Source organism: Spermophilus citellus (genome assembly GCF_964194105.1).
Source record: "Spermophilus citellus genome assembly, chromosome: 6".
Classification (NCBI taxonomy): Eukaryota; Metazoa; Chordata; class Mammalia; order Rodentia; family Sciuridae; genus Spermophilus; species Spermophilus citellus.
In genome coordinates, this window is record NC_138187.1 from 154,515,379 (window position 1) to 154,803,736 (window position 288,358).

Below are 288,358 nucleotides of genomic sequence, written 5' to 3' on the forward strand. Positions count from 1 at the left end.
CATTCATAAATTTGCAAGGCACAAATGTAAGCATTTCACATATACTTACCCATTTAATTCCCTCAACAATCCTATGATAAATGCTATTATTATTATTATTATTATCCTCATTTTTCAGACAAGAACTTGTGATCCAGAGAGGTTAAGAGGTTAACATCAGACCCACTGGATTCTATTTTACTTGCACTTGACATCCTGGCATTGATGGGGATGAACCCAGGCAAGCAGTCCCTGTAGACCACTGCCACACGCCACTACCTGGCCGGGGAATACATGTCACTATCCTTTCCCAAGCCACTACATGTGCAATCCCTGTGCCCACGACAGGCAGGAATGGGAGTTCCACTGTAGGTACGGGGCTTAGGTCCCCTGGATGACACCATGTCTGGTTAACATCTCAAGATGTTTTAAGTGGTTTGGCGGCCAGTAAAATTCCCCAAAATGTGCTTTGTGGGAAAAAACACCCAATAATATTAGGAAAAAAAAAACCCAAAACCCAACCCCCACCCTTGCCCTTAAATTTTTAAATCCATGTGTATTCTTTGGGAAAATTCAATCCATATGTTTCTCAGTCTTTTATACATTGAAAGGTTTCCTGGGGAGTATTTGGCTTCCACAAATTTCAAAGCCCTCCCCCACTTTCCTCTCGCTGTCTTCTGCATGACCCCATCTCTCCCGACACTTCCAGGACAGGAATTCACATGGGCGAAAGCTAAGCTGGACTCTGGGATGGCTGGATGGCTCTGGGCCACTAGGATGCCCCCAGCCTGCCACCTCCCAGCCTCACCAGCTCAGGCAGGCTGGACGCCCTCACCCACCCACCTGAATCTGCTCCCCATGCCTTGCTTTGGGAACAATGGCTGCAGCTTGCAGGACCTCAGGATCTCTTTATACCCTGGAGTCAGGACAGCCAGACAGGGACATTGGGTGGGGACTTGCATTTTGTGGGGTGCCCATGAGGGTCTCTCAATAGCCCTCCCCACTTCTGACAGTGACCCCTCAGGAAGGCCAGTCAGGGAAGGCCAACGTGCCGTGCTGCGGGTCTGAAGTCCAGGCTGCACCAGAGGCGAGGAGGGGGTGGTTTCAAGCCAAACTCCAGGAGGTGGAAGCAATAATAATTATTTAATGCCTGACATTTGTGTAACACTTCATAGTTTTAGAAATGCTGTCAGCACTGTACATAGCCAAGAGTTTTCTGAAGCCAAAAATCTTGGATTCGGATTTTTTTGTCTTAGTTCTGTAAATCATTTCCTCTCTCTGAGCCTTGATCTGCTCAACTGTGAAATGGGGACAATGATTCCGGCCTCACAGGCTAGTCATGGGCCTCCTGAGAAAAAGCCAGTGAATAGCCTTTCAGCTTGTGAATGGCTGAGAGCTAATGGTGCTCTTGGGGGGTGACACCTCACCTCACTTGATGCTCAAATCTTGATGCCCCAAAGCCTGACCTGCTCAAGAGTGACAAGTGAGGGGCTGGGGATGTGGCTCAAGCGGTAGCGCGCTCGCCTGGCATGCGTGCGGCCCGGGTTCGATCCTCAGCACCACATACAAACAAAGATGTTGTGTCCACCAATAACTAAAAAAATAAATATTAAAAAAAAATTCTCTCTCTCTCTCTCTCTCTCTCTATCTCTTAAAAAAATAAATAAATGCTGAAGAGGATATGGGGAAAAAAGGAACATTTAAAAAAAAAAAAAGAGTGACAAGTGAATTTTCAGCTTTCCATACTTTTTTCCTAAAAATGAAAGTGGATGCTGTGACTCTGCGGCTTAACCCTCTGTCTTGGGTGCTCCCTGTTGCCAGCCATATGTGAAGGCCCCAGGGTCCTGGCTGTTGAGGCCCATTTCCATATGCTCCTGGGGGAGGCTGTGGAGCCGCCTCAGGGAATGCTCAGCCTCAAAGAAGAAGGGGCAGAAGGCAGGGCCTGGTGGGTTGTCCTGAGGAGAGGGGCAGCCTCCAATACCTCCCAGGTATCCTAGTGGGAAGGCTGAGAGATACAAAGCATGGAGTGACTTCCCTAGTGCTCCAAAGTCCCCAGGAGCACAGCAGGCAGCTCAGCACCGAGGCCCGCACGATGAGATGCAGCGTGGAGATGCCTCAGCAGCAGTCCACAGCATCCTGGGTCCCTCCTGGGGCTCTCAGGAGTGCGCAGCAGTAGACACTCTTGCAGGGAATGGCAACGGGACCCCTCTTGTTACACACACACTCCCATGGATTCCGAGAATCCTGCTGCACTGAATTAGGGACCCCACAATAGCAGGTGGAGACAGACGGAGAAACACTGTTCATCCCAACTCTGTAACCCTGCTTGGCTTACCTCAAGATCAGGTGTATGTGGTTTGATCCCGGGTTTCGGCACCAAAAAAAAAAAAAAAAAAAGATCAGGTGCATGGAAAGTTGTGTCACCGGGATAAGGTTCAAACTCTGAGCACGGTGCACAAGGTATGCCTGGGTCCCTCCTCGTCCCTTTCTGCTGCACCATCTTGGTGCTGCCATCTGCAGCTCTGTGCCTTGGCCCAGACTTCTCTCTCAGCTGTGACCTGCATAGACGAGACAATCCAGGTTTAAAAGGGCTGGCTGCAACATTAAGCTAAGAAAGCAGCAAAAAATCACGTAACACAGACATAATTTTCAAACTTGGGGACAGGACATCTCTTTGACCTTAAAGGTCATCTTTCATGCTGGCTAGAGAGTGTGAGCCCGCATTTCTTTTATTTTACAGCAGGGACATCAGAGAGGGATAAGGTTTCAAGGGTGGAGTCTTGCTTCATGATTGACTGACATCTTGGCAGGTCACACCCCTCTCAGGTGCTGTGTGGGATCCTAGGCAGAGCCCTAGGGGGAGGCTCACCTGCATCAGGTGATCGGTCCCTGACAGGGAGTTCCAGTGCCAGACCTCGCCCCTCACTTGGCTACGATGCGCAACAGCCCATGGACCTGCTCAGAGTTTGTGACACTTCTCCCCTGCTTGAAAGTCCTCCTCTACACTGTGCCCTTTCCACCTGGTGACTACCTGCACGGACACCTGGTATCTGTGGACAGGGACTTTAAGCCCAGCTGGGGATCCAACTCCACTGTTGATCTTTTCTGATTCTCTTCACTACAGTCTTCTCCTGCCTCAAGGCACGCCACCTTCCATCCAGCCCAGCAACCTTCAAAACAGGGACTAGGTGCATCTCATCTCCTGCCTCAAGGCACGCCACCTTCCATCCAGCCCAGTGACTACCACCGGATCCTTCAAAACAGGGACCAGATGCAACTCATCTCCTCCCTGCCCAGGGCCAGCAGAGTGCTTGGTCAATGTTGGTGGGAAACATGAACTGAATTAATAAGTGAAGAGAAGGAGGGACTTACCCAGTATCACCCAGTATCCGAATGGAACCCAAGTCTGCAGGATCAGCAGTCTCGGTGCTCGGGCCCTTCTGCTCTGTCTCCTAGTTCTGTGGTTAGGGCCAGAGACTCAATGGCCCCAGACACAAGGCCCCACAGAGCCTGTTTCCACTCAGACCATTCAGGTGGCCTCAGGTATAGCTTCCCAACCAGCAGAGCTCCTCATCCCCTGCAGGGGTGTCTGCTTTGAGATGTGCCGTGGGTACCGCTGGCCTGGTGCTCCTGCTGATTCCACTGGGCTCTTGAGGTGACTCTTTGTGAGCAAGCATGACAGTGACAAAGCAGAGGAGGCACTAGTGTCATGCATGTCTCCAGCAGAGATGCCTCCGGGTGGATGTGGTTTTGCTGCACCTCAGGTCACCTGGGGAACTTTGAAAACCACCTGTGCTCAGGAGTCACCTGTTGGTTACATGAGGATCCCTGGCCGTGAAAGGCAGGCACCAGTTCTCTTTAAAACTCCAGCTGCCACAGTGTGGCTCTTGATGGCCTCCAAAGGCCATGTGTTATAGGCTGGGTCCCCAGTCCATGGTGCCACTGGGAGGGGGTGGAAGGTTTAGGGGCCCAGCGGGAGGAAGTTGGGCCATGGGGGTGTGTCCTTGAAGAGTGTGCTGGGATCCCCAGCCATTCTCCTTCCCTTCTCTTTCCAGATGCAGCTTCCTCTGTCCCAGGGTCCTGCCATGATGGGTCCACCACAGGCCCCAAAGCAACTGGCCAACCAACCATGGTTGACATCTCCAACACTATGAGCCCAAATAAACCTTTCCTCTTTTCATGCTGATTACTTCAGGTACTTGTTACAGCAACAGAAAGCAGACTAATACATCAGTGACTCCAATATGCATCCAGATCTGGAACAAGGTGGTCTAAAAATCTTTAAAGAAATACCTATCACCCAGTCTCCTCCCAAGCCAAGTAGATTAGCCTTTCTGATGTCTTGGTGTCATTTTGTTTGGTTTTGATAGGTTTCAAGTGGTCCTAATGTGTTCTGGGGGGAGAAACCACTGATCAAGTGCGAAGCTCTCTTTGTGCCGAGGAGGACTCTGCAGCCCAGAGAGGTCAAGGCACTTGCCTGAGGACGTACAACAGTACAGAGCAGGGCCAGGTGTGAGCCCAGCTCCAAGGTCCTAATCCTTATCCAATGCTCTTCCTATCATGCACGACAGAGTAAGGAACATTTTTAGACTAGTCAAATTTACTAGAGTTTATTTGAGCAAAGCCAAACAAAAATGATTCATGAGTCGGGCAATTCCCAGAACCAGGGCAGGTTCTGAGAACTCCAGTCAGTAGTATCATCAGATGGCATTTGGAGAAAACATGGAAGCCAGGTAATAAAGGGCAATTTATTTTGCTACAGCTTAGTCAAGCAGCCAGTCATTAGTTACAAGTTAACTATCTACAAGGTCTCCTGCAACCAACTAAAGGTTAATTACTATGATTGGTTTGGTCTGTAGGCCCAGTGCAGGTGCCCAGTCCAAATCAATGGCCTCTTACAATTTTATTTGACAGAGATGATATGTGGAGACTCCCTTTAGCCATCCATTCCACAATGTAGGGGTTGGCCCATTCCGTCAAGGGAGGTTGCAAAATCACCCTTGACTTTGATCAGGGAAGTCAAGGCAACCTCTCCTGTCCCCATGATCTTTACAAACCCAAAGGCCAAGTCCTTCAGGGAGGTATCACCCACTTCTGTGGAAGAAATTTAGCGTTCTTGTGACACAGATCCTGATACCCATGGTGGTAAAATCTGAACCTGTCTGAGTAAAAGCATGGAAGAAAGAATCATGCCCAGAGGAATTTTCTGGGCTGCAGAATTTCCTGGGCTCTTCCAGAGCCTGCCTGGAGTTTCTCTGCCTCTTGTGCTGTTCCTTGTGATTCACTGGGGGACATCATGGACTTGGGCACAGGCTGCCTGGGTTCCCTTCCAGCTCCATAAAATTCAGTTCTGGAGGGCTGGGGATGTGGCTCAAGCGGTAGCGCGCTCGCCTGGCATGCGCGCGGCACTGGGTTCGATCCTCAGCACCACATACAAATAAAGATGTTGTGTCCGCTGAAAACTAAAAAACTAAATATTTAAAAAAAATTCTCTCTCTCTCTCTTTAAAAAAAATTCAGTTCTGGAAACTGACACCTATTGAGGACTAGCATGAGCGGGCACTGTATTTTCAGGTCCTTGATCACTCTTCATGAGTAGGAGTCACTAAATGTCCATTTTACAGATGAGAAAAGAGGCTTGGGGGAGATTAATAGTTTGTTCTGGGTCAAACTTGTACTCCCAGCACAGGCCTGGCCCAGATCACTTCTGTTAACTCTCAACTCTTCCTCATCCGTCAACATCCACCTCCTCTTTTGAGATCTCAGTGCCTGCCTCTCTCCCTTGGTGGCTTACGCTGTGGCCTGCCTTGAGCCTGGTCTGCGTATCTGCTCCATGGAATGGGGCCTCCGGGGGCTGGGTATTATTTCTCACTGGCCTTTCAATGCCTGGGGACTGGGTCTATGGGAGGCTTAGAGAACAGTGTGATGGTTTCTGCGGCCCCTGGAACCTGAATTCTGCAGCTCTGTGGGACCTGCCAGGGGCGGATGCAGTAGGGACTTGGCTTCACTCTGCCTGCCTGGGGCCGCATCCCCCAAAGTATCCTCTCCACCCCAGGAGATGTCTTTCAGATCCAGATAGACACCCAGCGGAAGAGAACTGCAAGCTGGGATCCTTTTGACATGAACTTATTGGAATTTGGACAGTGGATTGGCACTTTAAATTTTATATGACATTTTTATTATTAACATAACTTTACAATAACATTAAAGAAACTTAGAGGGGAAAAAAGCCAACGCATAATCCTACATACTCCTCTTACACAGTCGTTTTCATTTATCTGTGCTCCTTTGTAATCTTTAGTCAGAGAAATACACATTTTTTGACTTAGTTCTAATCACAGTGTTTATAAGTAATTTTGTGTTCTGTTTATTTTACTGAGAAATAGCTCATAAACATGTTCCCATGCTCTTGTCCTCATGTCAATCCATTCTAACATCTGTAGAGTCTTTTTTTCACACTTTTTTTTTTTTTGGCATTAGTTAAATTATTTCCAAATAGTTGAAGGTTGAGGTTCATCTTTATAAACTTTTCTTTTGAAATTATTTTTTCAGGTATGTTTTGGAGGGACAGAGAGGCCAGGACTGGCGAGACGAGGAGGGGTGGGAGAGGGACGGAAAGCAGAGAGAGGGGAAGAAGGCCCACTCTTGCCTTTCTGTGTTGTCCACACAAACCCAGCTCACAATGCAGGCTGCCCAGCCACCGTGGCGCAGACAGTGAGTCAGGGCCTCAGGATGAGCTTCCACACTGTCTCTGCCTCTGAGAACCGGCTTTGGCTCCTGCCTGAATTTGCAAAACTTGGTCATGAAAAGACCTTACCTCCGAGCCCTGTTTACCTAGAGCTGATGGGTATGGAACAGTACGTGTGTGTTAGTGTGTGCTGGAGGAAGAGAGGAGGGGACACAGACCAGTGTCATTTTCCCATTAGAGCTGGGTGGAAACGGAAAGCAGCAAGTCAGGACTGCTAGCTTAGGCCCATTGAATAAGCAACACACGCCCCATAAGGAAGCTTCATGAAAAAGGCCTGACAGTGAACTCCCAGCACGAGGTGGGTACTTTGCCGATGAGGGGGCGTGGCTCAGGAGGGACACATACCCTCTGAGGTGCAGCCCGAGGTGACCCACTGCACTTCCAGACCCTAGTGAGGGAGGGAAGCAGCAAAGGCTGCCATTCCCTACAACCTCAGGAGGGACCTCTGGGAACCAACTCTAGGTCATACCCCAACCCAGGCTGGAGGAGAGGCTGGGTGGCAAGTGGCAGGCAAAGTTTCCTGGGAGGACCGAGGATGGCCAAGAGCCAAGTCCACTCGTGGATTTCCTCTGTACGCACAGGAGGAATTTCTTTTCTCTCCCCATATTAGTTTTTATTGTTATTTTTAACTGATGCATAAAAATCATATGTCCTTACAGGGTAACTGGATGTTGATACACACATACACTTGTGATGTTCTACTCAGGGTAAACCATCTCCTCAAACCCAGTCGCCTTTTTAATGCACCTGTTCTGCATCCCTGTATGCAGGATGCTGTAGGAAGAGGTCTGAGTCGGATTCTCCTCTTGTCTTGGAAGCAAAGGCCTCCAAGCTCTGCTCTGGGAGGTGGGTGGACTCTCAGCAGGTAGAAAGACCTGGGAAGATCTAGGCCTCGGCTGGGAGGTGGGAACAAGCAGGGAGGGCGTAGGTGGGTGAGGAGAGCAAATCCAGGTGGGGGAAGGTGAGACAGGGCAGGGGTCCCCCGCCAGCTCTCAGCTGGGAACGTCCTTTCCCTGGTCTGACGTTCTGTGGCTCAGCGTAGAGCACTGTGGTGGCACTGAGCTGAGGGGGCTGAATATATTTGGCACTTTCTTGCAATCAGGAAAAGGGGGAATAACTCAACACTAGATTAGGTAAACAGCCACGATGTGACGTCCAGACCCTGAGTGAAAACAGGCTTTCTAGCGCTCCTTGTAATTCAGACAACACTCCCAGATGACCACTGTCCTCCGAGGCAAGGGGGTGGCAGTGTCTTCCCTGAGGGTGGTGCCCAGCCACTGCCCTGGCCAAGGCTGAGTCCTGGGGCAGGTGGTGCTCGGGCCAGACCTGCTCTGCAGAACAGCAGTGGCTGGCTGCGGGGAAGGGGGCAGAGGGGCTTTTCTCTGCAGACCCTCCTCTTTCCTTTGCCTCTGCTGTGTGTCCGGAGAATCCAGAACTACCAGGAAACGGTCTGAGGAAAAGCCCATCTTTGGAATGGCCAGCACTTGCTCCAAAAGCCCCTGTGGCCTTGGTTTCAGGCTCCAGCACCCTTCCCCGGACCTCTAGGGTTGGCAATAGGGAGAAGTGGTCAGCCCCACTCTGGGTCCCAGCCTCCTGGGCTGTTTGCTAATTTTGGTTGGAACTCTGGTGTTAAGTAAAAACATCAGGGATTCCTGGCAAGGACTCAGACAAAATGAGAATTAGGAAAACAGAAGAGTCTCCAAGCCTTCCCAAGCAGTGTAAGCAAATAGCCCAGGCTGTCAAAGGCCTCTGGGGAACGCCCCTTGGCAACAGGCAGCCCCAAGCCACCTGCCTCGAGCCTGTGGTTCATGTTAGAAACGCTAATGGATCCATCCAACTGCCTGCTGGGTGTTTCCATCCCAAAGGAATCACCTCCAACTCAACAGGTCAGAGGCAAACTCACCCCAGGCCCCGCATGTGTCTGCCTGTCCAGTACCAACCCTCCCCAAGACCAGGCCAGAGCAAGGGAGGCGCCATCATCACTTATCCAGACACCACATGATCCCCAGCTCCACATCCTCCTCCCCAGTTCTGCTTCTTTATTGATTCAAGGGTCTTGTTATGATGAGAGGTGCAACTGAGTCTCCGGGGACCTTCCTGCCTCCTCCTGCCCCTTCTCAGAACCAGCCTGCCAGGAGAATCCCTCCAAATACCTGCTCATGAGGCCCGTCCCCCAATCCCTGAGACTGCAACCTGGAGGAAACCGTTGAAAATCAACAGAATGTACGGCAGAGTCCTTCCAAGGACAAGGTGGTGGCACAGTATCTGTCAGGAAAACTCTGTCCAGTTCCCCTGCCCTTGCAGGAGTGGATGGGGAGAGTAGGGGACAGCTGCATGGACGGTGCAGCATTTGGGTCAGTGTAGAGAGTCCCAGTGGTTCATGAAGGTGCAGACCTCAGGAAGTGCAGGTGGAAGCTACAACCTAACTTAAATTGGAAGGAGCAGGGCAGGCATGGTGGCCCATGCCTGTAATCCCAGCAGCTGGGGAGGCTGAGGTAGGAGGACCGGGAGTTCAAAGCCAGCCTCAGCAATGGCGAGGTGCTAAGCAACTCAGTGAGACCCTGTCTCTAAATTAAATACAAAATAGGGCTGTGGTGTGGCTCCGTGGTTGAGTGCCCCTGAGTTCAATCCCCAGTAACCCCCAAACCCGCCAAAAAAACCCCACAAAAGAATGGAAAGAGAGGCGTGTAACACGACCTTGAAACAAACAGCCTCTGTCAGCAGCCAGGTGGCACCTTGCTGCCCCTCCGTCTCTGGCAGGCTCAGGTGTACCCCCAACCACCCAGAGTGAGGTCTTTACTACCATTCTCCATGGGGTAGGACACTCTTTGGAGGCAGCTGGCTCCACATTACGAGGCAGGGGAGACCCAGCGTGGGCCTGGTACAGCCTGTAGCTGCCAGAAAGTAAGAAGTGAGAATGTCAGGGCCGTGCTGCGGGGGCGAAGGCACCAACCAAAGGCTGCCAGGCCAGACCTCGATGACTGAGGTGTGGAAAGACTGGGTTCATTAAAATACTGAAAAAAAATGAGTATACAGAGCAGTGGTTGGGAATGGAAAGGAATGTGATTATAACAGGATACTTCACTGGTATTGACTTTAGTAAGTAGGGCATTCGTGTAGACAGGTCTTTGTTTCTTCTACTAATTATGTCTGTTCATAAATGACTGATAGGTATTCCTTCCTTTTTTAAAAAAATATTTATCCTCTAGTTATAGATGGACACAACACAATGCCTTTACTTTTATGTGGTGCTGAGAATCGAACCCGGGTCTCACGAACCCGAGTCCCGCCTATGCTAGGCGAGCGCTCTACTGCTGAGCCACAGTCCCAGCCCCGATGGGTATTCCTTTCTATCTGTGTAAGCAGCAAAGAAGAAATGCAGGGACACTGAGTCCACCAACTTGGGAAAGGGCTTCTCAGTCCTCAGGGTCACACATCATGTAAGGAAGGTGTTCCCAGTGGTCTGGAGAGGAGCTCGGTTTGCATAGACTCCACACCTCCTCCTCAAGGGCATGCAACTTCACAAAGACTCGGCCAGTCATAATGCAACGCTAACAAGGATAATGTGTATTAATGATGCCACCAGCCCTGGTCAGTGCCTATGATGACAGGGCAATGGGTTATGCAATGATGGCCAAGTGAGATGTGACTTGGTCTCCTCCCAGGGGCGGCGATGTACAATGCTGCAAACCCAAACACCTTCCCCCAAGGCGGGAACTTAAAAAAAAAAATCTTACCACAATCAAAAAGTTTAATTACTTACAGGAAGCTGCCCTTGGACTTTGCAAGCCCACCTCCCATCCTGACCCAGAATCCACGGCTCAGTCGCCCAGACTCTGCAGCCCTGCAGTGTGGGATGGTTCTTCTCTTCCTTCTTGTGGTCTGGTAAGATTGTTAAAACCCTAGGAAGGTAAAAATAGTATTCAGTCAAGTCACTGAAATCCTAGGAAGGTGTCAAAATTGGCACCCCAAGAAGGTGTAAAATTTAGGATAAGAAGCAAAGTGAAATCCACAGCATTAGCACTTCTAGAACAGGTTTTTCTGTGAGGGTATGAAAAGGCTTAAGATTCATGATTTTATTATTTTTTTGTTTGCATATTTAATACACTTAGAGTATTTAAGAGAAACTGCTGTTTATTAATTTAATTAAATGTTTGAAGGTGTTTGTTCAAGTTTGCAATCAATGGTTAATGTTTGTGAAAATCCAATTTGCTAAGTTCATGAATTTTTAAATACTTTTTTTAAGAGAAGTTTTGAGTTTACAGCAAAATTAAGCAGAAAGTACAAAAGTCCTACATGCACCGCCTTCACAAATTTAGCCTCTCCACTGCCAGCTTCACAAATCACAGTGGTCCCTAGACTGAACATCCTGGTCACCTGGAGTCTAATTTCACATTAGGGTCCTGTTTTGAATTGTGCACCTGAGTTTGGACACATACATAATGACAAGTGTCCACTGTTATAGGATCACACAGAACATTTCCCCTGCCCTGAAAGTCCCTTGTGCTCCACCTATTCATCTCTCCCTCTGCACTAGCCTCTGGCCATCATTGATCTTTTTCCTGTGTTCACAGTTTTGCCTTTTCCAGAATGTCATAGAGTCAGAATCCTGAAGTGTGTAGGCTTTTCAGCTTGGCTTCTCTCATTTAGGAATATGCATGGAAGTTTCTTCCAAATCTTTGCATGGCTTGATCACTTCTTTTTAGCATCGAATAATAGTCCACCTTCACCAACTGAAGGTCATCTTGGTTGCTACTAAACTTGGACAATTATGAATAAAACTGCTGTAAATATCCGTTGTACAGGCCTCTGTGTGGATATAAGTTTTCAATTCATTTGGGTAAATGGCAAGGAACATGATTGTTTTGGTAAGAGTACGTTTAGTTTCATAAGAAACCACCAAAACTTGTTCCAAGGTGGCTGTACCATTTTGCATTCCCACCAATGATGGACAAGAATTCCTGTTGCTCCACATCCTTCCCAGCATTTGGAGTTTTGGAATTTGGTCATTCCAATGAGTGTGTAGTGGTATCCAATTGCTTTAAATAATTTTTAACTTACTAGCTATGTTAGTAGTATGTGAATATTCAGAGAAATGTTGATAAGGTGTGATGCTAAACATAAACTCAAAAGATTAATAAGTGGTCATTAAGCCAGGTGTAAATAGTGGTGGTATTCTTCTTCGTGCCCCAAAATCTTTAGACATGAAATAACCACTAATGACCTTGAATTTGCACCAAATTGTGCAGGAATGGATGGAGGTGGCTTGAGCCTATTCTCTGATAGACTAGAATTTTGAGGGAGGTGTCAAAGAAAAAGGGGTTCAGTTGAGGTTGGAGAGAGTGGCAGACAAAACAATATGGCAGGAGACCAAAGCCCGAGATGGTGAAAATGGCTTAGGGAGTTTTTGTTTATTATTTATTTATTTTTCGGAGACATAAACAGGATTATTTAGGAAATCGGAGGCACATTCAAGGGAATCTGTGAGCTATCTTGAGAGTGAAAAGTTCTGGGGGTAAAGAAAGGAATATACACTCAAGGGACAGTGTGGGCTAAGGAAAACTTGAAGAAAGGAGTGGTTAAATATTTCATTTGATGTGATGTGAACTTTCTCAATTTTCATAGGTTGGCTACCCTCTATGTGAGTGGCTTTTGTGAAACTCCAGGAAAAAATATCTTTCTTGTGTCTAAAAGGAATAGGGAGGGGAACATCCATGGACAGGGAGAAGGGAGATGAAAATTGCTTAATTAATGAGGTCCCCTCACTTCAAAAACTGCACAGGAATTCTGTGATAAGGAAAGGGGCGGGTAGTAGGTGACCTGTGATACAGTTGTGTTTTGGAGCTGGCTCTTATTGGCTCACAAGCTGATTGTTAAATTTTTAGGAATTTTTTTTAAATTTTTTTAATATTTATTTTTTAGTTCTCGGCGGACACAACATCTTTGTTTGTATGTGGTGCTGAGGATCGAACCCGGGCCACACGCATGCCAGGCGAGCGCGCTACCGCTTGAGCCACATCCCCAGCCCAAATTTTTAGGAATTTTTGTGAGCTGGATTTTTTTTTTAAATTTAGTTGTTGATAGACCTTTATTTTATTTATTTATACGTGATGCTGAGAATTGAACTCAGTGCCTCACACATGCCAGGCAAGTACACTACTGCTAAGCCCCAGCCCCAGCCCGGTGAGCTGGATATTAAACACTGGTAGATTGAACTCTGCCATAGTGACCAGTATTTACACCACAGACATTGGCACAAACACTACACATCAGCAAACTCTCGCTCCCTCTACTGCCCTCAGCCACTTGGAACCCATTTGATGGCCCACTATTGTATTTGAGGCCACTTCTGCAGGGCTTCTGTCACTTCTTGTTTGCACACACCAGAAATGCCAAAGGATTCACCATTTCTGGGTCCTGGCCCTCTAAAAACGCTGCTCCCCTTTCTGTGGCTCCATTGCATTTTTTAAGATTCAACTCAAGCATCCCGTCCTGGAGAAAGACTCCACTTGGGGCTACTGCCAGCAGATTTGGTACCTGGAGCACAGTGGGAGAAAGGGCCTGACCCCGGGGCCCTTCCCATGGGCTCCCTCCTGGAGGCCCTTCTACAACAGGCCCGCGACTGACTTGTTCCAGGGTCAGAAGAGGCTGGTGTGGGGCAGGTCCTCCTTAAGCTGCTGCAGAACTGGCCTCTCAAGGTGGGTTCAGCACTTCAAGGACAGCTGTAGTGTGATCAAGTGACAGGTGATGCCCTCTTTGAAATTAGAGAGAAAACTGAAGAACTTCCCTGGGCGGGGTGAGCTGAGGGCCAGCAAGAGGAGGACCTGATGACAAGGACAAGGACTCAGTGCCAAGCCCCCTCCCGTGTGCTAAGCCTGGAGCCTGACTCAGTTGGCAGGAGCTCTGGCCCAGGATCACCTCTGCTGGGGAGGGAGGAGCCCATCCTGCGGTGCGAGCCGGTCCCCAGGCTTCTGGACAGCTCCCAGGTGTCAATACACCAGGCCAAGGCCTCCAACGCCAGCTGTCCCTGTGTTGCTCCGGGCCAGAGCCGCTTTCCGACTTGTCAGCAGGACAGAAAATGGTGATGTGGATGAAAAGTTTAAACTGCGGGGGAAATCTTTAGGGCCACAGAGAAGAGCTGCTCTCGGGATTTTTACAGAGCTCTCTCTTCCCCAAAGACGACGCTGTCCCCGGGGGTTTAAACTGGCTCCTGCCTTCGACTCCACCAGTTCTTAGTGGGGTCAGGGGGAGGTGTGTTTAAGATAAGAGAAAATTGGGAAGATGCTAGCTGAATCGGCCCCGGGAACCTGTGGGAGGCACGCTGCCTCACACCAAGGACAGTCAGTAACAACAGGACCAGAAGGCCCGAGAGTGAGGCAGGGCTCCTTGAGAATGTTCCCTGACACTCAAAGCAGCCGAGGGAGTAAGGAGTGAGTAAAGCTATTTTAAGTTGCAATGACTATTATCAGGTCAAGTTGCATGAAACTGCTGATATTTTACTGGTTTTGACCTATAATAAAGGTCAAAATAGCTGTCATGGGTCATTACCAGCTACAATGTGGAGGTGGAAAAACACAGGTTGTAGAGAAAAACCAAGGCCGAAGGAGTCTGCAGCCTGCTGGTGGCTGGCCACCTCCATGCAGAGTCTAGCCTCTTGATAATGTAAGGACAGACATTTCCTAGGAATGGCTGAGGACTAGTCCATCCAAGTGAGACCAGGAACTTTACAATCAGACTGAATGACCCAAGGAAGGCCAAGTGCACCCCGAGTCTGAGAGCTTTTGAGTTTAAACCCCAACCTTTTGAGTTGTGTGGCTAGCTTCACAACAGCCTTCTGGGCTCCTTTTTCCCAACTGGAGAACAGACATAATAATGACCACAGATGGTGGGGACCGTTAAATGAGATGGTGCCTATATTTTGCCTAGCATGACACCTGGCCCCTGGGAGGCACCCGGGGGCTGTTTGCAGGGTCGGAAGCCTATGTTAAGAGGCACAGGAAGGGCCAAGGGGTGACCCCGTCTGCAGGTCACAAAGGGAGTTCCACCTTTGGCCTAAGAGCCGCAGCTTGTTTGGAGGGAGGTGGCGGGCCTGTGGCCCATCTTACCACCTATTGAGTCAGTAGAGGTGCTGCTGGGTTTGTCAGGCCAGAGTGACAAGAACGGCAGGGTAGGTCTAGGAACCACTCCAGCTCTCAGCCCCGACAGCAGTCCTGGTAGGGAGCTCCTGCGCAGGTCTCTCCCTGCAGGTGCGCCTGGCTCAGAGGCGGATTCGAGCCCTGTGGAGTGGTTCCAGGAAAGCGCTGGTCACATCGACCATGAGCACCAGAAGTTCAGGAAATACAGGTGCTGGGCTTTCCAGGGAAAGAAATCTTGGCTCCACTGAGGAAAATCTGAAACCAGAGAGGTACGGCTGGGCTGCTGAAGCTGGCATCCCGGCTACAGGCCGGGGTCAGGGCAGGCCAGGACCAGCTTCTGCCAGTGGCTTGGGCTATGGGTGGCTGAGCTTTCCGCTTCATTCCAAGGCACTCCCCTGCTGGGAGCTGGGGCCGGCTGCTGTGGGTGCTGAGCTCCAGTGCCAGGCCTTTGCCTCCGGCTTGCAGGATACTCTGAGTGTGGCTGTGGGTCTCCCAGCCCCTCCCGCCCTCCTCTCAAGCTCCTGGGAAGAGGTGGGGAGTGTGCACCTGCGGGGGGTGGAAAGGCGCCTGGGAGCCCTCTCGGGATCAGGCTGATGACAGGCTAAGGTGAGGTTACCACAGATGTGCCGGGCACAGGGCCCTCCTATGTCATTCTACCCAGAGAATCGTCTCTTGAATCTGGCTTGATCGGAGGAGCCAAGCACCACAAGTTCAGTCACCGCCTTGCCAACCGGCTCAGGATGCGGTCTGCTGGCCAGCTAGTCGGAAGGCGGGTGGCTTTGCGTATCCCCTGCTGATTACATTCTGGAAAGGGTCCCTGGCGGCCCTTCCCTCCAGAGCTTGATTAAAGTGGAAGGGATTAGTGGATTCCGACTTCCTGCAGAGAGGTGCAGTCTACACATACTGAGCCCACTGCTTCTCTAGAAAATGGTGAGCATAGAAGACGGCATGGCCCTGCGAACTCACCTTAAACCCTAGAGAGCCGCAGTTTCCACTTTGCATCTCCTGGGGTGAAGGCATGTCTGCAAAACGGGGCGGGATTTTGAGTGGGTGACCATCTCTGTTCCTTTGTGGGCAGCAATGCAGCCCAGGCTCTGGATCTTGCCCAGTGGAGTCAGCAGGCGGGAGAAATGAGGGTTGCTGGGTTTCCCCTCAAGGCTGCAAGACTTGGGCAGTAGGATCCCCCAGTCACTCTGCACCTCACTTTCACCTTTCCTGCCTCCCCACCTGGCCCAGAGGCCAAGTGGGACTGCAGACAGTGCAGGCAGCACTTTTAAAGACAATTCTTGTGTCCTCAAATCCAACTCAAATACACACAAAAGAACTACAAAGAACCATGAAGATCTGGAAACTTGTAAAGGAACAGTATTAGCTGGGCACAGTGGTACATGCCTGTTATCTCAGCTACTTGGGAGGCTGAGGCAGGAGGATCATAAACTAGAGGCCAGCCTTAACAACTTAGCAAGACCCTGTCTCAAAAAGGAAAATAAAAACAGTGAGGATGTGGCTCAGTGGTCAAGTACCCCGGATTCAATTCTCAGTATTAAAAAAAAGAAATCGGTATTATTCACTCACCACTAACTAGCCGAGTATGCTTGGGAAATGCTAATGTGAGGATGCTGCTGGGCACAGGATGAAAGTTCCTGATCCCCAAGAAAGTCACACATCAGTGGGCAGAAGGATAACCCAGCCAAGCAAAGACAGGCATGGGAGAGCATGAATAAGCAGGGAAAGATTGGACCCTTCGTGGTGGAAGATATGCTGGGAAACAACAAGGTGGGTAAGGGAGGTTACTGCAAATCAGGGGCAGCACAGGCCCAGGCTGAGTCAGGGACCGGGCACATCTGGGGAGCTCCCACTGTTGCATACTGCAGGCAGGAAGGGCTGGGTGAGGGGCTGGGATGCCAGAGACTCGAAGGGGGCAGGATCAGATTATGGGGGCTTTGTAAGCCATGCAAGTTGTTTAAGTGTGCTCTGGAAATCAGAAGAAGCTGCTAGAGGTTTTGGAACTCATTTTAGGTGACAGGAGCAGGTTTGGGCATGTGGCTGCAGGGTGCCCCACATGAGAGTCCATGCCCCAGGCTCTAAGGCAGAAAGCCTGGCAAGAAGCCACCTCGGCATGTGGAAGGAAGCAAAAGAACAGGAAGCCCAGGTCGAAAGGGCAGTTGAGGGCACCTGCATGGGCAGGATAGAGAGACTGGACAAGCATCATCTAGAAGCTGGGGGAGAGCTGGGAGGCGTGGTGGCACACACCTGTAATCCCAGGGCTCGGGCGGCTAAGGCAGGAGGATCACGAGTCCAAAGCCACCCTCAGCAAAAGCAAAGCTGTAAGCCACTCAGTGAGACCCGTCTCTAAATAAGATACAAAATAGGGCTGGGGATGTGGCTCAGTGGTCAAGTGTCCCTGAGTTCAGTCCCCAGTACCAAAAAGAAAGAGAGAGAGAGAGAGACAGATGGGGGGAGGGGGGGCGAGAGAGAGAGAGAGAGAGAGAGAGAGAGAGAGAGAGAGAGAGAGAGATGCTGAAGGAGAGACTCTGTGAGTAATCAGATGAATGGATTTAGGGAGGTCGGAGGCCGAGGACTGCTGCACGTGGGCAGCTGGGGCAGACCTGCTGCCATTTTAAGAACTGGGAATGCAGAATGGAATCAGGCTGAGGAAGAAGACACAGAGTTCTCATGTGACCTGTCTTTCCTTTTAAGTGGAAAATTGCTTCCCCTGCTTTCTACCAATAATTTGTTTCATTGCAATTTACTTTGTTGCAAAAAAAAAAAAAAAAAAGAAAGAAAGAAAAAAGAAAAAAATCGGGACACACCAAAAAGTATAAATAAATAAAAATTCCTTTTAATTCTGTTAGAAATAGTCAATTGACATATTGGTTAATGTTCTTCTGAATCTTTTTCCTATATATACGTAATTTTTCTTTTTTGAGGGGTGGTTACGGGGGTTGAATGCAGGGACACTTAACCACTGAGCCACGTTCCTAACCCTTTTTTGCATTTTATTTAGAGACAGGGTCTCATGGAGTTGCTTAAGGCCTCTCTAAGTTGCTGAGGCTGGCTTTGAACTTGTGGTCCTTCTGCCTCAGCCTCCTGAGCTGTTGAGATTACAGGCATGAGCCACTGTACCGGGCTATGTACATATAATTTTTAGGAACACAAATAGGAATAGAGTATAATTCTTTTCAAAGCTTCTGAAGCTCAGTTGGACCCCAACTGAATAGGAGGAGAATTCTGGGACTGAGGACCAGGCGTCAGAGTGTCTTAAAGTTTCCCCGTGGTTCTAGTGCTGTTGGGACTTAGAAGCAGCACCCTAGGGACAAGACAGTGCGAGAAGAAGAGCACAGGCAGCCTCTGGTCGGCTCCAGACTATTCCTGAAGGCTCTAGAAACAATCCCAAATCTGTGTAATGACAAAAGGCAGTGACCTCGGGCATCTTAGACTTCTACCCAGTAGCTCAGACCCAATCGCAATGCAAAAGACCATGGGAAGGACAGGTCTTCAGATGCTCCGCTCAGGCCCAGAGGATGCCTTACCTCAGGCAGTAGGACGCTCCGGCCATCAATCTCTTTGTGAACTGCCCAGGCCCCTGGCTCTCTAGCTGGCCATTGGTACCAAGGATGTGATTGGTCACTTAGCAAAAAAGGGGATAATAAACTCTTGAAATCGCTGTTACCTTCTTAGAGAAAGAAAAGAAGGTGAAGAGGGAACTGTGTATTTGATTCACACCAGAGCTTCGAGTCCAAGAATGGTAAACATGGACGGGCTGCCAAATCTCACTCTAAATATATTCCAATGAGCTCATGTTTTCATATGCAGTGGAATAAAAAGAGGCATTTTTCTTCATCTTGGATGACAGCATCTTGCGCTTTTATGGAGTGTTATAGAACTGTGAGCTTAAGCAAGCTCTGCAGTCAGTGTTTCAGTTGTTCAAAGTCACCGCAACAGGGACATTAAATACACTGAATGTTAATTGTCATTGCAATGGTACCCTTGAATGTGTTCCCAAATATCAGCGGCAAGCCCCCACCCCCTTGGGAAAAATTCTCCAATCAAAGATGCTCCGAGCGGAGCCAAGCGAAGTTTGGAGGGAGCAGCGCATATTTCAAGGTGATTAACATTTGGGTTTTGGCCTCCTCCTCCGCAAGGGCTTCATCTGTTACTCGTTTTCTCTTTGGCCAAAGAGACCACATCCAATGTCCTGAAGGAGAAGGCTGGAAATTTTTCGGAAAGGCTTTTTAGGTGAAGCCCAGAGAAAGGGCAAACAAAGCTTCATTCCTTTTATGGACAGATCTCACAATGAGAGGGAAGGGGAGAAGGAGGGTAGGAGGGAGGGAAGGAGGGAGGGGGGAGAGAGAGAGAGAGAGAGAGAGAGAGAGAGAGAGAGAGAGAGAGAGAGAGAGAGAGAGAGATATCTCCATCCCTGTTTTCCGGGCCATGGAAACTGCATGCTTTTCAGCTTTGATCTGAATGAAGAGTGGATCCTACAACCAGGGACACTTTCAATGACTTGTGGGGTGACAGAAAGGTCCAGCACCCCACCCCCGGAGCTACTTTTACCTCTTCTCAGGAGCATTGCCTCTGCCCTGAGTGCATAAATCAAGCTGCGGGGTAGCTCAGAAATATGACGAATACCTTGGCTGGCTTCTGCTTGCAAAGGGGGGTGGGGAGGGATTCTAAAGTAACAAGACCTTGGCTGGAAATGCAGCCAGAATTTAGTGTCCCTGGAGCTGGCCCCAGCTGCTCAGACAGGAGCTGCCAGGGGAGTCTTCCCTGGGGGCAGCCCCAGTTCTCCATGCTCAGGAGGAGGAAAAGCTTTGGTGTCTGTCAAAAGCATTATTCATAAATTCTTGGACACTTCTAAGCCCTCGCTGTGAGCTGAGACAGGGGGTTGGGGACGCCTTGCCTGGCCTGGGCTGGTCCTTGGGCATAACCCCAGGTTGGAACACAGCTGTTTTCACAGAGTTCTCCTGGAGGTGGGTGTGCGATGCCCATGTTTTTTTTTTTTTTTTTTTTTTGTGTGTGTGTGTGTGTGTGTGTGTACTTGTACATGTGTTTGTATGAGGGGCCAGCGAGGTGACAGGACCCACCTGAGGACAGTTTCAGGTACATCTGCAGCCTTCAGGTTTGGGGGCCTGTTCAAGGCTGGAGCTGATAGTGTCTCCCTTTCTGTTTCCCAGTTCCCTCCAGTGTCTCTGGTGCCCTCTGTCTGGTCTTTTGGGCACTCTGGCTCTGCTGGCCTGACTCTCCAAGGGCCTGCTCAGAGCCTAGACAGCTCCACAGACACACAGACACACTGCAGACTCCAGGGAGCTTCGGTTCAGCAGCTCTTTGTTTGGTGTGTTTGGGTCAGGTGTTGCTGCAGGAGGCAGCAGGAGGTAGCAGGAGGCATGTGCACATAGTGGGGCTGCAGAGATGCCTCTTCTGAGCAGAGTTCTACTCACAGAGCTCTTGGGCTGCAGATGTGCAGCCTCTGAGCACACATGTGTCAGAGGCTCAGAAGAGTCGCCTCCCTACAAAATGTTAATCACATTAAAATATTCACTCCCCTCTCCAAAACACTTAAAAGCATTTTTATTGAAAAAAAAATTTTTTTTTTGACAGAAAGCAGCGCTGTGGGATTCTCACTGCAAGAAGACAGACCATTATCACCCCCCCCACCCCATCCCCATGCCTCTTTCTGACCCACAGTGTCAATCTTCCATGCTGGCTGGTAGAGCAATTAGCGCTCCTCCAGGCAGGGACCGATCACCAATGCAGGCCTCTGTCCAGGGGTTTCCTGTCACCAAAGCCACACTAATGCAAATCCATTTTTCATTAGGAGAAAATAAAACTCACAAGTGACATCAACTGAAAAATGTTCTTTGAGAGCAAGTTATTTCCATTTAAACATAAGCACATGACAGCTGGTGACTTTTAATGGAAAGTAAAATTTGCTGGACTGAGTGACTATCAAACCACTTGAGGATTTGTGTTTTTAATTTTCCTTTTTGGAGGAAGGCAGAGTTTTGGAGTCCAGCAGAGCAGATGAGGAATGGAAAGGTCTGGTCTTGTTTCTAATTGTGGCCTGAAAAGACCCTGGACAATCCTCAGTAAAATAGTGTCCCCATATCTAGGTACCTTAATCTCTTTTACTTGAAGCTCATTTAGAAACCTGGTTAGAGACTCTCTGTCTTACCACTTGTCTGGGCTCCATCCCAAAACAGTTGTATGTACTGTATGAACTCAGTGGATATTTGCTATAGACTGAATTTGCCTCCCCCTCTCCCCAATTCACATGCTGAAGCCCAAAGTGACGACATTTGGAGGTGGAGCTTTTGAGAGGAAATTAGGTTTCGATGACGTTACAAGGGTAGGGCCTCCATGTCTAGATTTGTGGCTCTCTCTGACCTCATCGTGTGAGGTCACCGTGAGAAGATGGTTGCCTGAAAATTCAGGTAGAGTGCTCTGAGCGGAACAGAATCTGCTAGTGTTGATCTTGGACTTTGCAGCCTCCAGGACTGGAAGGAATATAGACTTCCAGAATTTGAGGACAAGGAGGAAGGGTGTCAGATTTGAAAAGGAGGCTCTAAGAATTCTCACAATATAATTGGGATCAACCTTCTGTAGATTCAACACGCCTTTGGGGGAGGTTTTACAAGTGCATTACTGCGTTAAGATTAGATAACCCAAAGATCTGTTGGCAGATGAAACTACATGAAGTAGTGGCAGAGTGGGTTGTAGAAACCATGTTATTGGAGGTTGATTAAAGTGGGTGGGCAGGGAGAGTCCTGGTAGAGCTGGTTTCCCCAATGGTCTGCTGAGTTTGGTTAGCCAGCGTCTATTCTTTGGGGCCCAGTCAGCCTCGTGAGGACTGATTGTGTGGGATTTCTGAAACCTGAACAGTAAGAGCCAGACCTGGCCCAGGCCTGCCTCAAGCCACAAGTGCCCTTGGAAGCTCAGCGTGAGCCACCAGTGGGCCAGCCAGGGAATATCACACCTGACACCGCCCATCCACAGCCATCGTGGGTCCCACCTGCTGATGAATCAAGTTGTATCTCTCTCTCTCTTTTTTTTATTTATATTTTTAGTTTTTGGTGGACACAACATCTTTGTTTGTATGTGGTGCTGAGGATCGAACCCAGGCCGCACGCATGCCAGGCGAGCGCGCTACCGCTTGAGCCACATCCCCAGCCCTCTCTCTTTTTTTAATACAACTTCTTCCTCCCACTTCTCCCCCCTCAGGCTGCAGCAGGGCACGGTCCCTCCAGCTTCAGACATTAAATGTGTGAGACCGTGACCACAGGGATATCCAGTAAACTGAATGGCTTTGTAAAAAGGGATATTCGAAAGGTAAGAAGTGCAAATACAACTTATTTATTTTCTTTGGAATTCAATTTTAAAACATTCAAATAGAAGCCAAAATGTTTTTCGGTTTCTGTCGGAATTGGCTCTCCATCCCATCCTCCTTTTTTTTTTTTTTAAAGAGAGAGTGAGAGAGGAGAGAGAGAGAGAGAGAGAGAGAGAGAATTTTTAATATTTATTTTTTAGTTCTCGGCGGACACAACATCTTTGTTGGTATGTGGTGCTGAGGATCGAACCCGGGCCGCACGCATGCCAGGCGAGCGCGCTACCACTTGAGCCACATCCCCAGCCCTCCCATCCTCCTTTCTTTAGAGACGAGCAAGAAATTTCATTTCCTACCCCTCTGTCCTATGGCTTTTGTTCTCATCTAACCTGTCCTCTACTTGCCATTAAATAGGATGCTCCCTGGGATTGGTTACACCTTCCAGTGTTTAAGTTTAATCCCAATTATATAGTTATAGGTAATTATTGCAGCCAGTCACCATCATGGAACTACATACCTTTCAATCATCCTGTAACAAAAAAAGTTGCTGAACTTAAGAGTCCCAGCAGTGGCAGGCCCCAGCAACACCCGGAGAGAAGGAAAGTTTAAGAGACACGGGTTTCAGCCAGATGCACCAGAGGCAGACTCCTAATCGCAATGCTGGCTAGACGCATCCCACAGGACTCCAGTGTGTCCTGCCAACAGGTTGGTGAACCAGCATTACCACTTGTACTACTTAGCAGAAGGCAGGGGTCCTGGGCACCCAGAGCAAAATCTACCATACAACACACTGCCTGGTAGATGAAGAAATAGAGGTTTCTCTTCTGGGGACAGGAGGATGGAATGATGGGCATCTCATGTGAGGGCCCTTCCAGTCTTCCCAGGACTGGACCTACACGAAAGGGATCCCAAAGCATCTCAAACTCCCACCCAGGGACTCTTGCAGCTGGGCCGCAGGATGTCATAGCACTCACACAAAGGGGGCAGAGAAGTCCACATGTACAACAACAGAATTATAAAATGAGGACCGTGAAGTATGCTCCCCTGTCAGAATCGAACCCCTTCTGGCCCCTTGCTGGAGAGCCGTCTGTGCCCAGCTCACCTGATGGGAAGGCCCAGATGGAGATCCCACGTGTTCAACTGCACCTTCGGCTCTTATGCCCATTGCTCTTGGGCGTCAGCTCCTGCTGACACGAGAGCAGACTACTCCTGCTGGCGGCTCCCATCTGCTGAGCATTTCCAGCACCAGGCCCTGCACTTTGCACTATCTCATTCATCCTCCCTGAAACCTCAGGAAGGAGGAACCCTCTCTTGCCACTTTTGTAGAGGAGGAAACAGGCTTGGGGGCTAAGATCAGTTGACAGGAGCAGTGGAGGGTCACAGGCAGCTGAACATGGAAGGTACTGGTGGGGGGGTCCTTCTCTAGACAGGGCACCATGTCATCAGCAAGGGCCAGTGTGTCCTGCCAACAGGTTGGTGAACCAGCTCTACCACTTGTACTACTTAGCAGAAGGCAGGGGTCCTGGGCACCCAGGGCAGAAGCACGTTGTTCCTTCAAGATGACTTCTCATGTTTCCCCCTGCTCTCACTTGGGGACAGGACTTTGTTATTTCTCCCTTGGAACCTACCATTTCGGCCTGGTCTCCAGTGTCCTCTCTCCAACTCTTCTCCCTGGCAGTTCTGTCCTGGGCAAGGTGGACGCGTGGCCCACACCTACAGTCCCAGTGACGCAGGAGGCTGGGGCAGGAGGGTCACAGGTTCTAGGCCAGTCTGGTGGACTTAAAGAGCCCCTGTGTCAAAATAAAAGATAAGAAGGGGCTGGTGCGATGTCACTCAGTGGTAGCAGTTTGATCCTAGGACCACCCACAAAAACATCTTGAGCAATTTGGTTCGAACTGACTTTTCCAACTTTGTGTCCTGCCACATCTCACTGCAAACTCTGCCCAGCCTCAGTGGCATGCTTCCAGTTCTTGTTTAATTCTTCTCCAGCCCTAAATCCTACCTCACCTGCAAACCTCCCTCTTCCCCCTTGCCTCCCTGACTCCCTGGAGGCCTCAGTGCTTCTCCTGAATATGCAGAACCTTTCCTGTGTGGTGCTGGCAGGCAGCACATTTAAGTAATTTTTTTTTTTTTTTTTTTGTGGTAACCGCATTGTGTAGCACAGTTCTAGAACTCCAGGGACCAGATTCAGCACAGTGTGAGGCCCACTGGGAGGCTCTGCCCCAGCACAGACATAACAAAAAGTTACATGTTGATAGCACACAAATTTTTTTTTTTTCCAGTTAGAAACCACTCTTAGCTAGCATACTTAAGACAGGAAGCTGCCGGGTTGTTCTTTTTTTAGTTATATAATTAATCAAATTGATCATAAAAGCTTTCATGTTACCAACTCTGGTTACCGAATTGCAAGCAATGACGTTCAAAGCCACTGTCCACTGGGGTTAAGAACAAGATGAGAGTTTGAATCCTGGCTCCAACTCTTTGCTGGGTGACTGTAGGCAAATTCCTAAAGCTTTCTGAGTTTTAGAGGGATAATTCTTTTCCCGAGTTATAATTGGCAAAACACCCTTGTAGGGTTGTTGTTAAGGACTCATCGAGACACTGTGCACAACAGAACCAAGGCCTGAGCTACCACATGCTGAATCAAATTGGCTGCTTCACACAATACACGGAGAACTTAGAACTGTCTGTAGGAGACATGGGCACAAATGGAGGAGGGGTGGACAGGAGACCAGCTTCAGGGTTATCTTTGTCTAGGGTGAATTTGAGCTCTAGGTACAGGATGGGGTGATAGGCATGAGAGGAAGGGTGCTTTCTAGCAACCTTGGGAACACTCCCTTGTCTGGGCTTAGCTGCTGGGTGATGCGCTCTGCCTCTTACACGTGGTCACTCACCTGGTCACTCCTTCTTGGTTGCTGCTTTTCCAACCTGTCTCCCTGCTGACCGTGGAATGCTGACCAGAACCTGGCGTAGAGCAGGAGTTGAGTACCTCCTGGTTTTTATTGACATTCCCAAGAGCATAATTTCCAAGAATAAAAGAAGCAGCACTTCTTCTAGATGGACTTGCTAACCGACACATGGATGATTAAGATGTTGCAAAGAAGTCACTGGCAAAGGCTTAGGGGGCTGCTTTTCTTAAACTCTACAGGGAGGTGCAAGGGTCACATTTTTTGACAGCCATTACATAGCTCAGCGTAGATGGAAGAACAACAAGTACAAACGAGAGGCTGATTTGAGCAAGACTTTTGGCTTTGTTTGGCAACTGTTTACTGGATACCATAGTAGCACGCCTTGCCCTGGTGTGCTGTGTGAGACGCTGCTCGGGCAGTAATGGAGCATGGAAATATTTGAGGGTAAAAGCCTAATTATTTTAAGACATATCAAAACAAAAGCAAGAGGGAAACATTCTGGCTTTAACCACTTACATGAATCCAGGAGCTCTGAAGAAACTTTGCTCTTAACAAAGGGCTGGGGCTAGGGGGTGGAGGGGAGAGCTGTTGCCTCAGGGCCGTGTGGGGTTCCTGACCCCAGGGGCATCATCCACCGCCCAGGGGAGTCAGGATCCAGCAGGGAAGGCCTGGGTCTGGCTCCCCAAGGAACAAAACAGCTCTTTTCCTAGCAGAGCTGATGTTGACAGGGACTCTGGGGCAAAAGGTGACTCAGGGCACCTTTGAGATGGCAAAGAACATAGCCAGGTCAGGGCCCTGCTGCTTTGTCTGTGTCTAGTTTGGTTTGGGGGGATTTCATCCTTACGCCCTGTGAAAGTCCTATTTTTATTCCTCTCTTTAATAATAATAACAAACCTCTTTTTTAAAAAAAATATTTTTGAAATTGTTGATAGACCTTTATTTATTTATATGTAATGCTGAGAATCGAACCCAGTGCCTCACACATGCCAGGCAAGTGTGCTACCGCTGAGCCCCAGCCCCAGCCCAGCAAACCTCTTTTAATAATAAAATAATAAGGAATAGCTGTTTCTTTTCCTTATTTTGAGTCCATTAATACTACCTGATTATGCTTTTAAAAACCAATAAATCAGGGTGCCACGCAGAAATCTTGTATTCCTTTAGTATTTCCTACAACTACACCATTCTTTATCAGCATACGTGAAATTCTTAAACATTCTTAACCTTTCTTCTTCTTCCTTCTCCGTCCTTTCCCTCATTTTCCTCTCCTTTCCTCTTCTTTCTCTTATTTTCCTCTTTGTTTCTTCCTCCTTTCCTTCCCCTATGCCACCCCCCCCCGCCCCCACCCCAATCCTCTAAAGAAAAGCTTGTCATTGTGCTTCACAAGGCCAGAGGTCGGGTCTTCTGAGCTGGGCCACTTCCGCACAGGGAAACCCTTAGAACTCCCAGGTTCCTCCTAGATTTCCCTCTGTTCCCTGAGGACGGGTTTTGCACAAAGGCTGGCTTCCTCTTGGTGACAGAATGGAAGTCTCAGTTCTCAGCATCATGTCACAACACCTCAGTTGGTGTTGAAACCTGTGAGTCAGGAGATTACAGGGAATGACGAGGCCTCTGGTGAACTGGGATGGCCCTGCCTAAGTCATTTAACTAGGGGATGATTCTTCTACTTGCTGCAGAGGGTTTTGTTATTGTTGGAGAAGGTCATGGAAACCATGGATGTCAGACATGCTACTTTGTAACTCTGCTGAAACATGGTTATGATTCCAGTTTTCTAGAAGTCGAGTCTCAGCTTCAGGCAGGGTGCAGGAGTCTTAGCTCAGCTTCCCTCTCTGCTCCTGGCTGCAGCTGCAGGGCTGCGAGCTTTGCATCCTCTGCACAACCCTACCTTCCTAAGAGTTGGGGTGAGGTTCTCCCCCGTGCTCTCTTGTCACCCAGCTCCTTTGATCATGCTCTCCATGGTGCCTCATTCAGTTTCCTGGACATGAAGCTGCACCCGGCAGCTTGGGCTGCATGCTCCAGCACCCACTTCTATACCCATTTCTGATCTCCAGGGGTTCTCAATGCATGGTTTGCAGGTAGCAGAAGCAGCACCCTGGACCTTGTAAGGAAAGTAAATTTTTAGACTCTCCCCTTGGAGACCTACTACATCAGAAGATGGATATGTTGCCCTGCATCTGTGCGAACAAGCCACCAGGTGCTTCTGGAGCCCTCTGAAGTTAGAGAACCACAGTCCTAAAGTCTCATTCCTGCCTGGATCCTACCCTGGCTTCCTACCCCATCACCTGGTGGGCAGCTCCCAGGTGATTCTACATTGAGTTGAGAATCACTGATCAAAATAAATATGAAGGGAGACAATTGTCTTGTAAATGAAGGATTAAATAGGAACCCAAGAGTGAGACATACAGTGACAAAGAATGGGGAGAAAAGAAAAAAAAAAGCTAACCTGGAAGATCACACTAAAAATAGAAGTATAAGAGAAGAGAGAGTATTTGGGTTAGAAAATATTGGAAATATCTCACCCACAATTTAAATTAGACTGGAAATCTCATAACCTCCTTTGGAAACAAGTGTAAATTGATGGCTTTAAAACTGGTGTGGGTTGGTATTATTGGAAAAATCCTCTTTACTGCTTCAAAACACACAGCTCACTATGTAATAAAACACTCTCATCATGTGATACGTTCCCTTAACACACATTCCCTTTGAGTTCAGATACAGGCAGTAGGTACAATGACCTTGAGCTCTAACAGGGGTCTCTGGTCAAGGTTATACAGAATGTGCCTCTGTGGAGTTCCTTGTAATGAGAGAGGGCTCTCCGGGTCCATTTTAACCAATGTAAAAACAGAATGTAAGCTTCTTTTTAAAGAAGAAAAGAACATGTAAACAGAGGGGAAGCAGTTTTAACTAAAAGCAAGGAATAGCATAGAATGCATCTCACCCAGTGGTGCCGCCCATTATCTTGAATTGGAAAGAGACATTCATTCACAAACCCTCGCAAGTCAGGCCAGCATCAGAGGTCTCAATTCAAATTGTGTCAGCCATACTCTAAGCTTTTTTTTTAAGTTGTCTAACTCAAAGTTCCAGGGAGACACGATCTTACTAAAAAATGTAGTCACTTCTCTTTTATTTATTTGTTTATTTACAAACAAATAAATCCTGGGGATTGAACCCAGGGGTGCTTTTACTACTGACCATATCCCCAGCCCCGATCCACCTGCCTCAGCCTCCCGTGTCACTGGATTTACAGGCACGCGCCACTGTGCCTGGTCATTTCTCTTTGAAAGTGAAAAGCACAACCCTGTGTTTGTGGGGATACCATTTGTTAAAGAACGACTTAGTTTACATAAAGTCATAAAATAGCAACTAGAGGACTCACTGGCTTGGCAGAGGTACATTAATTGTACCTACTGTTCATTGTTTATAATTCTCTGGGTTTTTCTTTCATACCTAATGAAAAAGAGCTCTGTCTTCATATTAAAACCTCTGGATAGTTTCTGGCAACCAAAATAAGGGCTCACTTGTTTGTCTTTCTTCCAAAATAACTTAATACAGATGCTAAGAGTTTCTGAACTCAAACTGGGTGACAGGCTTGGTTTTGACAATTTGGCCAGGACAAAGCAAATTCAGCCACTGTGACTTCTAGCTGAGCTTGGGCTGAGGGCAAGTCAGGTGCACTGGGATTCAGTGAGCGCCAGGAACAGCTTCTGCTCTGGAGCTCTGGGCAGCGGGCAGAAGTCAGCCCTGGAAGCTGACTTCCCCTCCCTGTGATGCTAGCCTCAGGGTGAGATGCTGATCTTCACGAGCAACACTGGTAAGTGGGGGTGCCTCTACAGGCAGCTTTGTGTGTACTCGTCTACTCCTCAGCTTCTCTAAAATCAATACAGCTGGCCTCATTCTTTATTTGGTTTATAGATGATGATGTTCCTCAGTTCACAGTGACAGCCCAGGAAACTGTGAAACCCCCCTCTTGGTCTACTGGAAATTCCTCCTTCAATCCTCAACCCACTTCTACTACCTGACTGGAAGAGCAGAACTCTCGCTTACGGGGTGTGATGCTGACACCGATTCTCCCTAACAGTGTTTGCACACACTACCGTGCTCTCAGGGCTTTCGTGGTTCAAGTTTAGCCCCATGGTAACTGTTAGTTAGCTTTCATCCCTGTTACCAAAATACCCCCAAAGGACAAGACTCACAGTGTCAGAGCTTTGGTCTTTGGTGGGCTGACTCTAACTTTCTTGGCCCAAGGTGAGGCAGAGCATCACGGCTGAAGAGGTGGCAGAGGATCACAGCTCAGTTCATGGTGGTTAGGAAGCAGAAATAGGGGAAGGGGCCATAGAGAAGCTGAACCCTTTCAGACCACACTCCCAGTGACCCACCTCCTCAGCTGTGACCCACCTGCCTGCAGCTACCCACTTAGTCCAATCAAACTAGGATGGACTGGTCAGGTTATAGCTCCCATAATTGTTTTACCTTTGGAAGTTCCTGCATTGACACAGAAGCTTTTGGGGAATACCTCATATCCAAACTATGACAAATTCTATGAGGGAGTTCTGACATTGTGCACATTTTACAATGAGGATGTTGGAAAAGGAGGTTAAGCTACCTGCTTAAGGTCATGCAGGTAGTAAGCCACAGAGCCGGGATCTGACTCCAGCACTGGAATATTACTTCCTAGATGCTTTCCCTCATTCCACCTCCTCTTCTGCACGGCCTCACCAGTTTATACCTCACCTGTGCGCATAGGAATTTTGATTTTCTTGGTCATACCCTGTCTCTAAAAAAATAAAGAGGGGTTGGGGAGGCAGGGCATGCATCTCAGTTGTAGAGTGTTTTCCTAGCATGCCTAGGATGAGTGAGGCTCTGAGTTCAATCGCTGGTGCTGAATTCGATTTGTCTTTGTTGAGGATTGTTACATCAATGTTAATAATAGATACCAGCCTATAATTTTCTTGTAATGTCTATCTCTGGCTTTGCTAGAGGTTAATACTGGCCTTATTAGAATGTTTTCTTTCCAATTTTTTTGGAAAGGTTTCAGAATTGCTGGTGTTAGTTTTTTTAAAAAATTTACCTATGAAAGTCCAGGGTCTTTGTTGAGAGGTTTTTGGTTACTGACCCTATCTCCTTACTAGTTATAGTCTATTCAGTTTTTCTATTCCTTCATGATTTTGTCTTGGTAGGTCCTGTATTTCTAGGAATTTGTCCATTTCATCTGGGCTGTCCAACTTGGTGTACAATTTTGTTCATAGTACTCTCTAATCCTTTTAATTTCTGTGGAACAAGTAGTCGTGTCCCCTCTTTCCATATGTAATTTTAGTATTTTGAGTCTTTTTTTTTTGTCTGTCTGGCAAAAGTTTGTCAATTTCGTGATCTTTCTCAGGCGACTTTTGATTTCACTGATTTTTTCCACATTTTTAAAATTGGTATACTATAGTTGTATACAATGACAGTTGTTAACATATCCGTACATGCAACAATACCACAATATAACTTGGCCAAACTCACTCCCCTGATTTCACTGATTTTTATATTTTTAAAATTTTTCCTGTTCTGTATTTTGCCTCTCTCTGCTGCAATCTTTATTTCTTCTGCTAGATTTGGTTTTAGTTTGTTCTTTTTCTAGTGTAAGCTGTAGATCTTTCTTGTTTTTCATGTAAGCATTTACAGATATAAATTTCCCCTTTAGCAATCTTTTGCTGTGTCTCAGTTTGGGTGTAGTTTTTGTTTTCATTGGTAGTTACTTTTCCCCCCCGCAGTACCGGGGATTGCTACCAGGACCTATTTGCTAAGCAAGCACTCTACCATTGAGATCTTTTTTTTTTCTTGAGGCAGGTTCTCCCTGAATCCTGAATTGCCCAGGTTGCCTTTGGACTTTCGATCCTCCTGCCTCAGCCCTTCAAGTAGGTGGGACTGGAAGTGTGCGCCCCAGCACCTGGCTAGGCTTTATTTTCAAGTTACCTATGTGGTTTCTTTTTTCTTTTTTTATTGATTTAGTTGTTAGAATGTTAATTGACACAGATTTGTGAATTTTCCAATTTTGTTAACTTGTTGTGATTGGAAAAAATACTTTGTGTATCTTTCCAAATCTATCAAGACTTTGTGGCCTAAGGTACATAGACCTATCCTAGCAATGTGCTATGTGCACTTGAGAAGGTGTTTGCAGTTGTCAGGCAGTGTTCTATGTCTGCCACATCTGGATGATTTGTTGTTGTTTAAATTATGTATTTCATTATTTCTTTTCTGATTGTTCTACCCATTTTGAATGAGGTATTTAAGTCTGCAACTATTCTAACAGTCATATTTTTAATTTTTCCTTCATATATTTTGATGAATTAATTAAGGATGTGTTTGTAATGGTTTTATCTTCTTGTTGTACTGAACCTTTTAATATATTTCCTTTTTTGTCATTTTTTAAAATTTAAAACATTTTCTCATTCATATTGGTACAGCCACCCCAGCTTTCTCTTGGTTAGTTGCAGGGAATCTCTTGCCATCCTCTCACTTTCAACAAATTTGCCTTTGGGCTGGGATGTAGCTCAGTTGGTGAGTCTTGCCTGCATGCACAAGGCCTAGCAGATCTGAAGTGAGTATCTATCAGATAGCACGGAAAATCCTGTCTTTGGGCTGGATAATTAAAGCCATTTACACTTAACTGCTTACAAGGAAGGCGATTTTGCTACTTGTTTTCTGTATACTTAACAGCTTTTTTGTCCCTTATTTCCTACATTGTCTTCTTTTGTGTTATTTTTGTAGCCAAATGCTTAGATTACTTATTTTACTCTTGTGTATATCCTACAGTTAAAATCACAATATACTACGTACCTTAATAAACCAATAATTCTTTTTTTTTTTTTTTTGGTTCCAGGGATTGAACTTAGGAGCACTCAACTACTGAGTCACATCCCCAGCCCTATTTTGTATTTTATTAGAGACAGGGTCTTACTGAGTTGCTCAGCGCCTCACTAAATTGCTGAGGCTGGCTTTGAACTCATGATCCTCCTGCTTCAGCCTCCTCAGCTGCTGGAATTACAGGTGTGTGCCACCGCGCCCAGCTCCAATAATTAAAAAAAAATTTTTTTAATAGTTGTAGATGGACAGCATCCCTTTATTTATTTTTTATGTGATGCTGAGGATCGAACCCAGTGCCTCACACATGCCAAGCAATCGCTCTGCCACTGAGCTACATCCTCAGCCCCCAATAATTCTTTTAAATGCATTAGCCAAACAAGGCAGAAAAAAACATGAAGTCGTAACCCAAAGTTTTAGTAGCCTCAAAACTATTCATTTTTAAAAGTATGTCTCAAATCTCATAGAAAACAAAAAGTAGAGATATGAACTATTGTTACAATAATACTGGCTTTTATAACTGCCCCTGGGTTTACCTTTATTGAGATCTTCATCCATAAAGCTGGTATGATTCCCGGAGAACGCTCTTGCTGGGTCTAGTACTAATGAACTCCTTCAGCTTTTGTTTTTAATCTCTCCTTCATTTCTGAAGGTCAGTTTTGCAGGATATAGGATTCCTGGTTGATGTTTCTTTTTTCTCTTAACATTTTGAATGTGAGGGCTCACTGACTACTGATAAGAAATGTGGTGGTAATCTTATGAAGGATCCTGTGTGAGGGTCACTTTTGAGATTGTCACTCAGGAGTTTGTAACCTGTCTCGGTGTGGGTCTGAGTTCAACTTACCTGAGAGTCATTGGGTTTCTTGGATATTTATTTTCATGTCTTTCCTAAGATCTGGGGAGTTTTCAATTTCTTGAAATACCCTGTGCCCCTCTGCCTCCTCTTCTGGAAATGGTGCTCATGTTTGATGGTACCCCAGTGTCCCTTTCATTCTTTTCTTCTGACTCAACAATTTCCATTGTCCTTCTTTGAGTTCACTGAATCTTTCTTCTGCTTGCTCAAATTTTCTTTTGAATCCCTAGAGAATTTAAAAAAATTTCATTGTATATTTCAGCTCCAGAATTTAGTCTTTGACATTTTAGTTACATTCATATATTGTTTTCTGGATTTTCTTTACATATTTAATGCTTTGTGTGTCTTTAAGACGTAGTGTATCTGCCAGCAGGTCCTTTTCGCTGTTACTGTTATTTTTTTTCCTTTGAATGTGCCATAATTTTCTTTGTATGCCTTTTGATTTCGTTGTTGGAAATTGGATATTTGACTCTAACAATGGAGAGAAGCTTTGATTGCTCGTAGCCTATGTGTGCGCCAAGGATTAGCCTGAGGTATAAATTTGTCTTCTCGGCTCTTTTGCTTCTGTACCTTTTCCTGGCATATAAAGTCACTTTATAATTTGCCCCACATATGCAGTTGTTTTTGAATGTCCCAGTCTTTAATGTCTGTCTGCCCAAATGTGAAAAAGAAGAATGGAAATAGAAAAAGACTGCCTTGAAATCCTGTGGAAGCCAACTGTCAGGCAGAGGTGAAGGGACTTGGCAGGAGATGCAACACTGGCCACCAGCCTCTGGGATCTCTGATATTTGGAGGTCAGCATCTTCTTGACCAGCTGTCCCCACACCCCCTCCTGACTTCTGAAAGCCATGTGTGAACTAGTTCAGGAACACACAGCTGTTTGCCTTGGATGGGCAATGATTACTGTGCTCAAGAGTAAAATTGATCAAAACTGCCCTTTACTTCCATTTCCCCTGGAAAGTGTAAACCTTCGATAAACTCCAGAGTTCCAAATAGTTTCAATGGTCCCCTCTTATCAATGGGGATGCCTGAAAACTTGTATCTACCTTTTTTCCCATACACAAATACAATGCCTTTTCCACTAAGCATTTATCGAGGACTGAGGCCCTAAAACTTTTTTTTTTTTGGTACTGGGAATTGTAACCAACTCAACCACTGAACCATATCCCCAACCCTATCTTGTATTTTTATTTAGAGACAGGGTCTTACTTAAGTTGCTTGGTGCTTCTCTGTTGCTGAGGCTGGCTTTGAACTTGTGATCCTCCTGTCTCAGCCTCCCGAGCTGCTGGGATTACAGGCATGCATCACCATGCCTGGCTGAGGTTTGATAGTTACCAATCTCAGCATGATTTTTTTTCTTTCCTTAAACTTTCATCTTTTCACTTAAAAGCACTTTATGGCTTGTCATATCTGAATTGCAAGCATCACTGCTCTTGTGTTTGGTGTTACTATGAAGTAAAATAAGGGTTATTTGGACACAAGCACTGATATAACAATTGGTCTGATAAGCAAGACAGCTATTAAATGACCAACTGGCAGGTAGCATATACAGCATGGATACACTGGACAAGGGGATGGTTCTCATCCTGGGTGGAATGGAGGAGCATGGTGCAAGAATTATTATGCTACTTAAAACTTACGTGTTATTTTAGAATCTTCTACTTAATATCTGTTCAGAATGTGGTTGAATACAAGTAACAGTGTGTAAAATGAAACCCTGAGTTCGTGGGCAGGGGGACCACTCTATTAACAGCTCTGCCAGTGTAACTGTGGTCTGGGCCGGGCAACAAATTGCTGGTGCTTCCTACTCCATTTCTTCCCAGAATCCTTTTCAATGGATCATTTATTTTTTTATTTTTATTTTTTTTGAGGGGGGGGGAGAATTTTTTAATGTTTATTTTTTAGTTTTTGGCGGACACAACATCTTTGTTTGTATGTGGTGCTGAGAATTGAACCTGGGGCCATACGCATGCCAGGCGAGCGCGCTACCACTTGAGCCACATCCCTAGCCCATTTAATTTTATGTTATGCTTTAACTCAGGGAAGTAAAACACAATCACCCCAGAACACATACCATTTAGGTGGACAGGTTAAAAGCCCATAGAATGGAAAAACCAGGAAGAAAGGATACTAGTAGATAGGAAGTGAGAAAAACTGAGTATAAAACAAATTAAGGTGTAAAAATTGAGCCACCTTCAGTTTCTACCTAGTTTAAGTCAAAACAAAAACACAAACTTTCACCACCATCAGAAAAAACATTTTGCTTTCTCAAATTTGGAGGTCCTACATTTATTGTAATCAAACTTTTATAACAGTAATTGCTCCTGAAATAAATTATAAGTGATTTGTGACTTATTTGAATCTCGAAGGAAAACAGTGGGATTAACCACATGAAATTTCTATTCTACAGGTCAGAAGTGGTTAAATACTGACAGTTTCAAATGGCTCATCTAAGAGATGCTTTGGCCAAAGGACTCTGACATCTGGAGCTACTTGTCTTTTACAGGAAAGTCGGAAATGCCGGCTAGCTTATTCAGCACTCAGATGCTCTTTGACTCTTTGCGTAACCCGTTTTATTCAAGTATGCCCTTTGTAAGATGCAGATGTTTTATGATGTTGTAACTAACTCCATAAAATAAAAAATAAAAACCAAAGTACCATGAGTTTATTTAGAGAAAAGGACTATTGTTTTCATGCTGCTAGCTGTGACAGTACTAGAGTATATGTGAAGGTCTTAAGCTGGACAGAAGTTTGAAAGAGGTGGAAAATCCAAAGTCTTCAGACTGAAAGAAATTAGGCTGGGATTATAGGAATTGAGTCATGAGATATTAAATATGGAGAGGGAAATCTGGCAAGTGGGACATGCAACTTTTACTCTATACCTTTTTGTACAGCTTGGACTTTTTGTAATAAGGATAGCAAAAAAGCAAATAGTAGTTACAAAAAAGCAAATAGCTTCTGGTGTAATTAAAGCCCATATTAGTTTTATAAAAGATCTGATTTGACACACTCAAAGTCTATTTTGTCCTTCTGCAAGAACCACACAGAAGAAGAACATTTCTGCAGATCTGTGCTCACTTAGAATGTTAAGACCCTTTAGGCTGAAACACTTAAACTACCTAGTGTAAGTCAGCTGACTAACATAACTAGAACTTCAAGAATAACACATTATGGCTCAGGTCATGAATACATTCACATGCTATTATTTCTTTCTAGATATAGTATGCTAAACTTCTTCAAAAAAGGTTAACTTCCAGGGAAGAGTTCAAAGTCTAAACAGCAGCTGAAGTCTTTCCTACAACTAGGACATTTAACTGCATTCCTTAACTCTGCCTACTAGTTGCCAGTAGAACCCTCTCCCAATTGTGATGACCAGAAATCCACAGACACTGACAATATCTCCTGGGAGACAAAATCACTTCCAATTGAGAAATAAAATGTGCCCTTAAAATGGGGAGAGACCCTTAGTAAATGGAGACCTCTAAAAACATCCTGACTTATGTTGTTTGCTTCTTCAGTTAAAGATAAGCAGAATATTTAATGCATGCTTATAAGAGAACAGACATATTATTAACTAAAATGCCACCCACCTGAAAAGTTTATGCAACGTGCCTACTAGTGACAAATGGCAAGACTCACCAAAGAGCAACTTTCTGACTTCCAAGTATAGGGGAGCTGCCATGGGACTTGATCTCCAAGCAAGTCTGTAAGCATTTTCCAAATCAGTAAAATCTAATAGCTTACCTGCTTAGGATCAAAATTATATACATATACACACATATCTATCTACCTATCTATATATTATTTATATATAAAAATATAAATAAGAGACTCAGAACCTGAGTGCTTGCTGTCACTTGTCTTCCTGAGGACCCCCATACTCTGGGGGGATGCCATACTGCTGTCTTTAAATAAATCTTTACCTGTGCTTTGCTTAATGACTCAGCCCTGCAGTTCTTTCTGGGACAAATGTCAAGACGATGGTTGGTTCCAAGTTGTGGTCCCCCCCTTATGACTTCCTTGGACCCTTCTGATGTCAGAACCAGCAGCACAGGGCAAGAAATTTAATTACATGTTGATACCTTAGATTTTGCAATATTCTGTGGCCCAGTATTTTATTTAGTACTGACAATGGATACACTAATAAGTCATCCAGTGGTGGCCAAGAGTAAATGGACACTCATTTTCTGCCCAAGACTATAAATATGCATTGCAAGAAAAAGTAGAAATTTAAGCTGAAGGTTTATCTAAAAATAAAATAGAAAAAAATTATATTTGTGCTACGTTATAACAAAATAAGCTCAGGGTTCACACTGGGGCTGTGCTATATACTGAGGTTTTTCTGAAAGACTAGGTAAATTCTTCTTTGACATGCTATCACTGCATCTAACCCAATATTGCACTGGAGTCCTAGCCAAACGAAGACAAGAAGAAGAGACAACTGTCCTTATTTGCAGTTATTATAATTTCAACAAAATTTATAGACAAACTGTTAAGAGCTAGATGAGGAATTTCAAAAAGGTTCTGAACATAAGAATGTAAAAATCAATCTCATTCCTATATATAATAAAATTAATGAGGAAATAAAATTGTAAAATGTTATTTAAGGATATTAAAGGCCTGAAAAATGGAAACAATCCATGTTTATAGACACACACACACACAAAAAGAAACTTTTCAAAACAGGCTAATTCTTAAATTAATCTAAAAATCAAAGCAATGCCAACAAAAATATTTTCCCTGAACATGACAAGCTGATCCTAGAATTCACAGGGAAGATAAAAGAGTCAAGAACAGCTAAGGCAACTCTGAAGAACATAGTTACTTCACCACATAGATAGCTAGGATAATGAAGATGATAGGATACTGGATCGGTGACAACTAATAAAGGAGTAAATGGGCTCAGAAACTTATGCGTACATGTTGAACTGATGTATGCAAAGTGGCAGGCAGTGTGTGAGGTAAAGACAGGCTGACCTCTCTGGAGAACTGCCATTGTTTGGCTCCTATAAAGAAATAGTGAAAACTTTCAAAGGCTACTAAAGAGGTGAAATAATTGTGGAAAACTGAGTTATGGTTACATTGAAGCTGAGCTCCCATGGAATTATTAGGTTGGGTGTGGCCAACAGACCAGCCAATGACCTACAGGAGACTCAACACAGGGAGTTTTGCACTTCTGACTGAAAGCGCCAAAGGCTGGACAATGGATTCTGTTTTCCGAAACAGTAAAATGAAACAATGTGTTGCATAACCTATGGAACAGAGAATCAGCAAAGAGGCCTTTTGTGGGCTGCTCATATTACAGATCCACAGTGGGGAGACAATTGGAAATACTACACACACTTGCCTTCTAATCTCTAAGACCCCCTTGGTCTACATGACATGGTGTACCCTCATTCTGGGCTGGGAAAGAGCAACTAAAACCTACACAGAACTTGCCTTGGACCAACAATCCTTGAGGTTACTTTTGAAAAGGGGAAAAATCAATTTAAAATTGATTTGGATTTGATAAAATAGTTAGTGATAGAACTGCAAATATGGTAACAAAACATTCTTACACAATCAATACTTTTAAGTCATTTATTTCAATAGAAATATTTCAGAAAACTGTTCTTAAATTCATTTTAAATTAGCTTATGCAAACACACTGAAGATCACACACTCACATTTGCATATTAAAAAGAAACAAAAAGAGAGAGGAACCAAGTTGCACATCACTCAAGGAGGTCATAATGCAATTGAATGCTTCATTAGAGTACCTCAAGTTAACTGGGATAAAGAAGAAAAAAAAATGGCTTGTGTTTTCCTGAATATTATCATCACTGGGTATTTATTCCCACAGATGTTTGATCTCCTTTAGAATATGTTGGGAACCAGATCCCCTCAATGAATGCCAATAATAAAGGTGAGAAAATACTGAGAATTTGGTGACTAATAAGTCAGCTATTTTACAGTCATACCTATTAACTCAATAATTATTGGACTACATATGGGAGTCATTCTAATGGGGGGTATCTTCAAGGGAGGCAATATTTGTTACTTGGCATCTAAAGCACAGCTAATATTTATGAAGTTTTCTTTTAAGGAAAAAAAAAGTTGCATCCCAAAGCACTCTATATATTCTTTTAACCCCATCATTGCTTTGCAGTTCAAATGGCTAGAATCAAAATTTAAATTCTGCTAATAACCCTCTAGGACCAATTACCCTTTCATTTAGGTTTAAATACTATGTTTATCTACTTTGCTACTCTAGAACATAATAGCCCTTTAAAAAGTGTAAAAAAGAGCATCCTGACACAGATAAACAACAGTGCTCCAGGTCTTCTAATAATCTCAGAGAAGCAAAAGTATTTCTGCGATTTTCGTTCACTGAGAAAGCTAGGTTAGTCTCTAAATGTCTATACACTGGAGTCCTTTTCACTGTGCTGCACAAATATTTTCAGGTAAGCCATATCTGGTAGGTTAAGTGACTGCTTGTTCATTCCGAGTCTTATTTAAATATAAAGATGAAGCAAATAAAATCTCATTTCTGGCCATAGGAACTGTGCTTACAAGATTCTAGTAGCTTTAATAAAAACCAAATTAATCTTCCTGGATATTTATTATTTTAGGGATTTCTAAGAGGGGCTGATTATTATTAACTCTATGCTCAAACAAGAGAAAAAAATGAACCCAGCTGGATGGATGTTCTTCAAAGCTGTTTTTTTAGGAGTGCTTATCAAAAGATTGATTTGAGTGGATTTATTTTCATTCTCCTACCTGGAAAGGAGAGAAGCAGGGAGGAAGTTGTATAAAAAAGACTCAAAACCCAAGGAGGATTACAACAAGCACCTGGAGGATCTGCACAGACATCTTTAGACTTGCTGTAAGATTAAGATGGTGGAGAGCATGCTCCTGAACTAAGAGGGCAAATTGTACTCAATGCCCTAAGAATGGTCTTCAAATTGATAAGGCACTGACCAAAATTTTACCATATTACAACTTGAGATATAGGTATAATGCAATTGCTTTCAATAAGCTTAAAAGTTTTATGCACAATTCTCTTTCATTAGAACCCTCTAAATAGAAAAAAAAAGTCACTTTAGACACAAGCCATTTTTAGGAGAACAAAATCAAAAGGTACTTAAATCATTTTGAAAAGGTCCACATTTATCATCAATGTGTCATTTATCATCAATGTGATTTAGCAGCAATTTTTGTTATCTCAAAGGCTTAGAAAAAACAGAATACACTCTGGCTGTAAAATCATAAATTTACTAATTTTGAAAGAAGTAAAGAAAAAAGAGAGAAAAACAAAAGCAAACCCTAAAAGGTCACTGAAGGAAGTCAGACAAACCTCACTGCTTCCTCACACAACAGTAGCACTCCTATTCCACCAGCACAGCGGGGAAATAACCTTCATTTTCAAAAAGGGATCCAATCATTTCAAAGACCTTTGAGATAGAGGGTTTCTTTTTATTAAAGATTATCTCCTGTCAAGTAACACTGGCACCCGTGCTTGCAGAAGAAAATAATATAGTGGTTTAAAACCTGGTTGTAAAAGAATGTGCCTCAAAAAACAAGGAAATCAATAATTGATATGGTATTCTAAAAAGCCAATGGATTAAATCTATTACTAGTAATGATTTCCTAATATGATGTCCTTCAGTAATACAGCAGTACAGATTTAACCTTAGGGAAAAAAGACAGATGCTAAACATTTGCCCAAGTAAATTCTAATGATTTTAAGAGAATGATAGGCTGCTAATTTTAGAGGGCCCCAGGTTCAACTAACAGATCTACTAGAGACTACTCTTTTTTACTCTCCATAGCAATAGGTCTTTTTGAGTTCCCTTATGAATCTTCTAGAAGAGGAAAAAAAGCTGTTTATAAAAACTTTGCAGCTATAAACACTGTGAGTTGATATACAGAAATACCCAATACCAATACAGCCCGTAAAGAGGCAGTGCAGTAATTATATGGCATTTTTCACACAGACAAATATTTGCCATTGAAGCACATGCCTAGGGAGAAAAAACACTCCAACTCAAATTGTTTGGATCCCTTTTTGTAATGCTTGTACAAATAATATTTACACAGTGAAGAAAACAGAATAGGAAGGTGTGTTTGATCATTTGTCTTTCAATTCTTACAGTTTTAAAAATAACACTATGAAAAATAAGCAAAGCCTGAACACAGAAGATACATGAAACCAAAAACAGTGCCCAGAAGACCATTAGGTGATGGTTTTATAGTTATATTTTAAAAACTGATATGTTACTTTCATATAGAAAATAAGCTTCCATGTTCAAATAAGTTGTTACATGAAATGTGCCTCAAATTGTATTGTGGCTAGTTCTGTATACTATTACCTCATGCCACTGATATGCCAATCACTATGCTTATGCATCAGCTTAAATTTAAATAATAACTGAGTTTCTTGCCTACGGTAAAAAATGAGTTTAATGCTGATGAAAATTTTGAGTTTTTGGATCACTGATTTACAATCAAGGGCAGGTTTGATAAGATTTATCTTCCTACTAACAAACTACCTAAATATTCAATATTGTTTGGTGACTTATATTTTCTTTGTTTGAATTATAGCCAGATGATATTTTGTGAATGACAGGTCAAAAACTCACCTACACTATTGTAATTCATTTCCCACCGATTTCAATTTACTTCAAATGCTACGAATAATCTTAAAAAGAAACGAGTAATCTTTTAAATAGACAAATCTGAAGATAGAAAGATAATAACAATTTCTACTGTACTGTTAGGTTAAATTTCAGACAGTCAGAGGCCACAACTCTGTCTATGGACTGTTACCCAAATGTGAACACTATTCTTACTCTGTACAAGCACTCATTAATGTTTAGAGCTGAAAATATCAAACACATCTTTCAACTTAGTTTGCTCTCTTTGGCAAAACTGTGAGATGTCAGGCTCTGACTTCCAGTTGCATATCTCCCAGATATGGTTAACCTACAACATACCTACCCTTAGCTTATTTATGACAGACAAAATAATAATTAAAAAATCCACAGGGTTCTTATTCACAATATTTTTTGGAAAGCACATACACTGCTAAAAATGTTATTCTGAAGAGAAATAAACAAAATAAGAAATTTATAAAAAATGCAAAACAGAAGTAAGATGTGCAAGGTCTACATAGTAATACTGCTGGCTATGCAGGTGTTTTTAGGCACCCAACATGGGTTAAGCTTAGATCATTAACTGAAAAATCATTCAGCACAGGCAACACTCTGCCTTCTCCAGCCTGTGTCACTACAACCCAGAAAAAATGTATTTCTGACTATTATATGAGAAATCTATCTGAACTGTTAACATCTTTTCCAAACACAAAATGAAATTAAATTTAACACTCAGAAAAAGTTCTTTTACTTTCCTTTGGATACATTTTAAGCTTATTATTTGTATACACAATATTTTTTGTTTGTTTTTTGGACTTGAGGGCGAAACTTACAATAAAATTTATACAATTTGCTAAGAAAATAAATGTGAGAAATTTTATATGAGGCCCAAAGTAATAAGTCAATTAGGAGGTATCAGTCAAAAAACATTTCTTACTCTGGACCACTGCTAAAATTTATGATGTCTCATGAGTTTGTAACATCTGACAGTTTTGTTCAGGTGCAATTTTTTTTGTTAAAATTCTAAGGTATCACACCTTTTAACTTCTAAATTTGACGTTTATTTTAGAAAGTGGATGCATTGTTGCATAGAAGAGTTCTCTCAAAACTTCTTGGTTAACTACTGACAATATAGGTTCATGTGAAGGACTTATAGTTCAGTTTTTAGAAAAATGTTTTGGTATGTTTAAGGTAAGTCATAAAAGGAAGAAAGGTTTAATACTTAAAATTCCTAGATCCTCAAACTTGTCTTTTATCCCTCTTAAAATTACTGTCTTATGATAAAATACATACATATTTATGAGGATTCTTTTAAACAAATATGATCTTGAATATTATACTGAACAAAAACAAAACAAACAATAAAAAAATAACTCTGGCATTATGCACATTAAACACTGTAAAAGAAAATATCCTGGCAAAATATCAATATTATCACCCTTGATGACTCCCTGAAACTGGGAGAGGGATAATCCAATTAACTTGAAAAAAAATTTAGTCATTGTAAAATCCTTCTCAGGAAAGTTTGAGATTACAGTTCTTTACTAAGCAGATCTATCATTCAACATTGAATTCATACAGAAAGTTAAAGATGAAACCCAGTTAGAAACAACCATGTTTTCTAGAACCTATTTTAAAGAACTGGTATATGAACACTCGGGCTTTGTGCCTCCTGCAGGAAATATTGTTCCCCATACAGTACTCAATTCAGAAGTTTAGTGTTTAAAAAGATCTCCCCTCAACCAAAACCAGCCCTTCCTCCCCCATCCCAAACAAACCCAACAACTTACATTATCAACATTTCTAATCCTACATTCTTGCTGTGAGAGAAAACCAGTGAGGATATGGACTACTGGAGGCTGAACAAACCTTGCAGGTGGGCTGCTGGTAAAATCCCGCGAAATTAAAGTATCTGAGTATCACCACATTCAAAACCAGCTCCTGGTACCATCCACAAGAAACATGTTCCTTTTCAAAGTGTATCTTAAAAAAAAAGATGATTCCCCCCTCCAAAATTAGTACAAAGTTAAAAGAAATGGAAATTAGCTATGATCTATCCCAAGCACAGCACCGCCAGAAGATTCACACACACTATTTGGTGTTTCATGTTGGTTTTCCTTTCACTCTTTTAAGGCAGTGGTTTCCATAGGTCAGTTCAGAGATAAGAAGCATGGTTCATGGCAGTTTGTTTTGCAACTCCAATTTGTTCTCTGGGAATATCTCACTTTATTCCCTGAAATGAGTGCTTTTTGGTTCAGCATTCCAAAGGCTGGGATGGAGCCTGTGGGCTCTTCCTGGCACAGGATGGTTTGCCGCTGGCATTTTCCGTCAGGCCCCAGCTCTTACCCAGGAGCAGAGCTCCACTTCTTCCTCTTCAGGCTTTTACTCAAAAGTCATCAAGTTTGTAGGAACCTGAAATATATAAGCATCACAAATTAATTCTTTAAAAGCTGTTTTTCAAACTAGTATTTCTTATCTTTCCTTGTCTTTTAGGCAAGCCCAAATCTTTCTGACTTATATATATATTTTAAAGGAATGCACTAGAAGGCATTTCAATAATTTATGAATAATGAGTGTAATATACTATAACAGTTTAGAGAGAAAAATCACTAAATTAATTTGCTCTTTCAAAAAAATTGATATCTAGACAGGAGGAAAGAGCAGAAAGGGTATCTTTCTCGGCTCCATGAAAGCCAAGAAAGATGGGGGCTCCACACAGGTGCTTACTGAATGAACTAACTATGGTTCTTACAGGGATGAAATTCCAGACAGGCAGGCTTGCCATCATTTTCATTATATGTCACAATCAATTCCTACATGCACATCTTAAAAATCATCACAGATGCTTTTATAACGATTATTAGGAACAGTTTTATGAAATCATTATTAAAATCATTATGAACTTCTTTGTGAAAAGAATAAAATTCATTACACAATTCTGATCTAATACTTTATGACTCTGAAAGATCAATAGGTTTTATAATAGTTTACTACTTACAGATTGTACAAAGTCTGAAATTCAATAATAATTCTCTGAAATGCTTTTCATTTTTAAAAATTAGTTGATGAATTCTACAGTTAAAGGACTAATAAAAGGTTTTAAAAAAATAACAACAACAAACAAACAAGAAAACAAAACCCCAAACAAAAAACGAATAAACAAATCCACTCAATCCTGAAAACTGTTTCCAGGTTGCCCTGGCTCTCTGTATACCAGTGATCTCCTCCCTGTCCTTTAACACAGCTCAACAGTTTTCACAGGTCATCTGTCTTTCTTTCTGAAAGCTCTTATACTCAAAACCCTGTGTTTCTTAGATGTGCTAGCTTCTGAATGAGAATTCTATGGGAAATATAATCACAACTGAATTATAAATCAAATATAATGCAATGCTCATGTGCTTAAAATGTAAATTCCCAAGTTTGGTTTTAAAAAATCCATAGTAAAGAGTAAAAGTCTCATTTCTTCCTAAATTATCTGTCATTTTAGGTATTTTGCATTTTAATCAGTCTTCTAAAAAGTTTCAAATTTTACAGGTTCTTTTTGTAAGTTTGCTTCACCCTGATTCTTACAAATGTGGAGCAAAGAAACAACAACAAAACAACAAACCTATTTATGCACATTTGGCTGACTTTGTTAGCAGGAAGGTCTACCAATGCACAGTGAAAGAAACTGTGCCTCCATGCTGCTGTGTAAATACTGCCTAGATTAATCTTGGAATCTGAGGGTTATTTTTAATAAACAAGACTTAATACCCTAAGCTACATTTATTTATTTATTTGGTGCCAGAGATAGAACCCAAGGATGCTTAACCACTGAGCCATATCTCCCCAGCCCTTTTTAATATTTTTATTTAGAGACAGGGTCTCAATGAGTTGCTTAGGGCCTTGCTAAGTTGCTGAGGCTGGCTTTGAGCTCATAATCCTCCTGTCTCAGCCTCCCGAGCTGCTGGGATTCCAAGTGTGTGCCACTATGCCTGGCTCCTAAGCTCCATTTAAAGAAAACATGTAGCATATAAGTTGAATCCTGAAAGGCTTTTGTCTTGGGCAAAAGATCTGTTTCATTCTGTCCCAGATACTAATGTGACAGGCAAGAAAAGAACTTTTGTATTTCATGTACTTTGTGGAGGTTACTAAAATATTAAGTCTTTCACAAAGAAGTGAAATAAAAATGAGAGAACAAAGCTCACTCCAACAATACTCATAAAGAATGGACTTAAAGAGTTCATGTTGCAGGTCTACAGCTTTTTACTTATTTGATCTACCTAAGTGATTCAGTATCTCTGAGCCTCAGTTTCTTAAGAGGTAATAACTTGAATCCTAATATCAGAAGGTAAAAAATACTTATAAGCTTTCTCAACTTAGAGTATTATATTATTCAAAATTAGCTACTGATAACATTTACTGTGTTCTTTGGCATTATCAATACGCTAAGTCAATGATTTTTAAATATATTTAACTGGAGTCTAGTTCTATGAAATGTATAAAGAAATTTTTGTAATTACATTTACTTGTTATCTACCAATTTGTGATTCAAATCTTAACTCTGCAACACAGTGAGAAAAACAATGTGATAGATTCCTTCTTCACTGTAGTGAAAGCCTTTCCATTAGACCATCTTTGTTTCAGTAAAACAAAAATATACAATAAGATAAAGAGGGATTTTGGTTTCACTGCAACCACAGGAAACTACCTCAAGTGGCCATCAAAAGATGAATAGGAACAGTTTTTGTTAATTTAGAGGCCACTTTGCTCTTGCCCTTCCTAGAGCTGTCCTCTTGCTATGCTGCACAGATGCTAGTTCCCTTCTCTATCTTGAACACTAAGCTGGTTCCAGCTTCAGGGGCTTTGCATGGGCTGGTCCCTTTTCCAGCACTCTGGTTCCTTCTTGTCATTCATGTCACTATCATCACCTTGGGGGGAAGGTCTCACCGATTTAGCTTTGGGTATCTGAAGCAGTCTCTACTCTCTATTTCACACAATTCTATTACATAGTTCTTATGAATCGGAATTTTGCTTTTTGTTTACTTGTTTATTATCTAGCTCCTGACTAAAGTGTAAACTTCATGTTCTGTTGACTATTACTAACAAGAATAAAAACACCACCATTTTCCCAGTTCATTAAGAAAACAAGTCTACTTCTTTTGGGAACTTTTTTTATTTAGGCACTGGGAACTGAACCCAGGGGTACTTGACCACCAATCCGTATCCCAGCCCTTTATATATTTTATTTTGAGACAGGGTCTTGTTAAGTTGCTGAGACTGACCTTGATCCTCCCGCTTCAGACTCCCAAGCAGCTGGGATTACAGGTGTGCATCACCATGCCCGACTGGACCTCTTTTTATATTCCCAAGTTACAAACTGTTCTGACAATTAAGAAAAAAACTCACCTGTTGTTTGTTACTTTGGCAGGCTGCACTCAGATGCTTAAACCACAGCATTGCATTCATTCTACTGCCAGCTTGAAACTTGTATGAATTCCCTATAATTACCAAAAACAAGCGGAAAGCGATAAGGATTTTACCACATAGTAACTCTTCTAGATATTAAAGAGTGAATTAACCATCACTAGAGTTCTGTTTCAGGATCCTGTTCATTTAATACCTAGTCTCCTACTACAAATAAAAAGAATAGTTCTCTGTGTAACCCATCCAAATGCTATCCTATATTCAGAAAGTCACTGTTTTATAGCTTATAAATGATCTTTAAAATAACATATACATAAAGATGGCTTCTCCAGGTTTGTCTCTGTGGATAGATGATCTAAAATTAGATGTTAATAAGTTTTTGCAGCCAAAGGGCTTCAACCTGTGTTGTTTAAAAATACATAAACATTAGCTATTTAATAACATGATTAAGGATTAATCAGGTAGCATCAACATGGGTTCAGCTTTTAGCCTTGAGTCAACCAGTCATTTATCAGGATCACTGCAGAACTGGAGAGTTCTGCTGGGGGCTCACTGGAAATGTCTAAGATGTCTTTTTTCTCTTTTATGAAATTGGAAATCATTGTGTGGCGTGTATTCAGGAGTTCCTATGCTGACTAATCAAGGCTGACACACTAAGGGTATTTATATGGCTGTATATATTAAGATGAGTAAAGAATAAAATGAGAAAGATACATGTACTAAAGGCTGCTCTGAGTTGAGCTTTGCTTACTTTTCTCACTGATCTAAGTTCTTATTTCACAATTCTTCTGAAGTATACTTTCCTTTATATCTGCCTTCGGTGATTGAGGAGCCTGACTAGATTTAAATGTTATCCAGCTTTCCTTTGAGATTTTAACACTTAAAAGTTTTCATTTCAGAAGAAACTGCTTCTTCACCCAATGTTTACTAGGTCAGATAACACTGTTTTGATTACGGAATTCAGATACAGACTTAAGGTCAATAGAACAGAACACATCTACAATTAAGCTGGTCATAGCTACAATTTATACCCCAACCCCAATCCCCAGCACAAACATTATGAAAACCTTGGCAATATTAAGTATGCTAAGGAAAACAAAGAATTTCTTAGCAAAATTCAATGATTTTACTCTAAAATGTAATTTTATAAATAATGCCTTTGAGATTTTGTGGGGCTGGGGCTTTTAATTGAGAATGTTGACTAGGGAGTGCTTATTGTGTAAATCAATCTATTTCCCTCAAAACAAGACATTTTGCTATGATTATTTTTTTCTGCATCTAAATACAGATTTAATTTTTTACTTAAAACTATAGCATCCAAAAAACAGAATTTCTGTTGATACAAAATACCAACTAAATAAATGCAGGTCAAGATACAGTTGTAAAGTCAACAGAAGTTAACCAGTTCAGTTGTGAATTGCCGGAGTGGAAGATTTTGGCAGATGTGGCAAGTATCTCTCTTCTGGCCTCCTCTGTGGTGCTTGTGGACTAATAATGGTGGCCATTATTAGGGAAGAGCAGCAACCAGGGAAGGAGTCTCCCATGGACCCTGTGGCATTCACTGAAGGGGCAGGAAGAGCCAGGAGGTGTGGAGTGATCTACACAGTCCACCCTCCACTTTTTCTCCTCTGCCAGACACAAGAGCTTGTGCCTTTAATCTCAGCTACTCCAGATGCTGAGGTGGGAGGAATGTTAGCTCCAGGCCAGCCTGGGTAATTTAGGGAGACCATCTCTCAAAAAAAAAAAAAAAAAAAAAAGACAAAACAAAACCCAACCCATTTTTACCTCTTCCATTTTATGACATCCAATGGTTAATAGTCGATTGTTGTATTCACAAATGTCTCTGTTTTATAAAGTATCTTAACTGGAAAAGGATTTGAGCCTACAAATTAATTTAAAATAATGAAATAAAGAGTTTTAAAGAAAAACTTTGTCACTTTCAGAACTTGAGAACAACCTCCTACTGGAGGGCTTGGCAGGGGAGCACTGCCTTCAGGGCAATCGCTGACATTTTAAAGTAACCGGGGCTGATATCCTCAGATGTCCTCCCTCCCTCCCTGGTTATCCCTTTAGGGATTACTTGGGCTTTAATGTTTATGCTTATGTAGTGGAGAAAATAACCTCTAAAAATATTGGGTTCATTAAAACACATTATGTGACAAAAATACTTCCTAGTAGATAAAAGCCACACCATCACGTCCCCTGTTGAATGGAACACTCAACATTAAACCAGTTTTAGCTCCTCAAGTTAGGTACACAGCATCTTCAACACTAGTCACACTAACAGTTCACCTTTCTCAGAGTCTGTCAGCAGGAAGAGGTCTGGATGTTCTGGGTCATCAGCCATCATCACCATCCATCCCACCACAGAGACGGTCTTATTTGATGTTGATTTGAACTGAGACAAAAAGATAATTAGTAAAAACAATTAGTAATAATTAGGGGAAAGACAGTGAGCAAAAGTTATGAGACAGAGAGTGTATTTTCAGTTTCTCCTAATGAGAGGTCAGATTTGTGACTTCCTGGTTTGGGGTTGTGGCTCAGTGGTAGAGCACCTGCCTAGCACATGTAAGGCACTGAGTTCGATCCTCAGCACCACATAAAAATAAATAAGTAAAGGTACTGTGTCCATCTACAGCTTAAAAAAAAAAATTTGCAATTTCCTGCTGGTCCAGGTCAGCTTGGGCCTTTTCCTAGTAGGCTGCATGTAGGCATGCCCTCTTCAGACAGCCCACTTCTTTTCAGACCTTCCTACCTTCAGTTTTATTTTCCATTCCCTCAGAGCATGACTTGCCCGAGTTAAAGGATAATCTCATTCATGAACATAAATGAAAAAAACAAAAACCAAAACCAAAAACACTAGAATATTGGCATATTGACTCTAGCAGTGTGTAAAAAGGCTGCTAAAAGATAACATATAGGATTGGGGTCCTAGCTCAGTAGGAGAGTGCTTGCTTAGTATGTGTGAGGCACTGGGTTCAATTCTCAGCACCACATATAAATAAATAAAATAAAGATCCATTAACAACTAAAAAAAATTAAAAAAGAATACTATATAAAGAGAGTAAAAAAAATAAGTTAAACATATTGGAGCAAGGTATTTATAACAAATAACTGCTAACAGATTTGCATCTGGGAAATATAAAGAATTTTCATCAATTAGAGTAAGTAAAGATTTATCCAGGCATTTCACAGAACAAGAAACATGGATGACCAATAAACACTGTTAAGTATATAGGGGCATACAAATTAAAATGATCAGGCAACATTTTATCCATACTGGATTAGCCAAGATTAAAGAGCCTAACAATAAGAAGTATGGTGAAGATATGAACTTCATTCTACTACTGGTGACTGTGACTCTTAATCTGGTATATTCTTGTAAAGTAACATTTGCATCCCACAGATACATAACCCAGAGAACCTGTGCAAAAAAATATTCACAGCAACAGTTAGAAATAGTAAATAAATGGAAGTCATTCAAATATTCACTAAAAATTTACCATGTAGTGATAGGTTCACTAGTGATATAATAGAGTGATATCAATAAATCAAGATAGACTCATAAAATGGAAGACTATTCAGTTGTCAAAAGGATTAAAGGACAACTATATGCATCAACAACAATGAATCTCAACAGACAGACAAAAAAGCTTGTGCTTAAGAATGTGTATGTGACCCATTCAAGTACACTTAAAAAATAAAATTAAGTATTGTGTAAGGAAGCAAATATAAATCTCTAAGGAAAAACAAGGCAATGAGGAACATGAAATTCAGGACAGTGATGGGCTATGGGGACAGCTGATGGGGAAGGAAGAGGATGCTAATCTGGGGAGGCTTTGATAGTCTGGTAAGTTTTGATCCTTAAACTGGGTAGAACTTAAATACATGTTTATCTTATTTACTTTGCTTTAAAATATGTATGTACCTATCTACTTTGCAGTACGTATGTTTCACAAAGAAAAGAAATGGGAAAAAGGACTGAACACGGCACATTTGTATCAATATAGTTACTTAAAAAAAAGCTAAAGAAATAAGCTTTAATATTATGAGGAATGAAATTAGCAATACCAAAGAACAGCTGATTTGAGACTCACAATTTATTTCAAAGTAGATAGTATGATTTTTTTTCCTCTTTCTTTTTTCAGCACTAAGGATTGAATCCAGGGTTGCTTTATCACTGAGCTATATCCCCAATCCTTCTTATTTTTAAATTTTAAGACAGGGTCTATATTGCTAAGGGCCTCCCTAAATCACTGAGGCTGGCCTTGAACTTGTGATCCTCCTGCCTTAGCCTCCTAAATTGCTGGGATTATAGGCATGGGCCATGGTGAAGTTGCTGGGATTATAGGCTTGGTCCTCGGTGCTGGGTGATAATATGGTTTCTAATATTCTTTTCTTATCTCTCAAAAATCTCTGCAATAAGCCCCTCAATATAGAGGGATCAATCTATAAATACAGTGCAATGGCCTTTGACCCCCAGTTGAATCCTATTTTGCTCCCAGGATTCATCATCATTTGGGGTGAGACACCCCAGATCTTTTTTCTATGCATTTACTTTTTTGTGTTATTTTTGCTGCTGGTTTTTAATATACCAATGGGAGTTTGTTTATACTCTGACTTGTGGTTTGTACTCAACTGTAATGGTTCTTTTATTGATCTCACCATAACAATATCAATTTAAGTTTCTGATAACCATGAATCATAGTACATGTTTCCCTACTCTATGGACAATGCAATATTATCAAAAAAGTGTCTTCTGCAATTTTTGGTAACTAGTAAGGTTGATTATTTTTTTCCTATACGTTACCTATCTGTATTTCATCTTATATTTCCCTTTGACATGTTTCTGTTTTATCCTTAATCAGTCATGGAATGTTTTTTTCAAGTGCAGATTTGATTTTAAAAATTTAACCAAACAATATTTTTTCACTCACTACCATGTAGTGATAGGTTCAAACATATCAATGAATTTTCTTAATAATAAATACACTTCCACTAAAAACTATTTTTACATGCGTATGCTTTCATTTATAAACATTAAAAAATAAAGTCCCTTCTTTCTTCCCAGACATTCTTCCCAAACTTTCTCTGATCCCCATTGACAAAAAATTGTATTTTAGAGAAAGGATTTAACTCCAGGATTCAACCAGAACTACATACACTACAATTAGCTGTCAAGTATCTTTTGGTCTAGAATGACTGTCCCCTAACATCTCCTCTACCTGCCTTTTTTTTTTTTTTTTTTAAAGAATCCAGGCTGGCTGTCTCATACAATGTCTCACAACCTGAATTTGATTGCTACCAAAACCACTTACAGATTTAATTCAATTTCAATCAAAATCCCAATGACATGACTCATAAAAATAGAAAAAGCAGTCATGAAATTCATCTGGAAAAATAAGAGATCCAGAATAGCTAAAGCAATCCTTAGCAAGAAGAGTGAAGCAGGTGGCATCCCTATACCAGACCTTAAACTACACTACAGTGCTACAGTAACAAAAATGACATGATATTGGCACCAAAATAGACTTGTAGAACAATGGTACAGAAGAGAGGACACAGAGACAAACCCATATAAATATAGTTATCTCATAGTAGACACAGGGGCCAAAAACATATATTGAAGAAAAGATAGCGTCTTCAACAAATGGTGCTGGGAAAACTGGAAACCCATATGCAGCAAAATGAAACTAAACCCCTATCTCTCACCATGCACAAAATCCATCTTAAAGTAGATCAAGGACCTAGGAATTAGACCAAGACCTTGTGCCTAACAGAGAAAAAAGTAGGTCCAAATCCTCATCACATCAGATTAGGGCCTGACTTCTTTAACAAGAGTTCTAAAGTGCAAGAAATAAAATCAAGAATTAATAAATGGGATGGACTCAAACTAAAAGGATTCTTCTCAGCAAAAGAAACCATCAATGAGGCAAAGAAAGAGCCTACAGAATGGGAACAAATTTTTACTACACGCACATCACATAGAGTACTAATCTCTACTAATCTCTAGGATATATAAAGAACTCAAAAACTTAACACCAAAAACAAAACAAAACAAAACAAAAAAACCCAAACAAACAAAAACAAAACAAAAACAAAACCCAAATAACCCAATCAATAAATGGGCTAAGGAGCTGAACAGAGACTTCTCAGAAGAAGATATACATTGGATCAACAAATATATGAAAAAATGTTCAACACCTCTAGCAATTAGCGAAATGCAAATCAAAACTACTCTAAGATTCCATATCATTCCAGTCAGAATGGCAGCTATTAAGAATACAAACAGGGCTGGGGATGTGGCTCAAGCGGTAGCGCGCTCGCCTGGCATGCGTGCGGCCCGGGTTCGATCCTCAGCACCACATACCAACAAAGATGTTGTGTCCGCCGAGAACTAAAAAATAAATATTAAAAAAAAAAATTCTCTCTCTCTCTCTCCTCTCTCACTCTCTCTTAAAAAAAAAAAAGAATACAAACAATAAGAAGTGTTGGTGAGGATGTGGGGAAAAGATCACACTCTTTGCTTTCATTCATTGCTGGACTGCAAACTGGTGCAACCAATTTGGAAAGCACTATAGAGATTCCTTGGAAAACTTGGAATGGAATCACCATTTGACCCAGCTATCCCACTCCTTGGTTTATACCCAAAGGGCTTAAAAATCATCATACTACAGTGATGCAGTCACATCAATGTTTATAGCAGCACAATTCACAATAGCTAAACTGTGGAATCAACCTAGATGCTCTTCAATAGATAAATAAATGGGTAAACTGTGGTATCTATACTCAGCATTAAAAGAGAATAAAATCATGGAATTTGCAGGTAAATGGATGGAGTTGGAGAATATCATGCTAATTGAAGTAAGCCAATCCCAAAAAACCAAAGGCTGAATGGTTTCTCTGATATGTGGATGCTGATCCATTATGGGGGTTGTGGGGGGCGGGCATGGGAGGAATGGAGGAACATTGGATAGGACAAAGGGGAGAGAGGAAAAGAGAGGGGACACGGGGGTAGGAAAGATGGTGGAATGAGATAGACATCATTATCCTAAGTACATCTATGAAGATACAAATGGTACGACTCTACTTTGTGTACAAGCAGAGAAATGAAAAATTGTGCTCTATATGTGTAATATGAAATGAAATGCATTCTGCTATCATGTATAAAAAATTAGAATAATAACACAAAAAAGAAACCAGGCTGGCTGTCTCATACAATGTCCCACAGCCTAAATTTGATTGCTTCCTCATAAAATTCAGGTTTAATATTTTGGCAAGAATATAATATAGTGGTGTTATATATAATAAAGATTTTATCTGTTGCTTATCTATAGCAGATATTTTCATTCAGTTTGTGTTTTAATTTTGTTTGAAATCAGTTCAAAACTGTTTTTTCCTTCATTGTTTTTAGTTCTGTGCCATATCACTCCTAATCCCCAAATTAATACTGACTATAGATGCAGACCTGTCTCTATGCCTTCTATCCTGTTTTGAATAGCTTAAATCTTAAATTTTCTGGGTACTCAATTTTATTTTCTTACAATCTGCCATCTTCTAAATTATTTCATATGCATCATTTATTAGAAATCTCATGTAGGGGCTGGGGTTGTAGCTCAGTGGCTGAGCGCTTGCCTCACATGCGTGAAGCACTGGGTTCATTCCTTAGCACCACATACAAACAAAGATGTTGTGTCCGCCTAGAAACTAAAGAAATAAATAAATATTTTTAAATATATATATATATATAAATAAAACAAAGATATTGTGTCCATCTACAACTGAAAAAAATAAAAAAAAAGAAATCTCATGTAATTAACTTCAAACTATAATAATGGATTAGTATATATTAAAATGTATTAAGTGGCAAGGCCAAACAGAAAGCAATGCTTAGCAGATGCACTGTATGACAAATTCAGTTATAACTTCTATAATTTAGCTCTGATTAAACCTAAGGAAAACAAAACAAAACCCCACTTTATTTTATTTTATTTTATTTATTTATTTTTATTTTATTGTTGGTTGTTCAAAACATTACATAGTTCTTAATATACCATATTTCACAGATTGATTCAAGTGGGTTATGAACTCCCATTTTTACCCCGTATACAGATTGCTGTGTCACATCAGATACATTTCCATTGATTTACAAATTGCCTTTCTAGTGATTGATGTATTCTGCTGTCTATCCCATTCTCCACTGTCCCCTCACCCCTCCTCTCCCCTCCCCTCCCCTTCTCTCTCTCCATCCCCTCTACTATAAATCGTTTCTTCCACTTTTCTCCTACTCCTCCTTTCCTCTTATATGTAATTGTGTATAACCCTGAGGCTCACCTTCCAATTCCATGCAATTTCCCTTAACTCTCACTTTCCCTCCCGCCTATCATCCCTGTTTAATGTTATTCTTCTTCTCCAGCTCTTCGTCTCTACCCTGTCCTTGGTTACTCCCCTTATATCAAAGAAGACATTTGACATTTGTTGTTTAAGGATTGGCTAGCTTCACTTAGCATAATCTGCTCTAATGCCATCCATTTCCCTCCAAATTCTATGATTTTGTCATTTCTTATTGCAGAGTAATACTCCATTGTGTATAAATGCCACATTTTTTTAATCCATTCATCTATTGAAGGGCATCTAGGTTGGTTCCACAATCTTGCTATCGTGAATTGTGCTGCTATGAACATCGATATAGCAGTGTCCCTGTAGCATGCTCTTGTTAGGTCTTTAGGGAATAGACCGAGAAGGGGAATAGCTGGGTCAAATGGTGGTTCCATTCCCAGCTTTCCAAGAAATCTCCATACTGCTTTCCAAATTGGCTGCACCATTTTGCAGTCCCACCAACAATGAACAAGTGTACCCATTTCCCCGCATCCTCGCCAGCACTTGTTGTTGTTGGACTTCTTAATGGCTGTCAATCTTACTGGAGTGAGATGGTATCTTAGGGTGGTTTTGATTTGCATTTCTCTGACTGCTAGCGATGTTGAGCATTTTTTCATGTACTTGTTGATTGATTGTATGTCCTCCTCTGAGAAGTGTCTGTTCAGGTCCTTGGCCCATTTGTTGATTGGGTTATTTGTTATCTTATTATCTAATTTTTTGAGTTCTTTGTATACTCTGGATATTAGGGCTCTATCTGAAGTGTGTGGGGTAAAGATTTGTTCCAAGGATGTAGGCTCCCTGTTTATCTCTCTTATTGTTTCTTTTGTTGAGAGAAAACTTTTTAGTTTGAGTAAGTCCCATTTGTTGATTCTGGTTGTTAACTCTTGCGCTATGGGTGTCCTATTGAGGAATTTGGGGCCTGACCCCACAGTATGTAGATCATAGCCGACTTTTTCTTCTATCAGACGCCGTGTCTCTGATTTAATATCAAGCTCCTTGATCCATTTTGAGTTAACTTTTGTGCATGGCGAGAGAAAGGGATTCAGTTTCATTTTGATGCAAATGGATTTCCAGTTTTCCCAGCACCATTTGTTGAAGATGCTATCCTTCCTCCATTGCATGCTTTTAGCCCCTTTATCAAATATAAGATAGTTGTAACTTTGTGGATTAGTCTCTGTGTCTTCTATTCTGTACCATTGGTCCACTCGCCTGTTTTGGTACCAGTACCATGCTGTTTTTGTTACTATTGCTCTGTAGTATAGTTTGAAGTCTGGTATCGCTATACCGCCTGATTCACACTTCCTGCTTAGCATTGTTTTTGTTATTCTGGGTCTTTTATTATTCCATATGAATTTCCTGATTGTTTTATCTATTTCTACAAGAAATGCTGTTGGGATTTTGATTGGGATAGCATTGAACTTATAGAGAACTTTTGGTAATATCGCCATTTTGATGATGTTAGTTCTGCCTATCCATGAGCAGGGTATATTTTTCCATCTTCTGAGGTCTTCTTCTATGTCTCTTTTTAGGGTTCTGTAGTTTTCATTGTATAGGTCTTTCACCTCTTTTGTTAGGTTGATTCCCAGGTATTTTATTTTTTTGGGGGATATTGTGAATGGAGTAGTTGTCCTCATTTCCGTTTCAGAGGATTTGTCGCTGATATACAGGAATGCATTTGATTTATGCGTGTTGATTTTATATCCCGCCACTTTGCTGAATTCATTTATTAACTCTAATAGTTTCTTTGTAGACCCTTTTGGGTCTGTTAGGTATAGAATCATATCGTCTGCAAATAGTGATAATTTAAGTTCTTCTTTTCCTATTTTTATGCCTTTAATTTCTTTCGTCTGTCTAATTGCTCTGGCCAGTGTTTCGAGGACTATGTTGAACAGAAGTGGTGAGAGAGGGCATCCCTGTCTTGTACCAGATCTTAGAGGGAATGCCTTCAATTTTTCTCCATTCAGAATGATGCTGGCCTGTGGCTTATCATAGATTGCTTTAACAATGTTGAGGTATGATCCTGTTATCCCTAATTTTTCTAGAGTTTTGAACATAAAGGGATGCTGTACTTTGTCGAATGCCTTTTCTGCATCTATCGAGATGATCATATGGTTCTTATTTTTAAGTCTATTGATGTGGTGAATAACATTTATTGATTTCCGTATATTGAACCAGCCTTGCATCCCAGGGATGAATCCTACTTGATCATGGTGTATAATTTTTTTGATATGTTTTTGAATCCGATTCGCCAGAATTTTATTGAGGATTTTTGCATCTAGGTTCATTAGAGATATTGGTCTGTAGTTTTCTTTCTTTGAAGTGTCTTTGTCTGGTTTAGGAATCAGGGTGATGTTGGCCTCGTAGAATGTATTTGGAAGTTCTCCCTCTTTTTCTATTTCCTGAAATAACTTGAAAAGTATTGGTGTTAGTTCCTCTTTAAAGGTTTTGTAAAATTCTGCTGTATACCCATCCGGTCCTGGGCTTTTCTTAGTTGGTAGTCTTTTGATGGTTTCTTCTATTTCCTCTATTGTTATTGGTCTGTTTAGGTTGTCTATATCTTCCTGACTCAATCTGGGCAGATCATATGACTTAAGAAATTTATCGATGCCTTCACTATCTTCTATTTTATTGGAGTATAAGGATTCAAAGTAATTTCTGATTATCTTCTGTATTTCTGAAGTGTCTGTTGTGATATTGCCTTTTTCATCCCGTATGCTAGTAATTTGGGTTCTCTCTCTTCTTCTCTTCATTAGCATGGCTAAGGGTCTGTCAATTTTATTTATTTTTTCAAAGAACCAACTTTTCGTTTTGTCAGTTTTTTCAATTGTTTCTTTTGTTTCAATTTCATTAATTTCAGCTCTGATTTTAATTATTTCTTGCCTTCTACTTCTTTTGCTGTTATTTTGCTCTTCTTTTTCTAGGATTTTGAGATGATATATGAGATCGTTTATTTGTTGGTTTTTTCTTTTTTTAAGGAATGCGCTCTAAGCAATGAATTTTCCTCTTAAAACTGCTTTCAATGTGTCCCATAGATTCCGATATGTTGTGTCAGTGTTTTCATTTATCTCTAAGAATTTTTTAATTTCCTCCTTGATGTCTTCTATGACCCATTGATCATTCAGTAACCTATTGTTCATTCTCCACGTGATGCATGATTTTTCCTTCCTTCTTTTATCGTTGATTTTCAGTTTCATTCCATTATGATCAGATAGGATGCATGGTATTATTTCTACTTCTTTATATTGTCTAAGAGTTGTCCTGTGACATAATATATGATCTATTTTTGTGAAGGATCCATGTGCTGCTGAGAAAAATGTGTAACTACTTGATGTTGGGCGGTATATTCTATATACGTCAATTAAGTCTAGGTTGTTAATTGTGTTGTTGAGTTCTATAGTTTCCTTATTTAACTTTTGTTTGGAAGATCTGTCCAGTGGTGAGAGAGGTGTGTTGAAGTCTCCCATGATTATTGTATGGTGGTCTATTAGACTCTTGTACTTGAGAAGAGTTTGCTTGATGAACGTAGCTGCACCATTGTTTGGGGCATATATATTTATGATTGTTATGTCTTGTTGGTGTATGGTTCCCTTGAGCAGTATGCAGTGTCCCTCTTTATCCTTTTTGATTAACTTTGGCTTGAAATCTATTTTGTTTGATATGAGTATGGACACTCCTGCTTGTTTCCGCAGTCCATATGAGTGGAATGATTTTTCCCAGCCTTTCACCTTCAGTCTATGTATATCTTTTCCTATCAAATGCGTCTCCTGTAGGCAACATATTGTTGGATCTTGTTTTGTGATCCATTCGACTAGCCTGTGTCTCTTAATTGGTGAGTTTAAGCCATTAACATTTAGGGTTATTACTGAGATTTGGTTTGTTCCTCCAGTCATATTTGTTTATTTATGTTACTAAACCTGATTAGTTTTCCTCTTTGGTTACTTTCCCCCCTTTACTGTCCTACCTCCCACTGATGGTTTTCAATGTTATTTTCAGTTTCCTCTTCCTGTAATGTTTTGCCAAGGATTTTTTGAAGAGATGGTTTTCTAGCTGCGAATTCTTTTAACTTTTGTTTATCGTGAAAGGTTTTAATTTCATCTTCCATCCTGAAGCTTAATTTCGCCGGATACACGATTCTTGGTTGGAGCCCATTTTCTTTCAGTGTTTGAAAAATGTTATTCCAGGATCTTCTAGCTTTCAGAGTCTGTGTTGAGAGATCAGCTGTTATCCTGATTGGTTTGCCCCTAAATGTAATCTGCTTTCTTTCTCTTGTAGCTTTTAAAATTCTCTCCTTATTCTGTATGTTGGGCATCTTCATTATAATGTGTCTAGGTGTGGATCTCTTATGATTTTGCACTTTTGGCGTCCTGTAGGCTTCTAGGATATGGGATTCTGTTTCATTCTTCAAGTTTGGGAAGTTTTCTCGTATTATTTCATTGAATAGATTGTTCATTCCTCTGGTTTGGAGCTCTGTGCCCTCCTGTATCCCAATGACTCTTAAGTTTGGTCTTTTAATGTTATCCCATATCTCTTGGATGTTCTGCTCATGGTTTCTTAGCAGTCTTGCTGAACTGTCTATGTTCTTCTCAAGTTGAAATACTTTGTCTTCATTGTCTGATGTTCTATCTTCTAAGTGATCTATTCTGCTGGTAGTATTGTCAATTGAGGTTTTAAGTTGGTTTATTGCTTCCTGCATTTCTAGGATTTCTATTTGTTTGTTTTTTATTACTTCTAACTCCCTGTGAAATTGATCTTTTACTTCCTGGATTTGTTTCTGTAGTTCCTTGTCAATGTGATCTTTCATTGTCTGATTTTGCTGTCTCATGTCTTCCTTGAGACTTCAGATCATCTGAAGCATGTATATCCTGAACTCTTTATCTGACATTCCATCTGTTGCAGCTATTACCTCTTCTAGAGTTGAGTTGACCTGCATTGCTTGTGGTCCTTTCTTTCCTTGTCTTTTCATGTTGCTTGCGTTTCTTTCTGCTTCGTGAAACTGTTGTGTTTTTGAAATTTTTCCCCCTGTTTATTTATGTTGCTCTTGTATATTTGGGATATCTCTCTTGTAGGGCAGGTAGTGGCTGTGATCCTCCTCTAATCAGGGTGATCTATCCACTACGCTGGTTGGTCGTAGGTCTGCCCGCCCTGCGGGCACGGGTGGCTGCTCTACTCTGCCCCCACTCCAATTGCGGTGACGTTCCTACCACGTCCTCGGATCGTTGGTCCTGATCCGGACGTGGGCAGCAGCTCTTCTCCACCCCTACTCCAATTGATGTGACGTGTCTACCACGCTGGTCGGCCTCCAAGCCTGTTCCGCCGGTGGGTCTCAGATCTGCCCACCCTGCGGGCCTGGGCGGCAGTTCTGCTCAACCCCCACTCCCAGTGGGGGTACCTAACTGCCTCTCCAATGGGTCTCTGGGCTCCTTCCGGACGCTGGCGGCGGCTCTGTTCAACCCCCACTCCAACCAGTGTGACGTGACTGCCTCGATGCTACTCATCCACCACACTGGCCGGCTGCCGAGCCTGTCCTGCCAGTGGGACGCAGGACTGCCTACCTTGCAGGGTCAGACGGCAGCTCTTCACGGCCTCCACTCCAAGTGGGTTGACTTGGCTACCCTGCCGTCGGGTCGCTGGTCCTGTTCCAGGCGTGGGCGGCTACTCTCCTCGGCCCCAGCTGCAGTTGGGGTGTCGCGATGTCGCGATACCACACCGGCGGGACCCTTAGCGTGCTCTGGGCACAGGAGGCAGCTCCACTCTGCCCTCCAGGCCCCCGCAGCACCCAGCAGGACCCGGACCAAGAAGCAGTCCCTGTAGGATCCCCAACCCTGAGCCAGAGCCGCTTCGGGAGCCAGGAGCCAGTCTCTCCGATCCCCGCCACTTTCTGCTAGGAGCAGGCTCCTCACGGCTACCGCCGCGGGTTCCCCAATCCCAGGCCAAAGCCGCCCCGGGAGCCCAAGCCTGGCCGCACCAGACTCTCCCTGCTCGGTGCCCAAGCCTGGCCGCACCAAACTCTCCCTGCTCGGTGCACGCTCCCCTGGGAGCAGAGTCTAAGACTCACTTCCCGCGGGCTCCCCAGCTCCGGGTCAAAACTGTTCCAGGAGACAGAGTCCCGCTGCCCCTCGTCGCAAGTTTCACTTGTGGCTGGCCTCAGCTCGCGGTCCCCGCAGGCTCCGCGGCCCTGGACTCAAGCAGCCACGAGAGCCAGAACCCAGCCTCTCCGATCCCTGCCACACTCTGCTCGGAGCAGGCTCCACAGAGGTACCCCAGCCTCAGGCCCAGGCAGCCCCGGGAGCCCGAGCCTGGCAGCTCCAACCTCTCCCAGCTCAGTGTATGCTCAGACAGGGGCAGGGTCAAAGACACAGTCGCCGCAGGTTCCCTAGTCCCGGGCCAAGAAGGATCTCCCGCCCTGGGCCAAAGCAACCCGGGGAACTAGAATCTGGCTGCTCAAAGCCCGGTGCCCGCCTTGCCAGGGGTGAGGCCTGAAGAGTATTCTCCTCAGAGTTTCCAGTCCCGAGCCTGAGCGATCTGTCTGCGCGACGCAGGCAAATACCAGCCTGGAATCACCTGTTCTGTAGTTGAATGAGCTGAGATCAGTAGAAAACAGGGATGATTGCATCAGCTCTCCATGATGGCGGCTGCAGTCCTCCTCCGTGTTCCGACGGGTGTCGGGAATCGAACTGGACCGATTCTCTCCTCTATTTCAAAACTGGAATTCAGCACTCAGCGCGGCCAGTGTGCCACTGGCAGGAGCCTGCAGAATCCGCTTCGCTGTAATCCCTCTCTGGTACCTCGCGGCTAATTAACTCCCCACTTTATTTTTGAAAACCTACTTCTTTAAAGTTGTCAACCAACTGAAATTCAACCAACGAGTATCTCGAAGTGCTACCTGCTCTATATCTGAAGACAAATGGCACAATTTAACTACAACCTTTTTTCTCCTTCTGTATACAGAGTACTAATTAGAGACAATCACTCTGCAAAATGTGCTAATGAAACTAATCAGTGTGACTTTGTAGGGTATGCTAGCATCACTAATATTATTACCGACAATGAACACCATTCTATTAAAAACTCCTTTTATAAAGAATATGCTTTCATTTGTAAACTACATTTGACCATTCAGAACAGTCAGAACACAAAGTATATTCACAGAATGGATCTCCATGATCACTCACTCAGTCCTTTATCTCAATGCAAGAACTATCTGAAGGGCTGGGGTTGTGGCTCAGTGGTAGAGCACTTGCCTAGTATTGAAGCACTAGGTTAGATCCTCAGCACTGCATATAGATAAATAAAATAAAGGTCCATTGACGACTAAAAAAATATTTTTAAAAACCTCTCTATTAGGGGAAAAAAAAAAGAGCTACCTGAACCACTAGAATAGTAAGCAAAAAGCCACTGCTTAAGACTATCTGATTCTAGGAGTTGGTGGTGTGGCCCAATAGTAGAACATGAGCTTAGCTTGCCCCAGGCCTCAGGTTCAATGACCATCACCAACAACTAAACACACACATAGCCCCCACAATGTGTTATTTACAGAAACATAAATTATAACACCCTTAAGAAAAGCAAGACATGAAACTTAGGAAAGCGGCATGTTAGTGGGAATGCATGATAAGGAATGCAATGCAATCTCATAGCACCTCCTACATCCATTTAAACCCAAACTGCCCTTTTCTATACTTTTGGTTTGATTAAGGGCTAAAACTGTGAGGATAAAGAAGAACACCTCCGATTCACACAGTATCATTTGCAAAATTAATAAGTAGAAAAAATATTTAAGTTTTCTTTAGTGGCTTGCCTTTCCTCGGTAGGGCAAAACAATTCCCCTTCCCAAAACACATGATTAAGAAATAAAACTTCTCTCAAAGGGACTTTATTTATGTAACATGAGAAACTGTCTCCCTTTCAAAGACTGTATCATTGACATATAAACACAAAACAGCATACAAAAGGGATTTACAGGGAGATTCTACCCTGAGAAGAGAGCACAGAGGAGCTTCTGTCAAGTGACATGGAGCACAGGAGAACAGAACTTAGACCACTGTATCCAAGACTGAGATGGAAAGAACTTTAGATGTTGGTCCTAGATTTTCACATTTTACTCGAGGAAATGAGACTACAACTAAACCACAATCTCAGAGGTGAGTAAGCTTTCATGCCAAGATAGATATTCGTAATGTGCCGTTTTGATACTTGCAATGGAAAAATGGTATTCAAAAAAGAAACTATACCCAAGAGAGGTTACTCCAAGATGTTCCCTTGGTATGCTGTAAGGAAAAATAATTCCATTACAGTACTCACACCAGAAGTAAGTGTAAGAACTTCTGGGTTAGAACAAAAAATTCTTGCAACTTTTTAGGTCTATTTTCTTTATAATCACAAAAAGGTCTATAAAACAATGCTAAAAATTTAGAAGAATACTCACATGTTTTCTTTCTGTAGCCTTCAGAGATTTGGCAGCATAGTAAAAAAGTTGTGTTCCACACAAGGCCGCCCAGTATTTTGTCCAAGATGCTACCTAGAGAGAATAACACACAAATATACTATTAAAATATTATGACTTCTTGGGCTGGGGATGTGGCTCAAGTGGTAGCGCGCTCGCCTGGCATGCGTGCGGCCCGGGTTCGATCCTCAGCACCACATACAAACAAAGATGTTGTGTCTGCCGAAAACTAAAAAATAAATATTAAAATTCTCTCTCTCTCTAAAAAAAATATTATGACTTCTCAGTTTCTTTACTTTCCTTAGTGCCCATGATCCACTCTTCACTTCAACCACATAGTCCTCGCCTCAGAGTTGAGTGGTAGAAGTTCTGAAATCATTGTCTCAAATAATTCTATCACTTTCAGCTCATATACTCTCATGTTTTCTTAAATTCTTTTTTTTTTTTTTTTGATGGTACTGGGGATTGAACCCAGGTCTTTGTGCATGCCAGGCAAGTGCTCTACAACTAAGCTCCATTCCCAGCCATCAGTTAATTCTTGATCTCGTCAAGAATCCTATCTCATACTGCCACTGCCTCCTTGCTGCCACACATCCTCCCCCTTTCTTCATGCAGGCTATAATTCCATGGTTTAGCACCACAGCCAGTTCCCACCAGCATTTTAAGTCCTCAGCCCCTCTATCCCAATAAAATCCTAACCCCTAGTCAAATCCACCCATTTAAGTACTTGGTACCATATCATAGTAGCTGAATATTATTGAAGAAATAACATGATTATGCCAAGTGATAAAATTAGGATTGCCATTTTCCTTTTCCCAATCTAGTCAACATACTTTTTACCTTCTCCTCAAAATTTTAACCCTAATCTCCCTCCATGTCATGACACACTTCCTGGAGGTGAGAACCACCTCACATTCCCAGTGTGAATTCCTTACGCCTGTTTTGTAGATCCATATATTCAGCCTTTGTTCTTGCTACAACAGACTGTTAAGCCGGTTCTATGTAAAGACAAACTCAGCTTTCTTCTTGTGCCCTTGATTCTCACTAGCCTCATTTTCAGGTCTGCTTTTGCCATAAGGCTGCTCTCCACTGCATCTCCTCCTCCACCATCATCATACAAAATAATTTCTACCTTAAAAGTCCCTCCTGTCTCCTAGGACTTCACCCTCTTGACACCACATAATTTCTTTGCTCCTTTTCACAGCATTACTTATTGCAGGGTATGTCTAATTCCCTGTCCCTACTTCTAATTCGTCTATTTTCTACTTCCTTTGGCTTTTAGGCTGTTGGGGTCACTGGCTGCTGACATCCTACCAAAGGCTTTGTCCTTATCACAGTCAATCTCCTAGAGCAAGTATGCCTATAATTTCATGGTCTGGCTGTATATCCAGTCCCTTTCAGCTGACCACTCTTCCTGCTTGAAGTACTTTAACTGTTTGGTAACTTTAAATGTTACCAACATCCACCTTCATCAGGTCCCAAATCCAGAAGTCACCTTCATTTTCATGTAACATCACCAAACAGCTCTGGCCTGACTTCCTGCACTTTTTAAAATATATTTCTTTAGTTGTTGATGTACCTTTATTTAATTTTTAAAAATTTATTTATATGCAGTGCTAAGGATCGAACCCAGGGCCTCACACATGCCAGGCAAGTGCTCTGCCACTAAGCCCCAGCTCCAGACCCAGCCCTGCTCCTGCACTTTTTAAAAAATTTTAATTTTTTTTTCAGTTGTACATGGACACAATACCTTTATTTTATTTGTTTTTATTTTTATGTGGTTCCGGGAATCAAATCCAGTAAAGTGCTCTACCACTGAGCCACAACCCCAGCTCCCCCATTTCCTGCACTTTTAATGCATTAATCACACAGGCCTACTTGTCTCTAGGTTTAACTGCACCAGGCTACTCACCTTCTCCACAGATCTTGGCCAAATGCCCTCCTACCACACCATCATTCTGTACCCCATGGCCTTATTTTAAGGGCTTACGCTGTTTCTCCTTACTGGAACTATCTCCAGGAGGCATTCATTGCCCTATTTGTAGCTTCTGGCACAAGAGCAAGAGTGCCTGAAGCTACAAATCTGACACTCTATTCTGAACTCACTGGATGGTCTAGTGCAGCTTCCTGATTCTGTGTGTCTTGGTTTATTGTGATATAAGCAGTGAAATAAGATTATTTAGATGGAAACCGTTTTTATATTTGAAGAAACCTTTATATTTTCAAAAGCGTTTAAATATGATAACATGTCCAAGGTTTTATATTGCAAATTAGATAAGCTATAATGTTATTTGAGAAAAGAAAAAGAGCTCTTTTTTGTAGTCAAGCTACTATGCTGATGTCAGGAAAGAATAAACTTCTTTGCTATAGATAAAAAGCTTTGTTCCACTAAGCTTTTTTTCCCTCACTATAGTTATAGTTTGGAAAACATTTACTATCTGAGTTATATTTTGTAAGAAAACAAGTATGCATTAAAGAGATTCAAATAAACTGATGAAATAAAATTGGTCAATTTCCATTTTTTTTAGGGTTGTTATTATTTTCTATTTTCCTAAACATATTACTCTAGTATTACTCCTTTTTTTAAAAAAATATTTTTTAGTTATACATGGACACAATATCTTTATTTTATTTATTTTTTTTGTGGTGCTGAGGATTGAACCCAGTGCCTCAGATGTGCAAGACATGCGCTCTGCCACTGAGCCACAACCCCAGCCCTCTAGTACTTCTTAATGATATACTTTCAGAGTTATCTAAGTAAGTTTTGTTTAAGAATTACACTAAAAGGTAGAGAGAAGTACAGTAGTATCTTGATTTAAGCACCATTAACATATAATTAACCTGAAATCTGCACGACAGGTGTTGAGGAATATGGTGGGGAAAATGTGTATTTTAGTTTACTTCAAGTCACATACTCGATTTTTTTTCAACTATTTAGTACTTCTCAGCATCTTATGCATTTGCACATTTTTAGAGATGTGTTAAAATATAACATAATGAAATCTTACTGTTGGCTTTTTGCCTTCTTTTAACAAAGTTTTTCTCCTGAGAACACCTTGAATAGTAACAGCTCCTGGATACAAATGTACTGCCAAATCTTCTGACTCTGCAGAACTGTAATAATGAAATGAAAAAAAGAACAAGAGCTTTTGTCGATAGTAGTCATTTATTAGGTACTTAAATAAAACAAAATTATTATTAATTTAAAACTTTGCTGCTTTATTCAGAGTCGAGATGACACAATTTTAAAGGTTTATTAATCCAAAATTTATAAGCTGCTACAAAAGTTAATTATAAAGTTACTAAAGTCAGCAGATGGCTAAACACACAAACACACTATTACATATTTGAACAAGTATAACTGAGAAAGAATGCAGGAATTCACTTTAATAAAGATTACATTAAGAATTTAAGATTTTTCTTCTTTTTATCATGCCACACTGCATCACTGTTGTAATTTTATTTTCCTGATTAGAAACTTTAAGTCCTGGTAAGAAAGATGAAGATTCCATTTGTTAGAAATCTTTAAATATATAAACTGAAAATTAAAAAGAGCAGAAGCTCAAAAAAGGAAAAGAGAAGATTCATGCTTAATTCTAAAATAAAAAAGGCAAAAATCACATTTAAAAAATGGTTTCTATAATACATTTGAATATCTATCTATCTATCTATCTATCCATCCACCCACCCACCCAACTGGGGCTTGAACCCAGGGGTGCTCTACCACTGAGCTATTTCCCTAGCCCCTTTTTTATATTTTGAGACATGGTCTTGCTAAGTTGCTCAGGCTGGTGTTAAACTTGCAATCCTCTCACCTCAGCCTCCCAAGTCACTGGGATTGCAGATATATGCTTTTAATACCTGGCTTTTAATGACACTTAAATGTTGCCAATGCATAAGTGGTTTTTGATTATGGTCTAACAGCTCTCCAAGAAAAGAACAACCCCAACTCCAGACTTCCTTTTCATAAATCTTTTAAAACATGATCACAAAATAATTCAACATTTAAATATCTTTCTTCAACTGATTCAAGATACCACATATAAAGAATTGAGTTCTACATGAATCAATTAAGATGTACACACTGATAAAAATGTCATTGGTGATTTGATATTAGATGCAGAATTACTACAACAACAAAGAAAACAGAAGTTTTCCAGTTTATTCCTTTATGATTATTTAGGTGTCTTCAAAGTGACTTAAAAACCCTAGAAGCCAGCAGAAACTTCAGGCTAGAGTACTTATATTCAAGGAAGATTAGATTCTATTGAATTGACCTAAAGCTTGCTATCTTGCTGTATTCTGGATTGGTTGATTACCCATCATAACTCACCCCCATATCCCAATCACTGACTCATCCTTAGTTGTTTCCATAGCTAATATGGGCAGAAAGAGGCCCAGTTTAGCTAAATGAAGAACTGAATGAATATGAGTTGAAATACACAGATAGTATTTAGTGAAACAGACGTGTTTAAATTCAAGTTCTGTGGTTTATCTGAAAAAAAAAAATTCTTAAAAAAGACAAATCAAATGTAAAATTATTAGCAAAGTAAATGTTTTGATTGTAGCTGAAGAATAACAAGCAGATTTTTTAAATTGCTCATCCAATAACTAGTAGCATTATAAAGACCTGTGCAGTTAAAAGGTTATCAACTGGGAAACAATTTAGAAAAATGTGACATAAAGATGCAAGTTTTAGCAATTAGCTCTGTGGATCAGAAAGAATGGTTTAAATTTATCTCTACATTCAATCTTAAAAAGAAAGTTTTCATGGGCAATTTGTTTAGCTTGAAAACCAATTAGTTGAGAAAGAACAGAAATAATGTCAGACCACACCCATGTATGCCAATCACCAACACCAGAGGGGATTTCTGTGACCCCTAGGTACAGGGGAATTGTACCTGCTGGCCTTCACGTGGCTTCGATAGCCATTTCGTGCCACTCTTGTCACCGGGCCGAGAGAATGGTATAATCTGTTCCTGTTGGATTCCATTATAAATTGTATGTATTACATATACTTTCATTCACATAATCAACACCTAGAATAGTATAATAGCTTGTTCATGTAATACAGCTTTCTAAAACTTGCAAGGCTTTCTAAATCTTGCACGAGGACAGTATATGATTATTCCTCTTTCTTTCTTAAAGTAGGTAGCATGATTTTTTAAAACAATTTACTGACTCTAGAAATACATATTATACATTTATATATACATTCACTTTTGCAAATCTGCCAAACAAAAGAATTAAAAATAGCCAAATAATATAAAAACCTGAACAATGTTCCATAAATCCTTATTTCTATTCTACTTCTTGGATTTCAGTTTAAATATGATGCCCAGATTTATTTATATAATTCATATTTATTACATGTCCCTATGAAGACACCTAAAAGCAATGTGGCTTGCAAACTTAAAACTAATAGGAAAACCTCTTTATTCTTGATAGTAAATCAAAGAAAAAAAGAAAGGAGACAAACTGAAGAATAAATATATTATTCTTATTATTTTAGTTCTACATCAATTGACAAAGTCAATAAATGACAAAAAAGAATGAGCTATTTTTTACCCCAAATGCCACCTCATACTTAACAAAGGAAATAAATACAAACACATTGAAACACTGATACTACTCTGCCTGGGGAAAGCTATAAGCAGCATTAATGACAAATGATATTTAAAACAAAAGACAATGTTTTAGTATCTTAAGCAACAACATATTTGATGTCTCTATAGGAAATAAGAACAGAAAATGATTCTAAAATTCAGGGTACTGTTTTCAAGTTCCCTATCCACACATAATGTTTTAAATTTTATTTCTATATTCACTTATTATTTCATGACCGAATTTTGCTGGGCAGCACCCATTTTACAGTTACAAAATGTTCCAAGAGTCACTAATTTAACTCATTAAGTTCCATTTTTTCTCTATTTCAGTGAAATTGATACAAGTGCATTAAACAATGTTAGAAATAATAATCTAGATCTTATATATATTTTATTATAATCTAATTATATTCTTCTTGTTATAATTATGCAATTGTATCATATACTATATTTAAGTTTCCATTGGTATTTCACATCTGGGACAATGGGACAAAAGGAGTTAAAAATGTCACTTTTTTTTTTTAGCTGCACATTTTTTTAAAAAATTTTTTAATTTAGAGACAGGGTCTTACTAAGTTGCTTAGTGCCTCATTTTTGCTGAGGCTGGCTTTGAACTCGTGATCCTCCTGCCTCAGCCTCCCAAGCCACTGGGATTACAGGTGTATGCTACCATGCCCAGCTTAGCTGTACATTTTTGCAAAGGAAAACATGTATTGTAAATGATAAAATGTTTTGAGATGTGAAGGTAACACCATTAAGTACTGTATTCATACGTAACCTGCTGGGATGAGAAGAGTTTAGTAACACCATCACCCTAGGGTACTCACTTATAACTCAAACAATGTTTTAAGAAACAATTTTCTTAATCATTACCTTTTTTTTTTTTTTTTTTGGTACTGGGGATTGAACCCAGGGATGCTTAATCACCAAGCCACATACCCAGTAACACCTCCCCCCCACTTTTTTTGTATTTTTATCTATAGACAAGGTCTCGCTGAGTTCCTTAGTGCCTTGCTAAGTTGCTGAGGCTGGCTGTGAACTCATGATCCTCTGTCTCAGCCTCCTGAGCTGCTGGGATTATAGGCTTGTGTCACCATGCCTGGCTTACTCAGTACTTTTTATCTAAAAATTAATAATACACTTTATAATCAAGATACTCTTTCTAGAGGGAAAGACAATTTGTATAAATTCAGAGAGCATACCAAGGGCAACTCTTGTGTTTTTGCCATTTCCGACAAACCCAAATTTAGAGAATGAAAGTAAAAGTGGGAAGAGAAACAATACAAAAAAACAAACTGTTAAGAATTCCCAAAATAGGGTTGTGGTTGTGGCTCAGTGGTAGAGCACTCGCCTAGCATGTGCGAGGCCCTCGGTTTGATCCTCAGCACCACATAAAAATAAATAAATAAAATAAAGGTATTATTGTGTTCAACTACAACTAAAAAATAAATATTTTAAAAAAAGAATTCCCAAATTAGAACACAACTTGGGAACACTGATAATTAGAGAAGAAAAGATTAACAAGTATTTTGAAATATAGGGCTTATAAGTAAAATCTTATCATGTAATAATGAGAAATCTTTATGAAGTTATCAGGAACAAGGATCTAATTTCCCAAATAAAAACCCTGAAATTAATCAATTCAAATTTAATTTGTTTTCTATGAAAAAGACACTGGTAGGGAATTAAATAAATAAACACACAAAGGTATTTTTTTTAAAAAAGTATAATAATACGAATATCCCTAAAGGAATATTTAATATTTTCAATTCCAGTTTTCCAGTGACAGTAACATACAATTTAAATGTTGCTTAGAAATTTAGCTGCATAGTTTATATACAAAATAGAGACTTTGAGTCTGAGAATGGTAATACTGAAGTGGTCAGATATATGTAAGAATCCTGAACTATTAAACTGTCTGGCTACATTCTCAGGGAAATCTTGTATTTAAAGTTCAACACAACATATTTACTCCACATAGATGACAGTTTTTATAGCTTAAAGCAACAAGGAAAGAAGGGAGCACAGCTGATATTGCAGTACCAAATACTATATAGACTCTGTACTCTCTAAGATTTTGAACTCAAACTTCAAGCTGTTTTATATACAGTACAATTTAAAATCCACCAAGTCGATGTGCCCTTGACAAAGTGAATAAAGTTGACCATCACACTAAATGCCTCAGTATTACTTAAAATTACACAGACTTAATTAAGGAAATAATTTTATTTTTGAATGTGCAAGTGAATATATGAGTAGATAACTATAATTGGTTATTATTGAAATTTTATTATTATTAAAAACTATTACAATTTTAAATGTATTTAATATTCAAATATGTCTAAAGATACCAATAAACATGTAAAACTATCAACAATCAATCTCATTACTTACAATTTCAGACTTAAATATCAACTTCTTGTTTCTTTTACCAACAAGCAACTTAAATAGTCCTTTAGGGATATTCATATTATTATACTTAAAAAAAAAAACACCTTTATTTTGTTTAAGTATGTGGTGCTGAGTATCGAACCCAGTGGCTCACACGTGTAAGGCAAGCGCTCTACTGCTGAGCTACAACTGCAGCCCCATATTATCATATTATTTAAGATAGTCTAAATAAATTCAAAGCAGTTCAAATGGACATTTACTTTTACCTTTCAAAAGCAGGCCATGAGGTCTCTTCACTTAGTTCAGAACCATCACTACTACCTAAAATCAAAAGTTATTCTATTATTCAAACATCAGAATTATTTTCCAAACTTGGATTTTTATTTAAAAAATAAAATTCTCTGTGCTTATAAAACAACAATCACATTGTGGGTAAACATCCACATAGTATTTCTTTATTCTAATATTATAGCTACTAGATTTATTTTGCAACCTATTAGAATGCAGTTGACAAGACTACCTAAAACAACAAAATAGCGTAATATATTTTTGCATACCTACTTATAGTTCAAATTCCTATGTTAAGAAACAAATTTCTCTACATCAGAGAATGCAGAGGACAAAATTTTTCTTACAAGTCTGTCGTAAGTTAGGACCAATATAATCATGAAATCCTAAAAAGTTCAGGGCATACTTATTTCTTTTTGTAACAAAACTCATACCACCCAAAGGATAAAAAGCTTAATGAAATTCATTTCTTTGTCTTTAGAAACAAGGTTGAAGATAACAGTATTGCTAAATTAAAAATAAAAACAAAAAATTGGTGCTATAACAATGTAACAATTTCCTCTTTAGCCAGAATATTTGTTAAAATGGTATTCAAATAGAAACTTTAAAATTAGTTGGAAAAAAACCTGAAAGGGAATGAATTTGAAGAATCCACAATAGCTTAGATTGATTTAAAAGTAATTTTAATTTTGACTCTGAATAAAGTTAAGATGATTAATATGGCAAGTTGAGTAGTCCATCAAACTTTTACAAGCAAGGTTCCACAAGAGACTTAAACTCTTGTGTTGGCATGTGTTAATTACGTATCATTTTTGGATGAATTGAGATAAAGGTCACTGTGGCAAGCCATTCTTGCACGTGATTGGTCTACCTCCCTGACTGGTTGTGAGGCGCTCAGACCAGCTGTGTCAGAGCCTTCCCCACCCTTTCTAGGTTTGAGGGCTTGTCCATGTGGGGGTGTGACTGACCACTGACCTGGAAACCAATCACTGACCCTGACCTTGGAATGCTGTCCCCCTCGACCTTCATTGGATGGAATTTTCCCCTGAATTTTTTGTTCCCCAACAAAAGCCCACTCTCTGGCATGCTTTTTCCTCTCTCCTGCTGGTCTTTTGTGTAAACCCCGCTACCGCCAGGTGGCTTGAGGCAGGAGCCGGGAGAAGCTGTCTCTTAGCTGGGCAAGAAAAAGGTAAATTGAGTTTCATGTGTCTTTATTTTGATCTCACTAGTTAACTTCTATGTTTGGAACCTCTAGTATGAAGCTAGTGTGCTGGTCGCGCAGCAGAGGTCACTAAACAAATTTCTATATCATGTGGCTAAGATGAGAAATCAGAGGTAACATGGTGGAGGTGATGGTGGGATCTTGTAGATTATTTTTTGATTTACAGCATTATGTAGTCAAGATTGAAAATTTTTAAACATAATTAGTATGGCTTACTTGTAGAAAATGTAAGCTTTTCCAGAAGCATAAAGCTCAGAGTGGATCAGTTTCCCTTAGCTAAACAAGAATATTTAGGTTATCCAGGACACATACACCATATTAGAGAAGGTTTGAGGCTGTTGTCTCCGCACTGGTATAGACTATTATTGCATATAAAATTTACAACTAAAACCTCCACTTTTTTGTATGCCTATTAATACCTATTATGGTAACAGACTTACTCCTTTTCATGTTAAAGCTAAAGCTTTTGTTTTAAAAAAGAAAATTTTTGGAAGAAAAATGCCCATATAACTTTAATTTACAAACAAGAATGGAATTATTTTTTATGTTTAGCTACTTAACAATCTTGGAATAACTAAAATTAAAAAATTAAAAAAAAATCCCATAAAGGCAAAAAGAGAGTCTGATGGGGAAAAAGTCAAATAGCATGTATCTGACAGGAGTAATTTTAAAAAGTATTTTTTTTGCTTTATGGGGCATACTGAACTCTAGCTTTTATGTACAAAAAAAATCTTTTTTAGATTGAGGTTTATATTTATACTTGAGCAACTTAGAACATTAATAAGGAGATATTTCAGGTGCTAAAACTGTCTTTTATTAAAAATTTTTTTGTCATTTAATTAGTGGCATTAATAAAAAAGGGAACATTGGATAAACAAGTGGTGAATGGTGCTGGAGAGCTCTGAAGCAATTTCCTTTTCAGAGCTTGGAACTTTGAAGGACTAAGGAAGTCATGATGTGCAAGAAAATGAATCTCCATCGACATCTTTCTATTGGCTTTTCATGAATAATGAGATGATCATATTAACAATAACAGGCTGAGCCCTCAAGCAACCTGGTAGCTAATCAGAGAGAAAGACATTTTCCCCTTTTATTACTTTTTAAAAATAGTAACAACATAGTATGGGTACATTTTCTAATTATGAAAAAAGAATGTTCAGTTAGAGGATTCAGAAGATCAACAAATGCTTAGGAAATAAAAACAAACCAGACCTTCTTTTAATCTCACATCATTTTCCAATGTGGTCCCCATTTCCTGGGGTCCTTCAGAATAGCTGTTTCCTTATCTCTCATTTTCAAATCTACTCCAACCATGGTTTTGCCTCCACATTCTATGAAGCAATTCTCTTGTAGGTTGCCAATGCCTTTATCTTGATGAATCTCCCTGGTCAAGTCCCCTTTCTCATGTGCTATATTGTAGGTGTGGAATGTCCCCAAAGGTACATATATTAAGTCTTGGTCTCCATTAGGCATTATTGGGAGGTGATACAGCCTTTAGGAGGTGGGGAATAGTGGGAGGTCTTCAGGTCACTTGGGGGCATGCTCTGAAGGCAGACTGTGGGACCCTGGTCTCGTTTACTTCTGGCCATGAGGTGAATGGTTTTGTCTTGCAAAGTGTTTCTGCCACTATGTGCTGCCTTGCAACAGGCCCAAAACAACAGGGTCAATAGATCATGGACTGAAATCTCCCACGCTGTGAGTCAAAATATACCTTTCTCTTTAGAAGTTGATTTATCTCAAGTATTTGTATAGTGACAGAAAGCTCACTATCATCACCATCTTAGTTCTCCTTTTTGCTTTGGATATTTGCTACATTTAGCACTTGACTCTTCTGTGAGACACTTTTTTTTCCCTGCTTCATTGATCTCCCCTTCATAGTTTCCTTTGACAGTTAATTTTTCATTAAAAAAACAATTAACTTAACCTCCTAATGTAAGAGTGTTCTTATTTATACTCTCTCCCTGGGTGAACTCAACAAGTTTCATGGCTTGAAATACTATATATACACTAACTCTCATACTTCTATCACCAGAAACAACATTACTACAACTGAGCTCCAGATTTGTAGTTCAATAACCTGACACTACACGAACTAAACATGTCCCAAATCATTCATGATTCCCCCAAATGGGCCATGCTACACAAGCACCTCACTACCTACAAATGATTGCTCTTCCAGTCCTCTCTACCTTAGTAAGAGCACCAACATCTAAGCAGTTGCTTAATTTGAATAACTTGGAATCATCTTGATTTTACCCTCGTCTTCATTCCCAAACACAAACTGCATGCAGTTCACCAATCCAGCCAGTTATGTTCTTTTCCCACCAGTGTTCAAATACGTCCTCTTCTGGACTAAAACAGTACTTTAAAAACCATCACAAATTATATGGCCTTTATCCTGTATATAATTGCTACTTTTTTAAAAAATCAAATTCTCTCTACTTATGGTAGTGTTAATGAATTTTATTACAGCTAAATTTTATTTAAATTATCATTTAGAGAATAAACCTTTTAGAGAAATATTTCTTACCTATTGATATTCCACTAGAAAGAGTAGAACTTTCAGCTTGGCCTCGAGATGGTGCATGGGGCTCCATGACACTATCATCTAACAGATGTCTTGGCCCTGCATTTGGGAACGTTGCACTCTTAAATTCTGCTGTGTTCATTTTATGGATGAAACTGGAAACAAAGAGAAAAATTTTCACAACTTTTACTAGGTTACCAATCCAGGATATAAAAAATATTTTTTGGATAAAGATTCAGGACATACAAGACTTACCCATTATCCTGAATTTATTTCTGAACTCTCATAGTAATGAACACAGATACTACCACAAAAGCTACAAACTAACAGTTTAGGAAAAATTTTCTTTTTAGGAAACCTAGACATATCTACCTATATAATTAGAACATACTTCAATTCCATCTTGAGCCTAAGGTACATTAAACTGTTACACATTTTTAGGGAAAAGTTATTCAATTTTCACAAAAACCATGGCAGAGGTGAACATGGTCCCCTTTTTGGAAAAACAATATTGCAAAACGAATGAAGTCAAAGAAAAAATTATTTTCCCTTTGTGTGTATTTAGGAATAATTTTTTAGACCTTATTATTTATTTTAGTTAAGACAAAACAAGAACTGTTTTGATACAAAGATTCTGATTTAATGGTACACTTCTATCTCAGTTTTATTTATGATGGCTCTTTGTAATGATCATTCATCTCCTTCAAATATGCAGGGACTGGGGGCTGGGGCAGTAGCTCAGTGGTATAGTGCCTGCCTCCCATGAGTGAGGCACTGGGTTCGATCCTCAGCACCACATAAAAATAAATAAATAAGATATAATGTCCATCTACAACTAAAAAAATATTAAAAAAATATAGGGACTGTTGAGGACAGATAATTTCCAAACTCAGGTAATGGAAGAAATAAATTATTTTAGACAAATAAGATGTTTTATTTAATCAGAAAGACTAGTATTTTTTTTTTTTAAAGAGAGAGTGAGAGAGGAGAGAGAGAGAGAGAGAATTTTTTTAATATTTATTTTTTAGTTCTCGGCGGACACAACATCTCTGTTGGTATGTGGTGCTGAGGATCGAACCCGGGCCGCACGCATGCCAGGCGAGCGCACAACCGCTTGAGCCACATCTCCAGCCCCAAGACTAGTATTATTAAAACAAAAAAAACCCACAACCCAAAAACTATGCAAGGACATTATTTTCTGTTCCACTAATAAATAGGAAATAAATTCAACTATAAATAACTTAAAAAATTGAAAGATAAAGAATGCTGACTTATAACCCAAGCTGTGGCACTTCCTGTGTCCATGTGGAATCAGATTCCGGGGGGAGGGGGGTGTCTGTGGCAGCAAGGCTCCCTCAGCAGCTACACTTTTTCTTCCACTCTGGGGTGATGCTCCTACTTCAGGACCTACGGGTTCAATTAAAAGAGAGAAGGGGAAGAAATTTTCATATTTTCAAATAGTTTCAAAGGATTACTTTATTTTTATTCCCTTGGTTTATAAAAAGAGATTTAAATTTTAATATAATGTTAGTTCTATACTGACTTGAACATGAGAAATATTTATTTTCTAAATTCTAAAATATGGAATCACAAACCATATAAAAATCCATTAGTTTCCATCTTGCTTGGATTAAGTAGAGGCAGTGTAAATAATTCTTCCACTTACAATGCAAGAAGCAGAATTAGAAGAGATTAGATTGGAATCTCACTTCACAGACAAAATCTGCACTTAATGCCCAGGTCTTGAGTCCCAGGTTCGGTGCTTTTTATTTATTTTATTATTTTAAAAAAAATTTTTAATATTTATTTATTTATTTTAGTTTTCGGCAGACCAGTGCTTTTTATTTTTATACATTGCTTCTTTGCTCATTGTTTCAGTTTCCTCTTAGAATGCATTCAAGTTAGAAATTATACTCCTTCATTGACACTTTGCTTGAGTTTATGGGAATAAAAAACTACTCAGAAGCACACAGATCTCCAAAATATTACTTTAAGAATTAAAAGAAATAAAAAACAATAGAAGGGAGATCAGCAGAACAAGTGGGTGGGCAGGGGCAGAAAAGAAGGGAGGGAAAAGGAAGGTCTTGGGGAAGGAGATTGAGGGAATTATGTATATATTCAAATACGGCACAATAAATCTGCTATCAAATATAATTATAATGCATTAATAAAATTTTTTAAGAAAGGAATTTAAAGAAGCAAATTTAAGGGCTGGGGTTATGGCTCAGTGGTAGAGCACTCGTCTAGCAAAGTGTGAGGCCCTGGGTTCGATCCTCAGCACCACATAAAAATAAATAAAATAAAGGTATTGTGTCCAACTATAACTAAAAAATAAGTATTAAAAAGAAGCAAATTTAAGAGATCAAACTGATTGTGCTCTTTCCCAGATACTGTCACAACTTGTTCCCTTACTTCTTCACATCATGTTAGATGGGACTTCGAATATTCTTAGAATATACAACAGAAAGCTTGTATGAAAGACTGCACTGGCAATTCTTAAAAAGGTACTTATCAGGCTGGGGACATAGCTCAGAAGTGGAGTGTTTGCCTAGGAGGTATAAAGCTTTGGGTTCAATTCCCAGAATCTCCCCCACTTCCAAAAAAAGGCTCTTATTAATTATTTCTTAATAGTGAGTGGTTTAATGTTTTTTAAAAATTATTTGTGGTACCAATAATATCCCTATTGTAAGAAAACAGGTAAAGTAGGGATGGATTTTTATATTTGGATACTTGGCCCAGTAATCAAGTAAACTTAAAAAACAATTAATAAAAGAATATTATATTCTTAAATTCTTGTCTATTTTTTCTGTTGTATCTGTTTTTCTTGATTATGTAACATTTATTTGTGTATTACTGACAAAATACAAGTAACTTTTTAATTAAAAAAAAAAACAAGGGGAAAAAAACTGTCAAGAAAGACTGATGGGTTTTATTCCCCAAAGCATTTTTTTTTTTCTCATGCATTACAAGATTGCTAAGTATTTATTTGCTTTGGGGTTTATTCTTTCCTATCACGTATTCTGATTTATTATTTGGTAAAGACAGAAAGCAACACACTAACCTACTAAGTCTTCCCTGGAAGCAGCAGAACGTGGTGTGCTTGTACCTGGTTCTATCTTCAATGAGAGCCTGAATTTTAAAAACACAAAACACATGGAATGATTAACATTTGACAACATAATATGAATATATTTTCCCAGAAAAAAACTTAAAAAAAATTTTTTAAAAATATTTTTTAGTTGTCAATGGATCTTTATTTTATTTATTTATATTCGGTGCTGAGAATCAAACCCAGTGTCTCACACATGCTCAACCACTGAGCCATAACCCCAGCCCTCTAAAAATGTTTTTATAAATTTGTCTGAGCTGCATATTTTTCTTCCAGAGCAACCCTAAACTAAGATGTTAGATTCCTATCTCTCTCATCCAAAGTTGATCTTACAGTTATTCCAGGAAATATTAGGGAGAAGAAAAACATTAAAATGTTATATACACATATATTTATATATATTTTTATAATTAAAAAAATTTATTATAAATGGATTTAATACCTTTATTTATTATTTATCTATTTATTTATTTTATGTGGTGCTGAGGATCAAACTCAGTGCCTCACACAAGCTCAGCAAGCATTCTACCACTGAGCTACAATGACAGCCACAAAATGTTATATTTAAAAACACAAATGTCTCCCTAACATCCCAAAGGTGCCACTAAATTAAGAATCTTCACATGTAGTATTTAATATGATGCAAATTATTTCTAGCATCAACTTATCAAAAGAATATACAAAGAAAAAGGCTGTTTGCAAAATTCCTAGTAAGTCTGTGTCCTAAATAAAGTTTCTTATTAGTCTTTGTTTTAAAAATATTTTTTTAGTTATAGATAGACACAATAATTTTATTTTATTTATTTATCTTTTTATGTGGTGCTGAGGCTTGAACTCAGGGCCTCACACATGCTAGGCTCTACCACTGAGCCATAATCCCAACCCTTTTAAGTCTTTGAATTCTACTTAGGATAATATATCCAGTTTTGAATTTCATAGCAGAAGAAGTTATGATTTCTATCAGTGGAGGCAATTTTGGGAAACAGAATACCAAAAATGGTAGAAAATGCTTTGTTATAATAAATGAAGTCTAATATTACTAAGACTTTGAAAATTAATAAAGACCATTTAGATTCTATTGATTGGAATTTCACAATGATAAACAAATCTAATGTAGGCTCTTATTTTAAGTAATTATTTCCTTGATAACCTGGGAGGGAATTAAATATGATTATATTCCAAATATCTGACAATGTAAAATGAACATATTAACTAGATGAATGATTAACCAGAACTCTCTGCTCCTTTTCTTTTCTTAGGGTAGTTTGTTTATTCAGATACAAACTATACTGTATTCATTCATCTGACAAATATTTACTGAACACCTGCTTTGTGTTAGGCACTGTGCTCAGCAGTATTATGTAAAAGGGAGAAGGCAGATGTGGTATCCCTGCCCTCTGAAGCTTACAGTACAGTAAGTGAAAGACAAAGAAGTAAATAAAATCACCACAATTTCCTAACCCAGTGCCAGAGCAGAAAGAACAAAGGGGAGCTTCCTGGCGAATCACACTGCTATCTGTAGGAGCTGATAAATGACAGCTGTATACAAAGCAGAAACATCTTAAAGGCCACAGTAGTGACTGCTACTCTGTTGCTTATAATATCATCAAAGCACCATAAACTAAGTGATGCCAATTCATCAAGAAAAGATAATGCCTGGTATTAAAATTAAACAGATTTTCACCCTGACTAAAAGATATGTATGTAATCTGTATACTTACACTGGCTATTTAGATAAAGTAGTGAAAAACAAAGGTCTTTAAGTAAATGAAGTCATTTTGAAGTATATTTAAATATACTTCATCATAAAAATCATTTTTTTAATATTTATTTTTTAGTATTTGGCGGACATAACATCTTTGTTTGTATGTGGTGCTGAGGATCGAACCCGGGCCGCACGCATGCCAGGCGAACGCGCTACCGCTTGAGCCACATCCCCAGCCCATAAAAATCATTTTTAACTAATAATTTTAATGGCTCTTAAAATTCTCTTAACTCTCAACATTTAATTAGTAGGCTGATGCAATATAATTTGATTTTCAGAAAAACAATGTATCTTTCTCCAGTCTCTCATAAGATGTCCCAAGACCACCAAATGACCTGAGTTCCCTAAGCAAACAGTTTCTTGCTCCATCTTCCTGCTCATTCTATCCCTAGAGTACCTCTTGTCCCTCCATGTGCTGCCACTCACCTGTTAAGTGCAGCCTCAGGTGACACCATCTCCTGCAGCTATCCATGTTTCTATTCCCTTTACTTTTCCTTTAAAGTTGGGTCAGGTGTCCCCTTATCTATGCTGCTGTAGCATCCTGGGCATAGCTCTACTATAGTACTGTTTCAATGTTCTGAAATCATCTGTTTTAGATGCATTAGACTGAGCTTCTCGAGGGCAAGAACAACATCCTTTTTATAATCCCAGCAACTGACATAGTAATCAGACCATAGCAAATGCTTCATCAATATCTGTTAAATTCATAATGAGAAGGCTGTTCTCGTTCTGGTCACTCATAAAAACAAAAGTTAACATAACAGCATCAGGCTTCCTATAAATATGAAGGTATACACATCAGCTCTGGGCAGTCAGAACTACTTAATAGTGCCAATAGCTAAGTCTATCTTTTCAACAAAATAAAAATTTGAATAAATATCACACTTTTACTGATGTCAGTAAAAATTTACCATCTTTATAATTATGCAAAATTTTCTGAGAATTCATTTCCACTTTTTAAAAATCTAGTGGTTTCTTGAGATAGATAAAGAAAATTTTAATAGATACTCAAAGTTTCAGTTTTAAGACAACTATTCTACAGCTCATTGGACAAATTGTTAAGTGTTTATTACGCACAAGTTCTATGTTAGTAACGAAAGAGAGATGGAAAAAATAGTGGAAAAAATAAAAAAGACACAGATGATTGAACTCAAGAAACTTACAACCTAGCACAACAGATTTGTGAAACAAACTCCAGACTTAAAAAACTGACCTCATATATTTTCAAATGAGTTACTACGTAAAAAAGCCTTTTGTAAAATGAAATTTGGTGTGGGACTAAAAAATGATAGTATTATGGTGTGTGTACAGGGGTTGGGGAAGATGGTAATAAAGGTGTTTCTGAGCATTAATGATACTTTTAATATATACCCAGAATTTCAGCTTTCAATGGGACTAATTCTATTGAAGTTAAGCAAAGGTTGGGCATGGTGATGTGCACTTACAGTCCCACTCAAGAGGCAGGAGGATCACTTGAGGCCAGGAATTTAGAAACAGCCTTGGCAATATAGCTGGATCCTGCCTCTATTGAAAAATTAAAAAAGAAAAAAAGAGCTAGGCAAAAAGAAGAAAAAAATATATGTATTTAAGTTAACAAATGAAGCTAAAGGAAAAATGAGAAGCCGCTATAGAAATAAGCTCTTAATCCTTCCATCCTTTAAAAAGCAGGTATGATGTAAAGTAGTATCACTGAAAAGTGTAATGGAATAGCAATTTAAAAATTCCCATCCTTGGGAAACACAGTGGATGGTAAGGAGAGAGGAAAAGGCATCAGGTCTTTGCAAGGGAAGTTTTTTAAGTTTTCATAAAGTACTTGCTATAATAAAGAGAAAAGGTCTATATTGGAGCAACTCATCAATAATCTAGAGGTAAGGTTCAATAATCTCTCAATCCATGAAAACTGGAAACAAACTCTAAGATGTGTCCAAAAATAACTGTTAAAAAGAGTCTTTTGGGGGTAGGGTTGTGGCTCGCATAGCATGCATGAGACACTTGGGTTTGACCCTCAGCACCACATAAAAGTAAAATAAAGGTATTGTGTTGGGCTGGGGTTGTGGCTCAGTGGTAGAGTGCTTGCCTATGCATGAGGCACTGGGTTCAAACTCCAGCACCACATAAAAAAACTAAACAAAATAAAGGTATTGTGTCCATTTACAACTAAAAATATTGGAAAAAAAAGTGTGTCCACCTACAACTAAAAAATATATTTTAAAAAAGGAATGATTTTTCTATTTTGTAGACTGTTTAATTTTTCTATTAAAAGATCAATTTCCATTAAGATTCAATGATTGAAGATACCAAAAGGAAGAAATTGAAAATCTGAATTATTAAACCTCAGCTCTCTACAACTTGAGAAGGATAAAATACTTTTTAATAAAGGAACAGATCAGGTATTTGTATAATGGTTCAATCATACCAAGTGATTAAAAAGAAATATAAGCACCTTTGCCACCGTTAACATACCACTAGATTGTGGGATTTAGATATTTAAATAGATGGGGATGGAAGTGTAGAGAACAGGGCAAAGTACAAATTTATTCTGAAGATCAACTTACTTGTAATTATCATCTTCCACAAACTTTTGTAGTTCCTCTATATATTGAACAGAGTTCAGGTATTTTTGAACATGAGGCAACATGGGAATATCTAGGCAAAAGGTGATAAGTAATTATCAGATAAAGTATATCTTAAGGAGAACTCTCAATATTAAGCTAAGAAAAATAATTAAAGGTAAACTAAGTCCATATGGCATCAAAATTAAAATTAATTCTAGAAGGACATTATTGAGATTAACTTTATTTAAAATAACACCGAAGATAATTTGGGTGGGAGGTACCGAAGATAATTTAGAAAGCTGTAGGTGCACGTTGCTTATATAGAAAACAGCTCCAATTACAAAGCCCCACATATTTGAGAAATTTCATGGAAAATAATCAGAGACTTCACTGTTTTACATATAATGCCTCAACTCAATGCACAAAGTGAAGGCAGTTATTTTTCTTTTTAAAAAACTTGGCTTCCATTTATAAATGTGTCTCCCACTCCCATTATAAATTTCAAGTAAGACTAAGTTAACATTACAATGTAGTGTTATGTTTAAAAACAAAAATGGGGAAAAGAACAGAATAAAGGATTATTTCACTTTCAGTAAGATCCTATTACCCTCTCTCCAATCCACTATCCCTTTTAAGAAGCTTTTGAGGTTTTCTTAAAAGTATAGATGTATATATGCAAAGTTAGCTTTAAAACACATTTATTTAAAATAAAATAATGTAAACTTTTACAACTTTATTATTTTACTTATTTTTTAATGTGGTGCTGAAGATGGAACCAGTGCATTATACATTCGAGGCCAGTGCTTTACCATTGAGCCCCAGCCCCAGCCTGACACATTATTTTTAATACCATAAAAATTATGCATCAACAATCTAACTTTATTCCCTATCAAAATAAAAACATTCAAACATTTTTTTAAAATTCTCTTTTCTAATCATTTAGGCTTATTTATTATTAGTCTGTCTTACATCATTCCATAAAATACACCTTGAACAAAATTGTTTGTTTACTCAATATCTGACTTAAGAAAGCTAATAATAATAACAGTTCCTAACTGTTATTAGGAACAATGGTCTCAGCTACTTTCCTAATTGGGAAACATATCAACTATTTATAGACTGCAGAGAGCAAATGAGATCAAGACAATAGAAAATAATTTTGTGAATTTTCATAAAGGGCTAGAATAACTGTGAAGTGGTAATATTACTTATTGCCCCTGTGCTTTGTTAGCAGAAAAGCAAAAAGATTTAAAAAAATGAAAGATCAAACACTAAATTCTCTAATTCTTTAAGAACAATCTTAAAAAGGACAGGGGGAATAGCTCATTTGTAAGGAATCCCTGGGTTCAATGCCAGGGTGAATATGGAAGTGGTTACATAGTAAATGGACAAACAAAAGAACTCTTATTTTCCTTTATGTTATAGTGGAGATGAGAAATCGATGCTCCCTGCTGCATGAGAAGTGGTCATCAATGTGTCAGTGAATCAATGGAATCACAGCACAGTAAGGGCTTAGACAGAACTGTTCCCCAGAAACTTACCATATTCACAGGACTGCTGTAAATCAGAAATTATTCGAAGGATGTTATTCATTAAATTTGATCTTTGCTCATTTTCTAGAATGCTGCCAGTTGATGGGTATGCCGAATCAATGTATGTTAAATCTGACAAATAGATACCTGAAACAAAATTTTGGATAAATTGATATGCTAGCGTGGAAAAGCATAACAGAGTGAGGGAGGGAAGAAGCTAGTTTACAGATTTCAATATATGCCATACTTAGAATATACTGTTATTAACATAACAACAATGGGACCACCTGGGACTTGTATGTCCATAAAGTTGGAGTCAGACATGCATATAATATGTTCTTTGTAAACGTCTTCCTATGATACCTTTTTTATGTATGGTTTAAAGTTGCAACTAAAAACTCCAGCATGGATGGGACTTAATGGAAAGAAGTTGAGCTCCTGAACAGGCTCTGCCAATGACTAAGTTTTCTTAAATAGGAGAGAAATGGTTTTCTTAAATAGGAGAAAGTCATTTCAATGTCCGAACCTCAGTTTTTACATTTACACAACCATTACCATTTTTGAAGTTTCCTTATGGTCTGAAGAAGTTACCTTGGCCAGCCTGGTCGGTGCTTTGCATAGGGAAGTTATTTAATATCAGTCTTTTACTCCTACCTTAAGTTGATATACCATTATCCAGGTCTTAACCACCTTGAAAATTGTCCCCATCAGGTAGAAACATCTTAAGTTTCAAAGATCGACATTTTGATTTCTGAAAGTGTTTATGCAAATACAAATCAGCTTTCCCACCTTTCCATGTTCTCTGTATCAATAAAAATAATACATATCCCAAAATAATTTGGTTTCATTAGTCCCAAACATGGAAGGTCACTCATTAAAAATATTTCCTAAGAGTTTACCATGCACATGTAGAATGTATAAGACAACTATAGCTGAAGAGAAAAAATATACACTTCCCTAACTTTTACCTTACTATTTCACTTTCATAAATTTTCAGGGAAAATGCAACCAAACTTTCAAAACCTAATGCCCTCTATATAAGCCCTGTTTTCCCCCCACCTCGGGTGTTTTCTAGACACATCTCTGCCCATTCAAAATCTTACATATCCAACTATTCTCTAGTTTTCTCACACATTTCAAGAAATATTTAGAATCTGTCTAGTTTTTATAGATGAAGAGCCCGAAAAACACAGTTATTAAAAGGATATGTCTAATGTCACGAAACCTGTTAGTGACAGAGTTAGATCTCAGAAGTTTCACTTGCAGCCTAGATTTAAAAAAAAAACAACAACAACATACTAAACTGGGTGCAGAAGGTCCATGCCTATGAATCCCATTGCTCAGTAGAGTGAGGTAGGAGGATTCCAAGTTCATGGCCAGCATAGGCAACTTAGCAAGACCAGATCTCAAAAAATACAAGGGATGGGGATATAGCTCAGTAGTAGAATATCCATAGGTTCAATCCCCAGTATTAAAAAACAATTGCACTCTATTAAAAACTTATGCATTATTTATACTATTTTCTTAATAACTTTTATGACTACATAATCTCTTCAGTTGTTTAAATTTTCTCATCTGTTGAAGATTATAAACTTGTTTAAGGCAGTTGCTCTTTTTAATTTTTGTAGTTGTAGATAGACAGCATGCCTTTATTTGTTTCATTTTTTTGTGGTGCTAAGGATTGAACCCAGTGCCTCACAGATGCTAAGCAAGCGCCCTGCCACTGAGCCCAACCCCAGACCCAGCTCCAGCTCCAGTTGCTCTATCTTGCACTCTCAGAAAATCCTGGTTAATGTTTTAACTACAGGTGGTATTTAATACAAGGTAACAGGTTGCCATCTTTGCACCATTCATCTGCCCTGAGTAACTCTTTATAGAATGTTTTAAGTCACCTGGAAATACTATTTTCCCCTATGTCTTCAAATGACCTACTTCCTGGATCTTTCTGACTTCCTCCAATCTCAGAGAAGAATCCCCTTGTCTTCTTTTTAATATGAACTGGAATTTTGAATGTGAATAACTATTGTCTCCTTCCAAATACCACTGCTCTCTCTGCTCTTAGTTGCTCCAATCTGCCTCCTTTCCCAGAGCCAACACATACATAGTTCTCTCCTATTTAAGAAAACAAAAATCAAAGCAACCCTTCCTTCAAATCTGGTCCCATCCTCAAGAAAGGAACCTTCCCATATCCCCTCAACAAACACCTTGAAAGAGAAACACAGAACAGCATACTTATTTATTTTATTTTCTATTTTAATGTAATATTTGATGCACAAAGTTTACATGGGTCAGAAAAAATTGTGAAAAACTTTGAAATGGGCAAAAAAGATTACTAAGTATCCTTATGTTCAGTGCATCATTTTGGCCCTACATGTTGCTGAAGCCCAGTAATAATACAAATTGTTTTCTTTTTTTTTTTTAGTAATAATACAAATTATTGACCCAAACAATGCCAATGAATTATGTCCAGTGGGATATAACTGACTATTGCCCTTGGATACTGACCAATTCTGCAACTATTTGTTAATTCATTTCAGCATTCCTAACTTTTACATGTGCTATTAACTTTGAAGCATCCCTTGAAATGGTTTCATCTTCCTGATTCCCTTATAAATTTAATGACTTAAAATTTTTTGACACACATTGATTTGGCATTTGCGAGAGAATCATGAATTTATCTTTAAAACAATTCATTAATGTTTGCAAAGACTACAATTTAAGAATCATAGCATCCCTAAGGAGAGCAAAAATGTTCCTTAAGGAAATAATATAGGATGTTAGCACATGTACCTCAGTAATAGCAGTAAAAGATACATTAAAAGTGGCTGGGAGCAGTGGCCTCTGTAATCCCAGTAGCTTGGGAGGCTGAGGCAGGAGGATCTTGAGTTCAAAGGCAGCCTCAGAAATGTAGTGAGGCACTTAGCAACTCAGCGAGATCATCTTAAATAAAATATAAAAAAGAGGGGCTGGAGTTGTGGCTCAGTGGTAGAGAGCTAGCCTGGCATGTGTGAAGCAATGGGTTTGATTCTCAGTACCACATATAAATAATGAATAACATAAAGGTCCATAGCATCTAAAAAAATTTTTAAAAATATATACATATAAATAAAGGCTGGAGATGTGGCTCAGTGGTTCAAGTACCCATGGGTTTAATCCTCAGTAGTAGTAGTAGTAGTAGTAGTAGTAGTAGTAGTAATACATTAAAAGTAACACGAAACAAATTAAAGCCAAGTTTTATTCACAAAAGTTCTATGCAAAAAAAGGTCATTCACACCAGGAGGATCCAAGTTTGAGGCCAGCCTCAACAATTTAGCAAGGCCCTCAGCAACTTAGTAAGACCCTGTTTCAAAATAAAAAGTTAAAATGGGCTGGTGATGTAGCTCAGTGGCAAAGTGCCCCTGGGTTCAATCCCCAGTAGCAACACACACACACACACACACACACACACACACACACACATCATTCCCTACTGATGACATCCGAGGCAGCTTCGAGGTAGAAGGGCACTTAATGGGCCAAGTCTCACCATTCTTCACTAAATCCAGATGATAATAGCCACTGCTGCACGTGAGGATTATTTAATAAGTGTTTACCTGGGCGTGATGGCACACGCCATCACGCCCAGGTAAACAGGAGGCTGAGGCAAGAGGATCATGAGTTCAAAGCCAGCCTCAGCAAATAGCGAGGAGCTAAGCAATTCAGTGAGACCCTGTCTCTAAATAAAATACAAGATAGGGCTGGGGATGTGGCCCAGTGGTCGTGTGCCCCTGACTTCAATATCGGGTACCAAAAATAAAACAAATGTTTATTCTAAATTGATGTGTTTAAATAAAATATAGCTTTATAAAAAAGGAACCATAATATTATCAGTACTGTTCCATCTACCTATATGCTCCTTCCTTCCAAAAGTTACCACTATTCTCAAGATTCCCCTTTGCCCCAACACAAGCCTGTATCCCCCCACGACATACAATTTACATTTGCTTATCTTTGAATTAAAAAAATCATTTTATGCGTGATTAAAATTGAATATTTGTATAGTCATAAAATGGTATATTCTAAGTAATTTATAAACATTTAAAAAATAATTTTTAAAAAATATGGTCTGTTATTGCTGTGTCTCACTTTTTTATTACTATTGTTTCTGCTATTAAATACACCTGTAATTTCTTATATGAGAATAAACCAATTTGTGACTGTATCACAATTTGCTTACTAATTTTATCTGACAGACTTCTGAATTGCTTTCCTCCTTCCTCCATGTTGCTTTCCTCCTTCCTCCATGTTGCCACAGACACCTATGTGCCTCTCGTGCACATGTGCGGAATTTCCCTCCAAGCCTCTCACTACCAGAACTGCTAAGGCTCAGAGATCTATTAATATTGAACTTTACAAGATGATACCAACATTACTTTTCAAAGCTTTACCAATTCATGCTACCACTGACAATACGTTTCTATTGATTCATATCTATGCAAACATATGGTATTATTAATCTGCCAATCTTATCAGTATAAAATGGTATCTTAATGGTGTCTTAATTTTCATTTCTCATTCATTTCTATGTTTTAGTACACTGTGGATACTGATCCATTTGTTAGTTAAATTTTATCCAATTATTTCTTAACTCACTAAATAACCTGAACTATCTATCATGCTTCTAAAATTTATTTTGGCAAATCCATTAATGACTTCCTTATTCTAAATCTAACATCTCTTTGGTCTCCTCCTCCTACCTCATCTCTCTGCAATATTTTAACCATTCCCTTCTCCTTGGTTTTTCCCAGCTTGAACTTTCCTAGACTCTTTTTTTTTTTTTTTTGCTTTCATTCTTCTTTTTCTTCATGTTCCCTGGAAGTTTTATTTCCCATGGTTTGTCATTAAATCTTCTCATTTTACACGTACTTGCTCTGTGAAATCTTGGTTCTACAGCTTCAGGTACTACCTAATTGCTGATGAAGTTCCAGGTCTCTGTATAGAACTGAATTCCCAATTTTCATTTTCAATTTAACAAGCCAAACCAACTATTATTTGTTCCTAAACATCTGCCATTTCAATTTCCTGTGTTGGTTAGTGATAGTACTTACTGCTCAAGTAAGAAAGTTCAAAATTGCTTAAATAAAAAGCATAGGAAGTATTTAACTATCTCATATTTTACCCAAATTAAATGGAGTGACTAAAATGTAATCACTGAATGACCAAGTAATGTATTATATGAAATACATCAGAGGCTAGAAGTTGGCAGCCCATCTGTCTTACTGTTTTTAAAATCAGGTAAAACATAGGAAAAATCTGAATGATTTTCTTTTCCTGAAAAATGGAAGACTTTAAAACACTGTTTCAGAATCCTTTATGGCCACCATTGAGGTATCTCTGAGAAGGGGCAGAACCCTTTAAGCTAATGGTAAGAATTCCTGTTCATTTAACCTTCATTTTCCTTTGTTATCTTACTTCTGGTGTTCTTCGTTTATTTATAACCTGCTTCATTCTTGTTTAAAGCATTTGCCTTTATTAGGCCTTTAGTCTGCAATCCCTGGTAAATACCTGTATGACATATAGGAAGAATCTGAAGAAACAACTTGGTATAAGAGATAGAAACTAAACTCAGACTTTACTCCTGCCCCTTTCTTTTTTGGTACCAGGGACTGAACCCAGGGAGGGCCTGGTTCATGCTAGGCAAGTGTTCTATCCCTGAGCTACACCCCCAGCCCTGGCACAGATTTTAAATAAAGAATGTAGACCTATAGGGGCTATGGGGAAGAGAAAAACAGAACAAGCTAAGGCAACAAGGCGGGGAGAGCACATGGTATGTACCTGAAGCAGGAGTCCAAAGGCTCTATCTAGAAGCAGCATTCAGCAACTGGGTAATCCAGTAGATGGTGGCATAATACTTTGGCGTTAGGTTCAAATCCCACTTGTACTTCTCAGCACTAAGTACTAAGTCAAGTCACCTGAGCTGCCTGTTTTTGTCCCCCAGCTATTGAATTACTTAATATTCCTTGCTTTAATGAAACACAATAGCATAGTTGGTACTCAATACTTATTAATTCCCTCCCCAGCACCCTGTTTTCATGTAGGAGAAACTGGGCCAGAAGACAGTGAAGTGATTTGTCTAAGTCCACACAGCTAGTGGGGAGCTGGAGCTCCCTGTGTTTTACATTCAGCTCAGGGCTGTTTGTTTTTAAATGGCAGCACGTCAACTAATAACCAGAATAACCTTATTTAGACAAGAGTAGTCATTTTGCAGGAGAATGTGACATTATATAACTTCAGAATTTAAAAATATTAGGTTTCTGAAATTTCACTTATTTTTGGTAATTATAGAGAAGTTTTATCCTAAGAAGCATTACACAGTAAAATGTAACATATCACAACAACATGAAGTTTCTTATAAGTTTAAAATCTTTTGAAATGGCAATTTTTTAAGTAAAATGCTTAAAAATTCTTGTAGGCTATAAAGAACATTATTATTATTTAGGTAGCTGCTTCCTGGCAAATCCTAACCCCCCTTCTTTGTAACAAAAGCCAAACTCATCAGCCTGCAACTACTTCTAAAATGCAGTTGAGCACTATTTTTTCAGCAACTTAAAATCTCTCTGGCCAGCAGACTAAAATGTTTGTTTTATAATTGCCCGCTGAACTATAAAATGATAGTCTGTTTCCAGATGGTGCCCTTCCTTCAACCTGCACACAATCTCCCCTTGTTCAGAGCTACGCAACCTCCTGCTGATCCCACCACCCCCACCCCTATTTAAGGCTACAGAGAGGAAATCCTAAGGAGGAGGAGACTTTCCCTCCTAGTCTCCAGCTATTTTTGGTGACGTAATATGTGGGCTGAACTAGACTCTGCAGAGAAAGACAGGGAATCACTCTTAAGGGGTGTACAGTCTGTCAGCTGTAGCTGGTTACTGCGCGTCTCCATGTGGCAGACAGAGCAAAGCCACAAGGCTTTCTCTGAGGGACCAGACACAGCCCACAGACCAGAACTTCCACTACGCTACTTAAAATTACTTAGGTGGCTTGTCAAGTTCAATTAATTAGTACTATAAAAAGAAAAAAGAAGCTCCTTATTACAGCTTGGAGTCAACGGTCCAGAACAAAAATGCAGTTGCCATTAAAGTCACAGATGAACAAACTTCTACATTGACTTTTAAAAATCAAGAATCAAGTTTCGGGATTCGCTTTATCAACAGGCACAAAAAGGTATTTTAATATTTCTTTTATTTTTATTAATATTATACATATATCAAAATGCGTAATACTTTTACATTTGTAGTAGTAATTTAAAAATTTATTAAACAAAGAACTTTGGAATATGCTATAAATCATCTCATCTGAAAAATATTTTATTTTGTAACTTTATGTAAAAATTAGTTGTTAAGTACTTTATGATGTTTAATGTATTATTTGAAATTTGATTTAATGATATTTACTGCAATATGACTGTAGACTGACACATACATGCTGGGTGTCTGAAAACAAATGTTTTCAGGACCCTAGAAAGACATTTTCAAGAACAGATTAAATGTACCCAGTTTATAGCACAGTAATCAACAACAAAGGAATCTAAACTAAATTGGTGTAAACATGATCAATTTCTCCTCTTAAAGCTATAGTATACACATGCTGAAGATACAAACAAATTGTTGGATTTCTCAAACTATGGCTACAAGACAAAGCTAAGAAGATATAAAATAACTAAAGGCTTTGCAACAAAACTTAATTATACTCTAACCAAATATTAAGCAAATTCTTGTAAAGATTAGCGGATTTCTTGCCATACTTCAAAATTTTACAGTTTTTCAGGTTTATATGTAACAGTAACTTAATTTGGCTAACAAATTGAAACTATTACAATTTGAATTACTTAGAAAGGCAAAGTTGTTGATACACATACAAAAAACTTAAACCTTCTTATAGGTTAGGACTATGGAGCAGTATTAAGTAGATAGCATTAAACAATAGAAAACATGAAACCCAAAGAGGTAATTACTTAAATCCATGATTAAAAGGCCAAGAACATGTAATATTTTTTAAAAGAAATAATTTTGTTTACCATACATAAGAGATGTCTGTCCTTCAACATTCTACCTGGGGGGTGGTGTTTAATTATATTAGAAAATTATTAAAAGCAAAATTACTAGTTATCAATATTAAGCCTTAACACCAAAGACTTTTTAGTTTGTTATCATTTGGGTATCCTCTGACCTTTTAATTTTAAATGCTAAGAATTTCAACAGGCAAATAATGGTAAAGGTCAGATTTTTTTTCAACTTTGCTTTCATGTCCTTTCCTTAAAGATTCTAGACTTTTAGTACTATAAAGATCTCTGTTAAGCACATATTTTACAAAAGATTCTGATAAAATTTCCAAGCAATTCTCGATCTGAAACACTGTCATTTCTCTGTTGCTGCTTGCTACGAAAAAAGTTCAGGATCTTATCATTAAGTCTCAGTTCTTCCCAAAGCCTTGGGTCAAGCATTTCAACTGAAACCCACATCACACAGATAACCATTCTTTTCTGAAATATATCCAGAGAATGAGGTTGTTCTACAATCTCTTCCTAGAGCATATTCCACAACCTAGAAGTTCTTTATCTAACATATCCTCAATGCTGCATAAATTTAACTCCATTGCCTCATGCTGTTTTCAGTGCATGACACAGCCAATTAAATGCCTCTACGAGTTTACCATCTGCAAGGAAGTAAATCCTGGCTTTTATTTTTTCTAATAGCTGGCAATGTAGCAACTACGAAGAGAAACAGTACTAATAAAATTAACCCAAATGCATATAAGATGTTATTTTCTTTTCTAAAAACAACCAAGCAAAGATGTAGATTTAGACTTAAGTATACTGTAACTAATTTATAACATTCTCTTGGGATCTAGGAAAAATTTAACATATACAGAAAGGTTTTATGAGGTAACACAGATTTATGGATCTTTCACTTTAAAAACTGAACATATGGGAAAATATTAAATAAGAAAATATTTTTAGAAAATGTAATAGTCAATGTATTTTAAAATCCAGTTCTTTACTCATGACGTAGTTAGTCTACTCTTAAGAAATGTGGATCCTTGCTCTGCTTTAAGTGACAACAAAGTCATTACTTTTATAAGAACTAGGGGATTATATTTATTTTTTTAAAAAAGAACTTTTAGTTGCCTCTTTTAAATACTAAATCTTATGATTTAATTTTATTGGAACCATAATGACCCAAGACAGAATATACAAAAGTTTATTTTTATTTTAATTGAGAAACATTTTGATTTTTTTTGTGTGTGTGTGGGGGAGGGTTCTCCAATGATAACTCTGATACAAAGTCCTGGATAATATGTTCTTAGTTATTCTATAAAAATCTGTGTCTAAGTAGTTAGAACAAATTAAAAAAATCTGTTGTCTGGTGTTAACACATGTTGTTGAATCAGGATATCATTTATAAAATTCTAATTGTTTTGAATTGAAATTTCATGATACTTTCTGAATTTTCCTTGTTTCTGTAGTTTGTTTCATAGAAGGAATAATTTAAATAAAATAATTTTATGGCTTAAGAGTTTACATTCTATTATTTAAAAGAAACAAAGGGATTTGAACACTAGGTAAGTTAAAAAGCTGAAATGGTAACATTTTTTACTCTCTCGTTTTTATAATAAACCACTTCTAAACTCCCAGAATCTGGAAACGTGACACAAAATCTTCTTATTGGTTTTTAGTATAGGCAACTCTTATAATAAAAGTATTTTTTAAAAAACAAAATGGAATGAGGATTCTTAAAAAAGTCTAAATTTTCTACCAATGTTGCATGGCACGGTATAAAAACAAAAAAGTGCTTATTCATGTGTGCTTTTGGCCACCAGTCAACAATAAAAAGCTCTGATACATTATTATACTCATCTTTCCTATCTTGACTAAGTTAGTACAAGAAAATTCTGAGTTCACTCATTCTTTGCATTACTTGCTTTATCTATCCATACTGAACACATTACTCATTGAAAACACTAGAACCAAGGAGCTATACTGTCAGAGTGAAGCGGTGCAGCCCCTCCTCCTCCAGCTGAGGAGCCTCTGCTTCCTGAGACAACTTTTTGTGGGGGGAATCACAATCTCACGTCAGATTACATAAACATCAACTGACAGAACACATGCGGAGGAATGGGATTGGTAGCAAAAAAGTTGGGCATGTAAATATGGTGGAATCATGTCCTAACAAAAATGACTTACAAGTATTTTTGCTTAATTGGGTAATCAGTCAATGAAAAGAGACACAAGCCAAGAAAAGACCATGAAACATAAGAATCACATTAGTTCCCTCTATAGTCACTAAGAAAACATGACTAAGAGAAAAACAGCAGGTCTAGAAATATTGGGAGTAGAAATTCTGAATCCTGTTTGAGTGGTTTATAGCTTTTACAGGACTTTATTCCTTTATAAAATGATGCATTATTTACTTCACAGTGTTGTTGTGGATGCAAACAGTTAACATGTGTGAAGTACTTATACATATAAGGGATTGTCATAGTGTTGCTGACAGAAATCAGAATATGGTGCCATAAATAATGCAGTGGTTGACTAAAAACATGAACTCTGGAGTCTTTGCCTGGATTCAAATTCTGGCTCTCTCTGAAAAGCTGTATGACTCTTAACTTCTGCATGTCAATTTCATCTGAAAACAGGGATCCTAACAGTTGACCTCATCAGGTTGTGGTGAGAAGTAATTGATTTAATACAGGTAAAGGGCTCAAAGTAGTGCTAGCAATGACAGAGTACCCACTAGGTATTAAATACTGTTCCTGTGGTACTGCTATTGTTCATGGTGGGCATCCGAAACTTCGGACCTTCCTTCTCAAATCAAGCAACAAGTACTCAGAAAAGTGGACAGAAAAGCTCTTGGGCATCTGTTGCCAACCTTTAAAAGCAGCACAAAGAATTAGTTTATAAGATGGGAAGGTGGGCTGTAACACAGCAGCACGCTAATGATACCAACAAGGCAAACACGCACATCTGACCTGTTGTACTGTTAGAACTCTTTTGGGAGGCAAATACAAAGGAAGAGCTCGGCTCTCAGAACTAATTCCAGCATTTCCTCAGAACTGTACTATAAACAAGAAGTACTTTTCATCTGCCACAGCAAACACGAACCATTCTGAGCACACATTTGGGTATATGTGCAACTCCTATAAATGCTGACCAAGGACCAGGGAGCCTGAGTCTTAGGCCTGATTCTGATAGTGTGGCCTTGATCCTCAAAATGCAAATGGGCCCAAAGAGGTTCTTCATATTCAGTTATGCGTAGTTTTCCTCCTTTGCTGAATCATCTACAAGCTTATAGCATGTATGTGATTATTATTCACAATAATTATTGTGAGCATTCTATGACTTTTAAACCTGTCAGCAATCCCAAAAGCAGATACTACCAAAACAAAAACAAAAAACAAAGTATTATGGCAAAACAGTTTAGATTTGTTTATTTGCTACGTTAAAAAAAAAGACATAATATTTATGGCAGGGACCTCTTTAAGTGAAATTGCATGGTAAAAATCTAAAAACACTGACTAGTAAAAGCACCTGGTAATTTCAATTCTAGTTAGGCAAGAATATTTTGATTAAACCTGTAAACTCTGTGTACCCTTTACATGGTCCTAAGAGATAGCTTTTTCAAGGTAAGAAACATGTCTTACCCAGGTTTTGAAAGCCCGATAGCACTTACGAGAGTCTTTGCAGAACTTTGCAAACAGTGGGCACAGGTGGAATCTGCTCCGTGAGTTTGGGAATAAAAGTCCTTATAATAAGGTGGTATAGCTGAAGGGCTATCTGCTAAGATCTCATCTTGAAACAAATTTCAAAGCACTGTAATAAGTTAGTGTTGAATTTAAGAAATAACATTTAATTCTAATTTATGAAGCATTCAGATTTTCCTTTAGATGCTTTTTTAATAGTACTGACTTTAAATGTAGGTTAATATGAACTCTTTACTTTTCCTCCTCAGTGATTTGTTTTCAAGAGACGTCACTGTACAACCCCATTTCAAAATGAAGGCTTTTTTTTGGACCCTAGGTGTGCTCTTCTTTCTACTAATGGGCACTGGATACTGTAGAGGTGGGCAGTTGAAAATAAAAAAAATAAACCAGAGGAGATACCCTCGTGCCACAGACAGTAAAGAGGAAACAAAGAAATGTGCATACACATTCCTGGTACCTGAACAAAAAATAACAGGGCCAATCTGTGTCAACACCAAAGGGCAAGATGCAGGTGCCATCAAAGACATGATCACCAGGATGGACCTGGAGAACCTGAAGGACGTACTCTCCAGGCAGAAGCAAGAGATAGATGTTCTGCAATTGGTGGTGGATGTAGATGGAAACATTGTAAATGAGGTAAAGCTGCTCAGGAAAGAAAGCCGGAACATGAACTCCCGCGTCACTCAACTCTATATGCAACTATTGCATGAAATTATCCGTAAGAGGGATAATTCACTTGAACTTTCCCAGTTGGAAAATAAAATCCTCAATGTCACTACAGAAATGTTGAAGATGGCAACAAGGTACAGGGAATTGGAGGTGAAATACGCTTCCCTGACGGATCTTGTCAATAACCAGTCTGTGATGATCACTCTATTGGAAGAGCAGTGTTTGAAGATATTTTCCCGACAAGATACCCACATGTCTCCCCCTCTCGTCCAGGTGGTACCACAACACATTCCTAACAGTCATCAGTACACCCCTGGTCTGCTGGCAGAGAATGAGATACAAAGGGATCCAGGTTATCCCAGAGACTTAATGCCACCACCTGATTTGGCAACTTCTCCCACCAAAAGCCCTTTCAAGATACCACCAGTAACTTTCATCAACGAAGGTGAGTCACTCCCTACTGGTAAAAAAAGAAGTATGTGGTTAATATGTTTTATGGTTTATGAAACAATGCTCATATAATAAATGCTTATTCTTCATTTTGGTGTTGCTATATACATGTAAGTTAAGATTTTAATTTTTGTTTTTTTTTAAGTTGTCAATGGACCTTTATTTTATTTATTGATACGTGGTGCTGAGAATCAAACCTAGTGCCTCACACAAGCTAGGCAAGCGCTCTGCCACTGAGCCCAGCCCAACTTTTTTGTTTTCAATAAATAGCATCAAGATTCGAACTTAAATACATCTCCTCTCTCTACTCTAAATTTCTAGGGAGTTTAAGAAAGTGGTTACTCTGTGAAAAAAGCAGTCTTTCCTCCAAGCTCCAAGAGTCTAGACTACTGTCAGGGATAGGACGAGCCTGCTCGTCACCAATCAAGCCTCCAGCTGGGACCTCACTGCTGCTCAACAGTCCCTATACTCCCCTCCTGCCACTCTTACCATCTTCCTTTTTAAAAGGAACACTTATGAGATGCTACCATTCTCTTCAAGCCTGCAGTTTTGTGTCCTTACCCCCACTCTCAGATTGCTCATTTATTACTCAGATCACTCAAATGTTACATTTATTAGAGAGTAAGTCTAATTAGGTCCTGCATTCTTAGCCCCTTCCTACCTTGAAAACAGCTGGACAAAACCCAGTCTTCTGGCCCTCAACTATAGATGAAAAGATACCTTCCTATTTTCCAAAACTAAACAAATCATTTGTATCTTGTATTCAAATACATACAAGTAAGTTTCCATTACCATAAACCACCATGCACTGATCTAATTCTGTGCCTCTATTTCTTCATTTCATTCCTTCCTCCATTCACTCATTCACTATCAGTCTCGGATCTAGAAGCCCAGAAAACAAAGATGAATAATTCCTCTGTTCTATTTTAGTAAGCTCACTGCCAAATTTCTGAGTGAATATCTTTCATTTATTTTTCACTTGCATCCATTTTCTCATAAGCCATCTTTCCAAATCCTTTTTGAACTTGTTTCCTTCCTTTGAATGGAAGGGGAACTAAATGCCAAAAGTAAAGATATAAGAAAATCACACTCATTCACTTATTGATAAGGCTGGACATAAAGATGGACACAGACCACGAGATAACAAAAAAAAAAAAAAAAAAAAAAACAAAAACAAAACTATAAAACAAAGGTGGGAAAGAAATACACTACAAAGTGACTCTCTATAAAAAAGGACACCACCGACCATCCACCTCTCAGTTTTTCTAGGTCTCCACCTTACAGTATTCTGATTCTTCTTACTTTTCTAGGTCTTTGATCCTCTTCCTATACTATAAAAAAGCCTTCTTCACAGTATTCTAGTTTAGAGATTTCATATATCATCAAGTCATCAAGTGTCACCACTGCCCAGGAGCTCTTCCTCCTGATCCCAACCTAAGCTGCACATCTGCAGCTGGACACTCCACCATGACCACCCATGTCATAGGTTTGTTCTACTGAGATACTTTCAGTTTATCTGTCAACTGAGCAGACTAAGGCTTAGTTTTAGATTTAATGTTTTCCCTTCCCAGATTCAAACCTACCTACCTAGATCTCTCTCCCCAAAGCACAGGCTAATTCTTAAAAGTATTTTCTGTATCACATTACACTGGAGTTACTGATTTGTCTGTTTCCCTTGAATATTTCTCTAAGAATTTCTTTACATTACTCCATCTCAGTGTCTAGTCAGGATCAGATCTGGCATACTGTGCTCATCATAAAGAAGGCACTGGAAGAATGAATTAGTAACTATAACATTACTCTTTTCTCAAACTAGCATTCTTCTTTGAGAAATAAGTAAATTATAAGTATTAAAGTAATAATTTATTGAAGAAAACCTAGAAAATAGCAATAATTTTTTAAAAGCATCACTTGCACAGTGAAATACTCAAATAGCTAACATTTTGGTAATGACCTTCGAGTCTTTTCCTATTCATAAAGATGGTAATCAATATTTCTGGGACTTTTACAAATAATTTTTCTTTCCTTTGCTTTTCTATTATTATTTAGTTAGAATAAAGTCCTGTTAGTAAAATTGATAGATCAAATTCTTTTGATTTCTGTTTTGACTTATGTTGCTGCTTCTTTTGAATTAGCTTGGCTCATCTTTGACACTTCCCATCTGGCCCACACAACACTCAACTGAATTCTGTTCATGTCCCCCATTTCTGCTGAGAGCCAGAACTGTTAACAGATTCAAATTACCCATGGCATTTGCTAGAAGACAGAGTCTTCCTGGGTTACTTACTAGCTATGTGGCTTAGGAGGTAAGGGACAGATTTCTCTGTATTTCAGTCTCCTTATCTGTAAATGGGAATACTACTACTACTTGAAGAGTACTACACTCAAGCTCTTAAAATAGGGCCCCACACTCAAATGTTTCCTTTTACCAAGAACTGTATAATAGTTTGCCAACTATTCTACCTCTGTTTTCTCTCTCCATCAAAATATATTCTGCATTGCCACCAGATTCATCTTCTTCAACTACCCTCATATCACACTTCTGGCTCAACAATTCTCCACCACAAACAAAAAAAAGTCCAATTAGCTTAGTTGGCTAAGAATAATGTCCTCCCCTAAAGAACAAAGACTACTGTGTTAGTCTTCCTCCCATTCGTTTTCTTCATAAAACCCACCTCTGCTCCAATGAAATGAATCTACTCAACTTCTCCTAAATATTTTCCATGACTTTTGCCCATTCAAATCACAAAGCTGAAACCAAATAAAATAAATAAATAAACAAATGGCAATTTCTCCCTGAGGCCCTTGTTCATTCCCATAGACTTCAAGTGATTGTTCTCCATGAGCACTCTACTCTCTGTGACACAGGTGGTATTTCATATAGCCCCTCTTGGATTATCAGTTACTGTTACATGTATGGACAATACATATAATTAAAATGCCTTCCAACTACATTATAAGCTTGTTTTGGTAGATATAGCATCTTATTTGCAGCTGAAATAAACAGTAGCTGATTTTATAGCATTTTAAAGATGTCATTCCGGGCCGGGGATGTGGCTCAAGCGGTAGCGCGCTCACCTGGCATGCGTGCGGCCCAGGTTCGATCCTCAGCACCACATACCAACAAAGATGTTGTGTCCGCCGAGAACTAAAAATAAATATTAAAAATTCTCTCTCTCTCTCTCTCCTCTCTCACTCTCTCTTTAAAAAAAAAAAATTAAAAAAAAAAATAAAGATGTCATTCCAAAGACCTTCAAAACAATACCTACTTAACACATTATACGGTACTGGATTCACTCAATATAAACAGTAGCAACAGTCCAGAGTATCATTAAATTAAGCAGATGATGATTTTCAAAAGGAAGATGTATACAAAATGATCCACTGATATCGAAAGAAAAAAAATTATTTTTGATAGACATTAAAAATTGTTTTGTGTAAGCTTTTAAAGTATATAATTTATCAACATAGTAGTGTGTGTATATAATTTATAAACCAAGGCATGTGGATTTTTAAAAACTGAGTGTGTGTACAATTATGTAAGTATGGAGGTACCTGCTGTAGGGCACTCTATATAGTTCCTCAATATTACGTGGACAGTTAACACCAGTTCTAGCAGAAATGATAAATCACATATTTACACAGTGACAAACTGACAATGAAAACACTTATAACAAAATGAAAATCATCAGTTCTAGGTTTCATTACATATTGAACTTTAGTGTTACAGAAACAAATCCCATGCTAGTGATTTAGCATGTCCAAATATTTTATACATAATTTGCTTTAATGAAATAATGCTGTGAATCTCCCCAGTAAGCCATTTTAACACAAAAATTAAGGATAGGTAACTTTTTCTTTTATTCATGATTTATTATTTTAAGTCTTACCTTCTTATTCTAAATATATGGTCTCTTAAATCAAGTCAATAATTAGCTATACCATAAGAATTATCATACTAATCAGTAAACTAGTAAACAAGGGAAAGAGCACAGAATTTGGAAAACCTGGTTGCACCACTTACCCATGTGACTGTGGGTAAATCACTTTGGCTATCTTTTTCTGTTTTCTCCTTTTAGAAAGAGAGTGCTGATTGGACTAGATGACTCTGATACTCTGGTTATTACCAAATATAAATTATTTTAAGCAACAATAAACAGGCTGTTTTCTTTATATAATATGCTGGATTATTTGCTCATGTTATGTCACATCTCTCTGGAAATAACTACTAATGATGTTTGGGTACCTGCTCTTGTCTACTGCTGATATGTATGCTTCCAGCATATTGTACTCCCCATGGTCATTCTAAAGTCTGTTAAGTGTGTAATGTGAAAATAATGCCAATTTTTATTATTTTGAAAGGTGTTCAGCCAGTTACAAAAAAGACAAAGACGGTGTGATTCTCTTTGTATAAGCAGAGTAGTCAAACTCATAGACACAAAGGAAAATTGAGAATGGTCATTGAAGACACTATAATTTTTAAAAATTTATTCTAATTTGTTATATATGACGCAGAATGCATTTCATATAGAGCACAATTTTTCATTTCTCTGGTTGTACACAAAGTAGAGTCACACCATTCATGTCTTCATATATGTACTTAGGGTAATGATGTCCATCTCATTCCACTGTCTTTGCTTCCTCCATGCCCGCTCCCTTCCTCTCCCTCCTCTTTGCCCTATCTAAAGTTCGTCCATTCCTCCCATGCTCCTCCACCCATCCCCATTATGGATCTTGTCCTCATATAAAATAAAACATTTTGCATTTGTTTCAGGATTGGCTTACTTCATTTAGCATAATATTCTCCAACTTCTTCCATTTACCTGCAAATGTCATGATTTTATTCTCTTTTAATGCTGAGTAATATTCCATTGTGTACAGATACCACAGTTTCTTTATCCATTCATCTACTGAAGGGCATCTAGGTTGGTTCCACAATTTTGCTATTGTGAATTGAGCTGCTATAAACACTGATGTGGCTGCATCCCTGTAGTATGCTAATTTCAAGCCCTTTGGATATGAACCAAAGAGTGGGATAGCTGGGTCAAATGGTGGTTCCATTCCAAGTTTTCCAAGGAAACTCCATACTGCTTTCCATATTGGCTGTACCAATTTGTAGTCCCACCAGCAATGTATGAATGTGACTTTTCTCCTACATCCTCTCCAACACTTATTGTTGTTTGTATTGTTAGTAGTTGCAACTCTGAGTGAGATGAAAGTAGTTTTGATTTGCATTTTCCTAATTGCTAGAGATGTTGACACTACAATTTTTTAAAAAGGTGATATAATGACAAACAATTTCATATTTTCCTTTGAAGAAAACGCATCTCAAAAACCTTACAGAAAATAATAAAATAATGTTTTAGTTTTAAAAAAAATGTTTTCCAGAAACATTACCTTCCCTACCTTAAAAATAAAGTATTTGGGAACATAATTATACATCTGGAAAGCTGTCACCAATGCAAATCTTAATTGTGCTATTTGATGTCTGCTTCATGGGCTAGTCTTTCATAAAAGAAAATTTTAAATTTTTAACTAAATTTTAAAAATAAGTTCATTCCTTGTAGTGAATGGAGTTGAGAAAGCTCCTTCACAGTATAAGAGCAAGGATTTGAGTTGGAATTTGGCCAGCTTTTCCAAGGCCCAATTGCCTTTGTATAAAGATCTCCCTCCACCCCACCCCTTTTTGTGTGGAGTGTGATGGCTGCATGAGGATGTGCGTGCAGAATATATTCACTCTGCATGTTCTGGTATGGTCTGACCATCATACATTTTTAGTTTTATTTTATTTTGAACTCAGGGGCACTTAGCCACTGAACCACATCCCCAGCTCTATTTTGTATTTTATCTAGAGACAGGGTCTCATTGAGTTGTTTAGTGCCTTGCCATTGTTGAGGCTGGCTTTGAACTTGAAATCCTCCAGTCTCAGTCTCCTGAGCCTCTGGGACTACAGGCGTGCATCACCGTTCCCAGCTCATTTTTACATTTTTTAATGCACATCTATTTATGTACCTTGCAATTTTAGATAAATGGGGACCTTAAAAGGTAAGCTTAAAAAGTCAAATTGGAGGAGCAGTCATTAAATATTTAAAAATATGCTTTTTAATGTTGGGCTTGTTTTTTTAATTTTTTTTTTTTTTAGAGAGAGAGCATTTTAATATTTATTTTTTAGTTTTCGGTGGACACAACATCTTTATTTGTATGTGGTGCTGAGGCTCCAACCCGGGCCGTACACATGCCAGGCGAGGCGCTACCGCTTGAGCCACATCCCCAGCCCTGGGCTTGTTTTGAATCATAGAATGTTTATATTTTTTGAAATCATTTGTAATGCCTTATATTAGTAAATTTTTTAGGCTCAATATTCAGTGGGATATTTATATTAACACTTTATAAAATATTTGCCTCAAACTTCCTTCTCTTGAAATGATCATTTATCTTCTGCTTAACTCTGCCACGCGACCAGCGCTGGCTTCATGAAAGAAGATTCGGTTCATAAGAAATTGTTAATGAGTTCTAAATTAAAGAGACAGACTCTCATTACCTTTAATACCAGCTCCCACAACAGCTTCTCCTAGCTCCGGCCTCCAACCACCTAATGCGGTGGCGAGGTTTACAGAAGAGACTAGAGAGAGAGGGAGAACAAGCCAGGGAGTGAGCTTTTATTGGAGAACAAAAAATTCCAGGGAAAATCCCATCCAATGAAGGTTAAGGGGGGCAGCATCCCAAGGTCAAGGACGATGATTGGGTCTTCAGGTCAGTGGCTAGGCACGCCTCTGCACGGACAAGACCTCAGACCTGGGAAAGGATGGGGAAGGCTTTAACACAGCTGTGTTTAAGCGCCTCTCACCCAGCCAGGGAGGTAACTCAAATTACATGCGAGGATGGCCTCCCACACTTATCTTTTTTTATCACAAAGAGGATTTTTCTTATAATTTAAATTACTAAAAATAGTTCATGTTAAAGATGGCTCCAGGGCTGGGGTTGTAACTCAGTGGGAGAGTGATTGCCTTGCATGCATGAGGTCCTGGGTTCAATCCTCAGCACTACATAAACATGGCTCCACTGTTCTATTTAAAATATGGGTTTTCAATGAAAAATACATTTTGGAAAATTACGTGGCATGACTAGTCAATATTTTTCTACACTTGACCTTAAGCCAAGAAGTAGAAAAGTGGTACTCAATATTTTTTTATGAATCAATTCTATAAATTGGAGTTTGTTAGCCATATGACAAATCATTACATAAACTTTAATCATTACATAAACTGTGGAAGAGACTGGTACTTCAATTCAATATAGAGAATTCCAGTTTTCTGCTTTGAGAAGAATCCAAATGTGTATCATGTAAGATGAAGATTATTTCAAAATTATTCAACATAAGAAAAAAATTAATATGTCTTATTTTAAAGGAAAGATACATACCCTTTTAACTCTCATTAACAAATTCCTAACTCATATTCATGATTTGTTTCTGATAATATGCAAGTCAGCAAGTTAAATATGACCTCTTGAGAATAAAGCTGTTAATTTTTATTAGAGATTTAAGAATTCCAATATCCAGGGGTTTGGGTTGTAGCACAGTGTGAGGAACTAGGTTTGATCCTCAGCACCACATATAAATAAATAAATAAATAAAAAAAAATAAAATAAAGATATTGTGTCCATCTACAACTAAAAAACATTTAAAGAAAAAAAAAGAATTCCAATATCCAATGTTTTGTATGATACTGAGAAAGTAAGACATTTAATATAGGAATAATAATGTATAATCTAATTCTAGAGCAGAAAGTAAATATGATATGCAAATAACAACAAGAAAACGTTCCTGTCACCATCAACAGTCTATACTGGGCTAAGACACACTAATAGTATATTTATTAAAATAAATAAATACTGAATTCTGTTACTATTTTTTACTTGGGAGGAGAAAAAAGCACTTCTAATTTCATCCATGTGTTCTGGAAAAGGATTTCAACTAAATTTTCCTAAGTCTTTATATTAACAAAGTCTAATGGACAACCAAAATAAACATGAAGCCCATTGCCCAAAAAAGTGAATGAATATTAATATTGAAAATAAATTTAAATTTGCATGAATGGAAGTTTTATCAAATCAAAGCTGGATCCAGAAAATCAATTCACTTAAACACCTAGATACCCATTTAGCAGCAGAAAAGGAGGTTAGGAATATGTAACAAATGGTAGTTGACAAATACAGGTTAATCTGAAAATCAGAAATGTCCTCAAAATCTAAAATTTTTGAATGCTGGCAGTAAAACCTCAACTGGTAAAGTCTATGCAAACATTTCAAAATCCAAAAATTACTAAAACTGGAAACACTTTTGGTCCCAAGTATTTGGATAAGGGATATTCAACCTGAATTCTGTCAATATGAATTTGACATTTCTAAATATCTCACAGCAATTCAAAATAGCCCAATGAAAGTCCAACTTTCAAATATACACATACATGTAAAATATAGACTGTCAAAACTAAATAGACTGTCAAAACTATGCTCAAATGAGTACGCAGTAAACATTTACAAAGATGACAATATGCAATGCAAAAGTGACAGAATATGCAAATTTTTGAAATGAGAAATACTTATGTGTACTGCAACAAAACCATTTCATGTATATGTTAACTACTGTACTGATAGGTTTTAAAATAAAAGCAACATTCCTCAGATATCCTTGACTTTTCTGAATGTGGCAACTTTGGAAAAAAAATTCTGGCTAGCTTTGGAAATAACCATGACTGCATTTTTAAACAAGCAACTGACTGCTATGCTCTATTAGCCTACCTGAAAATCTCTAAGCATCACACTCAGTCATTTATGTTTCAGACATAAGAAACTTGGTAACTGCTCTGTTAAGATCAGGTGCTCTTCTTTCTCCATGCCTCAGCACATGTTACCCATGTGTGGCCTTAATTAGACCTCCTACCCCCAAAGGCTTCTTAATCTTCTCACTTGAGCTCAGATAGAGGCAGGAAACATTCTCTCCCCTCAAATTTCTATCATTTCTTAGCCATGGTTACCATTAAAATACTTAAATACTGTAGTGGAATTTTCCTCTTCTTGTCATTTCTCCCACCTTCTCCTTGACTCTAAGGTTGTTTCTCTATCCCTTTAGCCCAGAAAAGAGTAGATGCAGAAATTTCTAAATGCAAACTAATGAAAATATGGAAATAGTGCCCATCAAATAATTTAGTTCAAATATCTTCATGCCCAAGTAAACTCAAATTGTAGAAAGACAACAAAAGATGAAGTTCTTGCCTGGAGTAAACAGATATATTAATTGCCACGCACTATACAAAATAACCTAACCATGTGTCAGACTTCACATCTCCTTCCCTCTCACTCCCACATATAAAATTCAAGTTTCATCAATTTAATCCTATCTGAAATACAGCCTCTTTACCCTTCTCTGATTATAGTGCACGCTTCTGTAATATGAAGTAGCTCATATGTGACTGGGACAAAAGGGAAAAATCTGATATCAGTGAAAGAAAGAAGTCACATTAGTTTATACGGGATTTTTTTCCAAGCATTTTAATGTTCAGTGCCACAAACTGCAGATGAATAAAAAATATGATAACAGCTAAAACCAGCTATTATTTTTAGTTCATGAACTTGCATAACAGAAATATTTCTCTGCAGTGTAACTATACATTAATCTTTATTTAGCCATACTAAATTTATAAATCAAACAAGCATATTTATTAAATAAGCTACTTACGTTATTAAGTAAGCTATTACTATGTGTCAAGATCAGGAATAAAAGAGTAAAGAAAGGACCAATAATTACTTTGCTAAGTAGTATTTGAGCTCTGAATATTCTGACCAAGATGATTCCACAAAAAATATTCTAATTATAATTGATATAATTTCTTATATTAACAAAGAAACAAAAACCCCATCACTGTCTCAGTAGACAGATACAAAGCTTTTGAAAAATATAAAACTCATTAATGACAAACAAAAACAAATAAATAACCTCTCAGCAAACTAGGAATACAAAGAACAAGAATTTTAAAATTATTATATTATTATATATTTCCTTGAGCAGACTGACTCATTTATTTAACAAAAGAAACAAGAAATCAGAAGAAAACCAAAAATCGTCTCCTTTCCCCCAAAAAACAGTCCTGAAGGAAGAGCTCACAACCTGAGAATCCCTTCTAATGACAGATGCATATGTATTATTCCAATAAGGTCCAAAAGAGACACTAAATTCTTTGTACAGTATACGCGACACATTTCTCAAAGTTTTAACTATTTTATTATCCTTACCAAAGACAAATTCTTTTATTTGACTATTTTCACTAAATTTCTAAAAACTATGCATATCGGAATTTTAAAAACTTCTAGCAAAACAAATATAGCAATTGAAATTTTTACACTTTTCTTCTATAAATCTTTAGGATCATTCTCCTTTCTGAATCATAATTTTTCCGAATCTCATAAAAAAGAAGAGGGCTCAAAATACTAGTAATAGATGAAACTGCAGAGTATTTAATAGAACTAGATGCTATCTTTCTCTAGATCCCCAAATGCAGAAATCACAAGTTCAAGAAACAGAGATGCTATATGACTTTACAAAATGCTTTGTTATTTAAAATTTTTGAATAACTTATTAGTTGTTAAAAATAGGGAGACTATCTAAAACTATGAAATATCAGAGGGCAAATGCAGCACAGCAGTCAGGGCATGAACTCTGGGACCAGAAAGAAACAGGCTTAACTCCAGGTTTACTACCACCCAAGATACAGCCAGCCCTTCCCTAACTGTTCTATCTGTACTAAGTCTGTAAACTTTCACAGGGTCCCTGTACAGAGAATCGTAAACTGATACAATGTGTAAGAAAGGCATTTATGTCAATATTCTTGAAATGTATTTTTTTATGGGCTATGAGTAACTGTTGAATGAGGGAAAATATAAGATTCTCTAAGTTTGGGAAACTGGTTTCTTTCTGGGATTCTCAGTTTTAATATATGAATGTATACTGTGAGTTTCTAAAAGAGAAACATTTACGATTTTTAATACTTATCTGACTGTGTTACTTCATTTTCACTGAGTATCTCAAAAGGACTAGTGTCTTCCATTAATATCAAACTTAGAAGATTGTAAATTGGTCACTGTGATGCTATATGTGTTTAAATCTCCTTGAACAATCCCACATCATTTTTATAATATAAAAAGGAAGCCATTAAAAAATAAGATACTTTGTACAGTAATGATAAAAATCAAATGAAACTTCCATGTCCAATGATGGAAATAAATATTGATAGATCAATGTCAAGGATTATTTCGTAGCAATTATAAGTATTAGAATGGAAACTATAGCTTCACAGAAATATTTGTTAAATTAGAAGACAGAATCCAATTTTCTACTTGTTTTAGGATTACAACAATATATACACACAGAGACAAAGCAGAGAAGAGTGGAAAATGAAATGAGTTAATGTTATAAATAAAGGGACTGGAATAATCCTTTTACTTTAAAGAAACTCTTTAATTTTTATACTATTGTGTACACAGAGTGGTATTTGTAAAGAAAGATGTAAGGATAAGAATCTTGATTAAAATTATATTTATATTTCTCTTTTCAAATTAAGTTTTCTGGTGATTAATGATATTTAAATTACAGGGCCATTCAAAGACTGTCAGCAAGCAAAAGAAGCTGGGCATTCACTCAGTGGGATTTATCTGATCAAACCTGAAAACAGCAATGGACCAATGCAGTTATGGTGTGAGAACAGTTTGGATCCTGGAGGTTGGACTGTAATTCAGAAAAGAACAGATGGCTCTGTCAACTTCTTCAGAAACTGGGAGAATTATAAGGTAAATCACTGGGTTCAGACCTAGGGGAGGTGAAACAAAGCAGTGCTTGCTACAAACAAATAAAGTAAAAAACACAACTATCCATGTGATTTTCATTATTTACATCTATCAAAAAGATTACTGTCATCACAGTTTTAAAGCCAAAAGTATATGTAAAATGCATCCTCTTTAGGTCTGGGCAACTTAAATGCAGAATTATTGTAGACTCCAATTCCATTTTCTAGGACTTTTTAAAATAATTTTTTTAGTTGTCCATGGACATTTATTTGTTTGTTTGTTTGTTTATTTATATGCCTTACTGAGAATCAAACCCAGTGCCTCACACGTGCTAGGCAAGTGCTCTACCACTGAGCCATAATTCCAGACTCCCCCACCCCACGTTTTTAAAATTTACAATCACATTTGTTACATGGAATGTATTTAAGCTATAACAAACTATAGGACTTTTTAAAAAACTGACCCTTTTCTTGGACTACTTGCCTCCAATAATCATGTTTTAATTTGATGACATCATGTGCTGTTGGGATTTGACACACACCTAGATTTTCATAGAGAACCAGATCTTATGTTTAAAATTTTAGAAAGGCAAACAACTGGTCTTTGTTAATAATTTAGATCTTCATAATGTTAGCTTTATGAGTGATAACTGTATATCCACACACTTATGTATGAACACACACTATATATTCATATATTTGTGTATGTAAATAAAGAGTGCCACTTTCAGTTAAAGTATGACAGATAGGAAATGTATTTTCTAGATTGCTAACTCCCTATTAAAAACTGTGAAGTAACATGTAACTTACTCACTCTGAGGTGGAATTTTATTGGCAACTAAGAATTAGACATTAATACATATGCCAGAATTTTTGTTAAATTTTAAACAAGTAACCAGAGCAAAGGAGAGGGTAAAAAAAATGCAGCGTTAAGATCAGGTTTACTAAATTTTGCTGTACACTTGCAATGTTCAATGCTTTAAAATAGGGTAGTTACAGTGACACGGCCGTATCAATGTTTGCAGCATTTGCCGGTAAATGGAACTGGAACTGGAGACTGTCATCATAAGTAAAATAAGCCAATCCCAAAAAACCAAAGGCCAGAATGTTCTCTCTGATATGCGGATGCTAACATACAATAAGTTGGCTGAGGGAAGAAGAGAAGTTCATTGGATTAGACAAGGGGAATGAAGGATAGGGATGGGGGATGAAAATAGGAAATAAAGTAGAATGAATCGGACATTCATATATGAATACATGACCAGTGTAACTCCACATCATGTACAACCTCAAGAATGGGAAGTTATAATCCATATATGTATAATATGTCAAAATACTCTACTGTCATGCATATCTAAAATGTACAAATAAAAAAGATATAAATAGCTAAAAGATATAAAAATAGGATAGTTAATTAATTTGCAGTTTTTCAAAAGGGGAACTTTGAAGATTACTACAGTACATTATTTTCTTACATATTAATTTTACTTATAATAGAGCTAAAGAAGATAATCTTTTCTAAAAACACATGCTATTGTTTTTAATGAATAACCCATAATAATATTACATATCCTCTGACAAAGATGGGGACAGAAATCATATACTTTCAGGAAAAAATGGCTCTCTGGATGAGTATGAGACAGATAAGGAAGCCTTTTAAGGATGTAGGTAGTTCACTAGTTAATATTTTCAGTAGCTATCAATATACTTTGTTCTCTTTTGCCTTTGTTTTATTTGTAGAGTTTGAAGCTACCCAGATATACAAGCCAAAACCAAAACCAAAACAAAACCCCCTGACATATTAAGAGAAAGCAAAGTGAAACCAAGTGGCAGTGTGGAGCTTATAAAAAAAAAATCAGGTGATTTACTAAAACAGAAGCTCACCTGTACCACTTAAATGGTACTGAATGTTTAAAATTTATCTATGCTAACATTTACTATTGTTTATGCTATTGAATGTTCAATATTTATCTATGCTAACATTTACTATCTCTACACTTAGTTATGTACTCATGTTTCTTTTTTTATTAACAGAAAGGGTTTGGAAACATTGATGGAGAATATTGGCTTGGACTGGAAAATATCTATATACTTAGCAATCAAGACAATTATAAGTTGTTAATTGAATTAGAAGACTGGAGTGATAAAAAAGTCTATGCAGAATACAGTAGCTTTCGTCTGGAACCTGAAAGTGAATTCTACAGACTGCGCCTGGGAACTTACCAGGGAAATGCAGGGGATTCTATGATGTGGCATAATGGAAAACAATTTACCACACTGGATAGAGATAAAGATATGTATGCAGGTGAGTAAGAAAAAAATACCTATGGGTAAGGCTACAGTTCAGCACTAGAGAGTTTTCCTACCATGCACAAGGGCCTGGGTTTGATCCCCAGCACCACACAGATGCATACAAAAACACTAAAAATAAAACAGACTTCATAAAAGTCACTCCACCTCCTATACATTAGATATAATCTGGTTATTAAAGTACATGCTACTAAATCTTTCCCAAAAGATCATTTTGGATATGGTGAAAGGGAAGATAACCCATTGAAAGAAACAGTTTTTGAGATCTCTTCAAAGTGTGATCTTTGTGAAAAACAAGGTTCTGGGTAAAAACAAAGCAAAATGAAATGTGGAATAGTAATGCAAAACACCTTGATTCAGAGGGGAAACGAATATTTTCATTAGAAAGAATGAATTAAACCATCCATATAATAGTAAATTTAATTCTCATATACTCTGCCTTTTAAACCCAGATTTCTGGCACGAATAAAAACATATCCACCAAGAAAATGATTTATTTTTCTACAGGTCTCTGTTTTAACCTATTTCACACTGGCAAAAAAAAAAAAAAAAAAAAAAAAAAAAAAGAGGGAGAAGAAAGATATGACCATAATATATGCCTTGTTTGTTTATAGAAAGCCAATTAATTGTTGGTAGTGCTATTTTACTGTATGCTATTTTAGTTTGAAATTTCAATTTTCCCCAAACTTGATCCTCTGCCTTAGCCAACTCTTTCTTTTCCTGTATATCTCATACACAAACACTGGACAGTTTACTTACCCTGCTACTTAGAAAATTATATCTTGAAACAAAAACGAAAACAAAAAAACAAGCACATATCAAGCAAGCAAAAGGCAAAATAAAAAAGGTAATTCAAGAAATCTTTCAAATAGAGCAACAGAATAAGAAAACTAAGATAAGGTTAACTAAAATCAGTAAGGAAGCTCAAGTTAAGTTTTTCTAAAGGTAGAGTAAATTTTTGACAGTTTACAAGGTACCACACCTAGAAGGAACTTTCACTTTGATATCTGTATTTTTTTTCTCAAAGGAAACTGCGCCCACTTTCATAAAGGAGGCTGGTGGTACAATGCCTGTGCACATTCTAACCTAAATGGAGTATGGTACAGAGGAGGCCATTACAGAAACAAGCACCAAGATGGAATTTTTTGGGCGGAATACAGAGGCGGGTCATACTCTTTGAGAGCAGTTCAGATGATGATCAAGCCCATTGACTGACATGGTCTCCAACTTAAATGACAAAGAACCCTGTATTTTTTCAGTTCCCAAGAATGTAAATGTTACATGTACATTACTTTGCACAATTTATTTCTACAGATAGTTTGTAAAATGAACTTCACCATAATTATAAAAAGGGATCTATGATTATTTCATCTTCCTGCAATATACGACAAGATGATTTGTATCCGTATCCTAGTTATTTTAAAATTATACTGACTGAATACAAAGTTTGTTTTCTAAAATGTAAATATTTGCCAACAAGGTAAAACAAATCTCAGCTTTATTTTAAATCAAAACTGAATATGTGTTCAAGATACTTAGCAATTTATTTAAAAACTATGAGATCACTCTAACTTCCAGTGAAAAATAATTTTAAGATTTTAACCAAGTAATGCATTTTATTTATAAAATTCAGACAGGAAATTAGAGAGAAATCTCTAGTTTTGTCAATAGAAAACACATTTTTCCAATGAATAAAAGTTACTTAAAAGTGAATTTGTGGCTTTCATGTGTATGATTACATTTGAACTCTTTTTTTTTTTATTGATTATTTATCGCATTACATAGTTCATGATATATCATCTTTCATACATTAGACTCAAATTGTGCTTTGAACTCCCATTTTCACCCCAAATACAGATTGCAGAATCACATCTGTTACATATTCGAATTTTTACATAATGCCATATTAGTGACTGTTGTATTCTGCTACCTTTCCTATCCCCTACTATCCCCCCTCCCCTCCCCTCCCCTCCCATCTTCCCTCTCTACCTCCCCTGCTGTTGTTCAATTCTCTCCCTTTTTTTTTTTTCCCTCCCCCTTGCCCCTCATAACCTCTTATAATTTTATGTATCCTTGAAGGTCTCCTACCATTTCCATATGCTTTCCCTTCTCTCTCCGTTTCTCTCCCCCCATTCGTCTTTGTTTACTGTAGTCTTTTCCTCATGCTCTTTCTTCCTGTTCTGTTCTTAGTTTTTCTCTTTATATCAAAGCAGACATTTGGCATTTGTTTTTTAGGGCTTGGCTAGCTTCGCTTAGCATAATCTGCTCTAATGCCATCCATTTCCCCGCAAATTCTATGATTTTGTCATTTCTTAGTGCTGCATAATACTCCATTGTGTATAGATGCCACATTTTTTTTATCCATTCATCAATTGAAGGGCATCTAGGTTGGTTCCACAGTCTAGCTATTGTGAATTGTGCCGCTATAATCATTGATGCAGCCGTATCCCTATAGTGCGCTCTTTTAAGGTCCTCAGGGAATAGTCATAAAGGAGGAGATGAAAAAATTCTTAGAGTCAAATGACAACACAGACACAACATACCAGAATCTATGGGACACAATGAAAGCAGTTTTAAGAGGGAAATTCATTTCTTGGAGTTCTTACCTCAAAAAAAGAAAAAACCAACAGATAAATGAACTCACACAACACCTCAAAAACCTAGAAAAGGAAGAGCAAAACAACAGCAAATATAGTAGAAGACAAGAAATAATTAAAATTAGAGCAGAAATCAACGAAATTGAAACAAAAGAAACCATTGAAAAGATAGATAAAACTAAAAGTTGGTTCTTTGAAAAAATAAATAAGATAGACAAGCCCTTAGCCATGCTAACGAAAAGAAGAAGAGAGAGAACTCAAATTACTAACATACGGGATGAAAAAGGCAATATCACAACAGACACTACAGAAATACAGAAGATAATTAGAAAGTATTTTGAAACCCTATATTCCAATAAAATAGAAGATAATGAAGATATCGATAAATTTCTTAAGGCATATGATTTGCCCAGATTGAGACAGGAAGACACACACAATTTAAACAGACCAATAACAATAGAAGAAATAGAAGAAGCCATCAAAAGACTACCAACTAAGAAAAGCCCTGGACCAGATGGCTATACAGCGGAGTTCTACAAAACCTTCAAAGAAGAATTAATACCAATACTTTTCAAGCTATTTCAAGAAATAGAAAAAGAAGGAGCTCTTCCAAATTCATTCTATGAGGCCAACATCACTTTGATCCCAAAACCAGACAAAGATACTTCAAAGAAAGAAAACTACAGACCAATATCTCTAATGAACTTGGATGCAAAAATTCTCAATAAAATTCTGGCGAATCGAATACAAAAACATATCAGAAAACTTGTGCACCATGATCAAGTAGGATTCATTCCTGGGATGCAAGGATGGTTCAATATACGGAAATCAATAAATGCTATTCACCACATCAATAGACTTAAAGACAAGAACCACATGATCATCTCGATGGATGCAGAAAAAGCATTTGACAAAGTACAGCATCCCTTTATGTTCAAAACACTAGAAAAACTAGGGATAACAGGAACTTACCTCAACATTGTAAAAGCTGTATATGCTAAACCTCAGGCTAGCATCATCCTAAACGGAGAAAAACTGAAGGCATTTCCTCTAAAATCTGGAACAAGACAGGGATGCCCTCTATCACCACTTCTATTCAATTTAGTTCTCGAAGTACTAGCCAGAGCAATTAGACAGACAAAAGAAATTAAAGGCATAAAAATAGGAAAAGAAGAAATTAAACTATCGCTATTTGCGGATGACATGATAATATACTTAACAGACCCAAAAGAGTCTACAAAGAAGCTGCTAGAGTTAATAAATGAATTCAGCAAAGTGGCAGGGTATAAAATCAACACGCATAAATCAAAGGCATTCCTGTATATCAGCAACAAAACCTCGGAAATGGAAATAAGGAAAACCACTCCATTCACAATATCCTCAAAGAAAATAAGATACTTGGGAATCAACCTAACAAAAGAGGTGAAAGACTTATACAATGAAAACTACAGAACCATAAAGAGAGAGATAGAAGAAGATCTCAGAAGATGGAAAAATGTACCCTGTTCATGGATAGGCAGAACTAACATCGTCAAAATGGCAATATTACCCAAACTTCTCTACAGATTTAATGCGATGCCAATCAAAATCCCAATGGCATTTCTTGTAGAAATAGACAAAGCAATCATGAAATTCATATGGAAAAACAAAAGACCCAGAATAGCAAAAGCAATTCTAAGCAGGAAGTGTGAATCTGGAGGCATAGCGATACCAGAGGTCAAACTGTACTACAAAGCAATAGTAACAAAAACAGCATGGTACTGGTACCAAAACAGGTGGGTAGACCAATGGTACAGAATAGAAGACACAGAGACTAATCCACAAAGTTACAACTATCTTATATTTGATAAAGGGGCTAAAAGCATGCAATGGAGGAAGGATAGCATTTTCAACAAATGGTGCTGGGAAAATTGGAAATCCATATGCAACAAAATGAAATTGAATCCCTTTCTCTCGCCATCCACAAAAATTAACTCAAAATGGATCAGGGAGCTAGGTATCAAATCAGAGACACTGCGTCTGATAGAAGAAAAAGTTGGCTACGATCTACAAATTGTGGGGTCAGGCTCCAAATTCCTCAATAGGACACCCATAGCCCAAGAGTTAACAACAAGAATAAACAAATGGGACTTAATTAAACTAAAAAGTTTTTTCTCAGCAAGAGAAACAATAAAAGAGGTAAATAGAGAGCCTACATCCTGGGAACAAATCTTTACCCCCCACACCTCCGATAGAGCCCTAATATCCAGAATGTACAAAGAACTCAAAAAATTAAACAATAAGATAACAAATAACCCAATTAACAAATGGGCCAAGGACCTCAACAGACACTTCTCAGAGGAGGACATACAATCAATCAACAAGTACATGAAAAAATGCTCACCATCTCTAGCAATCAGAGAAATGCAAATCAAAACCACCCTAAGATACCATCTCACTCCAGTAAGATTGGCAGCCATTATGAAGTCAAACAACAACAAGTGTTGGCGGGGATGTGGGGAAAAGGGTACACTTGTACACTGCTGGTGGGACTGCAAAATGGTGAGGCCAATTTGGAAAGCAGTATGGAGATTCCTGGGAAAGCTGGGAATGGAACCACCATTTGACCCAGCTATCGCACTTCTCGGACATTTGAACTCTTGACAATAAACTCTATATAACTACCTTCCCCAAAGAAATAAATGCTGCACAGTACTGAAATACATATATTATTTTTTAAAATGAAAAATGTGCAAATAATACATGCATTACTTAAATGGAAAATTATTTAAAAATATATAAATGAATTTAATATTATTTTCATTTGATATGGTCAACACCAAATAAAATAGAGCATTTATTGCACCAATGTTTTACAGACTTAAATTATAATTTTTCCCTGACTGATGTTCAGTGTTAAAAAAAATCCTTTCAGCAAGTCAAGTTAGAAAGCTTACACAGCTTTTAGAAGCATATATCCTTATAAGTGTATATACTTACAAGTGGTACTAAAACAATTAGATGTCTTTCCATCACTAAGTATTTAAGAGATTCAGAGCAGTGTGTCTGACTAACTTAGTCTTACACTATCTTTAACTCATCTTTGCAATCAGCTTTATTAGGGACCTTTGGGAACAATTTCCTCCAGAAATATGTTCACTGCTTAGAGTTGACCCTCCCTTAAAAGTCATTTATGAGGGGCTGGGGCTGTAGCTCAGTGGCAGAGCGCGTGCGTTCCACGTTTGAGGCACTGGGTTCGATACTCAGCACCACATAAAAATAAATAAACAAAATAAAGATATTGCGTCCATCTATAACTAAAAAAAATTTTTTTAAAAAGTCATTTATGAAACTAAAAATTTAAAGGAATACCACGAGACCTCTGCCCTAGCAAGAAGCAATTCAACCAGAACTGTGTGAGGCAATTTGTCTACAAGAATGGGTTGTTCTTAAGATATCTATTTGAACAACTCAAGTCCATCAACTAGACCAATGTTTTTCATCTGCCACATCTCAAAATAAAACTTCTGGTGAAAGTTATACTTTTATAATTGCATTATTCTTTGGTTATCTTAAGATGGTTTTGAGTTCTCTCCCCACCATTCCCAGAACACCAAAAAAAATCTGTTATAAGATTTCAAGGAGGAATTGGGCATCTAATTTTTATTCTAAATTTAACTGAATAAAACTGTACCAAAGCATTCCATTTATCAACAGAATTACAAGCTTTACACTTAAACACCCCAAAATTCATCAAAAACAAGTCTTACAGAATTTTCATACAATATTTTTATAACTAGAATAACACGGAAGTCAACAAACTACGAAGCTGTTCTGAATGCTAAATTGCCTTAGCCAATGGGCCCATTCTAGTCTTCATGTAGCTCTGCTATGAAGGCCCTAGAAAGCTTAAGAATAACCTGGGGAACCATGTTACTTGAGAGAGCAGAATAAAAGTAAGTATTATACGATGGTTAGTGTAGGTTCTAAAGTCAAAACAGCTTGGGCTTGTGGCTCAGCATTACTTTGGCAGCTGTGTTATCTTTGGCAATCCATATAATCTTGCCTCTGCTACCTTATGTGTAAATGGGGATAATAATCATATGGTTATTGTAAAGATCAAATGAAGTAATATATGTAAAACACACAGAATCATTCATAAGTAACCAGTAAATTGTAGCTATCACATTATTACTAGTCACTTATGTGCTTTCTGTAATGATGATGCCTTATACAGAGGTAATCAATGAATGTTTAAAATACACAATATCCAAGTTTTTACACTGATCCAACATAATAGCTGTTATACCAGGTAGCTGATTTAAAAACAAAATGAAAAGTCAAGGCAAATGAATCTGACATAACTTTCCTATGTACATATATGAATACACCCCAATGACTCTTAACATCGTGTACATTCACAAGACTGGAATCCTAATTAGAATACGATATACTCCATGTTTTTGTAAATATGTCAAATTATTGCTGCTTTCTTAGAATAAGTGTTTTGGTATTCAGGATCATACCATATATATCACATCATGAAAAATAGTGGAAAGATATTGATAGGAAATATGAAGTCAAATGAAATACTGATATTATGTAGTTAAGTTAAATGAAGTTAGTAATGGAGTAGCCTAGTATAAGTTATATATTATATAATAATGAGTAATATGGTGTATTACTTATTGTTATCCTTAGAAAGTGAAACTGACACAGAAAAATATTTTGAAAAAGATAAAAATAGTTATTCATATTTAAAAAAATCAAGGCAAGAATACCCACAGTAGGAATTCCAGCCTAAAATGAGTTTTGTGCAAGATTAGGTTAGGTAACTTATATGGTAAGGTCTAGGTTAGCTAGGAATAAAAATGTGGTTGTCTTACAAGCAGTAAAATTGAACTCATATAACCTTGCCTTGGAGTTTACAGAAGGATTCTTTATGTTCATTTATTGTTAATAAATGCAGTTAAGTTTATCCTACAAGAGACTTAGACCCTATTTCAATTTTATCAGTGAAGGTAATGACTATCAAATTTTAATTCTACAGTAAATTATAAGAAAGATGGATATACAAATCCAAAATTTTAACCCATACAGATTCCACAACCTTTAATGTCATTCATAATGCTTTCTTTAAACTATAAATAAAATGGTTGTAATGTATATCTTTTTGGTAATTCAATTTAATCTCCCTTTTTTTCAGTTTCTTTATCTGTTAAATATGACTAATATCAACTACTTTGTAAAACTGCTGGGGATATAGCTCAGTTGGTAGAGTACTTGCCTTGCATGCATAAGGCCCTAGGTTCTAATCCCTAACACCACACACACAAAAAATTGTTAGGTGTTAGGAAATTTATGTAAAGTACACAGTGTCAGGCATATTAATTCTTAAAATTTTAATTTTTCTGTTACGGTTTGCTAAAAATAATTATAAAAAACAGTTTAGCAGTAAGAACAGCTGGGGGAATCTGATTCTGTTGATGATCAGAAGGCAGAGCTGTATAGCTGCTACTTTTCTTTTTTTTAAAGAAAGATAAAAGATCTTAAAAACTACGAATATAAGATGCAACTCCATGCTCAGTTCTTTTATGTTGCAAGTCTCTGGTCTAGAGTAATCTTCAGAAAATACATACTAAAACAAACAAACAAACAAACAAACAAAAAAACCAAACCCCCAAACTAGAGGAATTTTAAGTGTATAAAAAAAGAAAGGGTTGTGGCTCAGTGGGAGACAACTTGCCTCGCACGTATAAGGCACTGGATTCGATACTCAGCACCAGATAAAAATAAATAAAATGAAGATACTGTGTCCATCTACAACTAAAAAGCAAATATTTTTTAAAAAGGGGTAAAAAATGATATAAATGAGGTAATGGAAAAAGAGAATGTAATTTTGGCTAAAGAAAAAGCCAGGGCAAGCTGCCATTTGGTCAGAGCTCATTCTCAGGATTCAAAGGAAAATGATAGAACATGCTTTGTTGCTGTTTTAGAATACAATATATAACAACATGTAATCAAAACAATAGGGCCAAGTAATCCATGGTGTACTGTCTACTACCAATCAAGTCAAAAAAATAAAATGGAGTAAAATTCTTAAAATATTAAAAGCCAGTGTCAGTTTTACACCATAAAGGCATTTGAGATCACAGAATCTTTTATATATTTAACCAAGTAAAATTATATCAAAGGGAAATGAAAACAGCCCATTGATTCATACAGAATTGAAGAAAGTCTTGGGCTTTATTGAAATTATCTGAAACTATTATTTAAAAATATTTGTAATAGGTTAAAAGAAATTTCTTAAATTAATGTAAAATTAAAGAACTATATTCTGAGAACAGTATTCCACATGGCAATACATGCATAAATGACTGAAAAACAAAGAAAGATCAGATAACAATCTTAAGATTCTTCTAAGTTTAGGTATGCTTTAAAAATTTTGTTAACTGTGATGAAGATACCACTAACAATGCAATACAAAAGATGACGACATGCCTCTCCCAAAACAGCATAAAGGAGAGTTTTTCATGAGGCAATGATATCAACCTGAACTTTGGTTATTAAAGTGATATTAAGTCCCACAAAGGCATGGACCAAGCACAGTGCTCAGCAAAGCTGGTTGCCAGTTGAGGCACCAAGAGAAAACTGGGGTGAGTACAGAGTTGATCCACGCAAATATGCCACACAAATACATTTATTGTAGTTAAACAAAAATTAAAACAAAGTTGCTGGAACAATAGCAAGAGCTAGAAAAGGATCCTTTAAGTTAATTCATTGAACCAACAAATATTTATTAAATTCTTACTTTTGATCACATGCTAAAGCCTTGAACCAAGACAAACAAGGGTTTCCACTTTTGTTGGAGGTGAGATGACTAATGAAAAATTATAGAAATAAAACAGGGTATTTTCCAGAAAGCAGGGAGTAAGACTGATATTACAGAAGGTTATGATAGAGGCAGCTCTCTTGCTATTTTAAATTGAAAATGCAAAGGGGAAAGGGAGAGAGATCTGTCTCTTTAAAGTAAGGAGTTATGCATCTAGACATATCAAAACAGCCAACAAGCTTCCTACAAAAGGGCTAGAGATTTTATAAAAACTTCCTCTGTAACATTCTGCTTCTACTTAATAGGATGCAATATATAGTACTAAAACAATTATTTCCATAGTTTAAAAAAAATATGTGTTCTATCCAAGAAAGCTACCTGGTTGAGAAAGCTCTGGCTGAGCTATTGCATCTTCCCATTATATGAATAAAACAGAAACAAGGCTTTAGAAAACACAGAAAAAGGAGTATTTACCATGTTTAACAGAACTAAATTATTTTTGTACAATTTTGTTCTATCTCTGAAGCAAAGCAAAACATCCCATGCCAAATTCTTCAATAAGCCCTTTAAGATTGTTTTCCAATGACAAGAACAAATGAGTACTGTTAATGACTTTCAGATTTAAAGCAATAATTCTCACATAAAACAAAATTTTCCTTAAGATTTGCCAAACTATTCCTCTCTAGACAAATTGCATCCTTGCGCTAAGAATTTTTCACTATATTGTCCAGGCTGACTACTTTTTTACTTTGGAATGCAAACTAACAGAACAGGCAATATTTCAAGGGATGAGGAGTGGGGAGCCAAGAAGACATTTTCTATTTCTTATAAGTCAATCTACACTGAATTACAGATACATTTGGCAGTATGAAAACAAGGGTTTTAGTGCAATGGTGCATATCTCTAATCCCAGTGGCTTGGGAGGCTGAGGTTCAAAGCCAGTCTCAGCAACTTAGCAAGACCTTGTTTCAAAATAAAAAGGCTCAGGTTAAGCACCTCTGGGTTCAACCCCTCGTACCAAAACAACAACAAACAACTTAAGGGTTTTATCACCACATAAACCTATACCTTTTTTTAAGCATCACAAAGAATGGTTGATTTGGATTCTTATTTTTAGCAGAAAAAAACACTATCAGTTTAGACTACCTGTCTCATGTTGAGAAAGAGTCATTACCTCTTCTCTATACACTATAGATTCTTTTGGTTGATATATTCTTTCCATAAGAACCTCTGTAGATATAAGGGATAAAGGGTAGCATTATGCAAATCTTATACACCTAAAGAAGAACAGTTTTAGAAGACACCAAATTGTATAAGGAGTATTATCTTCCAAATGTCTTCAGGGCAAGGTCTATCTTATTAAATGTACAGCATCTATAAATGCTTAAATTTTTGGCAGCAGTACTAAGCCAATTTTCAGATGAGTTGGAAAGGATTCTGAAATCAAGGCAAGTTAAATTTTAAAAAATCAAGACTTAATTATAAATTAGAATAAAATAAGAAAAAGTAAATATAACAGAAAATAAGCTAAGGTTAATTAAAATCTGCATTCAACACACTTTAGTACTGAAGATCAGGAATAAAAAAAATGAACTATCTTTCTAAGATGTAAATCAAGAAGTTAAAAAGTTGTAAAAAAAAAAAAAAAGGCTGCCTCACTTTTTCTTGAGAAAACCAAACTGTCACTACATTAAATGATGATTTTCATGCTGGAATCTAACTAAACTAAGTCATAGTAACTTAGCTAATATTTTATTTTATTTTTTGAGTATTTATGCCAAATGGTCCACAATCATCTCACAATCTATATGCTTCATCACATGACAGGATAGAGATGAAACATATGAAGATTAAAAGTGTTATGGTTTGGCTATGAGGTGGCCCTTAAAAGCTCCGATGTTAAGGCAGGAACACCCAGAACTGAAATGACTGGACTGTGAGAGCTGTAATGTAATCAGTCCATCATAGTTTGAATGGACTAACTGGGTGGTAACTGCAGGCGGGTGGGTATGGCTGGAGGAGGTGGCCATTGGCAGCAAGCCCTGGAAGGGTTCATCTTTCTTAAATCCCCACCTTGCTTTCTAGTCACCATGGGCTGAGTAGCTTTCCTGTGACAAGCCCTTTGGCCATGATGTTCTTCTGCTTCATGTGCAGCCCAGAGTAAGGGAGTGGCAACCTTATTAAGTTATGAGAACATATAAAAACAAAGGAAACTGAAGAAGAGTCATTAGAGATCAACTGAAGATACAGAAGATAATCATTTTAATATTTTCTCCTAATTAATTAATTATCTGAAACTCAGTATTTCTCTGGGAGAGAACAGCTATAGTCTCTAACAGAAAAAACCTTTCTGGATTCCACTGAGCAACTTTGCTAATGTTTCCGCCCCATCTTTCTGTGTACACATATGAGAGTGTACATGAATATACATGGTGTAAAAAACATGCACACAAACACAGAGCTTCAAATTCTGTAATAAGTCTTTACTATGGAAAAATATAAAACAACACTCCCTGCATAGCTTAAGGGTTCATTTGTCATTTTTTTCACTTTTAATAATTTTTTCCTACAAGATTAAAAATTATGGAATTCAATGAAAAGGAAAACAATCACAGGATCTGTTAGATTTTATCATGAGAGTTTAACAGGTGCAACTAGAGCATGTCAGGTCAAGATTTTAGGTGGCAAATTAATAGTTCTTGGGATCATGAGCCAGTTCTCCCACCTTTCTGGACCCTGATTTTCTAAATTGTAAAATAAGTATATTAAAAGATATCAAGATGACCCCATCCAGCCTAAAGAACATGGTTCTATGATCCTATGCATGCTATTTCTAGGTAAAGTGAAAAAGGTTCAAATCAATGATTTGAAAGCTAGGTATACTAGAGCCCTTTTGGAAATAAGGATTGGCAATTCTCAGTCTAATGTTCTTAATGATATAAAAGCTTATATTCTTGTGAATTATGAAGATACTACTTTAAAAAAATCCTCTATTCCTCCTTTTCTCCAATTTACATTTTCATGTATGGCCACACCATGGCTATGTTAAAAAGTGGAACACATGCTGTGCAGTGGCTAACTAGGCTATTCTGCACAACATGTCCCTATTCCTACTGGACATCCCACAATGTTCTAATGAGCTCAACTTTTTTTTTTTTTTTTTTTTTTTTTTAAGGCTGATACTCTATGGCAGTTGAATGGGTGTATATCCATTGCCTTTGGCCCTGCTTTGTCTTCTAGTTACTGATATTGCAAAGACTTTGAGAGTCACACGGTGGGAGACTCTTAAACAACAGACTTCTCAATTACAGAAATAATTATCTTGAAATCCCATATGAACAGTTATATAAGAGACAAAGTAAAGATGGGGGATATGGATATAGAAAAAAACAACTGTTTATCATTTGTTTACTCTCTACTAGGATCAGACCAATTAATTTTAGTGCATGCTATGTATATACATCTGGAGTTTTTTTCCTACATATTTAATTTACACACAAATGTAAAAGGACAGCTTATTTGAGACTTCATTCAAACACCTAAAAGTGTTTTTCATATTTTGTTGAAAACAGTATTATAATGCTTGTAATACAAGTCACAGTTTTTCTTGACAAATCTAATGATGGCTAGTCCTAATAATAACCGTTTAAATAGTTTTTGTTTAAATAGTTGTTTATATTTATAAACAATGTAAGATATATAGTAAGGAGATAAATTTTTAATAATATGATATATAAAATACAGAACTGTCCCAGCATTAGGCTAAATTTCTACAGTTACATGACTCATTTTATCCAGGCAAACGATAATACCAATATACACTGAGATTTACTCTTCAGAACTCACACTGAAATATCTGTCAAGAACTTTGATCAATGTTTAGTTCATATATTAAGCTTCATTATAAACTACCATCTCATTCTTTAAAAGCATAATTAAAACACCATTTTACCATTTAGCCCATTTTGAAGAAAATGATTTTGTCTATGAAAAAACTTTAAGGGCAAAAGGCTAATTTATTATTAAAATACATTCTAAACAATAAAGCAAAAGCTTCCTTTAATCAATTTTTTCAGCTTAGCAATCTTGCAATGATTTATTTTCAGGATACATATGCTTTTTACAATGCCTTGAATTTCATTCAAATTACTGAATTAAGGAAAAGCAACAACTAGGAATAACGAACACACAGTGACGTAACTCACCTAAATAGGGAATGCAAGGTGTCATCTTTAAACTACTTATATAGTCTCTGAGTCTTTTGTAGTTATCTTCTTTACTCATTACATATTCTAATTTTTCAAAGGTAGTTTTGTCTTTTCGACTTAATAACTAAAAAACAAACAGAAAAGCCTAGGTTATTTACAAGTCCCGTTTTATTGTAGCAAAGATCTGAAGTTGTATTTAGTATAAATTTGGATTTTAATTTCAAAGTTATACTTTCTTTAATTACATTTTGGTAGTATACAAGTAAAACAAAATCAGGCATGTCTATTAATAACTCAAAATTATTTGAAAATATCCTTTGTATGTACATTAAATTATAAACTAAGTAGTAAATTATAGTACATTATTTCTATCTTTGCTATTCTAAATGACACAGCAATCTTGGATCACTTTCCTAATTTAAAAGATGTATTTATATTCATCTCAAATGCCCAAATATTTTAAATGACTACCCCCTCAAAATAATAAGTCATGCGTGCAGAATCATTAAGAGATACTAAATTTTGTAATACAAGTCACAGTTTTTCTTGACAAGTCTAATGATGGCTAGTTCTAATAATAACTGTAAAACTTATAATAAATTAAACTCACAATAGTGTTAATTTAAAGGTTCAGAAAAAATATATTTTTCCATTCTAAAGATAGGAACAAATTTTTTCCTTAAACATATGAAGTTATTATTTCACTACTATGTAATAAGATTTCACCTTCATTTCATGTCAAAATACTGTTATTTAATTAATTTATTTTTATTTATATATGACAGTGGAATGCATTACAATTCTTATTACACATATAGAGCATAATTTTTCATATCTCTGGTTGTATACAAAATATATTAATACCAATTCGGGTCTTTATACCTGGACTTTGGATAATAATGATCATCACATTCCACCGTCATTTCTAACCCCATGCCCCCTCCCTTCTCCTCCAACCCCTCTGCCCTATCTAGAGTTCTTCTATTCCTCCCATGCTCCCTCTCCCTATCCCACTATGAATCAGCCTCCTTATACCAAAGAAAACATTTGACATTTGTTTTTTTGGGATTGGCTAACTTCACTTAGCATTATCAAAATAGAAAATATCGAAGGCATCGACAAATTTCTAGAGTCGTATAATTTGCCCAAATTGAATCAGGATGATATACACAATTTAAACAGATCAATTTCAAGTGATGAAATAGCAGGTGCCATCAAAAGTCTACCAACCAAGAAAAGCCCAGGACTGGACGAATAAATAGCTGAGTTCTATAAGACCTTTAAAGAAGAACTAATACCAATACTCTTCAACTTATTTCAGGAAATAGAAAAAGAGGCAGGATACTTCCAAACTCATTCTATGAGGCCAATATCACTCTGATTCCAAAACCAGGCAAAGACACATCAAAAAGAAAGGAAGGAAGGAAGGAAGGAAGGAAGGAAGGAAGGGAGGGAGGGAGGGAGGGAGTGAGGGAGGGAGGGAGGGAGGGAGGGAGGAAAATTCAGACCAATATCTCTAATGAACACAGATGCAAAAATTCTCAATAAAATTCTGGCAAATCGAATACAAAAACATATCAAAAAGATCATGTATCACGATCAAGTGGGATTCACCCAGGGATACAAGGTTGGTTTAACATATGGAAATCAGTAAGTATAATTCATCACATCAATAGACTTAAAGATAAAAATCATATGATCATCCCTCAATAGACAAAGAAAAAGCATTTGACAAACTACAGCACAGCTTTATGTTCAAAACACTAGAAAAACTAGGGATAACAGGAAAATATCTCAAAATCATAAAGGCTATCTACACTAAGCCCCAGGCCAACATCATTCTAAATGGAGAAAAACTGAAGGCATTCCCTCTAAAACCTGGAACAAGACAGGAATGCCCTCTTTCATCACTTCTATTTAATATAGTTCTTGAAACACTGTTATTTTATATTATGTAAAACACTTCCACCTATACAATTCTCATCTAATTCTATAAGTTTAACAAGAAAGTCTGAGTATCGGAGATGAGGAGTTTGAGATTCAAAGGTGATCACAGGGTTTGCAAATAGCAGAATATATTAATGTTCTCAGTCATCCACTCACAAAGATGTCTGTTCCTATTTTTCAGGGTCTCAAAGACAGGTTCTAGACATAAAGTATTCTGATACCTAATCCACTACACTTTCTAGTATTACAAATAGTACAGGTGGGATCTTTTTTCATACTCAAAGATGCAGATTAACTGCTAATTATCTCTACCAAAAAAATAAACAGTATCCCTCTTTAAAATATAATTCAAAGAGCCCTTTGCTATAATGTCTTAGATATTCTATGGTTTAAAACAGCAGTTTTACAATCTTCCCCTGGGCCCACCTGAACACACTTTGATTAGCATTCTCCAGATTGGGTGTGAACCCCTGCTTGCTACCATCCTATTCTCATGCATAACAAGCAGCCAGATATACAAAACAAGGAATATTGTAGGGATGACAATAAACCTATCTTCTTTTTCCTACATCAATTATTCAAAAACTTTGGTACAATATCAAGAGAAATAAATTACTTTAATTCTTAATTCATCTTGCCACATCTGAAAACTAAAATTATAATAAAGTATATAAATAACATATTTTGCAATTTCAGAATAGATGAATAATCAGATTATAGGATTTCATCTGAGATGTGGTAGAATCATTCAAAAGAATAATAAATATAAAGAATTAATTAGGGGCTGGGGTTGTGGCTCAGTGGTAGAGCACTCGCCTAGCATGTGCAAGGCCCTGGGTTCGATCCTCAGCACCACATAAAAATAAATAAAGATATTGTGTCCAATACCTTTTAAAGGTATTTACAACTGAAAAATAAATATTTATTTTAAAAAAAGAATTGATGTTAACATAGGTAATTTCTCTAGTGGTAGTTCAAACTTGATGTGTCCAATACCTTTTAAAGGTATTTACAACTGAAAAATAAATATTTATTTTAAAAAAAGAATTGATGTTAACATAGGTAATTTCTCTAGTGGTAGTTCAAACTTGATATAACTATGAAGTTTTGATTATTTTATGTTTATTATACTGTCAATTCACTATATTCTCCCCCTCCAGGAGCAAAAAGGGTAGAGAAGGTCAAAGTACTTCCCAATGTTCCACCTCAACATGATTTTGGTTCCATCTTCTTTTGGCCAAGAGTAGGACAGAAGGGGACAAACTCTTCATGCTTTCATTGATGAAAAAGGAGACCACAGATTTCCAGATGTTTCTGGTTAGATCTCTATAACACCTTACTATCACCATCTGCCTGCTCATGTCAATCACCAATACTTTCAGATTACCCCTCATCCCCTTCATATGCCTTCCCATACAACATGTATGCATGTGTGCATTTGCCTAGGTAAGCATTTTTTTTAATCTTGGCCTTGGGTGCAGATTATAATTCTTCGGTTATGAAACTCAATTATCGTTTGCCCCTGGTATGACTTTGTTAGTTTAATTTTTAAGTTTAATTGTTAAGTTTAATTTTAAACGTACATGTATCACCTTTCTATATAAGAACTATATACCAGTAACATTAACATTTTGTATTTTATATTCTAGTCTTTCATTCATCTGACAATGATTTAAAAAAATAGTATAGAGGCTTATATTAATTTTTTTCCTCCAAACATACCTGCTCCAATTAATAAACAGTCCTTGTTTCCTCACTGATTTACAGTGCTGTCATATGTCAGAGTTCTAAAGCAAGGATTTATTTCTATGATCTTTCTTCTGTTTCATTTGAAGATACACACTGTTCAAATTATACAATAATCTTGAAATTGGTGAGACCAAGTGCCCATGTCCCTAATCCCCATTTTTTTCAGTAATGTCTTGGCTCTTTCTAAATCTGTGCAACTCCATATAATTTTATAACCAATCATTTCCCTCCCCAGAATTATTAGTTTATAAACGAGAAAATAAAATTTTATATATTCAAGGTGTAGAATGTGTTTTGACATACGTATATTGTAAAATGATTATCAAGCTATTAATATACCCATCACCTCATGTAGTTACCTTTACATATGTATAAGTAAGAATATTTACGATTTTAGCAAATTTAAACTATACAATATAGAATTATTAGCTATAGTCACCTTGTTGTATATTAGATCTCCAAAACTTACTCTACATAACTGCCACTTGGTACCTATTGCCCACCTTCTACTTTCTGCTTCAACTTTAGATTACGCACACGAGATACAGTATTTCTCCGAATCTGGCTTATTTCACTTAGGATAATGTTCTTCAAGATCATCTAAGCTACTGCAAATGACAGAATTTCCTTCTTTTTAAGGCTGAATGGTATTCCACTATGTACATATATCATATTTTACCCATTAATTCGTTGACCCTTGGTTGCTTTCATATCTTGGCTTTTGTGAATAATGCTGCAATGAACATGCAAAGTGTAGATATCTCTTTGAGATATTGATTTCAATTCCTTTGCATATATACCTACTAGTTTAACTGCTGGATGTTATGGCAAATTTATTTCAATTCTGAGGCACCTCCATGCTATTTTACCTAATGACTGTCACAACTTGCATTCCCACCAACAGTGTACAAGGGTTCCTTTTTCTCCACACCCTCACATTTATTATCTCTTGTCTCTGATTATCACCATTCTAACGTGCATGCAGTGACACGCTGTGGTTTTGATGTGCATTTACCCTGATGATTAGTAATGTTGAGTACTTTCTCATATACCTGCTGGTCATTTATGTCTTTTGAAAAATGTCAATTCAGATCCTTTTGCCCATTTTTATTATCTATTTATTTTTTTAGTTATAGATGGACAGCATGCCTTTTTTTTATCTGTGTATTTTTTATGTGGTGCTGAAGATCGAACCAAGTGCCTCCCACGCCCAAGGCAAGCGCTCTGCCACTGAGCTACAGTCCCAGCCCCCTTTTGCCCATTTTTAAATAGGTTGTTTTCTTCTCCTTGCATTAGATTTTTGGACTATTAACCCCTTAGTAGATGTATGTGCAGCAAACATCCTCTCAATTCTGTAGACTCTCTCTGCACTGTGGATTGTCTTCTTTGCTGTGTAGCAACCTTTTAGTATGATGCAACTTCATTTGTCTATTTCTGTTTTGGTTGATTGTACTTTGTTGCCTAGATAATGATTTTTTGGATATAGGATTATATGGGGTCTTAACATCAATGTTAGGAAGCTTTTCTTCCATCCCCCTGCATGCCCCCCAAGTAGTTTTATAGTTTTAGGGCTCACATTTGTTAAGAATTGAACCTTTTTTTTTTTTTAAATATGGTCTTTAGGATCGAACCCAGTATCTCGCCCATGCTAGGCAAGCGCTACAACATTTAAGGTTTTAATCCATTTTATTTTTGTACATGATGTGAGATAAGGATCCAATTTCTTTCTTTTGCATGTGGATAACCAGTTTTCTAACACCATTCCTTGAAAAGACTATCCTTTCCCTATACTACATTGAGGCACTTTTGTCAAAGATCAGCTGACTGCATATATTGTAAAATGATTATCAAGCTATTACTATCTATTTTATTTTAACCTTTATTTTGTTCCATTCATCTGGATGTTTTTATACTATAACACACTGCTTTTTAATTGACAGAAATAATAAATATTGTCATTTATAGCACTATGTTTTGAAGTATACATACACTGTAGAATGATTAAATCTGGCCAGCTAACATTGTTTTGATAACTGTAACTTTGTAGTATATTTTGCCTCCACCTTTGTTTATGCTTAAGAATGCTTTGGCTATTCTGGGATTTTTATGGCTCTATATGAATTTATTTTTATTTTTTAATTTTTTTATTGTTGGTCGTTCAAAACATTACATAGTTCTTAATATATCATATTTCACAGTTTGATTCAAGTGGGTTATGAACTCCCATTTTTACCCCGTATACAGATTGCTGTATCACATCAGTTACACTTCCATTGATTTACATATTGCCATTCTAGTGTCTGATGTATTCTGCTGTCTATCCTATTCTCTACTATCCCCCTTCCCCTCCCCTCCCCTCCCCTTTTCTCTCTCTACCCCCTCTACTGTAAATCATTTCTTCCACTTGTATTATTCTTCTCTTACCCCTCCTTTCCTCTTATATGTAATTTTGTATAACCCTGAGGATCACCTTCCATTTCCATGCGATTTCCCTTCTCACTCCCTTTCCCTCCCACCTCTCATCCCTGTTTAATGTTAATCTTCTTCTCAAGCTCTTCGTCCCTACCCTGTCCTTGGTTACTCCCCTTATATCAAAGAAGTCATTTGGCATTTATTTTTTAAGGATTGGCTAGCTTTGCTTAGCATAATCTGCTCTAATGCCAACCATTTCCCTCCAAATTCTATGATTTTGTCATTTTTTAATGCAGAGTAATACTCCATTGTGTATGAATGCCACATTTTTTTATCCATTCATCTATTGAAGGGCATCTAGGTTGGTTCCACAATCTTGCTATCGTGAATTGTGCTGCTATGAACATCGATGTAGCAGTGTCCCTGTAGCATGCTCTTATTAGGTCTTTAGGGAATAGACCGAGAAGGGGAATAGCTGGGTCAAATGGTGGTTCCATTCCCAGCTTTCCAAGAAATCTCCATACTGCTTTCCAAATTGGCTGCACCAATTTGCAGTCCCACCAACAATGAACAAGTGTACCCTTTTCCCCGCATCCTCTCCAGCACTTGTTGGTGTTGGACTTCATAATGGCTGCCAATCTTACTGGAGTGAGATGATATCTTAGGGTGGTTTTGATTTGCATTTCTCTGACTGCTAGCGATGGTGAGCATTTTTTCATGTACTTGTTAATTGATTGTATGTCCTCCTCTGAGAAGTGTCTGTTCAGGTCCTTGGCCCATTTGTTGATTGGGTTGTTTGTTATCTTATTATCTTAATTTTTTGAGTTCTTTGTATACTCTGGATATTAGAACTCTATCTGAAGTGTGTGGAGTAAAGCTTTGTTCCCAGGATGTAGGCTCCCTATTTACCTCTCTTATTGTTTCTTTTGCTGAGAAAAAACTTTTTAGTTTGAGTAAGTCCCATTTGTTGATTCTAGTTGTTAACTCTTGCGCTATGGGTGTCTTATTGAGGAATTTGGAGCCTGACCCCACAGTATGTAGATCATAGCCAACTTTTTCTTCTATCAGACGCTGTGTCTCTGATTTAATATCAAGCTCCTTGATCCATTTTGAGTTAACTTTTGTGCATGGCGAGAGAAAGGGATTCAGTTTCATTTTGATGCAAATGGATTTCCAGTTTTCCCAGCACCATTTGTTGAAGATGCTATCCTTCCTCCATTGCATGCTTTTAGCCCCTTTATCAAATATAAGATAGTTGTAGTTTTGTGGATTGGTTACTGTGTCCTCTATTCTGTACCATTGGTCCACCCGCCTGTTTTGGTACCAGTACCATGCTGTTTTTGTTACTACTGCTCTGTAGTATAGTTTGAAGTCTGGTATCGCTATACCGCCTGATTCACACTTCCTGCTTAGCATTGTTTTTGCTATTCTGGGTCTTTTATTATTTCATATGAATTTCATGATTGTTTTATTTATTTCTACAAGAAATGCTGTTGGGATTTTGATTGGCATTGCATTGAACTTATAGAGAACTTTTGGTAATATCGCCATTTTGATGGTGTTAGTTCTGCCTATCCATGAACAGGGTATATTCTTCCATCTTCTGAGGTCTTCTTCTATATCTCTCTTTAGGGTTCTGTAGTTTTCATTGTATAAGTCTTTCACCTCTTTTGTTAGGTTGATTTCCAAGTATTTTATTTTTTGGGGGGATATTGTGAATGGAGTAGTTGTCCTCATTTCCGTTTCAGAGGATTTGTCGCTGATATACAGGAATGCATTTGATTTATGCGTGTTGATTTTATATCCTGCCACTTTGCTGAATTCATTTATTAGCTCTAATAGTTTCTTTGTAGACCCTTTTGGGTCTGCAAGGTATAGAATCATGTCATCTGCAAATAGTGATAATTTAAGTTCTTCTTTTCCTATTTTTATGCCTTTAATTTCTTTCGTCTAATTGCTCTGGCCAGTGTTTCGAGGACTATGTTGAACAGAAGTGGTGAGAGAGGGCATCCCTGTCTTGTACCAGATCTTAGAGGGAATGCCTTCAATTTTTCTCCATTCAGAATGATGCTGGCCTGTGGCTTATCATAGATTGCTTTTACAATGTTGAGGTATGATCCTGTTATCCCTAATTTTTCTAAAGTTTTGAACATAAAGGGATGCTGTACTTTGTCGAATGCTTTTTCTGCATCTATCGAGATGATCATATGGTTCTTATTTTTAAGTCTATTGATGTGGTGAATAACATTTATTGATTTCTGTATATTGAACCAGCCTTGCATCCCAGGGATGAATCCTACTTGATCATGGTGTATAATTTTTTTGATATGTTTTTGAATCCGATTCGCCAGAATTTTATTGAGGATTTTTGCATCTAGGTTCATTAGAGATATTGGTCTGTAGTTTTCTTTCTTTGAAGTGTCTCTGTCTGGTTTAGGCATCAGGGTGATGTTGGCCTCGTAGAATGTATTTGGAAGTTCTCCCTCTTTTTCTATTTCCTGAAATAACTTGAAAAGTATTGGTGTTAGCTCCTCTTTAAAGGTTTTGTAAAACTCTGCTGTATACCCATCCGGTCCTGGGCTTTTCTTAGTTGGTAGTCTTTTGATGGTTTCTTCTATTTCTTCAAATGATATTGGTCTGTTTAGGTTGTCTATATCCTCCTGACTCAATCTGGGCAGATCATATGACTTAAGAAATTAATCAGTGCCTTCACTATCTTCTATTTTATTGGAGTATAAGGATTCAAAATAATTTCTGATTATCTTCTGTATTTCTGAAGTGTCTGTTGTGACGTTGCCTTTTTCATCCCGTATGCTAGTAATTTGAGTTCTCCTCTTTGTTAGCATGGCTAAGGGTCTGTCGATTTTATTTATTTTTTCAAAGAACCAACTTTTAGTTTTGTCAATTTTTTCAATTGTTTCTTTTGTTTCGATTTCATTAATTTCAGCTCTGATTTTAATTATTTCTTGCCTTCTACTTCTTTTGCTGTTGTTTTGCCCTTCTTTTTCTAGGATTTTGAGATGAAGTATGAGATCATTTATTTGTTGGTTTTTTCTTTTTTTAAGGAATGAACTCCAAGCAATGAATTTTCCTCTTAGAACTGCTTTCAATGTGTCCCATAGATTCCGATATGTTGTGTCTGTGTTTTCATTTAACTCTAAGAATTTTTTAATTTCCTCCTTGATGTCTTCTATAACCCATTGATCATTCAGTAACCTATTATTCATTCTCCAAGTGATGCATGATTTTTCCTTCCTTCTTTTATCGTTTCATTCCATTATGATCAGATAAGATGCATGGTATTATCTCTACTCCTTTATATTGTCTAAGAGTTGCCCTGTGACATGATATATGATCTATTTTTAAGAAGGATCCATGTGGTGCTGAGAAAAAAGTGTAACTACTTGATGTTGGGTGGTATATTCTATATATGTCAATTAAGTCTAGGTTGTTAATTGTGTTATTGAGTTCTATATTTCCTTATTTAACTTTTGTTTGGAAGATCTGTCCAGTGGTGAGAGAGGTGTGTTGAAGTCTCCCATGATTATTGTATGGTGGTCTATTAGACTCTTGAACTTGAGAAGAGTTTGCTTGATGAACATAGCTGCACCATTGTTTGGGGCATATATATTTATGATTGTTATGTCTTGTTGGTGTATGGTTCCCTTGAGCAGTATGTAGTGTCCCTCTTTATCCCTTTTGATTAACTTTGGCTTGAAATCTATTTTATTAGATATGAGTATGGACACTCCTGCTTGTTTCCGAAGTCCATATGAGTGGTATGATTTTTCCCAACCTTTCACCTTCAGTCTATGTATATCTTTTCCTATCAAATGCGTCTCCTGTAGGCAGCATATTGTTGGGTCTTGTTTTGTGATCCATTCTACTAGCCTGTGTCTCTTAATTGGTGAGTTTAAGCCATTAACATTTAGGGTTATTATTGAGATATGGTTTGTTCTTCCAGCCATATTTGTTTATTAATGTTACTAAACCTGATTAGTTTTCCTCTTTGATTACTTTCCCCCCTTTACTTTCCTACCTCCCACTGTTGGTTTTCAATGTTATTTTCCATTTCCTCTTCCTGTAATGTTTTGCCAAGGATTTTTTCAAGAGATGGTTTTCTAGCTGCGAATTCTTTTAACTTTTATCGTGGAAGGTTTTAATTTCATCTTCCATCCTGAATCTTAAATTCGCCGGATACACGATTCTTGGTTGGAACCCATTTTCTTTCAGTGTTTGAAATATGTTATTCCAGGATCTTCTAGCTTTGAGAGTCTGTGTTTAGAGATCAGCTGTTATCCTGATTGGTTTACCCCTAAATGTAATCTGCTTCCTTTCTCTTGTAGCTTTTAAAATTCTCTCCTTATTCTGTATGTTGGACATCTTCATTATAATGTGTCTAGGTGTGGATCTCTTATGATTTTGCACATTCGGCGTCCTGTAGGCTTCTAGGATTTGGGATTCTGTTTCATTCTTCAAGTCTGGGAAGTTTTCTCGTATTATTTCATTGAATAGATTGTTTATTCCTTTGGTTTGGAGCTCTGTGCCTTCCTGTATCCCAATGACTCTTAAGTTTGGTCTTTTAATGTTATCCCATATTTCTTGGATGTTCTGCTCATGGTTTCTTAGCAGACTTGCTGAGCTGTCTATGTTCTTTTCAAGTTGAAATACTTTGTCTTCATTGTCTGATGTTCTATCTTCTAAGTGATCTACTCTGCTGGTAGTATTCTCAATTGAGTTTTTAAGTTGGTTTATTACTTCCTGCATTTCTAGGATTTCTATTTGTTTGTTTTTTATTACCTCTATCTCCCTGTGAAATTGATCTTTTACTTCCTGGATTTGTTTCTGTAGTTCCTTGTCAATGTGATCTTTCATTGTCTGATTTTGCTGTCTCGTGTCTTCCTTGAGACTCCAGATCATCTGAAGCATGTATATCCTGAACTCTTTTTCTGTCATTCCATCTGTTGCAGCTATTACCTCTTCTAAAGTTGAGTTGATCTGCATTGCTTGTGGTCCTTTCTTTCCTTGTCTTTTCATACTGCTCGCGTTTCTTTCTGCTTGGTGAAACTGTTGTGTTTTTGAAATTTTCCCCCTATTTATTTATATTGCTCTTGTATAGTTGGGAAATCTCCCTTACAGGGCGGGTAGTGGCTGTGCTCCTCCTCTAATTAGGGTGATCTGTCTACCACACTGGTCGGTCGCAGGTCTGCCCACCCTGCGGGCGCGGGTGGCAGCTCTGCTCTGCCCCCACTCCAATTGTGGTGAAGTAACTACCACGCCCTCGGGTCGTTGGTCCTGATCCGGATGTGGGCGGCGGCTCTGCTCGGCCCCTACTCCAATTGGTGTGACGTGTATACCACGCTGGCAGGCCTTTAGGCCTGTTCCGCTGGTGGGTCGCAGGTGTGCCTACCTTGCGGGCTCGGGCGGCAGTTCTGCTCAGCCCCCACTCCCAGTGGGGGTACCTGACTGCCTCTCCAACGGGTCGCTGGGCCTTTTCCAGACACGGGCGGCGGCTCTGCTCCACCCCCACTCCAACCAGTGTGACGTGACTGCCTCGGTGCTACTTGTCCACCACGCTGGCAGGATACCGGGCCTGTCCTGCCAGTGGGTCGCAGGTCTGCCTACCTTGCAGGATCAGACAGCGGCTCTGCACAGCCCCTACTCCAAATGGGGTGACTTGGCTACCGCGCCGTCGGGTCGCTGGTCCTGTTCTAGGCATGGGCGCCTACTCTCTTCGGCCCCAGCTGCATTTGGGGTGTCGTGATACCACGCCGGCGGGTCACTTAGCCTGCTCTGGGCGCAGGCGGCAGCTCCACTCTGCCTCCCTGGCCCCCACAGCACCCAGCAGGACCCGGACCGAGAAGCAGTCACCGCAGGTTCCCCAACCCTGGGCCAAAGCAGCTTCAGGAGCCAGAACCTGGCCTCTCCGATCCCGGCCACGCTCCGCTAGGAGCAGGCTCCACGGAGCGACCCCCACGGGTTCCCCAGCCCCAGGCCAAAGCAGCCCCGGGAGCCAGAGCCCGGCCGCTCCAAGCTCTCCAAGCTCGGTGCACGCTCCGCTGGGAGCAGGCTCAAAGACGCAGTCCCTGCGGGCTCCCCAGCCCGGGGCCAAAACTGTTCTGGGAGTCAGAGCCCAGCCGCCCGGAGCTCAGCGCACGCTCCACTTGGAGCTGGCCTCAACACACAGTCTCCGCAGGTTCCCCAGCCCTGGGCCAAAGCAGCCCGGGGAACCAGAATCTGGCCGCTCAAAGCCCGGCACACGCCTTGCCAGGAGCGAGCCCCAAGGAGTATTCTCCACAGGTTCTCCAGTCCCAAGCCTGAGCGATCTGACTGCGAAACGCAGGCAAATACCAGCCTGAAATCACCTGTTCCGTAGCTGAATGAGCTGAGATCAGTAGAAAACAGGGATGATTACATCAGCTCTCCAAGATGGCGGCTGCTGTCCTCCTCCGTGGTCCGACCGGTGTCGAGAATCGAACTGGACCGCTTCTCTCCTCTGTCTCAAAGCCGGAACTCAGCACTAAGCACAGCCATTGCACCACTGGCAGGAGCCCCCAGAATCCGCATCGCTGCACCCCCTCTCCGGCACCTCGCCGCTTCCCAGCACGCGCCGCAGACTCTAGCTGCAGGGCGGTCCGCCGATCAGGCACTGCGACCCTCCGTGTGGAGAAATCACCCACGACCGAGCCCCCGCTGCCGAACCTCGCGCGATGGAAATCCGTCCACTAGATTCTGGAGCACCTCAATTTCACTGGAAATTCCCAACAAGATAGCCTTCAGCTGTTTCACCTCGTCTTTCTCCCGCACAGTGATGCGGCGCACTGGGGTGATGCACTCCCTTCGCCGCCATCTTCCCCTCCTCTCTATATGAATTTTAGAATTATTTTTTCTATTGCTATGAAAAGTGTCACTGGAATTTTGATGGGGATTGTACTGAATCTACAGATCCCTTTAGGTGTTATAGACATTTTAACAAGATAAATTCTTTCAACCACAAACACAGGGTATCTTTCCATTTTTATGTATCTTCTTTTCTTTCATTAACATTTTAAAGTTTTGAGTGTACAAATCTTTTTACCTCCTTGGCTGAATTTATTCAAGTATTTTGTTCTTTTGGATGTGACTATAAATGAGATTATTTTTTCTTAATTTTTCAGATAGTTTGTTATTAGTATACAGAAACATAATGGATCTCTGTATATTGATTTTGTATCTTAGAATACTACTGAACGAGTTTATTAGGTCTAACAGTTATCTGATAGAGTCTATAGAATTTTCTATCTGTAAGATCATTTTACCTGCTCAGACTGGGATTTTGATTCATGTTGCAGATAATTTATATATATTCAGGGAGAACTGAATCTTTAAATTTTCCTTTCCAAAACATGGGATGTTTCTTCATCTTCTATGGTTTTATAATTTTCTGTTACATAGATCTTACACATTTACAATTTTTTTTTGTTTCTTCTGTTGATATTATAAAATGTGTCCTCTTAAATGATGCTTTTGAATTGTCTGAAATGTAACCCATTTTGTATATTATTCATATATTCAGCCACCTTAGTAAACCCTATTTTTTTTTAACCTGTGGGACAACAGGAATAACATAAAATTGACTCTTTTAAACATTTTTAACTGTGTAATTCAATGGTGTTGATTACATTTGCACTGTTATTACAACCGGAACTTGTTCATTTTCTCAAACTGAACACTTTGTCAGATTTCTGTCACTGTGAGATTATCAACCTAAAGAATGGAAAGTTTTATTTTTGGCTTCAGTCCATCATTGCTTGGCTCCTCTGGTTTTGGGGCTTGCAATGAGGTGGAATATCATGGTGGGGGGAAGATGTGGCCAGTTTTGTAAGTAAGCTGCTAACTTACTTTTTCACCAGAAGCCAGAGAGAGAGAGAGACAGACAGACACACACACACCAGAGACCCAATATCCCCTGCAAGGGCACATTTACAACTTCTTCACAAGGTCCCACCTACTAAAGTTTCCATCATTTCCCAACAGGGCCACATGCTACCAACCAAGGCTTCACAGAGCATTTAAGAATCAAACCAGGGCTGGGGCTGGGGCTTAGTGGTAGAGCGCTTGTCTCGAATGTGTGGGTTCAATTCTTAGCACCGCATTAAGAAAATAAAGATACTGTGCCCATCTGCAGCTAAAAAACAAACAAACAAACAAATATAACATTTTGTCTCTTGTTCCCAAAGGCTTATGTCTATCTTATAATGCAAAATGTATTTAGACCATCTGCAAGAATCCCCAAAGTTTCAACAGTTCCAGTATTTCTCAAAAGTCCAAATCCAAAGTCTCCTTAGAAATTCAATGCAAACTCTTAGATGTGAGCCCCTGTAGAAATCAAAAAACAGGTCACATGCTTCTAGATATAATGGCTCAGGGTAAACATTCATTCGAAAAGGGAGCAGTAAGAAAACAGCAAAAAAAGAATTGGATCAAAACAAGGCTGAATCCCAGCAGGGCAAATATTAAACCCTCTAGCTCCATGTCTGGCACCAAGTAATACAGTGGCATGGTGTGAGCTGTAGCCTTCCTGGCTGTAACACAGATGGCCACTCTTTTGGGAAAACTCTGCTCACTGTCCTTAGTAGCATTCCATGCTTCTGGCACCTCTGACTTCCTATGGTCTCTACTGCAGCCTCATCCTCCCACAATGGCATGCACTGTCCTGTTAGGGTCTGTTATAGGGACTCTAACCCTGCCACCTTTGCCTGGCCTCAGATTTTCCTTTGAAATCTCAGCAGAAGCCTCCATGACTTCCATTCTGAATGTCTGCAAAACCAACATTACACAGTTGATACCAAAATCTGCCACTGTTGCAAGCTCTTCCAGGTATACCTGGGTATACTACTGCTGCATCCCCCAAGTACCTAGATGGCTGAACAAGGCAATTGAATTGGGACCTCATGAATATAGTCTTCACCTTCACTGTTCATTTTCCTATTACCATTCTGGGCTTCTGAGCTCCTATACTAGAATCACTCATTATGTTTTACTTACAATGTACCAAGCTTTCTCTAGGCTGCTTCTCCAAACCTTTCCAAATTCTCTTCCAGAATTCCCCAAGAGCCCTGTGTGAGCAAGGCTCCTCAGGAGTCCTCCAAAAAAATGCTTTGACCCAGTAGATGGGTGTGATCTTGATGATTCCTGAGATGACCTCAAGGTATCGTTTCTATTGGCCAGGTGCAAAGTACTTGGCCTTTTTTTTTTTTTTTTTTTTTTTTAATGGCACCAATATCTTAGGTAACCATACAAACTTAAACACATTTCTTTTCTGGTCACACTGCAAGCTTTTCAAAACTTTTCACTCTCCCTTTTGCTCCCCATTCCATATTCATGCTATTGCCTGAATGCTGTGCTGCCTTGAAATTTCCTCTGCCAGATAAACCAGTTTGTTTGTAGGGACTCTAACCCTGCCACCTTTAAACTCAGCCTCCCACAAAGTCTCAGGTCATGGACAAAATATAGACAGGCTGTTCCATGCCAGAATGTAACACAAACAGCTACTAGTCCAATTCCCAATAGAGTCCTCATTTCCATCTGAAACCTCATGAGTATAGTCTTTACCTTCACTGTTCATTTTCCTATTACCATTCTGGTCTTCTGAGCTCCTGTATCAGAATCACCCATTATGTTTTGCTTACAATGTTCCAAGCTTTCTCTAGCCTGCTTCTCTGAACATTTCCAAATTCCCCTTTAGAAACCAATTCTAAAAGGCCTTTCTAAATCACATAAGCAGATATAGTCATAGCAAAGACCCCAATTCTCAGCTATGTTAGTCAGCTTTCCTTTGCTTTACAAATACCTGAGATAAACCTACCCCCCCCCTTTATGTGGTGCTGGGGATTGAACCCAGGGCTTTGTGCATGGGAGGCAAGCACTCTACCAATTGAGCTATATCTCCAGCCCTAAACCTATTCTATGGAGAAAACAATTAATCTTGGCTCATTGTTTCAATCCATGATCACTTGGCCCCATTGCAAAACAAAATGTCATGATGGGGAGTAGAGTGTGGGGCAAAGCTGCTTACCTCATGGCAGCCAGGAAGAAAGACAGACAGAAAGGAGCCACGGTCCCAATATTTACCTTTTGAGGGCACCCGCCCAATGGCCTAACTTCTTTCCATTAGGTCCTACCTCCTAAAAGTTCCACTACCTCCCAAGAGCACCATTATCTGGGGACCAAGGCTTTAACACCTGAACTTTGGGGACCATTCAAATCATAACAACTCTATACCAAGTAAACAATTACTCCCTGTTTGCATCTTTCCCAGTCACTAGTAACTACTACTCTGCTCTCTGCCTCTATAAATATGATCATGCTAGGTCATGTAGAATATATAAGTAGAATCAATCATATTTGTCTTTCTGTATCTACTCATTTCACACAGCATAAATCTGCAAGGATCATCCATGTTGTAACATGTTGCAGAATTCCATTATACATATATATGACATTTCATTCATTTATTCATCCCTTTACAGATGTTTGGGTTGTTTCTACTTAAAATGTTACTATGATCACAGATACAAAAATATTTATGTTTTTGCTTTCCATTATTTTGGGTATATACTCAGAAACTAACTGCTTAATCACAAGGCAATTCTGTGTTTAGTTTAGGAGAAATTTAATTGTTTTGAATCATGTTTTATCTGTAGTTTGAGTTTTCTATAAATGAGTAAATTATAATATGATAAATAAAATTACCCCTATTCTATATTCCTTTCAGGAAAAAAAGTTTCTTTTATTTTATATGCTAGCTAGGATCTCTATGTTGAAAAAAAATAATGAAAATGTACATCTTAAAAAAAAAAAAAGAAAATGTACATCTTTTCCCTTGATGCTATGGAGAATGCTCCAATATTTTCCCTATTATAGGATGTTTTAGACTTTTTGGTACATTCCCTTGATCAGTTAAAAAACAAAACAAAAACCTTCAATTCTTCAGTCATTAAAATTTTTTAACCCAAATAGGCTTTTTTAACCCAAACAAGCTTTATTTATTCTCTAACTTGATCTAGTCACTCCTCCAAACCTTTCTAGCTGTACTCTCTGAAACTCTTGGTCCTCTGCAAGTCTTAACCTTTCCTCAAGTTTCTTGTAAATTGAGCTTGGAGGTAGGTAGACATAATCCTACTACTTGCTCTTCACAGTCTCTTCCAGTTTATTATTCCACTTTCTTCCCTAAAATCCTCTGCCATCTATTAAGTTCAAGGCACTAGAAGATCAGTGCTCTCCAATACAATGCCACTAGTTAACATGTGACTATGGAGTACTTGCAACCTGGCCAGTATAGCTGAGGAACTGAATTTTTATTTTAATAATTAATATTTAATAGCAACATGTGACTAGTGGCTATCATGCTAGATAATACTACATAAGATGTCAACACATTAACGTCACTCATTTACCTACTGTTATTTTCCTATGTTCTGAAGACTTTATTAGAGAAAAAAGATCCTATGAAACAGTATTATCCTTATCATCAATCTTAGTGATTGTAATATTCAGAGATGATACTCCCAATACCCTGGTGTCTTAGTTTCTTGACCTCTCTCATCCTCCAGTGATCTTACCTTCCATCACTTTTATCTTCCATTCCTTCTGTCATCTTGAATTGAGTAATTATCTGATACCACTAGGACTTGAAATCCAGTGGCTACACTAACTTTTTACTGTTTATCACCTCCCTCCTTTTACTTGGCTTGGTTTCCTTCAAGACAAGTCTTGAAGACTCCCTCTTTCATCTCTTGCACTACCCTGGAGCCCTCTGGTACAGAGTTGAAAAATCTCAACTCTGATTAGATTCAATTCTTAGCTCTACTCCAGATTTAAGCTGAGCACATGAACCTAGTTGAAGAATACATAACTTTGTTGACTGGTTTCACTTTATCAAAAATCTCATGTATATTCTTCATAAAGGCCTATCAAATCTATTATGTTCTCCTACTTACTATGATTTCACTCTATTGTATGTGACTTTCATTTCCCTTTCTCTTTGTTCAACCTATTACCACTTCTTCCTCAAAATTCTCAGACCTTGCTTCTTCTATTTCTGAAGAACCAATGCAATCAGAAGAATGTCTACAGAATCCCACAATATAATCTATCAAATGACCTGCATTTGTAACCAAATGCATCCCTTTTCTTCCAGTTAAAGTGGACAAACTATTCCTGTTAACTATAGTACTGGACTTAATTTATTTTCATCTATTCAAGAATAATGTTGTGTTGGAGTAACTGTTCTTTGTCTTGTGGTTTTCCCCATTCTACTATGTCATTTCCACCAGCATTAAAACATACTGTCATGAATCCCATTTCATAAACAAAACACTTCACCTCACATCTTTCCGTCTTTTACTCCTCCCCAGCTACTACCCGATTTCTTTGCAGCATAATTTCTCTCAGTCCTTTACAGCAAAATCACTAAAAAATGCCCCATTTTTTCGCCACCATTCCCTCAAATCTAATCAATTCTTCACCTCACAACCAGAGTTAAACCAATTATGGCAAAGTCACCAATCCTCTCTAATTGCTAGATTCAACGGGTATTCCAAAGCTCTCACTTTATTCAACTTATTGTCAGCATTTGGCAAAGGTGATCAATCTTTCTTAAAACAAGTGCTTAGTATGACCGTGGAAAACTCCTACCTATAATTTCCTTTGTCCATTCAAATATCTGTATCTTAAAGTGTGTCCCAGGGTTTTCATCTGTGCTCATTCTTTAGGTGATTCCATCTAGCTCTGAATACTTGATGCTGATGACCACAGTATCTCACTGCTCCCAAACACTACTTCAGACTTGTATATCCAACTGACTTTATGGATTTTTGTCTGTTTACTTTTTTAGTAGCTAGTTCCAATTGCTCCTTTCCCCCAGACTGTCAGCCACTAACTCCCCCTTCCATACTTTTTTATTGGTGCCTTTTAGTTGTACATAATGGTGGGATTTGTTGTCACATATTTATACAGGCATGCAACAGAACAATATAATTTAGCCAATATTGTTACCAAGTATTTCCACTTTCCCTCCTTTTCTTTCTTCCCCTGGTTTCTTTCCTATACTCTACTGATCTCCATTCAATTTTCATAAGATCCCTCCACCTTTCTTTTTTATTCCCCTAATTTCCCACGTCACAAGGGTGTTTATCAATTCAAATACAGTATGTGCTGAATAGAGTCATACCCTGTACGCTTTGTAGCTCTCTGAATATGAGCAAATAGCATTTCTGCTATGTGATTCAATGTCATCTCTCTGAACTCATCTCCTAGCCACTAATCCTAAGCTTAGCCCACTGTGTCAACAATGATTGCCCTGCTATTCTTTGAACATATCTTTGACTTTTTACTTGTTATCATACTCTACTTGAAATTCTCAACTTCCATATATCCACATAAATGGCTTCCTTAATTCCCCAAAGCATTTATCTGCTATAGTTTAGACCCGGAATGTCTCCAGAAGGCCCACATGTCAAAGGTTTGGTCCCCAGCCCAAGTGCTGGGAGGTGGTGGAACATGTAGGAGGAGGATAAGTAGAAAAAGAGAAAGTTAGGTCACCAGGGGTATATCCTTCAAGGGAATATTGGAACCCCAGCCCCTTCCTGTCTCTATTTGCTTCAGGTCACTATGATGTGAGCATCCTGCTCTACCATGTGCTTTCAACTTCTGAGTTGAAATAAACCTTTTCTCCTTCAAGTTGATTATCTCAGTTATGGAAAGCTAACTCTACCCACCTGTCACCTATGAGAATTCTCTTTCTATATTATATAAACAGTGTTGTCCTGCTTTCCTTTCTATCCTGTTTACTTCAGAGCACTTTATCACTATGATATATCATTTACTTAGTCATAGTTTATCTTTCTTAAGTAGAAGGTAAGCTGTAGAAGAATGAGACTCTGTATTATTTGGGCAATTAGTGCCTAACACAGTATAAAATATTTTAAAATTCAGGGCTGGGGTTATAGCTTGGCGGTAGCACACTTGCCTGGCATGCATGAGGCACTGAGTTTGAGTCTTAGCACCACATATAAATAAATAAATAAATGTCCATCGACAAATATTTAACAAAATGTTTAAAAAATACTTTAAAATTTAATACAAACACCAAAACCTCATTTCAGATTAATGTAGTTGTTAGCAAATAAAATAACTCTTCCATGCAAATACATGAGGGATAAAAATATCAGGGGGGAATAAAAATTAACTTGAAGGAAATATATCTCATTTCTAAACTATAGTAGAAGTCAAGAGTATAATGCTTTATCCTAAACCTTTAAGGATGGAACTCATAATTGTATATTGATAAGCATTTCCATTAGTCCATGAAATTCAAATTTTAAGAGAATGAAGGCCATAATTAAAACTTTTTACCCAGGTGTTCTTATAATATAACTAAAAAGGATAAGTTCCTCCACACTGTTTTTCTAATACAGAAATCCACCTGGTTTTCATAAGAAAACGTCTGATTCTTCAAGTACTAGGAAAGGCAAAAGCAGCACTTGGCTAAGTAAAACCAAAGTGATATTTTAATAACAAAAAAGTTTTTAAAGTCAGGTCTTTAAGCACGAGACCTTTAAAACACATTAATCCTTTGTAAAAACATGGAGCAGACTCTAAACAAAATCACTGGTCTTAACATTAAATAGTACTGAATATAAACACATTTAATTCAATCTAAAATATTACATGTATTACATGTATTCTGAGTACAGAATCCAAAATCATGCAAAGATGAAGATAAACAAATTTGCAGATGTCAAAAATTTAAACTGTAACCTTGTCAATGTAAAAGAACCAAAAACGATTAACACAACATCATCAGAACATATAGTAATATCATATTAGTCCATGTTTACCATCAGATTTTCCATTAATCCTAAAGAAAAAACCATAAAGATTGTGACTAAAAAAATAATGGCAATTGAAAACAGTAAATTTAGATTTTTCCTCAAACTTACCAAAATCATAATCTTTACATGATTAAATGCCATTTTGTCTTTATACTTTCCCATTGGCAAATATGAAACACTACGTCAAAGATACATAAAGAGGATACAAAAATGATTCTCTAAAGAGAAGAAACCAAAGTATCAAACTGTAGTCTATCCACAAATTACCTCATAAATCTGGTCAATCACTTAAGGAGAGGAAAATCCAGGTTTCAAAGAAGAAAGTACAAAGTAATTTAAAATTCTTATCTATTTAATATTAACCTTTCTAAGAACTACAAAAGAAAAATATATCGTTACCTCCCACAGGAAATCTAACATTCATTAATTAAGGGAGAATACTCACCGCCCATGTTTTCGTCAACCTGAAAATTGGGGCACTCTGTAAGCCAGAAACCACTGCCATGAGGGCATGAAGGTTATTCAGCTCATATAGTTTCTGAAGATTTAAGAAAAGGGGGAAGAATGGACAAGAAATTTAAAAGCAAATACAAGAAAAATAAAGATTAGAAAGTACAATGTAGACAGGTGGTAATGTTCCAGGATTTACTACCCATATGCCTGAGATCTGTATTTAGAGTACCTACTCTGTTTACAGTAAATGGTTTTCAGCCCACAAAACAACTTCCATGTTTAACCCTCATATTGTCCCCAAGCACTGGGAATAAATCTGCCTCTAAAAGGCAGATTTAAATGTATTTAAAAAACGACAGTTATGGTTCAGTATCAAGTTTACCTGGTATGAACACACACTCCGACTCCAGCAGAAAACTCATTCCTTACACTGAAATATTACTAAGCCTTTGCTTTGTGTTCCAAGTTTTAAGAAAGTTTCTACTCAGGATGCTCATCATTTTTCCTGCCCATTATTCCAGATCTCCTCAATTCCTTACTTCTTCCTAAAACCCCAGATCCTTTGTTTCTCATTCATTTTATAGGGTGCATACAGAAAATGCCTATCAACTCTAGGTTCTATTCATTTGCCTAGAGATTTAACATTTATTCTAATTTGCCTGATAGCATTTTGTCATACTTCCTGATAAAATTTCAAAGGTCCTGTCTAAAAATTTAGTCATTTTGGAACAGTTCTATCTCTGTTACCAGGTAAGCCCAGGTCTAGAAAATGCTGTGGGTAGGATATTTAAATAAAAACCCAAAGAAAACAAATAAAAACAAAATAAAAAACATAAAACAGAATATATATCTTTACACAGAAAGGTAATTTAACCTAGTTCGGAAACTATCCATTTAATATTGTATGTGAAGCATTTACTATAGATTAGGCACCACGTTCAACTCTCCATATGAATAAAAAAGATTTATAAGGAAAAGAACCCCTGTCTCAGTTTCTAGCATTGTGGCATGCCCTACAAATTTCAGACTTACCAGTTCCTATAATCTCGTGAGCAATTCTTAAGATCTCTTCATACACGTTTATATTGAGTGTTATTAGTTCTGTCTTTCTAGAGGACAGTGACTGACACAATCTTCCAAAAGAAGAGTCAGACCTGCTAGTTTTATAGCAAACTGAATACAGAGTGCAGAGTCAGAATATAGGAACTTTAGAGTGATGAGAAAAAAATCAATTACGAATTAGGGCTTGGGAAAAAGGCAAAGGCTGTCAAATATAACTCAAGGCCTGAAACTTAAGAATTAAATGATTATTTCATGAGAAAGCTAGGGTATGTTTGATGGGAAAAATTTGGTGATTTTCAGTGTAACATACATTCTGTTTTAAAAAATATGTAATTAAAAAACCGGAAAACAATAATAGAAATCCAGAATCTATGAGAAAAGTCATTAATTTCTACTAGCTAAAAACCATTATTTATCTGACTTATCACAAAGAATAATTTTATGAGACTTCTGCAAAATATCATACTTGTAGAAGGCTAGCTCTGCCACCTAGTGCCACAGAATTGTTGCCACACACTCAAGGAAAACATGGGAAGAGTCATGTCTTACAGTAGCTATGAACAGGGTATTCTCACCTTATTCTATCTTCTTTCATTCATGGGTGAGTTAATTCATGTATTTATTATAAAAATCATGAACAATGAGTTTGGCTACAATTACCATAGTTCTTAGTGGACTTAATATAAATCTGGAGTTGCTTCAGGTTTATCTCACTATCCTCTTTAAATTCTAAGTATCCATGAAATCAATACTCTGTTACTCCTGCTATATATATATTGTCTATGCCACACAATCACTGCTCAGTTAACATATTTGGTAACATCACATACACTATTTTTTAAAGTCATTCTCCCCATGGCTGGCAGGGGTTGATCTATTTCAGAAGCAATTCTGTTTTCACCTATTCTATCATATACGGCTTTCTCCATCACCTTCAGAATAGTCTCATATTTCATAAATATCATAATCTGACCTCTGTCTACTTATCCAGTGATACAGACCATTCAATTTTGCTACTGAGAGAGGAGAATGAATATAAAACGGGAGGAAAACAAGAGAAATAAAGGAAAAGGCAGAGAAAACAAGCATTCAATCAAAAAACTGACATATTATTCAACAGGTACTATTTTCCAGTATCAATAAAACAGTAAATAAAGTATTACCAGCAAATGCTGACTAAAAACTTTTGTGAATAGTTGAATTACAGAATAAAAACAAATTTTTCTTACCTTAGCAGTTTTAATATAGTGGCTTAAAACTTCTGCTCTAATTTTTAATGTTTGAGCATGAAGAATCTCTCTTACAACCCAAAAGCTTACCTGTAAATAAAAATTAAAAACTATTGAAGGGCAAGATTATTACTTGCTAGGATCAAATTAATGATGAAAACTACTTGATGAACTTCCTACAGTGGTTTAAAAAACAATGCTTTTTTTGTGCCCTTGATTACTTATATATACACAGCCAATCTTCAAATATTGTACACTCTTTATACACAAAAATACAGATGTGAGTGTGCAAAGACATAAAAATATCATTAATTAATGAAAGTTTATATAAAGTTTTTGGGAAAAGAGCTAAGAGAATGCAAAATGAAACTACATAAATACAATTTTTTTTTTGCTGTAGTTTAAAATATTTTGGCAAAATTAGGTTAAGTTTTAAAATCAGACATTGTAGAAGACACTTTATAATAGTATGTTTTTCTGTGGTTGTATAATCCTACACTGTCATTTGTTTAAACTAACCAGAATTATAAGAAGTGAAGGTTCCCAAGTAGTTTTCTTTTTATGATTAGAACAAAATAAATGCCATAAAATATACCTATATATATCCAAGTTAGCATTCTCAAATTAAACTGCATTTCAAAAATGGGATGCTTTCTAATTCAAAGAAACCATTTTCTTGATGTGGAATTTTCCAGCTGTGGTGTCATGCCAGTGCCCAAGAAGGTTTGGATTTTGCAGCATTTCACATTTTGATTTTAGGATTAAGAATGTACAACTTGTATTATCATTCTGAGATCGCTGTTTATCATGTAGAATGAAGCAATGAGTGAACTATTAGACTGTATCATGCTCTGTGTTCTTTGGAAAGGACCAGGATGCAGGATGTAAGAGAAAGAACATGAAGATATAATATGAAGAGTTGGAATAGAAACCCTAGTCCTGAAAATCTGAAATATCAATATGAATTCATGACATATTTCAAACAGCTGTATATTATACATGGATATATAGATAACCTAGCGGTATCTGCTACAAAGGCCTAGAAATCATGATCACCAAATAAGCAACAAGCATCCCTGGCATCCAGGTCCATTTTCCACTATAAGAAACCAGGACTTCTTCCAAAAATATAGATTCCACACAGGGGGAGAAAATACACAAAATGAACCTGTAACATCCTGGCCTACCAGAGGATAAAGAAATTATTAAAACCTACTAGGGTTATGACAAAGACATGAATGTCAATCTGAATAGATTCCCATTGGCCAAAGATGGGACAACATGAAAATGGATTGAAACTCGAAACTCTTAGGTTTAAATCAGCTCATAATGATACATGTTTTTTTTTTTTTTTTAAATATGGTCACCATTTGCAAAAATCAGAGTATGTTATACTACACCTGTATATAATCTAGGTGTGGGAGACTGCACTAGTCAAAATGCCCGGGTTCTGCCATAGATAATTGGTAAAGAAAAGAAAGGCATAAAGGGGGAAACTGTAGATTCAAAAATTGTGAACATCAAAATTTAAAACCTGGCAAAATCTAGTGTTCAGGATCCAAATTTAGGAGACAAAACAAGAAATGTAGGGAAGTGAGAGTATTTGTTAAGTAAAGAGAATATTTGCTTTTCGAGGAAAAAGGATGTGACTGGGGTAGGCACATGGATGTATTTAATCATTTTATAATGTATGCATATATCAAAATACCATGTTGTACACATGAATGCATACAATTTGTCAACTTAAAAATTAAAAAGTTAGAACAGCCAGAATGAACATTCCCTGAAGATAGTAACCTTTATTTTTCTTGTTCACTGACATATCCCAAACACTACAACAGTGCCAGGACACAGAAGGAATAAACATTTATCAAAAGAAAATGGGAGATGAAATCATTTTACACAAATTGAACTGCAAAGTGTGATGACAGTATTGATAAGAATATGCAGAAAAGAAAACTCTCATAATACTACTCTGCTGGTAGGAATATAAAGTGTACAGGTTTGGAAAATAAAGACACCATCTTTTATAGGTAAGCATGAATATTCTCTGACTCAAATTTTACATCAAGGTACATATTTTTCCAAATAGATCACTATTTCTTTACCCATTTCATAATATTAATTTAGTGGGTCTAAGTAACAATTTTTTCCCTTTATTTATTTATTTTTATGTGGTGCTGAGGATTGAACCCAGAGCCACACATGTGCTAGGCAAGCACTCTACCACTGAGCCACAACCCCAGCCCTCAACTGATTTTTCTAACAGAAAAGATCAAAGTACCTATCATATAAGTAAATTTTGTTTTGGCTGTGTTATGTGTTGAGTTGCAACGTATATTTTATCTTACTATAGGTCATAGTCATAGAAAGCCACTGCCTAGAAAGAATGTATTAAACAAGTGTAGCAAAAGACTCAGGATAGTCACAACAACATTCTTTGTTAAGAGCAAAAAATTAGAAAATATACTTCATGGCCACCCTCAAAAGAATGATAAACTCATTCTGATACATTCATGCAATGAAATCCTAGAGAGCAGTGAAAAAAATCAATGAACTATAGCTATAGTAACACCATGGATACCTCAGAGAACCACACCTGATGCAAAAAGTCACAGCAGTATGACTGTTGGTGCTAAGCAAGGCAGGCACCTTCAGGGGAAAACTCCTGTATTAAAAGCTCCTTTAAAATTGTACTTTCTTGCGGCGCACGGTAGTGCATGCTTGTAATCCCAGTGGTTTAGGAGATTGAGGCAGGAGAATCATGAGTTCAAAGCCAGCCTCAACATGTGCTAAGCAACTCAGTGAGACCCTGTCTCTATGGCTGAGTATCCCCGTTCAATCTCTGTACTGCCCCGCACCCAAAGCCCATTCTTTTTGTTTCAAAGTGTTTCTGAAACAACTTGCAGAAGGTCACCAAGCTACCCTGACTCTTTTTTGGGGGTAATGAGGATTAACCTCTGGGGCACTTGACCACTGAACCACATTCCTAACCCAATTTTGTATTTTATTTAGAGACAAGGTCTCACTGTGTTGCTTACCACCTTGCTTTTGCTGAGGCTGGCTTTGAACTTGCAATCCTCCTGCCTCAGCCTCCCAAGCCACTGTGATTGCAGGCATGTGCTACCATGCATGGCCTCCTGACTCATTATTTTAGGCAAACTGAAGTATACCTGGCTTGTTATAATACTGGACAGAACATGCCCAGAAGTGTTTGGGTCCACCATCTGAACCTTTTTGACCATGGGGTCTATGACCATGAGTTGAGCATGCCCACAAATATATCTGCCATCTTACATTCTTGAAATATGACATTAAACTGAGCATGCTCAAAAATGCACACTTTAAATTGAGCATGCTCAGGAACATGTCTGTACCTACAATATTTCCCTATATGAACATGTATAAACTCTCTGAATAAAATCACCATGCTTCCATTTCTCAGAGGTCACTGCTTTAGAAATAACCTTAGAAATAAATAACACTAAGGTTATTTATTCCTTTCCTGCTGTGGGTTATAGTCTTTCTCCACTTTTTATCTCCTGCTTGTGGTTTTGGCTTTGTGCTTACCAAGACGGGAACACATTACATTCAGTTACATGATGGTATAATGTACAAAGATGAAAAGTAAGCATGATTATACAACATGTTGATACAAATCTATATGCCTAATTAAGGACACAAATATTTCCGGGAAATATACAAAGGAATTATGAAGGAGTTAAAAAGTCTATTAAAAAATGAGAAAGAAAAAAAAAGCACATATACAATTTTCTAGATAATGATTACTTGTTGAGTGAAAGTAGAGGGAAAAGTACATAAAAACATTTCAACAGTGTTTAGTAATATTCTTTGTGGTAAATTCAATTGTGTATTATAATGCTTTTTAACATATATTGGGTTAATCATATAAATAGGTCATTTTGGGGGGCTAAAAATGGCTGTAAGTGGGCAATTTCATATGACTCAACTACTTAACACACTCTTTGAACTATACCAGTTATTTCATAAAAAAGTAAATCCTAGAACATTTATTCATTATAGATGCTTTATTCAGGGTTTTATAATCATATGTACAAATCTTATATTCAGAGCCAAAAATACGTAATACCTTAAAGATAGTTACCTTAACTTTTTGTTATGGAAAACCACAAATGTTTACTGAATTAAACAGATGATAATAATAATACACACCAACTATCCTTAACAATCAAGTCATTGGCAAGCTTTTTACTTCAACTGTCATACTCCCATACCCTGTAATACAATGAAGCAAATGAGACAACATAATTGCTTCTATAAATATATTTTTTAAAAAGTTCTTTTTAAGGGAGCTAGGGTTGTGGCTCAGCAGTAGAGCGCTCGCCTAGCACGTGAGAGGCCCTGGGTTCAATCCTCAGCACCACATAAAAATAAATAAAATAAAGATATGTGTCCAACTACAACTGAAAAAAATTTTGAAAAAAAAGTCCTTTTTTAATAAACAAAACCTTTTAATTCCTAAAATACATAAGCTTCAACACTACCATATATCTAGTCAAATTTCCCATTATTTAAAAGGAGCAAGAGAGCATTAAAAAGAACTTAAGAGGGGCTGGGTTGTGGCTCAGTGGTAGAGCGCTTGCCTAGCATATGCAGGGTGCTAGGTTTGATCCTTGGCACCACATAAAAATAAACAAATAAAATAAAGGTTTTGTGTGCAACTATTAAAAAAAAGATTAAAAAAAAGAACTTAAGACAATTTTCTCTCGAATTAAAAAAAGGGCAGGAAGTCATTGGCTGGATGACATGATCACATCATCAGAAAAAATATCTAATATACAGTGATTTTTTGAAAGAATGATATATTCAAGTAAAAAAATACAAAGATCTACTTAAAATTAATCATAAGAAAAGGAAAAAAAATGGCAGAAATTAGAAAACTGAAAAACTGATTCCTGAAAAAGGCAAAGTGTACAGGGTAAGACTCACTGCTAGTTTAAGACAGCTAAAATAAAACTCAAGCAGGTGGTCAGTCCTAATGGCTTCCTGATGGCTTGAAAAGACACGACAGTATCCTGATTAACAAATGAGGTGAAAATTTTTAGAACGGAGAGAGAGACAGAGGGAAATGTCCCAATAGATGGACAGAGAAGAAAGCTCTCTAATCAAATCTCCAGCTGACCATGGACCCTGTTGCTTGGGGAGAGGAAACTGTAAGACCAACTGAAAACAAAACCTAGATGGCTGAAAGAAATTATCTGCTCCCCAAAGAGAAACAGAATTTGGCATAAGGGGACTGCTTGCTAAAATAAAAACCAACACCCTCAGAATAAAACAGAGTCCAGAATCTCTGTAACATATTGTCCACAATGCTGACTATAAATGAAAAAAACTATGAGACATGCAGAGAAACAGATCGAGAACTGAAGAGAGAAGGCATTTGCTGGTGCAATGGTGCATGCCTGTAATCCCAGTCAATCAGGAAGCTGTGACAAGAGGATCACAAGAAGTTTGAGTCTAGCCCTGGGCAACTTAATGAGACCCTGTCTCAGAATAAAATATTTTTAAAAGGGCACAGGATGTACCTCAGTGGTAAAACACCCCTGGGTTCAATGCCCAGCATACCACCTTCACCCCACAAAAAAGAAAGAAAGCATTCGATAGAAACAGACACCCCAAGATAACCATTTTGTTGGAATTAGTGACAAATAAATGCAATGTGGGATCCAAAATAGTATCTTAGAACAATAACAAAATATTAGTGGGAAAACTAAATCTGAGTAAGGTCTTTAGTTAATAGTTATTGTACCAACGTTAACTTCCTGATTCTGTTAACTGTACTAATTACAAAAGCTGCTGATATCGTGGGGAGTATGGACAGACAGAAACTCTCTGAACTATGGTTTCATTTTTCCTAAGTCTAAATTAGACTTTCCTTTTCTTAATGAATACGGCTGTCTAAAGACACTCATTTAAAAAATAATGATGCATGGTCTCCAGGACCATAAAAATCATTCAATAAATGCATACAGGTTCTCTTTAAAGGATTCATCCCAACTTCTTTTCTAATGTTAAATTTCAGATCTCCTGTGACCTTCTAGAAAATAATGGAGTAATGGAAAAACTATGTAAAAAAGCTTATGAGAAGATCAACTACAATCTGGAATAAGGACAAAAGCTTTTGGTATTTTGTGATGTGTTTGACAACATTTTAGCTTACTTAAGCACGAGAGAGATAAAAGCTAAGATCAAATTTTTGAGTATTCTAAAAATGTTTTTGTATATTAAAAAAGTTTACTGTGATGATAAATTATGACCACCTCAGAAAAAAATTTAAAGTAACTGTTACATAGCTCAGATATGCAATTTAGTAGCTCAGATATGCAATTTAGTATAAAATATATCTTCCCTCTATGCCTCTAATGGGTTTAATCTAATTCTTAAAAACTTCCATTTTGGGGAGTTCAGTGAATAACATGAGAATCTATTTGCTATAAACCCCTAGAAATGCTGGATTAAATAAAACAAAGTTAACAACAACAACACACACGTACACACAGATACGTATGTCTGAGATGAAAGGATTTCCATAGAGACCAAACACAAAGAAGGAAACAGCAAAGAAGTGGTTACAAAAGTGGACCCTGCAGCTGTCCTTGGAAAGTTTCCTGACTCAATGACAGATGCTTGGGACTTCAGACTCCTTCAGAGTCAACATAGGCCTCACACTTCTCCTTTCTATCTCCATTTCTACCTAAAGGCTCCTCAAAGGGCTGTAATCTCAGTGAAAAGGTAAACTAAATTCACCTACTGGAAGAGGGAGAAAACACACAAGTTTATCTAGGCTTTGGGATACCAAGGAGAAAAAATTAGTCTCTCATAAGAATTTGTAACCAAAAGCCTTTCCTTAGCTGGATTTAGAATTTAAAGTCCCATTATAGAGAAGCGTAGATATCCCCCAACCAAAACATTTAACATAAGGAATAGTCCCAGGTCAGTGATAGCTCCAGGAACAACCAAAGCAAGCAGCCCCCAGAAGGGATATACCCACAACCTGGTCGGCAGTAAATTTCCACAGACAAAGCTAACACAGGCACGAACTTTCCATGCACAGATACCAATCAGCTAAGAAAACACACCACTATAAAGGTTAGTAGAGATAAACAGAGAAGTATCCCAAGAACTTCAGATGATAACACAGAAACTATAAAATAAATTGCCCCAAATTACTTAAGAAACTTTTTACTTTTGTAACTAAGAATATGACACTATGGTAAAAGCATATAGTTTGAAACAGATAGAGCACATCTGAGAGAATTAGTGAGCTGAAATACAGACTTGAAGAAATCCCTCAGGATGGAACACAAAAGACAGGTGTGAAAACAGGAAAGGTTAAGAGACAAGCAAGAAAGAAGGCCAACTTTCAACAAAAGGACTATAATAATTATAGAGGGAAAAAAGCAAAAATCATGAGAAAAAAATATTTGAAGAAATACTGGCCAAAAATATTCCAGAATCGATGTGAAAATTAAACAATTTCCTATTTAGAAAAATTATGTACTAAGGAACAGAATTTCAAAAACTAAGCATCAAAATTGTAAACAACTCACGTGATTAAATCTTCTTGTGAAGGCAACTGCATTTGGTGCAGAACTATATTTTTCCTTCTTATTCCATCCACAACTTGAAAGCTCCTGGAAAATCAGGGTGAAAATTAAATATGAAATAAAGAAACAGCCCTATTTTCTTGTCATATTAAGGATTTTTTAATATTAAAAGAGGATATGTGCACTTTTCTGGAATGACCATGCTTAATAAGAACATATAACCATTCAGAACCCCTCAACCCCAAAATAGTTTTTTAATTTTAGGGCTAAAGTGCATGGCCTTTTTCACAGTCTCAGATTTGGCAAGTGTGTGGTGGGGAAGTCAGCACCTTCACATATCACTGACAGAGCATAAACGGGTATAATCTTTATGGAGAGCAGATTGGCAATTTCTGCCAATATTTTAAATATGCCTACATTCAATACAGTAATTTCATTTCCAAGAATTTCTTCCAGATATATTTAGAAAAATACTCAATGATAACAAGGCTGTTCGTGCAGGACTGCTTGTAATAAAAAAAAAAAAACCTGAAAGGTTAAATGTATATTAATAAAGGGCTTATTAAATTAATTAGGGTAAATCCACCTAAGGAATACCACATAGAATGTGTGAGATGTTAAAATGTAAAAACTAACTAAGGGTCAACAAATAAGTCTTGGGGCCCAAATCTATCTCCTGCTCGTTTTTTGTTTACCATGGCGCTGGGGATTGAACCCGGAACCTAATGCATGTTATTAGGTACGTGCTCTGCTTCTGGGCTACATTCTCAGCCCTCCTATTTCTGTAAATAAAGTTTTACTGGAACACAAGAAAAAAAAAATCCTATCTATCTATCTATCCACCCATCCATTCAGTAAAATCACAAAAGCAAATTCTGCTGGAAGAATATGAGAAAGCAAAATTATCTAACAGAGAAGTAAACTGAAATTCCATATACAGAATATTGTAGATTCTTTGGGGAAGAGATCTGAGTCCTAAGAAGAAAGATGTAGAAGTAATGAAAGCTGAGTACCTCACAACTCACACTGAAGACTTCTAGTTGTCAAGCCCCATTCTGTCACCAGTTTCCACAATCAGCTTTACAGTATCTTACACTGAAAAAAACCTCTAATCAAAGTGTTCTTAATTCCCCTAGGACTAATCGATTATTCAATAGACTTCAAAAGGCCCAAGAACTTGAATGTAAAAAACAACTTTTTACATTAACCTCTATTTGAAATGGGACATCTCTTTATAATTATAAATATAGGCTATAGATAACAATAGTATTGGCAATACGTGTACTTATTGCCAATAAAAATCAGATATTTCCATATATTATAGTTGGTGCAAATATTTCGAAAATATTTATACTCATCATTACTTCAAAATTATGATCATTGTTAGAGCTACCTCTTATTTTACTGAATATGTTAATAAACAAGTACATATACTGATATAGAATAGTTTTGAAAAATATTCAGATAAGTATATTTTACTAGAACAATTTTTTTTTAATTTTAAAGAGTTTCTGTCAATAAGCTTCAGCATGCAAAAGGGGTTATGGTCCCATGTAGGTTAATAACACTGTGGAATACAGGAATAGCTACCCAACAGAGACGGGTGGGGAGGGAGGGAGGAGAGGGAGGGAGGGAGGGAGGGAGAGAGAGGGAGGGAGGGAGGAGAGAGAGGGAGGGAGGGAGGGAGGGAGGAGAGAGAGGGAGGGAGGGAGGGAGGGAGGAGAGAGAGGGAGGGAGGGAGGAGAGAGAGGGAGCGAGGGAGGGAGGGAAAGAAGAAGAGGGAGAACAGAGACACACACAAACACACACAGACATACCATTCATAGGAAAAGAGGAAAAAGAACTCGAGTTAGGCCAGGGAACAGAAGAAAACTGAGAAAAGAAAAAGATAAAATCATATAATTATATGACGAGAAAAGCTTTTAGACGAGAAAAGCTATTGTATCCAATTAGGCAAAAATAAGAAATAATAAGAAATGGCCTGCCTAATGCTCAACACATTAAAAAAAAAAAAAGATGCAAACCAGACAGAGCATGACATCACAAAATTGCAGGATACTGATGACAACAGACATAAAGTCTGTCAGAGATTCAAAACCAGAACAACAAAAAGTAGATCACATATAGAAAAGCAGGAACCAGAAAGTATCCAAGAGCAGCCCTGGAATTTATTAGACAACTGAAAGAAGCAGTACCTTTGAAATCCTTGAGTTCTACATCCAACAAAAATATCAATTACAGACATTTTTAGACATAGCATCTCAATTTGCCTTCTATCTCAAGAGAACCAGTGTAACACCTGCTCCATCAAAATAAATTCACAAACCAAGAAAAGGGAAAGGAGTCAGGTGTATCTAGGAAATACAGGAACCAACATAGAAACAAGGTATTTGATTAGTCCCTAAGGGTGATCCTGGGACCTTAAGAAGAGTCAAGAAACAAGCAAGAGATTTCTTTCTTTTCATGACATATATGATATATATATATATATAATAAAGATATATATATATCTATAGAGTTTTATTTATTTATTTATTTTATGTGGTGCTGAGGATGGAGCCCAGTATCTCACGCATGTGAGGCAAACACTCAACCACTGAGCTATAACCCCAGCCCCAAGAGAAGAGATTTCACAAGAGAAAATCTAGAACAATGAAATCAAATTCCTGATGTGTTTGAACCTATTAAGAGGAGAAATTGGTGATAGATACAGAGTGAGCTAAAGTAAATTTTCAGTGCAAAGAAAACAAAATTTGAATAATCACCACTCAACAGTAAAGAATATATAGTTACACAGTCAAAACCATGATATAACTAGAGGAGGAAAAAGAATTGTGCTAATTTATTATATAAATGGCAATCACCATGCCCTTTTCTTAAGTCTCATAAAATGTGTTTGGCTCCTGTGATCTGTCTATTGTCAACTCATTTCATATGACTAAAATTATTGAACCCCTTTTGGGTGGAAAAGAGAAAAATTTTAACTTCCCTATAGTCTATTTTTCTTTTTGTCTTAGACACTAGGATCTCCTTCCAAGTCACACTAGAATATAATCTAAGAAATAAATTCTGAGGGAGGGAACATGGCCGCCGACGGGGAAGCAGTGACTCTAATGTCTCCACATTAACGAGATCAAAAAGACCCTTTGGAACAGCGGCAGTCTTCACACTGAGGAACTCCTAGCAAAATTCCATGAAGAGGGGTCCGGCCGGGATCTGGTAGGTCTATTAGAAGTGTCGGTTTGTGGCCGCTGGGACTCGGGGCCTGGGGACTGTGGTACTTGCCGACCGTCGCCTCCCCCGCCCCGCGCGCGCCGCTGGAGCGCGAGCCAGAAAAACACGGACCGGGACTCGGCGCGGCTGGCTAGAAGCCGGGAACGCCGGGGGCAGAGAGAGCGACCAGGGCAGCGCTGGCTGTGGAGGCCGTGGAGGAGAGAGGCGTGGGAGCTCGAGGCAGAGACACACCGGAGAGAGCGAGCCAGCACCCCGCCATCATCCCGAAATAGCGAGAAGAGGAAGATGGCGGCGGGAAGTGAGTAAGTCTCTCCGTGTTCTGCGCCCCGCACGGCTGCGTCTGAAAAGCTGAGACTGACAGCTGCGACTCAGCATTAAGCCATCCAGCCTAGGCGGCTGGTCAGCCCTTCTCATCCTGCGGAGGTGGATGCCTGCCGGGCCTTCGTGGGTAGTGGCCGCAGGGTCCAGGCGGGGCTTGGGAGACAGTGGGGACCCGCCCGTGGCGTTGGTCGCCCGGCAGGGGGAGGCGAACTGTCGCCGTTTGCCGAGGACACCACTGTGGCAGAGGGCTGGAGTCGCAGGGCTGCAGCGCAGGAGATAACTTCATTGAAGCCTGCTGCTACAGGTGTGTGGACACCTGGCTTTCCCTCTCCACGAATCGGGGAAACCTTAAGAGCCCCTCCCAGCTCTCCCGTGAGTGCTACAGCCAGCCCGAGGGAGTCAGAGGTGGTGCGGGACTGCCGCTCCCGCCAGGGCTGACTGCTGAGGTCTCTTGCACCAGCTACAGGGGTGTGGCTACCGGAGGGCAAGTAAACTTCGCTGAGGATTCTCAGCACCAAGCTCTACAAAATTAGGGTCTGAGGGAATGGCAATCTGGAGGAGTGAGCCCAGTCGTTCATGAAAACAGGGCTCCCGGGAGCAGCAGACCTGGCCTGTAGCCAGTACTGTGGTGAGAGGGGCCTGGCTAGAGAAAAAGTGGAAGGGATTGGACACAAGAGGAGGCCCTAGGCACTCAGGTTTGGAGACTCGCCCAGTCTGGGAGGAGCTGCTGCACAGTGATTGGTTCCCGCGTACTGACGGGAAAGACTTGAACTGGTGGGCACAGCGCCACCTAGTGGAAGAGAAGTTAATCAAACTCTAAGACGGCATTTATTAGGTTTTTTTTTTTTTTTTCTTGATTGGGGTTTTTCTTTCATCTTCATTTTTCTATCTTGTTTTTTTTTTCTTTCTCTTTTTTTTCTTCTTTCTCTTCTAATCTTCATTTTAATTTTTTTTAATCATTATTAATATATTTTTTAAATTTTTGTTCTTTTTTAGTTCCTATTTCTTTCTTCTTTTGTCTGTTCATTTTTCTTATCCCCCTTCCTTGAATTCTACCTGCCTACTCTCATTCTCCTTAGTGACTTCCTCCCTTCCCTTCTAATACCTTTCCTCCCTAGCATCAAATAAATTTATAGGAATAAACAGTAACTCAGCAGTCAATCAGAACAAGAAGCAACATGAGCAGCTTCAAGAAACAAGGAAGAAAAGGAATACAAACAATGCAGGATAGCCTAAATATTCAGGAGGACCTAGAGTCATCAGAAAAATGGTCATATAAAGACCTCAAGGAACACCTTAGACAGATGGAATGGAACATCAAAGAGGATACAAGACAGCAAATTCAAGCAGCGAAAGAACACATTGAGAATGAATTACATAAACACCTAAAAGAAGAAGTTAAGCATCTTTATCAGGAGATAGAGATTATAAAGAATAATCAAACAATAATTCTAGAAATGAAGGAAACGATAAACCAGATTAAAAACTCAATGGAGAGTATCACTAACAGAGTGGAACAAGTAGAAACCAGAACGTCAGATAATGAAGACAAAATATACCATCTTGAAAAGAGTCTAGCCAACTCAGAAAGGCTGGTAAAAAATCACGAGAAAAACATCCAAGAGATTTGGGATAACATGAAGAAGCCAAACTTACGAGTCATCGGGATAGAAGAAGGTACAGAGATTCACACCAAGGGAATGAGAAACCTGCTGAATGAAATAATTACAGAAAACTTTCCAGAAATAAAAAAGGAAACAGATATACAAATTGAAGATGCATACAGGACACCGAGCACACAAAATCACAGTAGACCAACGCCAAGACACATTGTTATGAAGATATCCAATATACAGAACAAAAAGAATATATTAAAAGCTACAAGAGAAAGGAGACAGATTACATTTAGGGGTAAACCAATACGGTTAACAACGGACTTTTCATCACAGACACTGAAAGCAAGAAGGTCATGGAACAATGTATTTCAAACACTGAAAGACAATGGATGCCAACCAAGAATTCTGTATCCAGCAAAATTAAGCTTCAGGTATGACAACGAAATAAAGATCTTTCATGATAAACAAAAGTTAAAAGAATTTGCAGCCAGAAAACCTGCATTGCAAAGCATTTTGAGCAAAACACTACACAAGGAAGAAATGAAAAACAATAACCAAAACCATCAGTGGGAAGTGCCTCAGTAAAGACAGAGGGCGAGGGGAAAGATAATCACGGAGAAACAAACTAAATATTTAAAAAAAAAAAAAAGGATAAACAATCAAACATGGATGGAAGTTCAAACCATATATCAATAGTAACTCTGAATGTTAATGGCCTAAACTCTCCAATAAAGTGACATAGGCTGGTATCATGGATTAAAAAAACAAATCCAACAATATGCTGCCTCCAGGAGACACATCTGATTGGAAAAGACATACACAGGCTCAAGGTGAAAGGATGGGAAAAAATATACCACGCACACAGTTCTCGTAAGCAAGCAGGAGTGGCCATCCTCATATCGAATAAAATCGACTTCAAGACTAAGTTAATCAAAAGGGATAAACAAGGGCATTATATACTGTTAAAAGGAACCATTCACCAACAAGACATAACAATTATCAATATTTATGCACCAAACAATGGTGCTGCGACATTCATAAAACAAATTCTCCTCAAGTTCAAGAATCAAATAGACCACAACACAATAATTATGGGTGACTTCAACACACCTCTCTCACCATTGGACAGATCCTCCAAACAAAAATTGAATAAAGAAACTATAGAACTCAATATCACAATCAACAACCTAGACTTAACTGACATATATAGAATATATCAACCATCATCAAATGGATATACTTTTTTCTCAGCAGCACATGGATCCTTCTCAAAAATAGACCATATATTGTGCCATAGGGCAACCCTCAGTAAATATAAAGGGGTGGAGATAATACCATGCATTTTATCTGATCATAATGGAATGAAATTGGAAATCAATGATAAAAGAAGGAAGGAAAAATCCTACATCACATGGAAAATGAACAATATGTTACTGAATGATCAATGGGTTACAGAAGACATAAAGGAGAAAATTAAAAAATTCTTAGAGATAAATGAAAATACAGACACAACATATCGGAATCTATGGGACACAATGAAAGCAGTTTTAAGAGGAAAATTCATCGCCTGGTGGTCATTCCTCAAAAAAAGAAAAAACCAACAAATAAATGAGCTCACACTTCATCTCAAAGCCCTAGAAAAGGAAGAGCAAAACAACAGCAAATGTAGCAGAAGGCTAGAAATAATTAAAATTAGAGCGGAAATCAATGACATTGAAACAAAAGAAACTATTGAAAAAATTAACAAAACTAAAAGTTGGTTTTTCGAAAAAATAAATAAGATCGACAGACCTTTAGCCATGCTAACGAAGAGAAGAGAGAGAACTCAAATTACTAACATACGGGATGAAAAAGGCAATATCACAACAGATGCTACAGAAATACAGAAAAAAATTAGAAATTATTTTGAAAACCTATATTCCAACAAAATAGAAGATAGTGAAGACATCGATAAATTTCTTAAGTCATATGATTTTCCCAGACTGAGTCAGGAGGATACACACAATTTGAACAGACCAATATCAATGGATGAAATTGAAGAAGCCATCAAAAGACTACCAACCTAGAAAAGCCCAGGACCGGATGGGTATACAGCGGAGTTTTACAAAACCTTTAAAGAAGAATTAAAACCAATACTTTTCAAGTTATTTCAGGAAATAGAAAAAGAGGGAGCTCTTCCAAATTCATTCTATGAGGCCAACATCACCCTGATTCCGAAACCAGACAAAGACACCTCAAAGAAAGAAAACTACAGACCAATATCTCTAATGAACCTAGATGCAAAAATCCTCAATAAAATTCTGGCGAATCGAATACAAAAACACATCAAAAAAATTGTGCACCATGACCAAGTAGGATTCATCCCTGGGATGCAAGGATGGTTCAACATACGGAAATCAATAAATGTTATTCACCACATCAATAGACTTAAAGATAAGAACCATATGATCATCTCGATAGATGCAGAGAAAGCATTTGACAAAGTACAGCATCCCTTTATGTTCAAAACATTAGAAAAATTAGGGATAACAGGAACTTACCTTGACATTGTAAAAGCTATCTATGCTAAGCCTCAGGCTAGCATCATTCTGAATGGACAAAAGTTGAAGGCATTCCCTCTAAAATCCGGAACAAGACAGGGATGCCCTCTATCACCACTTCTATTCAATATAGTTCTCGAAACACTGGCCAGAGCAATTAGACAGACGAAAGAAATTAAAGGCATAAAAATTGGAAAAGAAGAACTTAAATTATCACTATTTGCAGATGACATGATTCTATACCTAGAAGACCCAAAAGGGTCTACAAAGAAACTACTAGAACTAATAAATGAATTCAGCAAAGTGGCAGGATATAAAATCAACACGCATAAATCAAAGGCATTTCTGTATATCAGCGACAAAACTTCTGAAACGGAAATGAGGAAAAACACTCCATTCACGATATCCTCAAAAAAAATAAAATACTTGGGAATTAACCTAACAAAAGAGGTGAAAGATTTATATAATGAAAACTACAGAACCCTAAAGAGAGAAGTTGATGAAGATCTTAGAAGATGGAAAAACATACCCTGTTCATGGATAGGCAGAACTAACATCATCAAAATGGCGATATTACCAAAAGTTCTCTATAGGTTTAATGCAATGCCAATCAAAATCCCAACGGCATATCTTGTAGAAATTGACAAAGCAATCATGAAATTCATATGGAAAAATAAAAGACCCAGAATAGCAAAAGCAATTCTAAACAGGAAGTGTGAATCAGGTGGTATAGCGATACCAGATTTCAAACTATATTACAGAGCAATAGTGACAAAAACAGCATGGTACTGGTACCAAAACAGGCGGGTGGACCAATGGTATAGAATAGAGGACACAGAGACTAATCCACAAAGTTACAACTATCTTCTATTTGATAAAGGGGCTAAAAGCATGCAATGGAGGAAGGATAGCATCTTCAACAAATGGTGTTGGGAAAACTGGAAATCCATATGCAACAAAATGAAACTGAATCCCTTTCTCTCGCCATGCACAAAAGTTAACTCAAAATGGATCAGGGAACTTGATATCAAACCAGAGACTCTGCGTCTGATAGAAGAAAAAGTTGGATCCGATCTACAGATTGTGGGGTCGGGCTCCAAATTCCTTAATAGGACACCCATAGCACAAGAGTTAACAACAAGAATCAACAAATGGGACTTAATTAAACTTAAAAGTTTTTTCTCAGCAATAGAAACAATAAGAGAGGTAAACAGGGAGCCTACATCCTGGGAACAAATCTTTACTCCTCACACCTCAGATAGAGCCCTAATATCCAGAGTATACAAAGAACTCAAAAAATTAGACAATAAGATAACAAATAACCCTATCAACAAATGGGCAAAGGACCTGAACAGACACCTCTCAGAGGAGGATATACAATCAATCAATAAGTACATGAAAAAATGCTCACCATCTCTAGCAGTCAGAGAAATGCAAATCAAAACCACCCTAAGATACCATTTCACTCCAGTAAGATTGGCAGCCACTATGAAGTCAAACAACAACAAGTGCTGGAGAGGTTGTGGAGAAAAGGGTACACTTGTACATTGCTGGTGGGACTGCAAATTGGTGCGGCCAATTTGGAAAGCAGTTTGGAGATTCCTGGGAAAGATGGGAAAGGAACCACCATTTGACCCTGCTATTGCCCTTCTTGAACTATTCCCTGAAGACCTTAAAAGAGCATGCTACAGGGATACTGCCACATCGATGTTCATAGCAGCACAATTCACAATTGCTAGACTGTGGAACCAACCAGATGCCCCTCAGTAGATGAATGGATAAAAAAATGTGGCATCTATACACAATGGAGTACTATGCAGCAATAAAAAATGACAAAATCATAGAATTTGCAGGGAAATGGACGGCACTAGAGCAGATTATGCTTAGTGAAGCTAGCCAATCCCTAAAAAACAAGTGCCAAATGTCTTCTTTGATATAATGAGAGCAAATATGAACAGAGCAGGGAGGAAGAGTAGGAAGAAAAGAGTAACATTAATCAGTGACATGAGATGGGAGGGAAAGGGAGAGATGAGGAAAATTGCATGGAAATGTAGGGAGACCCTCATTGCTATACAAAATTACATATAAGAGGCTGGGTGGGGAATGGGAAAATAAATAAGGAGGGAGATGGATTACAGTAGATGGGGTAGAGAGAGTAAAAGGGAGGGGAGGGGAGGGGGGATAGTGGGGGATAGGAAAGGGAGCAGAGTACAACAATTACCAATAGGGCATTATGTAAAATTGTGGATGTGTAACCGATGTGACTCTGCAATCTGCATTTGGGGTAAAATTGGGAGTTCATAACCTACTTCAGTCTAATGTATGAAGTATGATATGTCAAGAGCTTTGTAACGTTGTGAACAACCAATAAAAAAAAAAAAAGAATACAAACAACAATAAATGTTGGCAAGGATGTGAAGAAAGGGTACACTCATACATTTCTGGTGCAACTGCAAACTGTGAACTGGTGCAACTACTCTGGAAAGCAGTATGGGGATTACTTAGAAAACTTGGAATGGAACCACTATCTGACCCAGTCATCCTACTCCTCAATTTATAACCAAAGGACTTAAAATCAGCATACTACAGTGTCACAACCATATCAATGCTTATAGCAGCTCAATGCATGATAGTTAAGTTACAAAACCAAACTAAGTTCCCTTCAACAGTTGAATGGATAAAGAAAATGTGGTATATATACACAATGGAATATTACTCAGCCTTGAAGAATGAAATTAAGGCATTTGCGGGTAAATGGATGGAACTGGAGAATACTATGCTAAGTGAAATAAACCAATCCCAAAGGAAAAAAAAAAAAGAAATAAATTCTGCCACAAGTGTTATCTTTGTATTTACAGCTTATTGGCCTGGTCAAGAGACGAACCACCATATGACCCAGCTATCCCATTACTTGGTATTTATTCAAAAGAACTAAAATCAGCATACCACATTGATACAGCCACATCATTGTTTATAGTAGTGCAACTTACAATAGCCCAGTTATGGAACCAGCTCATCAATAGGCAAATGAATAAAGAAAAGGCAGTATATATACACAATGCCATTTTATTCAGCCATAAAGAAAAATGAAATTATATTATTTGCTAGTAAATGAATGAAACTGAAGAATATCATGCAAAGTGAAACAAGCCAGTGGAGAAAGTTAAAAGTCAAATGTTTTCTTTCATATGTAGAAACTAGGGGTTGAGGGTGGGAATGGGGGATAGAAGGGATTTAAAAAGGTGAGGCAGAGAGAAAGACAAAAGTAGAAGACAAATAGAGTAGAGGAAGAGAACTGGGGGTGGGTGGGTAGGAATACATGGGGAAGTACTGGGGTATGAAATCTGTCAAATTATGCTATGAACATGCTACAATGAGTCCTGCAGACACACACACACACACACACACACACACACACACACACACTTAAAAATGCACTAACAACAATAATAGAAAATTGATAGAGGAGAGCAAGCAGATCAGGGGGAGGTAAGAGGCAAAGGAAAGGGAAAGTACTGGGAAATGAGACTGTGGTTATTATGTGCACTTACAAACATAGCATAATGATCCTATTACTATGTATAATTATAATGCACCAATAAAATCATTTAAAAAATATTCTATACCAAAGCATCTCACATGAACACCACAAATTCAAAGCAAATTTAGTGACTCAAAGGATGCTTTTCGTTTTTTAGGATACGACTTAAGAATAGGGTTGTTTAGGGTATACTATGTGTTACGGTTTAAATATTAAGTGACCCCAAAAACTCATGTGTGAGACAATGCAAGAAAATTTAAAGGTGAAGTGACTGGCTTATAAGAGTTTTAACCTCATCAGTGCATTAATCACTTGATAGTGATTAAATGGGTGGTAACTGTAGGCAGGTAGGATGTGGCTAGAAGAGGGAGGTCACTGGGGCGAGCCATTGGGGTACATATTTGTTCTTGGTGAGAGAAGTCTCTCTCAGCTTCATAGTGATGATGTCTTGAGCTGCTTTCCTCTGCCATGGAAATGTACCTCCCACCATGATGTTCTGCCTCACCTTAGGCCCAAAGCAATGGAGCTGGCTGTCTATGTACTGAGACCTCTAAAACTGTGAGCCCCAAATAAACTTTTCCTCCTCTAAAATAGTTCTTGTCTGGTCTTTTGGTCACAATGGTGAAAAAGCCGACTGAAGCTCTATGTAAATGAGCTCCCACCTTAGCAAAGGCTAAACGAAACATAGCGGCCTTAACACCCCTTAAAATTTATTCCAATAAACTTAACTTTTCTAATTGTTTTTTGTGGTGCTAGGGTTCACTCCCAGGGCCTTGGGCATGCTATATCCCACCCTTTTTTTAAAAAATAATACTTTTAGTTGTAGATGGACACAATATTTTATTTTTTTTCGTTTATTTAGTTTTTTAATGTGGTGCTGAGGATGGAACCCAGTGCCTCATGCATACTAGGCAAGTGCTCTACCACTGAGTCACAACCCCAGCTCTATCCCAGCCTTTAACTTGCAGTTTTAAATTCAAATGGTAAAAAGAAATCTTTGAATAATAACTCAGATATATAAAGGCAATTTCTTAATGATCAATGAAAGTATATATGAAAGAATATTCATGGATTCATTTTGAATCATGAAACTATTAAGCCCAATTTTCAGTTGCATTTATTTTGGAAACACATGGGAAGGCAAACCATACAACTGTTGACCACCTACCCTATGTAAGATTTACTGAATTCACAGGAGTCACAGCTTCTCTTACGTCTTGTAGGTCTGATCTGAAAAGGGAAATTCTTGATCTAAATTTCATCTTGTAGGTTCCAACACTCTTAAAAGGACTGTTCTAAGGGTGATGATGTAGGGATACCTATAGATAGAAGAACAGAAAAGGCCAATATAGACCAGCATGTAGACAGAGAGCAAGAGAAGAAAAGAAAATCTGATGAAGCTAAAAGGCTGGGTGTGTGTGTTGGGGTGGGGGTGGGGGGGTTGAGTGACTGGAACTAAAATTCTCAGGAGGAAAAGATAACTTGCTGAGCAATCTTAATGCTCAAAAGTGGAAAGCTTAAAAAGGAAATGGTGTATCTACTAGTATTCAGCCTATATTGCCACAGACTAAGTACTCACTACTACCCCTACATTTTTAACCCACGAAATACACTTTGAAACTATACAACCCAATGTAATAGGATAAATTAAAATTTCCCCTTTCTTTTCCTAATGTACTCATGCCCTCTTTTCCTCCCTCTTCCCAATATTTTAAAGTTATTTCTGTAATGAAATAAAAAAGAAAGAAAGGAGTTATCTTCTCCTTCCATAAATACCCTGATGTACAATTCTCCAAAATAACACTTTGTTCTTAACCTTCTCTAATCCTCATGTAAGCCTTAACTCACTACACATGAAGGAAGTTCACAGCAGCAACAATACACACTGGCAAAACAGTGCATCTTGCTTCTAACAGGACAGTTAAGTTTATTCCAGTCTACAATTAAACCTTCAAGTCTGTGCTATTGCTATTTGGATATGAGGTATCCCGTTAAAAGCTCATGTGTGAGAAAATGCAAGAATGTGCAAAGTGAAAGGATTAGATTCTGAGAGTTATAACCTCATTGACCCACTGGTCAATCCACTAGAATGGATTAACTGGGTGGTAAACTTGTAGGTAGGTGGAGTGTGGCTAGAGATGCTGGGTCACTAGGGTGTGCCCTGGAAGGTGCACCTTCCCTGTGGCTCCTTCTCCTTCTGCTTCCTGGCTGTCATGTCCTAAGCTGCTTTCCACTGCCAGAGTCCTCTGCTATAATGTTCTGCTTCACCTTGGGTCCAGAGCTATGTGGTCAGCCCAACTGTGGACTGAACCTCTGAAACCATGAGCCAAAATAAACTTTTTCTCCTCTAACTTGTTATTGTCAGGTCTTTAGATGCAGCTACACAAAGCTGACTAAAATAGCTATCTTCAAATCTTTCTTTATATTTGTAGATTGCTTACATTTTAATACAAATGACAGCTTTCATTAAAACAAGGATGGAATAATGATATTTTTGATGTTAGACCTCTGGACATTGCCCTGACTACAGTCTTTTGGCCAACACAAAAAATTTGCTCAGAGAATGCTTTTTATACATACTGCCAGAAATATCTCAATTGTAAAATTTTCAGAAACATTTTTAAAAGATTCAGAATTAATTAACATGTCCCTTACTTAACCAATAATCTTCTCAATCTCAAGTGTACCTCAGGTGTACAGAAGAGTCTTATTTATTTTTACTTAAGGTCTATTTGTTGCTATATAGTCTTCTCTCAGTATCCACTAGAGGATTGGTCCCAAGGGCCTCCCTAACCACGGGCAACCAAAATCTGCAGATGCTCAAGACTCTTATATAAAATGACATAGTATTTGCATAGCAAATACTTTAAAATATTTCTACATTATCTAAAATACTTAATATAAAGTAAATGTTATGTAAATATAAGTTGAATATCCCTTATCTGAATTGCTTCAAGGGATAAGTATTACTAAATTAATTCTAAAAGTTCTGAACAAATTTACACTCCCACTAACAGTGAAGTATTATTATCTAGTCAAATTTTAATTTTCCTTATATGAAATGGTTGGGACCAGAAGTGTTTCAGATTTTGGAATATCTGTATAGTGTTTACAAGCTGAACATGCCAAATGAAATGCTCCAAAATTCTTTAGATTTTCAGATTAGATATCCTCAAACTACAACTGTTGTACTTTGTTCAGGAAATAATGACAAGGAAAAAAATCCTGTCTATGTTTAGTACCGATGCAATTTTTTCCAAGTTATTTTTCATCTGTGGTTGGTTAAATCCCTGGATGCAGAATCTGCAGATACAGATGGCAAATTGTAATCTAAATGACTTAGTGTATTGATCTGCTAGAACTCAAGTGAGGAACTTTCTTCTTTGAATGTAATATCTGTTAGAAGACTTTCAGTGGAACTTGTCACTTTATGAACACTTCAGATTCTTCTAAGAGAGGTAAATGTTACCCAATGTAACAACTAAAGTGTGAATTTCAAGCACATCACCTTTTGCTTAAGACTAATTCAAAAGGCCAGAGAATTGCTACTGAGAGAAAAGTAGATTGGCAAGCCACTAGTCTGTCATAACCTAACCTGTGCTGAATGACCCAAAATTCACTCTCAAGGGAAATACCACTGGTGTAATAAACGTGGCAATGCCTTCAGAAGAAATATCAGCATTGCAAAGCATCAGGGTATTCGTAACAGGCAAAATTAAAAACCTTAAGAATGTAATAACAGAACCTTCAGAATGCAGTCAAGGCTTCCAACAAGAAAGAACACATGCAGAGAGGCCCTAGAATGCCCAACGGCTTTCTAATAAGAAAAAAAATCTTCATGGTCAAAGGAGAAATCATATGGGAAGATCTATATATATAAGAAATGTGAAAAAGCTTTGGTAAAAGCTGAGCTTCAAATCAACACCAGAAATCACACTAGAGATTAACAAATGTACAAATCCCTTGTGATAAACATCCCCCCTTACTCAGCACTGAAGAATTCATAGTAGAGAAGAAGCCTGAAAATATTCTAAATTATAGGAGGAAAAAAAAACCATGTTTCCACAGAAAGAATATTAGAATTCATAGAATTCTCACTGGATAAGAACACACTTTGGCTCATCCAAATGGGATGAGCAATGGGAGGTGACATCGGTATAGTAAACACAGCATGAAGCTTTGGAAGGCTCACTTTTAAAACTCAAATTCTGAACAGGTTAATAAGCATTACTTTAGGCACTAAGTTCATCAATGAATGGAGACACAAAGGTTCCTGCCCTCCTGGAATTTACCTTCTAGCAAGAGAATGACAGACTCCCAACCTAGAAGAGCTTGACAGTTAACCACTCCTCAACCTTATCACCTCGAAAGACTGATTCATACTTTTTTTAAAATCAAAATTCTTATTTATTATTGTCTTATTCCTATATTTAACTGCTACTCTTCCAGGAAATTCTTTTGTTTCTGGGGTACCAAGGATTGAACCCAGTGATGCTTAACCAGTGAGCCACATCCCCAGCCTTTTTCTATATTTTATTTGGAGACAGAGTCTCGATGAATTGCTTTAGGACCTGGCTAAGTTGCTGAGGCTGGATTTGAACTTTTGATCCTCCTGCCTCAGCTTCCTGAGCTGCTGGGATTATAGGCATTTACCTAAAAATTATTATACTCTGTGGTATGTCTTCCATATTTCATACTGTACCTGGTTCTTCCAGGGATTTGTGCATCCACTTCCAGGATTTTTTTTCAAATATTTAGTAGATATTTTAAAGATCACTGAGTCTAAATATCCTTTTTTTTCAGGTTTATAGAAAGAAATTAAAGGCTAGGGCTGGGGTTGTGGCTCAGTGGCAGAGCGCTTACCTAGCACATGTGAGGCACTGGGTTTGAACCTCAGCACTACATAAAAATAACTAAATAAAATGAAGGTATTGTGTTCATCTCTAACCAAAAAAATAATTTTTTAAAAGAAATTAAAGGCTAAAGATTAAAAAATATATTGCATTACAATGTATTAATTGCAAAGCTGAGATAAGTCTACAGATCTTCTGGTTCATGGCTCCAATGGTTTTGCCACTAGATTTTATGAAGTAAAATTAAGTAAAAATTTCCTAAGCACCCATTCAGAACTATATGTTGGACACTGATTTAAAAGCAGGAGTCAGCAAAATAGTAATATGCCCCCCCAAACTGGCTTAAAGAAGAAAAGACCATCAGACATGGTGGTAGTGCACACCTATAACCCTATCAGCTCAGGAGGCTGAGGCAAAAGGATAGAGAGTTCAAAGCCAGCCTCAGCAACTTAATGAGGCACTTAGCAACTCATGAAAACCCTGTCTCTAAATAGACATTTAAAAAGGACTGAGGATGTGGCTCAGTGGTTATATGCTCCTGGTACCAAAAAAAAAAAAAAAAGAGCAACTAATAAGAGTTGTGAAGGAGTATTAGTAATGGTTCAGTGTAGATTACAGGACTTATACCATGTCTTCTTTGTAATCACTATCTTTATAATTTTAGCAACCATTACTGTGTTTTCTCCCCATCACCAAGAGGAAAAGGCTACTTTTTGGTGGTGGTGGTTGGGGAGGTGAATAGCAAAAAGCCTGGTCTTACGTGAAAGGGATCATAACACATAGTAAATGTGAATAAATCACCACCTGAAATAAAGTTACACATGGATACATATGATATGGTGGTCCCTTATCCATGGGGGACTGATTCTAGCACCCTTCCCCCTTGAATACCCAAATCCACAGATGCTCAACTCTCTTACATAAAATAATGTAGTATTTGCACATAACCTAGGAATATCCTCCAACAGACTTTATTTTTTTTTTCTATTGGTTGTTCACAACTTTACAAAGCTCTTGACATATCATACTTCATACATTAGATTGAAGTGGGTTATGAACCCCCAATTTTACCCCAAATGCAGATTGCAGAATCATGTCGGTTACACATCCACAATTTTACATAATGCCCTATTAGTAATTGTTGTATTCTGCTACCTTTCCTATCCCCTACTATCCCCCCTCCCCTCCCCTCCCTTCTTCTCTCTCTACCCCATCTACTGTAATTCATTTCTCTCCTTGTTTATTTTCCCATTCCCCTCCCAACCTCTTATATGTAATTTTGTATAGCAATGAGGGTCTCCCTTCATTTCCATGCAATTTTCCTCATCTCTCCCTTTCCCTCCCATCTCATGTCACTGATTAATGTTACTCTTTTCTTCCTACTCTTCCTCCCTGCTCTGTTCATATTTGCTCTCATTATATCAAAGAAGACATTTGGCACTTATTTTTTAGGGATTGGCTAGCTTCACTAAGCATAATCTGCTCTAGTGCCGTCCATTTCCCTGCAAATTCTATGATTTTGTCATTTTTTATTGCTGCATAGTACTCCATTGTGTATAGATGCCACATTTTTTTTAATCCATTCATCTACTGAGGGGCATCTGGGTTGGTTCCACAGTCTAGCAATTGTGAATTGTGCTGCTATGAACATCGATGTAGCAGTATCCCTGTAGCATGCTCTTTTAAGGTCTTCAGGGAATAGTTCAAGAAGGGCAATAGCAGGGTCAAATGGTGGTTCCATTCCCATCTTTCCCAGGAATCTCCAAACTGCTTTCCAAATTGGCCGCACCAATTTGCAGTCCCACCAGCAATGTACAAGTGTACCCTTTTCTCCACATCCTCACCAGCACTTGTTGTTTGACTTCATAGTGGCTGCCAATCTTACTGGAGTGAGATGGTATCTTAGGGTGGTTTTGATTTGCATTTCTCTGACTGCTAGAGATGGTGAGCATTTTTTCATGTACTTGTTGATTGATTGTATATCCTCCTCTGAGAAGTGTCTGTTCAGGTCCTTGGCCCATTTGTTGATTGGGTTATTTGTTATCTTATTGTCTAATTTTTTGAGTTCTTTGTATACTCTGGATATTAGGGCTCTATCTGAAGTGTGAGGAGTAAAGATTTGTTCCCAGGATGTAGGCTCCCTATTTACCTCTCTTATTGTTTCTCTTGCTGAGAAAAAACTTTTAAGTTTAATTAAGTCCCATTTGTTGATTCTTGTTGTTAACTCTTGTGCTATGGGTGTCCTATGGTACTGGTACCAAAACAGGCGGGCGGACCAATGGTTTAGAATAGAGGACATAGAGACTAATCCACAAAGTTACAACTATATTATATTTGATAAAGGGGCTAAAAGCATGCAATGGAGGAAGGATAGCATCTTCAACAAATGGTGTTGGGAAAACTGGAAATCCATATGCAACAAAATGAAACTGAATCCCTTTCTCTCGCCATGCACAAAAGTTAACTCAAAATGGATCAAGGAACTTGATATCAAACCAGAGACTCTGCGTCTGATAGAAGAAAAAGTTGGCTCCGATCTACAGATTGTGGGGTCGGGCTCCAAATTCCTTAATAGGACACTCCAACAGACTTTAAATCATCCCTATACTACTTATAACACCTAATATAAAGCAAATGCTATTTGATAGATGTTATACTGTATTGTTTAAGGAATGAATAACAACAACAAAAGATTGTTATGTGTTCAGTACAAACTCAATTTTCCCTCAAATATTTCTGATCCTTGTTTGGTTGAATCTATAAATGTGGATCCCAGAAAAACAGAGGGCCAACTGTATATATATAAAAATGGGCTCTGATTTGAGTAGTTTTGGTACAACTTAACTAATGATCTTTCAAGTAGTTTCACAAAGTGTATGTATAGCTTTTATTAAGTTTTAATACAGATTTAATAACTGGTATAGTGGACAGAACATGAAAATAAATTTACTAGTTACAGCCTCACAAGACAACCACTATTTTTCATAACATCTGAGGTTTAATTTTGATTTAACAAGAATTTCTTCACTCTTTAGTGAATGCAATATTCTAACTGCATACACGAGGAGACTGACACTATTTTATGCTAATGAGACTAATACGTGAGACTAATAGAGAGCATAAGCAATCTTTCATGAAATTTATCAGTAGCAATAGCTTGACAAAATAATACTTATACAACCATTTTAGATAACATTTGGCAGTATTTAATAAATTTAAAGATATTTATCCCCTCAGCCAGTGATTAATGCACTAGAGCACATGTACCAATGTAAATTCTAATCAATCATGTTGAACATGAAAAGCAAACCAAATACAAAAGCCATAAGATAAAATTTATATAAACAATCTAAAACCTGCAATAATATATATTACTCAGGGATACCTATACTTATAGAAGAGACATAACTAACAGGACAGGAATGATATACACCAATATTAGTTAGTGTTTACCTCATAGGGAGGATACAGATGAACTTCTGGTTAGGTATACAGAAATTTACCTAAAAATTATTATCCTCTGGGATATGTCTTCCATATTTCATACTAAATTAAGAAACATTTTTCTGCCAGATGGCAAAGTCCTGTTTCTGATAGCCAAATGGTCAGGAATGATAAAGACCAATATTGGTCAGTGTTTACCCCAAAGGGAGGATACAGTCATTCATTCTGAGATTGAACCCAAGGCCTCATACATGCTAATACCTGCATGCTCTAACATGGAGCTTCCCCCCTGCCCTGCATCCTCCCTTTAAACACCATCTCTCTCTACAGTGGCATCTCTCAAACTTATATTTCCTGCCTGGATTGGAAACATATGCCAGCACATACTGCTTAATCAAACATTCTCCCAGCGTATCTAAAAGACATGGGAAATAAGGACATTCGACTCCAGCTCTGGGCTCTAAATCTGTTCCTCCAGCCTTTCTCCACAGGGCTGCATTCTACCTTATGTTCTATAAGAATGGATGCCAACTACATGCTTCTGATGTAAGACCAAAAACTTTGGCATTGCCCTTGGCTCCTCTAGCATATACGCTGACCACTTCTAACTCTACCACTCCCACCCTGAGCCAAGCTATCTTCATTTCTCACCTGTCTCCGTGATTCCCTGGCACTTCTTCCCTACCTATGCTCTTTCCCATACACCCTGGTCAGTGGTCAGAGAGACTACTTAAAACCTGAATCAGAAAACTAGTACCTAATATGTGACAGGCATTCAGTTAAGTACTTGCTGCATCACAACACAAAATGGAAAACTGCAAATGACAAGAACAATGAAGAAGAAGAGTGTCAAAAGAGCCTGTAGGAAAACAAAAAAGCTTACCTGAGAAAGTTAAACTTGATGAGACAAGTTAACTAGGATGTTTACAGGCTCGGTGGTGAGAGGGACTAAAAGAAGGCCAGTGCAAATGAGAGCAAAAAGAGGTAGAAAAGGTATAGGATAAGTTTGGAGAAGGGAGGAGGAGGCAAAACCATGAAGTGAGCTGGAGATTCTATTATGATGGTTTATCCTTATCCTCAGAGCAACAGGAAACCACTGGTGTTTTAAGCAGAGAAATCACATGAGCACAGTTACATGGCCAGAGAGGGTTACAATGGCTCCCAGGTAGAGAAGAGTAACTTACTTTCAGGGGTCAGAGTAGAACATCATAGATCAGGTAAGAGAGAACTGCAGTAATACAATTAGGAGCAGATGGTATCTTGGGGAGTTGGTAGTAGAGATAAATAAGATATGCAGAAGGTTAAAAAAATAATCAATGAGATTGGTGTTGAATGATATTGAGGGAGTAAAATCAAGGGAATTTTAAGGTTCACAAAGCACTATTAGGGAAACAAAATATTCCCTTAGAAGAGAAGTGTATGTCTTTAAGTAGTGGTAGCCAAGCACCTAGCTACAAATGGGTACTGAGCACTTGAAATATGGTTCTTCTGAATAAAGAAGTGTAGTAATTGTAAAACATATTGAATATCTAAGGTTTAATACAGAAGAAAAAATGCAAAATATCTTAATTTTTATCATGATTACAAGTTGAAATGATATTTTAAATGTAACAGGTCAAATAAAATTATTAAAACTGACTTCATCTATTTCTTTTTACTCTATAATGTGGTTACTAGACCTCCAAATGACCTATTTCCATTGAACAGCACTACTTTCATATGAAAACAGCAATGTAAGTATTGCAGTTTATTCCAAAGGCAAAAAAAAAAAAAAATGTCAAAGGAGAAGATCCCTGAATTTTGGGGCAAAAAAAAAAAAAAAAACAAGTAATTTTTATAAAGAATTTCATTTCTTTGGTTTTGTTCAAAAAGGTGAGGAAATTAAGGTTTTATTTTTTGGCATCTGAATACTAAAACCATTTTCTATTGATGTTATTTGTGGAATATATTATTTTGTCTATTGCTAATCCAATGATTCTCTTTAGAGAAGTTTCTGTATTACGAGAGAAAGGTTAGGAAAGCACATTATGGAGATGACCGGGACTCAGAAAACATTTGGGCCCACCTCTTCATTTTATAGGTGATTAAGTAACTTATTTGAAAAATTACTGGACTAATACCATTTATATTACATGTATGAGGGAACTCATTACAGTCATTGTAGTGTTCAGAGACACCATAGATTTGTAATATATCACAACAGAAGACTACATTCTGATCCCTAAAGAGCTAATAAACAATCTATGCTACATTACTGAATTTCAGGATTATCAAGGACTATTTTGAGGCACACAATACTATTTATATTCTTACTTGATAAGAGTGGGAAAAGCATTAGTTCTTGGAATCTGAAACCCAGTCTCAGCCGTTAGTCGTTGCTGTGGTTTGAATATGGTTTTCGTGTGTTCCCCCAGAAGTTCATGTGCTGGAAGCTTGCTTTCCAGCATTGTTGTGTTGGGAGGTGGTAAGTTTTAAGAGGTAGAACCCTGTGGGAGGTGATTAGGTCATGGAGTACCACCTTAGGAATTTTTGGTCTCAAAGTGTATGGGAGTACTCAAAAGAGTGGGATGTTATAAGATAGACACCCCATGTGCTTGGCCCCTGCTCTACATGGCTGGTCTCCCTTTCTACTCCTCTATCATGTTGTGAGGTAGCCACAAGAACTGACCCTCACTGAAGGTTAAACAGATAGGGTGTCCTCTGATTTTTGACATTCAGCCCTCAAAACTATAAGCTAAATAAGTCTTTCTTCATTATAATGCACAAGGCACTTTCTAACAGTAACACAAAATGGACTAAGACTGCTGCGAATCAAGGATAACTGTCACCTGTTTCCTTATCAGTAAAGATGCTGCCATGCCCAGGTTGTGAAAATGACAGGAATACTAAACACACACACAACCCTGCATATAGTCAAAATGTGGTTCCCTGACACTTTCTGTTCTCTCCAAAATGTCAACACAGTTCCACCTGTGATTCAATGATGCATAGTTATGAATGCCATGTTTCAGAGGCCTGAATAACGTTAAGATGTTATAGCAAAAGCTTTAAACATCTTAGAATTAAATATTAAATATAATTTGACATTTCTAAAATGTCTTCATTTAAGATACTATAGTTTATCATTTTCTATATTAAAAAGAAACATTCTTAAAACTACTTACATCTGGTTGAATAGCTTTAAATACTGGGACATCCATTAGCGTTATCTGACCCTGAAATAAAAAACATCAACATTAATCTGTTCTTTGCAACTCCATGACATGACATATATTCTAAGTAAAAAAATTTATTCTGTACTAAAATATTACTAAATAATTTTTAGTAATTATAATTAAAAATTATTTAGTCCATTAAATAAAATTATTTCTATTTAGCTGATAGCTATTTGTATTTTCTTGAGACAAATGAGGTAAAATTAGAAAATAAAGATAATTAAAAAAATCAAAAACAAAATCATGTCTATTGGTTCATAGAGCAATATTGTAATACTGACTAAATTATCACTCCTCAACTACTCATCGAAAATTGATAAATAAAAAGGTTTTATTCCTAGGCAGGTGTGGTAATCCCAGTGACTGAGGAGGCTGAAGCAGGAGAGTCCAAGTTCAAGGCCAGCCTTAACAACTTAGCAAGAACCTGTCTCAAAATAAAAATAAAAACGACTAGGGACATATCTCAGTGGTAAAGCACTCCTGGATTCAATCCCCAGTAACTCCCCCAAAAAGGGTTTTCTTCCTCACTTATAATAACTACTGATACTACATTTAAAAGGCAACATATTATATGGACTTTGTAAGTTAAGGTTATGGTTATAAATATAAAACAAAGTTTAACAATATATCAAAAAATTATATGCTCTGATCAAGCACAGTTCGTTCCTGGAATACAAGAGTGGTTCAATATCATAAAAATCAATGTATCCTGTTAATAGATTAAAGCAGATATAAATGAATATGTCAGTTAATAAATAAAAGATTTTCTAGATACTTGTCACAATATTCCAATGATATCTTCATATTTCATTTCTCAATTTTTTGTTTACCAAACAGTAAAAATACTTCTTTGATATGTCAATAAAGTACAACTGACTTGGGAAGATAGCATAGGTAGCAATGAAAGGAAATAACCTATTACTTACTAAACTAAAGGTCTAACTTATGAAGCTGCTCTAAAAACACTAGGCAGTTCTTCTTACCTTCCTCATGCCATCCTCCCCCTTGTTCCAGTTGTGCTATTCCCCCAAAATTCCCATACCCAGCTTCTTTAACCATCTCCTCTGCTGAGGTTACAAATACTAACTCAACAGCATCAGTATGTAAGTTATATACAAAAACTGGAGCCAGGAGAGACAGAAGACTTACCGCATATTCCTCTGGTGTAACCTTAAGAACATCAAATACCACAGCATCAAAGCTTTTCTTCAATTCAGAGCCTTTGTCACTTAATGATTCAGAGCTGCTACTCTTCTGTTAAATTGAAAGAAAATATGGACATTTAAATATTATCTCACAGATGTCACAGAACCTAGACTGACCTTAAAAACTGAGGAAACTAAGAACTGCATGTTAACAAAGGCTACAGAAAGCTGAGCAACATGTGCTGCTTAGCTGGAAGAGTACTAGATGTGGGCCCAGGCAACCTGAAATCTAACCTCAAGTTTTGATTTTAGGTTCTTAAGTAACTTTTTTTGGGGGGCGGGGAGAGAGAGAGAGAGAGAGAGAGAGAGAGAGAGAGAGAGAGAGAGAGAGAGAGTGTGTGTGTGTGTGTGTGTGTGTGTGTGTGTGTGTTTCTTCATCCAGGCATCCCATCATTTTCTACAGAAATAAAAGCCTTAAAATACTACAATGATTCTCAAATGGTATAAAGGAAAGTTGGGGAGAACAACATACATCCACAGTCAGGTATGAGGTACACGCTGAGAAATATGTTGTTAAGCAATTATGTCACTGTAATTACTTCACAGAATATACTTACATGATAGTAAATATTTATGGCCCAAATATCAATGCACCTTATTATATAAAAAAATATTTCTTGGCATTAAATCCCAGATAAACCCCAAAACAATAATACTGGGTGATTTTAAAACATCCCTTACACCAAAACAGGTCATCCAAACATAAAATCAATAAAAATATTTCCATCCTAAATAATATGATAAATCAAATGGACGTAACGGACATTTAAAGAATATTTTGTGCGGCTGGGGTTGTGGCTCAGTGGTAGAGCACTAGCTAACATGTATGAGGCACCGGGTTTGATCCTCAGCACCACACACAAAAAATAAGTAAACAAAATAAAGGTATTGTGTCCACCTACACCTAAAAAAAAAAGTTTTTTAAAAAAAGAATATTTTGTTCAATATTCTGCTGGCATTGTGGCTCACGTCTATAATCCTAGGGCTTGGTAGGCTGAGGCAGGAGAATCATGAGTTCAAACCCAGCTTCAGCAACTTAACTAGGCCCTAAGCAACTTATGTTGAGACAAGGTCTCAACATAAAAAAAAAAAAAATTAAAAAAGGGATGGTGATATGGCTCAGTGGTTAAGTGCCCCATTCAATCCCTGATACCAAAAAACAAAACAAACAGATCATATTCTAGGTCACAATCTAAATCTCCTTATATAATCCTGTGTGTCTTATCAGATCATAATGGAATGAAAACTCAAAATCAATAGCAAGAAAAACTATTGAAACCACATCAACACATGGGTTGAACAATATTCTTATAAATGACTAATAACTCACAGGAGAAATGAGAGGAGAAATCAGGAAATTCTTAGAAACAAATAAGAACAGGGATACAACATATCAAGGTCTCTGGAACAGTATGAAGGCAGTTCTATGAGGAAAGTTTATAGGATCAAGTACCTACATTTAAAAAAATAGAAAGATCCCAAATTAATCTAATACTATACCCTCAAGGCCTTAGAAAAGAAGAATGATCTAGTGCCAAAACAAGAAGATAAGAAACAAGATCAGAGTCAAAATTAATGAATGTAAAATTTAAAAAACAATACAAAGGGGGCTGGGGCTCAGTGGTAGCACACTTGCCTGGCATGTGTGAGGCACTGGGTTCAATTCTCAGCACCATAAATAAATAAGTAAATAAGTAAATAAATAAATAAACAAGTAAGTAAGTAAAATAAAGGTCTATCAGCAATTCAATAAATAAATTTTTAAAAGTGACCAGGCCAACCATGGACTAAAAGTTCTGAAATTGTGGGCCACAATAAATCTACTTAAAAAAAAAAAATACAAAGGATCAATGTAACAAAGAACTGATTCTTGCTGGGCATGGTAGCACATGCCTGTAATCACAGTGACTTAGGAGGCTGAGGCAGGAGGATTGAAAGTTTGAGACCAGCCTCAGCAATCTAATGAGGCCCTAAGCAACCTAGTGAGACTTTGTTTCAAAATAAAAAAATGAAAGGGGTTGGGGGTATATCTCAGTGGTAAAGCTCCCCTAGGTTCAATCCCCAGTACCACCACCTCCAAAATATGATTCTTTGAAAAGATAAACTCTTAGCAAAATTAACTCCACAAAAGAGAAGACTTAAATCAATGAAATTAGAGATGATAAAAAGGAGATATCACCACAGATACTTCTGAAATCATTTGAAAATTTATACTCCAACAAACTGAAAAGTCTAGAAGACACTGACAAATTTCTAGACACATATAACCTACCAAACCGAAGCAGGAAGATACAGAAAACCAAAACAGACCAATATCAAGCAATGAAACAAAGCAATTAAAAGCCTTCCAACAAAGAAAAGTTCAAGACAAGATGGATTCTCAGCTAAGAATCACTGGTACAAAAACATCAAGGAAAGAAAACCATAGACCAATATCTCTGATGAACATATATGCAAAAACCCTTAATAAAATATTAGCAAAGCACATTCAAAAACACATTAAGAAGAATGTATACATGATCAAGCTAGATTCATCCCAAGGATATGAGGTTCATTAAATGTAAGCAAATCAATAAAAATGTACTTCATTACATGAACAAAATTAAGGACAAAAATCATGATAATCTCAATGGATTTAAAAGAATGTTGTTCAAGAAAAGGCCTTTGAGAAAATCCAGCACCCATTCATGTTAAAAATGCTGGAGAAAATAGAAATAGAAGGAACTTACCTCAACATTATAAAGGTTACATATAAAACCAACATCATAATGAATGGAGAAGAACTGAAAACATTTGCTTTAAAATCAGGCACAAGACAAGATGTCCACTCTTACCACTCCTATTCAACATAGTTGTTGAAGCAAGGGAGGGAAATTAAAGGTTTACACTTAGGAAAAGAAGAAGTCAAATTATCTTTTGCTGATGATCTGATCCTATATCTAGAACTGCCCCCCCCCGCCCCCCCGAAAAAAAACTCTACCAGAAGATGCCTAGAGGTAATAAATTCAGCAAAGTAGCAGGATACAAAATCAACATGTATAATTAATAGCTTTTCTATATCCTTTTTTCTGCTGAAAAAGAAATCAGAAAAATTATTCAATTCACAATAAAATCAAAATAAACAAAAACCTTGGCAATTAATCTCACTAAGGAGATGAAAACCATAGCCTTAGAAGATGGAAAAGACTTCCCATGTTCTTGGATTGGCAGATTTAATATTGTCCAAATGGCCATACTATCAAAAGCATTATACAGATTCAATGTAATCCTCATCAAAATACCAATGACATTCTTCATATAACTAGAAAAACAAGTCTTAAAATTCATTTGGCAGAATAAAAAGACCCAGAATAACCAAAGCAATTTTGAGCAAGAAAAAGATGCTGAAGGCATCACAAAACCTGATCTCAAATTATACTAGAGCTACAGCAAAAAAACCAAAAACAAACAAACAAACAAACAAACAAAAAAAACCCAGCATGGTGTTAGCATCAAAATAGACATAAAACCAGAGGAACAGAGTAAAAGACAGAGACAAACCAAATAGTTAACAGTCATCTAATACTTGACAAAGGTGCCAAAAATACATGTTAGAGAAAAGATAGCCTTTTTAACAAATGGTGCTAGGAAAAGTGGATATTCATATGTAAAGGAGCAAAACTAGATCCCTATCTTTCACCTGGCACAAAAGTCAAATCAAAGTGGATCAAAAACTTAGGAATTAGATCAGATCTCTACAACTGCTAGAAGAAAACATAAATTCAACACTCCAACATATTGGCACAGGCACCAGCTTCCTTACTGAGACCCCTAAAAAGTTCAAGAAATAAAATTAAGAATCATTAAGTCAGACAGCATCAAATTAAAAAGTTTCTGCATAGCAAAGGAAAGTTTGAGACCAGCCTCAGCAATCTAATGAGGCCCTAAGCAACCTAGTGAGACTTTGTCTAAAAATAAAAAATGCTGAGAGCCACAGCCCAGTCCTGCCAGCGAGCCATTGAGATGATGATGGTTATGTTAAGCTGTGTATTCAATTGTATATTAGACCCCTGTGGTCTGCCTCAGCCCTACTTTGGAGTTCTCAGGGGGATTCCTGGAGAGTTCATTCCTGGAGAGTTCACGTTGGTTGGGGAAGTGCTAGAGGAGGGATTTCTGGTTGGAGTGTGGTGTGGGTGGCGTTGGCGGGAGTTCGGAAATAAAGTTTGTTCCTGCTTGAGTGGCTCGTGATTTGTGCCCAGCCAGACTGCTGCAAAAAAATAAAAGGGGTTGTGGATATATCTCAGTGGTAAAGCTCCCCTCGGTATGAAGAGACTACAGAATGGGGTAAAATCTTGGCCAGCTAATCCTTTGACAGTGGATTAATATTTAGAACATCAAAAGAACTCAAAAAAGCTTAACCCTCCCCTCAAAAAAAAGAAGACAACAATGGGCAAAAGAACTAAACAGACATTTCTCAAAAGAAGAAACACAAATGACCAAGAAATATAGAAAAAATGTTACCACTCTCTAGCAATCAGGGGAATGTAAATTAAAACTACATTGAGATTTCCTCTCATCCCAGGCAAAATGGCAATTATCAAGAGTACAAATAAATGTTGCAAGGGTATTGAGGAAAAGGCACACTCAAAAATTGATGTGAATGCCAATTAATACAACCACTCTGAAAAACAGTATGGAGATTCCTCAAAAAACTACAAATGGAACCCCCATATGACCCAGCTATCCCAATCCTTGATACCTATTCAGAAGGACTCTAAAAAGTTCAATGATACACCCATATCAATATTTAAGGAACACAACTCACAAAAGCCAAGTATGGAATCTCTCAGGTGCCTATGAACAGATGAAAGAATTAAGAAAATACATTTTACACACACACACACACACACACACACACACACACACGAATTATCCTAGCTATAAAAAAGAATGAAATTATGGCATTTGCTGGTAAATGAAGAGAAATGGAGATCATGCTAACTGAAACAAACCAGATTCAGAAAATCAAGCATTGAATGTTTCCTCTCATATGTCAAATCTAGAATTAAAGGAAAGAGATAAAAAGGAAAAGTAATGATCAGAAACCATATGGATAGAGGGAATACCAATGGTGAAGAAGAAGGAGACTGAGAGGGAGAGAGGAAGGACAGGAAAGGGGAGGAAATGTGGAATGAATGACAGAATTATTCTGTGCATGTATAATTACACCACAGTGAAATCCATCTTTAAGTGTATCTACAAAGCACTGATCAAAAATAGATAAATAGGGCTGGGGTTGTAGCTTAGTGGTAGAGCACTTGCCTAGCATGTGTGAAGCACTGGGTTTAATTCACAGCACTGCTTACAAATAGATAAATAAAGTAAAGGTCCATCAACAAATAAAATTTTTTAAAAAATAGATAAATAGAAGAAAAAATGAATATATTTCTAATATGCTAAGTAAATATACATAAGCAATATAATTCCTGCCTCAAGGAGGAAGAAAAGTTATGCATACATTTATACAAAACAAAAAGCCTAAAGATTTTTTAGAGTGTTAGTTTCAAAAACAGGAAAACTCCCACCTTTTAGGGAATTAGAAAAGCTTTTATTAAAAGTTACAATGTTTGAAATACATTTCAAAAGACAATATCTTTTTGTGCAGTAAGAAAAGGGACACATTGGAAAGGGAAGAAAAATTCCGGACGGAAAATTTAGAACAGAAGTAGGCAAAGCTAATGATTTATATAAACATTTTTAAAAATGTAGTATTTTCAACAGAAGTTTCAAATAGGAATTAAATCCATTAGAAATAAAATTGGGAGCCATTCTGCGGAAAATATTGAATAATGAATGGCTGTAGGGGCATTCTAATATTATTAGTAGACAATGAGAAACTACCAATAGTTTGGGGATAAGACAAAAGTTTAAAAACTTTACTTTAACAATGTTAATGGTAAATTACAGACAAATGGAATAGAAACAATAGAGAATAGTAAAGCAAAACTAAACTGAAAAGTTGCTGCAATAATCTAGAGAAGAAATCATAAATAACCAAACTAGGATGGTAATAGTAGAAATAAGGAGATGAAGCCAAAGTCTGGTGAATAGGCTGCTCCAAGACAGTTAAGGATCTGTACCTCTTGGGATTCCCACCTTTGTGTAATTCTCTCCCCTTCAGTGTGGGCAGGACCATGACTTGTTTCTAATTAGTAGAAAATGGCAAAGGTTTATGTAAAAATGTGGATGTGTAACCGATATGATTCTGCAATCTGTATTTGGGGTAAAAATGAGAGTTCATAACCCACTTGAATCTAATGTATGAAATATGATATGTCAAGAGCTTTGTAATGTTTTGAACAACCAATAAAAAAAAAAAGAAAATGGCAAAGGTGATATGATGTCACTCCCATGATTACATCCCTTAAGGTCATAATTTCTGTTTTGCTAGTGGATTCTGCTGGGATAAGAAAATGGTTGTGGCAGGCCAAGAAAAAGGGAGTAGATAAAAGAACTTAAAGATTTAAGTGTAGGTGGCTATGGAACTGTGGTACTACTAATAGCCTAAAGGTGGTGGACCATTAATTGTTATTAAAATACTTTGAGAACAAAGTGTTAAGAGTCATAAATGTTGGTCTTCTCCAATATAGGACAAAAACAAAGGAGAAACATAGGAGACAAATGCTAAAACTACTAAGGTTTCTAGATTTGTAGACAGGCAAAAAAAGAAAAAGATGAAGCAGAAATAAAATCACAATATACTAATTAGAGAGGTGAACACCTGGTTCAGTGTTCATCTCCATCTATCTCATCAGACTAAGCCTAATAGTCCAGTCCAAGAGTTCTTTGATCTCCTTCAACAGGCTTGAAATCAGTGCTCTGTATGATGTCCAAAAATTCAGTGATTCCAAATAAATAATCTTTCTTTGCCTCACTTTCACTATTGTCCTAGGTTCACATAAAGTAGGAATACTCTAAAAGGAAATTATGTGTTTCCTCTAAAATTAAACCTAAAAAGAAAGTTTCAAGTAATCATTTCTTATTATTATCTTTCAAGTATTTTAAATAGATGAGGACTGTTTCTAGGATGAACAGTGAATACATGAATGACAAAGCTGCAAGTTCTTAAAAACACACAGCTCTTTATCTCACATTCTAATTTAAAAATGCAACCAACCACAATGAATGAAAAATCAGAAAAGGCAGGTGAGAAAATTTACAGTGAGGTTTTGTAAAATGTCTTACCTCAGAAGCAGTAGCTGCGATATTAACATTGCTTGCCTGTCCGTTCATCAGGTCCATGCTTCCCTCATCAGTCCCCACCCTATGTTTACAGCAACAGAGGACTGATTACTTCATGTCCAAGGCCACAAATACATTATGTCTGCAGAAAAAAAAATATATATAGATAGAAAAGTTAAAAATCTTCCCTGAAGTTCAAAAACACCAATCCATGCCTACCACTATGCTAAGGAACAAAATAGTTCATCTTTACTGAACTCCATTTGCTGAACTTTTATTTTAGCTAAGCCACTAAATCCAGATTGAGAACATGAGAACAATCCTATAAGCTATTTTCAAATAATCAGAAACACCAGATGGGCAGTATTCAATAGTTGTTACTGTTTTCTTCCTAAGTGAAGCATCACTTTTCACTGATTAAGTGGAATATGTGAGAATAAAATAATTTTTTTTTTAGTTTTAAGTATAAAAATCATGTGGCAAAGTAATGGATGCCTTACACAATAAAAATTTCAAAATCCAATGGCACCTCTAAATAAAAAATATTGAATAAGCTTTTCTTTTCTTTTTGTGGTACTGGGGATTGAACTCAGGATCTCAACCACTGAGCCACATCCCCAGCCCTTATTTTTATTTCATTTGGAGACAGAGTCTCACTGAGTTGCTTAGCACCTCACTTTTGCTGGGGCTGTTTTTGAACTCGTGATCCTCCTGCCTTAGCTTTTAGCCACTGGGATTATAGGCATGCACCACCATGCCCGGCTAAGCTTTTCATTCCTGGTGATCTAGATAGTTGAGGATCAAGATACTATAAACATGGAAAAATAAAATATGGAATGTGTCATAAAAACTACAAAATATGACGTGTCTATTTTATAGGGCTTTAAGGTTTATGAATACCCTCAATCCATTATCTCATTTCACAGCTTCCAAGAACATTAGTTAGTGAAGATATTATACCTGTATAATACAACATAACAATAATGCTATTATTATTCCCATGTAATACAAGAAATAAAACCTCTTGGAAAAAGGGTAAATGACGAGACAAAAACAAGAAACAAACCATCAATATTAAATATTTTTTCTATAATACTGTATTTTTTCTATTTTACTGGAAGTCAGAATATTTTCTTGAGGTACTACTATCTTTACACAAATAACTTGCCGTACAGCACTGAGTAGCTAACTTAACCTCTCTGACAAAATTTTCTCCTCTCTGTAAGTTGAATGGACTTGAAGGACCCTTTTAAAATTTCCACAATGTTTTTCATAATAGAATGGTAAGTGTCTATAATTTAGGTATTCTACTTTAAAGACTAAGTTTACAATGTCAATAGCAATTTCTTCAATACTAAACTTACTTTCTCTGAAAAAGCAATGTAAGATAGCAACTGAAAAGCAGAGAGCCTAGAACAAGATTGCCTATATAAACCCAGCAAACTTGAACTTTCCTTGCTATTTCCTCATCTATAAAACAGGAATAACAATAGATACCTACCTGACAGAGTTGTCCTGGGGATAAACAAGCTAATATATGCAAAAGCACCTAAAACAAGTGCTGGTACATAACAAGAATGCTATTACCATGATGCAGACTTTTTGTTACCATATACTTACTCTACATAAAGTTTAAATTCAATGGAGTCTTCTAAGTAAAAAAGACAAAACCTTAGAAATATGCCTCTGGCAAGCACACACTGGTGACAAGTTGCTAAAATCCTAATTGTAAATGCTAATGAATAAAAATGCCAAATCTATTTCCTAAATGAAGCAAAACCTACCCCTGGTTTTCAAATACTTAAAAATTACTACTAATAATAATACTCCTCAGTCACATCCTAAATTTATCTTCATTTCTTTAGATTGCCTGAGTACCCAAGAGGAAAACACTGTTCTAGAATTTTTTAAAAAAAAAATGTTTGAAATAATGGTGGTTTTAAAACCATTTCAAAGACATTTAGAAAATCAATAGGAAATGAATAAAGCACAGAAATACTATAATTTCATCCAATGGATATTATCTATAATATTCTATAAGCATCATTAACCTATGACAACACTGTTAATGATAAATTTATGTTCACCCTGTTACACAAAACTGGCTTGATAATTCTAATTTTCTTGACAATAACATTCAGTTTACAATGAAATGTTTTCAAATAATTTCATCTCATTCCATATTCTATGCATAGACTAAGTATGACATGAATTCATAAATCAAGAGTGCCCCCTAGTGCTAAAAGATTCTTAATTTCATGGTTAAAGGAATTGTATCTTTACCTATTAAATATGTAAATTTAATTATTATTATTATATACTGAAAAAAGGCAATGCAGACTGGGAATAATAACAATATATTTGCAAGCTCCAATCATAATTAACTTTTCTCCATCTGTTTTTAATTAAACTGTTAAATATTCCATGATACTGGAGGTCACGTTAAAGTTCATTACGTGTTTAAAAAAAAAAAACAGAACATAGTATATCTTAAAGAAATTACTCGGGGCTGGGGATGTGGCTCAAGTGGTAGCACGCTCGCCTGGCATGCGTGCGGCCCGGGTTCGATCCTCAGCACCACATACCAACAAAGATGTTGTGTCCGCCGAGAACTTAAAAAAAAATAATAAAAATTCTCAAAAAAAAAAAAAAGAAATTACTCATAATTATTGATAAATATACTACATGTCAATTTTATTTAATAATGGTGAAGTACAAAGGGTTCATATTTAAACACTGCAAGCTCCAAGGGTGACCTGGGTTTATTCTTTTAGTACGTGTCTCAGACAAATTTATCAAAATAATACATACTTTTATTTTTTAACCTTAGTTTTTTAAACTTATTTTTCGTAGCATTATAAATGGCACAATCATTCATAATGACTATCAACATCACAGCATCTATTTTAAAATTCATTAGTTTCTACTCACTCTTTTCAACTTTTAAGATAGTTACCAAAGCAGGGATATTGGTTCTTTCTAAGCAACATCCCTGATCAGGAAATCTTGAAGCATACATTCTTCCTTCTCAAATTCACAGAACTAGATTGTCAAATTGCAGGCGCAATCATTCGGCCCCTAACTGCTTGCTCTCATTGCCTCCTCAAAAAACCAAGGCCTTTTTATAAATGAACAAGGGGTAAGCCAAAGCAAAAATTCCTCACTAGTCAATTTAATCTTATTTCACAGTACCAGCTGCATAGTCTTTTCTAAAATAATTTACATAATCATCATCACGATTATGCTAAGGATTTCAGAGTTTTACAAGATATACTCTAGAAAAGTTAAGCAACAACTATAAGTAAACTGGTAGTGAACGCAATTAACTGGAAACTTTTGGACAGTATGGAACAGTATGTATAGGTCTGGTCTAAAATCTCAGTCCTGGAAACTCATCCTATCAAAACTGTAAAAAAAGATAAAAACAAAAAACAAAACTCTATACAGAACTACTCAATCAAGCATTATTTACAATAGTGAAAATCAGACGCAACTTCAATGCCTTTGTATATAACTACTTTTAAAAAGCAGTGACAGGTTAAATAACAGAAACTAAATCTTCTCAGGATAATATTTTTATAAAGTTTCAAGAGGAAAAAAGAACATAGGGTAAAACATAATTACAACACACATATTTAAAAGTTACTACAAAGTTTCCTTTCCTTTGATATTAATTTTTAAACAAAAATTAAAGGTACACTTTAAAGGATATTCATGGGAGATTCAAAGACATAAATAAATGGCCTGTTTATGGTAGCACTAAGACAAGCCCATTTTAGCACATGGCAGATAAGATTACGCGGCCTTCTCCATTTTTTTTTAATCTAAAAAAATTAGTCATTAGTCCCAAATTCCCCAGTACTTTATTTTCAATAATTATAGCTGGCTGGGTGTGGTGGTGCACACCTGTAATCCCAGTGGCTCAGGAGGCTGAGGCAGGAGGACGGAGTTCAAAGTCAGCCTCAGCAAATTAATGAGGCCCTAAGCAACTCAGTGAGACCTTGTCTCTAAATAAAATATAAAAAAGTGCCGGGGATGTGGCTCAGTGGTTAAGTGCTCCTGGGTTCAATCCCTGGTAAACCTGACCATCACCACCACCAAAAAAAATTTTAGCCATAGAAATGCTGAGGAATAACAAAGAAAAGATTTTGGTTTTGCCATGATAGTTATTAAGCTTTTTGGACAAAAGTATGATAAAGCAGTTGTCTCTTAAAACCACTAGTGGTACAGGACTAAGCAAAATTATCTTTGCTATTTGCCACTATGAAAAGTTTAAGTTATTAAGACAGGAACTTAAAAAGAGGTTGAAATGAGACATATAGTCTGGAGTTATATAGACTGTTCCCTGCCCGCACCTCCCAAAGAGTTTATTAGCCTCCCACCTTTGTGCTTCCAGGGCTCTTTCATCAAAGTCTACTCCTGTATTTCCACACTGTTTAAGTTCTCTTTCCTTAATGATCTTTGACTTCTTTGATTTTAGTTAAAGATCTATATTTAAAAACAAACAAAAACCCATTGTTTTTCATCTTGCATTCAGACACATATGTAGCATAGTACTGGACTTAAACTACCTATTTAATAAGTATCTGTTCAAAGAAAGAATGAAGGAATAAACAATATAATCATTCATAAATGCCAGATTAACCATAAAAGTACAGGGAAAATAGCCATCAAATAATCAATACACATAAGATTTAACACAGTGTGGTGAAAATTTCTACTTTGAGCAATACAGCTGACAAAAATCAAGTAAAACTGAGCTCCAAGAGAAATTTAGGATAGGGGCTTGAATTTTTATACTATTTGGAAAGAAAAAAACAAGGTCACCAAGAGACAAGAATGGAACTGAGACACATGCCCTCTCCTTCCTGCCACATCCCTACACATCCCAATAGTTCAAAGCATACCCACCCCATCTATGTGCTAAGAGCTCCAGGGGGAAAAATATATCTGTATAGAAAGATGAGGTGAGTTGTCTGCACTAGACATGGCTGAAAGAAAGTATCTGTTCCAAAAATCCATCTTCTGGGGCATGTTACCACACAGACAGATTTTTTAATTTTTTACCAGAATGGTTCAAGACCTTCAAGACAAGAAATTCACACAAAATATATTTGCAAGCCAGCAAGACTGCTCAAAGCCAAGGCAGGTGGTGGGAACAAAAATTTAAGAGAGGAATGTGCCTTTCAAACTGGGTAATGTGAGATTCCCACAAATGAAGCCCCACTGACAAACTCAATATAAAAATATCATAAACTCTATAAGCTACCAACCTACTGTGAGACAGAAAACATCAATTATTGGGATTACTTTCCAAGAATTTCAAATGAAAAAGTATGAGAAATAGGAGGTAAGAAATGGAAAAAACAGGACATGATAAAGCAAGACAAACATTTGTAGAAGAAATTTTTTTAAAAAAAGAAACATACATTAATTGGAGAATTACGCATTAGATTAAATCCCAATGAAGAGAGAATTCATGAAGTGAACTAAACAGAAAATTTTAATTATATAAAAATTCCAAAGAGTTAATGAAATGGAAAATGTGAGATTACAAAGAAATGAGAAACAGAATAAGATCTAACATTATCTAAGAGGAAATCCAGAAGAAAGAATGAAAGAAAGGTAATATTTAAAAATAAAGAAAGAAAGGCAATATTTAAACATTCTTAAAGAAAGAACAAACCACAAAATTAGTCCACATGGTGAGCAATTAAGAATATCTTACATGGTGACGGATATGCCAGTTGTCCTGATGTGATTATTACACATTGTGTACATATATTGAAATGATATACTGTACCCCATAAATATGTACAGCTAATATGTGTTAATTAAAAATAAAAATGTTTGAAAAAAAATCAGATAAAAAAAGAGTAGTATATAATGTTCAAAAGAAAAAAAAAGAATATCTTACACGAAAAACAATTAAACTCTTAAAGTAGAAACACCTATCTTGGTTTCTGTTTACTTTCACAACAGTTAAAAGTAAAGTTAGGGGCTGGGGATGTGGCTCAAGCGGTAGCACGCTCGCCTGGCATGCGTGCGGCCCGGGTTCGATCCTCAGCACCACATACCAACAAAGATGTTGTGTCCGCCGAGAACTAAAAAATAAATATTAAAAAAAAAAAAGTAAAGTTAGGTGTAAAAACAATTGTCTCAATCATGATTTCTGAGATGATTAATATTTTAAATTACTGTCAATGTTTTTAAAAATTCAAAATTAATTTCATAACATTGTAAAAATACCATTCTTCTTATATAACATACATATAAAAGATAAACTATTATATAAAAGATGAACTATTAATCTGTTCCTAGAAAATTCTATCATTTATTTTATGCACTGGAACACAGCACACTAACAAAGACTAACCTTTATGGGGTACATTCTGCTATCAGGCCATGCACTAAGTACCTTTCCCTTAAAAAATACCTCAACTCCTCTTCAACCTATGAGGTAATAACATTACATACCCTTTTTAGAGATCAGAGGCTAGACAACTTGCCTAAGCTTAGAGAGGAGGGATGGACAGCTGGAAGAGAGGAAGAAAGAGAAGAAAGATGGAAAGGGGGACTACAAAGTTGTTCGTTCCTACTCTGATTAAGTTTAAATATGGCGAGGAGAAGGAAGAAGTAGGAAATCAAATACGGTACACAGAGAAGATGTAACGTGGAACACTGGCCTGCTAAATACGAAGAACTTTCTGACGAGCTATGGTAAAGCTTGAAGTGACAGGAATAGACTGTGGAAGAATTTCAAGTGCCAAGTAGAGGAATTTAGAATCATTAAGTTTTCTGAGTAGGGCCGGGTGTGGTGATACAAGCCTGTCAGGAGGACGGTGAGTTCCAGGACAGCTTGGCAAATTAGAGATAAAATAAAAAATATAGAAAGGGCTGGACATGTAGCTCAGCGGTAGAGAGCCCCTGGGTTCAATACCCAGTTTTCCCCAGAAAAAAAATTTATGAGTAGGAAAATGATCTTAGGAAACTAATACCTATATTTAAAGACTTAACAAGCTAGGAATTTAGGGAAGGTGAGTAGTAAACAATATTTTCCCATCTGTTGCCAAAGACAGGAAAGTATCTGAAGTGATGAGCAGGACCCTTCCCACCAGGCCTCTCCAGTCTCTTTAGGACCTTCTTCTAGTCTTCTATTTGTATAAAACCTCATGCTCACATTCTACCACCTTAACTTCAATCACCTTTATTCTATCACCAGTCCTAATTCAAATCCTTCATCACTTGGAAATGGCAATGTCTGATAGATAATATTGAAAAAAAAATTAAGTAATTCACATTAATTCATGAACAATCCTCACCACCTGTTATGCCCAAGGGACAGAGAAAGCAGTACAGTGGAAAAAACATAGGACACAGAAAGCCAACTTCAGGACTAACCAAGCGTGTTACGCTGAATAAAGTATTCAGTCAGAACAACAACAAAAAGATGAATTTACAAATTTAAAAATATTTTTAAACTTTACAGTATGCAATACTAAATCACTGATGTAATGATGAGAAGCCCCTTGAGAGAAACACCACTCTATATCCACTGACTGATTTCTAAGAACAGGCTGTAAACCCCCTATTCAAAATGCTTGGAATCAGAAGGGGTTTTAACCTGTACAGATTAAATGCAAATGTTATTTTATAAACTTTTTCAGAAATATACAACTTGAAATTATTATTAATTCTTTAAAATTAAAGAATCATTAATTAGTATAGAACTAAAATATATCCTAACGTACACTTAAATCTTAATAAAAGGATAGAAAGAAATTTTTAAGCAGCAGCAATTCACATGGAAAGAACACACCCAAACTGTAAGAAAAAAGGATGAGATCTTGAGAAACTTCCATCCTTGTAAGCCAACAATAATGACAGGTTTAGCAATTTCACACACTACCCAAGTTGCAAAAGAAAAAAGTTGATAATGTTGAAATTAATCCACACATTTAGAATAAATCATTTCCCATTTCACTAAATCACCAAATTATTGTTTAACTCTAACATCTATTTATATTTTGCAGATTTTATATTTAATCAAGATGTGTGAGAAAGATGAGTTTCAAAACAAACTAAGCTAACATCTGAAATTAGAAGATGACAACAGAAAACTTTCATTTATCATGTAACCATCTTAATATCTACTTGAAGTAAAGTGCATAATACTAAAGACAATGGAAAAAAACTGGCCCACTTAAAATGTACCTTGTGCTGGGCATGGTGGCACACATCTGTAATCCCATCAACTTGGGAGGATTCCAAGTTCAAAGCCAGCTCAGTAACTTAGCAAGGTCCTAAACAACTTAGGAAGACCGTGTCTCACACAAAAAGAGCTGGTAATGAGGTTAAGTGGTTAAGCACCCCTGGGTTCAATTCCTGAGAAAGAGAGAGAAACAAACATACTTTTTGGTGCTGGAGATGTAGCTCAGTGGTAGGGTGCTTGCATACCATGCATGAAGCCCTGGGTGTGAGCCCCAGCATTACAAGAAACAAAATATAATGTACCTCACCATCTTCTAAATAGCACATATTATTTCTTCAAAGTGTAAAGAAAAGTTTAAAAATAATGAAGTGACTATAGCAAATTAAAAGTTTAATTTCAGAAACTTGAGTTCATCATTTATAAATACTAAAGCATAGTCCATTCAAATTTATATTAAGTATAGGCACAGTTGTTTTTTTTTGTTTGTTTGTTTTTTGTTTTTTGTACCAGGGAACAAATTCAGGGGCACTGGATCACTGAGCCACATCCCCAGCCCTATTTTGTATTTTATTAGAGACAAGGTCTTGCTGAGTTGCTTAGGGTCTCGCTAAATTGCTGAGGCTGGCTTTGAACTTAGAATCCTCTACTTCCACCTGCTGAGTTGCTGGGATTACAGGCATGTGCCACTGCACTGGGTTTAGGCACAATATTTTAACAAAATGACATCTTTCCCAAAAGATCATAGACAAATGAGTTAATTGTCTCACCTAGAAAACTTAATAATTTGAAATGAGAATAAAATCATTTTATCCTAATTTTTTTAAAAAAAGATTCCATATCTAAGTCTTTCCAGAAATGGTTTAGGTGCATTTAATACTACACAGCAACAGTAATGGACTGATCCATTTGGGAAAGGGCTCCCATCTACACAGAAGGGTTATACCTAAATGGCCTGGAAATTAATAACTTACAGAGCAAGAAAGACTTTTAAACAACTAAATATCAAAGAGGAAAAAAATCTATAAAATAATTCATTTAAAGGTCATGCTTTATCTCTTGTATAGAAAATTCATGAAAACAATTTAATAAGTAATTCTAATACCAAAAAACTTTGAGATCTCCTATGGCACTTGACCTAAGATATGAATATAGGTTAACTAGAAATTCAGACAACAGGAATAAAGTTCCAAGTAAAAAGATAAATTGTGCTCCAAACACATTTCTGATTTTTGTTTTTGGAGAGTGTGAGCATTATGATCAGATTCTCTACTTAAAAGACTAAAAGTCCTTTTAATTCAAAATTCTACATAATTGAAATAAAGAATACATACCAATAAAGATATTAGCAATTAAAAGCATGGAAACAATACAAATTAATTAAACAGATTTAAATATTTGTCTAAAGTATGCCACTACGGGACCTACAAATGGTCAGAGAACAGAACACCGTGTGTGAGGGGAGCTGAATCAACTATCAACTCTCTTAGGTCTCTAGCTTGCAAACTGCACATCTCATCAGCCTCTGTGATCACGAGTCAATTCCTCATTCACTTATTTATATGTATGTACTGTGTGAGTGTGTGTGTATACCAAAAATTAAGAAATGGAATTTCTGATATGTATAGAATTACATATTGCTAAGTATATTACAATTATATAAGGAGCACACATATATTTTAAATATGTATACACACATATTATTTTATGTGGAGAACCCTAATATATTGTTCTCATAACTTCACTATTAGCTTGAAACTATTTCAAAATGAAAAGTACAGGGGAAGGGCTGGGGTTGTAGCTCAGTGGTAGACCGCTTGCCTCACATGTGTGAGGCACAGGGTTCAATCCTCAGCACCACATAAAAATAAATAAAGGCATTGTGTCCATTTATAAATTAGAAAAATATTTTTTAAAAAGTACAGGGGAGGGGATGGGGTTATGGCTCAGTGATAGAGCACTAGCGGGGTCTCACATGTGCGAGACCCTGGGTTTGATCCTCAGCACCACATAAAAATAAGTGAAATAAAGGTATTGCATCCAACTACAACTAAAAAATAATTTTTTTTAATTAGAAAAAAAAAAGTACAGGGGATAGCTGGGGCTGGGGCTCAGCGGTAGCGCATTTGCCTGGCATGTGTGAGGCACTGGGTTCGTTTCTCAGCATCACATATGAATGAATGAATAAATAAATAAATAGATAGATAGATAAATAAATGTCTATCAACAACTTAATTAAAAAAAAAAGTACAGGGAAAAACTATAAATTCTCCTGAATTAACTTGAACAATTTCACTGGAACTCTGAGAGATACACATCCAATAAAAGTACAACACTTACTACCAACAGATGGCGCTAGTGGTCACTTATTTAGTGACAAAGAGCCAAATGAATTCATGAACAACTTTTTGGATCTGAGCTATATACATACAAATATTTTTGCCTCAGACTAATATAAAAAAATGATACTAATAAATATTATTTAGATATCTCAATGTGGATGCATCTGAAGTCCCCTCATTTTGGTCTTCCCTTATTTTGACACTTGCCTTTTTTTTAAACATCTTTAAAAATTCATTCTAGTTTGTTACATATGATAGCAGAATGCATTTCAATTCATAGTGCACATATAGAGCACATTTTTTCATATCTCTAGTTGTACACAAAGGAGAGTTACACCTTCCGTGTCTTCATACATGTAACTTAGGATAATGACGTCCATCACATTCTATCATCTTTCCTACCTGCATGTCCCCTCCCTTCCCTTTGCCCTATTCAAAGTTCCTCCATTCCTCCCATGCTCTCCCCTTACCCCCATTATGAATCAGCTTCCTTATGTTAGAGAAAACATTTGGCATTTGTTTTTTGGGGATTGGCTAACTTCACTTAGCATAATATTCTCCAATTCCATCCATTTACCTGCAAATGCCATGATTTTACTCTCTTTTAATGCTAATATTCCATTGTGTGTGTGTGTGTGTGTGTGTGTGTGTGTGTGTGTATACACATACATACATATATACACATACTTCATTTTCTTTATCTGTTCATCTACTGAAGGGCATCTAGGTTGGTTCTACAGTTTAGCTATTGTGAATTGTGCTTCTTGCTATAAACACTGATGTGGCTATGTCCTTTAGGTATAGATGGAGGAGAGGAATAACTGTCAAATGGTAGTTCCATGCCAAGTTTTCCAAAGAAATCTCCATACTGCTCTCCATATTGGCTGCACCAATTTGCAGTCCCACCAGCAATATATGAGTGTGCCTTTTCCCCCACATCCTCACCAACACTCATTGTTGTTTGTATTCTTAATAGCTGCCATTCTGATTGGAGTGAGATGAAATCTTAGAGTAGTTTTGATTTGCATTTCTCTAATTGCTATAGATGTTAAACATTTTTTCATATATTTGTTAACTGGTTTTATATCATCTTCTGAGAACTGTCTGTTCAGTTCCTTGTCCCGTTTATTGATTGGGTTATTTGGGATTTATTTGGTGTTTAGATTTTTGAGTTCTTTTATATATCCTAGAGATTAGTGCTCTATCTGATGCACATGTGGTAAAAATTTGCTCCCCAAATGTAGGCTTTCTATTCACTTCATTGATTGTTCTTTTGCTGAGAAGAAACTTCTTAGTTTGAATCCATCCCATTTATTAATTCTTGATTTTAATTCTTGTGCTATAGGAGTCTAAATAAGAAAGTTGGGGCCTAATCTGATGTGATGGAGATTTGGGCCTACTTGTTCTTCTATTAGGTGCAACACTTGCTCTTTCTTCTTCCCAGGGCATGCTCCCCAACTCATGCACCCCCAGTCCCTGCAGACAATCATGGCTACAAGAATTTACTGAAAAGTGATGAGAAAGTATCTGTCTTTGAAATGTGCCAGAATGAAAGAAGGAGAAGGAAGAAAAAGGAAAGAAAAACAAAAATGAAAAAAGCAAGTTATAAAACCATCACATTAATCCAATCTCCTGATTTTACATGAGAGACCGTGATCCAATACTGAGGTCATGATCTGGCTGAGCTCACTTGCATAACCAATTAATGGGATACATCTTAACTGCACATCTTCAGTTTGCTAACCCCTTGGTGCATTTTGCAAAACCAAACTAGCTTTCCCTACCAACCCTTACTTGAATGTTAGATACTGTGAAAATGAAGGAGTGGCCAGAAGTGAAATATCTAGTTTCTTCCTCTCTTCACTTTTAATAGTAGTTTGTTAAGTGAACAACACGACAAAGGAAATAACAGTAAGAGCAAAATCCAGGATTGGCAAAATATTCTCTCATATTCCAAGACTGCCAACAGTTCAAAAAGAGGGGAGAGGGCAAGATGCAAGAGATGGGAGGCATCAGGAACTGAGTCTGGAGGTAAAGTTTCAAGGGTGGTATCTGACACAGTAAAAACAAACAAACAAACAAACAAACCAACCCTGGACTTTATCCTTTACCCAATGAAAAGATAAGTCCTTACAAATGGACTTCTAAATTATATGGTTCTTCAAAGTTTTATCCAGAAGGGTATGGGTGTATGTGCAGAGAAAGGGACCAAAACATAGACAAAGAGACTGTTTCACTGTTCCAACTCAGAAATTTCAACAAATGAAATCTGTGTGATGACTTCAAGTACAAGAGATCCTTGATAGTATGAGAAATTTCTCCCAAGACATTTGGAAAGGTACCCAAATTTGAGAATACTACCATGGTGTATAAAATATTAAAGTATAATTAATTTTCTTTTTACTCCCACATACATTTAAGTATGAAGTAATTCATATTCATATTACCAAATATATTATAAAGACTCATCTGCATCATAAAATTAAATCATCACAAAACCCTATATTTTACTCTTTAATTTATCCCAAATTTCTCCTTCTAGATCTAATGCAATTTTCTTTTCTTTGGGTATTAGAAGTGGCCAGCAGGAACATAGTGCTGGCAACAAAAATCACTATAAAAATATCAGAAATTCATAATGTGGGGCAGCTAGGGAGAAGAGAGATACTGTGGGTTAGACAGTGGGAAGTGAAGGAAGGGGAGGGGATAGGAATGATAGTAGTAGAATGAACTGGACATTATTACCCTATGTGAATATATGATTACAAGACTGGTGTAACTACATCATATACAACCAGAAGAACTAGAAGTTATATTCCATCTGTGTGTGATGTGTTGGGCTGGGGATATAGTTCAGTTGGTAGAGTGTTTGCCTAGCATGAACAAGGCCCTGAGTTCAATCCCCAGCACCACCCCAAAAAAAAAAAAAAAAAAAAAAGAAAGAAAAATTATGTATGATGTGTCAAAATGCATTCTACTATTATGTATAACTAGAACAAATTTTTTAAAAAGTAAAAAAAAAAATAGAAATTACCAAATCATAAGAGATTTGCCTACTAGGTAGTAAACTAGGATCAAATCTGTGCTTAGCACATTTATAAATGCCATACACTCTCACAGTAACTTAGAGAATACTGAAAACCACAAGTGTTAAGTTGTGAAAGCCAGAGATCTATTCCATCAACAACCAACTAGTCCAAAAAAAATCATATGTTCTATCATTAAATATCCCAACAGGTAATATTTAAGATCCTACTTTAAAGTAACAGTGCTTGGGGCTGGGATTGTGGCTCAGCAGTAGAGCACTTGCCTAGCACACGTGAGGCCCTGGGTTCGATTCTCAGCACCACATTGTATTTTGTACAACTAAATAAACAAAATATTTTAAAAATAAATAAATAAAGTAACAATGCCTATTGCCAGGTGTGATAGTGCACACCTATAATCCTAATGACTTAAGATGCTGAGGAGGGAGGATCCCCAGCAATTTAGCAAGACCCTGTCTCAAAATAAAAAATAAAAAGGACTGGGGATGCTGCTCAGTAGTAGAGCATCCCTGGGTTCAATCTCCAGTACCAAAGGGGGGAAAAAAAAGAATAACAATGCCTATTAAAAATATAAAGTAGTCCCATATTCTCAGATTCAATTAACAACAGATTAAAACAGCTGGGGAAAAAACTGCAAATGCATCTGGGAGAGCTGAAGCAGGCAGCTTTCTGCTGCAGGAGCCTAGGAGTTCACAACAAGCATTAGCCAACTGTGTCTACATGCACCCATTGTGAAATCTAGAGAACTCCTGGCAGGGCTCCACTGGGGCAGACACAAAGGGGACTGTACCTGGGGGAGCTCAGGATGGTGTACAGAGCATAGTGCGGCTCGCTTTCCCGTTGGGTTTGGTGGCTTGCGAGATTACTCTGAGAACTCAAAAACTGGATAGGCTGATAGATTTGTACTCAGGGTCTGATACTAGGAAGATCATATTTACAGGCAGTGGAGAGCAGAAAGTTGGCTCTTTTGCCTCCAGAGTGGAGTTCTCTGGAGGTCTCACAGATCCAGATGCCCAGCAGAGATTGACAGAAAAAGCAGATACTCAGGAAGAAGTTCCAAAGGTCAGTCAGAACTATACAATAGTCGCCAAACCTCACATGTAAAATGCATCAGCCCTGCCCTGGTAGAGCATCTACCTTGTTTGCACAGACAGAACTCCAATTGTCACTGCTTCCCATTCGGTCCTAACAATGTTTGGGGCGGGGATTGTGGCTCATACTTCCCATTCTGTCTTGTCCTTGACAAGAAGAGAAGATGAGAGCCATTACTACCAGCTTGGTTCCAGGTCACTTGATCTGACAGTTTAGTGAACAATCAGAAGGGAGGTTTAACAACCTCCAACCCTTCTCTCCCCCTAAGAGGTATACAACCTAAGGAGAAACAGAAAGGAGAACAGTAAGGCAGAGCAGTGAACATCCATCCTTGTCAACAGTGTTGACAGTTTTGACCATCTCAGCAGAGACAAACCCTTCATTTTTCATTGGAATGTCTTTCCTGCTTTTTCCATTGAGCACGACTATGAACTGTATACATGTGTCTGCTAGTTGTGTTGACTGGCTCATGGAAGTAGGTGTGTGTATGTGTGTTCTCATTTTTTTCTCATCATTTTTATCACTTTTCTCCTTCTTTTTTCTTCTGTTTCAAAGAACATCCTCATAAAAGAGGAAGAGGAATCCACCTCAACAGACTTACGGGTAAGTCCAAGACCTGTGAAAACATGAGAAAACAGGCAAACTTTTGTGTACTCCCCCCACAAAAGTTACAATTACCACCAAAGGAACACACAGACATGGAAGAGGATGAAATTCCAGATAAAGACTTAAAAATTGATTATTAAAATAATTAATGAGCTAGCTGAATGCAGTGGTACATGCCTGTAATCCCAGAGGCTTATAAGGCTGGAGGCAGGAGGATAGTGAGTGAGTTGAAAGCTGGCCTCAGCAACTTAGGGAGACCCTAAGCAACTCAGTGAGACCCTGTCTCTAAATAAAATATAAAAAAGGGTTGGGGATGTAGCTCAGTGGTTAAGCACCCCTGGGTTTGATTCCCAGTTTAAAAAAAAAAAAAGAAAGAAAGAAAAAGAAAACAATGAATTAAAACAAAATCTAAAAAACGAATTAAATTCACCAAGATGGCGCCAAAAGCTAAGAAGGAAGCTCTTGCCCCTCCCCAAAGCTGAAGCCAAAGCAAAAGTTTTAAAGGCCAAGAAGGCAGTGTTGAAGGGTGTTCACAGCCATAAAAAGAAGATGATCTGCACGTAACCTACCTTCTGGCAACCCAAATATCCTCGGAAAGCACCCCCAAGAGAAACAAGTTTGACCACTATGCCACCATCAAATTCCCCCTGACTACTGAGTCAGCCATGAAGAAGACTGAAGACCACCACACACTTGTGTTCACTGAGGATGCCAAGACCAACAAATACCAGATCAAAGAAGCTGTATTGATGCTTTGGACATTGCCAACAAAATTGGGATCATCTAAATTGTCTAATTCTAAATATACCCTTTTTTCAACATAGAAAAAATGAATTAAGAGAACAATTACAGGAGGTGAAAGATGACTTCAATAAAGAGAGAGAGAATCCAAAAAGAAACCAATCAGAACTCCTGAAAATTAAAGACACAACAAATCAAAAACTTCACTTGAAAGTATCAACAATCTGGACTTGGTGGCACATGCCTGTAATCCTAGTAACTCAGGGATCTGTGACAGGAGGATTGCAAATTCAAGGCCAACCTCAGCAACTTATTGAGGCCCTAAGCAATTTAGCAAGACACTGTCTCAAAATAGAAAATAAAAGAAGACTGTGAATATGTGGATGTAGCTCAGTGATAAAGAACCACTGGGTCAGATCCCCGGTAAAAAAAAAAAAAAAAGAAAAAAGAAATTGTTGACAACAAATTAGATTACATAGAAAAAGACCTCAAGCCTGGTGCAATAGTGCACACCTGGGGAAAAAGAGTGGCTTGGGAGACTAAAGCAGGAGGATTTCAAGTTCAAAGAGGCCTCAGCAAAAGCAAGGTGCTAAGCAACTCAGTGAGACCCTGTCTCTAAATTTAAAAAAAGGCAAAGCAAAAAAGAGCTGGGGATGTGGCTCAGTGGTTGAGTGCCCACGTTCAATCCCCAGCACAACCCCCACCCCAAAAGAAAACAATCTCAGGCCTCAGAGACAGAAGACTGTGATGACAGTAAAAGGAAAAAACAAAAACAAAACAAAAAGCCCACAATCAGAATATACAAGAATTCCAGAACAGCATTAGGAAACCAAACTTAAGAATCACTGGAAGGACCTGGGGTTGTAGCTCAGTGGTGGAGCACTTGCCTAGATTCTCAGCACCACATAAAAATAAATAAATAAATAAATAAGTAGATAAATAAATAAATAAGGGTATTGTGCTCACCTTTTTTTTTTTTTTTAATGAAGAATCACTGGGAGAGAGGAGGACATAGAGAACTTTTCAGTGAAATAATAGCAAAAATTTCTCCAAATCTTAGGAACAAGATGGACACTCACATATAGAAACCATATAGGACCTCAAACAGACAAAATCAAAAAACAACCTAAGACACAGCATACTTAAATGCCTAACATTGAGAATAAGTACAGAATATCAAAAGCTGCATCAGATTATATTTAGAGGTAAACCGATAACGCTCACTTCAGACTTCTCAATGATGAATATAGACAGGAAGGCTTAGAGTAAGATATTCCAAGCTATGAAAGAAAATAATTGGCTAGTTAAGGTTGTTACATCCAGCAAAGTCATCATTCAAAATCAAATAAAATCAAATAGAAATAAAAATGCTCCAAGACGAGAATAAACTAAAAGAATTCATGACCACTAAGCCTGCCCTGCAGAAAACAATTAACAAAATACTAGACAAAAAAGAACTCAAACCTCAGAGCTCTCAAATGGATGAAGCTCTCTAGAACAGCAATTAGGCAAATGAAAATTAAAAATAAATTAAATGTATGAGCAAACCAAAAGGACTGGAAATAATACACATCTCCCCATAATAACTCTGAATGTAAATGGTCTCAACTTTCAATTAAAAGACCCAGACGGGCAGGATGGATTAAAATAATAATAATAATAATTAACCATGTGCTATTTGCAAGAGACTCTTTTAGGCAAAGATAGCCACAGACTCTAAGTGAAAGGGAAAAAGACATTCCATGCAAATGGAGTCCAAACATAAACAGCAGTAGCTGTATTTATATCTGACAATGCAGATTTTAAGCAAAAATTAAATCTGAAGCGATAAGGAAGAAGGCCACTATGTAGAGTATGTTGACAGAGAATGGGAGAACAGTGACTAAGATTGGGTGTCTCCGATGACCTCATGGCTGTGGAGTGGCTGGTGGCTGGGAATGTTTCTGTGCAAGGACATAGAATGCCTAGCTGCTATGGTAATACCCTGCATGAAGAGGCTCTGCAGAAGAGTCTTCTCAGCATCAAACTTGATCTCAGGCACACAGCTTCCAAGGACACAGGAATTCTCATGCTAGACAACCACAATGTTTCCCCAGCTCTGCTACTCCTAAACCTGCCTACTTAACAGTAACTTTAAATAATGGACCTTCTTGAGTGTTACACAAAGCTCCTTACACTGCACACAGCAACTGTGGATTACAATTGCAGATGTTTCAAGCTCTAACTTTTCTCCAGAATTGCTTTTCTGGAGCGCTTCATCCATTTGAGAGCTTTGGGGTTTGAGTTCTTTTTTGTAATATTTTGTAGTATTTTGTTAATTGTTTTCTGCAGAAAGTGAAAGAATAATGCTTGCATAGTCTTTAACCTGATAATGAGACATATATAAATAAAGATTGCTGGTATAACTCTTTATATCTGCTTCTCCATCAGAGAGCAGCATTCTACCTGATCCCAGCTACACAATCTCTGTGTGTGAGTTTTTATTCTCTAATCCTCCATCGCCCCTCACCAGAGCCGTGCTGGTTGCAGTGCCACTACATACTGTTAAATAATCCAACAAGAAGATAAAATGATAGTAAATATTTATGCCTCAAATGTCCATGTACCTAATTACATAAAACAAATATTTCCTGACTTTAAGTCCTACACAGACCCCAATAATACCTGGTGATTTCAACATATCCTTCTCAAGAGAAGGGTCAACCAAATAATAAAACAGGTCACTTCTGACCAAAATGATACTATGAATCAAATGGACCTATTAGACAACCACTGAAAACCCTTTCTTCTTAGCAGCTCAAGGAACCTTTTCCAAAATAGGCCATATTGTAGGATACAAAACAAATCTTACAACCACATTATCCCATGCATTTTATCAGATGATAATCAGTTAGGATTAGAAACCAACAGCAAGGCGGGCAGAGTTGTGCACACCTGTAATCCCAATCTTAGGAGGCTGAGGAAGGAGGATGACAAGTTCAAAGCCAGCCTCAGCAATTTAGCAAATTCTTAAGCAACTTAGTGAGACTCTGTCTCAAAAGAAAAAGTAAAACACACTGGAGATGTGGCTCAGTGGTTAAGTGCCACTGGGTTCAATCTCTGGAACAACAACAACAAAAAAAATTTAAAAAGTTAAAGAATAAAGAAAGAAAAATCAACAACAAGAAAACATAAAGAAAGCACATAAACATACAAGGAATAGAAAATGAGAAGAGAATTTTTAAAAATTCCTAGACTCAAACAAAAACAATGATACTATGAAGACAGTACTAAGTGGAAATTTATAGCATTAAGCACCCACATTAAAATTAGAAAATAATTAAGATCAAAGCTGAAATTAATGAAATAGAGAATAAAAAATGAAAGGATCAATTCAACCAAGGTGGCTCTTCAAAAATAACCAAGATTGTTAAGAGCTTAGCTAACTAACCATATGAATGAGAGAAGACCCAAATCAACAAACTGGAGATGAAAAAGGAGACACCATAGACATTTCTGAAATCCAGAGTATTAGGGACTATTTTGAAAATTAATATTCTAATAAATTGGAAAATATAGAAGATATTGAAATTTATATATATATTTATTTATTTATATGACCAACCCAACCTTACATATGATCGACCCAAACTGAACCAACAGGATATAGGAAACCTAAATATACCAATAGCAAACAACAATACTGAAGCAGTAATAAAGTCTTCTAACAAAAAAAAGCCTAGGACCAGATGGATTTTCAGCTGAGTTCTACCAGAACTTTAAAGAAGAGCCAACACCAATTCTCCTCAAATTATTCCATGAACTAGAAAGGGAGGGAACACTCATAAACTAATTCTATGAAGTCATTATCATCCTGATATTAGCCCAGACAAAGACACAGCAAAGAAAGAAAACTATAAAGCAATACGCTTGATGAACATAGATGCAAAAACCCTTAACAAAATACCAGCAGCCAACACTCAACAACACATTAAGACTGTATACCATGATCAAGTTGGATTCATTCCAGGGATGCAAGATTGGTTCTATATACATAAATCAATAAACATAGCTCATCATACAAACAGAATCAACAACAAAAGTCACATGATCATCTCAATAGATGCAGAAAAAGCTTTTCACAAAATTCAGCACCTATTCATGTTTAAAACCCTGGAGAAATTATGGATAGAAAGAAGTTAACACAGGGCTGAGACTGTAGCTCAGCATTCGTCTAGCACATGTGAGGCACTGGGTTTGATCCTCAGCACCACATAAAAAATAAATTAAAAAAATAAAGGTGGTGAGTCCATCTACAACTAAAAAACATTGTTTTAAATAAATGAAAAAAAAGGAACTTACTACAACATTATAAAGGTTATATATGACAAACCCAAAGCCAACATCATACTGAACAGAGAAAAACTGAAAGCATTTCCTCTAAATTCCCAAACAAGACAAGATGTCCACTCTCATTACTCCTATTCAATACAGTTCTTGAAACTCCAGGCAGAACAATCAAGCAAGAGAAAAAAATTAAAGGAATATAAATATGAAAAGAAGAATTTAAACTATCCCTGTTTGCTGATGACATGGTTGTATACCTAAAGTAATCAAAACAAATTAAAAAAAAAACTGCACTGAAAACTTCCAGATCTGAAAAATTCAGCAAAGTATGCAGGACACAAGATCAAATATAAAAATCAATAGCTTTTGAAAGGAAAATCAGCATAGTAGAGGAAGAACAATAGGGAGAGGGAGGAGAAGAGAAAGGGAGAAATTGAAACTAAATTCCTCACACAACTATGTATAACTATAATGCGTTAATAAAGAATTTTTAAAATAGCTTTTTTTTTTTTTTTGGTACCAGGGATTGAACTCAGGGGCACTTGATCACTGAGCCAAAACCCAACCCTATTTTGTATTTTATTTAGAGACAGAGTCTCATTGAGTTGCTTAGCGCCTTGCCAAGCAGAGGCTGGCTTTGAATTTGAGATTCTCCTACCTCAGCCTCCCCAGCCGCTGGGATTACAGGCATGCGCCACTGTGCCTGGCTAAAATAGCTTTCTTAATATTCCAGAATTGAATCTGTCAAGAAAGAAAACTATTCCATTCATAATAACCTGAAAAAAATTAGAAATAAATCTAAGGAGAAGAAAGACCTCTACAATGAAAATTATAAAACACTAATGAAAGAAATTAAAAGCGTATTAAGAATTGTATTGCAAAAAAAAAAAAGAAAAAAGAAATTAAAGACTGCTTAGAAAATGGAAAGACCTACCACATTCGTGGATAAGCAGAATTAGTGTCAAAATGGTCGTATTGCCAAAAGTAATCTTTGGACAATGCAATCCCCATCAAAATACCAATGACATTCTTCTTAAAACTAGAGAAAACAGCCCTAAAATTTATATGGAAGAATAAATGACCCAGAATAGCCGAAGCAATCCTGAGTAATAACAGCGAGATTGAATACCTCATCACGAATTATACTACAGAGCTATAGTGACAAAAATAGCATAGTACTGCAAAAAAACACATATGAAGACCAATGGAACAGACTAGAAGACACAGACAAATCCACATAAATACAGTCATCTGATCCTTGGCAAAAGTGTCATAAGTATACGGAGAAGAGATGGCCTTTTTAAAAAATGGTGCTGGGAAAACTAGATATCCATATGTAGAAGAATAAAATTAGGTCCTAACTTAGGAATTAGATTAGAAACAATGAAACTTCTAGAAGAAAACACAGGGGCAACACTCCAATACACTGGTACAGGTATAACTTCCAAACAAGACTCCTAAAGCTCAAGAAATAAAATCAAGAATCAATAAGTGGGATGTCATTAAATTAAAAAGTTTCTTCACAGCAAAGGAAACAAAAGCATGAAGAGAGAGACCACAGATGGAAGAAAATCTTTGCCAGCTATCATTCTAACAGGCAATTAATAACCAGATAATATAAAGAACTTAAAAAACTTAACATGGGGGCTGGGGATGTGGCTCAAAATTCATTCTCTCTCTCTTTTTAAAAAAAAACTTAACATGGAAAAAAATTAGTAACCCATTGAATAAAGGGATGAAAGATCTAAAGAGACATTTCTTTAAAGGAGAAATACAAATGGACAACAAATATATAAAAAAAAGTTCAACATCCTTAGCAACTAGGGAGATGCAAATCAAAACTATACTGAGGGGACTGGGGTTGTAGCTCTGTGGGACAGTGCTTGCCTAGCACATGTGAGGTACTGGGTTCAATCCTCAGCACCACATAAAAAAAGACTAGGAATGGAACCACCATTATGATTGTTATTCCATTCCTTGGTATTTACCAAAAAGAACTACAATCAGCATACTATAGCAACAAATGTATACCAATGTTTATAAGAGCACAACTCACAATAGCCTAAGTTATGAAACCAGACTAGGTTGGATGGATAAAGAAAATATGGTATATATACACAAAGGAGTTCTACTCAACCATAAAGAATGAAATTATGTTATTTGCTGGTAAATGGATAAAAATGATGGACATCATGTTAAGTGAAATAAACCACATTCAGAGAATCAACGTCCAATGTTTTCTCTCATATGTAGAAACTAGAGACAAAAAAGAAATTTTTAAAAAGGGGGGTAGCATATCTCATGAAAATAAAAGGAAGAGAAGTAGAGACCAGGGGAAATGAAGGGGAGAGGGCAAGGGGAAGAACTGAAGAATGCAGCTGACCAAATTATGCTGTATATATGTATGAATATATCACAATGCATCCGCATTTATATATAATTATAATGCATTAATGGAAAAATAAATAAATAGAAGCAAGATGAATAGAATAGAGAAGATGACCAAGGGAAGGCCACAGAAGTACTGGGGATTGAAATTGAAAACTGTTTTATGCATTTATGAATATCTCAAAATGAACCCATATGTATAACTATAATGTACTATAATATATATGGCAACATAAAAAATGCATCTGTATTGAACATGTACAGACTTTTCCTTATCACTACTCTCTAAGCAAGACAGTATACTATTTACATAGCATTTATATTAGATTAGGTATTAATCTAGAAATGACCTAAAGTATACAGGAAGCATCACTGTATGAGCATCTGCAGGTTTTGTAACCAAATCCCCAAAGACAACAAAGGATGAATTTACATAAGGTAGGTACATGGTGACTTATGGTTTACACACATACCTTACTTTCAAAAAGATTTCCAAAAAAACATTCAAGTAAATTTATGTCATTTTATATTAAAACATTTTTACTGAAAACTGAGTACCAGCTCTCTGGTGATGCGGTTACTCTTGCATAAGTTCCTGGCTACTCAATGACCAGGAAAAAGCAGTTTTCTACATAAATATAGAGGTGTTATGGGGACTGGAACATTGGCCTTCATTTGTCCTAGTAGCCCTCTAACATTATTATATCATATTCGACTTAAGAAATCGAGGCTCAGGTTACAAGGAGGGAGTTCTCTCTCAAGAAAGACAAAGAAATAGTCTTTTGATTATTTCTAACCTCTTCACTGTGCCCCAAATGGAAATTTCATTTGCTAGAATTCCTTCATATTTATTTACTCCTGCCAAAGAGAAAATGTCAAGATTTTCACAGAAAATCTTACATCTGAAATGAGTCTCAAGTAGAAATTGAGAGAGGAAATTTATGGCTAACAGCAACTCAAGCAAGAGGAAAATTATTATCTGAAATGCCTCAGAATGAGAAATTAGAATGACAGAGGAATGTTGGTTAATTCTTGCAGAAAAAGCACAAGGGTATGTATGTGAACATGAAAGATAAACTGCAAAGGCAGACTCTAGCCAGATCATGAAGCAAGGACAACAGCATAGGACAAAACATGCACATTATTCTCAAGCAAGATTTCCTAACTAAAAAACCATAAATGAAACTCCAGGGTCATGAACTCTCCAAAATTCAAAAACTGTGTACATGAGCACACACTGGGAAAAAACAAAAACAAAAAAAACCCCTCATTTTCCTGGATCCATAACTATCAAATCAGTCTCTAAAGGGACCTAAGAATAAAAAGCAGTTAAAAACCACCATTCCGAGAGACTGGGAATTCCTGTATAATTATAGAAAAGGAGGGAAGTGTGTCATAAGATTTCTATTTTAAAAAGGGTACTTAAGCAACATTTATGAAGGTTGATGGATAAGAGAGAGAACTTTAAAAGCAGAGAAAGCAATAAGAAAGTTATTGCTCTACTTCAGTCAACTGATTGTAAGCTCAGTAAAAAACCTAATCTCCTGTTGCCAAAGGTAAAACTGCCAGTTTGTTGACCATCTATATGAGCTAAAAAAAAAAAAAAAAGTCTGCTTTATCATTCCACTTCTCATTTAAAATTCCTGTCATTCACTCATTCCATACAATTATTGGTAAAAGCAATTAATGCAGCAGAGTAGCTGCAAGTCAAAAGCCATTTTCTTCTATTGCAACCAATGACCACTGGAGAAACCAACCAGAAAATAACCAATGTCCCAACAAGGAAATGCTGATGGCTTAGAACCGAAGTTCAAAAACTAAATCCATTTTAATAAATGCAGTTTTAGTGGAACACAGTCACACTCATCCTATCATCTATGAATACAAAACTGAATAGCTACAGCAGAAACTGTATGGCCTACAAAGCCTAGAGTATTTATTGAGCCTTTACAAAAAGTTTTCCAACCACTGCTCTGAAACAACAATAGACTCTACTTCAGAAACTACCGCTTTGGTACAACAGATGGAAGTATATGCAAAGGAAGGCTGCACTCTACCCCTGTACAGGGACCAAATCTTGCCATGTAGTCCTCAGCTTTCTGAAGTAGCTGCAGATAAGTCTGCAGTAGCAGCAAGCTACTCCTAGGACCTTATCAAATTGAATTTACAAAATTCCAAGTATTACTACATTAGGAAAAATACCCCTACCTCACAACATTTTAGGGGCAATGTTTTCAACCCATCCAAACCATTGTCCTCCCCTATTTGTAGCCCCCATTCTTCCACTCAAGTCTACCTTCTCTCTCCTTAAGATTCTCTTATAAAATGATTTTTTTTTGAGGGGGGAGACTGGGGATTGAACTAAGGGGCACTCGACCACTGAGCCACATCCCCAGCCCTATTTTGTATTTTATTTAGAGACAAGGGTCTCACTGAGTTGCTTAGTGCCTTGCATTTTTGTTGGGGCTGGCTTTGGACTCACGATCCTCTTGCCTCAGCCTCCCAAAACACTGGGATTACAATTGTTTTTAATCTATCAGTTAAAATAAATTTAAATTTAAAAAGTAAAAATAAATTGGAAAAAGAAGAAATTACTAAGATCCAAGTGACATCAGGTGAAACTTCTGATGCTGATGAGAACCAGTGTCTTGGTCTATTTATGGAACACTGGCAAAAAAGTTGAATAAGTAGCCTTTTAAATTAATCAATCTTAAATATAAATTTCAGACTCCAAAAGCCACCAATTATTTCAAAAACTAAATCTTAGCTCACCAGTTAGAATTAAGCTCTAGTGATAGCCTCCATTAGACTAGGCTGGGAATTATGTATTTTGTGGTGGTTGATGTGTCAACATTTTTTTAAATGATAGGAAAACAACTACTTCAACACATCCAAACAGAATTCCAGGTGGCTATATGAAAACAATTATTTCATGAATCACAGTCTTGTAAACGCATCATCCACACATTCCTAAAGACCTAAGACATAATTTTCTCCAAAGATTTTTGTTTAGCAATCTGTTTTGCCAATAACATGTTCAACAAAGGAATGTATAGTAATAGGAAGTAAGCAATAAGCAACTTCAATATTCTCAGCACTGATACTACTGACATTTGGTACTATTTCATTCTTTATTGAGGAACTCTGTTGTGCTTTGTAGACTGAAAGGCAGTACCTCTGAACTTTACCCACCAGATGTTAGTGACAGATGTAAAAATCAAATGTCTCCAGGAGGACAACTCACCCCAGTTGAGAGCCAATGCAACAAATGAATTATTTTTCTTGATGATTTCTAAGAACCAATCTCAGCCAGGGGGTGGTACACACCTATAATCCCGGTGACTCAGGAGGCTGAGGCAGGAGGATTGCAAGTTTGAAGACAGTCTCAGCAACTTAGCAAGACTGTTTGAAAATAAGAAATTTTCAAAGACAAAAATGGCTGGGGGTTTAGGTCAGTAGTAAAACACCCATGAGTTCAATCCCCAGTACCACCACCCCCAACAACAACAAACCCCTACAAAATTTATTCAACTTTTTCTACTTTATGTATTTAAAGTAACAGCTTTTTATTTAATACAGATGGCATGTGGTAATAAGCTACACGTGTTCAAAGTATATAATATACACAGATGAGAAAAATATCTACAATGAAGATAGTGAACATACTCAGCTACTCCCACATTTCTTTTGAGATTCATCCCCATTGTTCATATCTTCATACTGCTAAGTTGTATGGATCAATCAAAATTTGTTTATCCAGTTATCCATTGGTGGCATTTAGAGCTTTTATAAATAAGGCTGATGTGAACATTAGTAAGCAAGTCTTGTCCCTTCTATAAATACCTCAAAGTGAAACAGCTGGAATGTTTGAGGAAACAACCAAACCATTGTACCATTTTACAATCCCAACGGTAAGTATAGAATGGTAGTTCTTTCACATACATCCAACTTGGTATGGCTGGTTCCTAGTGGTAGAGCAACATGATTTAAATTTACATTTCTTCAGTGTATAACTAATGACAGTATAACTAATATGAAGACAAAGCATCTTTTTCATTGTACTTTGTAGCATCTTCTCAATGTACTTTGTATATCTTCTTTGGTGAAACATCTATCAACCCTCTTGCACATTTTTTTTAAAAAATTTAGGTTGTTGGAACTGAGAGTTCCTTATATAACCTAGATATAAGTACTTATATTAGATACTTGATTTGCAAAAATTTTCTTCCATTCTGTGGCCTACTTTTTCATTCATTTTTTTTATTTTGAAAAGAATACTGTTTAACTTGATAAACATTATTTTAGCAATGTGTTGTTTTATGGATCATACTTTTGATGTCATACCTAAAAAGGCTTTTCCTACCCAAAGGAAATGAAGATATTCCTGGTTCCTGTTTTTGTCTATAAGTTTATAATTTTAAGTTTAGCATTTAGGTATATAATTCTCTTTTGTCGTCGTTGTTCTTTTGTGGAACTGGGTATTGAACCCAGAGCTTTGGACTTGCTAGGCAAGTGCTCTCCCACTGAGCTATACCCCTACCTACATGTTTTTTTAATGCTTGCATATAGTATAAAACATAAATTGACTTTCATTTGCTTGCATATGTATATGCAATTGTGCTAACGTAATTTAGTAGACTATCTTTTCTTAATTATCTTTGCACCTTGTCAAAATTCAGTGGTCCACTGACTTATTTCTGAACTTTGTTCTATTCCATCAGTCCATTTTCCATATTTATACCAATACAACGCTGTTTTGATTACTTTCACTCCATAATAAACTAAACTGTGGTATCAACTAGTAACAGCCCCAGCCCCCCACAGTGTTCTTTTTCAAAGTTATTTTGGGTATTCTAGGTCCTTTGCACATCCATATGAATTTTAGAAACAGCTTGTGTCCACAAAAAAGTCTGCTAGGATTTTGACTGAAATTATATAAATCAAAAGATCAATTTGGGAATAATGGTCACCTTAGCAACAATGAGTCTTCTAAGCCACATTTATCAGTCTTTGTTGATTTCTTTCTGCAATGTTATACAAACTGTAGTATTTCCTATCTGTTGCTATTATCAATGGCATTCGTTTTCATTAAATTTCAGCTTAACTAAAAATGTTACTGCTAAAGAAATGCAACTAATACTTACATGCTATGTAAACTGTTAACTTTACTAAACTTACTAGTTCTAGAAAATTTGTACGTTCCATCAGATTTTCTATATTTTCTATGCAAAATGACACTTTTTACTTCCTTACAATCCAGTATGTTTTGTGCTTGACTGCACTGGTTAGAACTGCCAGTGAACTGTGGAATATAAGTGGTTACAGTAGATACCTTTGTCTTGTTTCTGGTCTTGGGAAGGACAAATTCAGTCCTTCACCAGTAAATATGATCCTATCTATAGTTTTTTTTTGACTTTTAGAGATACCCACTATTGGGCTGAAGAAGGTCCTTTCTAATCCCACTTTGTTCTGAGTTCTATCTAGCATGAAGTATTGTCAAATGTTGTTTGTTCCATTTACTGAGATGATTGTGGTTTGGGGGGGTTATTTTTCTTAAAAAGTTGGTTAACAGAGTGAGTCACAAGGACTGGGTTTTTTATTTTTTATTTTTTTTAGTTGTAGATTGATAAATACTTTTATTTATTTTTATGTGGTGCTGAGGATCGAACCTAGTGCCTCACGAGTGTGAGTGCCCCAAGAGTGTGAGGCAAACACTCTATTGCTGGGCCACAACCTCAGCCCCCAATGACTGCTTTTAAAATGTTAAATCAACCTTTCATTCATGAAATCTCACTGGTCATGAGGTATTATTTTTTAATAAATTACTGCACTCAATTTGTTGAGACATGTTTAGAAATATTGCATCTATGTTCATATGGATTGTTTCTGGTAGACTTTTCTTATAACATTTCTGTCTAATTTGACCCTAACAAAATGTTAGGAAAATTCTTCGTCTCCTCTGCAATTTCTGCAAGTGTCTGATAGAACTGGTATTTTTTTTCTTGCTTAAATATTTAGAATTTACTTGTGATGTCACCTGAGGCTAAAGTGTTTCCTGTCTTTTGGGAATATTTTAATCACAAATTCAATTTATTTGACACTGGGTTTTTCCAGCTACCTACTCTTCTTGAAAATAGCTTAATAGTATGTATGTTTCAAAGAATGAGTCCCATTTCATCTCTATTAAAAATTTATATGCATAAAGTTGTTCATACGGTTCCTTGTTATCCTTTTGCTATCTGTAAGCTCTGGTTATGTCACCCGTTATTCTTGATACCAATTATCCAGTAAGACCTTTCTCAAAATTATTAATCCCTCCTAAAAAAAAGGTTTTTGTTTCACTGATTTTGTCTAATTAATAGGAAGCAGGAAAACAGTAATTTTCGCTTGATATTTACTGTTTCCTTTCTCATAATTATTTAATCTGCTCTTCCACTTTTTTTGCTTTGTTATGTTTTAATTAGTTATACACAACAGTAGAACGCATTTATGCACTTTTATATATCATACATAGATGGGATACAATTTCTCATTTTTCTTAGTGTACATGTTGTAGAATCATATTGGTCATGCAGTTACATATATACATAAATTAATAATGTCTGTTTTGTTCTACTATTTTTCCTTTAAAAAAACTCCAATTTTTTAAAAATTGAAATTAAACACTTACAGAACATTTATTTCAGAACAAGTCAATACATATTTATTAAAGCTAATCACCAAACAAGATAAGGGTACACAGAAACACTCATACACCATGAGCGAGTATGTAAATGTATTTAACTTCCAACCATTCAATTTTCTTTTCAGGAACTCATTAAAGGGATTACCAGAAACACATAAGACTGCCTACAAACACAGATATTAGCTCTATCACTATAATATGTAAAAGTTAGAAACAACCGAAGTTAGATTGCTTAAATTATGATATGCACATGACAGGACACAATGCAACCATTAAAAATGATAGACCCTGTCCTGGAATGCAATATAAGAATCCTTAAAAGTAAAAAAGACTTTATGTGTAAGCTCTAGAACTGCTTGTCTGCAGTAAAATGGATGAAACTGGAAGACATTATGTTCTGAAATAAGTTAGAAAAAAGAGAACTGCACGGTTCTCTCATGTTGAAGTTCTTTTGTTTTTTTAATTTTTTTTTTTTTAGTTGTAGTTGGACACAATACCTTTATTTTATTTATTTTTATGTGGTGCTGAGGATTGAACACAGGACCTCACAAGTGCTAGGCAAGCGCTCTACCGCTGAGCCACAATCCCAAGCCCTCTTGTTGAAGTTTTAAAAAAAAGTTTCATTTTGATTTGATGTTTCACTGCTTATTGCAATATACATACATATCGTAATGTGCATCTAGCTGAGGTATTCTGTTTGATGACTTTTTGACTGGACTTTTTGGATCAACATTTTGTCTGTGATATTCACAGGTGTGCAGTAGATAGCTGCAGCTTTGTTTTTCACTACTATATAGTATTCCACTGTAAGATGATACAACAAATTAGGTATCTTTTGTTGTTGTTGCTGTTGATGGACATTTGCATTGTTTCTAGTTGGTAGTGATAATGAAGTTGTTATGAGCAGTTTTACACATACCTGGTTTTGGGGATTTCCAAACTTATTTTTATTGCCTAAATTTTAGATGTTTTTATTAATAAAAAGAACCAATCAACCAGAAAAACTATTTTAAAAAACCCCTTTTGCTATCCCATCATATAGACAACTACTAACATTTGCATTGTAACACTTATATTTTACATATGAAGATCTTTGTTGGAGAGTGGACCCTTCATACCTGTGACTTCCAAATCTATCAACCATGGACTAAAAAACTGCACACAGGGAGAATTCTAGAAAGTTCCAAACAGTAAAATTTGATGTGCACACAGCATGAGGCTTAATCCACACAATGTCCTGGCATACCGTAGCCTCCTGTCAATTCAGATTCTCAGCCTCTTTAGCACTACTTCTTTCCAATCTTGTTTTTATACTATGCAATTAGGTTTACAATGGTTGTGTACAGAACCTGTACAAGTTTTATTATTCCCTAAACAGTACAGTATAACTAGTCATATAGTGTTCACATTGTATTAGGTATTTGTAAGTAATCTAAAGATTGATTATTTAAAATACAGAGGAGGATACATAGGTTACAATGCAAATACTCTTACCATTTTTTATATGGGATGAAGAACCTGTGAATTGACAAGAGGCAATATCATTTGTGCAGATAAGAAATCTGTTATAAAATCCTCAAATTCGGTATCCATGGGGAGGGGAGGCAGGTGGGGGTTCCTAAAACCAAGACAACTAACCGTACATGCTGTTTTTGTTACTGTCTCTTTTTCTCTCCTTCTCCCCACTCTAGTTCCTCAAGATACCAAACATTTCACTTGGTATGTAACATTTTTCTCCCCTTACAAGATCACCTGCACACATGCACGGGGGTTTTGTTGTTTTTTTTTTTTTTTTTGCTTAAAAAAATGGAATTCCATATATTCCTCAGCATCTTGCTTTTCTCAACTAGATATGATGGCAATGTTGCCACACTACTTAATATTTATTCCCATATTCTTTTTTAAAACTTTGATATCTAATTCACATATATCATACAATTTGCCCATTTAAAGTATACATCTCAATGGTTTATAATATATTCACAGACATGCAGAACTATCATCAGTTTATTTTAGAACATTTTCACCATCTCAAAAAGAAATCCCCTACCCTTTAGCTATTAACTTCCCTGACACACCCTGGCTTCAGTCAAATTACTACTAACCCCCCCTCCTAGCTCTATAGATCTCCCTATTCTGTCATTTTGTATAAACAGAATCAGTTAATATATGGTCTTTTGTGATTAGCTTCTTATATCTACCATAAGGTTTTCTTCCTTTCTTTCTCTTTTTTTGGTACTGGGGATTGAATCCAAGGGCCCTTAACCACTGACCATATCCCCAACCCTTTTTATATTTTATTTAGAGACAGGGACTCACTGAGCTGTTTAGGGCCTCACTAAGTTGCTGAGGCTGGCTTTGAATTCAGTCCTCCTGCCTCAGCTTCCCCAGCAGCTGAGATTACAGGCATGTGCCACCATGCCCAGTTAGCATAATATCTTTAAGGCTCATCCATGTCACAGCATGTATCAATATGTTATTTTTTATGGCTGAATATTTCATTGTATGGGCATACCACATTTTGTTTGTCCATCCACTGACAGACACTTGGTTTGTTTCCACCTTTTGCCTACAAGGAATAATGCTATTATAAACATTCAAGTGTAAGTTTTTGTGGAGAATGTTTTCACGTTTCATGTCTTGCGTATATACCTAGGAGAGGAATCATATGCAACTCTACATTTAATCATTTGAAGAAGCATCAGACCATATTCCAAAGGAGGTGCACCATTTTAAATTCTCATGAGTATATGAGGGTTCCAATTTCTCAACATCCTTGTCTTGTTATTACCGTACTTTTTCACTTGAGTCATCCTAGTACTATAAAATGGTATCCTCATAATATCAAGCCCATGTATGTTGTATTTATCTCATAATGTCAAGCACATGTATGTTGGCTATTTGTAGAGTTCTCTGGAGAAATGTCTATTCAGACCCTCTGCCTGCTTTTAAATTGGATCGTCTTTTTATTACAGAGTTTCAAGAGTTTTCATATATCTTGAAAACAAGGTTCTTATTACAGACGTACAAATATTTCCCCCCATTCTTTGACCTATCTTATCACTTTTTTTTTCTTCCCAGTACTGGGGATTTAACCCGGGGCCACTAATATTAGCTACACCCTTAACACTTTTTATACTGAGATGGGATCTCACTGTCCATCAGCTAGGCTCCAACTAGCAGTCCTCCTATGTCAGCCTTCTAAGTCACTAGAATCACAGGCATGCATCACTGCATCCAGCTGTCGTTCTGCTTTCTTGATGGCATCCTCTGAAGCTCAAAAGGTTTTAGTTTCAATGATGTTCAATTTATCTATTTTTTTGTTGTTATTCTTTCTATAGGTGTCACTTGTTGTCAAGGTCATGAAGATAGACCAATTTTCTTTTAACATACATGTATTTTGATGCATGTACATCCTGGTTTCTACTGGTCCTATTCCAGAAGTGAAACTACTGTATTATATAGCGCATATACAGAGCATCAGCCGATGCTCCCGAAGAATCTTCTAGCCATTGTACCAATTTTCAAACCCACCAGCAATATGTGGGATGTTCCAATACTTTGTATTTCAGACATGTATGTAACAGTGTCACACTCAAACTCTGTCATATATTATTCTCTTCTCAAACCTCTATTACACACTCCCATTCTTCCTTACTCTGAGATGATGATTCTGGTTATACACTGTGAGAAATACAAACACTCGGATGAGAACTTCCTCAAGCTACCACATCATGTCTCTATCCATATATTCTGTCTTCTCTCCCACTTGTATAGTAACTCTCCTTACTCCTAGAAAAGCAAAAGATAACAATCTTTGAATCGGTGCACAGATCAAACATGCTGCCTGTGGATGCTTTTATTCTACAACGGCAACTGAATGTTAAGAAACCAAGATTGTATTGCCCACAATGCCTAAAATACTTACCACTAACCTTTTAGAGAAAATTATTTGCCGAAGGCCTACTAAGTTTCACGCAAAGAAATGAAGATTCCAGCAAGACATGTAAAATATCAGGCATATCAGATAGATATACCCCTGACAGTGAAAAGAGCTTGAAGCTAGGTCACACATAAAGGATGAAGACTTTGGCATTAAGACTTTTCAACAACCACTTGAAGCTAGAAAACTATAGAGCAATTCCTCATATTTTAAGAAAAAAAATATTTTCACCTTGGAATTTTTTATCTAGTCCAAACAAATTATCAATGAAGCATCAGGATAGGAGAAAAATATTTGCAGCAATACAAACACTTCAAAAAGTTCACCTTACCATACATTCTTTTCTTTAAAGTTACCAAAAGATACTCACCAAAACAAAGAAGTAAACTAAAAAAGAGGACAACACGGATACAGAAAGCCTGGGTTCCGACAAAAGAAAAAGTCAAAAAAGAATTCTCAGAAACATGATGAAGTCACAAGCTAAATTATACAGCCTACATTGAGCCCAAGAGAGCAGATGAGAGCAAGAATATAGAGCTCAAGAACTATTTTCCCAATTAAAAAAAAAATGAATGATCAATTATCTAATGTGTTTGAAGATACTTGGGAGAGTGTATAATGGTATAACATTAGAGACAAACAGGAAACTAAGAGGGAAAAAAGGAATTTTAACACCAAGAAATACAATCACTGTACACTGCCAAAATTGAACTGTAAATGTAATTACAAAGTCTTAATAATATAAACAATGAACTTTCATTTTACCAAAAGAATAATTGTATTAGGAACATAAAGGGAAAGAAGTTCAATATGGCATAAGAATCCTAAAGCACAGATTCATCTTCCACAGTATGAATCCAACAGAGAACACAAAAAATTAAAAAACAAAACAGTAGAACCATGTATTCAAGATTGAAAATAAACCAAAAAAATCTAAGAAAAGAGAATAAATATCAGAAGAAACAACTAAATGTATTGAACATGTTTGCTCTGAGAGCAGGACCTGGGAGGAAAAGTTAGAAGTGAAGCAGAGGACCAGGGTTTTCAATATAAGTCTTGTAAGTAAGACTTTCTTTTTAACTATACAGCTGTATTTATTAAAGTATTAATAAAAAAAGTTTTCCTATCACTTATAACCAATAAATTCAGTCATTCCCCAAGTATCTAAGCACTAGCTAAGTGTGTCAGGCAGGTACTTTTGTAGGTGCTGGGAAAACAGTAGTGAACAAAACTAAGTCCTCATCCTCAGAAAGCTTACATTCAGACAGGGAGGACAAATAACAGTACATCAGACAAATCAATACCATAGAGGAACAAAAGGCAAGGTAGGGGCACAGTGTGATGTGGATGCCATTTAGTAAGGTGTTCAGGAAGGGTCTTTCAAGAACAAAAGGAGAGCAAACAAATTGGTGCAGCCAATTTGGAAAGCAGTTTGGAGATTCCTGGGAAAGCTGGGAATGGAACCACCATTTGACCCTGCTATTGCCCTTCTCGGACTAGTCCCTGAAGACCTTAAAAGAGCATGCTACAGGGATACTGCCACATGGATGTTCATAGCAGCACAATTCACAATAGCTAGACTGTGGAACCACCCAGATGCCCTTCAATAGATGAATGGATAAAAAAAGTGTGGCATCTATACACAATGGAGTACTATGCAGCAATAAAAAATGACAAAATCATAGAATTTGCAGGGAAATGGATGGCACTAGAGCAGATTATGCTTAGTGAAGCTAGCCAATCCCTAAAAAACAAATACCAAATGTCTTCTTTGATATAATGAGAGCAACTATGAACAGAGCAGGGAGGAAGAGTAGGAAGAAAAGATTAACATTAAACAGAGACATGAAATGGGAGGGAAAGGGAGAGAAAAGGGAAATTGCATGGAAATGAAGGGAGACCCTCATTGCTATACAAAATTACATATAAGAGGTTGTGAGGGGAATGGGAAAATAAACAAGGAGAGAAATGAATTACAGTAGATGGGGTAGAGAGAGAAGATGGGAGGGGAGGGGAGGGGGGATAGTAGGGGATAGGAAAGGTAGCAGAATACAACAATTACTAATAGGGCATTATGTAAAATTGTGGATGTGTAACCGACGTGATTCTGCAATCTGCATTTGGGGTAAAATTGGGGGTTCATAACCCACTTCAATCTAATGTATGAAATATGATATGTCAAGAGCTTTGTAATGTTGTGAACAACCAATAAAAAAATAAATTAAAAAAAAAACAACAAAAGGAGAGCAAACTATGAAACAGAGAAGAAAAATATGTTCTGAGAAACAAAAGGTATCTACTAAATTCAAGTTAAAGGCTTCATTTCAAGCCTCTCTCAGTTCAAAGCAATGTGTCACTCAATAGTCAGTACCAGAAGTTTTCTGCAGTGGCATATGTAAGTTGTCAAATTTCCTCAAACTCACTCGTAAGAACATTGCTGTATTACAAAATACAGACATGTATATCTATCTATATATCAATCCATATTCTTCTGATAAATCTAATTAGCCATACATTTTAGATACCAGTGTTATATCCCTATTATATAAGTTTTCCTAAATCAAAAGCTGAAGGCATTAACCAAGAAATATTCCATTATAAATTTAGTGCATTCCTGCATTCCCAGCCACACAGAAGGTGGAAGTAGGAGGTTCTAGAGTACTAAGCCAATCTCAGCAACTGAGGGAGACCCTGTCTCAAAAAAGGGCAGTAAAATTCCCCTGGGTTCAAATTCCCAGTATGGTGGTGGTGGTGGTGGGGTATTCCATTATAAAGCATTAAAAAGGGGGAAAGATTAATTCCAAGACACTAAAATTTATCACAGCCAGTCTTCATTCACTCCCTTGAGAAACCAATGGGAATGCAAAGCACATTAGAGAAATCATTTATAGGGTAATGCAATACATCAGTTTTTCTTTCCAAAGACTTCATTCAAGCCATCTAATTATACTCTCATGGAAAACCAAATAAGTTTAAAGAAGTAACCACTTTACTTCAAATACACAAAAACCTCATATTCAAAAAAATCAGGTTCATTCTAATACATCTTATTCTCAAAAACTTGTACTATTAAAGATAAACCCAAACAACCTGTCTTCATTTTATATCTCTTTGATAGAAAACATGCTTCTTGTTGTTATTGTTGTTTTTCCAACACTGTGACTGAACCCAGGGGTGCTTTATCACTGAGCTACAACCCCAGTTCTTTTAATTTTTGAGACAGGGTCTCACTAAGTTGCCCAGGCTGACCTCACACCTTGTGATCTTCCTGCCTCAGCCTCCTGAGTCACTGGGATTACAGGTAAGTGCCACTATGCCCAGTTAAAATAAACAGGTTTAAATTAAACCTACAAAAGAAAATAAGCTTATTAAATTCTAATTAGCAGTTGGATTTAAGGTTTAAAAGTATCTTAGAAATTTCTGGAAATGCAAACCAATAGCTTAGTAGATGCTGAGTTGTAGCATCAGGTGTTCATGTTCTCCCCATCAAACTCTACACACTCCCGAGGGGGACTATTACATTCTAGTAGAAGCTATAATTCCAGTTTGGGTTCACTGCTTGCTTGCTGGCGGTTTGCTTACATCTCCAAACTTTAGTGTCCTGACCTAAATTAACAAGATAATAATACCTACCAAGTATCAATGTTAACACTGCAAATAAGAAGTAATAAAATATTTAGGTATAAATAATATATGAAAAGAGTTTTCAAAGTTGTAAAGAACTATACCAATATCTGTCATATTTTCACCACGATGAAAACCAAACACTCCAAGTAAAAATTTTCTTCATTTTGCCAGTGAGGGTTATGTGACTCTGTGGAAGAACAGGGCACTGGTTCACTAAAAACAAAAGGTGATTTTTTTTAAAAACACACTGTGAAAAACAATTAGACACCCTTGTAAACCAGTAAATGCCAAGAGTATTTTCAACAAACATTTAACTATATAAACCAAAAGAATAGGATTGTTTAGCCACACATAAACCATGCATCTGACTTCAGGTGGAATGTTTATCCTTGATATATTTGGAAACTAGACACCTAATGTGTATAAACATAAGCAGTTTTTGAAACAGTTGTATTAATGCTTTTGTTCACAAAGTAATAACTCCCTCTAAGAAGAAAAACATGAACAATATTCAAGTATTTTTTACTTATGAAGCTTTTAACCTAACAGATTTGCCCACTTACCATTTAGGCTCCTTCAGGGCACAGACCTGTCTTTTTCCCTGATGTATCCCCAACATCTGGAGGAATAACTGGGACCAAGTAGGTACCACATGAGCTAGACCCCTAGAGGCCAAAACTAAGAGTTTCAAATTGCAACAATTAATTTCATCTACATATCATTCACTACACCCTATGGTCTCAACTGTCATGACATAAAAAACTGAAAAAGATGTACTAGGTATATAAATACACACAAATATTACTCATAAGTGCATCTAATTTACAAAGCCAGTTTTTTCATATTCTGTCTCAGAGAATTTTAGAATATTCTTTATATTACAAATAAATGTCAGAAAGGCATATGACCATCTAGATATATAAGCATTACCTTTAAATTTCTGTTGTAATCTGGAATAATTAGGCAAAGTTAGTAATATTTCCAGAGTTCCACCCAGAGAATGTGAAGTCATATTCCTTAATTCAATGAAAGGTGGAATATAATGGGAAAAAGACAGATCTTACCATTTTGAGTTAAATTTAAAAGAATTACACTTAAATTATTTATTCAAAATGGCATTGAAGGAAAGACCTTACATCTGATCTATAGATCTGGCTAGGGCATTTTCCAAATATGGGACGCCACATGATCAACTTCACGTCTATAAAGCTTAGAGGTTATTTTTATTAAAATAATAGTTTGAATATAAGTTCCTTCATAATTCTCATGACTAGGATATTCAGCAGTAATACTAATACACTTATTATATTTGATTCTACCGCTGGTATAAGCATATTATCTGGGTGGAACACGATTATGGTTTTGAGGATATGTTCAGTGTCACGCTGCAATACCCTGCAAGCACGGATTGAAAAGTTTCCCAAAATCCTAATGGTCATCTTCAAAGAGACTTGACCACGAGTCGATCTGATGGTAAATATTAACAAAGCACCAAAGTCAACTAATAAACACTGGCACGAAAACAAAGCTCTCTATAGCAACTACAGAGTTGGGGGGGGGGGGCGACCCAGGACTCAGAAGATAAAGCTACAGGAATCGCTGCCTGTGCGTTTCCACTTTGGGTCGTAAACACTGGGCGCAAACACCCTTCGGAGCGCTTCCTCAACAGAAATTGGGTGTTTCGATCGCCCCTCCTCCACAGCTAACATCAGCGCCCTTTCCTCCTCCTCCCTCACCCCTCCCAGCTCAAACAAATTAACATTTGCACCAAGGTAGCTCCTATCAGCTCGCAGCTCCCTCCCAAACACGCCCACGGACACTGAAACTGGCTGCGTCTACACCACCCGGCGCTACAGGAAAGGGGCTTCGAGGGGGGCGGGCGGGGCCCCGCTCGCACAGGTCGCCGCCGTGCTCCAGATATTAGCTCCTCGCGGACGGCTCGGGTTTCCCCAGCTCCCCTCCCGAGCACGGTGTTTATGAGCTCCCTAATCCGACACGGCAGTGGCATTCCGGATATTTGCAGAAAGATATCGCGGCTTTGCAAGTGTTTGATCAGACACGTCCAGAATCTCCCTCCTCCTCCCCGCACCCGGCCCCCGCCGCGCCGCCAGCCGACCCGGGGCTGCATCCGCCGCCCGCACTACGCGGAGCCTGGTCGGCCCGGGCCGCCCCGCAACAGGTCACCCGGCCGCGGGCTCGCGGGCGGCCGCTCGGCGACCAGGCGCAGGGTGCAGGGGAGGGGGTGTGGCCGGGCGGCGGGCCCCGCCGGGCCGTCCGAGCTCACCTGAGGGCAGCTGAGGCGCCGCCGGCACAGCGCGTTGGCGGCCCGGGCCTCCGCCGCCTGGCGGAGAGCTCGGCGGGCTCCGGGGGTCCCCGCGCCGGCGCCCCACGCCGCCTCCGCCAGCCCCAGAGCGGCCGCGGGAGGCGCGCCCGGAGTCCTCCTCCTGTGGCGGACTCCGCAGCCGCCTCCCGCGCCGGGGGCGAGCCGCACGCCGCAGCGCCGGAGCCGCCGCCATTCCCCGCGCCGCTCGGGGGGCGCAGCGCACCCACCTTCCGTCCTCCGCACCACCGCGGGCCGCAGCGCCGACCTGTGCAGCCGCGGCCGTCGCCTCGGAGGATGGAGAGGCGACTCCGGCGTCACGCCTCGCCACTGCCGCAGCCGCCGAGGAGAGCGCCAGCCGACCTAGGCGGTCGGCGTCTCTCATTCAGCGCCCGCCGCTGGTGCTCGGGGGAGGGGAGTGCGCGGGATCCACCCCGTTCGCGCCGGGGAGGGGGAGGAGAGCGGCCCTGGCGGGGGCGCGCGCTGGGCGGGCGGGGCGGAGACACGGGCGCGCGCGCACCAAACGAGCGCGCTCGCGCGGGCCCGGAGCGCCACGACCGGCGGGGTCTTCGCGCGCCGCCCGCCCGCGGCTCTTGGGCCCGGCGGAACCCAACTGCCGCAGGGCACCGGTGTCCACGGCGCGCGCCACCCTCCGCAGCACCCCCGCCGCGCGCCTGTGCGGGGAGGGGCTCGCCTCGGCGAACGCGGCAGCTCAGGGCTGAGAGGACGCACAGGTGGGGCCCCGCCACCGCGCCCGCACCCCGCCCGCGCGGCCCTTGGCGGAGTCGGCGGTGGAGCTGGGCCTGGGCGCCGGCACCTCTCCTGCAAAACCCGAGAACAAAGTCTTGAGGCAAACGCTCGGCCCAGATCAAAGCTCCAGCACACGCCCGCGGTGCCTTTAGAAGTCGCGGCGGACCAGAAGGGGGCTCCTGAGGGAAGAGTCGCCCCACTACTGTGGGGCCGTGAATTAGGGTGTTGGTACTCCGACGCGTTGGCCTTCGGGAAGGCTCCGAGTGGGCCTCTGCAGGTGTTGTGCAGGGTATTCCTCCTCGCTTAAGGACCAGTGTCAGATTGGGCACAGCCAGCCCCCCCCCCCCCCCCCCCGGGCTCAGATTGATGGATCCCAGGCGAACCGTGTTTTCACGCACTTGATTCTAAAATGTTAACTATTTCCCGTGAATGAAGGAAAGGAGTGATTCCTTATAAACGGTGGAAGGGTGGTGTTTCAGAGGGTGCACTTTCATATGGGTGGCCTACGTACAATTAGCACCATTTGAGGCAGTGTGACTTTTAGTGGAAGGTTGTCAGTGAGCCACCCCTGCATATGCTGTCCTTAGCGCTTGTGCAAAGCAATGATTATTTGATGTTCTGTGGCCCTTTCTTGTAGGCAACGTGCAGTAGAATGTGGAAGGAATACTGTGTAGCAGCACAGAGTATAAAACATGAAAGGACCAGAATTGTTCCTGCTTGGTTTCTTTAATAACCACTAAACAGATCTGATGACTGTTGTGCGTTGGAGAATGCTAACTAATTTCTCCTTGGACTACCTTCTAGAATACCCTTGAACTACGTTCTCTCAAATAGGGTTACTACTTTAAAGGGCCGCCACCTAAAGGTACATGAGAACAAAAACAAAACAAGAAACAAAGTTCATAGTGTTTCATATTTATTCCATTTTGCTTTCAAAGAAAGTCTTGAATCATGATTTTAAAAAAAAAATCACCGAGAGAAGTAGAGAAAACAAATGGTCCCAAAACATTCCAGAGGAAGGAAAACCTATTGATTAAAAAGGGTGGAAATGCTTTATGAATACAGGAAGCTTTCCCATACATGCTAATTGCTTCAAGTCCCAAAGAAACAACAGCCAAACTGAATTAGCACTTGGAGGAAAAGTCCCTTCCAGCTGTAATAGAGCTGGGTAAATGTTTAGTCTTTTTTTCAGTTAGTAAGAGATTAAGGAAAAGGTGGTTGGTTGGCTGTGTGCCAACAATAATACAACAATTTTATATATATATACATATGTATGCCATTATCACAAATAATTAACTGCTCTCAAGAAATAAGAAAACTGAGGAACAGGGGATTCTGTTTTGTGCAACTGTCTTGCAATTACTTTAAACTTGAATTAGAGCCTCATAAAAACAAATGAGCCTGTGTCCTACATCTGCCAATAATTTTCACAGTTTACTGTAAAAGCAGTGAATTTTTCATTCGGACTTTGATGAGAAAAAGCCATCTGACTCATGAGGTAGGCCTTGGATACACTAAATTCTCATGTCTACGAAATTTCTGAATTCTCAATAAGAACCTCAAAATCTGTTTCTTATGTTGATAACCTATAAAATCATACTTAATTAAGTTTGAGTTGTCTTAAGTATTTGTATATAAAAATACATAAAAGTTCATTTTCAATGTTATTGTTTGGTTGGTTGCTATTTTTGTTTGGTTTTGGATATTTTTGTTATGGTTTGGAAATCATTTTACAAAGTCAGTGACCCTTCCCATTCTTTGATATGTAAATGAAGCAGTGACTTTTTACACCAGCACCAAACTTTATGTATCAGAGCACTAACGCTGCTTTATGGATTCCATTTGCTTTTACCAAAAGACAAGAAATATGCAAAGTCTTAGTAGAACAAAAAGTGCTAATGTATAAAATAGAAATGCCATTATATAAAATCGAAATCAATAAGAATTCAATATGCTTAAAAGTCATTTCAGAGGAATCACCATTATGTAATGTTTTATTACTGTCCATCAAAATTATTTCCCAGGTGTAAGCCAAGGAACTAATGTAGATACAGAACAAGCAGTTCAAAGACAAGAGACCACCACTGCAAAAAAAGAAATCAACAAACAACTCATTGTAGCTGTCAAACTGGCATTGTAAGAAAGATTATTTCCATAAGACTGAATTATATTACAACAAACAATTTCAGTAAGGTTATTTCTCTAACCTTCAATCTTTTTTCATATATATATATATGGTAGCTAGACAGTTTGAAGACATTTGTTGGTTGTGTTTTAAGTGTTCTCATTTAAGGCAAAGCAGCACACCCCAAATTTACTTACTTTTAAAGGATGCGTAGGAAAAAAAAGGATGCATAGGAACTGACAAACAAGAGGAGTCTGCCATGATTCCCAATTAAGAGAGACTTCCACAGGTATTAAGACACCAAACACGAAGATGATCAACAGTCCATTCAAATATGAGCACCGTTTTAATTTTACAATTTACACTTGGGTTTACAATAAAACTGCTTCTCACAGGGGCAACTCTATTCAGGGTGTGGATCAGCAAGGAATTATTTACTTAATGGTGATTAATGTTTCCCTGGAACAACTGGTGAGGAAGCCAGTTAGTGTATAAATAAATGTTTGCGCAGACTCATTCTTTTCAATATTAACTTTAAAGACAGTTTTAGAGCCAGTTGTGGTGGCACACACCTGTATCTAAGCTACTTGGGAGGCTGAGGCAGGAGGATTGCAAGTTCAAAGCCAGTCTGGTCAACTTAGTGAGATCCTGTCTCAAAATAAAAAGAGTTGGGGATATCTCTTATTGATAGAGCCTCTCTGGGTTCTAACCCCATATTGCAAAAAATTAAAATGAAAAATAAAAAAACATTTCAGCAATGCCTCATCTTACAGGATTAGAAAAGGGGCTGTTGGAGGTTGAATATGATTAAATATTTAGATAAATCAGGTTTTCATCTTGAAGCACTAGAAAATGTTTAAACTACTTTTATTGATTTTTCCCACCAACATCTCACCAACTTTTCTTAAACTACTAAAACAATATGACTGAACCTATTCCTCATAACCCAGAGGTATCTTGAAAAAAAAATGGAAATTGACAGAATGATGTCCTCCAGGATTTAGGAATACTTAGTACTCCTCACTGTTCAATAAGTAGTCCTAGCCCTGTGTGTGCCTGCAGTCCCTTGAGTCTCATCAATCTGGGGCTCACAACTAATCTTTCTGCTCTTCCTTCTTGTTCCTGCTACAGGACTGCCCTCTACACACACATTCATACACACTTGCACCCTTGAGTTGTCTTGTGTAGAAAGCTGTAGAAATCCAAATAATATTTTAAATACAAACAAAAGAAAGAAATGCTAAAATAACACCAATATTTGGGAGGCATTTATACTTAATATAAAGACTTCGCCCACTTTCATGTTTTTCTCTAAATTGGGATAATTGCATTTACCAGACTTTTTTTCCAAATAAGTGAATTAATTCATAAAAATTATAGGCAATTATGTTTCTTTTCTTTTTTTTTGGGGGGGGGGGGGGGTGCTGGGGATTGAACCCAGGGATCCTTTACAATTGAGCTACATCCCAGTCCTTTTTCTTTTGAGACAGGATCTCACTAAGTTGCTGAAGCTGTCCTCAAACTTTTGATCCTCCTGCCTCAGCCTCCTGAGTTGCTGGGATTAAAGGCATCAGACTTTTCATTCTTAACAGAGGGAAAGAATTTTGGTTAATAGTCTTTATCACAGTTTTTAATATAGCCTACATATAAAAATAGGTCAAATATTTTAAAAAGAAAGTTTTAGTATCAATAATGAAACAGATAAATGGAAAAAAAGGAAATATTCTTGCTGTGGTAGGATATTGAGAAACTACTGGAGTTGGAAAAATCATCATTTTGCAACCATAATGGCAGAGAGTAGGTAAGGCAGGACCCATGGTTGGATCAAAATGTAGGAATAAATTTAGATGAGGAACAAGATATTTGTATGATTTTAGAGGGTTTTTTTTTTTACAGATTTCTTAGTAGTTGCAAGGAAAGATTAATTATATATTGGAGAATTTGACAAAACCCTGACCTGGTAATCATCACAAATGAGGGACAGATTGACAATATTTACCTCCAGATGTGACTCCCTAAGATAGCATCTAAACGAGGAAATGAAGACTGTGAAGAGGAAATATTGGATCAATCCAGATGAGAAATATTTCATTTTGTTTTATTTAAAAGGGGACTGTATTCTTCAAAGATAAAAATGTCATAAAATACAAAGGCTATAAAAAATATTCCAGCTGAAGAGTCATGATGACTTAATGTAAAATGAGATACTAGACTGGATCTTTTCCTTGAGGAGGAAAAAATGTTATTAAGGACATTATTGGGTTAATAGGAAAACTAGTGGCAGATGGATTAAAGTATTGCATCAATGCTAAAGTCACTGAAATTGGTAATTACTGCAGTTATGTCCCTCTTCTTAGAAGATATATACTGAGGTATTTAGAAGCAAAGGGCCAGAGTGTATATATGGCTCAGGAAAAAAAAATACACATGTATAATACATGTCCCTATATTTATTATGTGTGTAGAATATATACACACACACACATATATATATGCACATATATATGAAGAGAAAAAACTAAAATGATAAAATATTAATATTTATTGCAATCTTTCTATGAATTTGAAATTATTTCCAAATAAAAAGTTTTTTTTTAATTTTGGAATTTTATCTGGGCACAGTGATACCTGTATTCCCAACAACTCGGGAGACTGAGGCAGGAGGATCACCAATTCAAAGCCAGTCTTAGCAAGGGGCTAATCAACTTAGCAAGACTCTGTCTCAAAGTGAAATATGAAAAGGACTGGGGAGGGCTGGGTTTGTAGCTCAGTGATAGAGCACTTACTTAGCACATGTGAGACACTGGGTTCAGTTTTCAGCACCACATAAAAATAAATAAATAAATGTATTGTGTCCATCTACAACTAAGAAAAAATTAAAAATAAGGACTGGAGAAGTGTCTCAGTGTTTAATTGTCCCTGGGTTCAATCCCTGGTACCATAAAATAAGGGCTAGGGCTATAGCTCAGTAATAGAGTGCTTGTCCAGCATGTGCAGGCCCTGGGTTCAATCCCCAGTAATGTGGAGGGGAAAAAAAAGGTTAGAATTTTAAAGAATCAGGCAAAGTAAGCAATCCATAGGCTATAACATCATAATTATTTTATTTTTCGTTTGTTTATTTTTGGTGGTGATGGAGATCAAACCTTGGTATGCTTTGTGCATGCTAAGCATGCACTACTGGAATTATAGTCCCAGCCCCCATCATGATTTTTCTTAATGACCATCTATGGGAAAATCCCATATGCTTTCTGAAATTGTCAATTACTTTCATGGAATAGTCTCATCTCTTAGGTTAAATTGATAGAAACAAGGAATTTTATACTTGAAGAATCATTCAACTTTTCATCTTATATATAAGAAAACTGAGGCTTAGAGATTCAAGAGATTTACCCCAAGTCTCTACACTAGTTACCATGAAGAGGACAATCTCTATAACTGCTAAGCTATTACTGCTCAGTTTCTATCACTTTCTCCCTCTTCTCCTTAACTCTGGATTTCCTAAGGGCTTTATATTCTACTCTTTCTAGGATTTACAGGGAACTTATATGCACTTATGCTTTCAACTATCACTGCTCCACTGCTATTTCTTACCCATGCTTCTGTACCACTTCTCTGATTGCTTCTGTGATGCTTAATCAGGACTTTCCATCATCACTTAGACTTTTGTGAGCTCAAAACCAAAGTAATGGTAGAAGAAAAAACTTTAAATGCCTAAAAAAAACCTATGAAAATATATTCATCCCTACTGATAATTAAGGAAAAGCACATTAAGTCAGGTGTAGTGGTGCACACATGTAATCTCAGCAACTAGAAAGGCTGAGGCAAGAGGATCACAAGTTCAAGGCCACTCCGGGCAATTTAGATCCTGTCTCCAATATAAAAAAATACAAAGGCCTGGGATTTATCTCAGTGGTAGAGTGCCTATAGGCTCAATCCACAGTATTACAAACAAAAAGGAAAAAATTAACACAAGGTACATTTTGTCTAATAGATTTCTCAGTAAAATTTGTAATATTCTATTTTAGCAAGGATGTGGGCTACACACTCATATTCCACAAGTATAACTGAGCATTACTTTTTGATGAACAATTTACCTAAGCCAAGGAAGAATTTAAATGTGCATAGCCTTTGACTCAGCAATTTCACACATGGATGTTTGCCCTATCACATCATTACGGTGATAATATTCAAAGAAATATATGACTTCTCACTAAGCATGGTAATAGCAAATTTTGGAATATTATTTGTTCATCAACAGGGGAATGAATTAATACAATTAAAATAAATTCTTACTATGAAAAGATACCTCTAAGTGAAAGATACTAATATGGATAAAAGAAGGAAAAGAGAACCATGTATACTAGCATTCTATTTCCTTTTCTTTTAAAGTTGATAGGAACAGAGAAATCAGCCTACAAAGCTATGCAACAAATGATCACAGTGGTTATTCAAAGAGAATGAAAATGGAATTAGGGGGTGGAGAATAGGACTGTAATTTTTCTATTTTGTATATTCCCATTGTTTGTTTGTCTTTAACTAGAAATATGTCCATGTCTTATAAAAAAAAAAAAAAAAACAAGCTGGGTGCAGTGGCACATGCCTGTAATCCCAGCAATTTAGGAGGTTGAGGCAGGAGGATGGCAAGTTCAAGACCCGCCCCAGCAACTTAGTGAGAACATATATCAAAATAAAAAGTATAAAGGATTAGGGATGCAGTTCAGTGGCAGAGCACCCCTGGGTTCAACCCCAGTACCTCAGGTGGTGGAGGCATTGCTTTCTGTTCAACCTGAAAACTTCTATTTCCTGACTTGGCACCCCTCCAGCATCACTGTTCCCATGATTTCCCCTCTCTCCCGAACTTTAGAAACACCTCTCTCTCTCTCTCCATTTAGGCCTGAGTCTTGAAAATTCTTTTTTTTTTGTTTTTTTTTAAGAGAGAGTGAAAGAGGAGAGAGAGAGAGAGAGAGAGAGAGAGAGAGAGAGAGAGAGAGAGAGAGAGAGAATTTTTTTTTTAATATTTATTATTTTTTTAGTTCTCGGCGGACACAACATCCCTGTTTGTATGTGGTGCTGAGGATCGAACCCGGGCCACACACATGCCAGGCGAGCGCGCTACCGCCTGAGCCACATCCCCAGCCCTTGAAAATTCTTAAAATTCTATTTTTTATTTTTATTTTGCAATTAGCCTGAATTACACATGCAGAAAGTTATTCCTAATTGATTTCTTAGATGAAGTACTTACCACTCCTTCTGCACCACTAAATGTCACTGTGCCACATATCTTCTCCATCTCCCTCATCTCCCAATTCAAAAACCCCCAGTTGTTCCTTATGCTTTATTAACATTGCAGCAAGACAGCCATGACCTTACTCTACCCTGCCAGTTTCCCTTGTCACCCTTTACACACTAGCCAAACCATTCTTTGACTTACTTATTCAATAAATAAACACTTATTCCTCCTTACCGAATATGCACCTGCTCTTATTGTTTCATTTCAGTACATTTTTGTTCCACCCCTCTCTCCATTTCTCCAGAGTCTGGCTTAAGATCCATCTCTGCTCCTTCTCTGAGGATATGCCACAGGCACATCCATTTCACACTGACATCTCCTTTCTTTAAACCCTGTTGAGATTATAATTTGAGATCCTCTCTTTTGCAATTTATTATACAATGTCTTATCGTTTTATCAATGTGTGCATTTCTTAAATGCCCCAATAGATTGTAAGACAATCCCTGTCTTGCTCTTTGGATTCACTTTTATTAAGTGTTTACAGTAGACAGACATTACAGTAAATGCCTTCCCAATGCTACCTCATTCAGTTCTCACAACAACCTGGAAGTTAGCTATCTTTACCACATTTTGATAATGATCATGCTACCAGGAAATGGCAAAGTTGGGAATCAAATTCCAGGCAGTCTCCATGCTGTACCATCTACCTATAAAAGTATTGCTTATATGTTCTTATAAATTAATAGCTCAATATCACATAGGTCAATGGTCCTTGGAAAATACTTATTGAATATAATATGCTAACAAGGACCAGTCTAACATATGATACCTGATGTATGTTTAACTTGAAAATAGTAATTTTTTATAATTTGTTTCTGTTATGGAAGCTTGTTTAAGAGTCCCAAAGAGTAAAACTGCTTTCAAAACCTAAATACTTTTAGAATAATGGAAAAAGTTAAATTGGGGAAAAAAGTTAAATTAGGTTCAGTTTCTTATTTTGTCCATCAAATTGTTTAAAAAATATATTGTAGGAGATAATTTTCTACCAACATCGCACAGTAATAAAGTTGGTTATCACATTACAGATGAGAAAGGCTTGCTGTACAACCACTAAGCCCATCCCTGGAGAGATGCAATTCTATCTGTGGTTTAACATTCCAGAAAGAAATATTCTTAATCCTTCTGAAAATTAGTAATGTAAGCATTTTAAAGTACTTCTGTTCGATTAGCCAATACATTTCATGTAATTTTTACTGTATTGAGACTTCACTTAGCAAGACCTTCTTAATTATGATACAATTCTGCATCTACAGATTTGATGCTCATTGTTGAGTACTGGCTATTATATTTGCCATTAAAAGCAAGACATAGTAGTTACTACTTAAGAGTATTCCACTTAGGAAAACATAAGTGGTAGTAAAATTAGTTATAAATTGACTTTCAAACTGTGATTCCAGTTAGAAAATGACTTCAAAAATAAAAAAGCCTGATATGATAATCACTTATCAAAAGATTGTTGTGAATTTACTGATATGTTAAGCATACACACTGTACCTTAAAACCACTTTAAAATTAATAGGTTCTGGGTCTGAGTTACACTAAACATAAATACCTGCAGAGATTTATATTTTAGCACTTTTCTTTTCTATCAAAGTTATTAAATTTGAAATACATCCTCAAGAGAGGAACTTCTGACAGATTAAAAACAAACTTATAAACTATTTTTCTATAATTGGCAAATTGAATATACATGTTTATCTGTACTACCTCCCAAACTTCCCTAAAATTATAATAAAGAACAAAAAGAATGGGAGAGATGATAAGATGTTTTGGGAAGATGAGGAAAAAGGGAAGAAATAGTAATTGATTTAACTAGGAAAAAAACTGTCTTTAGAGATAGAAGACAAAAAGAAGCCAGCTGATATGCACAGAACTCTGGAAAGTTCAGGAATTGGCAGCACCAAGTAGTGAGGAAATGGGGATAAGAAATGCCTCCAAAAATGATTGGATAGAAGTCTACAGAAGAAGAGTGAACAACTTGGCCTGGCCTCTGTCCTACCTCAGCTACCACCTGCTCCCTCCCCACAGTGGAAAAGGACTCCTGGTCTATGGAGAATTAAACCAGAGACAGAAAGAAGGGAAACCCAACTTTTAAAAACTATTAGTTATGGAACAGCAAGCATTTGGGACAAATCTTTAACATTCTAGGCAAAGCTTTCTCCCTCTACCTCTCATTCACCTCCTCTTCCTACACATACAAGTGCAGGAACGGGAAAATTTTTAAAAGTTTACCATCTTTAGAAAGACAATATTTCATTCATTGAATAAGACTAAAATGCTATGAAAAAGTTACAAAAAAAAACAGAAGAAAGATTCTTATAAATTAAAAATATAATAGACAACATCCAGATAGATGTCAACAGGGAATTGGAAAATAAAAGTTGAAAATATTTCTCAGAAAGTAAAAGACTCAGGACCTAACCATACCATAATTCTGAACAGAGCTAAAAATGTGGAAAATCAAGAGCTGTTATAAAACTGTTGATTGGAAAGACAAATTTCTACTAAAAGAAGTTTGATAATTTCTTTCAAAATAAAACATGTTTAAAATTCCTTTTCTAGGAATTTTGTCTTACAGATAAACTCACTTGTATATAAAAAGAAGTCTATGCAAGGATAGGAGCTGGGGATATGGCTCAATGCTAGAGTACTTGCCTAGCAGGGGTCAGGCCCTGGGTTCCATTCCCAGCAATGAGAAGAAGGATACACAAGAACAGTAATAGCAGAAGACTAGAAATATACTAATGTCATCTATACAGGACTGGTCAAAAAAGTATATTACATCCACACAATGAAATGCCATGTAGCCATTAAGGGAATGAGGTTGCTCTAGATGTACTCCTAAGGAATGATTTCTAAAGTACACTGGGAAAAGCAAGATGTGAAAACATGTGTTTATATTCAGAGAACACATTGCCTAGAATGTTAGAGATTTGCCCCAAATGCTTGGTGTTCCTTAACTGATAGTTTACACTTAAAAGTTCAGGTATCTCTTTTTTCTTTCTCTGGTTTAATTCTCCATAGACCAGGAATCCTTTCCCACTTGGGGAGGGAGCAGATGGTAGCTGAGGTAGGACAAAGGTCAGAATTAATAATGGCAATTACTTCTAATATGGGGAACTAGTGGCTGGAGTATATGTAGGAGACTAAAATTTCACCGTGTGTCTTTGTATCTTTAAGATATCTAGTTTTAAATTTTTATTTTAATTTTAATTTTTTTGTAGTGCTGGGAATTGAGCCTAGGGGTGCTTTACTACTTAAGCCCTTTTTATTTTTATTTTGAGATAGGGTCTCGCTAAATTGCCCAGACTGACCTTGAACTTGCAATGCTCCTGCCTCAGCCTCCCCAGTTGCTGGGATTACAGGCATGTGCCACCACACCCAACTGATAAACATTTTTTTAATCTATTGAACTAAGGCCTCCATTTATCTTTATTAAAAAATATCTAAATTTTCAATCAAAATTAAGTTTGTAATTCTTCTCTGAATCATTTCTAAATTTATTAGGATTTTTTTGCATACACTATTTTGCTGTTGAAGTGCCCCACATCAGACCCTGTATTGTAATAAACAATGCTCTTGAACTGAATTTGGCATTTTATCATAATCAACAAAAAAAGATTGTCTTCTTTTTTAGTTTTCAATTACAAGGGTCGTATAGATAGCTTATGACCACATATTCTATCTTGATTACTGTGCACATACCTCTTTACTCTCTTCTGCCACACCAGTAGGCCCTGCTAAAATGTCTGTGAACAAGTAAACTCTCCTCTCCAGTCCCCAGGGATGATGCCCTAGGCCACTCTCAACCTTTGTCTTTTCCCAGTAATGTAGAATAGATCAGGATCACAAGGAATAGTCAATTAGCCTTGGGAACCAAACCTTCCAATGTATGAGCAGAAAAGAAGAAAAGAGCAGGGAAAGGGAGTCAGACTCCAGAGAGCAACACAAGACTGAGTGGGGACAGAAGTCACATGAGAGACAATCCCTGGCTTCCTGTTCTTGATGCGCGGGGGTCTGCCTGGTTATCTGCCTTGCCGGTTTGGCTAATGTAAACAGGTCTCCATCCCTTGCTCCAAACCATTTCCTAGCTAGAACAGCAACCATCATGCATACACTATTTTCATGCTTTTTATTAACAACTGATCCTTTATTTATTAATGCTTCCATTATTTATCCCCGTAAAAATAATATTATGGTGGCAGCATGCTGATCTGGGAGTTAGTCATCGTTCTCAGTAAACCACCATAAACAAGTCAGCTTTCCTTTCTCTGTCCAGTTTCTTTTACTTTAAAATTAGAATAATATTTGCCTTTTCTTTCTCTTATCTTTATTCTGAGGATTAAATAATATTACAAAAGCAAAAATAATTTTCAAATGTTGAATATCATAATAAGTAGTAGTATTTATTATGTGTCATAATTTATGAGCACTTCCCTGAATCTCTGAAGTTAATTTGAATGTTTGGTGCAAACTTGAAGTTGTAAGATCTATGCAGTCTTAGTGTCCCCATTTTCTTCCCTTTATTTCCAAATTGCTGCCCCACACCATTAAATCACTGATTAGGTCGGGCCATGTTTGCCTTGTCCCAGTGTTGGCTCTCAACACTGTCTTCCAGATGACTTCAAATTCTCTACTTCGACAACCCCTAGCTACTCCTCCCCTGCCCATGGCCAGGTCAGTCTCCCGGAGAAAATTCAGATAAACTTACCTGGGGAGCATTTAAACAACAGCCCCATTCTTTTCAGAATTTTTCATTTGACAAACCCTCGTTAGGCTCCAAATCACATTGTAGAATCTCACTCTCTTGTCACATCTCTGCAATATCATGGGGAGACAGTCAACTGTCAGGGTCAGAAAAAAAGAGGTTATCTATCAATACCTACCCTGAGTCAAGAAGGGCAAAGCTCCAGCCCATCCTTCTTACAAACATGAGGTCTTTCCTGGCTTCTTTTCTTTTGTGATTTATTTCCATTTGACTTACCTGAATACAACTATTTTCTACCAGGCGGGGCACTAGTTTGATTTTCTCAGGTTTCATACAACCTTGTAAGGACAGCCAAATGGATGCCTGACTACAAATGAGTTAGATTTCAAATGAGATATGAATCTATTCAATTAACCAAATAAAATTTGTTATATAATCAGCAAATAGAAATCCAAGTTTACAAAAAACTAAGTAAAAAAAAATCTCACCCTGAAAACAGTATTCAAGATCTAGGACAAAATATGGAGACAAAAAGGAAGAGGAGCTGGGGTTGTGGCTCAGTGGCAGAGCACTTGCATAGCATGTGTGAGGCACTGGGTTCAATCCTCAGCACCACATAAATATAAATAAATAAAATAATATATTGTTTCCATCTACAACTAAAAAAAATATTTTAAAAAGTCAGGAAGGGGCTGGGGATATAGCTCAGTCAGTAGAGTGTTTGCCTCACATGCACAAGGTCTTGGATTCAATCCCCAGCACCATAAAAAAAAAAAAAAAAAAGGCTAGGGATGTGGCTCATTGGTTAAGTGCCCCTGGGTTAATCCCCAGTACTACTACTACTACTACTACTAATAATAATAATAATAATTCAACTTCTAGGATACTATTTGTTTTCTTCAGAAAGATTCCAGTATCCAGTGTATCTCTTTCTATAGTAGAATTTGGAACACACTAATAAGAAATTAAATTTCCTCCTTGAATGTCATCAGGAAAAAACTAAAAGCACAACCTACATAAAATGAGCTACAAACTTGGAAATTATATGCAAAATTTTTTTCATTAAATGAAAAAAAATGTGTCATAATAGAAAAAAAGTATAAAAAGAGGTGTAGAGAAAAGTAATTATCCAGACACAAAAATGGTCATGTAGTTAAAATGAATGTTCTTAGAGTAGAAAATGTCCATATACCTGACTCACACCAATCAAACTCTTGGTATATAATTTATTCCACAAATGACTCTTTCTACCAGGAATTGTGGAGGGCGGAGAGAGAGAGAGGGGAATCAGGGGTTGTGCAGATGATCAGTCCTGTTGTTTAGTTAGAAATCTAATAAATTCTCATTCTGATTCATCTCTTGCTCATTTAATGGAGGTCTCATCAGCCTCTGAGAAGCCTGGTTAAATTTCCCAAAGCCAAGGGAGAACTAATTCCAACACCTATCTTACCCCAGAGGCCCCTCCAAAAAGAACTGCATTCCCCTCATGTCCAAGCTTACATTGGACACCTGGGTTCCTTGGTGTGCCAAAGACTAACCCACTTCTTTATGTGCTTAGTAGAATTTCTGGAAACCGTTGGTTGCCCCTGGTGTTGCTCTTCCATGTTAAGTTCTACCTCGCCTTTTGATTCTACATAATTTCTTATAACAGACCATAAGCTCCTTGAGGATAAGGGAGCCTTCAGATTTAGTCCTTCAATACCACGATCCCAGTGTCTGGCACAGAGAAGCCTTTCACTAAATGAATCAATGTGAGTAATAGTGATAATGGACCAGTCACTTTATCAAAGTCCTTGAATTAAAATTTCTGTAGTGGTAAACCATAATTTCAAAATCCAGGTCATAGCTAGTTTTCTGCACAAAGCTTTCTCTTTAATCTTTTATATCCTTAATTATTATTTCGTCAGTTTTTATTAGGGATGCAATATTGTATACCTTAATGGAAGGAGCTGCAATACCTCTTCCTGAGGCACATTATACATAGAAGCTTTCTTTTTCCAGTTACTTTCTACATTCCCTGAAAGTGAAGAACTATACCTTCAATGTCATCACATCATTCATACGCTGTTCTGCTCAGTGCTAACTACTATTTACCAAGTGCTTTTCTTGTACCAGGTGCTTTTGTGTGTGTGTGGGGGGGGGGGCGGGGTGCTGGGGACTGAATCCAGGATCTTGTGCACTCTACCAACTGAGCTATATCCCCAACCCCTGTACCAGGTGCTTTTTAAACATTTGGTATGAATTTAATCATTTAACCCTAGCTAGCTCAAGGTCACACTGCTACGAAGTGGCAGCACCAAGATTTAATCCATAGCAGTTTTGCTCCAGAGCTGGTGGTCTTAATCATTCTGTAGCCTCCCAGACAGAACGCATTAAAACGTATCTGCTCTATTGCCTTATTGGCAGAAATCACTGTAGTAGTTTCCTGAACAAGTAGTTTAATCTGAAACATTTATTAAAGGCATGGTTTTATTATTTTTAAAAAATATTTACTTTTTGGTTGTAGTTAGACATAATACCTTTATTTCACTTATTTATTTTTATGTGGTGCTGAGGATTGAACCCAGGGTCCTACAGGGTGAGCACTCTACTGCTTAGCCACAACCCCAGCCCCTAAAGGCATGGTTTTAGATAAACAATAGTTTGTACTATAATATGGTAAAAGAGATTTTTCTGCCCCATTTGTTGTATTTTTAATATTCCTAAAACATCTCCCTTATTACTTTAATGTGATTTCGTTTTTCATGGAAATCTTACACTACCACCAAGTTATCCATAAAACCACAACCTCTTTGCAGTTTGGGCATTTCTGACACTAGTGTATGTCTCAGAACATCAGTCTCAAAGCCCCCTACTGCTGCTGCCTCACTCAGGAAAGTATCAACTGATTTACCAGAGGGTGAGTCTCAGCCCTGCTTCTTACCAGCTATGGGACATTGGGCATGTGATTTACATAATTATTGCCCCAATATAGTGGTATTCTTAAAGGTTTGCCTGCTCACTGAACTTAACTGGCAATGTCTTCTTGTGCTGTTGTTAAAACTGATCAAATTATAAACCTTGCTAATGCTTGTACCCCATTAATCAGGGACAATAGTTCCTGCATATAACCACATATCATTGCTTTAACTCCCAGTCTCTCCAGAGAGTTTGTTATGAGGTGGCTGGTCATTTTCTCGGTTATTTCCTGGGCTTCCTTAACTAGATCCATAGCTGTCAAAAAGAAAATATTGATCTTGGGATATTTCTTGCAAAGAAGAAGTAAAAATTCCCCCATCACTCTCCTAATGCAAAGTTGTTTATACTGTGTCTCCTAGTTCCTGCATAACAGATAAGGCAGATTGTACAAATTGATCTTTGTCAATGAAGAATCACCATGATCCATGTTGCTGCAGTACCTAGAGGAAAAAGACAACAAGTGACTGATTTTTACTGATGCCTATTATAAAATTAGACAGTCTATTAGGAAGTAGAATGAAAGAATTTTGCATTTGGAGGATACCTGAGGTTCTCCCCATCTCCTCCTCTCTTCCACCTCCTCCTTCTGAATATTTGGATTCCTCTACACAGTCTGGCAAAATGTCATCCAGCCTCAGTGTCATCCCTGCCATGCAGCTCACGTGAAGAAAGACAATTCCCAATTTCTAATCCCTAGCTGGCCAGCACTGTTCACAAAGTCAGATTCTGTTGCCTTTTTTTAAAAAAAGTAAGTACTTCTATGGTATATTGTGCTGTGTGGTAGATTAAATGTATGTCACTATTCTTATTTTATTGAAAGCCTTGGTTATGAAAGTAAAACTACTCAACTGGAAATGTGGGGACATGGGCTCTACTTATAGCTGAATCATTAGTCCAGAGAAGTTCACTCCTGCAAGCTCCAGCTTCTTGGATTGCAAAATGCTAACTCTCTTATCTGACCTGCCCAGGTGCAATCTTTCCCCTCAGCCAATAGGGAGGCCCTGGCTGATAAATGGATCTTGTTCCAAAAGACCACTGAAACCTGTTACTTGGAATTCAGAAAATATTTCCTGTTGAAATAACACTATAAATGATAGTTGGGATCTCAGGTTTGTCCACACAGCAATCTATTTCATTTATAATGTAGTAAACTAGTCCAAGAGTATGAGGGAGGATGGATGCAAGTCAACACCAGACAAAGCCCTGAAACATGTGCTATTTACTTTGGCACTCTCCCAATTCCTGTCCATATCCTCTCTTCCATCTTCCTAATGTCCTTTACTCCAGGGGCTCAAAAGCTCCAACTGTAGCATCCCAATCAAGACTGTTTCACTCTGCAAAGTTCTTAGCTTTCTGTGTTCTATTTCCACTCACCCTTCTCCTACTTCTCTACCATCCCCCAACTCTATCCCCTCCAGCTGCCCCCCTACCCCCACCTTGTCTTCCCATCAAGCTGCAGACAGTTTGACTCCAGAGCCCAGGCTCTTGGCTACCATGTCACATTGCCTACATTTAAGTGACACGTGGACCATGCTTTTAATATACTTCATTGTAATGTATTCACTTTCAATGTTAATGGTTGCATCTATGAATAAATCAGTAAGGTATCTGTATTTATCAGAACTCCTTCAGTTGCAAGTATCATAAACCTAACTCAAATTATTTTTAATGCATACGTGTATCAGGGTGCAAGAATACAATGACAGACTTGAACTAAATCTAGGTACCCAAGCAATAGCATCAGGTCCCTCTTTCCATCACTTAGATCTTCTTTTTTCCTACAGATGAGAAGATCGCACCCCAGATTCACATCCTTTCAGCCCATAAGTCCCAAAATGAGAGCAGACTTCCATCTCAGCTCTTGCTAAAGTCCTGGACTAGAATGACTTACTTTGATGGGCTCATTTTGCATTGTGTATTTACCCCTGAACCAATCACTTTATCTGAGGAGTTGGGTTACCTGGCCTAGATATTTCCTTGTCACCATGGCTAGGGGGAGTAGGTGGCAGAGTACTATGATTGACAGCCCCACCAAACTCCCATAAAGAGGGAAGAGACAGTTCTCCAAATTAAGGGGGACTCTGGGCAATAAAAAACTATGTAGTCTCCTATAATACCTCTAGTTTGAAGATTAGAAAAATTGGAGACAAAAAAATCTTACAGTGGATAACTCAAAAAATCAGAGCCAGCTTTAGTGTGGATACTTTGTATAAGTAGTATTTATCTTCATAATTATGACAAATGATTAATCAAAAGTGAAAAATTCATCCAATCATAGACATGTTGAAATGTTTATATTGGCATCTTATAAAAAATAAAGATAACTGACTGGCTCCCTTTATTTTTTTGTAATCTGAATGTTTTAATGTTATTTAAACCCAATTTAATGTCATTTAGGATTTAGAGCATGTAACTTTGAATTATAATTACATGATTAAAAATAAAATCATTGGATTTTTACAAGCAAATTTATTGTCTTGCACTACACTTACTCTCACAAGCTGGAGCTAAACTGGAGTTTATCTTCAACTCATATAAGATAAAGTAGAAAAGTTGCCTAGCCATTATTACATTTTCAGGACACAGTTGAACAAAAAACTAAAATCAAGATAACCTTTATTTGAAAATTGTTGAAATCTTTGTAAGTCTTTGCTGTTTTTTTTCCCCACCATTTATTCAATTGGTAAGTCATGCAATTAAATATAAGACGTTCAGGGAATATTCTCTTCAAAGTTAATACCTGTCTGTTTCTCTTTCCTCATGTTCACTATCATGACAGTGTGCTAAATCTCCAAATTCCCAATTGTGATGTGGTATGTGAAAGTAAAATTAGCATTTAATTTTATACATTAGATAGGTTTATTCGCTTATTTGCTAAAAATAACAGATTTATCAAAGTTATACCATGGGCCAGGCCTTTGTGCTAAGCATCACACACATACAACTCATTTAATCCTCACAATAATCATCTGAAGTAGATAACATTTTGGTCCTCTACTTCTAATGAGGAAACTGAAGCCTAAAGAGGTTATGAAAATTCTAGTTTGAGACGTACTAGGGGTAGAGCTGGGATTTGAGCCCAGGTAGTCAAATGCCGTGCTTAGGCTCTTAATAACTATTCTCTGCCTCTTCCAATTGCTTAATGGTTAACATATTGTCAAGTACACAACCTCTAACAGACGACAGTTAACCATAAGATATGTATTAAACCTCCTTCTAGGATATCCTTGGTAAAATTCTTCTTTAAAAATCTAAAGTTGCCATAACACTTTTCCTATATTTTTTCTCTTTTTGGAAAAGAAAATGGAAACAACTAATAGTAATTCCAAATTATTGTTCTTAGATAAAATGCACCAAATATGTGTGTACATTTCTCAGAAAGACAAATTCCACAATATTGCAGTAATAGAACATCTAATACTTGCATGTTCCTATGAAACAAATGACCCATTTTTTCCAGTTTCCTGCTTAATGCCATATGTACAGAACAGAAAAGGACCTACACATTAGGTCATTTAGACCTACTGCCAAATGAAGTGGTAAAGTTGTGCTCCAAATCTCTCCATAAGCAGTCATTTTTGCTCCAAAAAAGAAGTTCCTCAGTCCCTTCCCCTTAAAGCAGATACCAGTTTGTGAATAAAACTTTGAATATCTGCAAGTCTCCAAAAAGCAAACATGGGACATCCAGATGTGCTTGGATATATGAAATACAGAAAACTTCTCACAAACAGAAGTTGAAACCACTGAGACTTTGTATGATGTATTTTCTATTCTCATGAGATTGCACCCTTGAAGGGCCCCACCTAGAATGAAAATTGGTTTCAGAGAAACCTCCTTCATGATTAAAGAAAGCACCTTAAGTTCATGAGTCTTCCTGACTTTTTGTTTTGCCCATGTCTGAGAAGGGTGAAGCTTCAAGTTAGAAATTACTGATTTCATATTGAAATGTACTAAATTCAGAACATTTAAATCAGTCTAGGTAAATAATTTTTAGTCTTTTAGATGAAACTGGAATATTTTAAATTATGGGTTTTTAAAGATATTTCATAAAACAAATGGGTAAAGATTTTATGTGATTTATTTTAAAGTGGGCTTGCTTTATTCTTTTTTTTTTTTTTTTTGGCATTGAAGATTGAACTCAGAGGCACTTTACCACTGAGCTGCATTCCCAGTCCTTTTTATTTTTTATTTTTATTCTGCTGAGGGTCTTACTAAATTGCTGAGACTAGTCTCAGAACTTGCAATCCTCCTGCCTCAGCCTCTCAATTTGCAGGAATTACAGGCATGAGCCACCAAGCCCAGTTTTATTCAATAAAGCAGTCAATTATATTTCAGATATATATATAATCTTGCCCAAATATATATCATATATGATGTATTTGGGACATGTCATATAATGCATTCCAATTTTAGTTAATCCTCACTTTATAAAATATTGATATATTTTCTATTAGTAAGAAATTGCTTATTTAACTATGTGATGCAACCTGTACATGTTAATTTAAATACACCTAAGGGAGCAAATATTTTCCAAAATTCTTGTGTAATGCAATAATCTACACATTTTGAATATCACTGTTTTATAGAGAGAAAATCCCAACTCCTTCCTATGACTTTCAAAATCCTTCTTAATCTGGAGCCCACCTTCCTTTCCAATTTATTTTCTGTTCATATCTTATGTGAGGTTTTTAAGAATTCTAAGCAAGATAAATAAAATTTTAAAAAACCATATTTGGACATGTAGTGTAACTGAAGAACAGCAGAGATAAAGAAAATATCTTTTTAAAGTTGAAGAGAAAAGAAACATCTTCAAAGGATGAAAATGAGACTTAATAGTAGCAGTGGAAGTCAGAAGGTGGTGAATACTTTCAATAATTTGAGAGGAAATAACTATCAACCTAAAAGCGCATCACCAGCAAAAAAACAAAACAAAATACTTTCAAGAATTGAGGGAACTTGTCACTTTACTAAAGGAAGTTCTAAAGAATCCACTTCTAGCAGAATTAGCATAATTCTGAAAGGAAAGTCTGAGATGGGAGAAGAGATGAAGAGCCAAGAGAAGTGCTGAGAGGAAGCATGAGCAAATGTAAGCAGAGCCAGCATCAGCACAGTGCAACACCTGCCGGCTGAAGGCCAACATCAAGCAGAGGCACAAGAGCAAGTACACCAGGCGTGGTCAGAAGGAGAGCGCTCCAAGGGCAAAATAAGGTATTGATAAGGCTAGACTTAGTATAGTATATTGTATGGTACTAGTGCATAGTTTCCTAATTATTATAGGGAAAAATAATGGAAGGAGAAAAAATATATACATATATACAATCAGTTGGCAGACAAGAAGAAAAGATAGGGGGAAATATACAGGAGGAAAAAAAGCGCAAGACAAAATAAGACAGTAGAAAAAAGTCAAAGAGAGCCATAGTCTGTATATACGTATTAGTGTCTGTGTGTGTGTGTGTATACATATATAATAATTATAATAATTATCAATATAATATATTGTTATAGACATTGTATAATTATAATATATATTTATATATAATTGTATTATACATAATATATATTACTGTATAGTAGTCCATATAATGCCAGAGAGTATATTGCATCTATTCATTTTCTTGGTACAGTCCAATTTTACTAACAAATTCATGTATTCATTTTCTTTGTACAGTTCAAATTTACTAACAAATATCAAAAAGATAACTAGAAATATGTTCACATGTGTAAATTAATAAACACATTTTGAAATAATTCAGGGATAATAAATCCAAAGTAGAAAGAAGAAAACAGTTGAGTTAAGAGAAAATTAATGGGGAAAAATTAGATAAAAATTAATAAAACTAAAGTTGGGTTTTTGAAAAAAATGAGTAAAAATTGATGGAATTCTGGTAGGCTTTTCAAGTAAAAAGAAACAATATTAGGAGTGAAAATGTACCATGTCACAGGTATTGCAGACACTAAAAGTGATACAATACTATAAACAATTACATGCAATGGATTTGAAAATTTAGGTAAAATGGAAAAACTTCTGGGAGAGTATAATTTAACAAAACTCCCTCAAGGAGACATAAGAAGTCCGGCAGGCACAGTTGCACATGCGTGTAATCCCAGAAACTCAGGAGGCTGAGGTAGGAGGAGTGTAAGAGATCAGACTCAGCAACTTTGCATATCAGACTCAGCAACTTTGCATAGGCCCTGTCTCAAAATAAAAATTTAAAAGGGTTGGGGATGTAGCTCAGTAGAGCGCCTCTGTTCAATCCCCACTACTAACCAACAAACATATATACATATGAAAACTGAGTATATGAATATTAAAAATGGAAAATACTTCAAAATCTCTCCACCAAACCAAAGGAAGCAAGTAGCACCACTACCTCCACTATGTCTACCAAACATTCAAGGAACTCACAGTAATAGGTAAACAATCTTTAAAACTTATTTCAGACTATAGCAAAAGAGAAAACAGTCCCTAATTTATATTATTTGGTGAATATAACCTTAGACTCAAAACTAGCAATGAAGAACAAGAAAAAAAAAACTTGAAACTCAGTCTCACAGATATGGAAGCAAAAATATTAAGTAAAATATCTGTAACTGAATCCAGCAGGTTGGATTTACCCCTGAAATATAAGGTAGCTTAACATTAGAAAATTGATTAATAGGACTTGGGGTGTCTCTCAGTGAGAGAGTACATGCTTATGTAGAAGGCTTGGGTTCCACCTGTAACATTAAAAAATCAATTAATATAATTCATCACATTAACAGATTCAAAGACTATCCTATAACTATTCTAGAAGATACAGATTTGACTAAAAGTCACTGTCTAATTATGATCACAATTCTGAGCAGTCAGCAAAGGATAGACTCTGTGGTAGACTGAAAAAGCAGGCCTTAGAATCTTGCTTCTCCCCCATCAGGAACTGAGCTCTATTTTCTTTCCCCCTGAGAGTGAGCTTCCTACAGAATGCAGTGGAAGTTTCCTTGTGTGATTTCTGCATCTAGTCTACGAAGCCTGGCTCCCACCTTCATCTAATTAGAAGCCCTGAGATGTTCTGCAAGAAAGTCCGGACTATCCAGCTGGAAGGCCAGGCAGAGGGGAAGGTCCTAGAGGAAGTAAGACCACAAGGAAATCGAGAGGCCATCTCATAGGCCGTGAGGCCATCTTGGATTCTCCTGTACAAATTGCAGCTGGCTCTAGGTAGAAGAGAGAGCTGTTCAAATTCAGTCCCACAGTCAATGCCTAGAGTCATGAAAATTATAAAACATTTGTCATTTCAAATTATCATGTTTTGGAACTGTTTATTACACAGCATAAAATACCTTGATACACAGTGCTTACAAAAAGTCTACAGCAATCATCATATTTATTGGTAACACGCTGGAAGCATTCACTCTATACCTCTATCACTAACTCTTCTTAACATCAAAAGGAGGTCCTGACCACAGCAGTCATAAAATAAAGAAAATATAAAGATTGGAAGGAAAGAAACTAGTAAATATTAAGGAATTTATGGATAAAACTATTAAGAGTTACTAGGAGTGTTTAACAAGGATGATGGATAAAAAGAAATTGCATTACTAAATGCTAGCAACAGTGAGAAAATGCAAACATTTAAAATATATTTTAAAATAGCGTAAAATAAGGCTTATATGAATACATATACAAAAGAAATACCTGACAAAAATTGTTTTTAAGTTTATCAGAGTTGTTAAAGATGACTTACAAATGGAAGGAAATACCATTGTATGTTCGAAAGTCTGAATTCCAAAAACATTATTTCCACCCAAATTGTTTTAAAAGTTAAATGTAATTTCAACCAAAATTATAACACAGGTCTTTTTCTTTTGGAATTTGATAAGTTAATTTAAAAACATATATGCTGAAGCAAGAAGGCAAGAATAGTTGGAGAAAAGCAAGGTTGGAAGTGTGGTGGAGTAATTGCTTATATTAAGAGTGTGCTGTTAATTCAGAAATAGACAAACAGACCAATAAGACAGAATAAGGAGCTTATAAATAGGTCATGTCATGAGGCACCAACAACTGGTGCTGGACCATGGTTTATCCATTACAGAGTAATGAACTTGGGCCTCTGCCTTGTACCACACCCCAAATTAATTCCCAGTGGAGTAAACATTTAAAAAGGCAAAACCATAAATCTTGTAGAAAATAATATAGGATAATATCTTCATACTCTGGATAGGGAAAGATTTAAAATTGCAAACCCAAAAGAAATCCTGATCATTTAAAGACAAACTACAAACTCAGAGAACATGTTTGTAAAATATGACTGGCAAAGAATTTATAAACAAAATATTTTTTAAAATCTCCTACAAAGCAAATAAAAACACTACAGCTCAATAGAAAAAAGGCAGAGCAGTACAGTAGGCATTTCACAGAAGAAACCTGAAGTATTCAATAAACTTAAAAGGATGTTCAACCTTATTAGTAACCAGAGAAGTGTAAATTAAGATCACCATGTGACACTGCTATACAACCAGTATGAATAAAACTAAAAAACTGACAATATCAACTGCTGATAAGGGGAGAGATAAAGAATGTCCACACGCTTCTGCCTTTTTCAATGTTTTATTTACTCAAATCACTTAATACAATTTTACTCTATAGGTTCTTAATCAAGGAAAATGACAATCCTTAATGCTGGGCATTGCAATAGACATAATCAATTCAAATCAAACACTTCTAAGTTAATTCTAAGCACTGCAAACACACTTAATCCGACAGACTCATTATAGATATTCCCTCTGCATGCTAAACTCAAGTGCTAGATTTAAAGTCTTAAGTCTTAGGTCTCAAGTCCAGGAGATGCACACTCCTTCAGAGGCTCTTCCTGGGGTGGAGTTGATGGCTGGCTAAGGAGATGGTCGTAAGGAGAAGTCCTTTTCTCACCAGAGTCAAGAAGCTGCTGTAGAGTTTGAGAGTGGTGAAGATCAGGCAGATGAGAAGAGTTGGGGTGTCAGTCCAGGCCCTCATCTGGCTCTCTGGCTTGTGTACATCAGTGTCAGTTGGCTGAATGTCTGTTCATTTGCTCTATTATTTATACCAAATTTTGGGGCTTCTGACCACCCTTTCAATCCCTATCAGCTGCTGTCATTCATCCTGAGGTTAAAGCTGCTGTCATTCATCCTGAGGTTAAAGCATCTGGTTTGGTGGTCCCCACCCTGATTTTTTCGCTTCTTGCTCTTATCAGGGTGAGGGCCATATGCCAGAGACTTCACTCTTGAGTTTGTCAGGGTGGGGGAATAAGTGACTTGTTTGTGCCTGAGGACCATATTGTAGGGCTCCATAAGTGTGCCTGGTGAGACTGCAGATTTCAAACTGGAGTCTTAAAATGGAAACCTGAAGTATTCAATAAACTTAAAAGGATGTGGCTAAGGCCTAAAGCCACCCTTACATAAGTATATTGAGCAATAGGAAAAACTCTTATCTACAACTGATAAGCATGTAATTAGCAATAATTTTAGAAAATTATTAGTATTATCTAATAAACTTGAAAAGGCATATCATTCATAAACTAGCAATTTTACTACAAGATAAACACTTTAGAGAAATTTTTATGTGCTGGGTGCAATGGAGGACACACACCTGTAATTTCAGTTACTTGGAGGCTAAAACAGGAGGATCTAAATTTGGAGGCCAGCCTGGGCAACTTAGTGAGACCCTCTCTCAAAATAAAATAAAAAGGGATGGAGGTATAGCTCGTGGTAGAGTGCTCCTGGGTTCAATCACCCAGTAACACAAAACAAACAAACAAAACAAAAATAAAATTGAGAAACACATGTATACCAGGAGATACGTAGAAAGAGGATCAGATGGTATGATCTGCAAAAGCCCAAACCTGGATAAATCGATAATGGCATACTTCATACTACCAAATGCTATACAGTGATAGAGATCAATGAATTACACATCCATAAATTCATCTTAGGGACATAATTTTGGCAAAAGATGAACACTTACCATGTGGTTCCATTTGTATCAAGTTCAGACACCTGCACAACTAAACAGTAGCGTGTTCAGGTGAGATGGACATGACAAGACCATCAAGGAAAGCAAAGGAATGCGGTTTACAAAATTCAGGATGGTCCTTACCTCTGAGTGGGGAGGGAAGGAGAATGCACAGGGAAAGTTCATAGCTTAGTTCTTTAATTTCTTAAACTGAAAGTTGGATACTTGAAACAATCCATCTGTCTGTCTATCCTGTCTATGTATTTATTTTTTTCAATTTATTCGATATTTAGATTTTGTCAAGTGTTCAAAAAAAATCTTACATTTCACCAGGATGACCTCAGGAGGCACAGCACGAAAGGAATGCTGTTGCAAGTGACAAAGCCGTTGCAAGTGACAAAGCCGTTGCAAGTAACAAGGTCCAACTGTGGTGGACCTTGCAGAAAGAAGGCCTTGGAAATAAAAGACCTGCTCAGCCTCTCCAAAAGGACCACAGCAAGCAAGAATGGGGCGGCGTCAATCTGTCCAGATACACTCTTTGATACTTCATCCTCTCTCCCGGCCTGCTAATTTTCCCTACTCCTTCTCCACTGTATTGAGTTCTATTAATTTCTCTTTTCAACATATTCCACTTCTCCCCGTCTCAAGTAGGTCAACAGGCCCTTTCCTACTTTATTTTAGGAAACTGGCAGCAGGTTGTGTCTAGGGAAGCAGGACCTCAGCATCAAGCGCCAAGCCTCAGCAAAGAGTCCTGGACTGAACATGGGTATGAAGAAACAGAGTGCTCCTGGCCTTTATGGGTCAACAGCAGTGGTGACCATGACAGCTGAGAGGTGAGAGGCTCTGCCATCTTCCAGGTACCCAGTGAACATCTCTACATCCAGGCATCTCTGGCAACAAAAGGATTCCAACTGGAATTTCCCATCAACTTGGAAGACGGAGACTTATAAATTGATAAAGGAAATAAATAGATACTTGTTACGTTTCTGAGTTTGTGGACTGAAATTCACACCTTGTCTGTAAGCTTGGTTGAAATTGCAACAATGTACCACCTTAATTTATCTACCTTCCTGCTTCCTCAACTAAAGATAGTAGTTTTTTGGTCATCTCTGCCTCTAGAATATGCAGCTGAGCAAACGGCAGTTGCTTAACCAAGGGAAGATCCAAGCTTGTTCTTTAAAAATCAGAAGACAACCTTATAAACACAAATTCAGTTACAAGAGTAAACTAGTTTGAAGAGAAAATAAGTCACCACCAATACATTTTTAAAAGCGAACAAATACCACAAACTCCCAGAATTCAGGGGGGGGAAAAAACATGGTATCAGTTAACTCCCTAAAATACTTTTATAATGTTATTTTCCCCTGAATTTAAAAATAAACAATCTCAATATAACAACAGTTTTGCCTTTTCATTTTATGGAGAGAGAATAGAAACATAATTCAGTCTTCTAGTTGGGTTTTCTCAAAAAATTTTTAAGTACTGATGTTTGGGATGCATTAAGTACTCAACTTCCCACACAGATATATTTGTAGTTTAAAATACAACTCTCTAAAAACACATGGATTCTGATATTGCCTAATTCCCATCAAGAAAGAAAAAAGTATGATAAGTTTATAATTGTATGTACTGCATTATTAAATACCCATCTGATTGTGGGGGGGCATTCATTTTGAATAGGCATTAATTAAAGATAACAGAATTTTCTTTTTTAAAATTTTTTTTTGTAGTTGTAAGTGGACAGCATGCCTTTATTATATGTGCTTATTTTTGTATGTGGTGCTAAGGATCTTGCTGGTGGAGACTCTCTGCAGTGCCTCACACATGCTAGGCAAGCCTTCTGCCACTGAGCCCCAGCCCTAGCCCCAGCCCCAGCCCAAGATAACAGAACTTCCTCCTTAACAATTGCCGTAACTGAATCCGTCAGGGTTACTCTAGGTGAAAGGAGGCAAGAGAGGCAGGCAAAGAGAGAGAGCTCGCCTGAAACCCTCCTGTTTATTGGGGGGAAGACATTCAAGAAAGTTCCTCCCAAGTAAGGAAAGGGAGTGGGTTTCAGGGGGTTGCTTGGTGATATCTTGTGGTCAGCAGATTGACTGACATCTTCAAAAGCCACACCCACCTCAGTTGCGGGGGGGGGGGGGGGATCACAGGCAGAGTGAGTAAAAAGGACACATATGTCACACAGCCCAGTCAGAGCAGCAATGTCAGGCCAGTCCCCTCATGTGCTCAAATGAGCATAGCTCACACACAGCCCGTGGCTGGCTCGAGACATACAACGTTACATGTGTGATGGCCAGAAGGACTTCCCATGACTGTATGTTTCCAATCTTCTTTCCCTTACACTGCACATGCCTTCTGTGCTGCAGACATGCTCATATTGTAATATGGCCTCTGGCCCAGCATCTATGGATCCCTGGTGAGCCGGCTCAGTGGGTGGTAGAAGGATTCCCAGAAGCAATTCGGATATGGGGAAGCCACCAACGACCTATTTTCAGAAGTGATTGTGAACCACTAAACCCCAACAAAATGTATCCTCCACTCAACTCCTCCTGTGCCAGGTCCCTCTATGCCTGTGACAATTGCAACACCACCCACCCAAGGGGAAATGTTTCTGAGGGGATGTTGAAGTACCAAGAGACAGTAAGGAACTGCACTTAAACTATCTTAATTTTGCAAATTTTACCAAAATGTATAAATATATGACCATTTTACCCAGGTCCTCTGGTGGTCTTGAAAGGGCCCTGGTGAGGGGCCAGGAAACCTCAGCTTTAATAGCCTCTGTGAATCTTCTCGTGGGCTTGACAAAGGTTTGCTGAATAAATAAATGAATCAAATGTGAGGCACTTGTCCAGGTTTCTCTTTTGCAGAGTAGGGATTGCTCTACTTTGCCATCTCTCAGGGCCTGATATGATGTATTTGCTAACGGTGCTCATGAAACATTCTGGTTAAGAGCCATCCCCCCACTCAGGTTCCTTTTTATAGGGAAGCAGGACCAGATGCACCCCTGAGTCTCCTGGCCATGGAGAAAGTGTGTGTCCCGGGTGCCCCACCAGTTTCAGAACTCATTAAGCCAATGCAGGCACTCAGAAGTGTGGTGGCCCAGCGTAAGGCCAACCACAAAGCCTCATCACAGCAGCCAGTTGGCCTTTCCAAGGGGATGCATCTCTTAGATGCTGGGTTTGATCCCCAGCACCTAAATAAATAAATAAAAGTATGTAAAAAAATTCATGCTGTTTTCGTGATAACTTACTTGTCAGTATATGGGATGTCAGTTCATTCTCTGTTGTTATAACTAGTAACACATAGTGATTCATAAAGTCAGAGGTTTATTAGGCTCATGGTTCTGGGAGGTAGGTCCAAGGTCCAAAGACCTCTATTAACGAAAGGCTTCTTGCTGGTGGGGACTCTCTGCAGAATCCTAAGGTGGCCCATGGTATCACATCACAAAAAGGAGAGCATCCAAGAGACAGACCCAGACTGGCTTTTATAATAGACCCACTTTCAAAATAACTCTTTAATCATAGGTGGATTAATCCATTCATGAGGGCAGATCCCTTATGTTCTAATCATCTCTTCAAGTCCCACCTGGTCCCTCCTTTTAACACCTCACAATGGGGATTAAATTTCAACATGAATTTTGGTGGAGACATTCGAACTATAACACGGAGGAAGACATGTTTGCAGTTCTGGGAAGCAAGCAGTTCTGAAACCCACAGGACAAAAGAGCAAATTCCTTAGCTCTAAAACTGCTCAAAGACATATCAACTATGGGTTCAAGATCATAGGTTCAGGGCTGGGGTTGTGGCTCAGTGGTACAGTGCTTATCTAGCATGTGTTAGGCACTGGGTTTGATTCTCAGCACTGCATATAAGTAAATAAATAAACAAAAAAACAGATAAATAAATAAATAAAGGTCCATCGACAACTAAAAATATTATTAAAAAAAGAAGATCATGGGCTCAACAATGCCTCAAGATCATGGTCATATTCTTTAGTCCTTCAAGGTTTGGGTGTTTTTGGAGAAAGCACCTTTTTCTTCATTCCTTTCTTGGTTGCTTTTGGACAAAAAAAGGAAAGACTGGGATGACATTGACATTCACCATTTAACAATTGATTCCATTCTTAGGAAAATTTTAAGACTACAAGCTGAAAGATCACTGCAGCTAGCAACCTCATCCTACAGACAGAATCTAGAACCATGGGCAAGTTACTCCTGCAAGGTTACGTGGCTAGTGATAGACAGTGGACTCTGGAATGGGTTTAGGATATTATTTTTAGGCCAAAGAAATTCACACTTGAGTGTCACAGAGAAGATGTACAGTGAGCCATCGGCTGTCCCAGATTGTTTGCACAGGGCATTCAGATTCCCACCATCTCAGCCAAATTAACAGCTGCTAGCAGTTGGAGGCAACGGTCAGTTCTTAGAATTTTGAGCTTGCAAAAATCTTGCAATTAATGATATCAGGGAACAGTTGCTCCTCTTGGTCCTATCCATCACTCATCCGAAGGTGACCAGGACCACCAGCTGTCACGAACAGAGAATGGAATTGAAAGGGGGATAAAACCAATTTCAACCCACAGCAAGTTGGTTTTGGAAGAAAAGACCCTAGGGGAGATTGCCTTGTCTTTTTAGAGAAGAGATAGGAAAGAAGGAGAGGAAAGGATGGCAAAGCAAGATAAAAGGGCCCAAACACGTGTCTCCAGGGAAACAATGAAACAGTATAAGAAAATGATAATAGAATATCTCTGGAAGGATAAAGAAGGAACCGGTAATTGCCTCCCAGGAGGGCTACCATGTGTTAGGGGTTTATGCGTGGGAGAGATTTTTCCACTCTACTGTATAACCTTCTGCACATTTATACATTTGAATTGCATGAGTTTTTAATCTGTTTTAAAATTTCATTTTAAAAAAGAAAATAATAAGAGAAACTTCCTTAAGATTATAGCCGTTGAGAAACAAGCCTTGTGAAACAAGGATCTGATCAGTTTGGTAAAATCCAGACCTAATCTGGGCCTTTGCAGAGATTTGGAGACAGGACGCCCAGAGCATGCTGCCTTGAGCTAGACAGGACAGCAGGTTCTGACCAGAGAATCAGGCCGGGCATGCTCCTCATCCTCCTCTGGTAGTTCTTGTGTTAACTACTAAATGCCTCTCTGAAACTAAATATCTCCTTTTTTGGAGAAGGATTAAGTATAGGCAAAATTCTATTTTAACAGCTATCATCACACTGTCCAGTTCAATATAACAAAGTTCCCATCCTGGCCAGCAGCCCACACTAGCATAGTTTAGCTCCTAGTTATTGGTATATGTTGTTAGATACGGAGGCAACAGTAAAGGATTTTACAAACACACCCACACATACTTATATGTATACATTATATTTTTTTCCTTAAAAATTATATACACATGTGTATTATATATATCTCTGTGTATGTGTGTGTGTATATGTGTATATATATATATATATGTGTGTGTGTGTGCATATATATATGTATATATGTGTGTGTATATATATAACATTTCTAAGAAAAAGATTTCAGAGACATAGCATTATAAGAAATCAGATCTACTAGAGGGCAGTGCCAATAGGATATGAAGTAATGTATTATGTAGGATATAACGACAGAGGTGGGTTTACACCATGGAAAAGCACAGTTTTCAAGAGGCAGTATAGCAAATGATTCAAGGCATGGACTCCAGAGCCAGTGCCTATGAATCTCAGCTCTACCATTTAACTGATCATGCAACTTTTAGCAAGTAAAATCAGATTTGTGACTTGGTGTTACCATCTGTGAAAATGGGCTAATAATAGAATTTCCAAAGTTTATCATGAAGATTAAGTTGGTTAATAGTTAAGGTGCCTGGAACAGTGATTGGCCATATGGTAAGCACCATCATGTGTTAAGTATAAACAGTTGTCATTTTACAAAGAAAACTTTGGCAGTGTGGACCATGCCACAATTCCCATGTATGATGAAATATCTCATCGGGGTCTTTAATCGCTGGGGGAAATGGTCCTCAAGACAATCCATGCCCTCTTTCTTAATCCCACCCTCATTGGCAATTGTCTTGATTGCTAATCCAGTTTTCCAAATATCTCCATTGTGAAGGAGACACAGGTTACCAGTCTCTGCCACAAAGAATCATTTCCATTTAAAAATTAATATTCTGGCATTCTGGCTGATATATCCATCTCACATGAGTTCCTCTGGGGATACACTCATAAAGTCTAATTTGTGGACCTGGCCAAGTGAGGTCCAGAATCTGGACCTTGGTAGTACAGAACATATCATCCCAGACCCACCTGCGGCCAGTCAGCTGTATTCTTTTCCAGGCAAGAGTCCTGAAGCTGTTAACTCACTCTAGGTAGCAACCATTCAACATGGTTGCAAAATATGCTGGTCATTTTGCTTAACAAATGTTATTTTTAATGTGGTATTTATGTACAGTAATTATACATTGGAAAACCTATGGTTTGTTAAATTCATGCGACAACACTGAACCAAGAAAGGAGTTGGTGATTTTGTTTCTGAAAACTAAAGCAGAAACAGAAGAGATGTGGAGCCTTTTTATATGGAAGCAACGAGTTGAAAGTCTGTTCTAAAACACAAGTTCCTCGTTTCTCCTTCAAGCTCTTGGGAGTTTAGGGTTTGTGTGTTCATGAATTAATTTGTGAAAATAGGTAATTATCCGGTGAGAGTTGTTGGGATTGGGATGCTCAAATTCCTAGAGCAGTGTGAGATTCAGACATAACATCACATTCGAATCTAGGCTAACGAGAGCCCTCTGGGAACTGCACGGCTCAGTCTCCATGTGGAAGAGTAGGAAAGAGGGTCATTGACAAAGTGGCACAGGAGGGAAACCATGGAAAAGAACTACCCCCCATGTATCAGTCAGGATATTTTAAGTTGCAAATGACAGGACACTAGAATCATATGGGGCTAAGCAAAATAATTTAATGGCTCCTAACAGAAATCACATAATTCTTTAAGTGAGGTATGAAGTATTTTTATTTTTTTAGAGAGAGACAGAGAGAGAGAGAGACAGAGAGAATTTTTTAATATTTATTTTTCAGTTCTCGGCGGACACAACATCTTTGTTGGTATGTGGTGCTGAGGATCGAACCTGGGCCGCACGCATGCCAGGCGAGCACGCTACCGCTCGAGCCACATCCCCAGCCCCAAGTATGGAGTATCTTTAAATGAGAGGCTCTTCTGAGAGTTCAAATAATATAATAAGGACCCAGATTTTCTCTCCATTTCTCTCCTTGCTTTTTGGATATTGACACATCAGGGAAGTTCTTTCTTTCATGATCTAAGGTAAACATCAGTGGTTTCCAAGGCCCCATGCCTCCTAGTTTTCATGCCGCACCTGAGAACCAGTATTTCCAGCTGAAGTCCTGAGATTAGACTTGATTGGACTGACCTAGGTCAAGTGTCCATCCCTGAAGCCATCACTATGGCCATGTGCTCTATTCTTGGCTCTCCAGAGCACATGGAGTACCACTTGGAAATCAGAGCTACTGGGAAAAGGGAGGGTACGGAGGCTGCCGAGGAAATCGTTATATGAGGAACCTTTATTAAAAGTAGGGGTCCTGCTATAGCACAGGAATTAAAATCAAGAATCAATAAATGGGATGGATTCAAACTACAAAGCTTCTTCTCAGCAAAAGAAACAATCTGTGAGGTGAATAGAGAGCCTACATCTTGGGAGTAAATTTTTACCCCTCACACATCAGGTAGAGCACTAATCTCTAGGGTATACAAAGAACTCAAAAAGCTAAACACCAAAAAAACAAATATCCCAATTGATAAATGGGCCAAGGACCCGAACAGACACTTCTCAGAAGGTGATATACAATCAATCAACAAATACATGAAAAAATGTTCATCATCTCTAGCAATTAGAGAAATGCAAATCAAAACTACTCTAAGATCTCATCTCACTCCTGTCAGAATGGCAGCTATTATGAATACAAACAACAATAAGTGTTGGCCAGGATGTGAGGGAAAAGGCACACTCATACATTGCTGGTGGGACTGCAAATTGGTGCAGCCATTATGGAAAGCAGTATGGAGATTCCTTGGAAAACTTGGAATAGAACCACATTTGACCCAGCTATCCCTCTCCTTGGTCTATACCCAAAAGGCTTAAAAACAGCATACTACAGGGACTTAGCCACATCAATGTTTATAGCAGCACAATTCACAATAGATAAACTCTGGAACCAACCTAGATGCCCTTTAGTAGATGAATGGATAAAAAAAAATGTGGCATACATACACAATGGAATATTACTCAGCAATAAAAGAGAATAAAATCATGGCATTTGCAGGTAAATTTGGATGGAGTTAGAGAAGATAATGCTAAGTGAAGTTAGCCAACGCCAAAAAACCAAATGCTAAATGTTTTCTCTGATATAAAGAGGCTGATTCATAGTTGGGTAGGGAGAGGGAGCATGGGAGGAATAGATGAACTCTAGATAGGGCAGAGGGGTGGGAGGGAAAAGGAGGGGGCAGTGGGTTAGCAAGAATGGTGGAATGTGATGGGCATCATTATCAAAGTACATGTATGAAGACACAAATTGGTGTGAATATATTTTGTATACAACCAGAGATATGAAAAATTGTGCTCTATATGTGTAATATGAATTGTAATGCATTCCACGGTCATATATAAAAAATAAATAAATTTTTTTAAAAAGAAAAAAAATAGGGGTCCTAGGCTGGTGATGTAGCTCAGTGGTAAGGTGCCTCCCTAGCATACCTAAGGCCCTGGGTTAGAGTCCCATCACAGCAAATAAATAAATAAGGATCCTTAGCTTGAAGAACAACAGTCATAAAAAGGACAAAGTACTTGTCTTTGAAGATCTGAAAATGTCATTTGGAGGAGGCATTAGATCTATTCTGTGTAATTCTAATACTGGTGGTTGAAGCAGTGGCAGATTTTGATTAAATGTAACCAATTCATCCACAAGGGATGGGGGAAACTATAGCCATAACAAAAGGGTATAAAATACAAAAATATCCCTCTTTCCTTCCCTGCTTTGCACCTTCTTCCATCTCTACTTTGCAGGGAAGACCCTTATGAACGAGTTAATGAAAATAGGAAAACAGCTACCCATAGGATCTGTCTTAAAGAATTGATGCCCCATCTCTTCAAGCAGGGTATTGTCAAAAGAATTTCTCTTGTAATGGGACATGGACTAAGTAATTAAGATTCCAGCACTCCATGTTTAAAGCAGAGGGATTAAAGGGGGGAACTTGGAATATTTAAAAGGGTGAGAAGAATTTAAGATATTCAAGAGTGAATGTTGTTTGTTATTAGAAGAAAAGAATTGTAAAGTCCCTTTTCCTTAAAACCAGATGATGGTGGAAGAGTAACTAGGCAAACAGGAAGGATGGAATCTAGAGGAGTGGAAGTGAAAGTCAGTCCAGCCAGCAGCTACCTTGATCCAGAAGGTGGATGTAGGACTGAGCAAACACGAGGAGGCCACAGCACTCCGGGTTCTGCTGACCTGGGGAAAGCCTGTTTGGACTGAATATTATCTTTTGTTTACACATGAATGATTAAACTTAACCCCTGTCCTGATCTAACCTCAAATGATTTCACAGTGATACCTGCTTGAATTTACTTTTGATATGTCAATGAAATAGTTGCTGTCAGGTAATGTTTCTATTGTGATCAGAATCACATACAGCAACAATAATAATCTTAATTTGTTTTTTTTCATAAACTAAAAAGGTCTATGAAAAGTCCCTTAAATTCAAAATGAAGGCCAGGTGTGGTGGCACACACCTGTAGTCCCAGCAGCTCAGGAGCCCGAGGCAGGAGGATCACAAATTCAAGAGCAGACTCAGCAACTGAGTGAGGCCCTAAGCAACTCAGTGAGACCTTGTCTCAAAATAAAAAATAAAAACGACTGGGGATGTGGCTCAGGGTAAAGTGCCCTTGGGTTCAATCCCCAGTGCCAAGTAACAAAATAAAATAAAATTAAAAAAACCCAAAAAAACAGAATTGGAACATTGCTCTATCTGTCAAACCTTTGCCCTTTCCACAGGGCCCTGCCTTGATGCACTTAAATGTGTTTGTGTGTGTGGACAGACAGCATGCTCATGATTCCTTCATCTGTGCAGAGTGATCTTGAAATAGATGCTTTTTGTTTTCTTGAAGTATTTATTGCTCATAAAAATAAATTTATCCAGGGGAGATTGTTGTAAAGAAATAAGCATGACTATTTAGGATTTACAGAGGAGCCTTGGAATTCTCTGATGCTTAGATATGTGGACTGTAAAACAGCCTTATGTTCCCCTTTTGTTTTTGGATGAGTTGTATAGCAATGACACACTTGATTGTTATTTCTGAGGCTGGTTTTGAAATGTGTCTTGAAGCCTTGTGAACTTTGCAGGCCCTATGGTCATGCATTTTTTTTTTTTTAAATGACTGCTAAGTGATGTGCTTTTTCCAAAACCCATAGGGAAGTTGAACCTCAATTTGTTTCCAAAATCTCAGTCCTTATCCCTGATGCCAATCCAATAACGAGGATACGGGTTTGAGAAAAAGGAAAAAGAAGGTTTATTGCTTTGCTAGTGAAGGAGAAACACAGGGGACTTCTGTCCTAAAGGCTATGATTCTGCCCATAAGGCTCAAAGGCTACCTTCTCCATTGGGAGTTGTAATTCACTTGTAAATTTGGGAGATAGTCATTTCTGAGATCTTCTGGTCCCATCCCAAAGTCTGGATTACTTTTTTCCTATGGTGGGTGTGTACTCAAGGACAGGTGAATGAATCTGCCTAAGTGGAGAAGAAAGGCAATTTTGTTTCCTCTGAGATTAGGGAGGGAAGAGATCAGGGAGAAGTAGGGAGAGAGGAAGAGAAACTTGTTCATTTAAAAACCATTAGTTGCAGTGGCAGAGCAGCAAGGTATATTCAAAGCATAAGGTGCACCACTGTACACTTTAACCAACAGGTCTCAATTTTCCAAAATAAATAAATAAATAAATGAAATTCCTGTATTTTTACACGAAGCTAGATATTTCCTTTTACTTTCCTTCCTGCTTCCCTTTGTGAGCAAATCTTCATGCGCTCAGCCTTTGTGCCGGGGCCTGTGAGGGATCCCTACTGAGAATACAGCACTTGGGTAGCTTTGCTATTAGCAGCTCCTCAGAGAGCCGGGCCTTCACCATGCTAAGCAGACAGGTCCCTATGCCCATTCCATTATTCTACTATGGCACCTTCTTCATTTCCTTTTACAACATGTGGTTGTTTCATTCATCTACGTCTGTGTGCCCCGTGGTGAAGTTCTGAGAGGGCAGATGCCTCATCTGTCTTCCACACTGTTGTTCTCCCTGCCCCTTAGCATGGCCGGATGAGGCTAGCTGACGGATGGAGGGAGGTGAGGCTTTGAATAAAATCTGTTGGCCAACTGAGGGAATCAATGGGTGTCTCCAGCATCTAGCAACGCAGACCCCAGGGTAGGTGCTCTCTGTGTCCTGGTTCATAATGAACTACTCTGCCCTGCGGTGGTCTAAAGAGCCCCAGTGGCCAGGGCCCAGGCTTAACTGTTCAGTTTCAAATCTGTGAGCCAATCTTGCATCCCCCCAAAAAACAACAAGCTTAAGCAGCTGAGTCTGAGGATCCCAATTAATACAAATCCGGGCACCAAGGCTCCTGGGCAAGGCCTGGCTGTTAGACTAAATGTGATCATTGGGAAAGCTTATAGCACTCAGAGGAGAGATATTTATGGCCTTCAGTCAATACGTGTGACTGCTCTCTCTAATGGTAGCCTCACTTCCAACGTTAGCTTTTGCCATTAAAGTAGGAAATGAAATGTGCTAACGTGAGAGAATGCTCAGGAGGAGAAGCTAAATGGAAAAGTGAGGAAGTGAATAAACACACCGCAGAGTCCATAGACAGCAACGGTGCAGTGAGATGGCGTGGGCTTCGGTCAGACACTGTGATTCCATTATTTCAATCTCAGAGTGTGACCTGGGGCATGTGGCTTCCTATCTTCCGCCTTTGGTTTTTTCACCTGTACATCAAGGACCATACCTCTCAGGGTTGTTATATAATATGTAAAAACCCTAACACAGTTCCTGGCATCTGATAGATGCTACTTTTTATTTATGTTAAAAAAAAAATAACAGAACTCAGTATAAAAGTTAGAAACAGTAGAAGAAGCATATCTAAATGCCAATGGTACTTGTGTTCGGATTCATCTGACAAACATTTATTGAAGGCTGACAACATACAGGTTCTGGATGACAAGAGAGGACACAGCAGATTGCTCTTGACCGCATGGAGCTCAAGTTCCTGTGGAGATATATAGACGGTGGTTCACACTAGATGCATAGACAGGGAGGGGGTGTCTGGCGTTCATGTGTGCAAATGTGGGGGAGCGACAGTTTTAAGCCAGATGTCCTGCTCAACTCACTGACAAAGTGATATTTGGGTAAAGACCTGATGGCAAAGAAGAAGGGTTGTAGGACTATGGATGGTTTATCTTTTTTCTTTTTCTTATACCTGCCTTTCCTATTTTTAAAATGAGCTCTTACAAACTGGTTTCATATTATTTACCTTGGAAAGTGGTTTAATATTTTCCAATTTTATTAAGGTATATTGAAATCCAAAAATCATTTATACAAAAGATGTACAAGGTGAAGGTTTGATATGATACACATTGTGAAGGGGTGGCCTTAATCGAGCTAATTAAGGCATCCCTCATCTCACACGTTACCATTTGTGTCCACACGTTACCATTTGTGTCCACACGTGTGTGGTGTGAGAATACTTAAGATGGGTTCACAGCAAATTTCAAGTCTGGACCACAGTGTTATTAACTGTAGTCACCATGCTGCACATTAGATTCACAGATTGCTTCATCTTAGAGCTGAAAGTGTCTTCCCTTTGACCTACATCTCCCTCCTCCCTCCCTGGCAGCCGCCGTTCTATTCTCGGCTCATATCTTGGCTGTTGTGAATAGTGCCACAGTGAACATGGAAATGCAGCTGTCTCTAACATACTGACTTCATTTCCTTTGGTCACATAACCCAGAAGTGAAATTGCTGGATGATAGGGTAGTTCGATTTTGAATTTTTTTTTTTTTAGGAATCTCCATACTATTTTCCATAAAGACTATACCCATTTACATTCGTACCAACAGGTGCAAGGAATCCTTTTTCTTCATACCCTCACAAACACTTGTCACCATTTATCTTTTTTTTTTTTTTTAATGATAGCCATTTAACAAAGGGAAGTGATACTCATGGTTCTGATCGGCATTGCTCTGTCTCCTTTGGGAAAATGTTTATTCAGGCCCTTTGCTCAGGTTTAAATTGGGCTACTTGTTTTGTTTTTTATTGTTGTTTGCTTGTTTTTTGTGCTATTGAGTTCTGAGTTCCTTAGGGTAACAATTTGTTGGATATAAGGTTTGCAAATGTTCTGGATATTAACCCCTTATCACATTATGGCTTGCAAATACTTCATCTCCTTCTGTAGGCTGCGATTCCATTTTGTTGATGTTTTCTTGGCTGGGCAGAAGCCTTTTGGTTTGATGTGGTCCCAGTTGCTTATTTTTGATTTTGTTGATTATGCTTCCAATGTCATAAAAAACAAAAAAAGAAAGAAATCATTGCAAAGACCAATGTGCAGGAGTTTTCCCCTATGTCCTTCAAGAAGTTTTATGATGGGGCTGGGGATGTGGCTCAAGCGGTAGCGCGCTCGCCTGGCATGCGTGCGGCCCGGGTTCGATCCTCAGCACCACATACCAACAAAGATGTTGTGTCCGCCGAGAACTAAAAAATAAATATTAAAAATTCTCTCTCTCTCTCTCTCTCTCTCCTCTCTCACTCTCTCTTAAAAAAAAAAGAAGTTTTATGATTTCAGATCTTAAAGTCTTTAATCCATTTTGAGTAAAATTTTTCTTGCTGTGTGAATGACATAAGATAAGGATCCAATTTCATTCTCTTGTATGGGAATATCCAGTTTTCTGAACTCTATTTATTGAAGAGGATTTCCTTTTCGTGGTGTATTCTTGGTGCCCTTATCGAAGATTAGTTGACATTATATACAGTGATTTCTGGGTTTTCTGTTACTCTGTTTTTATGTCAGTACCATACTGTTTGGATTACTATTGTTTTCTGTTACTATTTGAAATTAGGAAGTATGATTCCACCAGCTTTCTTCTTATTACTCAAATTTGCTTTGGCTCTCCAGGGTCTTTTGTGGTTCTATATGAATATTAGCATCATTTTTTTTTCTATTTCTGTGAAATATGCTATTGAAACCTTTATTTTATTCATGGCACTAGTGTTTGAACCGAGGGACACTGTACAACTGAGCTACATTCTCCAGCCCTTTAAAAAATATTTTTAAAAATTTGAGACAGGGTCTAGCTAAGTTGCCAAGGCTGGCCTCAAACTTGGGACCCTCCTGCCCCAACTTCCCAAGCCATTGGGATTGTATGTGTATGTCACACCCAGCACCATTGGAATTTTGATAGAAATTGCACTGAATGTGTAGATTCATTTTGGGTAGTGTGGACAATTTTATACTAATAATCCCCCCAATCCATGAACATGGGATAGGTTTGCATTTATTTGTGTCTTTTTCAATTTCTTCATCAATGTTGTATGGTTTCCAGTGTATAGATCTTTTACCTCCTTGGTTAAATTTGTTCCTTAAGTATTTTATTCTTTTTGATGCTATCATACACAGAATTGTTTTCTTAATTTCCTTTTTAGATAGTTTATTTTTAGTGTGTAAAAATGGAACTGATTTTTGTGTGTCAATTTTATATCCTGAATTTTACTGAATTTACTATTTCCAACAGCTTTTTGGTTGAGTCATTAGGGTTTTTCATACATAAGATCATATCACCACAAACAGAGATATTTAACTTCTTCTTTTTCAATTTGGATAGCTTTTACTTCTTTTTATGGAATCAGTAGTTTCTATCCTGATTTCCTTTGAAACTTTCCTTCTCATTGCTATGGCATTTTTAGTTCAAACCCAGTGTTTTATTGCAACCCATAATCCAAGTATACAATTAAACTAAATACAGTAGTGAAGTTCTAACTAAAATGAAGTTATAATAAAATATAGCTATAAAATATTGGCTTAGAGTCCACAGAACTAACCTTGTAGTCTTTCAATGAAAGGACATTTTTTTCTATTTGTTAGAATCCTGAAAAATCCAAGTGTCTGAGTCTTAGAAGTAGTAGTAGTAGTAAAATAAAAATAAGAAAAACTTTCTGTTCCTATGATTTAATGAGAGAAAAGAGACAAAGAGAAATAAAATAAATAAATTTTAAAAAGTATAAGGAGAGTAAGGGAGAGAGCCAATTTCTTAACTTAGTTCCAAGTCATTTCCTTCAAAAAGTTTACTGTGGGCTGGGTTGGAGTACTTGCTTAGCATGCACGAGACCTTGGGCTCAACCCCCAGCCCCATATATACACTCAGAGAGTCTACTACGATTTTTTTCCCTCTAATTTTTGCTGTGCTGGAGATCAAATCCAGAGCTTCTCATATGTTGGTAAGTACTCTACCACTGAACTACACCCCCAGCCCATTCTGTGATTTTCTCCCTGTGTCGCCATGAGTATAAATTAAATGAGATAAAATATACAAAACCCTTAAAATTTTACAAAGTAGGTGTCTAGTGCCTGTTTATTACATCCTTACCTGAATCAAGATTTGAACAGATGGTGGAAACTTTGTAAATGACAGTACTCTTCAATTCTGCCTTTTACCAAATCTCTTTTGTTACTCTTTCTTCAGTAGATATGAACTCATTGACTTAGATGCTAAGTTCAATAGAATATTATTTTTAAATTGAGTACCCAATATATGCCTTGCCTTGTACATATTTTAGAAGCCTTGTGCTAATTAGACCCATTAAGTGTCTCTTTTCCTGTCAAGCCTCAGAGGAGTCAGTGTGGGGGTGGAGACTTTACAGGTCAGGATCTATTCATAAAGGGCATAGTGTGTCTAAACTTGTGTCATTGTCACAAATTGTACAAACTCTTTTGCATATTTAAGGAGCAAACTAGCTAATTTAAAAGGCAAAGAGAAACAACTTGGATCCACAATGATTGACATTCTGCTGCGCAGTCTGCACACCATCAAGTGTTCTGTGACACTCAGGCACAAACGCCCCAAGATGGACACCAACACAGTTCCCTCTTGCTGCTGGTACCCCTCAGGGCACTTCCCTGTACTGTTGCCTGGGCTTCTGTGCTCTGTGACAACATCTCTGGCAGAAAAGGACTCTCACAGAGAGGAAGACCCAACAGAGACAAGAGAAGTGGTGAGCGCCACACATCCATGTGGACAGTTCCTAGCTGGCCACTGTCACAGCGCCAAGAGCTAAGGATGATTGACCAGGAATATGGCAGAAAGTGCCAGCTAAAGTTTTACCTGCCCTTCCCTGTGGGAAAACAAAAGTATCACATCATTAATTTTAGACTCCAGTCTTCAAATCTCTGTAAGCAATAACACAGCAAGAATCCCGTGGAGAAAATCAGGGTGGGGATGACTAGAACCAAGGGGCTACTTTCCCTCAACCCCTGCCTCACCTAGCAATCCAGAACTAGCCCACGTCAGGTGGCTGGGTTTTTTTTTTTTAATATTTATTTTTTAGTTTTTTTTAGGTGAACACAATATCTTTATTTTACATTTACGTGGTGCTGAGAATTGAACCCAGTACCTCATGCATGCTAGGTGAGCGCGCTACCACTTGAGCCACATCCCCAGAGGTGGCTGCTTTTTGTTTTTGCTTTTAATTGTGTGTGTGTGTGTGTGTGTGTGTGTGTGTGTGTGTTGAAATATATATAAAATACTTGGTGTGGTGGTGCACACCTGTAATCCCAGGCTGAGGCAGGAGGATGGTGAGTTCAAAACCAGCCTCAGCAATGGTGAGGTGCTGAGCAACTCAGTGAGACCCTGTCTCTAAATAAAATACAAAATAGGTCTGGGGATATGGCTCAGTGGCTAAGTGCCCTGAGTTCAATCCCCGGTAGAAAACAAAACAAAAAAAATAAACAAACAAACAAACAAACAAAAAAAAAACACCACACACACACACACACACACACACACACAACGTGAAATTTCCTTTTTAAAATCATGTATGTAAACAAGCCAGTGGCATTCACTACCTTAATTACATTCATGGACAAGTTCACTCAGCAAATCTTGGTTGAGTGAAACATGGAGGAGGCCCAATTGTCTGTGAACTGAAGAAAGCTTGTTGGCTTCATGAGGCTTCTTGATTCCAGCAGAGAGAGGTAGAAAATGAACAGTAGACACAAGAAATAAATAATGAGGCATATTATCAGGTGATATCCTAGGGTTAGTACCGGGCGCAGTGTACCTCTTCTGAAGGCTTCTGTGGCCTTCATATAGCCAAAGCCTTAGCTCATCTTCTAGTTCTTCCCCACCAAGCTCTACCTCCAATAATTTCTAGTGAGTTCGGAGAGTTCCCTGGTTACTAAACACCCAACAAGCTCTGAAAGCAGTTGGGGATGTCAATAAGAAAGTGTGAAGCTCTGGGCCACACATGGTGTGCTTTTTCAAACCATCTTCATTTTGAGAATAAGGGCCGAGACGTAGAATTCAAACAGAAAGACACACTTTCTTCACTAATAATGTGATAAATTTTTTAAAGAAAGGACTACATGGGAATAGTTCTATTTTGAAAGTTCTTTCTCCTAATCAACTTGAAGTGGCCGGGGAGGGAAGGGGTGAGGAATGAAGTGATTTATTACACTCTGCAGTGACAAAAGAAAAGGACTCTGAAATGCTTTCTTTTGTCAAGTACAAGAATGCCACCAAATGTTCCCTATGAAATGTTGAGCTTCTGCTTGGGCTCTTTCATGAAGGCTGCAAAGGAACAGATATGCTATAAGAAAAGCTTACTGTGAGTACATAATGGGCAGGAAGTAGTAAGTACTGATGGCGAGACTGGACCACACCTTGACCATGATCAAAATTAACATCACTAGTTGGACACTGTGGCTCACACCTGTAACCCCAGCCACTTGTGAGGCCGAGGCAGGATGATTGCAAGTTTGAGGCCAGCTGGGCAATTTAGCAAGACCTTATCTCAAAATAAAAAGGAAAGGGGCTGGGAGTGTAGCTTCATGAGAGCTTGTCTGGCATCAGCAAAGCCCTGAGTTCCATCCAAGACAGACGGGCATCTGTGCCTCCCCAGCTGTGAGACACTGAAAAGAACACAACTTCACTAATGTAGTATTCCAACCTGAAACACATGATCTGGGAAAACAGCAGGCAGAATCAAATGGAAGGACACTAATACAATAACTGACTTGGTTTCTTAGAAGAACAGCAATGTCATGAAAGACAAAGAAAGGCTGTTCTGGATTCAAGGAGACTAAAAAGTAGGTTGACCAACTGTCCCTGTGTGCTTGGGACTGAAGGGTTTCCCAAAATGGAGGACTCTGAGCACTCAAACCAATTAAGTCCAGGCACATAGGGACGGCCTGGTAACCCTACATGGGAGAAATAATAAAAGCAGTATATAAAAGGCACACTCCTGGACTGAAAAGGTATAAAAGACATTATTGGGACAATACACAGAATTGGACCATGGCTTTTAGAAAATGTGTTAAAATATACACAATGGCCAGGTGTGGAGGTGCTGGGCACAGTGGCACATGCCCGTAATCCCAGCTACTCAGGAGGCTGAGGCAGGAGAAAGCCAAGTTTGAGGATAGCCTGGTTAACTTGGCAAGAGCCTATCTCAAAATAAAAAGGACTGGGCATGTGGCTTTGTGGTGGAGAGCATGCCTAGCATGTGCAAGGCCCTGGATTTAACCCCCAGTGCCTCAAAAAAATTGTATAGATACATGAATATATATATATATATATAAATTATCATATAATTTCCCAACTTAACTACTTTAGAGGTGTAATTTAGTGGCAATAAGTATGTTCACAATGTTGGGAAACCACTATTACTGTCCTCTCCAGAATGAGTTTATTTTTCAAAACAGAAACTCTGTATCTGGAAAACAGTACTCCCCGCACCCCTCCTCCAGGCCCCTGGTTATCAGCCTTCTCCTCTCCATTTCCAGGAATCTGCTCATTCTGAGTACCTCATCTAAGTGGCACCATGCAGCACTCTGGTTGTTCTTCTGTGTGTGGCTCATTCTGCTTAGCAGGATGTTTTCAAGGTCCATTCATATTATAGAACGTGTCAGAATCTCATTCCTTTTGGAGACTGAGTAACATTCCATTGTATGTACGTACCCCTATTTTGTGTATCCACTTTTCTCTTGATAGACATTTGGTTTGTTTCCACCTTTTGGCTATTGTGAATAAAGCCACTGTGACTAGTGGTGTGGAAATGTGGACTTTTATATAAATTCATTTGTCAAGGTAAAATTTCCTGAATTTGATACCTGTACTGGGGCTAGAGAAGAAAATGCCTAAGGAAAAGCACATTAAATTATTAAGAGGACAAGGGGTATGTTACCTATATCCTGTTCTCAAAAGTTTCAGGAAAAAAAAAGAAAGAAACTATAAGAAAAAGTATAAAAAATTGGTAAAAATTTGAGTAAAGGGCATATGAGGTGTTTGTGTTATCCTTGCAAGTTCTATCAGTTAAATTAAACAAATACACAGGAAGTAGAGAAATACTTTGTTTACAAAGACCAGTCCTCAGGGAAAAAGAGAAATCTATGAAAAGCTGTCCCTTGAACTTTTGGCACCTGGAAGTTCCAAGGGGAATGGAAAGCAATTCAGACTCGTCACAGCCTCGTGGGTGCCAGCTTGTCACTAAACAGAAGCCGGCTGCTCTGCTCCTTGAGTCTCTGACTTAGGGTTTCTCAACTTCTCTCTGCTTCTCTTTCAACTGCGTCTGCTCCTACCAACTAATTTCTCCAGCCGTCCTCTGCCATTTTCCTTTGGTTGGGCCAGTCGGGCTGGGTGGCACAGAGCCTGATAACTGGCACAGGAGGGACCGTAGCCATATAATTCAAGGGCATAGCGTGACTAGTCTAGTCCAGACCAGCTTAAAAGCCTTTGACTGGAGCACAGGTGATCTTAGGGAGGTACTATTGAGACTATGATGGTGAGAAAAGACAAACCACCAAAATCTCATCCCAGGGCTTATGATTCATGCTTGATTCATCTGGAAGTACGTGAAAGTAGAAACTATGTAAAAAAGTTTAAGAGAATTGAAGGAGACAAGATTTAATTGCAGTCTTGGAGAAAATTAAGGTTGAGCACCAGAAAACAATTTCCTTTCCTCTTTCCTTCCTTCTTTCCCATCCTTCTTCCTTCCCTCCTTCTTTCCTTCCACAGAAATTCATTATGCACAAGGCAGCTTAATGGATGCTATGGGGAATCTAAATTGCACAAGTGAGGTCCTGCCACAAGAAGCCTTTAGTCTAGAACAACACATTTTAAACTATAGGCTGCAGCCCATTAGTGATTGTGAAATCAAATCAAGGTATCTTGCCAGATTTATAAAATGTAATAAAGTAGAGATCTATTAGAGTCTATCGAATTTAATAATGATATCATTGAGTGACTTTTTAAAGTGTGTGTGTGTGTGTATATATATATATATACAAGATTTTGATATAAAGTGTAATTCTGTGGGTTATAGAAAAAGTGTCTTGAACGTCATTGATCTGTAGAACCTACAGCTTCAGTGATCATCAATGTGCTGATTCACACCTCCCACTTGTAACTTGTTCCTAAGTTCTAGCCATGGCTACCCAACTGCCAGCCGGGCATCTCTATCTGAACATGTGCCCACTGCCCATATCCTCTTCTTCCCCAAAAATGTCCTGGATGGTGGCATCAAAATTCATCTGGTAATTCAAGCCAGAAGCCTGGGAGTTACCCTTTTCCACTTATTCTTCCCATTCAATTGGTGGATCTGCGTCCTCTCCGTCCTCAGCAGCACTCCTTGGTGAGGTCCTGCAAAATTTTTTCACCTGGTTTCTTGCCATGCCTTCCCCACTAGTCTACTTTTCTCCAGGCTTATTTTATGACTCTTTCTCTTTTTTAAATATTTACTTTTTAGTTTTTTTAGGTGGACACAATATCTTTATTTTATTTTTATGTGCTGCTGAGGATCGAACCCAGTGCCTCACGAATGCCAGCAAGCATGCTACCACTTGAGCCACATCCCCAACCCCTGACTCTTTCCCTAAAAGTCTGGACATCAATTTGCTTCTCAAGTGATCTTCCAAAAATGCTCACATATTCTTGTTCCTGGTTGAAACCCCTATTGCTTCAAGAAAAAGGTCTCATCATGAGAGCTGGAATCATATTTGATCTGCCCTCTTCAGCATCAATTCTCAAACTCCCAGATTATAGTGGTACCAACTAGCTGTGATTCCAAACAGCTCAAGTGTTCTCTCTGTCAATAATTTTCCCTCCTCATTTTTTATTGGTGCATTATAGTCGTACATAATGATGGGGTCGATTGTTACATACGCCCACATGCACACAATATAATTTGGCCAATATCACTCTCTATGTCAATAACTTTTACTCCTGTCTCGAATACACTTGCTTGGCTTTTCCACCTGTGTCTAATTGCTGCGCCTCTGTCCCAACACAATTCAAGGGTTGCCTGGTCTTGGGCCCCTTTCTGACTGTGAGCAAAGGCTGTCCTGGCATCCTGGGCAAGCTGCTGCTCCAGCCAACTATGTAGTCATTATTATTTGGGTTGTTTTAATTTCGAGCTGGTCACCAGCAAGAACTGCTTGGTTCATCTCTGTAAAACAAGCAATTAGCCCAGTGCTTGCTGTGCTGGGCACTGAGTAAGTATGTATTGAAAAAGTAAAAGAAGCTGAACTCTCTCAGCAACCTACACCTTGATAGAAGTAATATTATGATGATAATGTTACATAATTCTTGCAATCTTGTTGTTTTCAAAAGTCGTTAGAACTGGAAGACGACTGATTGGCCAGATGTGCTTTGTCTAATCCTGATCCTATCACTCCTTTTCCCCTCTCTGTCTGGTTCCTATTATAATGTGAGAAGAGAACATTGCCATCTGCTTGTGACAAACATCCAGGAACTCTCCTACCAACAGATCCCTGTTAAAAAAAATCCAGAAAAGACTAGAAAAGGGAAGAAGAAAACAATGTAGACCATGTTTACTTCATTCTAAACCCACTTTGTTGTTCTTGCTGTCCATCTGTATTGCTTTGCAGGCCTTGGGGAGGAAGGTCAGATCCTTCTTTGCTTACTTTGGGCATAAACAGGCCCAGAAGCATGGGGTTGGCTCAGAGTGACCCTGAGGGACCTTCGAGGCCACATTCTATGACGCAGGATCCAAAAGGCACCATATGAGACTATCTCGACTCTCTTCACTCTAGGCATTGAGAACAGAGTGACAAAGAAGGCCCCATCTGGAGGAGGAAGAGATCATTTTTCTTTGGTCCTTTCCTAGCCCTTCTGTTGCCCTGGACTTTGGTTTTCTCCGTTCTTGCTTGAAGCAGTGAGGTCGAGCCATATATAAACTACATAGCAATTTTATCACAAAGGGTTCCACCTCTGTATAACCTGACAGAGGGGTTCTTTTTTTCTTCTTCTTCCCAGTGTTGGAGATCAAACCCAGGGCCTCATGCACTAAGCAGAGCTGTTCTTACTGCAAAGAATTTGGAACCCAGAAATGGGAGTTCTAAGAGCTAGGGCAAATGTCCTCTGGGGTTTACTTTTTCTGTGTAACATGGGTGTAACGTTATCTTCTTCAAATGTGAGGATGCACTGAGTGAAAATATGAGAGAGTTGGGTACCCAGTGAGTGACACCTACTAGATATAATTCTCCCTTCTAGTGCATCAAAAAATAGTGGTGGTTGTGGGGCGGGCAGTCACTGAAGCCTGAAAGAGGGGTGGCCCCAGCTCAGTGTTCCCACCACCCAGGGTGCTGCTGTGCTATATGACACAGTAGGAGGCACAGTGGATGGATTTTTTTTTTCAGGTACAATAAATGGCCCATTTACAGGTTTGAGAACACAGTAATGCCAAAGCCTTCCTTAAAATGTAGCTTGCTGCCACACAAGGAGCCGTCTTTCTCATCTTTGTGGGGAGGTGGAATCAGGTTTACCATCCAATTAGTCACTTGATCTTAATAAAAAATGAGTGGGTCCTCTGGGTTTTGCTGTACTCATCTAGGTCATTTCCAGGTTTTTCTCACAGCAAGTCAATTCTGTACCACTGACACAAGTCTGCAACATCTGGAATAAGTAGGGTTTCTCAAAAGGTCACATGTGCATCTTTAGAACAAGGCTACAAAGTTTTACTTTGGATCATAACCAACATTCCACTTCCTAAGCAATGATGTTTTTAAGGCAGCTATAACAAAACCAGGCAGGGGGTGGGGGGTTGAGTCATTTGAAGTTCTCCTGTAATAATTTTTTGGTGATTAAAAACCTGATATTTTCCCAACAATTTCACCTATGTGTTTTCAGGAAGCCCCATTTTCATGCCACCAGAGAAAACCAACGCTTGCTGGATTCTAGAACAACAAACTCCCTGACCATAAAGTCATGTGAGTCCCTGTGGTTGGCCCCATTCTCAGATTCTATTGTGACCCCAAGGGCACAAGAATCTCCAAAGGCAAAGGGGATTCTTCCTGGCCCTTCTACTCAGGTTACAGGGAAGTCTGATGTACAGCCCTCTATCTATGCTGGAGGCTTTGCCTGGGTACTGCTCTGGTGCAGAGGACACCTTTACACCCAGCGCCCATCACTGCATGGTAACAACCAGCACCTCACCACCTGCTGCAAAAAGTCATGCCCCATCAAGGACCTCCTCAACGGGACACATCCACATTTGCTCTGAGCTGCCCCTTTCCTGCTTATTCAATCTCAGTTTCTTTTTGCATCCCCATTTGCTCTCTGCATCTATCAGATCAGTTTTTTTTCATTGCCATACAAATCTTCTGGTCATCTTTGCTTGTGCTGTTTTCCCACCTGCTGAACCTTTTTAATTCTTTTCACTTCTACAAATTCTTAATATTTTTCTTCTGGTTTCCCAAACCTTTCTATTATTAACACTTGACCATTTGTTCACTCATTCATTCTTGCAACAAGAATTTACTAAGAACCCACTACTATAAGTTAGTCACTATTTTAGAACTCAGGATACCACAGAGAGACTAAGTCTTTGCCCTCTTAGAGATTCTATTACAGTGCAGAAGGCAGACAGTATAGAAACAAGTAGTGTAACTTCAGGTGGAGAAATGAATGGTGAAAAAAAATAAAAAAGAATAAAAGAGTAAAAAAGGCAGGGTAAGGGCTGGAGCGTGACCACAGAGTGGAGGCTGTTTCTCACTGGGGAGGTGGGGGTTCTTTGAGGAGGAGACATTGACATTGAGCAGAAATGAGCCAAACCAACAGAAGAGAAGAATGCTCCAGGTAAAGGGAACAGGAAGTGACGTGCCTGAGGTGGGAATGTTCCAGAAAGGTGAGGGGTTTCAAAGGATGGTGATAAGGCTCATGGGGGAGAGAGCCGGATCTAGAGCAACTCCTAAGGTCAAGTTCAAGGACCTGGGTAGGGGATGGTACTGTTTCCTGGTAGGAAGCAAATTTGGGTGGGGCTTTAGGATCTAGAAACAAGAGTTCCTTTTTGGTTAAGGATAAGAACCCTCTGGACACCCCCAGGTAGGAGTCTGTAGCCCAGCCAGAGCTCGGGCCGTGAACCCAAACTTGGGATTTACTGACAGCCCAGGGCCTGGGCGAGATCACCTAGAAGGACAGTGTAGACTGAGAAGTCATTACCTCAGGGCCACCCGCATTTAGAGGTCCGGAAGGAGGAGCAAGAAGGAAGATTGGCGACTTGTGGCTGTTGAGGTCTGCATGTCACGGACCCAGACACCCCCGTGGTGCTGTGTGGGTGCTGCATGTGTGCCGGACTCACCACCACAACCAAGAGGGCCAACTTCTTGTGACCACCTGGGTTTCTCAGGGAGCAGGGTGGAGGTCCAGGGTGCTCGGCTGGTGTGTGCAGCCCTGGCACATGCCTTGCTGACCTCACACTTCCTAGCGTTCCCAACTTTCTCACAGAGCAGAGTGGACACTGCCAGGCTCCTGGGGAAATGTGGCCACCCGCTTTCTCAAGGACTAGATCTGTGAGTTAGTTAAGAATTCTCCGACTGACTTTCCTGGCAGTCCCAGACTCACAGAGAAATGATCTGACGGCACGGCCTTGCCAGCCAGCCCAAGGGCACACTGCAATGACTGCCAGCACCCAGCCACCCGCAGCGATGCTTTAAAAGCAACCGCTAACAATGTGGATCCTGCTTGGTGCCTTACACAGAGCAACGGGTGATCCTCACAAGCCCCCTGGTATTAAAATAGAAAAAAAACAAATGAATCTTTCTCAGATGGAAAAAAATGTTGCACGTACAGGCCTTCAGATGGCTGCAGACAACACCGCGTGCACCCTTTCTGGTGGCGAGGAATTGTGGCCCGGATCTCCACCCAGATTGACGCTGCAGCTTGCACATTTACACAGAGAGACTGGTTACACCTGTTTGTAACTGTTGAACATTAGTCATCAGTTCAGAGGTTGCTCAAGCAGATTCCCCTCCCTGGCGGTTTATCCTATACACATTTTTGAAATCCCACAACAGAGAGCAACAAAGACCACATCTGCATATTGTCAGAGGAGACAAAAACCTGAAAATAATTTGGAATATAGTGAGTTCATTCATTAGGCATAGGAAGAACTAGACATTCACACGAGGGAGCCCATCCAGGAAAGAAAGAAAAATAAATAAATGATGCAGAACATGGGCAAGAGGGAGGTTAGTAGTGAAGAGTGGGGACTGGGAAAACAACAAAGGCTTAAGCCATGGTGGGGGTGAGGGGGTCAAGAAAGACAAAGAGAAAGAAGGACAAATGCAAGATGCCCAATTAAATTTGATTTCAGATTCACAATGAATAATTTCTCATGGAACGCCTGAGACATATTAAAAATCATTTGCTGTGTACTGAAGTTTAAAGGGAGGGTCTTGTATTTCATCTGGCAACTCTACTTGAGTAGGGCCTTTTAATCTCTGTTTGAAAGAAAAAATCCTTTTAGAAAACAGATGTCTTCAAGAAACTGGGTCATGGATTCAACAGTATAAATACTTGCTAATTATGTTGCACAGTGTGATGGGGTTGTACATTTATTATAATATTAATAAACTAGCAATAGCAATGACTGAAACTTAGCTACTTTGATTTGAAAAACTATCCATTATGGCATCAAGTTAAAAAGCTTCTGTATACCAAAGGAAACAATTAAGAGTGAAGAGAGAACGTACAGAACAAGAGCAAAATATTTGTCAGCTGCTCCTCTGATGGAAGATTAATATTTAGAATATACAAAGAATTTAAAAAACTTAACACACACATACACAAATCAACAAATAGGCAAATGAATGAAAAAGATGTTCCTCAATTGAAACACAAATGTCAAACAAGCACGTGAAAAAATGTTCACATCTTTAGCAATCAGGGAAATGCAAATCAAAACTACACTGAGATTTCATCTCACAGCAGTCAGAATGGCAGCCATCAAGAATACAGTAACAAGCTGGATGGGATGGTGCACATCTGTAATCCCAGGTACTCTAGAGGCTGAGGCAGGAGGAACACAAGTTCAAGGCCAGCCTCATTCAGCAACTGAGCGAGAACGTATCTCAAAATAAAAAATTAAGAGGAATGGGGATGTGGTAAAGTACCCCTGTGTTCTATCTCAAGTACCAAAAAAATCCCCAGAATAAAACAAACAAACAAACAAAATACAAATAACAAATGTTGGTTATGATGCAGAGAAAAAAGGAACTCTTAACACTGTTGGTGGGAATATGAATTAGTCCAACCACATGGAAAACAGTATGAAGCTCCTCAAAAGACTAGGAATGAAACCACCAACAGTTATACCATTGTACCACTACTCAGTTTTATCCAAAAGCACAGAACTCGGCATACTATAGCAAAACACGCACACCCAGGTTTATAGCAATGCAATTTGCAAGAGTTTAATTATGGAACTAGCCTACGTATTGCCACAAATGGAAAAAGAAAGTGTGGTAAGGATTCACAAAGGAGTTTTATTCAGTGATAAAGTAAGTTATTTGCAGGAAAATGGATGGAACTGGAGAGCATCATGCTAAACGAAATGAGCCCGACTCAGAAAGCTAAGGGTTGGGGCTGGGGTTGAGGCTCAGTGGTAGAGTGCTCGCCTAGCATGCATGAAGCACTAGGTTCGATCCTCAGCACCACATAAATATAAAATAAAGATATTGTTTCCACATAAAACTCAAAACCAAATATTAAAAGAAAAAAGAAAGTTAAGTGTCTCGTGTTTTCTTTCATGTGTAAGCTAGAGAGAAAATGGGGAAAAGGGACCTCATGAAAATAGATGGGAGGGCAGTAGCGTAGAAGGGGATCAGGAGAAGCAGTAGGGGAGGGACTGGGGAGGGACTGGGGAGCGAAACTGACCAAATTACGTTATATGAATGTTTGAATATGTCCCAACAATCCCACTATGGTGTATAATCATTATGCATTAATAGAAACAGTAAAGAACAAAATCCAGTTTACTTATCTATATGATACGAGTTAGAATGAACTAAAAATGGACAATTTGACTCTAAGATTTATGAACAAGAAAACATCCATCCATTCGTTTACTTAACCCATCTCAGCTTATTCTTTCTCCATAGAAGGGTTCTCTGGTAGATATATTTTATCAAATTTTATTTTATTAACCAAAAGAATTACCATATATGGATTCCCTGACCTAGCTTCTTAAATACTTATGCATGGCAATAATCTAAATTTGTAGAGATAATAGATTCGGCCAAAGACAAAACAAACTCTGGAAGAAAAAAGGAGACTTATCAAATTCTTACAATTACCATTTACCCAATCCCAATCGGTCCAGGATGGCAAAAAGCTGCTCAATAAACAAGCACAGAGCGTGAAGCTAAGGCCTGGAGCTGGGCGCTAGGTTGGCATTGGAAGGAAGGAAAGAAATGGCACGAAGAAGAAATAAAGTCTAAGTCCCCAAGTGCCAAACTCTGAGAGAGATAAGCAAGCACTGGGGAAAGATAGGAGAAGAAGATCTGTGTGCGCTTAGTGGGAAAAGAGGAGGGGGCAGAGATGGATGGTAAGCAAGCTCTATGTGGACCAGTATTTGAAGGCTGTCAGTGGAAGAGAAACTTCTCTAGTTCCAGAGGTTGAAGCCAAGGTCAGTACATAGCCATAGCAGGAGAATCGTTTGGACAGCATTTAGGCAAAGATTTCTAGGAATTAGAGCTACAGATGGAGGAAATGCGCTATGACAGGAAAGGAGACCAGAGGCTGCAGGCTGCGCAGGCGTGGATTGAAGACAGCTCCTGCCCACGCAACTGGCTTGGAGGCTCTCTGAGGCTCTTCTCACTTGAGCTGCATGTTTTGACCCCAAAGTGGCAACAGAAGGACTGTGTCTCTTTTACTTGTGTTATGTCTTCAGTGCCTAAAATAGTGCTGGGTGCACAAAGGACTTTGGTGAATCTGCAGGTCACAGGGGAGTGGTTGGGGGAGCAGGGAGGATATGCCCATCTGGGGCTCCAGTGGTGTGATAGGGAGGGGAAATAAGATTAAGCCAAATGAATATACCATCAGCATCTATATTGAGGGGAGGGGGCTACCTAGGACTGCATTTTGTGAGAGCTACACATATATAATCCACATTTACCCAATCCACATCAGACTAGAAGGAAAAAGGAGAAAAAAATAGTTATATACATATATATATATACATATATGTATATATATATATATATATATATATATATATATTATCTGTCAAAGAAAAGAAAAAAACTGAAAAAAAGTAGAAAGCAGCATGTCTTTGGTTCCCCGTTCCCCGCGCCCCACCACAGTACTTTCAGCCCCTTCAAGTTTCTCACCACTCCTTTGAGTGCCCCCCAGGGGATCTCCTCCTGCCTTCTGAAACAGAGGCTGTGGGAGAGGTCTGCTTTGCTCCTCTGCTATCCCCTGGCTCTTTTCTCTCCTGCTCTGTCGTGCTGTGGAGATGTCTCTCTATTAGCTCCCGGATGCCAGCTTCCGTATACCCCAGGAATGGTGCTGTTCTCGGGAACATTGGCTGCATCGCTTCAGAGAAACAGAACCAGTAGTTCAGAGGGTGGATGGACGGATGGATGGATGGATGGATGGATGGATGGAAATAAAGAAGGGAGTGAGAGAGTAGTTATGAGGGATTGGCTCATGTGATCAAAGAAGCTGAGGAGCCCCCTGATCTGTTCTCTGTAAGCCGCGGCCTGGAAAGTCAACGGTGTGATTCCAGTCCAATCCTGGGAACCAGGGAGCCAATAGTGTAAGTCCTGGTCCAAGTCCGGAGGCTGGAGAACTAGGAGTGCCAATGTCAGGCAAGAGAAGATGGATGCCCCAGGCTAGGTAGAGAGAGCAAACGCACCCTTCCTCAGACTCTTCATCCTACTCATTCCCTCAAAGGACCAGATCGTGGCCACCTGCCCTGATGAGGGTGGATCTTCTTCACTTGGTCTGACAATTCAAATGCGAGCCTTTTCTGGAAACGCTGTCACAGACACACCCAGAAATCCTGTTGCACCAGCAATCTGGGCTTCTCTGGCTCCAGTCAAGTGGATTCAGAAAATGAACCGTCACAGGCACCAGTGCTGCCCCTGGCACCTGCCAATGGACCCAGCCCAACACTGTTCTGAATTTGCACTCAGGCACGCACGCTGAGGGCCAGGGCCAGGGCACAGAGTCGGTCAGCAGAAGAGGCAAGAGCTGGAGAAGCCAGGTGGAGAGTTAGTCACTACCAGGGGGCACAAGGTCACCTGGGGACAACCAGCAGAGCTGCTACATTGCACAGCAGGAAAGATGAGGGCTCTGGAGCCAGGCTGGGGTGTGTCCCTTACTGCTCTATACCTCAGGTTCCCACAGGCAAAGCAGGGACAGTGGTAAGACTTTGTGAAGACTGTGTGAGGGGATGCACAAGCTGGGCCTCATCCCAGGAGTGCAAAAACAACAAAAGGGTCCTTGTTGGGGGATCAGAGGAGCATTTCACAAGAATTTGCCTTATTTAATTTTTTTTCCATTTCTGACATCAAAATACCATTTTTTTTTTTTTTTTTGCATTTCGATTCTGTTCCAGGTCCATGACCTAAGCCCCTCATTCTTGAGCATGGCTTCTCTTTTACATGTCACATGTTACCTGTCACCGCTATGTGCTGGTGCAGAGGGGATTTCAAAGCAAAAACACCATCAAGTTAGGGGAACGAGGGGGAGGAGCTAGGGAAGGTAAGTGGAACTGGGAGGAGAAAATGGGCAATCATGCAGAGGCTGAAGAGTGGTCAGCCTGAAGTGGTGATAGGTTCAAAAATCAACATGGGTTCTGAGCAGGAGCCCAGCTATTCCTGGAAAGAAAGGCCATAAAACTAGAGTTGGGTTAAAAGCCCAAACTTCCCAGGCCTCCCTTCCCCCCTCCTCCTTGTTTCCCAGGCCCCTCTCCCGCCCCCTTTCAGGTCAGTAATCACCTTTGGGGAGACCTCCAGGCTGGCAGGCTTCACACTGTCCTATTTTTAGCACAGAAAATCCTGCTTCCTAGGGCAGCCCTTGGTTCCCAGCAAGGCCGACCCAGGCAGTGTGGAGAGCCTCTCTGTTGGTGGAGGGTCAGAGCTCACCTTGATCAAGAAGAGTGAAGAGGTGAAAATGAAATCCCGTGGGGAGATGCTGTAGAACAAGGCAGAGGAGGATTGTCCTGGACTGAGAGGAAGAGCCTACCTCGGAACATGATTGACCACAGGAAGCAGAAGATTTGGGGAAATGCGTGGCATGTTCAATAGACAGAAAAACAGGAAAAAAAAGACTTACAGAATCCAAAGAGACAAATGCACTAAGAATAAATCGTAGAGGGGAGGGGGAAGATGGCGGCGAAGGGAGTGCATCACTCCCGTGTACCGCGTCACTGTTCGGAAGAATGATGAGTTAGAACAACTAAAAACTATCTTGTTAGGAATTTCTAGCAAAACTGGGGTGCTCCAAAACCTAGTGGAAGGATTTTCATCGCACAAGGATCAGCTACAGGGGCTCAAACGCGAGCGATTTGTCCGCACAGAGGGTCACGCCGCTTATTCAGCAAATCGCCCCGTGGCTAGAATCTGCGGCACGCGCTGGGAAGCAAGAGATAGCAATGCAAAGATACAGCGCTGCGGATTCTGTGGGCTCCTGCCAGCTGTGCAATCACTGTACACAGTGCTGAATTCTGGGTTTGAGACGGGGGAAGGAAGCGGTCCAGTTCGGTTCTCCACCTGTCAGACCACAGAGGAAGCCAGCGGCTACCATCTTGGAGAGTTGACGTCATCATCCCTGTTTTCGACTGATCGCAGCTCATTCAACCATTGAACAGGTAATTTCAGGCTGCCATTCGCCTGCGTCTCGCAGGCAAATTACTCAGGCGCAGTGCTAAAGAACCCGTGGAAACTGCTTCTTGGGGCCTGCTCCTATCAGAACATACACGGAGCCCGGGGCGGCCGAATTCTGGCTCCCGGAACTGCTCTGGCCCAGGGCTAAGGAGCCCGCGGAGGCTGCTTCTTGGAGCCTGCTCCTATCAGAGCATACACGGAGCCCAGAGCAGCCGGGTTCTGGCTCCCGGAACTGCTCTGGCCCAGGGCTGAAGAACCCGCGGAAACTGCTTCTTGGGGCCTGCTCCTGTCGGGGCATGCACCGAGCCTGGAGCGGCCGAGTTCTGGCTCCTGGAGCTGCTCTGACCCAGAGCTGAGGAACCCGTGGAGACTTCTTCTCGGTCCGGATCCTGCTGAGTGCTGTGGGGGCCAGAGGGGCAGAGCAGAGCTGCAGCCCACGTCCGGAACAGCCCCAGCGACCCGCCGGTGTGGTATCACTTCACCCCAACTGCGGTGGGGGCTGAGCAGAGCTGCCGCCCGAGCCCGCAAGGTAGGCAGACCACCAGCCGATCGGCGGAACGGGCCCAGCAGCCTGCCAGCGTGGTAGACACATCACACCAATGGGAGTAGGGGCAGAGCAGGGCTGCCGCCGGCGCCCGGAGTGGGCCTAGTGACCCGCCGGCGTGGTATCACTTCACCCGAACTACAGTAGGGGCCGAGCATAGCCACCGCCCACATCCGGAACAGACCCAACGACCCACGGGCGTGGTAGTCATGTCACCCCAATTGGAGAAGGGGCAGAGCAGAGCCGCCCTGCGCCCGCAAGGTAGGCAGACCTGCGACCGACCGGCACAAAAGGCCCAGCGGTCCGCAGGCATGGTAGACATGTCACACCAATTGGAGGAGGGGCAGAGGAGAGCCGCCGCCCGCGCCTGGGACAGGCCCAGAGGCCCGCCGGCGTGGTAGTCACGTCACCCCAATTGGAGTAGGGGTAGAGCAGAGCCGCTGCCCACGCCCGGAACAGGCCCAGCGACCCGCCGGAGTGGAAGTCACATCACCCCAATTGGAGTAGGGGCAGAGCAGAGCCGCCTCCCGCGCCCAGAACAGGCCCAGTGGCCCGCCGGAGTGGAAGTCACGTCACCCCAATTGGAGTAGGGGCAGAGCAGAGCCGCTGCCCGCACCCTGAACAGGCCCAGTGGCCCGCCAGCATGGTAGTTACGTCACACCAATTGAAGTAGGGGTAGAGCAGAGCCGCCACCCACGCCCGGAACAGGCCCAGCGACCCACCGGCGTGGAAGTCATGTCACCCCAGTTGGAGTAGGGGCAGAGCAGAGCTGCCTCCCGTGCCCGGAACAGGCCCAGTGGCCCGCCAGAGTGGAAGTCACGTCACCCCAATTGGAGTAGGGGCAGAGCAGAGCCGCCTCCCGCGCCTGGAACAGGCCCAGCGACCCCCCGGCGTGGTAGACACGTCAACCCAATTGGTGTAAGGGCAGAGCAGAGCCGCCGCCCGCGCCTGCAAGGTAGGCAGACCTGCGACCGACCGGCAGAACAGCCCCAGGGGTCTGCGGGCGTGGTAGACACGTCACACCAACTGGAGGAGGAGCACAGCCGCTGCCCGCCCTGCAAGGGAGAGTTTTCAACTATACAAGAGTAATATAAATATATAGGGGGAAAATTTCAAAAACACAACAGTTTCACCAAGCAGAAAGAAAAGTGAGCAGTATGAAACGACAAGGAAAGAAAGGACCAAAACAATGCAGGTCAACTCAACTTTGGAAGAGGTAATAGCTGCAGCAGATGGAATGTCAGATAAAGAATTCAGGATATACATGCTTCAGATGATCTGAAGTCTCAAGGAAGACATGAGACAGCAAAATCAGACAATGAAAGATCACTTCGACAATGAATTACATAAACAAATCCAAGAAGCAAAAGATCAACTATACAGGGAGATAGAGGTAATAAAAAACAAACAAACAGAAATCCTAGAAACGCAGGAAGCAATAAACCAACTTAAAAACTCAATTGAGAATACTACCAGCAGAGTAGAACACTTAGAAGATAGAACATCAGACAATGAAGACAAAGTATTTCAACTTGAAAAGAACATAGACAGCTCAGCAAGACTGTTAAGGAACCATGAGCAGAACATTCAAGAAATATGGGACAACATAAAGAGACCAAACTTAAGAGTCATTGGGATACAGGAAGGTATAGAGGTCCAAACCAAAGGAATGAGCAATCTATTCAATGAAATAATACGAGAAAACTTCCCAGACTTGAAGAACGAGACAGAATCCCAAATCCTAGAAGCCTACAGGACGCCAAATGTGCAAAATTATAAGAGATCCACACCTAGACACATTATAATGAAGATGCCCAGCATACAGAATAAGGAGAGAATTTTAAAAGCTACAAGATAAAGGAAGCAGATTACATTTAGGGGTAAACCAATCAGGATAACAGCTGATCTTTCAACACAGACTCTGAAAGCTAGAAGATCCTGGAACAACATATTTCAAACACTGAAAGAAAATGGGTTCCAACCAAAAATCGTGTATCCAGCGAATTTAAGCTTCAGGATGGAAGATGAAATTAAAACCTTCCACGATAAACAAAAGTTAAAAGAATTTGCAGCTAGAAAACCATCTCTTCAAAACATCTTTGGCGAAACATTTCAGGAAGAGGAAATGGAAAACAACAATGAAAACCAACAGTGGGAGGTAGGACAGTAAAGGGGGGAAAATAATCAAAGAGGAAAACAAACCATGTTTAGTAACATAAATAAACAAAAATGGCTGGAAGAACAAACCATATCTCAATAATAACCCTAAATGTTAATGGCTTAAACTCACCAATTAAGAGACACAGGCTAGTAGAATGGATCACAAAACAAGACCCAACAATATGCTGCCTACAGGAGACGCATTTGATAGGAAAAGATATACATAGACTGAAGGTGAAAGGTTGGGAAAAATCATATCACTCATATGGACTTCGGAAACAAGCAGGAGTGTCCATACTCATATCAAATAAAATAGATTTCAAGACAAAGTTAATCAAAAGGGATAAAGAGGGACACTACATACTGCTCAAGGGAACCATACACCAACAAGACATAACAATCATAAATATATATGCCCCAAACAATGGTGCAGCTATGTTCATCAAGCAAACTCTTCTCAAGTTCAAGAGTCTAATAGACCACCATACAATAATCATGGGAGACTTCAATACACCTCTCTCACCACTGGACAGATCTTCCAAACAAAAGTTAAATAAGGAAACTATAGAACTCAATAACACAATTAACAACCTAGACTTAATTGACATATATAGAATATACCACCCAACATCAAGCAGTTACACTTTTTTCTCAGCACCACATGGATCCTTCTCAAAAATAGATCATATATTATGTCACAGGGCAACTCTTAGACAATATAAAGGAGTAGAGATAATACCATGCATCTTATCTGATCATAATAGAATGAAACTGAAAATCAACGATAAAAGAAGGAAGGAAAAATCATGCATCACTTGGAGAATGAACAATAGGTTACTAAATGATCAATGGGTTATAGAAGACATCAAGGAGGAAATTAAAAAATTCTTAGAGATAAATGAAAACACAGACACAACATATCAGAATCTATGGGACACATTGAAAGCAGTTCTAAGAGGAAAATTCATTGCTTGGAGTTAATTCCTTAAAAAAAGAAAAAACCAACAAATAAATGATCTCATACTTCATCTCAAAATCCTAGAAAAAGAAGAGCAAAACAATAGCAAAAGAAGTAGAAGGCAAGAAATAATTAAAATCAGAGCTGAAATTAATGAAATCGAAACAAAAGAAACAATTGAAAAAATTGACAAAACTAAAAGTTGGTTCTTTGAAAAAATAAATAAAATCGACAGACCCTTAGCCATGCTAACAAAGAGAAGAAGAGAGAGAACTCAAATTACTAGCATACGGGATGAAAAAGGCAACATCACAACAGACACTTCAGAAATACAGAAGATAATCAGAAATTATTTTGAATC

At 38.3% G+C, this 288,358-nt stretch overlaps 3 protein-coding genes across 5 annotated transcripts in view; 2 read left to right on the plus strand and 1 right to left on the minus strand.

The window, feature by feature from the left end:
• The window catches only part of LOC308652191 (uncharacterized protein), a gene marked incomplete at its 5' end in the record, with an annotated part of 58,894 nt that extends 36,750 nt beyond the window's left edge, over positions 1-22,144 (plus strand). The window contains one exon of the mRNA XM_081299965.1: positions 22,083-22,144. Within this exon, the coding sequence (XP_081156091.1) occupies positions 22,083-22,129 (47 nt within the window). The 3' untranslated portion in view covers positions 22,130-22,144. The remainder of the gene's footprint in view (positions 1-22,082) is intronic.
• Positions 22,145-38,343: 16,199 nt separating this feature from the next.
• RALGPS2 (Ral GEF with PH domain and SH3 binding motif 2) lies at positions 38,344-227,501 on the minus strand. Of its 3 annotated transcripts, XM_081300263.1 has the most exons (20): positions 227,331-227,498; positions 187,778-187,916; positions 180,498-180,602; positions 179,298-179,348; positions 156,588-156,671; positions 148,996-149,085; positions 146,697-146,789; positions 125,265-125,391; positions 84,653-84,790; positions 83,112-83,202; positions 78,744-78,811; positions 76,954-77,089; positions 75,686-75,837; positions 71,912-71,966; positions 68,550-68,627; positions 66,657-66,762; positions 63,631-63,723; positions 49,119-49,224; positions 46,809-46,900; positions 38,344-43,832 (listed from the first exon to the last, which is right to left on the minus strand). In XM_081300263.1, exons 2-20 carry the CDS (start codon positions 187,832-187,834, stop codon positions 43,803-43,805), a joined length of 1,752 nt encoding a protein of 583 aa, XP_081156389.1. In that variant the 5' UTR covers positions 187,835-187,916; positions 227,331-227,498; the 3' UTR covers positions 38,344-43,802. The 3 variants fall into 3 exon arrangements, 2 of the variants coding, with proteins under 2 accessions (XP_081156389.1, XP_081156390.1); XM_081300264.1 differs by lacking the exon at positions 68,550-68,627 and having other exon boundaries at positions 227,331-227,497; XR_014022789.1 differs by lacking the exon at positions 38,344-43,832 and having other exon boundaries at positions 46,810-46,900; positions 63,631-63,724; positions 227,331-227,501.
• ANGPTL1 (angiopoietin like 1) lies at positions 91,521-113,389 on the plus strand. The gene is made up of 5 exons (XM_081299774.1): positions 91,521-91,846; positions 96,631-97,496; positions 109,152-109,345; positions 111,376-111,646; positions 112,679-113,389. Exons 2-5 carry the CDS (start codon positions 96,674-96,676, stop codon positions 112,864-112,866), a joined length of 1,476 nt encoding a protein of 491 aa, XP_081155900.1. The 5' UTR covers positions 91,521-91,846; positions 96,631-96,673; the 3' UTR covers positions 112,867-113,389.
• Positions 227,502-288,358: the final 60,857 nt, after the last annotated feature.

Bases quoted from the DNA above. Each gene is read 5' to 3' on its own strand.
- ANGPTL1 (XM_081299774.1), top strand. From the start codon at position 96,674: ATGAAGGCTTTTTTTTGGACCCTAGGTGTGCTCTTCTTTCTACTAATG. The intron at 97,497-109,151 runs GTGAGTCACTCC...TTTAAATTACAG, and splicing joins AGTAACTTTCATCAACGAAG to GGCCATTCAAAGACTGTCAG. The intron at 109,346-111,375 runs GTAAATCACTGG...TTTTATTAACAG, and splicing joins GAAACTGGGAGAATTATAAG to AAAGGGTTTGGAAACATTGA.
- RALGPS2 (XM_081300263.1), bottom strand. From the start codon at position 187,834: ATGGACCTGATGAACGGACAGGCAAGCAATGTTAATATCGCAGCTACT. The intron at 146,790-148,995 runs GTAAGAAAAATT...TTAAATCTTCAG, and splicing joins ACTATATTAAAACTGCTAAG to AAACTATATGAGCTGAATAA. The intron at 75,838-76,953 runs GTCAGCATTCTT...CTTTGTTTCCAG, and splicing joins TGCCACAGCTTGGGTTATAA to TTTCATCCATAAAATGAACA.